Source organism: Talpa occidentalis, unplaced genomic scaffold, assembly GCF_014898055.3.
Source record: "Talpa occidentalis isolate TD23 unplaced genomic scaffold, MPIMG_talOcc4v2.1 talOcc4.4, whole genome shotgun sequence".
NCBI classification, from domain to species: Eukaryota; Metazoa; Chordata; class Mammalia; order Eulipotyphla; family Talpidae; genus Talpa; species Talpa occidentalis.
The window spans coordinates 73213-340370 of NW_023604295.1; the positions used below are offsets into that span (position 1 = coordinate 73213).

Genomic DNA, 267158 nt, shown 5'->3' on the forward strand with positions numbered 1-267158 from the left:
AGGGCGAGAAAGTGAAGTCTTTCCTCCAAGATCACGCACAGGACAAAGACGTCCACTCTCACCACTGCTGTTCGGGACAGTCCTAGCTGGGTCCAATGGGCAAGAGAAAGATATAAAAGGGAGCCAAGATGGAAAAGAAGGAAAACTAGCACTGTGCAGCGATGTAATAACATGCATAGAAAACCCTAAAAATCCCACTGGAAGCCTGTCAGTAACAATAAGTCAGTTCAGCAAAGTGGAAGGCTATGAAATTAAAGCACAAAGTCGCGGTCCTGGGCAGAATGCTGGGCCGTGGGAGACGGTGTCCTCGCTGGATGACGAGCCCGGCAGGGTGTTAGAGAAGTCAGAAGCTGAGACAGCACGAAGCACCCCTCAGAACTGCCTCCTTCCCGCCCTCCACAGAGATGAGAGAGTTAAAAAGGTACACACCCCAGCTACACCCCATTGGTTCTGCTGCTCTGCAGAGTCCTGCTACTCTTCGAGGGAACTCTACTGGAGAATATTTACACAAATGAAGATCCCCAAAGTATTAAAGGGGGCAACAAAAAACATCAAATTATTAAAAATGTTGGAAATGTTGAGGTTATAACTGCCCTCATTTTGTCTCTTCCGTGTTCAGACTTAACTCGTGAATTCTGCAGGTGAACTTTTGTGCTTGGATTAAAAAAGAGCAAACTGGCGAGGACTATGGCTATGTTTTCCTATTTATTTTAAATCTCAGTTGATACTTTGTCCTAGTACATTTAAAACAAGCAAATTTATTCCTGCTAGGGCTCCACTCAACCCCCACTTTCATCCAACTTTTGATGCGTAACCCACTTTCTCTGTGAAATCGGCAGTAGCAATGCCTGCTTTACACGCGCCGCGCAGTCTGGCCCGGGCCGGCACACGGCCGCAGGGCATCACCTTCGCCGCTGTCGCCACCTCCGCTCACCCAGCTTTGCTCTGGATCCACCCAGAGACCCTTGTGGGGCACAGATGCCCACTCATTAAAAAGCACCCCGTTCCTGACCACACTCACTAGTTTCCCCCACCCCTTTACACTACCAGGGAGGCCTCTTAACACTCCCGAAATCACCATCCCTCGCTCCAGTGCCTGTCACAACACAAGGTCCTGCCTGGCAGCCTGGCGACCTTGGGGGAAGACGCTTCACGCTCTATTTGTTATCTGTAAATGGGGGTTCACATCCATGAGTGAGTGGGGTCAGCCCAGCAAAGGGCTTAAGAGAACTCATTAGAGTTTATGGGCGGGTGGACAGACGGGTGGATGGGTGGGTAGATGGGCAGGCGGGTGGACGGATGATGGGTGGACGGTGGACTGCTGGGTGGGTGGGCAGGTGGGAAAATAAATGCTGGACGGCTGGGTGTGTCTCTTGCCTTGCAGACCCCAGAGCCTTCCACATCCTTGTGACGTAGGCAGGGGAGTGACGTCCCTTGCAAACCAGCCCCTGAGCCAAGTCTCCTGGGGCTGGGTGGTGTTGGTTTCCCCAGTGTACCTGGCCCTGGGATGGAGGCAGCTGGCAGTTGCTCCAGAGGTAAAACTTTTTTTTTTAAAGATTTATTTATTTATGGGGTCTCCCTGGTGATGCAGGCGGTTGAGCACCGCACTATGAAGCTGTCCACAGCCTCTGCAGCGCGGGTTTGATTCCCAGCGGCCGGGAAGCTACCCACAGGGCGCAGCAGACCTCTCCTGTCTCCCCGCTGCTCCCCTCAGCAGTGTATTTTGGTCAGTCTGCCTGTTCTGTTCCCCGCTCTGTCTCTGGTGAGTCCTCTTACCTGCCCCCCACACACACCTCTGGCCTGTACCCCAGTTCTTGTATAAAAATAAATATTAAAAAAAGAGATTTATTTATTTATGCATACAAGAGCTGGGGTACAGGCCAGAGGTGTGGGGGTGGTGAGTGGATACCCGAGACAGAGTGGGGAGCAGAACAGGCAGACTGACTGAAACACACTGCTGAGGGGAGCAGCGGGGAGTCAGGAGAGGTCTGCGGCGCCCTGTGGGTAGCTCCCTGGCCGGGGATCAAACTCCTGCTGCAGTGGCTGGTGACAGCTTCACAGGTTGCCTCTTAAGCCCTCACGCCACCAGGGAAGCCCCAGAGGTGGAACTTGACCCAAGGCTCTGCGTCCACCTCCAGATCCGGCTGGCCAAGGTCCAGGAAGCGTAGCTGAAGAAAAGCCACACCCCACGCCACCGGGGGCGGACCCCCACGCCACACCCATGTCCAGGGTCACTGTGGCCCCCACCCTGGCCTCTGCGGGTGAAGCCAGACCTCCCACCGACACACACGCCCAGTCTGCAGGCCCCCGCCGCAGGCGCGCCCTGGCCACCCCGTGGCCTTCGGGCCTCCCCGTGGCTTCAGGAACCTCGGGAGCAACCTGGTCCTGACGGCTGAGGCGGCCAAGCCCAGAGGCCATCCCGCCGGCATAGCCCTGAGGTGGGCAGAAGCCGGGGGAGGCCCTCGTGGTCCTGTGAGGCGCCCATGGCGATGACAGGGCCGGCGGGGCGCAGTAAGCCGAAAGCCCAGACGGCAGCTCCGGTGGCCTCGTCTGGGCGAGCTCAGGCCAGCAAAGGCGGCTGGGAGGACCCCGCGGGCGGGCGATGTCGCAGGACAGGACACACCGACGCCGGCTCTCACCAAGTGTTTATTGAGCACGTGCCCGCCCACACGAGCCGCCTGGCGATGCCGAGGCACATGCAGCCCCGGGCAGCCCGCCCGCCAGAGGACTCAGGCAGGGGCAAGACACGGCAACACTGTCACGGCACCACTGTCACGGCCACAGGGCACGAGGCAAACTGCGAGTCCGGAGGCAGAAATGGGTGGGGGGCACTGGGCCAGCAGCAGCTCCTCTCCGGGGCCTTTGGACGCCCAGAGCGCAGCCCCACCACTTGCGGAGGCGGCACCCCACTTCCAGCAGCCCACGGATGGTCATCTCCAGATAGGAAAGACCTTCTCTCCAGCCTGCGGAAGACAGAAGAAAACAGCCATCACTTGGTGGGATGGACTCTGGCCTCCCGATTCCCGGGGCGCCTTAGTGCCGGGAAAGGGGTGGCGTCAGGCCGAGACTTTCTAGAGGACAAACCCACGCTCTCCACGTGCGACGGCGCACAGCAGAGCTGAGGTGGGTGCAGCATGAGACCATTCCAGCCAGTGCCGCCGCCCAGCCTTCTTCACCCTGTGCCCATGGGGTACGGCCCAGAGCCCACCCACCCTCTGCCCCACCACCTGCTGCATCGCCAAGACACTGGCCTCTGGGCACCCTCCTGCCCCACAGGAGTGCCCACCCGTCGCGGCCGCTGGGGAGGAAGACCGGCCGGGCCTAGGGGTACGTGGCCACGTGGGCCGGGGCTACAGCCTGCCTGCAGCCGACCGGCATCTTACTCTCTGGGACGCGGGGTCCTGCCCGGAGGTGACAGACCAACTCAGGGCCACGGACATGTGCCTCCTCCACACCGGGTTCCTCCGCAGCACGACGGCCCCCGTGAGCACGTCCCCCGCGAGGACGGGGACCGGCTCGTCCATCATGAACAGCACCTGCTTCCAGTGGGTGGTGCTGCAAGACAGGCGGGGTCAGGGCCCTCCCGGGACGCCAGCCCCGTGCCCTGGCCCTCTGGGACTGGGGACGAGCTGCCAGGACACGCTGGCTCCAGACACCAGCCAGAGTGCGGCCCGGCCCTGTCCAGGTGGCCCAGCCCCACACCCCACACAGGGGTCCCTGTGCCCCACGCAGCTGCGAAGCCGCTCATGCCACCAGCGAGTCGTGGACACCGCACTTCTGCAGAATGGGCCTGAACTCGGGTCACTGGAGAGCTCGCCCCCTCTCCCCCAGCGGCCCTGCCGGTGAGCGCCTGTGGGGCTGCGGTCACGTCCAGCGGCCACGCTGGCTGCCCCCCTCGCCGCCGCGTCCTCCCTGGCCCTGGGCTTCCACAGCCTGCCCCAAGCAGAACCCATGCCCTGCACCCCAACCCTGCCGGTGCATGGACGTGCCCCGCACACACACCCCAGCCTTGCTGGCGACAGCACACACAACGCCCAGGGCTGAGCAGGAGGAGGCAGCCCCGCAGGACACTCTGGGCAGCAGCTCTCTGCTCACAGAAGGACAATGAGGTCTTCCAGACCCCGATGCCAGGGCCAGCATCCCGCCCCAGCATCGCAGCCACCCCTGGGGCTCGCTCAGCGCTGCCTGACCACACGCGAGGCTCCCAAGTCAAGGACGCGTGGTGCTGTCGGGGCCCACAGGGGCCTCCAGCACACAGGCAGGGGAGCTCCGTGAAGCGTCCCACAAACCCTCCTTGACATGTGCTCACCCACTCCCAAGGTCTGAGGGAAACTCTAGAGTCCTGTCAACTGTTTTAGTGTCAACAAATACAAAAACTTGCATCACGAATTCAAATGCTGCAGTCAGAAAGGTTTTGGGCAATACGGGCCTCATTTTCTTAATTTTGCCTCCAAACTTGTGCAGAAAAAACTCTACATAAACAGAAAGTTCCAGGCTGGGTCTTAGGATGCCAAAACCAACTACAGCCTCAGCAGTTCCGTTCACACAGGTTTCTGTGACTCCCAGCCCGAGGGTGTCCACACACCCCAGCGCAGGCCTGGGCTGAGGCCTCAACCCCACTGGACCCTAAACCCGAGCTCTGTGGGAGGGTGCACGCCGGGTGGACAGGCCGCCGCCCGAGGGCCTGCTCCACAACTCACGGGTGGAAGGGTCCCGTGCTCAGCACCAGCTGCGGCTCGTCCTCCTCCAGGTTCTGAAACCGGACACTGAACCAGGCTGTGAATCCGTGCAGCGTGCCGGCCTTCTTCATCTCAAAGCACAGCTCGCCCTTCATCGTCTGTGTTCAAGCAAACCAGTAAGAGTGGTGTCCGCGCACCAGGCAGAGCCGCACCTCCTCCAGGCCGCAGCCCTGCCCTCCACGGGCCAGCGGAGGTGACGGACCCGTCACAGATGCACGACTACCTCTGGGAAAGCAAGCGCTGAGGCTTGTATCATGGACTCAAATGCTGCTGAGTCAGGAAAGGTTTCAGGCAATTTGGGCCTCGTTTTCCTAATTTTTGTGCAAACTTGTGCAGAAAACTCCCTGCATAAACAGAAAGCTCCAGGCTGGGACTGGAGCCAAACTAACGAGATGCCAAAACCAGCACCTCTACAGTTCTGTCCCCAGGTCGCCTGGACCTCCCGCGCCCCCTGGTGGTGACAGAGGGCAAGGCAGGCTCTCGAGGGCTGTCCCCGCGGACCCACCCACAGAGCAGAGCAAACATTTCATTCCCGTTCCATGACGACATGAGGCATCATTTATTTGAACCCCATGCTAAGAATATTAAACATAAATCTAAAAATAAGGGGCCGCATTAAAGAAAACAACAGAAGCATCAACAACAGCCAGGCGAGGACGGGCACGGTGGCCATGAGGAGCATCTGCCCGCGGGGCCGGGCCCTGTGAGGACGCCCCCTCACCTCCAGGTCGGCAATCTGCACGGTCCTCATGTCCAGCTGCAAGATGGTGCTGGGCTCAGAGAGGCAGTCCTCGGGCTTCAGGATGTGGTTGTACTTGGGCTTCGAGAAAAACTCCTTGATGGCGAGGGACCTGGGGGTGCCACAGCAACGGCTCAGGGCCTGACGGACAAGCGCCGCCTTTTTGCACGCGCAGGGCCGCCAGTCACTCCGGCTGGCCGCAGCGTGGGGGACTCACTTGAGGGCGCTGAGGTTGAACTCGTAGGCGTTGTCCCAGAAGAGGACCTTGCTGCGGTAGTCCCGGTCGGCGCTGCAGGGCACCAGGTGCAGCGCGGCCGTGGTCGGCCAGATGACCCCGTCCTCCTTGAGCCACGCGTCCCGGGCGTACAGGATGGACTCGATCATGAACTCAAACTGCTCAGGAGGGAGACACGGTGAGTGGTGCCGGTGCTGCCCATTCCCGCGGCACGCACACGGCTAGGCCTACAGGGCCCACTCGGTGCCCCCTACACCAACACCCCTGGTGCTGCTACGGCCCGAACACGGACCGCCACTCCCGGGCGCGAGCCCCGTCATCACTCAGGCCTGTCCCCTTGTCCAGAGCCCAAGGGTCGCAGGTCCAACTGTCAACAATTCGCTCAGGGCCCTCTGGACCCGCACCCCCTGGCTGAAAACACGACACAGCAAAGCACCCGTCTGGAAGAGCCTCCCGGGGCCACGACCCCCAGCCCCCCAGGCCAGCGGGGGAGGAGCACCCACACCTTGCTGGTTCATGAACACCCTTAGGCAGAACGTGCTCTGGCGTGACACGTGCTCAGTGTGGAGAAGCTGAGAAAACTAGAGGAGCACAAAGGGGGGCAAGCCCAGCACCATGGGAGACGCAGCTATCACCTGGCGGTTTATCTCCAGAGATTTTCCTCACACACAAACACAAACACAAATAATTGTACATGTGTAATTTAAATGTTTTTCTTCCCATTACCATACAGCAATTCGGCTACAACCTGTGGATTTTAACAGGTGCACAGATCTTTATAACGACAACCAGGACCCGAATGCCCCTCCCACCGGGCCCTGGCCTCCCCCGAAGGCTCGCCACATAAACGGGACCGCAGAGCTGTCACCAGAGGTGGCCTTCCCGCGGGGCGCCCACACGGCGTCAGGCCTGTTCCCAGAGCGCGCCTGTCCTGTCCGGCTGTCTCCTGTCATAGGTCAGTGTATGGGCTGCGCTGCCCACTGGCCACCCCACACAGCCTCTGAGCGGGCAGCGAGCAGCCCCCTGCACTGCACGGGGGTGCCAACATCTCTCCACGTGCTCACCTGTCACCCTAAGGTCCCCTCCGACAAAATCTCTACTCAGTCTTTTGCCCACTTCCCCAAGACGCGGGGGTTCTCCCTGCTGCGCCCTGGCAGCCTCTGCAGACTCATGCGCCCCACCAGTGTGCCCCCAGCCCAGCAGGCCGCTCTGGCTCCCAGCACCGGCACCTGCGGAGCGGCGTTCTCCGTTCTGAAGAAGTCAGTTCACCCCGCGCACTTCCACAGGCCGTGGCAGTGCTCTCGGTCACACCTGTCCTCCTGGCCAGCTGGGAGGTGTTCTCCTAGGCTTCTCCTGAAGTTTTATATCTACGCAGTTCCATCTACGGTCTGTGTGTGGTAAATGGCTAAAAGCTGAGCTTCTTCCTTGGCATATGGATGGCCAGCTGCTCCAACACCATTTATCGAAAACTGTTTTTTTTCTATTAAGTTGATTTCACTCCTCTGCTAAAAACCAAAGGAGGGCCTCCCTGGTGGCGCAAGGAGTTAAGTTGCAACACTATCAAGCTATCTGCAGCCTCTGCGGCACGAGTTCTATCCCCTGCCAGAGAGCTACCCACAGGGCGCAGCAGACCTCTATCTCCCCACTGCTCCTCTCAGCAGTGTGTTTCAGTGGATCCATCTGTTCTGCTCCCCACTCTGTCTCTGGGGAGTCCTCGCATCCCCCACACTCTGGCCAGTACCCCAGTTCTTGCATGCATGCATAAATAAATGTTTTTAAAAGGTATCAATAGATCATATTTATAGTTATCTGTTGCTCTTGCCATCTGTGTCTCTCTCTTCACCAACACCACGCTTTCCTAACTACTACAGCTTCATGCTGTTATGAAGTCAGCCAGGGTGATTCTTCAAATGTCCTTCTTTTTTTTTTTAAAGAAACATGTATTTTTATTATTTATTTGTTTGTTGGTTTGTTTATACAAGCACTGGGTAGAGTCAGAAGCGTGGGAGGGTGAGAGAATTCACCAGAGCCAGAGCGGGGAGCAGAGCAGGCAGAAGGACCGAAGGACACTGCTGAGGGGAGCAGCGGGCGGCAGGAGAGGTCTGCGCGCCATGTGGGACCCTCCTCCGGTGGCCGGGGAGCAGCCGGGGATCAAACTGGCGCCGCAGAGGCCGCGGGCAGCTTCGCAACCCAGCGCTCAACCGCTGTGCCACCAGGGAGGCCCCAAATGTCCTTCTTTTAAAAATGGAATCCGCTATTCTGGCTTCTTTACATTAAATTAGATAAAATTTAAATTCTACATAAATTTTACAGTAAGCTTGTCTATAAAGAAATTTCACATGGATTTTGCTGGAATTATATTGGATCTACAGATGAACTGAGAAGGGGTGCCTTTACTAGGAACATTTATTTAGTTCTTCTGTGATTCTCTCATCAACACTGCAGTGTTTCCAGCAAACACACCACACGTGTTCTGTCGGGGTTCCAAGCACCTCACGTTCAGGAGCCCTGGTCAACCACACTGTGCACCACTGGTGTGTAAATTGGGACTGAGTTTTGTGCAGACTTTGTACTCCTATCTGCCTGGACTTTCCTTAGTTCCAGGAAATGGAGCTCTCTTGGGATTTCCAGACCCAGTGCCAGGTGAGGAGACAGGACTGTGACCATGAGCTTCCCGTGGCTCAGGATGGGACTCTCCGAGTGCCCACAACTCCAGAAGGCCCATCATGGGCCACACTTGCCTTTTATCCCCAAGAGCTCCACCAGAGGAGCCTCCTTGGTGGCGTAAGGGGTTAAGCACAGTACTGTGAGGCAATCCACAGCCTCTATAGCACGAGTTCAATCCCCAGCCGGCCAGGGAGCTACCCATGGGGTGCAGCAGACCTCTCCTGTCTCCCGCTGCTCCCCTCAGCAATGGATATCAGTCAATCCACCTATTCTGCTCCCCACTCTGTCTCTGGGGAGTCCTCTCACCCCCGCACCTCTGGCCTGCACCCCAGCTCTTATATGCATAAATACATAAATCTTAAAAAGAATTAAAAAAGGGCCTCCCCGGGGGCGCAGCGGTTGAGCGCTGGGTTGCGAAGCTGCCTGCGGCCTCTGCGGCGCCGTTTCGATCCCCGGCTGCTCCCCGGCCACCGGAGGAGGGTCCCGCATGGCGCGCAGACCTCTCCTGCCGCCCGCTGCTCCCCTCAGCAGTGGACTTCGGTCCTTCTGCCTGCTCTGCTCCCCGCTCTGGCTCTGGTGAATTCTCTCACCCTCCCGCGCTTCTGACTGTACCCAGTGCTTGTATAAATAAATAAATAAATCTTAAAAAAAAAAAAAGAGCGCCACCAAAATCCCAAAGTGAAAACTGGATGAAAATCCCTTGTGCTATTGATACTGGGAGCCGCCTCAGTGGTGGGGAAGTGGGGGAGGGGCAGCAGCAGTGCTGGTCTCTCACCTGCTGCTCCACCCGGCTGTGGCTCCTCAGAGCCCAGCAACCTCCTTTTAGGCTTGCTCCTGGAATTGTAGAACAGACCAATTAGGTGCAAACTATGAGCTGATTGGTGCTAAGTGGTCCAACCAGCCACAGGACTGAAACAAACGGTCTAATCAGCCTTGTGGGTGGAGCACCCTGAGAGAGGATACAAGCCAGGGTCAGAGGCAGCGGAGAGAACATCGTTCCAGCCTCCAAATGAAGAAGGCCCAGAGCTGACCTTGAAAGAAGCAAAGCAGCAGCAGCTACCACCACCAGCCTCCAGAGAGAGGGAAAAGAAGCTGAAGACCTTGTCAGAGATGGGACCTTGGTCCTGTCTCTCCACCCCCTGAAGGGGATTGTCTCTCCTTGGTCCTGTCTCTCCATCCAGGCCCTGGGCCTGGCGTCTCAAAGAGCCGTTTGCTCCTGGTGGCGCCCACTTTCCCGCAAGGAGCCGTGAACACTGGGTGTCTGTGACACTGCCTGTGGGGGACCACTGGTGACCATCCCCACTGGCCAGTGCTATCCAGCACTACTGGTGATGACCATTAGTGCCGCTATCTGGGTGCGGTGGCCACATGAGCTCTTTGTCTCCCATTTGTCAGATAAACCCATGGTAGCTATTCCGGAGCCACGGCCTCGTGCAGCCACACGGGTGACCCACAGACACCGCCCTGTGCTCTCTCAGGACCTGCCTCGGAGGGCGCGAGCCCACAGGCCCTGCTGGACGGCTACAGCCCTTGGCTTTGGTTTTTGGCTGAGCCCATCTGGGGAGGGAAGTTCTGAAATCCAGAGCACGCGCTCACCCGGGCGCACCTCCAGGGCCAGGGCAAAGCGGAGATGCCTGTGAGGGCTTGGTCTCTCTGAGACCTGCTCACAGGACCATGGAGCCCCCCCCCAAGCCATCTTCCCCCACCCCACCCATAGTCTGGCTACACGTCTGTCACCAAGACATCACAGACACACCTAAAGACAAAACACAGAACGTGAAGAGACAGAAGTAGCAGCACCGACCCCGGGGGGGGTCTCAATCACCACATGGGGCACCACAGCAGGAGCAGAGTGTGCCAAGGGCCCTGACGGACACGCGGCCAGCAGGTGGGCGCGGAGGGCAGGGCAGTGGCGCTGGAAGCCCAGAGGGCAAACTGTGACAGGCAAGGAAGCGTGTGAGAGGTTTGGACGTGAAGGACACCACCGAGGAAGATGTGGGCTGGAGGACACGCTGGAAGAGAAGAAGCCTCTGGAACTGAGAGTCACAGAGAACAAGAGTCTGGAAACACAGAAAAGGACCCTGGGGCCCGTGGGGCAGACACAATGGGCGAGACCGACACACAGCAGGCTTTCCAGGGGGAGAAGAAAGAAACAGCAACACTGAAGCAAGACGCCCAGGAGTTCCCCAAATTATAGGCAGACACCACCCCTCAGACCCGGAAGAGGGGGAGTGCCAGGTAGGACAAAAGCTAAAAGAAAGCTGCCCTCAGCCGAGCGCTCTCAAACTATGGCAACTAAGAGAAAAGTCTTAAAGTCACAGGAAGAGAACCCCTCGCTGCCAGGGGGACAAGACAAGCATCACTCCCGACAGTGATGCAGCGCCCACCGAGGGCGAGACCGGCGCCACGCCCCGCCTACCAGCAGGCAGGTCCCCATCCACTCGGACACCAGCACGTCCACCTTCTCTGGCAGCACCACGTCCTCCACCTTCTGCTGGAACACGGTGATGACATCGGCGAAGCCATTCTGCAGGACCAGCTGTCCAGTGTGCTGGGCCATCTCACTGGCCTCCACCGCGTATACCTGCACAGGCATCGCCCCGCCGGGTCAGAACCGGTGCCAGGAGGCCGGCGTGCATGCCCCTGAGCTGCTTCCACCCTCGGCCCCACAGGCAGACCTGTGCACAGCGGCCTCGACGCCCATAGGGCCCGCCTCACTGCTCAGCAGCCACCTGCTGGCTGGGACATGCCTGCCAGGGCAGGAGGGATCCCCATATTGACACTCGGCTGGGGGTGCCCACGGGGTCGCACAAACGTGCACAGAAACACTGCTCCCCTCAGCTGGCTCCGTCTCGCCTGTGCTGCCCCACACCGCTCTGGGGGTGTCTGCACCCACAAAGCTGACGACAGCTCCGCGGCAAGAACACGAGGACGCCCCCAGAACAGATCACAGGGCAGGCGCTGCTCACCGCTCTGGGCCGCGCGTAGTGTGCACAGAAGAGGCTGATGATCCCTGTGCCACAGCCCACATCCAGAATCACTTTATCCTTCAGGGACTCCCTGTTCTGCAGGATGACGTTGTGATATTTGGTTGTCCGTGGTTGGTCTGCCAACATCTCCAGGTGAAGTTTCTAGAAGAAATACAAAGGGATCACACCTGTGACAAGCCAGAGTGTGAGCAGACACCCCCAGGCCCACCCCCCACACGTGAAAATGGAGAAGTTAAAAAAGCAAAAGATCAAACACACCAGCAGAAAAGTAAGATTAGCCAGTGAAACAATGCGATAGAAGTTTCTAGATCCTCCAGCCCCGTGTGGAGCTGCATGCAGCTTCTCCCTCACCCCTCCCTGCCCAAGAGCTGGATGATGGAGATGCAGATGCATAAACATCGTCCCTGGCCTGGATTCCGCCCACGCCCCAGCAGATATGCGGGCCCAGCATCTGCCCCGGGCGGTGGGCCAGCGCAGGCGGTTCTGCAGGGCCGGCGGCCGCCAGTCCTCAGGCCAAGGCGCCCTCTGTGCTTGGCAACAGAAGCCACAGCTCCACTGACCTGACCCTGGTAAGCTCGTGGCCCAGCCATGTCCTGCGGGGAGACACCTGAAACCTGAGCGCACGTGCCATGGGGCCACCGCGGGAGCAAAGGAGGGCCCCTCCAGACAAAGGTCAGAGGCCACGTGCCCTCCCAGAGCCCGCCCCTTAGGTCAGCCAGCAGGAAACACAGCCTGCCACCAGCGCAGCTGAGGGGCACACTGACCCAGGCCACCCGGACCACAGCAGCAGGCTAGAGGGGCGGGCCCTAGGAGGCGCCTCACCGAGCGGGCACTGAAGAGCAAGGCTGAGGCAGAGGTCCCCAGTGGACAGGCAAGCCCTGCGATCCTGCCTACCCCACCTAGCCAGGGAGGCTCGTGGCTGGGAGGCAAAGGCCTGCGGACCAGAGAGTGGGGCTCACGTGGCCCCCCAGTGGTCACACAAAGAACAAGCCCAGGGACCCAGAGGGCCAGGCCAGTTCTCAGGTACTCAGGGGTTACATAATTCTAAATATTTTGTTCCTCACAGAAGAGCTTCAAAACACACAAATCAGAAACGAATAGAATGTAAACAAATGCCAGCCACAGGGAAGCTCCGGACACCCTCTGTCAGCAGCTGACAGCTGTGGGCAAATCCCAGCAGGGGCCCAGGACAGGGCTGTCGCCCGCACCCAGCACCCACGAGAAGGCCAGAGTGAGTGAGCGCATCAGCAGCCCGACAGAAAGCCCTGCAGTCAGAGAGCGGAGGCAGGTTGGGAAGGGGCAAGGCCAGTGCTCCAGACACCACGTCTCCCCAGCTCAAGTCCTTCCGGGCGGCAGCAACGGACCTGGTGTGGCAAGGGGAGCGCGACAAACGACCACGTTAGCTCTAAAAGCAAGGCTGGCCATGAAAACGCTAAGAACCAGGACTGCTGGGGCCAGCTCTGTAGACAAAAGGCTACTGAGGGGAAAGGCTAATCTGCAGGATGAAGAGGACAAGCAGCCAGTCCCGATTCCGACACAGCGCCGAGGAGCCGACGCGGGGGCGGCCCTGTCCCTCAGGGAACAGCAGGTCGTCCCTGGGTGACGCCGCTGGGGCCGCAGTGACCAAGCCAGACGTCTGCCTGATTCTCCCAGCAAGTGAATTCAGACTGATTTAAACACTTCATTATTAAAAATGGAGCCACAGGCATCCCCAAAGCAGGCGTGGAAATCTGCAATTTTGGCATGAAGGAGGCCTTCAGAGTAGGACGCAAGACACAGACACCCCAGAAAAAGACAACTTCATCAGACAAGGTTCTGCCTGGGAAGGGAATCACAAGGCTGCATGTACTGCTCGTTGAACAAAAGATGGAAAGGAATCAAAAGAAAAATGGGCAAATCATATGAAAGTTTACCAAAACAAGAAGAAATACAAAAGCCAGGAAGTATGAAAGGTGACCAAGCTCGCATCAGAGTGGGCACCCGCGTCAAGACAGCACATCCCGTCGCCCAGACCGGCCTCCTGCAGCCTCGCCTGACCTGCCTCCTGGCCACCTGGCCCCGGAAACTGCTGGCACCGCAGGTGCCCCAGTCTGACTCCAGGGACCAGCTCCCCGACTTCCTTGAGCTCCACCGTCTATACATGCGTTATGAACACCCTCGACACTGCCTTGTGCTTTCATAATTGAGCCAAGTGTTATTCTTTGATGTCTTGCTTCTTTCACTCAACGGTATGTTTGTAACATTCATCTACAGGAATCTGTTTTTACCTAGTTTTAAAATATGAACAGAAAAGTGGATCTTTATTCAAAATGAACTGAAAGAAACTAGTAAGTGGTTGAATGGCACTAATATTGACTTACTTAACTTCTTGTATTTTACTTTTAAAGTAAAATTTATGTATTATTATTTCAACCCCCTAACCTCACTACTCAATCTTTTTAAACAAGGGTCAACACCATGGCCCTGCCTATAATTTTTAGTGGCTTTTAAAAATCAGAGCAAGAAAATACCATGAAGTTCAAATGTCAGGGTTGCCAGGAGCCGCGCTCATGTCCCCATGAGCCCCAGGGCCATGCTCGCCTGCACCCGCAGGGCCTCACGCAGAGGCTGCCAGTACAAGGAGCAACTGATCTTTGACAAGTGGGAACTTAGAGCCAGAGAGCAGAAGCCGCGCAGCCGCCGAGGGGCACGGGCAGGCGGTACCAGGGTCCCGTAGCTGCCGAAGTACTCCTCGTCCTGCCATGAGTCCTCGGGCTCGCAGTCCTCCAGCTGCTTCCCCAGATGGTTGGCCGGGATGTACCCGCAGGCCCCCGCACGCTCGCCCCACCACCAGTCAGCGGTCGTCTGTCTCAGGATGAGAATTTTTTCTCCTCTCAAAAAACTGAGCTGGTGAAAAACAGAGAAGTGAGGATTCAAGGAAGACCGGCAGCTGGCATTTCCACAGCGGCTCAAGGACAACTCCCCCAGCGCCGGGGCCCAAATCCCAGCCACTTTAAAAAGCAACTGTGAAAATTAAAGGAAGTTCGGGTGAGGAGAACCTGCAGAGGGCGCGCTCCCTTCAGTGCTTTAAATGTCCCCACTCCGCTGACCTCCAGGTGTTTAGTTTCAGGTGTTCCTCGCTGACAGTCGACTTGTTAACCTCCAAACGTCCAGTTCCTTGCACCAGACAACTGGCCCCTTTACCCGGCTTAGCCCCCTCCTCCCCGCCCCCGCTGGTAACCACCAGTGGATCTTATCCTACAAGTTTGTGTTTTATTTATTTATTCAAGATTGATTTATTTATGCATACAAGAACTGGGGTACAGGCCCGAGGTGTGGGGGGGGCGGTGAGAGGATTCACAGAGTGGGGAATGAAACCCCTTGATTTCACTAGCTAGGAAGGCTCTGAACCAAGGCCCCATGCAAGGCTCCCGAGCCCTCCTCACCTGGGGCCCTGGTTGGGTGGGCGGCGTCACGCAGGCTGGAGGAGAAGCCCACCCAGGCCTCTCCCACCCTAGCTCGGGAGTGACTCTGCTAGACTCGCTGCAGCCACCGGTCACCTGCGGCTGGAGCCACAGACCAAGTGTCACCGGGCCCGCGCCTAGCAGCCTACCTGCGTCTCGTCCGGGGCAGCGTAGTCGGCGATGGCCACAAACTCCTCAGGGTAAAGGGCCCCCTGGGTCCGCTCGTCCTCACCACACTCAGCCAGCTCAGCGCCCTCCTGCTCCGTCGGGGGAGAAGAAGACAGTGAGCTCTGCTCTGCTCTTCCTTTCTTTGCCACAGCTCATCAGAATGGTCCCAACCAGGTTTCATGACCAAGTTTTTATCACTCAAGCAATTTTGGGGATCCTCCCTAGCGGAACAGTGGCTCTCATCTTGCCTCTGCCTCTACTTTCTGTCTCTAGGATCAAATGATTCTCTGGGAAGCAAAAACCAAGGTCTCCGCCTCACCGCCGCACCGAGGAGGGCTGCACTGTTCGTCCGTTCAACCAGTGCCAGGCTCGGCCCTCACGCCAGGCCTGAGGCAGCCAGGGCGTGGCGCGTGGGGTCACCGCCCTCACACAAAGTCAGAGTCCTAAGAAGAACGGGGACGGTCCCGGGTGTTTGGCATGAAAAATATAACGTAAAAGGCAAGAACAGCACAATAACATGACTTGCATCCAACAGCGAGCATCAGGGAAACGAAAAGGAAGCAGCCCTTCACACCCATCCTCGTGACTCGTCTCCACAAGGCCCTGGAACAGGTGTCCGGCCAGGTCTCCAGGGACCGGTATGCCCAAGGACAGCTGAGGGCCGGGGGATGTGGCCCCACCGCCGTGGACATGTGTGGCTCAGGCCCCAGAAGGCTGCCGGCCCGGCCACTGCCAGCAGTGCTCCTCCCCCGGGCAGGCAGCTCCTCCCCAGGCCAGGCCCCTGAGCAACGCCACCCGCTGAGCTCATGGCCTCCAGACCCGCCTGCATGGACACAACAGCCCGCTGGCCGAGAAGGTGTGCAAGTCCTGGCGCATGAGGCAGTGTTGGGGACTGCACAGCAGGGACTTGGGGACGGGGAGGGAGGCGGCTGAGATCAGAGCAGAGACACTCAGGAGGGCTGAGGAGGGCGGTTGCTCTCAGGAGACCTGGGCCAGGGGAGATAGAGAGAGCAGCTCGGAGATGGTGCATCTGCCGGAGGAGGACGGCCCCTGGGAGAAAGCCAGTCTCACAACGGGGTGATGAGATTCCAGAACAGCGAGGAAAGGTTTAAATACCCCGAGACCCAGGCCCACGATGGCGTCCGAGCACAGCGTCCCTGGGTGTCCTGACTTTCTTCCTTAGAATAAACGGTTCTCTGCTTTCTGGAAAAAATTTCTGTCTCTGCTGACTTCTCTGCAATGTCTGCGGATTCCTTGACAGTTCGTGGGACGAGAACCTGTGGTGGCTCGGGGGCTAGAGGAACAGCGCAGCCCAGCGTCGCAGGGGCGCGGACACGGAGGGCAGAAGACAGCCATGCAGGCCGCCAAGCTTTTTACACGAGCTGGCAGGCTTGACCTCACATCTCAGGGACTCAGCAACATGGCACCCGGGAGCCCTGGCTGGCCCAGCTCCCCTGGGCGACAGCCACATGCACCCTGCAGTCACCCTGTGTGGCAGCCCTGACCGCAGGCCATCGAGGGGCGCATTTTTCCCTCACACGCACCTCGCGGGTTCTGTAACTAAGAGTCACAGGGCAAGCGGTCAGCTTCCAGGGCCAGGAGGCTCCAGAAATGGGGCAGCAAATCCAAAGAGGACTGACCAGACACCCACAAAAGCGAGGCCAGTCAGGGCCTAACAGTGAGGCGAAACGCAGAGGGCAACAGTCAGGAGGCCGGATGGAAGGACAGACTGGCCGCCCCCCTGCCCGGCTAAGACCAGAGCCACCAAAAGCCCCAAAACCAGGGCCATGGGCTCACGCCCCCTCCTGCCCACACCGAGGCCGGCCCGACGGCACAGGGCGGGGTATGTGGGCCTCCCCGCGGCTGCACACGGCCTCGGCCCGGGAACAGCCACCGTGGGTTTGTCTCACCCATGGGAGAGAGAGCGCACCGTGGCCCCAAGGGGCGGCCACCTCGCCCCAGAGAGTCCCCAGAAGCACAAGCAGAGCACCGGCCACCTGTCAGCATGGTGGGCAGCACTGGCCAGGGGGACGGTCACCACTGATCCCCCGGAGAGACTGGTAAGGGGAACTGACTTGGAGGATTCTCATATTGTGAAAGATCTGGGAAAGAAAGACTGGGATGGGCTATGGCGCAGGTCAGTTTTCTGGGTAGCAGTGAGAGGGACAGCTGAATGGCCAACGGCAGACACGCGGGGTGTTTGGCATGAAAAATATAACGTACCTCACTGACCCAAAAGGGCAGGCGTGGAGAAAGATACAAAGAACGTGACAAACAGAGCCGGGCAGCAGGATGGCAGACTTAACCACATAAGTCCTGACGGAAGAAGCGGATGGACCAGACATGCCGTTGGAAGGGCACGCTGCCACCAGGAGGAGGACACACCTGACGCACAAGTCAGCAAGGAATCTGAAACAGCAAGATGCTGCTTCCAGTCCCTCAGCCTGGCCAGAACTGGACAGCCTGGCACCTCCAGAGTCAGCACCCCCAGCAACACCGGCAGGTGATGGGCAGAGCCCTCCCAGTGTGGCAAGAAGTGCCCACCTGCACTGGCACCACTGGGCACCAGCGGGTGTTCAAGGGGCGGCGTTTGACAGACACGGGTACAAGAGTCGGCGGGCGGGGGGGGGGGGGGGGGGCAGGGAAGGAAACGTGGCTCACCTCCCGGACAACAGAGGGCGCAGCACACGCCACACACCCCATGAAGAGACCCACTGCAGGGCACCCCACAGACCCGAACTAGCCCTTTACTCACACAGCAAGGACAAGCCCCCCCAAAGTAACATCGGGGAGAGCAGCAAACTGCCCGACAGAGAGAGAGACAGAGAGACAGACAAAGAGAAAGGAGTTAAATTCTGGAGGTAATTCCGGAGGTAAATTCCGAAAGCATACCCGGGCGTCAGTCCCGGTGCGGTGGAAGATGAAAAGCACTGGAAGATGGAAACGGCGCCACCACACAGAGACCAAGTCACAGACCAGCCCAGCGGCTGCCCCTGGGGACAGCACAGGACCGGGCTGGGGAACAAACCCCATCTGTGGTTAGTTATCTTCATAGATAAGCATCACACAGACAATGCTCTAAAGTACATACAACAAAAAGGTAACAGATCTTCAATTCGGTGTGATATATGCTTGATGTTTGCAATTTTACTCTGTAAATTTACTAGTATCTTTTAAATTTCTCAAACGGAAATTGAGAGATCCACGGATTAAAACATTTTAGAATTTCAAGAAACAGATGAATGGAATCACCCGCCTACATTTTTGACTCTTTAACAACAGGGGTTTAGCTGAACTCTAATAGGTGAAATCTGTGTATAGCTTTGACTCCCCCAAAACTTAACTGTGGTGCTCCCTCAAAGGGCTGGACCCTCAGCACCCATCCCCATCCCAAAATTCGATGATGCTCAAGGCCCTACAGCGGGCCCACGGCCAGGTCTTCCTGTGGATTCAACAACCCACGACTGCAGTTGGTTGAACCCGTGAACGAGGCCCTCAACAGAAGAAAACGTTCCTGTAAGTGCACCCACACAGTTCAAAGCCGCGCTGTCCAAGGATCATTACACTGAAATAACTGACATCACACACTGGAGCGTTTGATTTTTTAAAAAACACTGTGGTCGTATTCATTTGGGTTTCAGCGTTACATAATCAACATTTTTTAATATTTAAGGACGACTTTTTTACCACTGACTTGAATGAAACTTTGTGTCCAAGGCACCGTGAATGAAGACTTAAGTCTTCCCCAATGTGTCAAGCCTGCCCTGGACCAGTTACGACTGGGAATGAGAGTAGTGCTGGCTGCTCCAGTGCAGGCACCAGGGAGGAGCCCCAGATTCCTGGGCCAATTCAGTAGCCACCGCCCTGCCTGCACCCCGGTTACCTTAGGCCCCCTTGCTGAGTGGCCACCTGAAGGTCCAGGGGCAGCTACCCAAGGCCCCACCCTTGGGTTACCTGGGAGTCGCTGCCGTTACCTGGGAGTCGCTGCCGGCCCCGGCCCCTGAAGTCGCCATCCTGACCCGAGGCTGTGCCGCATAACTGCCGCTGTCAGTGTGGCCTGTCCCCCTCCATTTCCACTTTGAAAAAGAGAATGAGAAAGTGGCTGTTACGCTGCCTTTAATTAAGGTCGCTGAAGTTCACAGGCAAAGGGGACGGGGTGCCGGGTGGGCGTGCCCTGGTAACGCCTGAAGAGGAGCCTGTCCTTCCACAGTGCAACGTCACTGCAATGAAAACTTACAGAAGAAATGAAATTTATAAACGTGATTCTTCCCAAAGCAATGCATTGATGAATTTCTCATTTCACACAGTGCTTTCTTCACCGTCTGCAAGGCGAGGCCCTTGCTCGGTGGAAGCTGGTTTCCGGAGACCGCTCGCCAGCTGGGGAGCCCCCGGGGCGCCCCCTCCAGTTGCAGCCTCCCGGGAAGCGACTCCAGCGGCTGCCAGAGGCGTTTCCCGCCGAAGGTCGGGGCTCACGCTGCCCTGAACGCGCGTTTTCTCTAGGCGCGTCTCAGTTTCTAGCAGGCCCGACGCCCCCGGCACCTGCACTGGCAGCCGCTGACCACACGCGCCGCGTTCTCCTGGGCGGACGCTTCCTGGGGGCGGAGGGGGCGGGGCGGCGGGGCGCCGGGCGGGGCGGCTGGGTGCGGCTCGCGCGAGGGGGAGCGACCGGACGCAGGCCCAGGGGCAGGGGACGGGATTGGCTGCGAGGGAGGGCGCTGCCGGCGGGGCGGGGGCGCGCCGCGGGGGCGGCCACGGGAGGGGCTGGGCGAGGCGCTGCGGGCGTGGCCCGGCGAGGGCGCGGCCGGGAGGGCGTGGCCACAGCGGCGGGGCGTGGCTGGAGGGCGTGGCCACAGCGCCGGGGCGGGAGGGTGTGGCCACAGCGCCGGGCGGGGCTGGAAGGGCGTGGCCACAGCGCCGGGGCGGGGCCGGGAGGGCGTGGCCACAGCGCCGGGGCGGGGCCGGGAGGGCGCGGCGTCCGGGGTTCGCCGCCTGAACGCGGCGGGGCAGGGGCGGGGCAGGGGCCGGGAAACCTCGAGAGGGGCGGCGGCCCCGGTCTTCCGCTGACGCGCAGAGCGAGGGCCCCTGGTCCGGACTGTGCTGCCTCTCGCGCGGCCCAGCGCCGGCACTGGCCGCCTGGAAACCTACCTCAGACGCGTCTCCGCCGAGGAGCGTGTCCGCGCCGCCAGCGCAGAGGGGCGGACGGTGCCTGCGAGCAGCTCGAGCCGCCGCCCTCGGCCCGCGCAGGCGCACTGCGTGGCTGTGCGCGGCGAAGGCTCCGCCCCGGCCCGGGCCCCGCGCAGGCGCAGATCGTGCGTACGCCGCGGCCCTACGGAGAGCCCCCGCCACCCTCTGACCTGCGCAGGCGCAGTGAGCTCAGCCTGGTGGGCCTGAAGGCCCTGGCCTGAGCGGAGCGTCTCGCGCCTGCGCACTTCCAGACCCCGCCGCGCCTCGCCTTCGCGCGAGCGGACGCTGCGCCCCAGAGCGCGGGCTGGGCCGGGACCCGGCGGCCGGGCTGGAGAGGGCGGGGCCCGCGGTGGGCGGGGACCTGGGGCGGGGCCACGAGGAGGGGGAGGGCGGGAGGGGCCACAGCGGCCCTGGGACTGGGGAGCAGGACCGCGCCTTCTCCCGAAGTCCTGGCAGCGGCTCGGCCGCCCTCCATCCAGGCCACCGGGACACAGCCCAGCCGCCGGAGCCGCGGCCGCGATGTCCGCCGTGGGAGGCCGGCCCCCCCGCGGTGCGGCGGAGACGCCGTCCTCTCCAGCAGCCCGGGCCTCGCCGGGCCCGGCCCGGAGGGAAGACGGGCGGGGCGCGCGAGGCGAGGGGCACCAGGCAGGAGGCGGGCGGAGGGGCGGAGCGGCCGCCCCTGCCGGGCTGACCCCGGGGCCGCCGAAAAGCCCCGCGGGCCAAAAGCCCTGGCCGGGGCTGCGGCGGGACAGACCCACGCGGCAGGGCCCTGGGCGCGAGCCCGGCGGGGCAGGGCCGTCCGGGGCTCCCCGCGCCCAGGCCCCGCAGACGGGAGGCGGGGCTCCAGGGCCGCCCGCGGCGCCGCCCCCCAGGGCCCCCAGGAGGTCGGGCGGCACCGGCCGGCGAGGCGGTCCCCGCTGGCCCCGGGGCCAGAGGCGGAGCCTCCCCTCCTGCTGCTTCCCCCGAGGCTGCAGCCGCGTCCGCCTCTTCAGGGCCCGGCGGCGGCCGGCGCCCCCGGCTTATATCCTCGCTCAGGGAGCCCCGCCCACACGTCTGATTGGCCCATTTTCCAATCCTGTGGCTGATTGGACCATTTGCCATCAGCCCATAGCGCCTGATTGGTCCAGCCCGCGACGCAGGAAGTGCGCTGAAAGGGCGGCCCGCCGACCCGCGGACCCGGGACGAAGCCGCTGCCCGGGCGCGGGTCCTGGTCGCGGGACAAGGCCGGCCCGGCGCCCGGGCCTCTGCGCCCTGTGTGCTACCTGCGGGCGGCGGAGGCCGTCGCGCTGTCTTGCACACCGCGCCCGCAGAGCCCGGCAGCTCGCGTCGTCGGGGCCGGGCCGGACGCGGGCGGGGCGCGGGGCGGCTCCGGGGGCCGCGGCTCCGCTCCCTGGACACGCGCGGGCGGCGCCGGCCGGGGCTCCGCGGCGCGGTGGACACGGACCCTCCCGGCCAGGCCTGCCGGGCGCCCGGCGTCCTGGCCCCCGGGGCGGACCCGGCCCGTCCGCGGCGCCGCGCCCGCCGCTGTGGAAGCTCCAGGCGCGCCCTCGGGGCAGCCCGTGGACGCGCGGGGCCGGCCCGGCGCGGGGGCGGTGTCGCCTCCCGAAGGCAGCGCCGCGGGGCCCCGCGAGCCCGCGCGGCCCGCCCCCCGCGCTGCTCGCGCCGCCCCCGCTCGCGGTTTTCCTCGCAGACTTTCCTGCTCGTGCCCACGAGGCGGGCGCAGCCCCGGGGCGCGCGGAGCGGACTCCCCGGAGGCGCGGGGGGCGCACAGGCGAGGACGGACACCGCCGGGGCCGCGCGCCGTGCCGGGAGCTCCCGGCGCCGGGTCCAAGTCCTGCTCCCGGCGCGGCGCCGCGCCCCCCGCGCCCCCGGGGAGGCCCCTCCTCCGCGGGTTTGGAGGGTGGGAAGTCCTGAGCCCGGGCTCGCACGGGCGCTGCACGAGCTGCGGGGAGCAGCCCCGAGGGCTCCGGGCGCGGCCGGGGCGGGGGCGGCGTCTCCCCGGCGGGCGCGCGGCCGTGGTGGGGTCGCTCTGCGGGTGAGGGGGGCCGCTCGGAGAGCGGCTCATTGGAGGGGGGTCCCGGCGGCGCCCCACTACTGCCTGGGCTGCCGCTCCTGGGGCAGGGCTCGGGTCCGGAGGGGTCTAGGCGGCCGGGGCACCTCGCGCGGTTTGGGGGTGACCCGCGGGGAGGCTGCGCTGTCCCCAGCCAGGGGGCGCCCGGCCGGGGGCTGGCGCCGCGGACACACCCGGCCCCGCCCCCCGCCCGGCCCGCCCCTGGGGCCCGCGGCGGCCCTCGGCGAGGCTTCTGCGGGCGTGAGGACCGCGGACCCCGCGTCCTGCCGCCGTGGGGGTGCGGCCGGCTCGTCCCGCGTGTCCGCGGAGCCGCTGCGGGTCGCGCGGGCCTCGTGTTCCGAGGCGGCCCGCGGGCTTCTCCTCCGCGGTGTCCTCGCCCGCTGCACGCGCCGGAAATCCTGGCCGACCAGTGGCGTCCGCGTCGACCTTGGGGGCTGTGGGACTGAGATGTCTGCTGGGGTTCGGGGGCGCCGGGCGGGCAGGTCCGCGCCTCCTGCCCCGGAGGCCGCTGCGTGCGCGTCGGGCTCTGCGCCTGCGGGAGCGACCCTGCGCCCGGCCGTCTGTCCTTCCGCGGCCTTATACAGTGTCCAGCAGTTTTCATTTCCGTAACTGGTGGTAACACCATCCTTTCATTCTGAGTCTTGCAATTTGAGTCTTTTTTCCTTTGTCAACCCGGCTAACGGCTTTGTCAGCTTTGTTGAGCAGAGAATTGGTTTAGGGCTGCTTTGATTTTCCCTGTCGCTTTTCTAGTCGCATTAATTCCTACTCTGATTATTTCCTTTCTTCTACTGGCTTTAGGTTTGTTTGCTTTTCTTATCCCAGTGTCTTTAGGTAGCAAATTAAGTTATATTTCAATTTTCTTTTTTTTAAAGATTTATTTATTTATGCATACAAGAACCGGGGCCCAGGCCAGACATGTGGGAGGGTGAGAGGATTCACCAGAGCCAGAGCGGGGAGCAGAACAGGCAGAAGGACGGAAGGACACTGCTGAGGGGAGCAGCGGGCGGGACTGGAGAGGTCTGCCACACCATGTGGGTATCTCCACGGCCGGCCGGGATCAAACCCACACTACAGAGGCTGAGGACAGCTTCACGGCGCTGCACTCAACCACCTGAGCCACCAGGGAGACCCCATATTTCACATTTCTTTTTCTTTTTTTTATTTTATTTTTATTTTTTTTTTTATAGAGGCATGCTTTATTTGTTTGCTTGTTTGTTTGGTTATACATGCACTGGGTACAGTCAGAAGCGCGGGAGGGTGAGAGAATTCACCAGAGCCAGAGCGGGGAGCAGAGCAGGCAGAAGGACCGAAGGACACTGCTGAGGGGAGCAGCGGGCGGCAGGAGAGGTCTGCGCGCCACGGTGGCCGGGGAGCAGCCGGGGATCGAACCGGCGCTGCCGAGGCTGCGGGCAGCTTCACAACCCAGCGCTCAACCACTGAGCAGCCGGGGAGGCCCCATTTCACATTTCTTAATATAGGGATTCAAAGTTGTAAATTTGCCTCTAAGCACTGATTTACCTCAGTGAGTTCACTGTGAGTTGTGATATGTTATCTTCATTTTCATTCATGTCAAAATATTTTCTGATTGCCTGATTTGCTATTTACAGGTGTGTTGCACAGTTTTCAGGTATCTGTCAGTCTCTCAAGATTTTTTGGTTGATTCCTAATTTTATTCCATGGTGCTTAAAGAACACAAGTGTGTGGGTGGAGGGCCATGGGGCGTCTGTTGGGTCTGGCGGGTGTATGGTGGTGTTCTGGTTCCCTGCTGATCTGCCTACTCTTTATAGAAATCGGAGTATTAACGTTTCAGACTGTTATTCCTCTGGTTTGTCAGTCCTGCTCCATGTTTGTGTACGCCGTTGTTAGGTGCAGGTGTGTTTACAATTGTTAGGTATTCTGGAAGCATTATTATTATAAAATATCCCACTTTATCACTTCTGGTGTCCTTTGGTTTTATGTGCAGTTTACCCAGTACTGATGTAGCCACTCCATCCTTCTTTAAGGTTGCCATTTGCCTGAAGCAGTTTTCCATTTCTTTGCTTTGCCTGTTTGTGTCTTTGAACCTAAAGTAACGACAATGTCTCTTATCAATGACATATTGCTGTGCCCTATCAGATCACCTCTGCCTTTGGAAAACAATTGGCTAGACATTTTGCACTTTTTAAATTATCCGTTACTGACATGAACCATGTACCAAGTGCAAATGTCACGCACATGGAGTGACACTGTTACTACACTCAGGTTAAAAACAAAGTGTTTCGGGCCTCCCCTGTGGCGCAGTGGTTGAGCGCTGGGTTGCGAAGCTGCCCGCAGCCTCTGCAGGGCCGGTTCAATCCCCGGCTGCTCCCGGCTACCGGAGGTGTTGTAGCTTGGCGCGCACATTGCACGCAGACCTCTCCTGCCGCCCGCTGCTCCCCTCAGCAGTATACTTCGGTCCTTCTGCCTGTTCTGTTCCCTGCTCTGGCTCTGGTGAATTCTCTCACCCTCCCGCGCTTCTGACTGTACCCAGTGCTTGTATAAATAAGTAAATAATCTTTAAAAAAAAAAAAACCAAAAAAACAAAGTGTTTCTTGACCCATTTGAGACCCAAAACACAATGACCTTAGGCACAAAAATGACCCCACAAAGAAGGTGCTGCTCTCTCTGTACAGCAGTGACCGCACATGCTGTATAGGGCCTCAGCTGCTGGCCACTGTTGGGGCCTCCCTGTGCGGCCAGCCTGGAGGCAGCTGAGCAACACAAAACCACACACCTTTTTGCTACCCGGTTATGCTGACCACCCTAGCAGTCTCTTAGAAACAAACCATCTGTAATCTGAAATGAAGCATAAGTAACCATATTTTGGATAAAATAGCAATTAGAACATTTAGAAAATGACCTGAATTAAAACAAATCAATCAAGACTCAAATGGCCCACTAGAAAAAGAGTGAAGCGTGTACACGGTCCTGGGCCTCCCCGCCGGCCTAGGGGCTGGGTCTCTGGCTGTCGCCTCTGCAGCCTCAGTGTGATCCCTGGCCAGAGAGCTGACCCACATGGCGCAGCAGATCTCTCCTGACTCCTCACTATCCCCTCAGCAGTGGATTTCAGTGGATGGGTCTGATCTGCTCCCCACTCTGTCTTTGGGGAGTACTCTCATCATCCCCGCACCTCTGGCCTACACCCCAGTTCTACACTAAAATAAAATTCAAACAAACAAAACAGTCCTGCCAATCAAGCTACAACACCTCAGGACAATAAGAACTGCTGAGACAACAGTGCATCGCCTGAGAAATGAAAACAGCCATGAGCCCAGGAGACAGATCCAATGCGAATCCATACGACGGGGATAGACGTGCCACTGGCCGGACTCACTTCATCCCTGAGCAAGGCCCTGCAGTGCTGCCAGGCCCCCCTCAGGGCTCAGCGCCCGCACCCTGCTACCCTGCCCAGAAGCCTGGGCCAGTGCTGGGGGAGCACAACAAGCACCGCAGGGCCCGGCAGGGCAACCCCAGGCTGCACGACACCACGGAACACGCAGGAGAGTGTGCGGACAGAGTAGAAGGTCTGAGGTTTATTAAGTACAAAAGCTAATTATAAAAGTATACGATCCTAATTTTGTAAAAAATTTAAAAAAGAAAGCATGGGTCCCTGAGAGGATTCACAGCAAACACTCACGCCTCTGCCACAGAGGTGGGGTGGCGCCACTCACAGCCCGCAGAGGTTCCGCTGTGCGCAGAAATAGTGTTATACTCAGAAAAACAGAAATGCATGATAAAACACATCCTACTTGGGTAATTTTAAAAACCTTTTCACACATTTCAAAATGCAGAATTACAAACAATCATATAGCTTTTATTAACATGATATAAAAAACTCAACTGTGACATACAGAATTCCCAGAGTAATTTAGAGCATTTCAATGCAGTTCTTATAACCGTGCCTTACAAGCCACCTCGATGACTGCCCAACCCTTCAACACGGAAGCCTCACAGATGTCTGCTGTGAAGCCGCGTCTGGAGGGCTGGCGGGTCTCTCCTACCATTCCACCACAGGGACTGGCCGCAGTCCCAACAGGAACCTCCGGACATCGCACAATAAGCCACCCAGGTCCCGCGGGGCCTGCAGTCACAGGGAGTCGCTGGGTTCGTCTGTGGCACACGCCTTGCCAGGCAGCACTGGACTGGCGGCTGCTCCCTGCCAGTGGGGCCGGGAGAGGTGGCTGGCGGCCTCGGGGTGCAGGTTTAAAATGCAGGGACCCTCCGGGGGCTGCCAGGCCTGGCTGTCTCTCTGAAGCATGTGTGAATTCTCCCACCCTCAACCCCCCAAGCCCAAGACCTTCCTCACAGTCTTTGTTAGCAATATAAAAATAACCTTAGATTCAAGCTTGACTTCAAATTCTTAGAAACATCTAAAGGATTTTACATTCTCGTTTCATTTAGGTTCACTACAATACTGTATCACTTGCGTTAGTCAAATTTGAATAAAATTAACTGCATGTAGTTTGGTGAGACCTTCTAGGCACCCAACTCGCCGCAAGGTCGGACCATGGCTCCCATGCCACCCTCAGGCGCCCTGGCCAGGGGCCCAAACCGCCATGGGCTCTTGCTGCCGACGCTTCCCAACCAGACTTGGAATTAAAATAATCTGGGGCTCCCTGCGTACTGAGAATTTATAACGTGGTGTGATGAGAACAAGCAACCTCACTGGCAGCGCGGGTACAAGCCAGGGCGGTGGTTCAAGACTAAATGCTGGTTTCTCTTTCCGAAGCATCAGGGTGCAGCCCTCACCCACTCGGCAGAGGACGGTGCCCCAGCCGTGAGCGGGTGGCTGCTGCAGAGCCCAGGCGGGCAGGGCTCCTCTGCCAGGCTGGCTGCCCTGTTGCGCCCACGTGTGGGCACCTTGTTCTCCCAGCGTAAATTCTCTGTGAGTTTGTTGTTGGATGTGGGAATAAATAACTATTCTTTAAACCAAAAACTAAATTTAGCCTAAAAATGTGCAAACTTGCAATACAGCAGAGAGCAGCCGCCCGCACCCCTGCGCCGCAGGGTCTCCCTGCGCCGGGCCGCAGGAGCCCGGGCCGCTCACATGTTGTAGGCCACATAGATGGGGTCCAGCTGGTCGGCCAGGAAGCCGTCGCGCAGGTGCATGCGCTGCTTCTCGCCCCGGGAGTTGATGGGGATGACGCCGGGGTCCACGATGACCACCACGCCCACCACCAGGTGGTGCTCCTCCAGCACGGCGCTCGTCACCAGCGCCACCAGGTCCAAGGCGTCCTGCTCCAGCCCGTCCAGCTCCACCACCACCACCAGCAGGTTGGTCCACGTGAACACGGCGCTGCGGGCACAAGCGACAGGCGGCCGGCGCGGATGGGCGGGAGCGGCATGGACACCCTGCCCACCCCACCCGCCCGCGGGCGCCCCGTCCGCCCTCCGCTGCACGGTGGAGCTCCTGGGGGAGGCGGGGCGGGACCCCTGGGGGAGAGGCGGGGCTCCTGGGGAGGGGGCGGGGCTCCCGGGAGGGGCGGGGTTCCTGGGGAGGCAGGGGCGGGGCTCTTGGGGAGGCGGGACCGGGGCTCCTGGGGAGAGGGGGCGGGGCTCCTGGGGAGAGGGACGGGGCTCCTGGGGAGAGGGGCGGGGCTCCTGGGAGGGGCGGGGCTCCTGGGAGGGGGTGGGGCTCTGGGAGAGGGGTGGGGCTCCTGGGGAGAGGGGCGGGGCTCCTGGGAGGGGCGGGGCTCTGGGGAGAAGGGCGGGGCTCCTGGGGAGAGGGGCGGGGCTCCCAGGAGGGGCAGGGCTCCTGGGGAGAGGGGCGGGGCTCCTGGGAGGGGCGGGGCTCCTGGGGAGAGAGGCGGGGCTCCTGGGGAGGGGGCGGGGCTCCTGGGAGGGGCGGGGCTCCCGGGGAGGCAGGGGCGGAGCTCTTGGGGAGGCGGGACCGGGGCTCCTGGGGAGAGGGGGCGGGGCTCCTGGGAGGGGTGGGGCTCTGGGGAGAAGGGGCGGGGCTCCTGGGGAGGGGCGGGGCTCCTGGGGAGAGGGGCGGGGCTCCCGGGAGGGGTGGGGCTCCTGGGAGGGGCGGGGCTCCTGGGGAGAGGGGGCGGGGCTCCTGGGGAGAGGGGCGGGGCTCCCGGGAGGGGTGGGGCTCCCGGGAGGGGCGGGGCTCCTGGGAGGGGCGGGGCTCCTGGGGAGAGGGGCGGGGCTCCCGGGAGGGGTGGGGCTCCCGGGAGGGGTGGGGCTCCTGGGGAGAGGAGTGGGGCTCCTGGGGAGAGGAGCAGGGCTCCTGGGGAGAGGGGCGGGGCTCCGGGAGGGGTGGGGCTCCCGGGAGGGGTGGGGCTCCTGGGGAGAGGAGTGGGCTCCTGGGGAGAGGAGCAGGGCTCCTGGGGAGAGGGCGGGGCTCCCGGGAGGGGCGGGGCTCCCGGGAGGGGTGGGGCTCCTGGGAGGGGCGGGGCTCCTGGGGAGAGGGGGCGGGGCTCCTGGGGAGAGGGGCGGGGCTCCCGGGAGGGGTGGGGCTCCTGGGAGGGGCGGGGCTCCTGGGGAGAGGGGCGGGGCTCCTGGGAGGGGTGGGGCTCCTGGGGAGAGGAGTGGGGCTCCTGGGGAGAGGGCAGGGCTCCTGGGGAGAGGGGCGGGGCTCCCGGGAGGGGCGGGGCTCCTGGGAGGGGCGGGGCTCCGGGGAGAGAGGTGGGGCTCCTGGGAGGGGGCGGGGCTCCTGGGAGGGCGGGGCTCCTGGGGAGAGGGGGCGGGGCTCCGGAGAGGGGGCGGGGCTCCTGGGGAGAGGGGCGGGGCTCCTGGGCGGGGGTGGGGCTCCTGGGAGGGCGGGGCTCTGGGGAGAGAGGCGGGGCTCCTGGGGAGAGGGGCGGGGCTCCGGGCGGGGTGGGCTCCTGGGAGGGGTGGGGCTCCTGGTAAGAGGAGTGGGGCTCCTGGGGAGAGGGAGCAGGGCTCCTGGGGAGAGGGGCGGGGCTCCCGGGAGGGGCGGGGCTCTGGGGAGAGAGGTGGGGCTCCTGGGGAGGGGGCGGGGCTCCCGGGAAGGGCGGGGCTCCCGGAGAGGGGGCCGGGCTCCTGGGGCGGCGGGCGCCGGGCAGGACCCGCCCTCACCACTCGGCGATGCTCCTGTGCGCGCGCGTCACGGACGTCTCGATGTCGATGGGGTGGTACCGCATGCCCCGCAGCTCCAGCGTCTCGTCCAGGGCCCCCACGACGTACAGGGCGTCGTGCCGCTCTGCGGGCGCACCCACTCAGCGCACGCCGCGCCCCGCCCCAGGCGCGCCGCCCGCAGCTCCGCGGTCCCTCGGCTCCCCTGGGGCAGCGGCGCCCACGTGCGGCCGCGCCTAAACTCGGGCTGGGCAACAGCGGCCCTTCGACCCCCCGCTCCGGCTCCGGCTGCCCAGCGTGGCCGGCTTGGCTGCCACCTGCGGGGCGGCGAGGGGCGCGGCCGCCCCGTCCAGCAGCGGCCCAGCTGCGACAGAGGCGGCGCTCTCGGGAGGAACGCTGGGCATTGCCTGTCCCCGCCCCCAAGGCACGGGTTGCAGGGCCGGAGGGCAGGGCCCCACACGGGCAGGGGCCCGCGGCCCGGTGCGGGGTCACCGCAGCCCTCACCTCCACTGGCGTCCGTGAGCTCTGTTCTTCGCAGGAAGCCCAGGTAGCCAGTCCTCGCCCAAACGGTCTGGGTGTCCCCAAAACTCAGCCGGGCGCTGAAGTGGTCGGCATGGAGCGCTTCCTCCCCGTAGACAGTATAGTAGCCGGTGGCGTTGTGGGGGCTGCTCACCCAGATCTGGGGGCGTGAGGACCAGCCGTGAGCCCAGCGGGGAACCCACAGCCAGAAGACGCCCCAGGGCGGGGAGGGGAACAGGCGCTCCCTGGGCTGAGGCCGTGACCTGGTCCACACCAGCCAAGAACCAGGGTCCTGTCTCCCACAGGATGCCCTTCTCCTCCTCCGAAAGGAACCTGGGGGTTCCACGTGAGTCAGAGAGCGCCGTGTCCTGACCTCACACACTGGCTGAGTCAGGCTCAAGGCCCTGCCAAGGCAGGGCGGCGCTGCCCATCCCCTCTGCCACACATGACGCCAAACAGACTGCCCGCCCCCCCCAGGCCCTGGCCCCACCAGACCAGCTGCAGCACTGAGAGGGAATGGGGTGGCCTGACGAGAGTCTTCGCAGCCATGTCAGGGGCCCACTGGTCCAGCAGACTGGTCCAGTGCCCGTGGCACCTGCTCTCTGCTAAGTGAGGGCCCACAGGGAGGCGCAGGTGGCTCTGCACATCCTGAGCCCAGCCTGCGGGGCCAGAAGCCAGAGCACAGACCTCATGGTCCTCCTGCACCTGGCAGTGGGCGGTGCCCAGAGCACGAAGCTGCCCTCACCAGAGGGCCAAGCAGAGCGTGCAGACCTCCATGTCAGAGACCCGAGAAGTTCCAGATGCACCTGCCTGCACAGTGGGGCCAACCCCACCCAGCAGGAGCAGCGGCGCAGGGCAGTGGGGTGTGCAGGCAGGCACTCTGCTGCTGCTATCCCTCCCAGGGCCTAACTCTGAGGCTCCCTGGCTTGTGGGGCAGCCAGGGATGGCTCATCCTAGGAACCCTGAAATCCTGCCCAGCAACACAGGGTCCAGGAGCACAACTGGGCCAGGAGAACGAGCCAAAGAGCTCTGATTGCTCCCAAACACAAGCGTGTCCGTGTCTATGCAGAAAGTCGGGGGGCGGGGGGATCAGGGCTCACCTCTCCCAGGTGGGAGTCACCAAGGGGCCCCTTGGTCTCAGTGTGGGCAATGATGACCTTCACCCCAGGAAGGATCTGCAAGAGAGAAGGGAAGAGGCCTGAGCAGCTTGTGGAGACACCCCCGGGGGACCAGGCAGGGGCCTGCTGCCCCTCAGACACCCATAGAAGCAAAAAGTAACAGGACAAGCTGAGTCTTAGGTGGGATTAGCCGTTCCAGAGAACGGATTCCTGGTGTCCAGAGGGCCCATGTGAGCCCTGCAAGGAGGGTGAGGCCCACGGGCCACCCGCGGCTGCTCCGGCCACCTGGGGACTGTCTAGTGCAGTCCCCCCAGCGCCCCAGTTCTGGCAGGAACCTGACCTGCAGAAGTCCCTCCCACCCACCAGTGCCTCCATCCAGCCACCCCCTCACCCTCGGTGCCACTCAGGTGGACGGGGCACCAGTGCCCAGCGGGAGCCATGAGAGCATTTCAGGGAGGGCCCGGAGACCCACACTGGACCGGGTCAGACCAGCTGGCTGCTGGGGCTGGGCCCCCTTTCTGCCCCATCCCCACGTGTAAACTTGGAGATCCGGGACCTGCAGGCTGGCGAGAGGAGGCTCCAGCCCCGTCAGCACCAGGCCCCGCCCGCTGCCCAATGGGACCACCTTTCTTCCAGGTCTGCTCTGGCCTCCCTGTGTGGCCCTGAGCACAGGCCAGCCAGGCTGGTCACCGGCAGAGGAGATGGCAGCCAGCACACAGAGGCGGAGACCCCGCGGCGGACACGGGCTCTGCCCAGGGAGGGCGGGGTAGAGGGGGGCAGCAGCCTCCTGCCCCTCCCAGCTCCCTCCGGACCCCAGCTCTGACCTCTGCCCCCTGCACCTTCCACCAGAGCCCAGGCTGCCGCTGGGGAGGCCCCAGCCACCCCACAGCCCCGCTGATGCCCGAGGCCCACTGTGCCATGTGTGTGTGGGGGCACAGCTGTGTGACCCCGGGCACCAGGCGAAACCCCAGGCCCTCCCGGTCAGGGGGGGGTGGGGGTGGGGGCTGGGCAGGCCCATTCCTGCCTCTGGTCAGCACAGGCTTCCTCCCTCGGCCCCACCTCGCAGCAGGAGCGATGTGAGGCCAAGACTAGCCCTGAGGCAGCCGGACTGGCCCTCGGGAACCCTGTCAAGCCCCACCCCCCTTCTGAGGGCACACCCTCCGGGCGGTACCACCCCCACCCCCCCCTCACAGGTGCGGCTTTTGCCCGGAGGCCCCGGGGTCTCGCCCAGGACTGCGTGGGCAATGTCTCCACCCCTCGCAGAGGCCACGTGAAGACTGTGCCCAGGCGGGCCGCTGCGGCCGGGGCAGGCGCAGGACGGGGTGTGCACCCCACTTCTACCTTTCCAGACTCCGTCAACGGCAGGCTGTGCGGAGAGCCCCGTTCCACCAGGCGCACCCTGAAAATTAACGAGGGGAAACTTCTGCATAAGACCCAACACAGCCACCCCCAGCGTGGCTCCGCGAGGACACGAGACACAGGCGCCGCCCGAGCGCGCAGGCGGAGCCAGAGGGAGGCCCGCTCCGGCCGCTTGGCAGCCCGGCCTCGGCGCTCCTGCGCTGGGCCGCCGCGAGTGGACGTCCCCAGGCGCCCCGCGTCCTCCGCCCCGCGAGGAGCGCTGGGATGGGCTCTCACCACCGCAGGCCCGCGGGAGCAGCGAGGACGAGGCACCCCGCCCTGCTGACGTCCCCCCCGCCCGCGGGCGCTCCGAGGGGCGCGGCGGCCGGGCCGTACCTGTCATGCCGCAGGGCCCGCGTGTCCACGTAGACGGTCGTGGGGTCCGGGCCGGCCGTGCCCTGGGGAGAGCAGTGGACGCCTGGTGTCCAGGCAGCACTGGCTGGGCAGCAGCTGCCCGCGGCGGCCCCCTCCCCGCAGCCGGCAGGCACCAGACGGAACCCCAGCCCCTCTCGGCGTCCCGCCCGCCCTCTCCGCCTCGGGCTGTGGCGCGGCCCGGGCCTGGCCTCTCCGCCCAGCACTGGTGACACCGACCCCCACTCGCAGCCGAAGCAGCCCGTCTCCTGGGTGACCGGAAGGCTCGGCCTCGCCCCAAGGCCCCGAGCCTGCACCCGGCGCCGCGGCCCGGGCCAAGCCAGCCTCACCGCCCGGCAGGTCCACCCGCGTGCCGGAGCCCTGGCCAGACGCCTCGGCCGGGGCGGCCACGCAGCACGAGGCGGCCGCCGTTGGGGCGCCTGCGCCCCGCCCGAGGCCAGGGTCGTACCTGCTCAGCCAGCTTTCCCAGCCTGTTGGGCTGACGGGCAAGGAGGCCAGCAGAGCGGGGGACAGCGGGGGACAGCGGGAGACACAAACAGAGAGCGACGGCGTGAGGGGCGCAGCCTCGCCTGCCACAGCACCCCGCGAGGCCGCGTCGCGGGAGGGAGCCGGACTGGGCCGGGCTGCGGGCACCCGGCGGGCAGCGCCTTCTTCACGCAGCCGTGGGCCCATGCCAGGAAGGGGCGTCCAGGGGCCAGAGTGGCGGCGGAGCCCTGTCCTGCTTCCGCCAGGCCTTTCCCTCTGCGTGGCTCCTGCGGGGGCGAGGCCGGACGAGGCTGGGGCGCGGAGCCGCCAGGGAAAGCAGGCCACGGCCACCGCTGGGCCGAGCGCCCCGCCCAGAAAAGCACCTCGACGTCTGGCCACAAACGGCCAGTCCAGACAGACGCGCCCACGTCCGACACAGCACGGGCCGGGCAGCGAGGACACGCGCGCTTGCCCTTGCTCTGAAGCACGAGGGTCGCCGTCGCACAATGGACCCTCCCAGCCGTCGGGCGGCCTCACCTGCAGGCAGATGGCCACATTGACCCTGCACCCGAAGGTGGTGCTGACCGCGCGGGCAGGCAGGCCCAGGTCCTTGAAGAGCTTGGAGAAGGACTGCGTCAGCGCGATGCGGGGCCGCTCCTCCGCCACCACCATGCAGGTGCGCACGCAGGACAGGTTCACCCCCTTCGTCTACAGGCGGGGGACATCCTGAGCCCAGGCCCGGGGCGTCCCCACACCTCCCTGGCCCGGCCACCCAGGGAGCCCCACGCCTGCCCCCAGGCAACCCCCCCAGGCCGTCCTCTCCCACTGCAAGTAACATGGCACCCAGTGCCCCGGCCCAGGAGAGACCACCAGTGGTGCCTGCAGGGCATTGGCCCGGAGCCCATGCTTACCCTGAGGACGCCAGTCTGCGTGCCCAGGCCCCTGGTGCAGGCCTCCATCACCGAGTAGGAGCAGAAGGTGACGCGGGCCTTGTACTGACTGACAGCCGACAGCCACAGGGCCACATTGCTCTCCAGCTCCAGCGGGGGCACCAGCACCGACTGGTGCCCTGAGTAGACGCTGTGGGGACAACAGCTCAGCCCAGCGGGTCTGCGGTCACCCCAGCCGGGCAAGGCACCATCTGCCTGCATGATCTGGGCCCCACCTGACAGGCAGAGGCCCGGGTCTCCTGGGACCCAGCGCTGGGGACCCGGGGTCTACTCTGAAAGCTCTGCTGTATTCTGGGCCACAGCTGTGCAGGCCCCAAGTGTTCGTGCTCCCCGAGTGCAGTGCCGCTCTGCCACCCTCACCCCCAGAGACCTACCCTGGGCCCTCAGCCACAGCCTCAGAAACATGCCCTAACAGTGAAAATCTAAAACCTAGAGAACCAGCACCCCAGCAAGTGGGCCAACAGGGTGCCGGCGCACACTACCTGTACTCACCTGCGTATTCACCTGCATACTCATCTATATACCCTACCTGCACTCACCTGTACACTCACCTCTGTACAGTACCTGCACTTATCTATACACCTTTCTTGCACACTCACCTGCATATCCTACCTGTCCTCACTTGTACACTCATCTGTGCACGCACCTGTACACCCTACCTGCGCTCACCTGCATCCTCTGCCTCTCTCACCTGCACAGACACCACAGGGCGAAGCCGAGGCCACAGTAGGGGTCGAGGCAGATGGCGATCTGTCTGGAGGGATACAGCTCACACTGCAGCTTGATGGAGCGGCATAAGGCACTCGTGGCAGCATGCGACATCTGCGGGGAGTGCAGGACATCTGGGGGGGTGCGGGACATCTTGGGGGGCGCGGGATGTCTGGGGGTGTGTGGAAGGCCGCTCGGTGGTGAGAAGGGAGGAGAAGACACCAGCCGTCCAAGGCCACACAGATTTACCCCTTCAGCACAGCTGAGTGACACCCAACACTGCACACGGGGCACCCCGCCAAGGCTCAGGGACAGGGGCTGCAGACCCCGGAGAGCAGCTGGCTGCTCGTAAGTGCTGCCACCAGGCCAGAGATAGCCTGTTGCCTCAAGGGTGATGTCCCGGCCCACTCAACTGGGCTGCTGTGCTCAGCCTGAGCCCTGGACTCCAGTGGGTGTGGGCAAGTCTCACCTTCACCCCCGCGAGTATCCCCGTGGTGGACACGCTGAAGTCCAGGTATGCAAGCACATCTGGCGTCGGGGGCCTGAAGACACCGGCCACCTTCTTCTTGGGGAGGTCATCTGTGCATGGGGAGAGACGCGTGTCCCTGGGGAGGGTGCAGCAACGGCGCCTTGGCCGCCACCTCCTTCAGCCTCCAAGGACGCTGAGCGCCGGGGAGAGGCCACCACCTGGGCCACCCTGCCCAGCGAGGTCGAGGGGCTGGCGAGGCTGCAGAGCCAGGACCGAGCATCACTGACCCGCAGGCGCCTGCTCTGTGGCCTCCTCCTGCCCTCGAAGACCCACACGGGGCAGCTATGACCAAATGGGTACTTGGTGAGGTGGGAAGGGCTGGCCCACTGGGCAGTGACCAGGAAGACAGTGGGACTGTGGGCCCCACCCGGTGTCCCCAACCAGCTCCCTGCAGTGGGAATGGCAGGTGGCCCTGAGCTCCCTCAGAAGGTGCCAGGGGTGAAAAAAAAAAAAAGAGGGCCCAGGAGTGAGGGCGGAAGCTCACAGGCGTGCGCCCCGAACCACCAGCAGAGCCCACGGGGGGGCCAGGCCAGGGACACTGGTGGGGAGGGCAGCAGAGGCTGGCACGAGCCCAGGCCCAGCCCTCGCCACCCAGAGTTGGCCAGTGACAGGACGAGGGAAGTGAGTGTGCGTCTGTAGCCACAGGGGCCAGGAGGCAACCTGGGCACACCCTGCACAGGGCTCTGCTTCCCACCAGCACGGCACCCTTTCCATTGGGGCCAGCACGCTCTGCTGCACGGCACCCACCTGTGTCCAAGATGGTCGGCCAGGTCCGGACGTCCACAGCAGCGGCAGCATCCTTGGACCTGAGCAGCCGCATGATGGCCTGCGTGGTGAGGACGCAGGCGGCCTGGCTGACCTGCAGGGCACAGGGTTGAGGCGCTGGAGGCGGGGGCTCCCCAGGACCTCCCACGCAGCCCAATGCCCACACACCTCCACGATCATCTTGACAGTAGGCAGCGTGGTAGCAAGATTCTGGGGGTGAGGGGGGCGCACAGTGACGGGCACGCAACCGCAGTACAGGCAGCCGTAGAAGGCGGCGATGAGGTCCACGCCTGCACACACGAGGCCCAGGTCAGCTGGCGCGCGCCCGCGAGGAAGACACACAGGGACCGGGCGCAGGCAAAAGGGGAGTTACCATGGCAGTCTTGGACCTGCCGCCTCACCCCCGTGCAGCCCCCATGCCGGCAACCCCCTCCTGCAGCCTCGGGGGCAGGGATCCACCAGCGGAGGAAGCCTTGGCCTCTCCCTCTACCCCCCAGGAGTGCGCAGCCGGGCCTGGGGCACTGCAGAGGCCGAAGTCTGTGCCCACAGGGTGGCTGCTCTGCTGTCACTGACTTCTGCCGGGTGTACCCATGGAGGGAGTCCCCACTCCCTCGAGGCGCAGGGAGGCAGGCATGCAGAGCCCAGGGGTATGTGCACCCCACTGGGTGCTGACGGGCAGAAACATGGGTGCAAAGGGTCAGGGTGTGAAGGTCAGGGTGTAAAACGTCAGAGGTGCAAGGATCAGGCTGTGAGAGGTCAGGGTGTGGAGGTCCGGGTCTACCCTGTGTGGCTGGCTGTGGCCACACGCGGGCACTGGCCCCGTGAGGAGCAGCGATCTCTTGTGCTGCACGTACTCACCTGGGGGGTACACCAAGGCCACGTGGTCCCCGATGCTCAGCCTCGCCTTCTCTGTTAGAGCAGCGGCCACCCTCTCTGCCCTCTTGTGCAGCTGAACACAGGTGGCGGTGCTAGTGACAGTGCCCTGGCGGCCATCAGAGGGTCAGCATGGAGTGGCCACCAGGCACACACAACCCGTCCCTGCCCCTCAAAACACAGAGCTCAGGCCCCGGGCAGCTGAGACACTGGCAGCCACTGCCCTAGGCCAGTCAGAGACCAGGGGGGACAGGAGCACTTTGGCCTTTTGGCAAAATACTTCAAAGTGACGTAAGGAGCAACACGCTAACAAGTCTTCCTGAGACCGAGGCCACCACGCTGCTCGCCCGCCCCACCCCACCTCGTCCAGACACGCAAGTCCATGCCAGGAAGCCCCAGCTGCCTAGCGGCCCCAGCCTCAGGCTGCAGCCCACCCCCTGCAAAGGCTCCTGCCCTGGGGGCTGCTGCAGTGTCCCTGCGGGCCACGTGGCCTGAGCCAGCTCCCTGCCTGCGCCCCCCAGGCGGCCCTGCAGCCCCTGCGTCCCTCCTGCGCTCCCAAGGGTGAGTGAGCCGTCTGGGGGCTGCACAACTGGACCAGACTCCTCGCTGGCCGCCCCACACCCACCCGACAGCCAGACCTGCTGTCCCGGGACACCTCCCGCCCGGCGCCGCCGCCCCCCAGGTGGAAGGTGCGCCCAGGACCTAAAGAGGGTCCTAAAAGCAGACGACCCGCAAGGCAGCGAGGCTGGGGAAGGGCTCTGAGCAAAAGCCTGCAAGGATTTGGAATAGGGGAGCCTCTCCAGCACCCCAACCTTTGGGGACCGCCCACCAGCAGCTGCTGGGGGACTGTGGGGGCGGGCAGGGCGGGCGGGGGCGGGGCCGAGAGCCCGGAGGGGGCGGGGCCGGGCAGGCTGGGGGCGGAGCCGGAGGGGCCGGGCCGGAGGGGCAGGCGGAGGGGGTGGGGCCGGGGGAGCGGGACGGGGGCGGGGCCGGAGAGGCAGGGGGCGGGGCCGGAGGGGGCGGGGCCTGGCGGGGCCTGGCGGGCGGGGGCGGGGCCGGGGCCGAGGGGCCGGCAGGGTGGGGGGGCGGCGCCGGAGGGCGGGGCCGGGGGCGGCGCCCTCCCCACCCCCGCGGGCCTCCCCCACCCCCGCGGGCCTCCCCCGCCCCCGCGGGCCTCCCCCGCCCCCGCGGGCCTCACCTTGGCGTTGAGCAGCAGGAACAGCGGGTGGTCGGGCGTGGCGTGCGCGCGCCACTGCAGCACGTCGGGCAGGAACAGGAACTGCGCGGAGGGGGGCGTCAGCGCGCGGCGGGGCCCGGCCCCCCTCCCGGCCCCCCCCCCGGCGCCCCTGCCGGCGCCCCCCCGCCCCCCGCCCGGCGCCCCTCCCGGCGCCCCTCCCGGCTCCGCTCCCGGCCCCCCTCCCGGCGCCCCTCCCGACCCCCCTCCCGGCCCCCCTCCCGGCGCCGCTCCCGGCCCCCCTCCGGCCCCCCTCCCGGCGCCCCTGCCGGCGCCCCCCCGCCCCCCCCCGCCCGGCGCCCCTCCCCGCGCCCCTCCCGGCGCCCCTCCCGGCCCCCTCCCGGCGCCCCTCCCGGCCCCCGCCCGGCCCCCCTCCCGGCCCCCCTCCCGGCGCCCCTCCCGGCCCCCCTCCCGGCGCCCCTCCGGCCCCCCCCCCCCTGGCGCCCCCCCGGCCCCCCGCCCGGCGCCCCTCCCGGCGCCCCTCCCGGCCCCCCGCCCGGCGCCCCTCCCGGCCCCCCCCCCCTGGCGCCCCCCCGGCCCCCCGCCCGGCGCCCCTCCCGGCGCCCCTCCTGGCGCCTCACCTTGCGCGCCTGGTCGCTGTCCTCCAGGTGCGCCAGCTCCCGGCCCGCGGCCTGCGCGATCCTCCGGCCCGCGACCAGGTTCCCCACGACCATGGAGGCGGGCCCGACCTCTGGAAAGGGGCGCCCGTGAGGCTGCAGCCCCGGGGAGACCCGGCGGCCGGGGCCGGGCCGGGGCGTCTCTGGCGGGAAGGGCGCCCCGCCCGGCTCAGCTCTCCACGCCGCCCTCCACGCCGAGGCGCCTGGACCCCGGGGGGCCGTGGGGTAGGACCCCTGCCGCGGGGGGCGGCCACGGCCTGAGCCGGCCGCGGGTCACCAACCTGGGGGTCACCGGCCCAGGGGTTCACCGAGTCCGGAGCCACGGGGCCAGCCGACCCCAGGTCAGCTGCGGGCAGGTGGAGCCGCTGGGCCAGCAAAGTAGGGCCACCCTCCCCGCTCAGGGACCCACCTCGGGGCCCCGGGGCCGCCGGCCTGAGGCGGGACAGACGTGCGCAAGCTGACCTGGCTGCTTCTGGCGCGGCTTGGGCAGGTTGGTGACGCAGGCGTGAGGGCACATGAGCACGCTGCAGGGGTGCAGCAGGCCCTCCAGGAAGCGCTGCTTGGTCTCAGAGACATGGATGCCGCCAAGAGGCGCCTTGGGCAAGGTGTTGGCCGGAACCAGGGCCAGGCAGTACACGCCTACCTGGTGGATGCTGTCCACGGCCTGGGCGGGGGAGCGAGGGCAGGCGCTGAGCCTCAGGGCCCAGGGGGCCGGCGTGGCATCACAGGGTGGGATGGGGCGCGGGCAGCTGGCAGGGCAGGCAGGACACAGGTGTGTGGCGCCGTGGGGTGGGGTGGGGTGGGGCGCTGCGGGCACGGAGGGGCTGCTGAGTGAGCTGTAGGCGCCTGTGCCACCCTCCATGTGGGGTGTGTCTGAAACGCTCCCGAGACAACCTGGGAGTCACGCATGGGGGCGCGAGTTGGAACCCAGGCCCATGCTGCACCGTGAGGCGCCCACACTCGACCCGAGGGGCCGGCACGGGGGCTCTGGCACCTGCGGCCTCCCAGGTGTGAGCAGACACAAGGGCTGTGGCAGCCACATGAGGAGCCTGGAGAAGGAGGGGGTGCCCAGCTGCCAGGGCAGTGGGGATGGAGCGGGCAGGCACTACACGCAGGCCCAGGGCCCACCTGCAGCACGCGGCTCATCCACTGGAAGCTGTCCTCCTCCGAGGCGTCCGGCCGCTGCTCGGCCACCACCACGATCCGGTCGTCGTGAAGCACAGTCACGGAGAACACGGCGATCCTGGGGGGCAGGGCGCATGACCACCTGGCAGCTGGGGCCACCCTGCTCCCACCCCAGCTTAGACTCACTGAGGCACAGGGGTCCACACCGGCAAAGCCCCGGCACGCGTTTTAAGAGGACACTTTTAAGGCCGAGCGGAGCGCATGCTTCGCAAAAGTCACATCTGGAGTCCCGAGGGCTAGCCTGGGCGCCCTGAAGTCCACACAGCCCCACCTGCCTGACAGGCAACGGCCCCCACGGGCAGGTATCCATCCACACCCTCCTGTCCACACTGGGGCTGGTGAGGCTTTTCCCTGTGGGGGAGGAGCTTCCTGGCGTGGACCTTTCTCCATGGCCCTACAGCCTAGTGTGGACATGCCCTCCCTGGCCCTCCCTCTGGCGGGCACAGACTGCCCTCAACCTCCCATTTGGAGGCTCCGCCCACACCTGCCCTTGGGACGCCCCACCCCCACCCGTTATTTAAACTGTTTCTTTGCTCCTGGGGAAGTGCTGGCCGGTGGCCACCCACCAGTTTGCTCCCCGGGTCGACGCTGCTCTCTGCTCAGACCACGGTCTGGCCCTGACCTCCTGTCCCGCTGCCCGCCACTCCCCTGGGGGGCACCCAGGCCTCCGCTAGCCTAGCTGTGGCAGAGCAGGCTCTGGGCCCTGCAGTGCCGGCATGGGGAGAGGGCATCACCTGCCTCTGTAGACAAACTTCATGGGCTCCACGGCCAGCGCAGTGGCCACAACATCGTCTGCATTGTGTCTGCGGACGCCAACCACCATCAGCCCGTCCAGCTTGCCCACGACAAAGACCAGGTGGTCCTGAAGGCAAGGACGGCAGTTAGGGAGCCCAAGCGGGCCCTGTGGTCAGGCTCCCATGCTGCCGGCACACCCCGAACACGCGCTGGCCCTCTGAGCTCGGGCAGGTCAGCTGTGGACGAGGGGTCCTGCAACCAGCAGCGGGTGTGGCGTGAGGGGGCACCCAGAGCATGGTCAGCAGAGCTGGGGCACAGCCGGGAGCAGGGCCTGTGCAGCCATGTGCACGGCCCCCAGACTGAGGGGCGCTCTGGGCAGGCTCTCGTCACAGCCGTCCTGCTGGACGGGGCTCCGGGTGCCCAAGGCGCTGGTGACCCGCCCTCCTTTGAGAGTGACTGCCCAACACCCAGGCACTGCCCAACACCCCCGGAAGCCGGGAAGGGCCCCTGAGAACTCAGTCCCAAGGGGCGGGACAGAAGGAGCCCCACACCTGCCACTACATGGAACTCAGAACAAGCTGGGACTGCGCCCCACGCCCGCAGCCCACACACCCACGGGGCTACTCACAGGCCCCACGAAGCCCAGCAGCCCGGTCCTGGTGAAAGGCCTCTCGGAGACAGGTGTGCCCTCTGCCGTGACCGGGACAGTCTGCAGCAGGGCAACAGTCAGGCCACAGCCCACGAAGCAGCACCCCCAGCCAGCAGGGCCCAGCGGGTACTACCCGCCCAGCACAGCTGCAGGGGGCAGGCGCTGAGACGCTGTGAGCCCTAGGAGAGGCCACTGGTGCTGCCCACTGACTGGCCTCCGGCTCGGACCCTCAGGCCCTGCCTGTGCCGTGTGCACTGAGGGGCGCCCTCGGGGGACCAGCCTGACCATCGCAGCACCAGCCCCTGGTCCGCGCCCGCCTCGCGGGGGAGTCCAAGCTGCAGGGGCCAGTCGCACCCACCTCAAAGATGGTCCTCGTGATGCCGAGCAGTCCGTAGTAGGCCGAACCGGTGCCGCTGGAGTCCACGCAGATCTCCCCAACTTCGTCTGTTTTGCAGAGGAGCGGGGCCCCATCCACCTTCACGACGCACACGCGGGCTGGAACGGGAGGCCGCAGTCGTGAGCGGAGGGTGCAGTTCTTGGGCCCCTCCACCATCCGCCCCGCCCCCTGTGCCCCTGCAGGAGGCCCATACACACCCTCTGGCTACTGCACACTGGGGTCTGGTGGGCTCTGGGCAGCCCCACCCCAGCTGACGGAACCCCACTTCCTGCCCTCCTGAGTGTGGCTGGGCGGGCCCTGGCCAGGTGCTCCTGCCACCACCCCACCTGCCCAGCCAGGTCCCCAGAGCCCCTCCACAGGGGCCAGTGCTGGGACCGCAGCCCTCAGGGTGGCTGAGTGGCCTGCCCAGCCCAAGGAGGCCCCTGCCGCTGACCATGGCCACCTTCTCGTCTCCAACGTGGGACATGCTCAGCAGAGAGAAGGCCGGGCCCCGAGCTGCAGAGGGACCTGCGGATGTGCCCGACCGGCGATCGCTCCCCGCACCCTCCAGGGCACGGGTTCATTGAGGAGCCCTCAAGACTGTGCGGCACCTCAGCTCTGCCCTGTCCCATGCACAAGTGCAGGCCCCCTAGCCCCGTGCACTATCCCTCCCCCAAAGGCCCCGCCTCCCAGCCCCCCAAGGATCACCAAACACACCCCCTAGGGCAGCCTGGTGTGTGACCCCGGGGCCCACTGTCCAGGGCACCCTCACCTCCAGGCATCACCTGCCCCACGTCCTGGACAGTGAGGACAGACAGCTTCTCCTCTGTGTCGACTCTGATGACACCATAGCTGAGCCCGTTCATCGACAGGACGGCTTTCCTCGGGGGAGGGCCTCCCAGCTCAGGCGGCCTGGAGAAGAACCCAGGTGTGGGCCGCAGCACTGGCCACAGGCAGCAGCAGCTCCAGTCAGCCATGGCCTTGGCCCCAGCACCACACTCGGGGGCTCCCTCATCTGGGCCTCTGACCACAGAGCAGGGGGCCAAGGGGCTGCCAGCTAGAGTAGAGGCCCCGTTGGGGCCGTGGGCAGCCAGGAGCACAGAAGGCACTTGAGGACGTTGCACCCTGAGCTGCGGGCCGCACTGGAGGGAAGGTACCAGATGGCCGACCAGTCATGTCTGCTTGATGGGGCCCAGCCCAGCTCCTGACCACCCAGCATGCGCTGCAGCCCAGGACGCGACCTCCGGCTTGAAGCTGGCACAGTGGACGCCGTGGGTGGCTGCAGTGCAACCCAGGTGCCAGTGTTTCTCCAACAGCACCTTGGGCCAAACCCGGCATGGCAGGGCGAGAGGCACGCGGGGGGCAGGGCCAGGCGGCTGTCACACAAAGGGTGGGGTATCTCCCATGCGCGCAGGCCAGGCAGGGGCACTCCCGCGGTGCGGTGGGCAGGCGTACCTGCGGATGGCGACCGTCAGCGCCTCTGGGGAGCTGGCGCAGGGACAGATGACCTCCGGCCTCAGCCCCCTGGCCTGAAAGACGTTGAGGAATGCATCGCAGGAGGAGATGGACCCTGGCGAACGGGCATGAGTGGTGACGGAGCTGCAGGGCTCGGCACTAGGCGGCCACGTCCCTCTGCGACGCCAGGCCCTCAGCATGGGCCAGCGCTCGCGGGTGGAGCTGTGGCCAGGAAACACACACGTGCCAGCAAACAAGACGCTGGAAACTTTGCCCAAAGCTCAGCCCATCGGGAACTCCACCCCAGAGCCACACGAGCCTCCAGCCCAAGACCGAGGGGCCTGAGTCCACCTCCCGCCAGGCCCAGGGCAGCTGCAGGCAGGCAGGACCGGCGTCCAGTGGTGGTCCCTGCGGCCTCAAGCACAGGCCAGGGCAGACTCACAAGGGTTGGCGCCGTCGGCCACGATCAGCAGGCGCAGCGAGCTGAGGCTGACGTCCCGCTGGCCCCGCTGCGCCAGGAGAGACCAGTGCATGTCACGGGACTTCACCAGGGCCACCTGGGCTGCAGGGAACACAGGCACCTGTGTCTCAGGCACGGCCACATGGGCGTAGTCTGTGCAGCTACTGACCCCAGGGGCCCAGGCTCAGGCGCTGAGCCTGAGTCCCCGGCAGCTCCTCTGCCCCGCTCGGCCCTTCGCCTCAGGCTGCGATTCCCTGAGCTGCGAGCCCATGCCGACCAGAGCCGGGGCTGGCCAGTGGGCAGCACCTGCCATGTCCTTGGCCAGGCCAGTTTCCCGCCATGAAGCAGGACCTTGAGGGAGCTCCCTGAGGGCTGAGCGGGACACAGCCATCCCTGCACACAGGAAGCACAAAGGGGCCCCGCACCACAGGCCGGGCCCCGGGGCCTGACCAGCAAACCTGGCCATCCAGGGCTCCCGGCCCACACCCGCAGTGGGCGTGCAGCTATCACGCTTCTCTCAACAACTGACAGCTGACCCAGGGGAGGGGTGAGTGTGGGGGGGTTACCTTTATGAGAGGACACTTTCTGGATCCAGGAGAGGGGGTTCACCTTCATCAGTGCATATGGGATGCTGATCACGTGCATCCTGTTCATAACGCTCTGGAAAGGGACAGGCTGAGTGGGGGCGCCCAGGGGGACAAGCCAGCCCCGGGGGCAGAGGAGGGCGGGGGAGGAGCCATAGGGGACAGATCAGCCACAAGGTAGAGGCAAGGGTGGGGGGTGGGTGCCGTGTGGGGGCAAAGCATAGTGCCTCCTGGCGTGGACACTCACTGTCAGCACCCCATGCCACAGGCCAGCCTCCCTTTTGAAATCCAGCACGTTGGTTAACGTTTCAGCTGAAAGTGGACAAAGATGGTTAAACAGCATGACCCCTTCGTGACCCACTCTCACAGGTGCCCACGCGGCTGCGCTGGCACCGCAGCCCCGGAGCATGAGCACCGTCCCCCGCCCCCCCACGTCCCCGCAATCCATGTCTGGTCTGGGAAACCAATCGAGGCGTGCAACAGCGCAGTCCACATGCCGCTCTGGCACAGAGCCGGGCGAGGGGCTGCGAGCAGGGGAGGGGCCCAGTGAGCACTGACTGAGTGCCCCTCACCCCATTATCAGAATCACCTAATTCTGACAGACAACCAAGGAAGGAGCCTGACAGGCCTAAGTTTTGAAACTATTAAAATCTAAATCCCTTTTTCTTCTTTTGCTTTTAGGTGCCCAGATTTAGGTATCTCAAACCAGCGTTCAGTTCAGTTCCTGTTTTGCTCAATTCTAGCAGCACAATGCAAAAAAATCACTGGGGCTGCTCAGCAGTGCCCTCAACTCGTCTCGCTGTGTGCGGGCACCGCCTCCTGGCTCCCGGCCAGACCCACAGCACTGGCCAGGGGGACGGTGGAGCCAAGGGACACATGCCTGTGATGAGCGCAGGCCCGGCCACCGCCGGACTCAGGCAGAGCCTGGAGGGCCCCCAGGGCACCCCATACCTCACCTTCTGAGTAGCCGCAGGCCTGGGTGAGCGCCCGGCACTGTGCGAGCAGGGAGCGGTGGGACACGGTCACACCCACCGTGCTGCCATCCTTGCTGGTCTTGTACTGCATGATTTTGGTAGGAGGCTTCATTACACGGCGCTCCTGGAGGCCACACGGACAGACGGGCCACCGCCCAACCCCTTGGGCCACCCCCGGCCTCAGCCCCCATCCCAGGGGGCCTGACTCCAGAGAAGACACCTGCAGAAGCAGGTGCTTGCGCGGCCTCACAGCCGCCCAGCCCAGGGACCATGAGGGGAGGCTGAGGGCCCCAGCGGAGCCGGGACACAACCCATCCCCCAAGCACACCAGGCCAGCCTGCACCCACCTCGATGTAGGCCACCCCGGGCCCTGCCTCCGGGGTCAGCAGGTGCCAGTCCTTGGGGGGCTTGGCCAGATGCTTCCCATCGGTCACCAGCCAGGCAAGTGGGGGCCATCCTGCAGGGGCATAGGAGGGGGATCACAGCCGGGGCCTCACCCCACACCCCACACAGGGCCCAGCTCCGGGTGCCCAGAATCGCAAGTCTTGGTCTCACTTTACTTCTGTTGACTGGTCTCTAACTTGGCAGGTGCCTCTGCTGGTGACAGTGAGAAGGGAGAGCCCCAAGGCCTCAAACCAGCATCCAGCACCACCCCTTCCCAGCCTCGCCCCGCCCCTGCCCCACCACCACCTGACACCTGGCCCCACCCACCCTGGACCCAGCCCTGGCACATGACCCTGCCACACCTGGCCACATCCCACCCAGCCCTGCCCACAACCCCCACACATGGCCCCACCTGGCCCCACACCCAGCTCCCACCAGGCTCGTCACCCCCTCCTTTGCCCCTCTCCCTGCTCCGCCCACCTTTGAAAGTGGCCACTTCTCCAGTCTGTGCCTTGGGCAGGCCCTTCTGACATGCATCTGTGGTCAGGGCCAAGGTGACCCCGCAGCTGCCGAGTAGAAAGCCCACCTGCTGGCTGCCTGCGTCCTGAGGAGACAGGCAGGCAGGGATGAGGCCGGGAGGGGTAAGGCCCAAAGGGAAGCTTCCCTGCTCCCTGCTGAGAGCCCCCCCAGGCCACCCTCCTGCGGCACCTGCTCCACAAGAAGAGAACCAAGTAGCTGCTTCTGCATTGTAAAGGACAGACCTCAGTGACCGGAGAGTCTGGACTAACAGAGGTTTTCTCACCAACAACGTTTAGTGGCATTTTAACCCAAATTCAGCAGCAGGGAAGCCCCAGCTCAAGCTGTGGCTGAGACGCATGGCCAGTGTGCAGGGCCAGCCAGCCAGCGCCAGCCCCTCATGAACACTCCTAATGTCCAGTCTCCCAGGGCTGGTGTGTCCGTCTCACTCCGCCCTGGTGATTCCAGTGTCCAAGCGTCTGCTCGCCTGTTGCCCTTTTGCAAAACATGGGTGTGGTCAGCACACCCCACTCAAGCCTAGGACCCTAGGCAGGGCCTGCACCCTCCTGGCACAAGGCGAGCCAACCCGAGGCTTCACGGTGACCAGACCACCGACATGACCTGGCATGCGGCGGCAGCCCAGACACACGAGTCCCCACCCAGCCAGGCCTCAGTGGCAAAGCCACTGAGATGTGGACAGGATGAGCGTCTCGTACATCAGCCATTGCTGAGGAGTCAGCAGACGCGGTGCCCCGAGCAGAAGCGGTGCCAACAGCACATGATTTTGAGGAAATGTTTAACATCTTGTCAGATCCCAACTGTTCACTGGGGGAGCAGAGCTGACTGTCCTGCTGGGGAACCCTGGAGCACACCCCCCACCCCCAGGTGGGACAGGAGTGGAGGTTGAGCAGCTGCAGCCCTGCCCAGCTGCTCCGGCCACAGCCAGCCCATGGCCCTGCAGTGAGACAGCAGCTGGGGGCAGGCAGTTGGGCTCACCTTCCTGGTCAGGGGCACTTCTATGGGCACGGGAACCAGCTCCGCCAGGAGACAGCCGTAGAAGGCGACCATGAAGGCGGCGGGGTCGCTGTTGGGGAACACCAGCGCCACCTGCAATAGCACAGAGGTGGGCAAGGGGCTCCCGGAGGCTCCTGCAGATGGGCCTGCAGTTCTTCCTGCTGACTCTGGGAATGGAACTTGGGGTCGACCCTCAGGCCTCCGTTGCCTCGCTCTGCACTCCACTTAAATGTCCCTCAGGGAGGGCGGGCATGGGCAGCTGGCCAGCCCATATGGTCCCGGCCCCGAGGTGGCCCACTCCCCACTGCAGCGGCCACTCACTGCCACCGGTCAAGTTACATTGTCCCATTTTCATATTTAGCAAAAAAAATTCTTAGACAATTTGAAATGACAACAGTACTGAGGAGAATACGCATCTGCCCACTCTCCAAGGCAACCACTTTTAAAATACCTTAGAGCTCACGCTGGCGATTCACTCTCACACTTATAAACATGTGTGCTGTCATCTGAGAGTGCTCGGGTGGTGATGTTATTCCCCACTACTGTGGATGCGAGCCCCCCGCCCAGCACCCCTGCCTTCATTCCTGCTACGACCAAGCGACCAGACGCTTGGGAACATTGGGGGGCGGGTTTGGGAGCCCCAGGCACTGACCAGTGCCAGGACCCACAGCACCGCGGCCCTGCAGTGTTGGAGAGGACAGCTGGGCAGGTCTTGGAAGCACAAAGCACAAAGTCACTCGGGTCCTTCGTGCCAAGGGGAAACTTAAAACGGTTTATTCTGTGCTGGACACTGGGTTTCTAACAAGCTGTCTGCTCAGAAGGGTGAAATTCTCTTTGGAACCTCACTGGGGTTAAGAGTGTGCCCAGAACTGTGGCCTGGAGCCTGGAGACTAGAAACCTGGCAGGGAAGACAGGCCCCTGCAGGATTTGCTAGTAAGAGCCTCGGGAGAAGCCACGGAGGACGGCCAGGAGGACGGGGCTGCCTCCCCTCTGGGAATTGGCCCCACGGACCAGCACTGGGCTCTTGGTGGGTCAAGAAAGTGTCTGGAGTCTCTGTCCTGCTAAGATATTTTTCCAAGAAAAATGAATCAGTGATTGTTAGCTCCATTTTAAAGCACTCAGGGGTCCTTGGAGCGTCTTCCTTGAGCAAGTCAGAGACCCCACGCCTGCGCAGGGACGCCAGACTTTCCATCCTCGCCACCTGTTCTGCTCTGGGTGCCTGTGCTGGCCGGTCTGTCCTCAAAGCCCAGCCAGGTTTCCCAAATGCCACCAGTCAGGCGAGTGGCCCTCCTGCACGCCCCGGGAGGGTCTGGGGAGCTGGCCCTCTGCAGCGCCCCACTCACTCAGGGAACTTCCCCAAAACCAGAGCAGCAAGTCCGTGTTCCGAGCCCGCATGTCTGGGCACGGCCACCCCATCTCCCGCTCAAGGCCCTGCTCCGGACGGCCCCGCGGCCCCCAGCTGCCGAGAGCCAGCGTCCCAGCAGCCGCCCACTCCCAGGCCCTGGCCCCGGCCGGCATCTTTTTCAGCTCCAGCCTCAGTGACCATCGCCGGCTGTTGAAACACCCGCCCTTCCCCTTCCTCCTTTCTTCTATCCTGGGGGGGGTCCCTCTGTCTTGGGGGGTCTGTTCCCAGGACCCGCCGCCTGAGCAGCGGGAGCGGCAGGGGCCGTGGCTCTCGCACCCCGGCCCCGCCACAGTCAGGGTGGCAGCTGCTGCTCTCAGCGCTTTTATGTCACCGTGTACTTCCGGGATCGTGGGGTGGACCAATCAGGTGCGAGCTATGAGCTGATTGGTGCCCAATGGTCCAATCAGAGCTTTGTTACCAGGACCCGCCTCCCACCGCGAGGCGGTGTGGCAGTTGCGCCTCTGCGCCCTTTCGTGTGCAGCGCACTTCCTGGATCATGCAATGGACCAATCAGGCGCTATGGGCTGATGGGCAAATGGTCCAATCAGCCACAGGATTGGAAAATGGGCCAATCAGACGTGTGGGCGGGGCTCCCTGAGCGAGGATATAAGCCGGGCTTGGTTGCTTTGAGAGAGAGACGACGCCAGGCCCCAGAAGCGAAGAGGACGGAGAGGAAGAGGGGGACACGGCTGCAGCCTCCGGGTGAAAAAGCAGGAGGGGAGACTCCGCCGCGGGCTCCGCAGCGAGAGCAGCGCCGGGGGCCGCGGTCCCAGCCGGCCTCGGTCCCGTCCCTGGCGGGGCCTGAGGAGCCCGGAGGCCTCGGGCTGGCGCCTCGGGAGCTGCTGCTGCCCGTCTCCGACCTCTCGCAGCCGAGGCGCTGGGTGTGTCCGGCGCCGCCCCCAGGGCCTCCTGGGGACCCTGGGGGGCGGCCCTGGAGCCCCGCCTCCCGTCTGTGGGGCGCGGGCGCGGGGGAGCCCCAGACGGCCCTGCCGCGTGGGTTTGTCCCGCCGCAGCCCGGGTCAGGGCTTTTCGGCAGCTCCGTCCCTCCGCCGGCCTCCCGCCCTGTTTCACCCCTGCCCTGGGAGAGATGTCTGTCCTGCCCTGGGGGGTCTCCTCCAGTGCTGGCTGTGTTCCCTGTTCGCGCGTGCGGCCTCCGGGGCCGTGGCGCTGTCAGCGGAGGGAGGAGCTGACAAAGGCACCGCTGTTGCGGGGGAGGGGGTCTCCGTGGCAAGCTGTTGCTTCCCAGCCTGCCCTCGTGTGCTGGGCCCCCGCCGCCCCCACACCTGCCCAGAGCCCAGCTGCCCGCAGAGCTCCCGGGCTCACCAGCGCAGCCTGACCTCCCGCAGCAGGCCGGGACACGGGGCCTGTGCTGAGGAAGGCTTATTTGATTTTGGCCACATAAGCAGCTGCTATGGCCACTGTCAGCCACGGGGGCAGGGCCCACCAGGCTGCGCGGCGTCTCCTCAGAGCCTCAGCTTCAGAAATTCTGTGCCACCAGGGTCTGATGTGACATGCCCACAAAGGCAGCATGTATGAAGTCAAAGGGACCGGCAGGGGCAGACTCAGTGGGGGCCGCGCATAGGGGGCGGTCCGCACCTGTGAGGCCAGCAGGGTGGCGGGGCCGGGGCGGGGAGCAGGGTCTGGGCTGGCCAGGAGTCGCATGCGTCACTCACTCTGTCTCCAGGCCTCAGCAGCGGCTCGTTCCTGCCCGTCAGCTTGTTGAGTAGAGTGTACGCCAGCTTTAGGCTCCGGCTCCAAAGTTTTCCTAAAATAAAATACTTGCAGTGAGACTTAAGGACTGGTAATGGACATCTTAATGCAGCGATCAGAACAGCCCACGACACCCCGTGATTCTACTGCGGGAAATACAAGGGGTTTCCAAGGGATAACCTTTACGCACAGTGCTGGAATAGACTACTTTCTCTTGAAAACAACTTATTTTTTTTTTAACAAAAATAAAATGGGATTTCATCACAGAAAATTCAGCATAGAAACAAGCCACGTGGAAGGAGCTGGAAGGGATGCTCAGTGAAGCAGGAAGGAAAGCGAAAAATACCACGTGGGAACCTAACAAGACATCAGGAAAAAGACGACGAGGGGGGGAGTCAGAACAGGGGCAGGAGGAGCACAGGAGACTTGGGGCACGGTTCATGGGCGACGGGCTGCAGTCCCACGCATGGACAGGTGTGGGCAAGGAAGGCCGGGCCAGAGAGCGGGGAGAGGAAGGAAAGTCTCGGGCTACAGAGATAGGAGCTAAGACTCGCCCCGAGCTTCAGGAGGCCGCGCGTTCGGGGAGGCGGGACTTGAGGACACAGGACAGGTGGTGGATCGAGACATCCCAGCTGTGACGTTCTGCTCTGCAACAGAAGAGGTCAGTGGGCCAGAGGAGGACACGGAGCTCAAGATGCCAGGAAGAGAGCCCTGGAGCGGCAGAGGAAAGACACGGGCTGAGGAAGGGCTCTGGGGGCTCGGGCTGGGGCCATTGCAGCTCAGGGGCAGGACAGGCTTGCCTGTCCTCAGACACAGGGACCCTCACCAGCTGGACTTCGGCAGGAGGGGTACGCTGCGAGAGGACACAGTCCCGATGCAGGCGGGGATCTCCAAGACTGACACCGGTGTGGAGGTGTGGGGGTGGTCTTGGAAGGGGGCACTGCAGACCCCAGGCCGCCCCACAGCCAGCACCACTGGGCGTGGGGGCCACGCATAGGAGCGTACAGCTGAGAGGAGCCCGAAGTTGCCCAGGACTGTTCCCACTGGGGAAGGCGGCTCCATCTCAGAGAACCCCGGGGCCAGTCCCTGTGGCAGGTCCAGACATGCAGGGCGGAGGCTGGGCGGCGAGAAACCCAGCCCCGCCTGACAGCGGGCCTGCACCCACACCTCACGCTCAGCCATGGGGCACCCACCCAAGACACCGCAGGCATAGCACAGCCCGGGCCCCACTGTGCCGGGTGGACAGACAGGCCCAGAGTTTGCCCACACCTGCCCCCGACACAGGGTCACCGCTTGGGACCCGGGTGCATCCACACACAAGCAACCGGCGAGGAGGAGCGCCTCCAGCCTCCTGGCAGAGTGGGGACGAGTCTCCCGCAGTCAGAGGCCTGACGTGCTCAAGGGGGCCCGGGGCTCTGGGTGGAAGATCACAGCTGGGCTGACTGGCCCCAGTGCTGTGCCCACCGACCCCAGGGGGCTTTTGTGGACATTGACAAGCTGCCTCTAAAGTGACTTGGAAACACAAAGAACCAAGCCCAGGGCAGGGATCACTCGCGCCCAGACCCCGGGGCGTGCCAAGCCGCAGAGCTCAGGGGTAGACAGCAGAGACGGGCCCTGTCGTATCCACCTGACCCACCCCAAGAGTGTGGGCCAGGCTGGGGCCGCCCATGCACCTGGGCAGCAGGTCACCATCCACAGTGGCGCTGCGGATGGGGCAGCGTGGGAAGTCAGGCGGCGAGGCCTTCAGAGAAAAGCCTAAAGGACACCTTGGCAACCTGAGCGCCGGCTTCCAAGTCACTGAAGAAGGCAAAATAATGGGGTAAACAGGTTCACTTCAGGCTCCTCGCGCAGAAAGGCTCAGGACAAGGCCGAAGTCCACAGAGAGAAAGGAGATGATCACAAGGCACAGACCTGCCAGAGGATGCGGCTGGGAAGCACAGAAGGAATCACTGGGCTGGGCAAAGGGCCATCAAGGGCCTGGAACACTCTCGAGGAGGACATTCAAACGCTCCCAGGCCCAAGAAAAGCACCATGAGCCTCAAGAAGATGCAAACCAGCAAGGCCAGCCTGGGAGAGCAGGCAGCAGGCCCAGGACGCAGAGGGAGGCCGGTGAGGAGGCCACATTGTCTCTAGCAGGCCAACGCCCTGAGTCCGCGCCACAGCGGATGGCCCCCGGCCCTCCCTGGTGCAGGCCAGGGTGGCCTCGGTCCCACGCAGTGCGGGGCTCTGCCCGCCGCTCACAACCCAGATGAGCGGGCGGCCACACCCACCCAGGAAAGCGTCCCAGGAAAGCAGAACCTGAGCCGCAGACGCTGGGCGCATTCACACGGCGCCAAAGCCAGAGAAACGAGACCCAGCAGGCGGGCGGGCGGGCGGCCTGGGGCCCTGAAGCCGACCCGAGCCCAGAGCCCTGTGCACTTGCCGTAGGTGAGGGTGTAGACGGCCTTGCCCGCGGTGTCCAAGGCAGTCAGGCAGGGGGCTTTGGGCTGCGTCGCGCCCCACTGCTGCAAGGCGGCCAGCAACGATGGTGGTCTGGGGGTCCCTTGGACCAGGGGCTCCCCTTCCAGCACCGCCATCTGGCTTCCCTCTGGCTTTGGCTGATTGGGGTCTGGTTGGTGAACTATAAACAAAATCAAAATTTAAAAATCAGCATCTCACGGCGCAGTGCACCTGGTCTGCTTTTAGCATTTATGTTTTACCATTTTGTTTAAAAAACACCGATACAAAGGGTTACAGTAACTCGCTTAGACTTTCTCAGAGAAATGTGGCCGCCCAGTGAGCCGGGCCCAGGGCGGAGGCCGTGGGCAGCAGGTGCTGGAGAAGCAGGCAGCGGCTACCTCGGCGAAGGGGACAGTGAGACCTACCCGAGTCCAGGTGCATCTGGGCCCGCAACTCACCTGTCCAGCGGAGAAGCGCTCGCACCATTGAGCTCTGGTCTGAAAGGCGCCCGGTACATGGCGCTGTGGCGGGCGGGGGAGGGGTTGGGGGGTACTGCCCCCTCCCCACCAGTGGTGCACGCTGGGGGACGGCTAAGGGCAGGGGCCGCACTGCTGTCCCCGCAGCATCGTGCCTTTTTGTATTTCTTGGCAGTTTTCTCTTAAAAGGTAAATCTATATATTCTAAATAAGTATTTCATCCATAAACGAGAAGCTAATATTCTGAAAAACTCAGATTTAAAGTTTAGGTAAACATTTAAGCAACATAAGAAATGCAGCCTTGTAAGTGTCTCATGAAAACACTGGGCTGTCGGGGCGTCCAGGCCACGCTTCCCCCGCCCGCAGCCTCCGAGGTCCCTGACCTTCTAGCAGCTCCTCGGAGTCATCCACGAAGAACTCCTTCAGGGGCGGGCGCTTGGGCCTCTTAAGGGTGTTGAGAAGCTGCTGGATCTTGGAGGACACCCTGCTGCTCACGGGCACGCCTGTGGCGGGAAAAGCGGCTGACGGCAGCGCCCGGGGAGGCCCCACACCTGCTCCTGAGTGTGCCTGCACCCACAAGTACACCCAGCGCAGGCCCAGAAACCCCCGCTCTGGACAGGGCGGCCCAGGGACGCAGGCGGGGGTGGGGGGGTCCCACCCCCTGCAGGGGGGCTGAGGTCTTGCTGCTCCCACGCTGGCATCAAGGCCCATGGCCTCTACTGTCCCGTGACCTGCCCTGGAGCCTTCCAGCACACGCACGGCGAGGTCACCCAGACAAGACCCTGAGGCCCGGGCCAGCGCAAAACAAGTCCATTCTTCTCACTGGATGTTTCAGGAAGTTTTTTATAAATACATGCTACTTATGTTAAGAGGTAATGAGTTTATCATTATTTAATGAATTAAAAGTATTTTTAAAGCTTTTAACTTCGAATTCGGTGAGAACGAAGAGCTGGAACACACAGCAGCTGTCAGCTCTTTCTGGGGTTCAAAAATCACTAAGAGGGCCTCCCCGGTGGCGCAGCGGTTGAGCGCTGGGTTGCGAGGCTGCCCGCGGCCTCTGAGGCGCCGGTTCGATCCCCGGCTGCTCCCCGGCCACCAGAGGAGGGTCCCACATGGCGCGCAGACCTCTCCTGCCGCCCGCTGCTCCCCTCAGCAGTGTCCTTCGGTCCTTCTGCCTGCTCTGCTCCCCGCTCTGGCTCTGGTGAATTCTCTCACCCTCCCGCGCTTCTGACTGTACCCAGTGCATGTACGAACAAACAAATAAATAAATAAATAAAACATGCCTCTATAAAAAAAAAAAAAACCTTTATTTAAAAAAAAAAAAAAAATCACTAAGAAACCCTGTTCTGCCGGATATAAAATCGGCAAAAAGACAGAAAGCACCTCTCCCCAAACTCCCACGGGGGGGCCTCTGTCCTGAGGGGGGCCCTGCCCTAGGTCCCCGCAAAGCGGCGCTCCCCTTCGGCCTGGTGGTGCTGGGGCCCGGCCACAGGCAGGAGCTCTATCTGCTTCTGACGTCTCTTCAGGCTGCTCTTCCTGATTCTCATTTTTCTAGTAGCCACTGTCGCTGCTGCTGCTGCTTGTTCCTCAGCTCCCACTTCTGCAGTTTTCTTCTCCCCCCACCACTCATCCTACCACGCTGGCTCCTTCTCCCGCCCGGCCCCCAACCTCACTTCCTTTGTGAGTGGCTGGTCAGCCCATCCGCTGTGGGACTGTCCCGTATGTCTCTGGCGAGCTGACTTGCTTTACAATGTGAAACTCCCTACACCTCGTTCTGTCTTGCTCTAAGTGACGCCAATTCACTGACACCCTTGGGTGGGTGCCCCGGTGTGGGGAGCCATGCCCTGGCCCAGGCCTCGGCGGCACCCAGGCTGACCAGTCCTCGCTGGACTGAGCAGTGCTGCAGGTGCCGTGGGCACAGCTGTTGTGTCCACGGCCCACAGTCCACAGCAGAGCCCAGGGGCCGACAGCCATAGGCACCTGCATGTGTAGGTTTCTGAGGTAAATCCAGGTCATTTCCAGAATGGCAACACCGTTCACAATCCACGGGCGCCGGCCCCTCTGCCCTGGCCACAGGACTGTCCTCACGCCTTCCGCCTGCGCTCTCTGCGGGGAGACGGGCTCCGGGAACAGCGGGGCGTGGGCTGTTTTGAAATCCACTCAGCCAGTCTACGCCTTCACTGGCGAGTCAGGCCACAGACTCATTGTCTTTTGAGGGTTATTTTATATTTTTCTTCAAACAAGTGATCATTGATTAAAAATCTTTTACATCATTGTTCATTTTTTATTTCCAGTGCTTGCTTGCTTTTCTCAGGTGTAGTCCCCATAGGATTTCCACCAGCAGTTCATCCGTGCACCATCGCCACAGTCCCTTGTGCTCCTGCCGACCCCCCATGCCTCTCCCTCCCCCTCCCCTATAGAATGGTCCCAATTTACAGTTGTCTGTTTCATTTTGTTTTGTTGTTTTAATTATTATTTTTCCCCTGATCCTTTATTTGGTTCCCCTATATTCCTCCTATAGGTTAAACCATCTGATATTTTTCTTTTTCCTTCTGGCTCATGTCACTGAGCATCATCCTTTCTAGCTCCGTGTGTTTATCTTTTTGATGGCCGAGTAATATTCCATGGCGTATATAAACCACATCTTCATCCAGTCATCTATTTTTGGGCATTTGGTTGTTTTCAAGTCTTACCTATTATAAATAGTATTGCTATAAACATAAGGGTGGGGTTTTATTTTTTTAGTTTGTCTTTTTCTTTTTACTTCATGACATCCCCCTTTATGTTTTGTCTAGGTTCCACTGTCTTATGCTCTGCTTCTATTAGTTTTTATTTGGGGGAACGGCTGAGATCGGTGTGAGGGGTGGGGGCCAGCCCGGGCTGGCCATCGGCACCCCCCGCCCCCGACATACACACACACACGTAAGTGACTTGGTGTCTGGTGCCTATGAATTTGTTGTTGTTACTTCATCATAACCCACGTGCTGCTGGGAGCTTTTAGGTTTTGCTTTTCGGTGACCTCCTTTCCCTCCTGTCTTGAGTGCTCATCTTCGGGATACCCAGGCCAGCAGCTTCTTCTAGAAGAACTTTAACTCTCTCTGCCAGTCCTCTGTGCTGTGGTGTTTCTGCTGGGAAGTCGCCGACAGCCCGAGGCTGCTCTCTCCGGCCGCCCATCGCTGGCCTCTCCCGGGGCTGGCACATGTCTGGTGCTATTCGGCTTGGAATTGTCTGGACATCTTGGCTATGAATACCTTGTTCATTTCCCAGCTACAGAGGGTCCTCAGCAAGTATTTCTTTGAGTAAATTTTCTAAATCTCTCTTTCTTCTCCTTCTGGGATGCCGGGAGCCAGAAGTCATTTCCCTTGAGGGTTCCCCAAAGAGCTCTTACACCGTTCTCAAGCTTTGACAGTCTTTCCGCTCTGTCATCTCTTCTGTGCACCTGACACAGTGGTGGCCGCGCTGGCCACCTGTCGCTGGGGGGGCCCTGCTGCGTTTCCGCTTTGGCTCAGCGCTTTCGTCCTAAAGAGTAGTCCCTGCTGTGTCCCTGTCTTGCACAGTCTGCTGCGCGCGAGCTGAGCAGTGTGGTTGCGCCTGGAGCCCTGCAGGGCTGGGCTTCTCCGGGTTCTGCGGTGTTTGCGATGTGTCCCCCCCACAACCCCACCTGGACCCATCACGTCCTCCTCTTGCAGATTCCAGCAGGGGTGAATCTGAGTGGGCCAGCTTCAGACCCTCCTACAAACACATGGGCGAGATGCACATTTTCTTTACCCTGGCTCTTCAGGTATCTGCTGCCCACAGGGACAGTTCGAGGGGAATGGCACGGACAGGAGCCCCGAGCCCACTCCCACTGCATCCAGAGCAGAGAACCAGCTGCTCCGACTGCCCCACTGCCCAGAGCTAGGCTGGCTGTGCCCGCCTTCAGCCTGGAGGGCTTCGTCCCACTCCTCCCCATCTGACCAGCCCCACATGCACCCGGCCATCTCTACATACACGTCTCCATTAGGAACAGGGTCACAGGGGTAGCTGCCAGGCAGCAGTGGGTGCCACGGCTGAGGCGAGGAGGAGGGAGGCGCACTTACCTCCTGCGGTCTCCAGGATGCTCCTGCCGCAGCCCCGAGGGGCACCTCGCACTGCAGCCGCGGGGGGCCGCTCACAGGGCACGTGCTCTACGAGGCCCGTGGTGACATCAGGGGGTGCCACGCACAGACCTGCTTAAGAAACAGACCGGAAGGAGAGCGGCCGTCAGTGCAAACATGGAGAACATCAAGTACTTGCTTGAACCCCACTGCAGCAGGCGGTGCCCTCTCAGCCGAGCAGTTGGTCCGTGCGCCTGGCCAGCCTAACTCACCAGGGCGCACAGGACGAGGTGGCGCAGCCATGGCGGCTTCCAGCCAGCCAGGCCGTGGCAGAAATCCTCTGTCGTGAAGTAGAAACAAATTTCACATCAATTATTCCTGGACCGTTCTTGGTTACATGATAAGACAGATTCTACGCTTCTATAAATCACACCCTGAAAAGGTCTGAATGTCAGGGGGGCACAGACCTCAGCAGGCTCCAGAGAACGAGTCACAAGATAGACCAGCCGGGTGGAGCTCTCCACTAGCTCCCAGGGGAGCACGGGCAGGGCCCAGGGTAGGATGCCGGCGCCCCTCCGCGTCCAGAGGGCACATCCAAGCCGGCCGTGAGGGCAGGTCATGCGGCCTGCTCTAGCGCTGGCTGAGCTGCCACTGTCACACCTGACCAGGCTGGCAGCGCCCCGCACGGGCAGACCCCGCCACTTCGCAAGCAGCACTTACCCCAGGCTGAGTGCAAACCCGGGGCTCACGCACGTGCGTACCAAGATGAAGTTATAACACAGAACACAAATTCACTACCTGGCAGAAAACACTGTGTGGAGAGACCTAATTTTAATGACAATTTTCACATCCCTTGGAAACGCCTGAAGCTGATGAGAGCGGCCTGTGAAACCTGCGGGGCCTTCCCACTCGGAGCGAGCCCACCTCGCCCCGTGAATCCAGCAGAACTGAAAGCAGTTGGTAACGGTAGTCTTGGCAAAAAGGCAAGAATCTTGACCACAGTCTTGAAGATAACCAACATAAAATAAACTACATTCAAATTGAAAACCAAGTACCGTCACTAAAAGTACCGCTTCTAGATATTTATATTTGCGTCAAAATGCTTAATGTATTTGAGTTCCTTGACTCAGAACTGAAAATGATATTTTCGTAAATTACCTTTACCCAATATAGCGCACCTCAGATTTTTTACCTAATGTTCTCTCTTTTTCTATATTTCTATCCTTAGCCCAGACTGGAGATTCTCCGAGTCTTCTAGAAACCGAAACAAAGGACAATTTTCACAGGATGTAGAGAAAACTGGGTCTTTCTAGATTCAGAGGTTGGGTCACCTCCACCCAGCAAACATCCAGCAGTGGGAGCCACACCCGCCGCAGCGGCCCTGGGAAGAAGAGCCGGGCGGCCCTGCTGACCCACCTCGCCCCGCCCTGCAGGAAGGGGACACCTGCTCACCCACACCGTGCCGCCCACGCCGGCCCAAAGAGGAGACACACGCAGGGCCAAGGCCCTCGCTCCGTGCGGCCACATCTGTGGGTCCAGCAAGTTGCACCCTGCAACGGACAAGGGCACAGACCGGTTTCCCTGGAAGCCCCCGAGGAAGGACAGGGCAGCCACTCCCCTAGGGGCCGGGAGCTGAAAGGCACAGAGGCTGCGGAGGACAGACGAGGCCCCACAGGAGCAGCCCCACTCCGGCTCAGCGGAAAGCAGCCTGCGCCAGGGCCAGACCTAACCCCCTGCAGGGGTGGACCGGGCCGGCCACCTGCATCCTCCCTCCTCAAGAGGGAAGGGGCAAGATCTCTCCTGCCAGCTGCTTGTGCAACAGGGGGCTGGCCACGGCAGCCCCGTGCTGAGTGTACAAGCAGCAGCATCGGGAATGCCCCCTGGAGGCCTCGGCGAGGGCCAGCCCCAGAGGTGCCTACGTGTGTTCGCCACAAGGGTTCTCCTTTTGAGAAAACGGCGGAGCACCCCACAGCTTCAGGCACTTGGGGCTGGGAACCCACTCAAGGTCCAGGTGCAGCTGGCACCCGCCCTTGCGGTCCAGCCCTCAGCAACCCCCAGCCTGCGCCTCACTGGCCACCGCCCAGCCTCGGTCGGGCTGTCCCGCCGGGTGTGGTGGCCCTGGCTGTACGCGGAACACAAGGGCAGCGAGGTCATGGCGGCCCCCCATAACCCCAGGTGGGGACCCGCAGCCACAGAGCCGGCCGCAAACCAGAGCGTCAGAAATGACCTTTGTCACCAAAAAGGCTTTTTCCGGGTGGAAAAGAGAAGGTGGCCGCCGGGGGACAGGCTCCCTGGCCGCGGCGCTGCTACTGACCTACGTGGGCCCCGGGGCCAGCGGGCGTCCCTCCCGGGTGGGATGAGGTGGAGGATGCAGAGGATGAGGTGGACGAGCCCGGCAGGGCCCGGCCGAGCCAGGGCTCGGCGTTGGAATGGCGCTGGCGCGGAGCAGAGGAGGGTCGCCCAGGCGGCCGCAAAGAGCCCTCATCTTCCGAGGCGGACGACGTGTCTGCGGTCAAAATAAGGACGACAGGCATGATGTGGGGAGCGGGGAGGCCCAGGGCATCGGGCCAGTCAGGCCTCTGACCCTGTGCTGGGCCCGTGAGGTGGGGCATCCCCAAGGTTCTGGGCCTAGAAAGGCCAGAGAGCACGATCAGTGGGGTCTCGGGGCAGCCATAAAAACCCCGCAACTTCTGCGCCCCGTGAAGGGCCCCAGGCTGGCCAAGCCGAGCGCTCTGCGGGCGCCCTGCACTCCAGAGGCTGAGCTGCTGGAGTGGGCGGCCTCGGGGCACTGCTGCTCAAGGGGGCATGCTGAGGTGCTGGCCGGCGTCAGGGAGGCCCCAGGACAGCCCGCGGAGGCCAAAGACGACTCGGCCTGTCCCTGGAGGGATATGCCGCTGACACCACTCAGCGCTCGAGTGACCTGGCTCCAGGCTGGTACTGCGATCACTAGCCGTCACGGGTGGTGACTCGGTGCCACGTCGCAGACACATGGCGTCTCCCACTGAGGGCGCCGGGCCGGGTGAGGAGCTAGACCACTGGGCCGAGAGCCACACCGGGCCGGAGACGCTCGAGCAACAGCCTGCGACACCGCCCTGTGTGGGAGGAGCACCCTGGCAGGCGGGGCCGGAAACAGAATCACCCCAAAGCTCTAACACGGCTGAGACTTCACCAGTGAGCACCTCAGCCCCCCAACAGAGGCACACACAGCAGTTCAGGAGACACCACGTCCACGCACCACAAACACACCACACCCCTACACACAAATGCACACACCACACGCAACATATCCACACACCACACTCACCACACACACACACCACATACCACACACACCACACACACACCACACACCATATCCACACATACCACACACACCTTATAGCACACACACCTCACAAATAGACATCACATACACCACAGACACACCTCATACCACGTAGCCCCTCCCCCCACACACACACACACTCTCTTCATCTCCAGTTTCCCCAGATCTTCCCTACAGGTTAGAAGGGGATCCCCACCCGGGGGGGAGGGACGCCCCAACAGCACCTGGGGGCGTGTAGGCTTCCACGGACGAGTGCACCAGCGCAGACCGCCGCTTCGAAGGCATGGGCATCTTCCTCTCCTTGTATTTGGCCAAAGCTGCTTGCACGGCCTCCGTGTGGACATCTACAGAGAACAGACAGCAGCAGAAATGCTTTTTACAAGGTTGGTTACGAAGGAACTGAACTCGTCTAAACTGAGGTAACGTACGAGTCAGGCTGCCTGAGCCAGTCCTGACCATGGGGGCATCCTGACCACGTGCGACCCTCACAACTGCAGGGCCCAGCACCTGGACTGACCCTGAGCCAGGGCGAGCACACAGGGCCTCAGGGCCCAGGCGGGAGGGGCCTGCTCTAAGGTGAGGGAGGCGGCAGCCATCCGTGAGAGGAAGGCCTCACAGGGTCCTGGGTCCAAAGAAAATGCTCTTCGGAAGCCGCGTGAGCACAGGGATGGTCGGAACAAAGGAGTCATTACCCCCTGACCATACCATTATCTCCTGATACACACTCCTTTCAGAGGGAGGCCAAGAACAGGCGACACCTCAGTGCCAGAACATGTGGGCCGCAGACGGGTAACTGCATTGTTGAGCCCGCTTCCGTATGTTCAAACGCTCCTCCAAAGAAATGTCTTCTAAGACCTTTAAAACTCTACTGTGAAATGACTCACAGGTGCTCATGAGAAAAGATGGAAAATTCACGCCTAGGCACACTGAAACAAAACCTGCAAGCCTCCGAGGCAGCAAGGCCGCTCTCCAGTGCCCAGAGGAAGGGCCAGCCCACACCCGGAGGGGATGCTGGGCCCAGAGCCGCGCAGTAAGAGTGACCCCAGGGGAGGGGTGGAGCCTGGCGGCCACATCCAATCAAACAATCAGTAAGGCCGCTGGCCTGGCAGACACCCCAGGAGGATGAGCCGTGGCAGCCCTTGGCCCGCTGGACCCTCGGTAAGAGGGAATCCCAGGACATGGTGGCGGGCTGGGGACAGCACCCGCAGCCAGATGTGGTGCCAGCTGTAGACACCCAGCACCACACCCACGAGGGTGGATCTGGCACCTGGCGGAGACACGGAGGGGCAGGGACACCCCTGCCCGCTTCCCTGGCACAGAAATCAGGCTGGGAACCTTGGACTCGCGCCACGTGCTCACAGAGGAGGATGCAGGACTATGAACGGCAGGCAGGAAGCGCAGGCCAGTAGCTTTGCGACCTTGGGTTAGGCCAAGATTTTTTTGCATGTAAAAAACAAAAAACTGGCGCGCAGACCTCTCCTGCTGCCCGCTGCTCCCCTCAGCAGGGTATTTCATCAGTCTGGCTGTTCTGCTCCCCGCTCTGGCTCTGGTGAATCCTCTCACCCTCCCGCGCTTCTGACTGTACCCAGTGCTTGTATGAACAAATAAATAAATCTTTAAAAATAAATAAAAAACAAAAAACTGGGCCTCCCTGGTGGGCAGGTGGTTGAGCGCAGCACTGTCCGCAGCCTCTACAGCGCGTGTTCAACCCAGGCCTGCCGGAGAGAATCCCACATGGCCTGGCAGACCTCTCCTGTCTTGCCTGCTGCTCCCCTCAGCAGTGTATTTCGTCAGTCTGCCTGTTCTGTTCCCTGCTCTGTCTCTGGTGAGTCCTCTCACCCTCCCACTCATTTGGCCTGTACCTCTGTTCTTGTATAAATAAATAAAAATCTTTAAAAAAAAAAAGAAAGAGGGGCCTCCCCGGTGGCGCAGCGGTTGAGCGCTGGGTTGCGAAGCTGCCCACAGCCTCTGCGGCGCCGGTTCGATCCCCGGCTGCTCCCTGGCCACCGGAGGAGGGTCCCGCATGGCGCGCAGACCTCTCCTGCTGCCCGCTGCTCCCCTCAGCAGTGTCCTTCGGTCCTTCTGCCTGCTCTGCTCCCCGCTCTGGCCCTGGTGAATTCTCTCACCCTCCCGCGCTTCTGACTGTACCCAGTGCTTGTATAAACAAACAAACAAATAAATAAATAAATAAAGCATGCCTCTATAAAAAAAAAAAATTAAGAGTTAATGTTTAAAAAAAAAAAAGAAAGAAAGAAATGAAAAGATTTATTTATTTATGCATACAAGAGCTGGGGTACAGGCCAGAGAGGAGGGGGGTGAGAGGACTCACCAGCGACAGAATGGGGAGCAGAACAGGCAGACTGACTGAAATACACTGCTGAGGGGAGCAGCGGGCGAGTCAGGAGAGGTCTGCTCGCCATGTGGGTTGCTCCCTGGCCGGCCAGGGATCGAACTCATGCTGCAGAGGCTGTAGATTGCTTCATAGTGCGGTGCTTAACCCCTTGCACCACCAGGGAGGCCCCCTTTCTGGGTATTCTTAAAACAAAATGTCAATGCCATTTTTTTGTAACAAAAGTCTCCTCAGACAAGTGCAAATGGAAAGAGCGCGGCCTGCGTGGGGAGGGCCCAGCGGGCACAGCTGGGCTCCCGGGCACCACAGGCCTCCCGCTAGCCCAGCAGCATCAGCGGCTCTCAGAGCAGCAGAGAATACAATTAGGCGATCTCCAAGGCTAGAAAGACACTGAAACACATACACCATACGAAACCACAGCACCAGCCCCGGGGTTCCAGGTGGTAAGAAAAGGGGGGCACTGAGGAGAAGCCAGTGTGGCCGAGGCCACCCAAGCACCCCGACTGCGGAGCAGTCCCCGCTTCTCTGGAAAATGTCACCGTTCGGGTGAGATGTCCTGTTCCAGGGCAACCCCCACATGAAATGGGGTGGCCTGAATGTGGGTGTCACTCGCGGGTAAAGGGACTTGCAAGGAGGCTGAGGGCAGGTGCGCACGAAAGGGTGTGGAGGGAACTGACAGCAACAGCCAGGGAGACTGGGGAGTGCGTCCTGCCAGGCCCAGCACCCAGGCCCCCCAGGCTGTGTCTGGTTGCAGAAGCCTGGCTGTTAACTCCGCCCTCCGCTCCCAGCACCCAACCCTTGGGGTGAGACACTGTGGGATTCGTAGTCCTTGCTGTCCGGGGTCTCCCTGGCCTGGGGTGGGGGTGGGGCCTGTGACAGACCTGCACGGGGGGGTTCGCTCAGGACGCCCCTCCCCCGACCGGCTCCCCAGACTCCAGGTGGTGCGGGCACTGGGCCTACCTGAGCGGAAGCGCTCGTCCCGGGAGCTGGCGGGCCTGGGCTTCTGCGGTTGGGGCACGGCAGCCGTGGCGCGGGGAGGCCCAGGGAGCCTGCCGTCTGCGCCTGCAACAGCGGGACAGCACCAACCGGTGAGCGTCCGCCCTCGGCCACCCCAGCTGCTCGGCCCCGGCACCCTGGAGGCACAGGGACCCCACATGGGGATGCCCCTCCCGGCTCAACTCGCCCAGGGGTGGGCGGCTAAAAGCCCCTCCAGGTCCCCATCAAAGCCCCAGAGTCCGAAACGGCCATCCCTCCTCCAGGCCCCGCGTGGGTTCAGCAGGTCAGCGAGGCGCCCCAGCGGCCAGGGCCCTGTCCCCCGGCTGGGCAGCACCCTCAGGCCATGGCAGGAGGCTCGCGCTAGCCAGAGGCACATGCAGCCCGCACCGCCCCGGGGCCAACACCGAGGCCCAACGCGCGAGGCTTTGGCTGCCTGTAGGTTCTTTGATGCAACCAAGACACGAGACCCAGCGTGAAGCCACTGGCCGGCCAGACGCAACGGCGGGAGGCCAGACAGTGGCCACGGGGGCTCTTTCCCACACCCTTGCGCCCAGTTCTCCAGCTGGGCCAGAGCTGGAGAGGACACGGCTCACCCCAGTGTGCATCCCCGCACCTGGCAGGTGGGACTTGGGGCCCGCCACCTGCACCCCTCTCCCGTGAAGGCCTGGCGGGGGTGCCCAGGGCGGGCCGAGCAGCGAGGCCCCAGGCGCCTCGGCCGGGCGGCCTCCCCCCACTCCCTCACTCGCAGGCTGGCCTCCGGGCCCCGCTCCGGCTGCCGCCCCAGCCCCCAGGCCTCGCGGGGTTTACAAAGGCACTTGGAGCTTCGCTCCTTCTGAAGTCGGGGTGACCAGCGCATCCATCTCGGCGGCGGCCGCTGCTCTCCAGCGCCAGCGGTGGGAGAGCCCCTGAGCTGAGGGTGACGCTGCCCGCCCACCTCGGAAGCCGCCCCACAGCCCTCCGGTGAGCCGGCGCCGCCTCCGGCCCCGCGGCCTGGACGTGCCCGAGCCCACTGCCCAGGCCACCGCCGGGCACTGGCCTCCCCAGCCTGGCACGCGCTTCCATCTCCCCTGCGAGCGTGTCTGGATGCCTTGGGCTTCACGCTGAGACACACATTTCAGAATCCGTGTGTCACATTCCACAAGAACCGCGGCAACGACGCATGAGCCGGCGCTACAGTGAACGGAGGTGGGAGAACCGGCACCGTCACTAACACGCAGGCACGTGTCCCCACACGGCGACCAGGGACACGGGACGGCTCCTGCGGGGACGGGGCTGCGAGAGGCAGCCGTGCCTCCAGGTCCTTGGGGTGAATGTCGGGCGCCGCACCCACCAACTCGCCTCGGGAACTGGACGAGCAGGGACAGACCCCGCGAAGGGAGCCTGCGAAGGCACCGCCCTCACCTTGTGCGCCGGGCGCGTAACCTGCCAGCAGCTTCGCCCGTTTCTTCTCATACCCTTTTTGCGTGATGTCACCTGCAACAACGGGAAAAAGCGTTACTTCCCTTGAAAGCCCCAAGCCCTGAACCACACGGGAACTCACAGCGGAGCAGCTGGGGAGGGGCTGCTGGCCCCGCTCTGCAGGGCGAGATCTACTGCACGCAGAGATCCTGGAAGCGAACCCCTGGGTCAGTGTCCCCCAGGGCCGCCCAGAAACGCTGATCAGGCAGGACCAGGCGAGACCCGAGTCCACAGGTCCTGGACAGGCTCAGGCGCCAGCACATGGGGGCCACGCAGGAGGGCCCAGGAGGCTGGGAGGAAGAGCCGTGGTCCCCACGCAGCCCAAAGGGGGCCCCGACGAAGCCAGGAACGGGGCGGGGGCAGTGCCCCAGCCCAACCCCAGCTCTCGACAGGGCCGCAGCCGCTGGAGGCCTGCCCTGGCCGCACCTGGAGTCCACCCACAGCCGGTCTGAGGTGGCTGCCCTGTGCCGAGAGCTTTCTCGGGGAAAGGCCCAGAGGTCTGGGGGGCCTTCCCCTGAGAAAGCTCTCGGCACAGGGCAGCCACCCCAGCCGGACAGCCGCTGGGCCAGACCCTCATGCTCTCTGGCTACGGGCTGTGGCGCTAAGGCCAGCCTCTGGGTGGCTGGTGGCCACTCGGGCCTCCCGGGAGCCTCTGGGCGGCAGCGGCCAGTCCTGACCGAGCAGGCCAGGCTCCGAGCTCAGGCCAGGCTCTCAGAGCCCCACAGCTGGGCCGGCCCTGACCCCTGGGTGCGACAGCCCTGGGTGCACACCGTGTCCTGCCTGGCGGTGACTGCAGGACTCCGGAGCGATGCCAGCGGTGCGCAACTTCAAAGCACACATTCTGAAGGCAACAACCACTCATTTTTTTTCCTCCGGAATACATGAAATTAAGGCAAATTTAAATGAAAACTGAATATTGGCACACTAAGCTGAAACAGATACAGTACCATCTAGAAGCAGAACATTTGTTTTTCCCAGACATTTAAGTACCCATTTCCTGGAAATGAACGTTCCCGGCTCACGGGAGTGCAGCGGCGAGGACCCGGCGGGCTCGCCCCCGGCCGCACACACCCGCCCCAAGGCCCCGTCCCGCGCCAGCCACACACCCCTCGCAACCCCGCAGCGGCCATCACCACGTGCATCGCCCGGGGGCCCCAACAGCCGAGGAAACTACATCCAGGAACCCAGGGAAGAGCAACAGAGCCCACCCTGATCCGACGGCGGGACCCCAGGGTGCTCCCTGCTGAGCTCAGCTGGTCGGGTGAACCAGGCACCACCCTCTGGACATGCCTTCCCGGCCGTCTGCAGCGGGTCGTTCCCCGGAATCCTCCATGTGCGGCCAAGTTACGGGGCTCAGAGCGGCCCCCACCACCCACACCAAAGTCGGGAATCACACATGCAAAGCCCCGACCATCACCACGCCTGACTCGACAATGGCCTCTAAGAACGTGTCCACGACGCGCCTCAAGGTCACAGGAGCAAGAGGCAGTGGTCACCGGAAGAGCAAAGAACCAGGACACCGGGACGCCCAGCATGGGGAGCCAGCACTGTCCCACTGCGTCCCACAGGACCCCCCCGGGGCCAGGCCCACCCAGGCCACTCAGCACCCGCGTCCACTGACTCCAGCAGAGGCCCCAGACAAGACAACAGAGGTGACGCGCAAGACGGAGGAGATGGAGCCCCTGCTGGCCCGGGGCGAGCGCTCACAGAACGAGGAGAGGCGAGCCAGCGGACGGCAGAAACACGGCAGGGCGGCGCACGCTGCACCTCGATGACCACTTTGCCGAGAACGGCCCGACCCCGCCGGTCGGAAGAGGCCGCAGGGACCGAAAGCAGAGCCCAGGTCCTCCGGGGACACGACAGTCTTGCCAGCAGAGCCCAGCGCAGACCTAGAGTCGGAGGGCCACGGTGACTACGCAACCGAGAGCAGAGAGAGGCAGGAGCAGTCGTGTTTGATAAACTAGACTTTCACTGAGGAAAGTGAAAAGGGAGCACAAGGCTGCGATAAGCGCCGGCTGCCACGGGGGAAGCGCACTCGTAACACCCGCGCAGCAGGCGGTGCAGCCGAGGCTCCCGTGGCCATCGCTGAACCTGAGGGAGATGCGGGTCGTAACACAGCACCCCCCCGGGCCGCGATGCCCGCTCGCCACAACGGGCACGTCGTTAGACAGGCCACAAATGCAGAAACAAAGCTTCGCGTGAGGAGTTCGACTCCGTAGGCCTCCCGGGCACCTGCAGGGCACTGCACCCCAAAACTGCTGCATGCACGTTTTTTTCAAGTGCACATGGAGCACACTCAGGAACACGTCGTATCTTGTGACCCAAGTCAATTATCCACACAGAAGCTGAAACGGTACCTCGTACCTTCACGAACACCGTAAAACTAGAAATAACTGAGAAAAACAGCAGGAAAAACTATGACTACGTGGGGATTAAACAACAGCTGCTTTAATAGCAATTGGATAAAAGAAAACAAAAGTAGAATTAAAAAATACCTTGAGATGAATGAAAACGATGTTTCAGAATCTATGGGATGCAGCAAAAGCATCCTTCACGGGAAGACAATCGCAATGCAGGGCCAAATTAGAAAACAAGAAAAATCCCAAATAAACAACCTAATAGGACACCTCAAGTGACTTTATAAAGAGGCACAAATAAGACCTAAAGTTAGTAGAAAGAAGAAGATAATAAAAATAAGAGTGGAAAAAAATAGAGAACAGAGAGATGACAAAAATATTGAGGAAACCAAGAGCTGGTTCCCAGAGAGATAAACCCCCAGCGGGGCCAAGGAGAGCTCGACAAACAGAGCCAGTGAGAGGAGAAACCCTACAGACAGTGGGAAGGACAAAGACTGCAAGAGGCGCCTGGGGGTGAACAGGGGCGGGGGCCGACACACTGCACCGGCAGACCCCAGGAAGGGCAGAGGAGCTCAGCCGGCCCACAGCGCGGAAGCCAAAACAGCAAAAGAAATTTTCCAAGAAGCAAAGCCCAGGACCAGGTGGCTCACAAATGCCTCCTATCAAACTTGCGGAGAACCAATGCCCACCCTGCTCAAACTGTTTTTAAAAATATAGGAAGGGGGGGGCCTCCCCTGGTGGCACAGGCGGTTGAGCGCCACGCTGTGGAGCTGTCTGCAGCAGCGCCGGTTCCATCCCGGCCGGCCGGTTCGAGGGTTCCAAAGGGCGCAGCAGACCTCTCCCGTGTCCCCGCTGCTCCCCTCAGCAGTGTACTTCGTCAGTCTGCCTGTTCTGCTCCCCACTCTGTCTCTGGTGGATCCTCTCACCCTCCTACGCCTCTGGCCAGTACCCCAGCTCTTGTATAAATAAATAAATAAATCTTTTAAAAAAATACAGAAAGGGGTCCTCCCTGGTGTCCTGGGGAGTCAGTCTCAGGTTGTCACCGCTGCGGCCTGAGTGTGATCCCGGCCAGGGAGTGACCCACAGGGTGCCCCAGACCTCTCCTGTCTCCCCGCTGCTCCCCCTCAGCAGTGGATTTCAGTCAGTGTGCATGTTCTGCTCCCCACTCTGTCTCTGGGGAATCCTCTCACCCCCCCACCTCTGGCCTGTGCCCCAGTTCGTGCATGCATAAATAAATAAAAATAAATCTGAAACAAAAATTTTTTAATTCCTTCTTTGACGCATGTGTTCAGAAGTGTTAAAAAAAAAAAAATTAATCTGCAAGTTATCCAGGGACTTTCCAGCTACCGTTCTGTTAGTGATTTCTGGGGTGATCCCACTGTGGCCCGAGAACAGATGCTCTAAGGTTCTAATCTTTTTTTTTTTTTTAAGATTTATTTATTTATTTATTTACACAAGCACTGGGTATGGTCAGAAGCGCGGGAGGGTGAGAGGATTCACCAGAGCCACCGCGGGGAGCAGAGCAGGCAGACAGACGAAGAAATACACTGCTGAGGGGAGCAGCGGGCGGCAGGAGAGGTCTGCGCGCCATGTGGGACCCTCGCCGGTGGCCTGGGATGGAACTGGTGCTGCAGAGGCTGCGGGCAGCTTCGCAACCCAGCGCTCAACCGCTGCGCCACCGGGGGAGGCCCAGGTTCTAATCTTTTAAATTCGTAGGGCGTGTTTTACGGCCCAGAGTGTGGTCTGTCTTGGAGGAGGCACCATGTGGCTTCATCTGATGTTTCCCGAAGCTAAATCAAGGTGCCAGGAGGCCAGGAAGCCCTCCCTGCCGGCACCTTCTCCCCAGGGCCCGCACCCCAACCAGGCGCAGTGGCAGCTCTGCCCCTCGCCTGAGGGCCCCAAGGCCAGACAGCTCATCTCTGGCGTCTTAACTCAATGGCATCCGCAGAGACCCTTTTCCGACAAGGTAGTGCTGTCGGCTTTGGAATCACGCCCTGAGTTCTCGGCTGAGTAAGTCCCCTTCTGTGGGCTCTGCGGTCCCTCCCCTCAGGGCGAGCGCCCCTGAGAAAAGTGGCGCTGAGCCCCCAGGGCCGGCATACCCATGTATTTGGGGGGTAGCTGGCATCACCCCAGTCCCATCCTCTCCCTCCAGGCGCATCTGGGGGACAGCAACCCAGGGTGAGGGCTGCGAGACCACACCTCCACAGTGCCCGTGCCCAACGAGCAGGTCAGGGGGGCTGGATGGGCCCTGCACCCCGTCTTGCCCCTGTTGGTCCACACGAGACCCCACCTGGCCTGGGCACCAGCCTCCTCAGCAGAGCGGCCCCACCTGGCGCTGCCCGCAGCCCCTTCCGAGCACAGCCAGGCCTCTCCCCCTGGGGCGTCTCCTCCGCTGATCATAGTGACAGCCCGTTTCAGCCGCAGCCCCCTGAGGCGTGTGGGAGGTCGGATGTCCCTCTTGGGTGGCTAGCAGGGTGGGCTCAGGGGAGCCCCGCGTCTCCCAGGCGAGCTCCTTCCCGCGCCCGCGCATCCTGGCCCAAGCGCTGCCCTCGCACCACCACCGCCCGCCGGCCCCGGAGGCACCATGGGTCAGGGCCGCCTCAGGTTGGACACCCCAAGAGATGCGGTCTCCGCGCTCGCCAGCCCGGCCCTCCCGGGCCCCCACAGCCCCACCACCCTCAAGGAACCCGAAGCTGCCGTGGTCAGCCGTGGTCAGCTGTGGTCAACCGTGGCCAGCCCAGGCATTGGCTGGAGACGCTGGGGCAGGCTCCACACACCTTCCTGGAAATACGCGAATGACAGGGGCCCACCGAAGCCTGCGGGGGCGAGGGGGGGCAGGCGCTGAGGACATCGAGATCATGCTCCTGGGGTTCTTCCGGAAACCCACAAAGCGAAACTCTGTGATGAGGAAAACACCCCAGGACGATGCGCCCCGAAGCGCAACCGCCCAAAGGGACACGCCCAATCTGCGACGCGGGTGCGCCCTGGGGCATCGTGCGCAGCCGTGTGGGCCCCTCGCTTGCGGTTGGGGGGCCAGTCCGGAGGCCACGGGGCGGGGGGCGCCCTGGGGAGCCGGCCGGACGCCCTGTCCAGCGGCCGCTTCGAGTGTGACAACGCAGTCTGTGCGGCGACGTCTGCCGTGTGGGAAACCAAACCTCAGGTGTTTTAAACGCTGGGTTCATTTTCAGAACCTTGGATTTTAGCATCTTGTAAAAGCCCGGACACGAGCGCGTCATCCCCACAGAAAGAAACAACGTTCACAGCCCAGAACGCTCGCGCCGGCGCCCTCTGCTTCTGCAGCCGAGCGGCTGGGCCCGGCCGGGCAGCGCGGGCAGCACAGACATGCTCCACCGCCCTCGGCCAAAGCAGGCAGTGGCCTCTGCCACAGCGCCCCACTGCAGGGCCCCGGGGGCCGGGGCTTCTCCGGCCGGCCCAGCTCTGCGCGCCCACCCTGGGCGTCGGGACCCCCAGGCCCAACATCCCGACAACACCGGCCCGAGGAGCGCCCCCCACCCCCCGCCCAGACCAAAACTCACGGCCACTAAGGCCACCCCGACCGCGGCACCGAGCTGGGGGTCAGAGACCTTTCAGGCCCTGCTTTCTGCCTGCGAGCGGGACACGGCCCTCGCCCAGCCCGGGAGTGACCGCTCAGCCAGCTCCCGCTCCCGCTCCAGCACCTCCCACGTCTGGCCGCCCCCTTCTCCCGGGAAGGGTTCCCCGAGATGCCAGCGTGCAGCTCAGGCCGCTGCCCTGCACCCCAAGCTGCGCCTCCAGCCCAGGTGCGGATGCCGTCTTAGTGCTACTATGGACCCCGGAAGGGTCCCCAAACGGTCTGCGGCCCCAGGCTCCCTTCAGTAAAAGAGGGGGCCGGCAGCCGCCTCCCGGGAGGCTTCCCCACACAGTGCCCTGCTGGGGGCCTTGTGACCAGCCGGGATGACAGGGCCACACCGAGGAGATCAGGAGCGCAGGACGGGGCTCCGGAACAGGGAAGGGGGGACAGCAGAAGGTGGGGACCGCAGGGAGGAGGGGAGAGCACACAGGATGGGAGCGGCCATGCGGGAGGGGTGGGGCAGCGCTGGAGGGGAGGGGGCCGCGCCCAGGGAGGCTGGGGCGAGAGGTGTTTGGGGGCTTGGGGGCAGCACAGTTTGGGAAGGACAACCTGGACACTGGGGGGGGAGGGGGGGAGGGCCAGGGCGGGCTTTTGAAAACTGAGAATGTGTCGCAAATTCTAGACATTCAGGACGTTTCAGGAGGAAGACAGCTCTGTGGCAGAAGCGCCTCCCTCGCCCAAGCTGTGACCCCGGGCGGCGCGGTAGCACAGGGGAGCGGCAGGAGTGGCCGCGGGCCTCGAGGGGGAACAGGCTTGCGAGCAGGGCAGAGCTGGGGTGCCCAGCAGCGGCGGGATGACCGCTTTCCAGCCAGGGTAGAGCTGTAAGCGCCTCGCTTTCACCTGCAGACACTCTCGGGCTTGAGACGTGGATCTGGCCCTCCGCAGTGGGGGGAGGCGGGGCCGCCGCTCCCGGGCACCCTCATCGGAACGGGAAACCCTGATTCAAGACGTGCAAAACTGCCAGGAGGTGCCCGCTGTCTCACTAACCTCCCGTCCAGAACAGGGCACAGCCGCCCGAGACGGGCGCTGGGCGGAGATGCTGGGCCAGGACCAGCTCAGGCAAGCCCCCCCACACACACACCCCCCAGCAGTCTCACCGGGAGGCACTGCCTGATTCCCAGGCAGAAGCGACCCCTCCCACAATGGGGCGGAGGCGGGACCCCTGTGGGGCCCAGGCTCCTCTCAAGGTGGACTGCGGGGGGTCCTTCCAGCAGGCACCAGGGTCATCTGCCGGGACATCACTGGACACGCCAGGCCCAGGCCAACCACTACCCACTGAGTGGCATTGGCATTGGGGGCCAGGCTGCCCAGCCATTGCCCAACCTGTTGGAGCCAGAGTGGGGTGTCTGGTCAGGCAAGGAGCTGGGCCTGGCCAGAGCCTGGGCACCCGCCTCCTGGGCTGCCCCAATGCCAGTGCCCCACGCAACTCCGCACCACCCCCCCCCGCCCTCTCCGGGGGAGTCACACCTCCAGCTCCCACCCCATAGGGTGGGGCTCACTGACCCGCACCCCTCCTGTCTAACCAGAAAAACAGACCAGCAGCAAGACGGCCTCTCGAGGGCCACCTGTGCAAGGGGGAGGACAGCCTCCCGGCCTCCAGTGCCTGGCGGCCGCAGACAGACGGGAAGGATAAAGGACACGAGCAGAAACCACGGACATCAGCGAGGACACTGGACGTGCAGAGTCCACGCTGTGTCACGCGGTCCTGGTGAGGACCCCACGGGCCAGGGTGGGGTCCCCTCGCGCGTGACTTGGGGTTTTCAGGCTTCGCCACAGCGTCACCAAGAATCCGCAAATCCACCCATTTCCTCGTGCACTTTTTAAAAAGTGCCAGTACCCCCAAAACTTTTAAGACTTTCAATGTTGAATTAAAAATAGTGGAAGTAGGTCACGTCTTAGCGCCTAATACAAAGAGCTGGGGCACCAGCCTGGGCGGTGGCCAGGCTGCGAGGGGGCACAGGCCGGTCCCCCACGTTCTCCAGCCCGCCCAGAACCGCTGCCCCCCCAGGGAGCGAGAGGAAGGAGACTGCGAAATGGACCCAACGCTGAAGACACTCGCAGGTCCCCGCACAGAGGGAAAGACGGGACGCCTTCCTCAGGGGGAGGCGACCACTGCCTGCCCGGGCACGCGCCCCTCAGCCAGATGGGCACCAGCGCCCCCGGCCGCAGCGCCGCTCCCCACTATCTCCCAGGCACGGGGCGTGTTGCTTTGTTTCCGCGGGGGCTGAGCAGGGGGTTCTCGAGCTGCCCCCAGTGTGAGGCGCTTGGTTTCCGCCCTCGAACCCTCCCGGGGTGCCCGGGTCGCCCTGCGGCAGGAGGACACCGCGGGGCCCGGGCGCCAGGCCGGCTCACTGGGCGCCCCGAGGTGGCGGACAGGGGCCCGCCAGGGCCCCCCCCCCGGCCCCCCCACCCCGGCCAAGCTCGGAAGGGCACAGCCACCAACAGGGGCCCGGGCCCATCCGTCTGGCGCGGACGTGGGGGACCCCAAGGCCCCGGGCGCGGCGGGGCGGGCGGCCCGGGGGTGCGGCCGGGCTCTCCGCGGCGGGCGGCGGGGGTCGGGGTCGGGGGCGCGGGCGCCAGCCGCGGGGCGCGGGCGGGGCGCGTCCGCCGGGGCGTCGGGGGCCCGCGGGCCCGGGGCGCGCTCTCGGGGTCCCGGGCGGGCCCCGCGCTCACCTTCCGACAGCTCCAGCTCCAGCTCGGCCAGGCTCTCCCGCAGCTCCGCGGGCAGCGGCGCCGCCCCCGGCGGGCCCCCGCGCTCGGCCATGGCTGTGCGGCCGCGCCCTGGCGGGCCGGGCTACGTGGCTGGGGCAGCGCCGCGGGGCAGCCGCCGGGCCCGCGGGGCGCGCGAGGGGCGCGGGAGGGGCGCGGCTCCGCGGCGGGCGGCGGGCGGGCGCGGGCACGGCGCGGGCGGGCGCGGGCACGGCGCGGGCGGGCGCGGGCACGGCGCGGGCACGGCGCGGGCGTCCCCTCGAGCCTCGCCGCCGCCCCGCCCGCTCGGCGGCCCTGGAGCGCGCGTGCGCGGCGGAAGGGCGGGAGGCGCGCGCGCAGGCGCAGACGTGGCCGAGCCCAAGGCGCGCTCCCGGGCCGCCCCGCCCCCCCGCCCGCGCGGGCTCCGCGCCTGCCGCGGGACCGGGCCGCGTCGCTCGGGCGGCCGCTGGACTGGCGGGAGCGCGTCGCGCCCGAGAGGCGCTGCGGCGGGGACGCTCGGCTCCAAGCCCTGAGCGCCCCGGAGAGTTAGGGTTCCTGAGGCGGCGTCTGCGGCCTCACACTCCTGTGCAAAGAGGGTCTGCCCAGCGGCGGGCGGGTCCTGAGGGGGGCTCCCGGCGGCGGGCGGGTCCTGACGGTCGGCCCCGCATTGGCCAGCTCCTCCTGCGCGGGTCCCCATCACCTGCGAGGGTCCCCATCACCAGCGTGGCCCCACTGTTCTGAGGCGCCTCCTGCCCAAGCTGGAGGGGGCCGCACCTGGGAGGGCAGAGCCCCCCCACGCACACACAGGCACCTGCTAGGAAACAACCGAGCCCGGGGCAGCGCCCTCTCCCAGGCTCAGAGGTTCCCGCGGGCCCACAGGACTTGGAGGACAGCGGGGATCCTGGCGGTCCCCCGGCATTCTGGTGGGGTGCGGCCGCCTGGCCTGGGGCCACCGCCAACCGGTTCATGCGGGAACAGCTGGGCCCTGGCCACCTGGCCCTGCCTCCCTTCACAGCAGCAACAGCGCAGCCTTCTCCGCCCTCTGCCGGGCCTCCCCCCAGGACCTCCCTGGCCCTGGAGTCTGAGGGCAGGAGGCAAGATGGCAGCGGAGCGGGTGACCGCGGGGGGCGCTGGCCGGAAGGTAACCTGGGAGTCGGTGTTCGCTCGCGCTCAACCGAGAGGGCGTCAGGCGCCTTTGCCCCCAAGGGTGCCGGAGGGGCCCTGATCTCAGCTTGGCCTCAGTCTCCGCTGGAGAAACGTCCTTCCTGCCCGCCCCCCTCCCTGGGCCTGACGGGCCACGCTCCTGTCCGGGGAAGTCCGGGCCACTCGCTGCGTGCCCTGCAGGCTTCTCTCGGCCACCCGCCACCCGCCAGTCAGGTGCAGGAGGGACCCACTGGCACCAGAAGAGCGATTTACCCGCCGCGTCATGAAATTATACCCTCTGTGTCGACCGTCACGTCCTGGTTCCTGAAACCTGGAGATTCCTGTCTTATCACAACACCCTCCCTTTGCCATGCCTGGGTTTTTGCTCAGGTGACTTGTAAGGCTCCCACATGGCTTCAGGATGGGGACCGGCAGCAAGAAGGGAGCGACCGGACATTGAGCTCCGGAATCACATGGCGGTGATCACGAGCACGTGACTAAGCCTTGATAACTGGTTTGGAGACTCCCCGGCTGGTGTGTACCCCACCTGGGGAAGCCGCTCTCATGCCACCTCCATACCTGTCCTGGGCATCTCTTCCACTCGGCTGCTCCTGAGTTAGAGCCTTTACAATATGCTGGCAATTGAAGGAGGGCTCTCTGCAGAGTTCTGAGCCATTCGAGCACATTACCAGCCCCGAGAGGAAAAGCAGTGGTCGGGACACAACTTTGGGTGAAATCCAAAATGGCCCCACATGTGGAGGGTTGACGAGACGGAAGAAAGAGCAGGTTTAGCAGTCCAGGGGACGGACACACAAGGCTTGTCCAGGGCGCCTCTGCCCACACCTACCACAACCCTAAGTTGTTTTTGTTTTTTTTTTTTTTGAAGATTTATTTATTTATACAAGCACTGGGTACAGTCAGAAGCGCGGGAGGGTGAGAGGATTCACCAGAGCCAGAGCGGGGAGCAGAGCAGGCAGAAGGACCAAAGGACACTGCTGAGGGGAGCAGCGGGCGGCAGGAGAGGTCTGCGCGCCATGCGGGACCCTCCTCCGGTGGCCGGGGAGCAGCCGGGGATCGAACCGGCGCTGCAGAGGCTGCGGGCAGCTTCGCAACCCAGCGCTCAACCGCTGCGCCACCGGGTAGGCCCCAACCCTGTTTCTATAGAGGCTGTTCCAGGGTCGGTTACGTGTCCCATTCAGATGGTCTCAACAAAACGTTGCTCTCATGGTTGCGTCCTTGAAATGTCTCCTAGTGTGAGAACGGCCAGCAGAACATCAAGTCCAAGGGCAAAGGAGGGTAAGGAGTTGGGAATGCCTGGATCCGGCTCAGGGGCCAGCCAGTGGTCAAATCCTTTGATGACCTTCAAACCACAGCTCAAGGATTAAATTGTTCTCAGACCCTAGAGCCCAAGCAAGATAAAAAAGTATCCAAACTTTTGAGGTTTGCTCTCACGAAGGGCAGAGCCTAAAAGCTCTGAGCATGTACAGATCAGATTAACCTTGAGTCGAGTCCCAAGATGGCCAAAGTCGGGGTGGTGGGGGGGCCCACCAATAGAAATTTAAGACTCCCGTTATCTGGGAAAAACAAAAACCTTCATAATTCTTGTATGGGCTGCCCTGTAACTAGCCAGTGACCTTCAACCAAGTCCACATTTTCTTTGCTTTTCACCCACTCCTTAGTTAATAAGAATGCTTTCTTTTCAATCTTGGTCCTCTGAACCCCTTCTCCCACCTAGAGGGAAGCAAATTTAAGTTTTTTCTCCTGCTTCCCTGCTCATCAACTTGCAATACACTTTCTTCTCTCAAAATTCTGATGTCTGGCCTCCCTGGTGGCGCAGGCGGTTGAGCGCAGCACTGTGAAGCCATCTGCGGCCTCTGCAGCGCCAGTTCAGATCCCCGCTGGCCGTGGAGCAGCCCACATGGCGCAGCAGACCTCTCCTGGCTCTCCCGCTGCTCCCCTCAGCAGTGTATTTCGGTCATATTCTGTTTCCCATATTCATATTCTGTTTCCGCTCTGTCTCTGGTGAATCCTCTCACCCTCCCACACATCTGGCCTGTACCCTGGTTCTTGTATAAATATAAAAAAAATCTTTAAAAAAAAAATTCTGGTGTCATATTTGACTCATGCATGTTGGCAGTAAGTCTCCTGCTCAGTCACCTCCTCACCCAGGTGCGAACCCCCAAGTTACTGTTGGCCAAGCAAAGTGTAGGTAGCCCGAAGACCCCACTTGATGTTTAAATTGGGGCCTGTGCTGACTTTGGGTCATGTCGGGAATGCATTCCAGGATGCCAGCTGGTGCTGGAGAATTGGTATTGAAAATGACCTGAGACCAACTCAGGAGGTCAGGTGGGCAAAGCAAGCTGCATGAACACATACCTCGGCTTCCCATGACATCGCCCTTGAGTTGTTCCCCTCGAGCTACTCCTGCTCTACATATGGATTTGCATTTCCTGCCCCAAACTTGTTTGTGGGCTGCCCACATATTGACCACCGCTGCTCTGACCAGAAGCTCTTCTCACAGCAGGCGTGACCATAGGCTTATGACCACAGAGTTTCCCGGAAGTGGCTAGATTCACCCCAAGGACAGTGGAAAGTCATGCCATTTAGGGTGCCACTGCTCCCACAACCACAACACATAGCCCAGGCCCCCCAGCTGGCGAAGATAGGAAGGGCCTCAAACAACCCCTAATCCCTGAAGGGCTCTTTGCTTTTCACATCCTGTGACACCGGGCTCTGCTGTGTGACGGGCAGCTGTTTCAACCCAGTAGCAGAGTGAAGACTGAAGCAGCAGCAGGGAAAGGGGCTACTTATTGGCTGCTGGGATTGATACCAGTCACGGAGGGGAAACTGGATAGGCACCCGGGAGGGCAGGGAGATCTATAATCTGGTGTCTTCACTGGGCACCTCTTGGGACACAGTACTTCCAGGTTTAATTGCAGAGGAAGAAGGAAAAGGAAGTCCTGTGAAAACAAAACTACTAACGTCTCAAATCTTTCAGAAAGTTTAGGTCACCCAGTCAGCCAAGACGCTGGCTGAAGGCCGGAGAACAAGGGCTGGGAGACAGAAGCCCGAGGGAGTTGGCAGACATCAGAGGCCTGTGACTGCGTAAACAAGGGGCGCACGGAGCCTTGCTTTAGCGCACGCCTTGGATGTCTTTGCTTTCACCTCCCTGTTGTGGGGGTATCCGGTCCTGACATCTGTGTTCCCTGGAGGGCCAGCTGGTGATGGGACACTCCCGGCCTGGGGTGGGGAAAGGCTAGCGCACGCACTTTCCTTCTTACAGAGTTGCCGCACAGCGCCAGGTGCGTAAGTCCCATTTTGATAAACATGGGTGAGAACAAATGCTGAGTAGCCAAGGGGGTGGTCATGCCACCCCTGGCGGTGCCTCTCAGCCCAACCCTCGTCTGCGTGCGCCACTTCTGCAGGGACCTGTCCTGGCTCAGGTCCCTTGTCCACTTTCACTGACAGAAAGGCCAACGCGGGTGCTTCCTCACTCGGCTGCAGGCAGTGTCTTGCCGCAGACCAGCTCAGCGGTGGCGGGAGATCGAGACAGTCTCAGGGTTGAGTGAGAACGAGCAGAAGGTGGTCGAAGGAATTAGGGCGAGGGACAAGAAAGAATGACACACAGACACACTCAAGGGAGAGTGAAAATCTGAGTGTAGTTTGCTCAAATCATTACGCATATTTATACATTTTCAAAAGGCATTAGGTCACACAAAATCTATTTTCCCAGCATAACAATGTTTCTTGTTACCTAGGCATAGAATACAATTTTCTAGCTAATAGTTTACAAGTTGCTAAGCATATGTGGTTACATTTCCTGAAACTGATTTTTACATATATAGAAAAAGTCAGGTAAGAAAATTAATTATGGACAAGTTGCTAAGTTACTACTTATTCAGAAACAATGATTAACTGGTTAATGGTTAAACTGCTTTGTAGGTAATTCCATCAGGCTTGTTTGTAGGCAACGCTCTCAGCAGCCTTGTTTTCAAGCAAAGAAGGGGTTTTTTACTGCAGGCTTATTGCCTAGATTGGGCTTATAGGCTTGTAGGCCTTGTTTGATCTGAAGCCCCTCGGGGACTGCGCCTGTCTTAGGTCGTCAGGAGTCACAGACATGAGGCCGGCCAGTGCCTTCTTTAGTCTGCCCCCGATCTTACCCGTCATTGACTGTCCAGTCCAGCGCACAGGGGAAGAGGGTCTTACGTACTCTATTTGTGAGCATCCACAGTACAGCCACTCTTTATTTCATCCAATTACTGGCGAGCAATGGTGGCAACAGTGGCATTGCCAACCATGGAGGCAGGAGCTGCCACAGTGTCTCCTCGCACAAGCGTCTCTAGGGGTAGGCTGCCCCGTGTCAAAGCGACAGCCCCACTGACTCCTGCCCCCAGGGAGCAATAGCTTCTGGCTCCATCCCTGGGTACCTTCCGCACATCCCTCGTGCCTCAGCTCTGCCAACATCAGCATAATCACATCCTTGTGTTAAATTCCCCGTTTGAAAACCCAGCAGAATTTGCTCGCCTGCCGGGGCTCTGGCTGATCGTGTCCTACATTAACGTGTTCTGGGCCAGACTTCAATTTGGTCATGACATTTTTTTCATCTTTCATTGTGAAAATACTCAAACAAGAACCAACCATACGCTCACTGGGTTCAATGTTTTAAAAAGACTTGCCATTCTGCCTTAATCCACACACGTGGTGTCTGTGGGTGTGTGTGTATATGTGTCCCCACAACAGTCAGTTCCAAGCAAACATTACAGGTCCCTATCATTAAACAATTCAGCCTACAAGGCCTAAGAAAAGCAGTTCTTACATAACCATTATCACACTTAAGAAAATGAGTAATTCTCCTAAAATCTATTATCCAATTATTCAAAAAAGTCTTTAGAGCTGAGCCCCCATTTAGGAACTTACTGAATTTTACACATTATATTCCATTTTGTTCCTTATTTTTTTGTAACCTAAAAAAGGCTCATTTTTCTCTTCCCTGACGAACACTGTCTATCTGATAAAACTAGGCCACTCATTTGCAGAATTTCCCAGATCTGTCTTTTTCCTCATGGTTTCCTGTAATTTGTTCCCCATTTAAAACTGGGCATATGGGGCCTCCCCGGTGGCGCAGCGGTTGAGCACTGGGCTGTGAAGCTGCCCGCAGCCTCTGCAGCGCCGGTTCGATCCCCGGCCGCCGGTGAGGGTCCCACATGGCGCGCAGACCTCTCCTGCCGCCCGCTGCTCCCCTCAGCAGTGTACCTCGGTCCTTCTGCCTGCTCTGCTCCCCGCTCTGGCTCTGGTGAATCCTCTCACCCTCCCGCGCTTCTGACTGTACCCAGTGCTTGTATAAATAAATCTTAAAAAATTAATAATAAAACTGGGCATACGTATAGGAGACTCTACATTCACGTAGCATCGTGCTGGGGACCCCAAATATGGGGCGCGAGACAGCAGACCTGAGGTTTCTGTGGTGGGAAGTCCACCTGGGTTGATGAACTTCAGCCCCAGCTGATTGCTTCTTGGGGGGCTGCAGAAGATGGTTCTCTGATGACATGGTTTCCTCCCGATGAGTAAGCTGCTGCCTTTCTGTACGGATTTCCCAACATCGACAAGGGTGCCTGCCTCTCCTCCACGAAAGGCAGGGTGAGCGCCTTGCTCTCTGATAGCAATGACCAAGGCAGCCTGGGAGACAGTCCTCCCCCTGGGCTCTACGTGGGCCCTGCTGCTTCAGCTCAGCTCTGGCACGCACGACTCTACTTGGTATCAGTCACCAATTCAATCGTGATGTTGTGGGCGCCGAAACTAGACACCTCAAGGTAGTGCTGCAGGACATGGTGATGTTGTACAGTATTATTGGCACAGAAGGTGAGACACATGCCAGCATTGTAGGCGGAAAGAAAAATCTATCACCAAAAAGCAGCAGTTATTCAGAAAAAGTTGTTTTATATTAAAACCTAAGCCCAGCAAAAAAATAACATGGTCAAGAGTCCTACAAACACGCTGAGACACAGATCAATATACCTAATGGCAGGTTTCTGGGTGAAGGGTAACTGCCAGACACTAGCCCCAGCAAAGAACGTCTGAACTATAGAAGACTGAGATCACGAGCGGCAGGTGGCGCGCGCACAACTAACACAGGGCGGAAGGAAGAGCGAGCGTAGGCTGCGGGGTGTCTGCCGTGGGCAGGGAAAAAAAGCTCTGAGTTCTGTGGAAAATTTTAACTTACAGGAATTTCATGTAAATTCTAAACCTGTATTTTTTTTTTTTTTTGCCACTTATGGAAACAAAGTAGACAAAAGTACTGAACAACACAAGGGCTAGTCAAAAATAAAACAGTGCTTTAATTTTATTCCCTTTTCAATTTGTTTTCATTCTGAAATCCAGTTTCCATCTGCACATTGTAAGAAAATAAACAACAGGAAACCACTGTCTGCTCACCCTTCTTGGAGGCCGGCAGGGGCTCTGCTGGCAGGCACAGAACGGGCAGGCGGCGGGCCTACAGCACACGGCACCGCACAAAGGCAAGGAGCTGGGCCGCAAGGAGCGTCATGGGAAGCGCCCGTGTGGCCCTGCAGCAGCGCAGGCGAGGACCACAGCGCGCGGGCTCGGGCGGCCGCAGAGATGGGGTGTCGCTAGCACGACAGTCCCCACCACCAGTTTTCTTAGGAAAAGGACAACACAAATCTTTTCCTCAAGTAGAACTGCCACAGGTAAGAGCCACAGGATTTTATTGTTTAATCTTCTGACGGCAGGATTTCTTTGAAATGGAATCTAAATGTAAATAAAAGGGGTAGAGCGATTTGTCAGAAGGCACGGCACAGCTCTTAGGAAGACTCTCACAATATCAAAATAGTACCACTGAGTTCATCTATTTTTTGGTGAAAATAAGAATTGTGATAAAATACACAGTGATTTAAATTCTGATGGTTAAGAAACTCTGGACAAATCACACCCGCCTGAAACACGTTCCCTGTGGGCCCTGAGAGCGTCTGAGAAAGGGCCGGAGGGCCAGCTGACGAGCAGGAGGCAGGAGAGAAGCACCCTCCCTGCCTCCCGGGCAGAGCGTGTCCTGTTATTTATTTAAATGAACAGTCAGAGAGGGGCTTTAATTACCTGGCGGTAACCCCCCTAGCCTTTGCTGGATCACTTCTAAATGGTGGATATATTCCGTCAAGGAATGTTCCGGGTCTTCAGAAGTAGCCAGGGACCTCTCTGATCTTGATTCTGGGGACGGACTGGACCTACAAGCAAACACTCAATGATGGGGCGCGGCCGCCGGGGGCGTGGGGCTGTCTTCTTCCTGTCTTTGTGCTTTGAAACCAACGTCTGCATCTCAGAGCCAGAGAGCCAGGACCACTGTGCCCACTCCACGCGCCCTGGACTGTCATCAGCAACTCCGGGCCCACCTCTGTGCTGGGCGGGGTGGGGGGGGGAATGTCTTTCCCTGATGCCCGAACTGTGCCCTTTACTTGAGGTCAACCCCAGCCAGCTGCACCCCCACCCCCTCTGGCGCAGGGACGCCCTTGGCCAGCCTGGGCTTCCTCTCCAGGGCAGGAACACATGGGCCTCCCCCTGCGATGTGGGTCCCTGCCTGCCCCCGCCCCCACCCCGTGACAGGACATCCTGGGCCAGGGCCATAGCAAGTGCTGCCCTCCCGAAAGACTGGGCGTCAGGCCTCAGCGACTCGCCCTGTGCTGGGCCCACCAGGCCCCAGGCCAAGCCCGTGTTTGAGGAGTGAGACAATGAGGTCAGGCAATGTGAGGAGCAGGTGCGCAAGCTGCGCCCCAGGGCACCTGCTCCCCAGCTGCATTGGAGGGCGCAGACTGCAAGCCATGCGGGGCACCACGAGGCTGGGGCGAGGACAAGCCGGTCACAACCAGCCATGACACCAAAGCACAGAGACCAGTGTGGCCAGGGGCTCGCACGGTCTGCTCAGCGCTGGCAGGAGGAAGCGTACGCAGGGAGAAGACACCACAGCTACTCGATTGTCGGCACGCGACAGGCAGACGCCGCAGGCCACACGTGACTGTCTACGTGCAGGGCGTATTCCATGCACAGAAAAGTCGAGGTTGAGTGTCCGAACGGATGACTCATGACCGGGACTGCCCCCGTCCCCCCTGTGAACACGGCTGTTTGCACGGCTGAGGCCGGAGAAGAGGAAACAGAGCTCACGGCTTGCAGCGAGCCCCTAGCTGAGCTAAGGACAGGGAGTCGAGTGAGGACCCAGGCAGGCCGGACCCCGCCGCATCTCACTCCCTCACAGGACAGGCTGAGCCCAAGCCACCTGGACGCCAGCCACCGCAGAAGCCTCCTCTACCTCAATTCTCAACACTCGCAACAGTTTGTTCATTGAAGTTTTTCTCCTTAAACAACTTACGGAGGGTTAACATTGCCACTGTCACAACCTGACTGCCAGCTGCTGTGAAGCCAGATACATTACGTCTAAGATAAAACCTAGTCCCACAAAGAAGAAATGCAAAAAAGGCACCCAGACACGTGTGCGCATGTACATGCGCGTGAAGGGCCACACCTGGGAGGGGGCCCTGTCTCTGCAGACTGGCCCCTCAAGCACCCGGGGAGCCGGGCCGGAGGCACAACGCACCTTTCCCTCTGGCGGGGGCGGGTTTTCTGCACAGGGTCCCGGGTGTGGCTGGAAGACACGTCCCGGGTTGGGGGGGACTCGCTGGCTTCAGGTAGAGACCGCTGCTGCCGCGGGCCAGGGCCGCCTGGCCCCCGGATTACTTAACAGAGAAATTAGGAAAAGACAGAATTGCCTTTCAGTAGGAAGGCCCATCGGCCAAAGCTTTAAATTCATGAGCTTTTGAATCTTCATAGCAGTTTGTAAACATTGTTAAAGTACTCATTTTATAAAGGTCGTCTTAGAAACCTCTAGGAGAAACTGGAGTTTCAGTCCTCTGCATTTTTCTCCTGCAAAAACTCTGGACCCCAGGTCCCTTGGGGCAGCTTGTGGGGGGGGGGGTCTGCCCCACCAGAGCAGAGGGGAGCGAGCACCATGGCCCTTGGCCAGGCCCTCTGGCTGCAGCAGCAGAGAACAGAAAGACCCGCGAGCCAGAAAGCCCTGAAAGGCCTGTGCGGCAGTGAAGAGCCTTCGCTCGATGTGGGGCGACCAAGAGGCCCTTTGGTCAAGGACAGGCCGCGAGGGCAGGCATGGATTCGTGTGTCCATCTCCTGCTGCTCCTGAGCCGTGTCCTTTGCGTGCCCCCAACAGCACAACCACCGGTCTCTGCCGACTGCGCTCCCACGGGCACACAGGGTGACCCGGGTGTTCTGGGACCCGCCCCAGCAGAGCCACAGTGGGCAGGGGAGCAGCTGAAGGCACACCTGGACGGGCGGCCTGGCCGTGAGCCAGCGCTCCCTGCCGATCCACTTCTCGCCATTTCTTAACCAAAAAACGTAACCTACAAAATAAGGGACAAAGCATGGAAAACTTGAGCAAACCAGGAGCATGAGCACGGATGTGCGGGGCTGACAGCGGGTCGGGGAGTGACAGAGCCATCTTCACACCCACCCAGCGGCCACGACAGTGTCCCACGCACCTGGAGGGCAGGTGCTGGCCAGTCCAGTCACTGCCTGACTGTCCCTAACCCTAACCCTCCCTTCTGCCACCTGACAGGCTCAGGACAGCAGGGCCGTGGGCATGCAGAGGATCAGGTCAGGGTGGGGAGGTCAGACACTCCCCTGGGACAGCCCAAGCCAGGGGCGTCATTCCTCAGGTCATATCGAAGGTCCCTCCTCGGTGGGCACCAGAGACCCTGCCGCAGGGGGCCCTCAGTGCCACTCCCCCCCCAGCCACGGGCCTCAGGGTACCTCCTGGATGGGCGCTGGGCAGCTAGGGGCTGCTCACCTGCCCCTCCAGGCAGGATGTGTCCCCAGCCCCAGGGTGGAGGGCGGGCGGGGATGGGCGGGGCGGGGCGCACCTGGAGATGGCCACCACCACCCGCACGGCCGTGCGGAAGCGCGTGACGGGGCGCGCGGCGCCTTCGGCCTTGGAGGGAAACACGCCCAGGTGGGCGATCATGGAAAGCGTTTCCTGCTCCGAGTCCTGGAAGCCGCCGATGAGCAGCAGCAGGTAGCGCTTCTGGTAGATGAGGGCCTTGCGGAAGCTCTCGGCCCGCAGGTAGTGCAGGTACAGCTTCTCCATCTGCAGGAAGGGAGGCGCTCGGAGGGGCCGCCTGCCCGCCCGCCCGGGCCACCTCCGTCCGCCGGCCAAGGGCCACCCAGAGGGGCCCCACGGGCGGCCAGGCACCGGTCCCGCAGCACCCCCGGAGGGAGCACCCCACCCCACACGCCGGCCGGACCCGAGCCCCAGCAGGCGGGGGCAGGGGGCGGCACCGCGCGGGCCAGGGCAGCGGGGCTCCGGGTCTCCAGGCCGCTCCCGGGACGTGCAGCGCCGCCCGCCCCCCACTTGGCCCCCCACTTGGCCCCCACCCCCCTCCCCTCTCACCCTGACACCGCCGCAGGGGGCGGCCCCGCTGGCAGCTGGCGCGGGGCGTCCGGGCTCGGCGAGACGGGGCGAGCGCTGCAGGGCCGTGCGGTCCGGCCTCCCCGCGGGCCTGTCCGGCCTCTGCAACACACGGGCCGGGCCGGACGCTCGAGACGCGTGCCCCCGCCCACCTCCCGCCCCCCAATCCCCCGCCCCCCCACAGCTACCGACTCCCGACCAGCCCCGCCAAGCTGCGCGTTTTCATCAGAAACAAGAAGCCGAGTCTGAGTAAAATAAACCCGAATTCAAAACCTGACGCCCGCACGCGCAGGCCGAGGCACCGGCTCCCGGGAACGGCCGGCCACGGGGACCCGCGCCCCGCGCAGCAGCCACGAGCGCTGGGAAGCGCCAGCCGGAGGGCACCGTCCCCCACCCGCCAACCCAGAGGGTTCCGGCGCCCTGAATGCTGCCCAGGAGCAGGCCCCTGTTCCTTTCTCACCGGGGGCCCTGACCGCCACTGCCCCCTGGCCCCGTCCCGGCTGGTGTGGGTGCCTCGCAGAGGTGGTGACGGGGTTGGCTCCCATCACTCTGCGCGAGCTTTCCAAGGCCTGTCCACACAGCTGCCGTTCCTTTTCATTGCCAAGTATTATTCCACCAGCAGACACACTGCATTTACTCGGCCACTATTGGGGGGACACTGAGTTGTTCCCACTCTGGGTCTATGGCAAGCGGTGGCAATGGGAAACTGCCTGCGAGTACTTGGACACAGACCTTTGTCTCTCTCAGGGACACCCGGCCACAGGCTTGCCGGCCACGCCGCTGCTCTGGTCCAGCTGCCATGGGACCTGCAGCATCACACCCCCAGCACGGCCCCCAACTCAGCGCCACCCAGTCAAAGTAGGATCCCAGACATTTACACCGATGGACGGCAGGAGGACCAGAGCAGCCAGAGGGGAACAGCCATAGGCAGGTGCCCGCAGAGGGGAGCTGCGCGGCAAGGTGCCCGCCGAGGGTCCGGGCGGAGCCCCAGCGGCAGCGCGGTGGAGACACAGAAGCATGGTGGCGCTACAGGCCTCCCAGGAGCAGACATGGCTGGGCGGAGGGACGGCCACCACACACACAAAATGACCCGATTTCCTCAGACCAAAACCAAAAATCAGCCGAAAACAGCCACAGTGCTGAACGTCAGGGCGCAGCAGCGTCTGGGCCCGGCCGCAGAAGGGGAGGGCGTCAGCACCTCACGGAGGTCCTTCTTCTGCCCAGGGCCCCGTGGAAGGGCCGGTGCACCCAGGAGGGCTGTTTGCAAAGCGCAACCTGCATCAGAGCTGTGTCCAGAGCACGAGTCCCTCCGTGCTGACCATGGAGACCAGGGAACGTGGCTGAGCAGCGTGGCCCCCTCAGTGACTCAGAACCGCCGCCCTCGTCAGAAGTGACAGGTGCCAGACAACGGCCCCACCCCACGCCCGGGCAGAGGCGGGACTGTCCCTGCCGTGACCCAGGAGCCAGCTGGGCCCGCGCCCCTCAGCCCCCAGCCCCTCAGCCTCATGACCCCCCGTGCCCACCAGGCCAGGAGGCTCACCCACGAGGCCCGAGCGGCAGCAGGGCGCTCACAGGCACGGTGGCCACAAGGGCCAGGCCCAGGGGGCTCCGAGCAATACCACACAGGCGGGCAGAAGACCATGAGGGTCAGGAAACTACTCCCTCCCACTCCCGGCCACAGTCCCCTAGAGCTCCCGCTGCACCGGCTGCAGACAGCGGTGGTGGCAGGCTGTGGTGACAGCAGGGATGTCCACGTCGGTCACCAAAGCAAAGCCTGGGCAGCACGGCCCGCACGACACCCCGACTCACGCTCAGCACACAGCCCCCGCGCAGGTGCCGCTTCAGCGTCCGCTCCAGCCGCGACACGGCCCGGCCCAGCTCCGCTTTCTCACGCGCTGCCGCGCCCAGTGCGCTCCTCAGGGCATCATTGTCGGCCAGCAAGACGCCTGCCAGCTCAGCCCGCAGCCCCGCCGGCACGTTCTTGGGGGGAAGACAGGCAGAGGATTGTGGGAGGTGCCGGCTGCCATCGGTCGCCACTTCAGCCTGGCTGGGGCTTGGCACAGAGTGTGGGGTTGGCAGAGCTGCCCCAAAGGATGGGGCAGCGGCTCGGGCTGGCTGTGGACAAGCCCCAAGGGGGCCCCGCTGTCCCCCAGGGGCCCAGGTCCTGTCCACAGACCTGTCGTCTCCTGAGGAAGCAGCGACCCGCCCAGGTGGGCCATGGGGAACAGCCGGCACACACAGACGGGGCAGGGCAGGCAGGACCTTGGCAGGACCTTGACGGGGCAGGAGCCACCTCTGCATTCTCAAGAGTGTGCAGCATTCACAAGGGACTTTTGTCTAAAGACTCAAGGCCCGCAGGGAGCTCTGTGACACCGAGGCAGCCATGAGTTGCCCTGGGCCCCGGGAGGCCGGGTAGACATCACCCATGGCACCCAGCACGCGCCCTCCCTCCCGGACCCACGCCAGTGCCCACCTCACCTGGGAGGGGCTGGATGCGCTCAGCTCGGCCCTGAGCTCCTGCAGCGTCCGCAGCAGAGACGCCACTGCTTTCTCATTGGAGGACGTCCAGTCGTGCAGCGTCCTGCAAGCGGGACGGCAGTCAGGTCCACGGGGCCAGGCCGGGCGTGCCGAGGGCCCCATCTCAGCCACCCGCCCCAGGGCGCCCACCTGTCCACGGTGCGGCTGACGAAGCTGGTCAGGAGGCCGGCCACACAGAGCAGCTGCTGCCGTGTCTCCTCCAGGCCCCGCTGTTGCTGGTGGAGCCCGCTGGGCTGAGGGCAGGGTCGCGCCGCCTCCAACTCCCGCGCCGGCTGCTGCAGCTGCTTTGCCTTATGCTCCTCACGCTGGCGCCGCAGTTCAAGCTCACGCTGCCGCCATGGAAACATAACGGGGGAGAGGCACTCACACCCGTCCGGAGCCCATGGGCTCGCCATGGCCACCCCGGGCAGCTGGATGCCCAGGGCCATGGGCAGCGGGCTGGGGAGCTGGGGCACGGCTGTGCAGCCACACTGCGAACCCCCATGCCTGTCCTCCTCTGGCCCCCAGCCCTCCCAGGAGGAAACGCATCAGGGACGCCAGCCGAACAGGGCCAGGTGAGAGGAGCCGCCGCTGCGGCCACCATGGGCAGGGGCCACAGGTGGGGAGGGCCTGGGGCTCCTCTGGACGTGCCCTGAGATGGTGCTATGAGCCTGCACGTGCCAAACTCAGGCCACTGCAGAGGCTACAAAACCCCGCAGACACAGGTGCCACGAGCTCCAGCAGAGACGGCCGACAACCCGCCAAGAGCAGTCGCGCCCGAACCAGCGCACCACCACGAAACCACCGTGACACGGAGCCTCGACTGGGAGGACAGAGCCAGCGGCTCGGGGCAGGGAGACGGGGCTGGCTGGCGAGCGAGGCAGACGCTCTCCCAGGTTGGCAGACTTGCAACCGTCAGGCTGGCGTCCGCCCCACCCAGGCTGCCCGAAGGGTGCAGAGGGCGACCCCCACTCCACACAGTGTGACTCTGTGTGAGGAGAGGCCCAGAAAACGCACCCAGAACAGCGAAACTGAGCAGCCAGGCCTCAGCGCCGTGGGGGAGACGGCCGTGCCCTGGACCCACCACCGAGGCCACGGGCAGAGGCTGGCGGCGCTTGGTGGGGGATGCCCAGGCTCGCTCAGACGTGGGCGCCAAGCCCAGTCTGCTCTGCAGGGACCGCAGGCCAGTGCCTGCCCGGCGGCTCCTCGCTGTTGCTGACGTTGCGGCTCTCACCTGCGTCTTCTTGTCTCCCTGCCACCGCGACCCCATCCATGTCTGGTCCGCTCCCACCGGCCCGCCTGCTCTCTCAGCCGCCAGCGTGCCCGCACTACATCTGCCTGTGACCACGCGGGCTCTGCCCGGCCACACTCCAGTTCTGCCCGGGTGTGGGCGTTGCCTGCAGTGTGCTCCAGGCTCTCACCTCCTCCTCCCGCTGGAGCTCCTCAGGGCGGGTCTGCACCTGCTCAGTCCCCAGCATCCACGGCGGGGGCGGGGGACCGGGCGGCTGCGCCTCAGAGGCGGGTGGGGCCTCCTGGGCCCTGCGGCTTAGCTGCTCGGTCAGCAGGCGCTCGTGCTGCAAGGCGGCGGTCAGCTCCCGCACACGGCCCCGCTCGGCCTCCAGGCTCTGCTGCAGCTCGGCCAGCCGGCTCCGCTCCTGGGCCAGCAGCGCCTCACATCGTGAGGCCTCAATGCGCAGCTCCCGCTGCAGGTTGTCCCTCGCTGCCTGCTCATGCTTCAGCGCCACCCGCAGGCGACTGCTCTGCGCGCGCTGCTTGTCCAGAGATGCCCTCAGTGCCTGCGGTGCGAAACAAAGTGGGCAGCCCATCAAGGCAGGCCACACACCCCGATGTGCTCCCGGGCACCCAGGCGGTGGCCTGGGGCGGCGTGGGGCTGAGAGCGGCTCTGCCCCTGGACACTGTCCCCAGGCTGCCTGGCTGCGCCTCTGGGAAGGGAGGGTGGCAAGCTCAGGAGCCAGGACGCATGGTGGTCAGGGCGCAGGGGCTGGTGCTGCCTGCCGGGGCACAGGCTGGAAGCTGCATCCAGCCGTGCAGCGTCTCCAGCAGCTGTGCCAGACAACGCATGGGGCCGGCCGGCCTGCCTGCCCGCCCGCTGGCGCTACCTCCAAGGCAGAGGCACTCTGGGCCTCCCTCTGCACGAGCTGCTGCTGCTGCTCCTCCAGCCGGCTCTGCAGGGTGCTGCCCCGGCCGCGCTCGCTCTCCAACTCCTGCAGCGCAGCCTTCAGGTCCTTCTCCTGACCATCCAGCAGGGACCTGCATGGGGCGATGCTGGTGTGAGGGATGTGGGCAGCCGAGTGGCTCCCGCACATGCGCCCCGGCCGGAGGGTCTGCAGAGCCGGCTGGCCGCACCTCAGCCGCAGCACCTCCTTCCGCACGTCGTCCAGGGAGCGCAGCAGCCGCTCGTTCTCCTGCCGGCACTGGCGGAGCTCGGTGCCCAGGGCCCGGGCCGCAGCCTGCTCGGCCACCAGCAGCTTGCGCGCGTGGCTCGCTGCCTCCTGCTCCTCGCTCAGGGTTCTCTGCAGGTCGCTCGCGATGCTCTTCTCCTGCTCAACCTTATATGCCAGCAACTCCACTAGGGGGTGGGGGACGGGACCAGCGTCACCGTGGCCTGAGCGGGCAGTGGGCATGTCAAGCATGAGCAAGCCCAAGGGTGGGGCCCGTGTGTGGGGCGTGAGGCTGCTTGGGCCTGAAGCTGCGCTTCCAGGGAGCCTGGCACTCAGGGCCACGGCACTCCCGCCACCCCCACACGAGACTACTGGACTGGGCTGTGTCCAGCCCTGCCCTCTCACACTGCAGGCATCCCCCACCCCCGCCTGTCCAGGACGGGCCACATGCCCTCTGACCCAGGGCTGCTCGGCCTGGGGTCCAGAGGGAAAGCTGGAGTTGATCGAGATGGACCGGCTCTAACGGGGCCACCCTGGACGCCCAGAGGAGTGACCAGCCGGGGGCCGCCCTGGACACTGCCCCGTCTGCCAGTCCTGCCTGCGTGCCTCCCGGCCCCCTTCAAAGACCCCAGGAGCCCACCCGGTCACCCCAACACCACAGAGAAGACAGCCAGCACCACTCCAGAAACGCCCCCAGAGCCGCGCACAGGCCATAGGGGTGGATGGTGTGGGCCAGGCCCCCACCCTGCCTCTGCTCCTCCCCCGTGTGCTGGGGACAGGTGGCTGCCCCCGGCCAAGTCCAGCACCTGGCCCACAATACTCAGGGTCAGGGTCGGATGCCAGCCACAGGCTGGACACCAGCTGGCAACTCCAGACCCTGTGGAGCAGGCATAGGCGCCCGACCCCTCCTGCTGTCATGCCCAGAGACTGGCCACTACGCGGACCCGCCCCCCACGGCAGCCGCAAGCAGGGATGGGGTGAGGAGAGCTGACTCCTGCCTCTGCCCAGCACCGAGATCCTGGCCGGGATGCCCACCCGCTGGCCACCTGCCAGCCACCTAACCATGGGGTGCACCCGGGCGCCCACCCTGCCTGCGCAGCTGGTGCTCCTGCCGGCTCCCGCGGGCCTCCGCACTGGTCAGTGCCGCGCACAGCTGCTGCAGCTTCTCCTGGTTCTGCAGGTGCGTCATCCTCAGCTGGGCGCGCAGGGCCTGGACCTCGGACAGCAGGCTGCTCCTGTCGGCCTGGTGGGGGCGCTCCAAGGACTTCTCCTGCAGGGCTCCCTGGGCATGGGCAGCGGCCATCACGCAGGGCCTGGGTGCCCCTCTGCCATGGCCCTCACCCCATGCCCCTGCTTTCTGGGCAGGCCCCGCTCAAGGGTGTGCTGTCCGCTCAGCTGCCGGCCAAGGGGGATGCTCCCCACTCCAGGGAAGCTGCACCCATGGGCAGCCGGGCTACAGGGCCCCGCTCACCTGCTCGCAGACCACCCGCTCCAGCTGCTCCAGCAGGCAGCCGGGACCCCTGGGGTCGGGGCCACCCAGCGGGTGCTGCAGCTGCACCTGGATCAGCTCGCGCTCCTCCTCGAAGGCCTCCCGCACGGCCTGCAGGAACTCCGCCCTCCAGTTCAGGCCCAGGGCGGCAGGCTCCTAAGGCAGTGACAGGCGCCCTCAGACGCTGCGTGGAGCAGGACCACGGGCACAAGCTCCCCCACCCAGTCAGAGCCCGCTGCCCTCCAGCAGAGTGGAATTGGCAAAGGGGATGCAAAGACAGACCCCTCCCCCAGCCTCGTCCCTGCTCGAAGCCTCGGCAGCACCAGGCCGTGGGGGTGGGTGGTGTGGGCCAGGCCCCCACCCTGCCTCTGCTCCTCCCCGTGTGCTGGGGACAGGTGGCTGCCCCCGGCCAAGTCCAGCACCTGGCCCGCAACAAGGCCTCTCCTGGCCAAGTCCAGCACAAGGCCTCTCCTGGCTGCCAGCCTCTGGGTGCAGAGTGGACACAGAGGCCTGTGACTCAGGTGCAGGCCACGCCCTCCACCTGGCACCCGACCCCTCCTGCGGCTCCTCCCCCCAGGCATGGCGTACAAGATGCTGGACATGGCTGAGGCCCGGCCAGTGTGAGGGCTGCTGGCCAGAGGTGGCTGCTCGCCCCGACCCCCATACCTGCTCTCCCTTCAGGGGTGCTGGGCTCAGGTGTCCCCTCAGGGCCGGCACCGCCTCCAGAAGGCTCTGGCCCCGCCTCAGCAAGTGCTCCAGTGGGGCGCTGGGCTCCCCCTTGCTCAGGGCACTGGGGGGGCCCCAGTACTGGGACAAGGCCAGGATGTGGTGGCTCTCATCACACACCATCTGCAGCAGTGTCTGCCGGGGACGGGCATATGGGGAGTGGGACGCGCATCCTCCGTGGCCCTGCCTCTCGCGCTGTCCCGCCCAGGGACGCCAGCCCATCGAGACGACTGGGAGGCTGGCGTGAAGGAGTGCGTCTCTTCCCTGAACACCCGGGGTGGCCCTGCAGTGCCGGGTCTGCCGTCGTGGCAGAGCTGGCTCCACAGCAGCACCCTTGCCCTGCCAGGACCCCAGGAGGCACCGCTGGGCCATCCAGGCTGCAGCGGCCGGGCCTGCCCCTGCCGTTACCTTCACTTGCTTCGGATGCAGGTCCTGCTCCCTCACCATGCCCAGGGGCCGCCGGGACCTCGCAGAGCTGAGAGGTGCAGCCGCGAGACAAGCAGGTGGGGCATCGGGGCTTCCAGAGCCTGGGCTGACCACCTCTCCAGACGCTGCGCCGTCACCTAAAGCACAGCTCAGCATCAGGCCGCAGAGCCTGGCCCAGCCACCTGTGGGCGCAGCAGAGCGAGGCAGGTACGCCCTGACAGCTGAAGAGCCACGTGGCCCTCGTTGAAGGAGCCGCCAGCAAGCCGCCCAACGCAGCGAGCAGCCCCAGCAAGAGTGAGATGGCGGTGCCACAGACTGAGCACAAGACGCACATGTCGGCACCCACAGCGCAGGCTCGGGTACTCTGCCCCTCCTGCGTGCTTAGGCGTTTCCAGGTCCCAAAGTGAGACCCACCCCCGGGCTGCGGGACAATTGGGGCAGCCTCCGGCAGGGGCTGACACTCCCCAGACCTGAGGACCAGGGCACCTCCAGGGCAGGCGGTGCTGGGAGGGTGCTGACCCAGGACGGACAGCGAGAAACTGGGGCGCATCAGCCGGGTGGGGACCCTCCACGCAGTGCAGGCTTCCACCCGGAGCCCACGATGGGAGCAGCCCTCAGGCCCACTTCAGGCGGGTGGGCCCTGCCCACTCCCGCCTGTGCCCCGAGGGAAAGCGCCTGCTGCCCCCACCAGCACTCAGCCTGTGGGAAGGAGGCCGCAGGCAGCCTCGGGCCACGCCCCCAGCAAGGCTGCCAGTCGCAGGTCCTCGAACACGCAAGGAATGTGCAGGCAGGAGCGGAGAGAGACGGACACAGAGAAACAGCCAGCTCAGCTGACAGAAGACGACCACGACCAGCATCCCCAGGGGAGCAGCAGGGGGGCAGCCCCGAGCGCAGGCAGCTCAGAGCCAGGGGCAAGCAGAGAGAACATGGTACAGGGCCTGAGACACTCAATCCCAACAATCCTCATAAATCCCCATAAACACGGTAACAAAAAGCGGGAAGTAAGAGTTCTAGCCCAGGAGTCCCACACACGCTGGCCACAGAAGGCTCCAAGGTCTTGAGGAAACACCCCCAGCCCGCGCTGGGTCGCACCATCGGTGGCAGCAGGGAGACCCCTGAGGCCTCCCCAGAAAGGCCTCCACGTGCCTTCTCTCGCGCAGTCTCTGGAAACGGGGCACAGGGTGCACAGGGCCTCATGGATAAGCCGCTGGAGGCCTGAAGAAGGCCCGGGTGGCCAGTGTGGACATGCTGGACGTCAGGACACAAAAACAAGTTTCCAGAAGCAAAATGACATCAGGTCTGCAAATGGCCTGAACACACACCCGGAGACAGAGACAGGCAGAGCCGCCAGCGCCAGCCTGCGCCCGCAAGAGGGGCAGCTGCGTGCTGGCCTGCGCCGAGCAGGGACGACGTCCCGCAGAGGTGGTCAACTCACTTTTTTCACTTCCACTGCTCTTTCCTTCTACCCCAGGAGCAGGTGATGCTGACTTTTCTTGAGAATCGAGAGATGTTATAAAATCTTCGACATCTTTCTCCTGTTCAAATAGGCGGATTTTAAATGTCCGAGTGCTAACAACGCAGCACGTCGTGGGCTGAGCTGGCCAGATGGAAGGTGTCTGGGCCTGAGCTGACCATGTTCCCACAGAGAACACAAAGTATCCAAAAGCGCCTCAAACCCCTTTGGTGCACCTGCTGGTTTTCAGAACGCATTGAGAGCAACAAGTATTGCAGATTTAGTTTTTGGTGCCACTTCAAACGGGGCGTGAAGACTTCAAATAACACACATCCCCTCGTTTATTCATCTCACCCGAGATACATGACCTCGAGCTACGTCAGAAAAACCATCTAATTCAAAAATCAGGGACTGACGTATCCTTGACACTAGTTAGCGTGACACGTGGCACCTGCTCGTGTGAGATGCGACAAAAGTAGCCCAAAGAGCTCTGTGGGGCAGCGGGAGACGGGTCCACCAGGGCCGGCAAGAGGGCACAGGCCTGGGAGCGCCTCACCCCGTGGTAGGCCGGAGTGCCCAGTGCGGCACCACCGCAGACACGGCTGGGGCTGAGAGGCCGACCGCCCCACCCGGCCACCATGTCAGGGCTGTGCCATGTGGCCGCAGCTGTGACCTGGGCCCCCAGTCACGTCCCCAGAGGAAGGTGGGCACCCACAGCTGAGCCCCCCCGGCACCGGGACCACCTACCACACACGTGCGCTGCAGCCTGTCCGCGGCTGACCAGGACTCGGCCCACCATGGGGCCTTCTCCACCGCCAGCACCCCTGGGTCCCAGAGCAGCCCTGACTGGTCAGCCTGGAGCAACGAGGTGCCCGCCCCAGCCCGCAGCGGGGTGTCCAGGCTACGTGGGCTCGGGGCGCCCGAGCAGGGCGTAAGGGGCAGGCTGGGCGGGGGCTCCAGGGTCGAGTCCTTCCTGACGAGCTCGGGGGAGCCCCAGGAGGACCGGTCCATCGCCCGTGCCCCGTTCTGCAAGGGTTCAGCCCCCCAGGCATGGGCCTGGGGGGGAGAGCCCTGGGGGCTGCCGTGCCAGGGGGCAAGTGGGGGCAGCGGCTCGCCCCACCAGGCCGACCCCTCCGCCCCGGGGACACTTGGCCACGCGCCCTGTGCCCCTGGGCCCTGATCTCCAGGGACACCACCGAGCCTCCATGCAGTCTTCTCAACAGTCAGTGCGTCCGCGGGAGGCGAGTCCTCTGCCTCCTCAGGGCTCCCAGAGCCACCGCTTGAGCTGCTATTTTCTGACACGTGTGACAACGCCAAGGGCTGCTGGAACGCTGGGTCCTCGGCTTGGAAGTCCTGGCGGTTCATGGAGCAGACCAGACGGCTCAGTCTCTCCTGAAGCTGGTCCACCTGGGTGATTAGACCCACTGCCTGCGGCCGGTGGTCTCCGGGCAGCTCCTCCTGGGCCTGCAGGAAAACAAGACGTTGGTCAGGCGGGGTTGGCCGGTCACGTCGCTCTGCCTGGGCCTTACAGCCAGTCCCGAGCACCACGACACACTAGTCCCTCAGTATGAAGATTTCAAGTTTGGGTTTTCTTCGTTGCACAAGAGACATAACCGAGGCCTGACGCCTATGGTGAGAGGAGCAGCAAAAGGCAGGAGTCCGGGGCCCGGGCGGGTCTGATGGTCTTGGGCCCCATGCCAATGAAGGCTACAGCCCCCAGGGCGTGACCTCAAGGGCAAGCGGTAATGCGGGCCCATCCAGCACTCAGCCCAGCAGCTGCGCCCCCTCCCAGCTGCCCTGCGGCAGGTGCAGCCGGTAGGAGGAAGCCTCGAAGGCAAGCACCACGTCCTCCAACCGGCCAGGTCGCCCACAGGCAGAGTGGACTGACTGCTCTGTGCTGACCAACAGCAACATCAAAGGAAAAAGGAAAGTGGCTCATTTGAGGAAAAAAAATAAATCAAAAGCAGCTCCCGGCGGGACGTGATGGCAGACACACCAGGCGGACTGCGAAACAGGCACTGGCTCAGAGAACATAAAGGAAGACGCGGAGCAAGCTGGGGGGGGGGGGGGGTGGCGGACGCTGCAGGGGGTGCGGTGGCACACACCAGGGACCCCGCCAGGCCAGTCAGGAGGAGCCCGGGGCCGAGAGGCCGCCGGCTGAAGCAGGAACTTGCTGGGGGACAAAGGCAGGTTTGAGGCGGCAAACGAAAGGCCTGGTGGCCCTGGGGACAGAACAAGGGGACGACGGCGTCTCGGTGAAGCGAGCAAGTCTGGTGGGCGCCGGGGTGGGGGAGGGAAGCCAGAGGCCGTGGAGAGTCCTCCCGCACGTAGCCAGGGGCACAGCCCCGCACACAGCGGCCCGCTGGAGGACGCGCCCCTCGAGCGCAGCGGGACAGTGGCGACTGGCCTCACGCAAGGAGCCTCTGACCGGTAGACTCTCCCCAGAACGCCGGGGGCTGGTGCGCTCACGGCGCACAAAGGAGAATCCGACCCGGATTCCCAGCACCCAGCGGCATGGCCCGTGGGCCCGGGGGAGGAGCGGCGGTGCCAGGCGAGGCCAGCCTGGAGGGGTCCCTGGAGTGGCCTGTGCGGGGGCCGCCAGGCGAGGAGCAGGACACCAGCGTGGCCCAGGGGGGGCAGTGAGGCCGTGGCAGAGGCAGCGCCGGCAGCGATGACGCCAGAGTTATTGTGACAAGAGCCTGTGCCCCGCGCTGTGGCCTCATCGCGACTCAGGAGAGCGGCGCGTGGGCTCTGCTGGGCCCGTGGCTCCAGCGGTGGCTCCCGCACGGCTGAGGGATCTACTGGAGACCGCCAGTGCGGCCTGGGGCACATGGCGCACAGAAGCGACTGTGACGTCAGAACCGAGGGTGGGAACAGAGTGCTGATGTCACGGAAGCTGACCCGGCACAGCCCCACCAGACTGTGCTGGCATGGGGGCAGCAGAACCAGCCACACGAGACCGGAGGAAAACAGCCACGGAGCAGCTCAGGGAAGCACCAACTGCTCTCACGTCACCCCAGGGCACAGACCCAGCCAGCAGGAGGGAGCAGGGTGGGGAGGCGCCCAAGAGCACCAGGTCACCGGACCCCTGCCAGGCAAAGTGAACCCCAGAAAGATCACCGGGCACGGGAGGAAGTCAGCAACCTGAAGTTTCCCAAAAACACTCTGCTTCCACAGCGTGCTGTTAAGCACTGAGGAAAAAAGCCCAAGGGGGTGCGGCCTCCCCGACGAGGCCAGGCACCAGGGCCTCAGCAGCACTGGCGTGGCAGGGCCTGCACCCAGGCACAGGGACAGCCCGCACAGAAGGCCGCAGGGCACGGCACCAGCCTCGCCATGACGCTGGCCACACGGGGACCCGTGCCAACCCTCAGCATGCGAGAAGCGCTCAAGCCGCGGAGCAGAGGGCAGCATAGCGTGTGCGGGGGTGGAGCCGGCGGCCTGGCACAGGCCATCCCCAGGAAGCCGGGGCCACGGCCACATCAGCCGGGTCCCAGGAACGAGAGAACCCACGCCCGGGGCTCCAGACCCAGGTAGTGTGGGGCCATACCCAGGGGCTTGGGGCTGCACTGGGATGGCCCCTTCGCTGCGAGTGAACACACGGGGGAGAGCCGAGGTCCCACGTGGACCCTTCAAGGAGAACCGGTAGCGGCCTCGCGGCCCCTCGGCCCCACACGCTAGACCCAGGGACGGCAGCCACCACAGCAGGGCCCTGTGCCTCCAGACGCGCCGGTGAGAGGCCCGCGGGACAAGCTGGAGCTGTGCGGACGCGGGGACCCGGGTACCTGGGTGCGGCCCTCGGCTCCCGCCAGCATCTGGCTCTTCAGCAGCAGCAGCTCAGCCTCCAGCTGCCGCTCGCAGACGCCGAGCACTGACATGACGCTGTCCTGCGCGCCGAGACTGGCATCGCTGGGCAGCCCCGGGGCGCTGGCCAGCCACGGACCACCCCTCGCCGGGCCCTGCAACAAGCAGAGAGCGACCATGTTCATGGGGACACGCCCGGGCCGAGCCCCCATCCCGCACTCTCTGCAGAGGGTGACAGGTGCCCGGACCTCAGGGATAGGCCCACACAACACAGCCCGGCCCCCCACCCGGAGCCCCCAGGCCCCGGAGCCCCCCCACCCGTCTCAGACACCTGGCCCTGAGACCCCCCGCCCAAGCCCCCCCGCCTGGAGCCCCCCGGCCCCAGGGCAGCAGCAGATGCCCAAGTCTCTGCTCCAGAGCAAACCAGCCAATGTCCACAATGAGCGGAGCCAGAGCACTTTCCACAGGAGAGCCACCAGGGACGTCTGGGTCCCGGGGCACCAAGAAAGCCGCCGCCAGGACCCCAGGCTGTGGGGTCCCCCGTCATTTTCAAGAAGTGCTTGGGAAGACCCAACTTCCACGGCAGCTGCGGACGGCACAGGGCGGCGCGGCCCCAACCCGAAGTGCAGCCGCCTCCACCACACGCAGCAGCGCCCGCCCGCCCCGCCCGGGCAGCCTGTGGTGCAGGGGCAGGCCTACCTGGAGGTCGCCCCCTGGAGGCGTCTTGGGGGGGGCCCAGCCCATCTCTGGCTCCAGCTCCTCCTCAGCCCTAGGGCCCCAGCCCTGCGTGCTGCCCTCCATGCCAGGGTGGGCCCCAGCCTGGGGTGCCGGCGGCTTGCCCGGCTCTTGCTGGCATGTCAGGATGCGCTGGCTCAGCCTCTGCAGCTGGCGGCCGAGGCAAGCACACTGGGCCCGCAGCCGCTGTAGCTCGGGGGCCTCCTCCCCGGCGGCGGGGGGCTGCTCCAGCGCCAGGCGGAGGCGGCCGACGGCCGAGGAGATGGCCTCCAGCTGCCCCAAGTGGGCCGACTTCCGTCTGCTCAGAGCGGCGATTTCTGAGTCTCTCTCTGCGATCGTCACCTCCTTTGCTCTGAGGGTAGCTTCGAACTCTCGGACCTGGGTGGCCAGGCCCTGGACCTCAGCCTCCCTGAGCGCGGTGCTCTGCTCCAGCTCGGCCAGCCGCTGCGCTGCCACCTCCTCCGCCTCCCGCAGGCGCTGCTGCAGGGCCTCCAGGGCCTGGCTGTGTCCACGCTCCCGCTCGGCCAACAGCTGGCCCAGGGCCTCCTTGGCGGCCAGCGCTGCCTGGAGCTCGCTGTCCAGCTCCCGCTGCAAGCTCTCGGGGCAGCCGCCGCTGGCCTCACGTGCCACAGGTGCCCCCAGGGACAGCTCCCACTGCAGCCTCTCAATGACCTCGTGGAGCTGCTCGACCTCCTTGGCCTTGTCCCTCTGCAGGCGCGCCTGGTTCTCCTGCAAGCTCTCGATAACGGACTTCAGCTCCTCCATCTCAGAGCTCCTGCAGCGCTTTGCCTGAAAGACGCAAGTTTAAAGACTAGCTAGTGTATCAGCGTGAGGATTTCTTTCAACTCACAGTCAGCTTGAACTCTTTCTTCTAAAACCATGTTGCAAGAGAGAACATTAGATGACTAACTTACCTAATCTCGAGATTTACTAAGAAAACAAACACTAGCAAGGAGAGAGTCGAAGTCGCCATCTGCTTCGGGGGCCAGGCGAGCAGTGAGGCAGTGGTGGGAGAAAGGGGGGCGAGGACGGCGCGCTCCACAGGTGCCGCATGCCGGGGCCTGAGCACAGAGCTACTGGCCTGACAAGCAGGGTCTGGTTTTGTTCACTTGCTGTGTGACACGAAGAGAACCTCTACCAAACCAGGGGCCTACCCGGTGGCGCCGCGGCTGAGCGCTGGGTTGCGGAGCTGCCCGCAGCCTCTGCAGCGCCAGTTCGATCCCCGGCCGCCGGCGAGGGTCCCACGTGGCGCGCAGACCTCTCCTGCCGCCCGCTGCTCCCCTCAGCAGTGTCCTTCGGTCCTTCTGCCTGCTCTGCTCCCCGCTCTGGCTCTGGTGAATTCCCTCACCCTCCCGCGCTTCTGACTGTACCCAGTGATTGTACAAACAAATAAATAAATGTTAAAAAAAAAACCTCTATCAAACCTCTACACACCTTTACCAGAAATTGAAAGTGGGGTCACAGAAAACAAAGAGCGCACAGATCTGCCTAGTCTGGAACAAATATCTCAAAAGCAAGCATCTGAGGGGCCTCCCTGGGGGCGCGGGGGCTAGTCTCAGCACCGTGCAGCTGTCACCAGCCACTGTACCCTGAGTCCATACCCAGCCAGGGAGCTACCCACAGGGCGCAGCAGACCTCTCCTGACTCACCTCAGCAGTGGATCTCAGTAAATCCACCTGCTCTGCTCCCCACTCTGTCTCTGGTGAGTCCTCTCACGCCCCATATCTCTGGCCTGTGCCCCAGCTCTTATATGAGTAAATAAATAAACCTTTAAAATACATATATTTCGTCTTTAACAGAATGCGTATCTTTGACGGCCCAATTACATTTACTGCTTTGAGGCTGGCAATGTGCAGCACACGTCACCACTGCGGCCGGCGCCAGAGCACTGCAGACGAGCGGCAACTCTGAAGCCGGTCCCTGGTCCTAACGGCTCCCCTCAAGGTGACACAAAAGGATGTTTACTTTGCCAGACACATAAGCCACCAGCATGTCACTCGTGCGCCAGTAACCGCCACTGCAAACCTGGGTGGGAGAAGCCGCAGTAAAGCTGGAGAACAACCCCCACATGCTGCTCCAAGCTTAGTGACGACCGTCATCGGCGTGTCAGGGACGCAGACCCTGTCACCCGGGGCTGGCGCATGCTCCCAACCGCCGAGCACATGGGACAAAGCGACACAGGCCTGGGCGGCCGGGCCAGGCGCTCACCTCGGCCGCAGACCCACCCCGGGGCCGGGCCAGCCGCTGGCCCACACTCCGCAGCACCTCCTCTCGCTTGCGCAGAGATGCCTGCAGGGTGGTGACAGGGATCGCCTCAGCGGGGGCAGCCCAGCTGGGCAGCTCCACTCAGGCACCTGCTTCAGACCCCCAGCACGTGACCCGTGCTGGCGGCGGCCTCTCGCCACCCCACTGAGGAGGAGCCCCCAGGACCCCGGTGGCCTGCACCGCACAGATGCAGTGGGTGAGGGTCAGCCGGCCCCTCGGGGGCCCCTGGGGCTCAGCCGGCCCCTCGGGGACTGCAGCAGTGGGTGCAGCACACACGGGCAGCCGCTTCACAGCACCCCCGGCCATGTCCATTGCCCACAGCTCTTCTCCCCTCCAGCTTCAGAAACACAATCACGCAGACACAGAGAACCGAGAAGCAGGCCTTGCCCTGTCTGGCTGGGGGCGTGATGGGGGTCAGGTGAGCCCCTCACCTAGAACAGGGGCCCTGGGGTTCCCCAGAGGCTCACCTGCCCTGCCGAGGGTCACTTCCCCCCTTCAGCCTCTCGCTGGAGACCCCTCGCCTGGGACTCTGCTCCCAGGGGCCCTCGGGAGGCTGGCGGGTCTGGGCAGACGCCAGGCCAGTGTGCTCGCTCACCTGCAGGGGTCCTGGCTCTGCGCATGGCTCCCCGGGGTAGGCGGCGGGGCTGTGCCCATCCAGCTGTGCGCCCTGACGGACGACTTCCTCGCTCCTCCTCACCAGGTCGCCTTGGGCGTTTTCTAGTTGTTCTTTCAAGTCCAAGATCTTTCATTAAAAGAAAACAAAGTACAAAAAATGACCAAACTTCTGACCCACTTAATTGCTGCTGAAATTGCTTCTAAAGACAGTAGAGCGTGTGGCAGCCGTTCCCACCCCAGCCCCACAGAGCCCGAGCGGCCTACGGCGCCGCCACACATACCTCGCTCTCACGCTGCAGAAGTGCCCGCCGCATGGCCTCCAGCTGGCCCTCCGGGTCCTTGGGACAGTAGCCTGGACGCCTGCTCTCATTTGGCGGGGGCTGCGAGGCGGACAGCAGAAGCAGGCGGCTCCCGGGCTGGTCCTGCAGCGCCTCCTTCTCCTGTCACGGGTGAAAGGGGAGGTTCTGGGCGGCACGTCGGGACCCGGGTCGGAGCTAAGGCTCGTTAAAGGGCAGCGACACTGGGGCTCCCGTGCGCGCACACACCCTCGGCGCCAGCCCCCGCTGGTCAGGGCTGCCGGGACAATGCCCGAGCCAGTCCGTGTGCCCAGGACCTGTCCAGGAAGCAGCCAGCGCAACCCTGCAGCCAGGTGCACAAACCGTCTCCAGGTCGCCAGCAATTTTTAAAAATTGGAAAGAATTTGCCAAAGACCAGGGCAGTAGCTGACAAAATATCTGCATAATAAACACAAAGGCCCACTGGGACATGGATGGCCAGATGCCCGCAGCCTCTTGCTTGGGCACCACAGAGATACAGCACAGGCCGACCGCGTGGAGAAAGGGCATGTCCTGCACCCAGAGCCCAGTGGGGGTCAGAAACTATGCTGAGGTGGGTGGCGGGAGAGGTGGCCCCAATCTGAGCGGCGCTTGGAGCAGGCCGAGGGCTGGCTGGGATGCCCAGGCAGCTGACCTCAGGAGAGAGGACCAGCCCGAGGTGACCGCCAGAGGGGTGACCTGCACCTCCTCACCACGCGACGAGCCGTGACCCGAAGGGCCGGGTGCCAGGGGTGCAGTGGGGGCTGGAGAGGCCCCCCAGCTCAATGAGCCCATCTGCCCAGCCCAAGGTGGGGCCCCCCTGAAGTGGAACCCGGGGTACCTCCACCTGGGAAGGGCCCTACATCAGGCAGCGGAGGCTGAGCCGGGCCCCCGCCTGAGAGCAGAGGCAGCACTGACCTGCTGCAGTGCCCGCAGGGCCCTCCGCTGTGCCTCCAGCTCCTCCTGGAGCCCGGCCAGGGCCCGCCTGCTGCAGGCGTCGGCCTCCTCCAGGCGTCTGATCTCCTCCTCCTGGGCTGACACCCGCCTCTCCACCAACTCTTTCTGTATTGCCAATTCATTAAGCCCATCTGACTTTTCTCTCAATTTTTCTTGTAATGATTCAACCTAAAACAACAAAACGTGAGAAGTGAAAAGCCTCCCGTACAGGTGGGAGCCCTTCGCCCCAGGGTCAGGCCCACTCTCCCGCCTGGGAGCAGCACTGAGGCCAGCAGGGTGCTCCCAGGAGAAAGACACAATAACACAGACGGAGCTTTTGGGGAGATAAACCGGCTAAGGAACACAACGTCGCTGGGCCACAAAGAGGACCGACTCCAGGGGCTTCCAGCGGGTGAGCCCCACCCCTGGCCCTTGCACCACACTCCCCCTCCATGCCACGCCCTGTGCCACGACCCCATCCCCCAGGCCATGCCCCACGCCACACCCCCACACCACGCCCCTGCCTCCCCACCCCGCCCATGCTGGCCTGTGCCTCTGCGGGCAGCACCCCCAGGACCCAGCAGGGAGGCCAGGCCATTAGAACCACCGCTATTCAACACAAGTCGCATTTATAAAAGAACATGCAAATGCGCTCCAGCAACACCTGAGACAGGTGAGCACCCCATGCAGGCACGCACCCCACGAGTGTGCAGGGCAGGCCGGGACCTACCTCCTTGTCCCTCTGAGGCCACTGTCCCGCAAACATGAAAGCAAAACGTGTGAGGAGATGAACAGGGCTGTGGGACGGGCTGGGCCAGGCCCACCCCCACCCCCCTCCCCTTATGCCAGGGGCCCACTCACCTCACTGTCCTGGGCCCCACTGGGCGGTGGCCGGGCCGCCAGGCGGAGCTGCTCCTCCAGCCTCCGGATCTCCTGCTGGAACTCTTCCCGCTCGTGCTCCCGCTCTGCGGCCTGCTCCTGCGGGGACCCAGTAGCCGGCCTCAGTGGCCCCGTAAGCCCCCCAAGGCGGGGCTGCAGCAGGGGAAAGCACAGAGCAGAGCTGGGGCAGGGGCAGCGATGGCCACTCACAAGGGCACCGGCCTACAGGGAGCCCCGTACTGCACAGGCAGGATGTCCTGGCTGGGGCCAACACTGGACGTTCCCGAGTGCAGGCCACCCTCAAGGTCATGCTGCAGGACGGTGTGACAGCCAGGAAGGTGGCCACACTGACCACAGAGCGTGTTGGGACGCAGGGCTTACATCCATGAACTGCCGCTGGTTGCGCAGGTGCTTGTCCAGGGATTGCAGCTGCTGCCGCAGGCCAGGCAGCTCCTCAGCCTCCCGGGCGCAGGCCTGCTGCCGGGCCAGCTGTTCCTCCAGCTCAGACTCCAGGACCTGCATCTGGGACCGCAGAGCCAAGCGGTCCTTCTCGGCCTGCTGCCTGGTCTCGGCCTGCTCCCGGGTCAGACGCTGCACCTCCCTCTGCAGAGCTGGGGCAGAGGAGAGACAGGAGGGTACCCCTGGGGTACAGGGCAGGCAGGAGGGCACCCCCGGGCTTGGGTGTGGACACACAGCAGGTCCCGTAGGGCCACAGACTGGGACCAACCCCTTGGGAAATGCTTGCTGCCGCCACCCCCCATCCCCCAGGCACCCAGCTCCGCCCAATCCTCACTGGCTTCTGTCTCCTGCTTCTGGCTGCACAGGACGGCCTTCTGATCCTGCAGCTCGGCCTGCTGCTGCGCCGCCCGCTGCAGCTGCTGTCTCAGGCGCTCCAGCTCCAGGACCAGTCCCTGCTCTGAGGCCTCCTTGCGGCCCAGCGCTGCCTGCAGGCTGCACTGCTCCTCCCTAAAGCCCTCGATGACGCCTGCGAGGTAGGAGACAGGCTGCCAGGACCCACGGGCAGTCCCGACAATAGGCGGACACTGCGGCCAGGGAGGGGTCCGAGCCCCCCCAAGCCTGGCTCCTGGCACCCGAGGCCACTGGGAGGGCCAAGCCAGGGTGTGGGGCGGCCCCGGTGCCTGCAGGCCCTCACCCTCCGCCTTGTGCAGCTCCAGGGCCAGCCGTGTCCTATTGGTCGCCTCGGCATCCAGACGCTCGAGCAGCTCCCGGTGCTGCCTCACCACCTGGGCCGTCTCCTCGTTCTTGCAGCTGAATGCCTTCTCGAGCTGAGAGTGGATCTGACGCGCCTCCTCTAGCTGTTAAGACACATTCGAAAGCTGAACTATGCACCCCAAATCCTCAAAACTCATGTTAATCCTGTGAGACCCACGTGCAGAAGGATGCCAGGCCTCGGACGTGCCAGGGAGTGAGCCCTGTTCAAAATCTGCTAGGCCCAAGTGGCTGAACCAGCCCACCCATCAAAATAGGACCTCCCCGGGGGCGCAGCGGTTGAGCGCTGGGTTGTGAAGCTGCCCGCGGCCTCTGCAGCGCCAGTTCGATCCCCGGCTGCTCCCCGGCCACCGGAGGAGGGTCCCACATGGCGCGCAGACCTCTCCTGCCGCCTGCTGCTCCCCTCAGCAGTGTCCTTCGGTCCTTCTGCCTGCTCTGCTCCCCGCTCTGGCTCTGGTGAATTCTCTCACCCTCCCGCGCTTCTGACTGTGCCCAGTGCTTGTATAAATAAATAAATAAATAAAATCTAAAAAAAAAGAAAAAGAAAAAAAAAAAAACCCACGCACCCACATGGGAGCCCTGGCTGGGTGCCTGTGGGGAGGATGAAGGGCCCCGCCAGCAGGAGCCTGCTCCCAGGGCCGACCTGTGTCCCTCTCAGGCCCCAGTCCGTCTCCAGGATCTACCTTGGAGTCAGACACCTACACCCTCTTCCCCGTGTCCCCTCGGCCCCCTCTGTAGGTCACAGTGTCACTGGGGCTGAAGCCAAAGACTGTTACAGGTGGCGCCCCCCTGAAGGGGTGCTGGTGAGGACAGAGCCCAGGGGAAGTGCGACACAGTGTGGTGGGGAGAGACTGTGATGAGAGCTACAATGGCCCGCAGGAGCACCCGCAGCACTCGGAGTTCGGGATTTAGCATTCGGGATTTCAGCGATTCCAGGGTCGACCAGTCCTGCCCCCACCCACACCTATCTCCTGGAGGTTGGTGCAGGCTCTGAAGGACGTGGAGAGGCCTCGGGCAGCCAACCTCAGAGAGGAAAAGTTTGGAGCTTTGCAGGTGGCCGAGTGACCAAAACTGTCCCGAGTTCTGGGGCTGTCACGGCTGCAGGGGATGGCGGCGGCCAGGGGCGGGGCCGCTGCAGCTGCTGAGTATCGCTGGCCTGCAGCTGTGCAGGGGCGCCCCGGCAGTCTGGGAGTGTCTCCTGGGGCGTCTCTGCTGTCTCGTGAGGTGGACCCGGCCGGTGGTCTGGCCGCCACGGGCTCCAGGTCTCGGTGCCGGGAAGACGCCTCTTGGGAGCGTTTGTGTTTAGGACTTTAAACACGGGACACGGCTTTGGGGGAGGAAACGGCCATTGTTGCCCTCGGTGACTCTGTTTCCCCTGGTTCGTTAAACAGATGCCCTTGCTGTTCCCCGAGGCGGAGTGCTCTTGCCATTGTGCGCGTGGGTGAGGAATCAGACGGCGAGCGGTCAGCTATTTGGGCATGTCTTTGCTGCCCTTATCAACAGCCTAGAAAGAAGCCCTTGGTGGCCCAGAAAGCAGCCTGAGGCCGCCTCTCCCTCAGCCACCCACCTAGCACCAGCCCACCAGCTGCCCCCACCCCCTGGCCTCCCCCAACTTCAGAGCTCAACCCAGTCAGGACCCTCTGCTGTGCCCATGGCCCTGCCTCCGGGGGACGGTCAACACCAGAGGCTGGTGGACCCCCGCAGGCCTGGATGTCGCCTAGTCTGCGCCCCCAGAGGCCCTCAAAGCCCCCACTAGTCACACTTGGGGGAAGGGATAAAGCATAAACTGCAGGTCCCGTGCATCTGCCCGGCTGAGCAGGGAGAAAGGCGGGCACGGGGCCAAGGTGGCTGGGCCAGAGGCCAAGCCAGCCCACGCTGGTGCTGCCCTGCAGAGGGGATGCCACGGTCCACATCCTCGCAGAGAGAGGACCCCTGCCCTCAGACACTGCCCTCTCATCTTTCTGAGTGTCCAGAACATTCTCTAGATATTAGCAGAGTGATTCACTTTTCCACTGATGGCCCCTGAACACAGGCTCGCCCGGGCGGCCCCGTCTGCTCCCAGCCGCGCCTGGGTTCCTTCTCACCTACAGCAAGCAGTGGCCGCAAGATTACGCTCGGAAGACGCCTCCTCAGGAGGACCGTGGCGCTGAGCAGTGACCGGGGGGGAGGCGGCCGGTGCACCCCAGAGCCCACAGCGGCCCCAGAATCCGACTAACAGGGTCGGGACTACCCAGGTGTCTCACCTGCCTGGTGGAGCCCAGGGCCATCTCCAGGAGGCCGTCCACCGCCAGGCCCAAGCTCCGGTAGAGCCCCCTGATGGGCTGTTCATATCCCTGGGTGCTCTCTGGGCTCAGGAGGAAGCTGTCGCGGATGTGGCTGCTCATCTCAGCCTCCGAAGACACCTCCGTGCACTCGGGCAGTGTCTTGTCCAGCTCCAGCAAGGTGGCCTCCAAGCCCGGCCATGTCTCATCCGGCCCTGGGCCTGTGAAGGGAGCCAGCATAGAAGACTGTGCCAGGGAAGCAGCCACCCCCCAGGCCACGAAGCACCCGCCTGGTCAGGGCCTCCCACAGCACCCGCGACCGAGCTGGCCCGGCCTCAGCGCAGCAGAGCCCTCACCTGCACATGGGCCCTCGTCCCCTGGCCGCACTCCAGGTGGGCTCTCGGCATCCAGGCAGAGACCCACGCGCTCGCCAATGCGCGTCTTCAGGGCTGCCGCGGCCTTCACCGTCTCCCCAAACAAGCCAAGCAGCCTCCTCAGGGCCTCGCGGAGGGCTCTCCTGGAAGGGCGGGGGCGGCAGGTGTGGCGGACGCCACTGGGCCAGAGCTCAGGCCGCAGGCAAAGAGAGCTTTGCACCGCGTCCCATGATGGCAGCACCCGCCCGAGAAAGGGGCCCCCAAGCTGCACGTGCAGACGCCCGGGCAGCCGAGCGCGAGGCCATCCTGATGTGGACACAGGCCGCTGAGCGGCACCTGCCCCTCACACAACGGGGTCAGTGTGGCCCCAGGAAAGTGCTTCCAGAAGGGGCTTCCCCAGGGCTCGGTCTGCAGAAGGCGGGGAGGGCCGGGGCAGGACGGGTGGGGCAGGCAGAGACTGGAAGGGGCAGGCAGCGTCTCCGCAGTGGGAGAGTGAGGGGCCCTCAGTCAGACCCAGAGGCCCTGCAGCCAGCACCCCAGGGAGGCTGGCCCAGCCCGGGCAAGACACCAACCTCTCGCCGTGAGCCAGGCCCAGGTCAGCCTGCAGCAGGGCCAGGAGCCGCGCGCCCTCCTGGTTCTCCCGGTCGCGCCGGCGCTGCAGCGTCTCCAGCTCCGAGCGGCCAGCCTCCGCCTCCCGGCGCAGGGCGCACACCTGGTCTTCCAGCTGTCGAGGAGAAACTGCAGTTATGACGACTCGGACAGAGACGAGCCTCTGAGGCTGCTGGTCTCCGCCCATGCCTGGTCAAAGCTGAGATGGGGCTCAGGGAGGTCGCCAGCGGGCAAGGCCCAGCTGGGACCCAAGGGCCCGGCGCCCAGCCACAGCCTCCTCCCATGGGGCCGCACAAGACCGCGGAGAACAGCACAGGTGGGGCCGTGGGGGAAACAGAGGCGACGGCTCCGCGGCTCTGCAGAGCTGATGCGTCAGCAGGGGCTTCCGTTCATCAAAAGGTTAAAAAACAAAATGCAAGTTAGAAGAAACGCAGAAGACGAGTTTCCGTAAGAAAACGCTGCTTTAAAGCAGGAAATGACAAAAGCACCGACAGATGCAAGTGGCCCCTTGGTGGGGCCAGCCCGGCAGGGGCCCCACGCCCTCGCCCGCCTCGCGCCGCGTCCCCCTCTGCCTTCCTCCCAGCCAAGCCACCCCGGACGAGCCCTGGTGTGATGGGCGGCCTGTGCGCCGAGTGACCCTCAGGGCTCCATGAAGTTGGGGGCGCCCGGTGCTGGGAGGAGCCGGTCAGGAGACACCTGGAAAGGCCCCTTCAGGCCCTCCCGGCCCAGCACAGGGGGCCCCGCGGTGGGAGCACTCCCGGCGGCAGCTGAGACTGCCAGATAGCTGCCTGGACACCGGCTGAGAACGGGTCTGCGCCCCGAGACGGGGGCCCTGTGCAGACGGTGTGATGAGGCGGCACGCACAGAAGTGACAGGAGGAACATGCCGCCCAGACGCCAGCCGCCCAGGCATCGGCAGACATTCTCCAGAGACAGACAAATGGCCAAGGAGCCCCTAAAAGGGCGTCCACAGTGTTAGCCTGGCCCAACCACAGCGACCCCCGTCAGCAACAGAAAAGGACAAGCGTGGGGAGAGTAGCGAGGGACGGGGTGGGATGGCGGGGAGAAGCAGCAGGGCTGCGAGGGCGGGCACCACACACACCTGCTGGACGCGGCCGTCCTCCCGGGGCTGCAGGGACAGAGCCTTTTTTCCCTCGGGGCTGCCAGGCCCCTCTCGCTCAGGTCGCGCTGGCCCTCTTCCACTTTCAAATGCTCCCTGTGCAGAAGAACGTTTTACCAAGAAAGTCCTAAAGCAACTTGGACCTGCTGCCGTGCGCTTAGCGGCTGCCTCGGGAAGGCAGGGCTGCTCCCCACGGCCACCCCAAGAGCAGAGCGGCCCCTCAGGGGCCAAAGCCCTGGCTGGCTGAGCGCCTCCGGCCCTGTGAGGCGCATGTCTGCTCGGTCCCGCTCCAGCTCTAGCCACAACTCCACTGCCCAGAGAAACTGCCACGGCAGCCGCCTCCAGACAAGGGGCGGGGGCCTGAGCGGGGAGCACACGCCTGGGGGCCTGACCCATGCACCAGCCAGCGGCCACCGTCGCCACGCCGCCCTCGCCCCTCCACCCCTCGCCACGCCGCCCTTCGCCACACTACCACCTGCTCACGAGAGGGTGGACAGCGCCCGCTGCCTGGCCCCAGCGGGGAAAGACCAACGGCCAAGCAGCACCCGCAGAGCCCGCAGCCATGGGGAGGCAGGAGGTGGCACCTCACTGCTTCTCCAGCCACTTCAGAAAGCACTTCGAGGCCTTTTGCTCAGACAGAGCCACAGGTGGCCTTCGGCTCAGCAGGGGAGGTCTGTGGTCTCCCCTCAAGGGGCCCGGGCAGGCCTGCCAGCCTGGGACTGAGCACAGGCCCTCCCAACGGGCAGCCCCGGGCACGGCAAGCGGGCTGCTGGGAATCGCCAGGAGCAGGTGAGGGCTGGGGCTGCGACCTCGAGCAGGGCCCCCTGCCCTGACTGGAAAGGCTCAGAGGCTCTTACTGCCTGAGACCTCTGTGCAGACGCTGCTTGCACCTCAGCGAGACGGAAATGTCTGTGTGCTACGTGGCACTGCTGGTGCACACAGAGAGATCAGAGACTCATCTCAGATATTCCTAAAAATCCACACAGATTTAAAGGAAATGTCACAGGTATGTACTTCCTGACCCTTTGCAGAAAAGAAAGTGCCACTGGCAAGAGATAGAGCACGGACGGGGACAGCGGCCAGTGCCGGAACGCTTCCGAGCTGACCCCACGCCCTGCGCCTTCCAGCGGAAGGGGAAGTCGGCCCAGCTGCCCAGGAGGCCCATACCGGGAGAGGAGAGAGGCCGGCACAGCCCTGCCCTGGCACTCGCTCCAGGAGCCCCAGATGTCCCGCGGCCAGGCTCGGTGCCGCGATGAGGGCACCGACTCTGCAGACAGGTGCAAAGATATTTGTGGCCCAGACGAGCCCACTCACGGGGTGGGGACAGCTTGTTCCTGCTATTTTGGGGACAGTGACCTGGCGTGCTGAGAAGCGCCCCACGAGGCATCCCGTGGCCGGGGTGCAGGGAGAAGGCAGGGGCAGAGCGGGGCCGAGGGGTATCCTCGCCGCTGGGGTATCCTCGCCAGCAGGGCCTGACAGCCGCGCCCCTGGGTCGGCGCCGAGGGGGCTGAGGTGCTGAGGGAACTGCAGCGTCACCCTGAGACACTTCAGGCCGGACTGCATGGTGACTTAGTCACCAGGAGCCACTGAGAGGGCCACTGACTGGGGGAGAGCCCCTTCGTGCTGTCGCTCTCGCCGGTAAAAGGCTAACGTGAAGCGGTGGAGAGAACGTGACAGGCTTGCGCGGAAACACCGGGGGCGGGACAGAGAAGAGGCAGGAGGCTGAGGGCTGCCGTGAGGATCTGCAGCTAGTCGGGCCAGACCCCACGCGGTCCCTGCAGTGCCCCCACTGGCACCCTGACCCCGCCCCCAGGACCCGCAGCTCTGCCCCAGGAAGCCACGGGCCAGGCTGGGCCACAACCCTCCACCGCCACTTTCACAGGGACAGGGGCCTCCGTACTCTTTCCAGAGACCCTCCCGGCCGCGCCTCCAGCCACACAGCAGAGGCTGCGCCTGCGCAAGGGGCTCCCATCTGTGCAGCCTGAGGAGCAGCGGCTTTGAGCATGAGCATGCAGGGGTGGGGGGCGGGGGCACAGACGAGCTACCAGAAGCTGCTGCAGAAACCCTGCCCCTCTGTCCATATAGGCCCGGGCTCCTAGTTCCCACCCCAAAGGCTGCCAACCACTGACAGCACGTCAGCTGCCAGGACAGCGATGTCCCTGCAACGTAGCATGCCCCCCACCACCCCCGCCCCCGGCACCCGGCTGGCCCGTGGCGGCCTTGGTGCTCGTGACGAGCCTCTGGTGACACAAGCATGGGCCGTTTGCCAGCAGGACCCGGCGCAGGGCTAGGGAGTGATGCAGAGACAACGAAGCAGGTGGCCACATGTGGCAGGGCTCACCTGAGGGTCTGTAGGCAGCGAGCTCTCCGGGTCCTGGGGCAGCACGGACAGCAGGGCAGGGCCCCTCCCGTGCGTCTGCCCCTCCAGGTCCATGCACAGCAGCGCCAGGTCCTGAACCTCACCCAGGTGCCGGGACCCCAGGGTGTCAAGGCCAGCCGCGTGCTGCGTCCGCAGGGCGCTGACCTCCGCCACGTGCTGGGCCTGCAGGCCAGCCGCACGGGCATCCACCAGGGCCCGCTGCTCGCTCTCCAGTGCGGCCCTCAGCTCCGCTGCCTGAGCCTGGTGCCGTGCCTCCAGCTCAGCGGTCAGGGCCAGCATGTGCTGCCGATGCTCCTCCCGCAGGCGCTGGAGTTCGGCCTCGTGCCTCTCCTGGGCCTCCTGCAGGCGGGCGTCCTGTTCTGCGGAGAACTTCCCTGTGGTTTCCTTACGTTCTTCCAGAAACCTGAGACGACAGGCGCCGTGAGCGCAGCGGACCCCACATCCCACCCCTGCGCGCGCCCCAGGCCAAAGCAGCCCACGACCCCACAGCCACGGTAGGCCATGGGTACGCTGGGCAAGGGCCCGGGCAGGGCAGGGCCTTGGGAGCACTCTGGGACCTCAGAGCAGCTGGCCAAGCGCGAAGGCACAAGGATTGCAGGAGCGGCCGGTACCTGGGGCGGGAAGCCTCGATTCTAACACAGCTCCCAGAGCTCACAAGGAACTGGGGAGCTCCAGGCACTGTGGACTCCCACACAGGGCCAACCTGGGTGGGTTCACATACCCGGGAGGGCCAGGTCTGGGCACCAGGCTGCACCTGGTGGTGGTGGCCCCAAGACTGTCCCGCTGGGGGCAGCACCAGGGTCATCCGGGCCCCACGTTCAGCTGGAGCTGAGGGTACTGGACCCGCAGCCCTTCCACCCCAGGGCAGATGCACTCGCGCCCCATACAGGGCTGGTGGCCACGGGAGAAGCAGCAGAGCCAGGGGGTTGCGGGGACCCCAGGCCCCCAGCCGGCCCACACGCTCGGCCACGGGCATGGCAGCCAGACCCAGACTCAGCCTGTCCGCATCGTGAATGCGGGCGCCAGCTGTGTGGGGCCAGCACACGGCGCTGCCCGCTGAGCCTGGGTGAGACGCGTGCAGTGCCCACCCCTGCCGGTCTCCCTGGCACCCCCTGCCCCGTGCAGAACCCAGGGGCGGCGGAATCAGCACTCGGTGCCCCACGGCCCCTGCCCCCTCGGCGGGCACCCACCTGTCTGGGGCTGGGGTCAGCTGCAGCGTGCAGTCCTCCTTTGGGCAGCGCATGGCCAGCTCCTGGCCGCACTGGCTGCAGGGCGCGGCCTCCTCCGCGGCCAGCCCCTGCTCCAGCTGCCTCAGGCGGCCCTGCTGCTCCGCCAGGGAGGCCTCCAGCTCCAGGATCTGCGCCGCCTGCTGAGCCTGCAGCTGCCGCATCTCCCGCTCGCGACACTCAAACTCGCTCGCCAATGACTGTTTCTCGGACTCCGTCCGCTCGCTCAGTTCCAGGAGCGCGCGCGCCAGCGTCTCCTCTGCGCTCCTCTGCAGGGCCTCGCGTACGCCTCTCCATTCTGCTTCTTTTTCCTTTAAATCTTGTTTCATCACCTGAATCTGCTCTTCAGCTTTCTTTAGTTCTTCCTGGTGCTTTTTAACCAAGTCGTGCCGCACCTACGGAAACACGGCTTTGTGTGCGGAGGGAGAAGCTGATGGGAAGGACAGCTACGGCGGCGACCAGACCCATCTCTGAGCACCGGGCCCGCACCCTGGGCTCTGCTGGCCCCGGCGAGGAGCCTGATGCCAGTGGGAGCAAGAGGCATGTGGCCGGAGCACAGCCACACTCCTTGCTTCAGAGAAAAGCTCCCCCACCCTGGTCCCCAGATGGCCAGGAGAAAAGGCAACTGAAGACACTCGCACTCGCACCCCTGACCCAGGGACATGCAGCAGGGGCCCAGCGAGCAGCCACTCACGCGCTCTGCGTCCTCCCCCAGGCGGCTGTCCCACTGCCGCTCCTCCCGCAGGTTCCTGTTCTCTTTTTTCAAGAGGCTGATCTCCTCCTCGAGCAAGAGCGCCGCCTTGCGCTCCGCTTCCAAATCCAAGGCTCTGGAGGCCACCTCTGCCTGCACTTTCGAGGCCTGGTCCTGCGCGTGGCGGGGACATGCCCGGGTGAGCTCTGCAAGGGGCCAGGCACAGGGACAGTCGGGCGCTGCAGAACCCACAGCTCGGGCCTCACACGCTTGGGTGCAGGGTCCCAGGCGCCATACGACCGCACTGTGCCCTCGGTCCTGCAGTCCACTGAGCCTCGGCTCGTCCCAGTGGGGGTGACTGAGCCCAGCACAGCCAGGGGCTCCCTCACGAAGGAGGAGCTGCCACCCGCACAGGGCCCAGCACCCCGCATGGGGCCGGCCAGGCGAGCCCACAGTGCCTGGGATGCCTGCCCCGCTCCTGCCTGCCCGGAGGGCCTCACCCCATTCTCCCAGCCAGAACCTCCTTGGCCCTGCTGACCATGTGGCTGGGCCATCTGAGTCAGCGACCCATTTCCTGACCCTCCCATCTGCATCGCAGCCAGCTCAGTCCCCCGAGAAAACTGCCTGTGGACAGAGCTGCCCGCCCGGCTCGAGACCCTCGACTTCAAGCCCCCACGTGAGGATGCCCCGGAGGCACCAGCACAGCAGAGGGACAGCAGCCCAACTGTTCCCACGGGCCCACTCAGCCAAGGTGCCCCCCCACCTGCCCCACACCCCCCGCCGTGGCAGGCGTCAGCCGGCACCCACCTGGGCCGGACTCTGGGCTGGCCGGCTCCTGCTGGGCCTCAAGGAAGGATGCTGACGCTGCTGGCTGGCACGGGGAGCATTCAGGCAGCACGATCACCGGGGTCAAGCTCTCCTGTGGGCAACAGGCAGGAGTCCCCCTCCACTCACCCGCCCCGCCCACGGCTCACCCAGGTGCACACCCAGCAGGGGCTGCCCCATTCCAGCATCTGGTGCCAAAGCAGGGCTGACCAGCCCCGTAAGGAGCTGCCCAGGGCCTGGTTCTGCAGAGGGCCCAGTCCTGGTGTCGCACTGCACAAGGCCTGCCCGCTAGCCCCCACCCGTTGTATCTCCCGGGGAGTTTTCATACAGAAGTAGCCTCTCAGGGAGCTTCTGGTTTGCTGAGTCCTGGCCAGTGACCTGACACCTGGGGGTGGCGCAGCTTCCGCATGCCCCGCATCCCTGCGTGCGCAGGGACCCTGGGGAGCCAGAGTCCACCAAGCCCGCCCCTCCCCCACAGAGCCAGCTTCGGCAAAGCACAGGTGTGAGCTGCCCCCACCCGCCCCAGGTCAGCAGCACACAGCCACTGGCCCCCTCCTCCCACCCCCCCCCAGGTCCCCCAGGCCCACCTCCCTCCACTGCTCCTGCTCCGTGAACTCCAGCTCCTGAACATGCTGGTGGTGCTCGGTCTGCAGGTCTGCCCGTAACTCCTGCGGCATGGCTTCCTGCTGCGCCTGCAGCGTCTGGAGGGCACCTGGGAGGCAGACAGCAGCCACTGGCCACCCTCCGGGCTGCTCACCAGCCTGGGGCACAGGCCAGCATCCCCCATCGGGCTGAAAATGGGACTCAGGTCAAACCCGCATTTGTGGTAGCAATTTAGCAACAGAAAATGTAAAAACTGTCTCAACACAAAGATTTCTGGAAAAAAACGCCCAGGGACTGAGAGGCCTGCGGCTGGGTGGGAGGCCGGTCCCCGGAGACATGGCCCAGATTCCAGCACTGGACACTCACGTTCAGCCTGAGTCTTCGCCTGAAGAGCCTTCTCCAGCTCAGCCTTCTGCTCTACTGACTCCTTCCTCAGCTGGTCTCGCAGGCGCCCCAGCTCCTCCTGGTGCCGTGCGGACAGCTCCCGGCGCAGGCTCTCCAAGCTCAAGTCCCTCTCTGACACCCAGTCCTGCCGCAGGGTCTGACAAGCCCACGAGGAGGCGGCTGCGCTGAGGACCGATGTCGCGCCAGCCACCCGCCTACCCACCTACCACAGCCCCGCAGGAGACGCGCCCTCCCTACTGCTAAGGGAGGGGCTGGGGGAAGAGGTCTAGGAAGCCCGGGCAGAGGCGGGCTCCCGGCCAAGGCCCAGCACAGACCCCGGCCCGGCTATGCAGCAGGAGGAATCATCTGGGGCTGCAGGGCCCGCGGCGCCAGCACTGTGCCCACCAGGATAGCTGTCCCTGAGGACAGTGCAGCCCCTGTCCCCTGCCCCAGAGGCTCCCTGGCTACTGGGACCGGGCATCAGGGCAGGTGGGGAGGAGCGGGGGAAGAGGCGCTGGTGGCACCACACCTCCATCATCCGGACGTTCTTCTCCACCTCCAACTGCAGCTTCTCCTTCAGCTCGGCTGAGGAAAGACACAGCACTCTGATCTTTCCAGGGCTGTCAGCTGGACATGAGAAGGCTCCCCACACCTGCCCCCCACATGTCCCCGGCCCGTCCCCAGGAAAGCGGGGCCCGACACTCAGGCCTGCCCACATCCAGGTGGGCACCCTCGGCCTTGAAGCTCATGCTATGCCCTGCACCCCCCACCCAGGGCCCCCAAGGGAAGGGGGCAAAAGGGTATCCCGAGCCTCCACAGGTGGCCCACCAGCCCTGGGGCACCACCTGCAGATCTGAGCCCCTGGGAGGTGGAGGCGGGGCCGGGAGGGCGGCCTGCCAGAGCCAGGCACAGAAAGGGCCCACACCTGCCCGGCATACAGGGCCCAGCCAGGTGGCTGCGAAGCCGGGGTTGCGGGCTCAGAGGCCTGTCTGTGGGGCTGGGGGGGTTGGTCTGCGCCAGCCACAGGGCCCACCTGTCTCCTGGCCCCACCGCTGCACCAGCTCTTCGCGCTCCCGCGCGTGCTGCTCCCGGACCAGCTCCAGCTCCCGCCGCTGCCGGCCCTGTGCCAGCGCCAGCTCCTGGGCGTGCCGGCCATTGAGCGAGGCCCGCAACTCCACCAGCGCTGCCTCCTTCTCCCGCTGCAGGGCGGCCTGCGCCAGCTCCAGGTGGGCCGCGTGCGCGTCGTGCAGGCTCAGCCGCAGGGCCTCCAGCTCCAGGCCCGGTGGAGGCTGCGGGGGTGGGGCCACGCTGTCTCCACCAGCACCCCTGTGCCGGCCGGAGGCACCCCCCAACCCTGCACTGCCCGTCCCATCCCACTGGCCTCCCAGCCTCCAGAACAGCCCCCGAGAGCTCGTCCCAGGCCCCCGTTCACATGGCCTCTTGGGCTCGCTCTCCAACTAGACCCAGGCTCCCGTGGGCCACCCCCCTGGATGCAGGCCCCGCCGCACAGAGGCAGGGTGGGCCGCATGGGATGGCCCCTGTGGCAGAGCCACGCCAGCCCATCTCACTGGGGGCATGGGTGTCCTGAACCCCACTGAGGGGCACAGCGAGGCCTGGCCACTGAGGGCCAGTCAGGCTGCCCTACTCAGATTCTAGGGGGAGGGACTAAAGAGCCAAGGGGCAGGAGACCCTAACAGAGGAGCCACGCTTAGTCCCAATCAACATGCTTGATAGAAAGCATGGTTAGAGCCAGAGCACCAAATGGCGCAAAAAAAGCAAGCAAAGACAGTGATGGGGCGGGGAGGGGGGGCAGGGCGAGACAGTGGAGGAAGGGGGGGCCGGGGCAGGGCTGGGGCACACACCCCAAGGGCCAGGGCATAGCAGGCACAGCCCACAGAGCACAGATACCCCAGGCTCCCGTTATGGCCTGTGCCCCGCAGGGCAGGAAGCCTTGACCACGTGCTCGAGTGTGGCAGCTCCAAGGCCCACTCTTTGTGGGGCTCAAAGAGCAAAGCCAGTGGCTACAGGTCCGCGCAGGCCCAGTAGCACCAGCAGCCTGGCTGCCGCCATGGCCACACACGTCCCTCCACCTGCCCTCCAGTGTGCACGCCCAGACATGGTCCTTGCGTCCAGGCGAGCGGTCACCTGGGTCTGCAGCTGCTCCAGCTCGGCCACTGGACCCTGCCCGCCGGGCTGGCCTTCGTGCGGGCCCCCGGGCTTAGCAAGCTCACGCTCCAGTGCGCGCTCCTGGGAAGGGGAGCACAGGGGCCAAAGACTCACTGAGGAATCAGCCCCTGAAACCAGCGCCACCACGGGCAGTGCCCTCAGGAGCCGGACAGACACTCAGGATGCAGCTTTACAACGACCTGGGCCGCCCCACACCTGGCAGAGGATCCACAGCCCAGGCCCCAGCCCCATCCTCTAGGGGTGGACGGTGCCCTCCTCTCTCCAGCACCAGGAGCAAAGAGCAAAGGTCAGCAGGCGGTCAGCGGGGCCATGCTGCCTCCCCTACGGTCCCTCGTGGGAAGAATACCTTTGGAGGGTCCCCAGGCTGCTCCCGGCACTCGACACCTAGCTTGGGCTCCAGCGACGAGGCATCTTCCGGCCTCTGTCCATCGGGGCACTCCGGCTAAGGATGGGCACAGAGAGCACTGACAGCCAGGTGCCCAGCCACGCTGCACCCTCAGAGCCCCATCCCAGGGTGGGGGCCAGCAGGGCCGCTCCCCTGAAGCCTTCGCTCAGGCCGGCGCTGAAGCGCCGCCCCCAGCATCTCAGCCAGCTCCACTCTCCCAGGTCCACGCACATTTTCTAAGCTCGGAATTTTACGACAAGTCAAACGGTCCATTTCTGAGGCGTCCTGCTCTAGACAAGCGTCTTCCTTGACGCTTGGTGCAAAGAGCGCTTTCCTTTCTTTCCGTAAATCATCTCGAACTTGCGTTTCAAGTTTTCCAAATGAGTCTTCCCCGGTCTTTCTGAGCCACACATTCGCGGTAACTCCGGCTTTCATCCTGCCGTGCAGGGCACAGCGGAGAGGCCGCAGCCCAAGCCCATCGCTGCAGGCAAAGGGCCCCGGGCCTCACTCCAGGCCTGCGGGCCTCGCCCCTCCGTGGGGGCCACAAACCCAAGAGGGGTGTCGGTGTCACCGGGGGCAATGCTAAGCAATGGGAGGGCTGACGTTTCATGGGCATGCTCCTCGGGCGGCTGGTCCTGTGGACGGCGAGCGCCGTGCTAAGGAGGCTGGACGTTCTCTCTGTGACCACTGCCTGGGCCCCTGGAGCTCCCGAGACACAAGCGGGCTTGGGCTTGTCGTCCGTCGTGACGCCACAGCTCTGGCCAAAAGTGACCTTCTCACACTCCCCGGATGCAAAGAATGTCATGTAACCTTCTACGAGCTAACTTTCGTTACAGAGTTTCAGCAGTTACTACGCTCTATCTTCAGGTTATCTCTTAGTGTTTGGGCTTTGAAAACAGTAACCACAAAGGCCTCCCTGGTGGCGGAAGGAGTTAAGCACAGCACTGTGAAGCAATCCACAGCCTCTGCAGCGTGAGTTCAATCCCCGATCCGCGGCCGGCCAGGGAGCAACCCACATGGCGAAGCAGACCTCTCCTGTCTGCCTGCTGCTCCCCTCCCCTGTATATTTCAGTCAGTCTGCCTGTTCTGTTCCCCACCCTGTCTCTGGTAGATCCTCTCACCCCCCACATCTCTGGCCTGTACCCCAGCTCTTGCATTCATAAGAAAATAAATTTTCTAAAAAATAGTAACCACAGGACCTCCCTGATGGCCTAGGGGTCAGTCTCAGGCTGTCACTGCAGCAGCCTGAGTTCAATCACTGGCCAGGGCGCTGACCCACAGGGCACAGACCTCTCCTGTCAGTGGATCCGCCTTTTCTGCTCCCCACTCTGTCTGTGAAGAATTCTCTCACCCCCCCCGCACCTCTGGCCTGCATCCCAGTTCTTCCACCAAAAAAATTAAATATAACCATTAAACAATGTTAACTACACCCTGCCAGCTAGGCTGCGAATGTCAGCTGCCCCCTGGCTTGCGGCTCACTGCATGGAGGCCCAGGCCAGCAGGACACATGGCCCAGGTGCCGCATGAACAACAGGACTGACGTGGGCAGGGAGCCCTGTCCAGAGAGTGGGCCTCACCTTGGTCGTGAGGCCCAGGACAGAGCATCAGGCACAAGCTGGAGGTTCCCCCTCCGCCCCCAGGGCAGAGAAGGCTGAGGGCCCATACACACATGGGCAGTCCAGGACCCCAAGGAGGCATCCGCAGCACTGCGTCCCCCCATGGCCAGGAGCGCCCACCAGTTTCCAGCAGCCAGTATGCACTGCCCACTCCTTCCCAGCAGGCAAAGGGACCACCTTCGGGGCCGGCTGAACCAGATGCCCAGTGGTCACTAGAAGCCCAATGAGAGGATGTGTGGAGGATCTTGAAAGCAACCACCAGGCTAGGCGGACAGAGCCTCCAGGATGCAGGGAAGCGCCAGCTCCAGAACGGTAAACCAAGACCCAGCAGGACAACAGGGCGTGAAGGGGCACTGGGCTGGGCACAGGTGGGACCCCAGCCCAGCCACGGCCCCCGGCAGCACGGCCATCCCAGGCCAGGTCTGTCCGCTCTTCCACAGAAGTGAAGTCCCAGCCCCACCCCTAGGACAGACACTCACGACCGTGCTCCTCCTGCACCGGCCCCCACTCTGCTAGTTCCTTCTAGCACACACCCCCTCACCGGTGCTGCCCACGGCGCCTCGGGCCTCACACACAGGGGGCTGCCCGAGGAGAGCCTGCTGTAGGGAGGCTGGCCGCTCCCGCAGCACCACTCCCACATCCACCACGCCTCCCCCCCTCCCCCCAGCAAGGCCCCAGGGAGGACTGAGAAGAGCCCCAAGCAGCACTCAGGCCACGCCTTCCCAGGTCACTGCAGGGGACAGAGGCACCGCCTTTCACCAGCCCAACCAAGGTGCTGAGAGGGCACCGCGGGGGATGACCGGCCCTACCTGAACAGCTCCTGGGGCTCCGGGGGCGTCGCCAGCGGACCCTGCTAGCGGGCTCTCCTCCGGGACAGGCGCAGCGACAGCCGTGCCCTTCCTCGTCGCCGCCGCTTTCTTCGGACGCGCACCGTCGCCTTTGGTCCTCCTCTGCCGGAAGTGAGCAAGCTGCGCAGGAAGGCGGAGAGGTAGTAGAGGCCCAGGTAGGCCAGGAAGACGTAGCAGAGCCACAAGGCCAGCAGCCCGGCGGAGGGCATGGGGCCGCCTTCCTCGGAGCCCACCCCAGGACGCCCTCCTGCTTCTTAGCAGTTTACGAAAAATATACTTTTTAGACTCCACGCGTCTACCAAATGGCTGCCAATGTAGTCAAGGCCCGTGGAGTGGGGGGGCGCAATGCGGGGCTTCGGCTCCCCTTCCTGCCCGGCCACGACTGGGACTCAACCCGGAGGAGATTCTGAGACGAGGCCCAGAAATAGCAAAAAAAATTAATGAAGCCGGGTCAGCCCAGCACCCTCCGTCACGGAATCAGCTGCTCCAGTTTTGTGACACAGCTCCCCACAGCCCCAGGGACCCCAGGACAGGGCCCGCCTGCGCACTGGGCCTGTAGGCCCCGCTCTCACACCAGCACTCTGCCATGAGGGGGGGGCTCCCTGCGGCTTCTGAGGGGGGACGCCTAGGCACAGAAACAACAGCCTGGGAGACGCGCACATGAGAACGCAAGGACCTTCTTGCGGGCCCAAAAACTGACTCGAGGCCACAGGCAGCCCCTGGTCACCCGCTTTGCACCCCCTGCACCCACCTGGGGCCAACGACCCCTTTGCGTGGCAGCCTCCTCTCTGGCCTATGCTCCCCAGTGGGGCCATTTTGTTACTGCCTGGCACAGGACTGCTCGTGCCCCTCCTGGCAATGCCGCCACCCCTTCCCACGCCAAGGCAGGCTGGGGAGCACAGGGGAGCCTGGCCTTCTGCTCAGGCCGTCTCCAGCCCAGGAGGTGTGGGGCACTCCACAGGACCTAGCCGCAGCCTCCCTCTGCAACCCCAGCAGCAGTGCCACCCTTCCGAAGGCCTCAACAGGCCGCTGCCCCTGCCTGTCACCTGCCGTCCCTGCCGCTGCTCGCAGGGTCCGAAGGTTCTAAAAGTGGGGCACAGGCTGCTCCCGCCAGGAAAGAGCACCTGGGGCACCTCAGCTGACCCATCCCTGACCCTGCGGGCTCCACTCCTGCTGCACAGGTGGTGAGTGCCCCTCTTGCCCTCCGGGAGTGGCCATGTCCAAGCGAGCACATGCGCTCTCCCCATCCTAGAGCGCAGGCCTCCTGACAGACAGCCCAATCCCCGCGACACGCCCAAAACTGGGCGTCCAGAGTGGTGTTTGTGCGGGACTGGGGGGGCCCTCGGGTGCACGCGGGCTCTGGGCACTCCGGGGCTGGCATGGACACGCGCGGGGCACGCGCAGCGCCGCCCCCCGCCGCCCGCCCTCCCCTGCGCCCGCTGACGCGGGGAGCAGGTGCCTCGGGCCCTCGGGTGGGGGGGGGCGCGGGAGGCGCCCGGGCAAGCCCCGGGACCGGCTTATATTTTGAAGACCGCGGAATTCCAAACAAAGCGAGAGCCCGCTGGTGGATTTAAGTGGATGAATGGGACACGGACGCCGGGAGGGCCGCGCCTGGACGCCGGGACGGGGCGCGCGGGCGGGGGCGCGCAGGCGGGGGCGCGCGCCCGCCGGGAGTCCGCCCGCCGCGCCCGCCTTCCGGCCCCGACGCGCAGGCGCGGCCCCGCCCCGCCCCGCCCCCCGCGCGTCCCTGCCGCGGATTGGCGGCGGCGGCGACGGCGGGGGCGGGCCCGGGCGGAGGGCGGCGGATTCAAGATGGCGGCGGCCGGGAGCGGGCTCCGCCGGGTCGGCGGCAAGGGCGAGCCGGCGCCGGGCCGCGCACGCTCCGAGCCCGGGCGGCGGCGGGCTGCGGGCGGCGGCGCTGCCGTTACCTTGGCTCTCCCGGCCTCCACCTTCCTGCGCCGCTGCTCCTGCTCGTCCTCCTCCATCGCCCTCCGGGTTCCGCGCGGGCGCCCGGCAGGTGACGGGGCCGACGCGACGCCGCCGGCGCTCTATTTACACTCCCGCCCCCAGCCGGCGCGCCCTCCCGACAACTGTCACGCCGACGTGCGCCGCCCCGCCCGCCCCGCCGCCGCGGCCAGTCAGGGCCGAGCCCCGCCCCGCGCACGCGCGCCAGGGACGCGGCCCGCGCGGCCTCCGATTGGCGCGGCCGGGGGCGGGGCCCGGGGCGCGGCCGGGCGGCCCGTTTCAAAGGGGCGGCTCCCCCGGCGCCCGCCCGCCCGCGCGCCCGCCCGCGCGCCGGGGCCTGGGGCCGTCGGGCCTCTCCGCGGCGCCCGCAGCCAGCGGGGTCGGCGGCCCGGCGGGCGCGGCGGGGGCGCGGGGTCGGGCCCCGGGCGCAGGGAGGGGCCTGGGGCGCAGGAAGAGGACCGGGCGGGGCGCCGGCGGGGGCTGGCGCGGGCGGCCCGGCGCCTCGTTCTCCGCGGCGGAGCCGCCCGCCGCCTCGGAGCGGACGCGGAGCCGCCGCCGGGCTCCCGGGCTGCGCCGCTGCGCTGGGGCCCCGCCCGCTGGACCCGACGCTGGGGCCGGGCTTGCCCCAAACCCTGCGCCCGCCGCCCCCTCGGTCCTGCGCGGGCGGGGCCGACTGCTCCGTGCGGCGCCAGGGCGGCCCCCGCGGCAGTGACCGCCCACTTCTGTGTCAGGCCCGCCCTGCCCGGGTGTGCCGCACCCGGGCCCCGCAGACGCCTTCGGGACGAGGGTCCTGGGTCACCCGTGCCTCCTTGGTGCCAGCACAAGCTCCTGAACTCTGGTCTGTCCTCCGGGCATCACCTAGTCTTCCTGGGGTCCCATCTTTGATCCCTGGCTGGGAGGGGCCTCCAGCCAGACCAGGGGCTTGCTGGCCTCCTGGAGGCAGGAATGGATGGGCAGTGAATTGATGGCCAGGCCGTCCCCTCCCAGGGCCACTCTGGCCTTCCAGATGAGCCCTACCTGGTCACATGGGGCACCGGCAGTGTTTAGCAGTAACCTTGCTTGGCCACTGGGCGGGCCTGGGAAGGACTCTCAGCGAAACCTGGCAACCTGGGACCTCCCTGTGTGTCTGCACCCTGGCAACAAGGCGATGCCTGGCCCTTGCTCTGGAGGCGCTCCCATCAGATGAGGCTGGGCCCCTACGCGCTCTCCCAGAAACACAGGCGAGTCTCCTGGAGGTGGCCTGAGCTCAGCTGGGGGGGCCCATGACACCAGGTGGGGGCTGCTGGCGGAGCAGGACGTGCCCACAGCTAGCTGAGCGCCCGCCCCTGCCCTGTCCTGCCAGGGATGTTGGACTCGGCCATAGCCGATCAGATGGCTCGACTGACCCTGAGGCTTCTGGAGAAGGTGAGGCGGCTGTTGGGGCACCAGTGACTGCACACTGCTGCCCAGCCACATCACCCACGAAGGAGGTAGCTCCTGGGTTTCCTCCTTTGTGTTTGTACCGAACCAGGAGGCTCTGGTGGTTCCCACGCCCAGGGGCCAGAGGGTGTCGGGGGAGACCCACACAGGCCCCCTCCCCGGGAGGGTCTGCCTCCATGTTTATGGGAAAACAGGTAGGGGGGTATGGACCAGTCCTCACGCCTGTTCTTTCTCTCAGGTGGCCACACTAGCTGCTCTCAACCCCACCCCCCACGCCCCGCCCTCATCTGGATGGTCCATGGCCGCCTAGGAGAAGCTGGCAGGGGCCTCCCAAGGGCAGGCCCAGACCTTGGCCACTCAGGGGGGCAGTCCTGGGCACCAGCCTGCCGGGTCCCACTGTAAGAAAGCTGCCTAAGGCATGTGAGAGGGCCACCCTGAGCGCCAGGCCATGCAGAAAGTGTGACCCCTGAGGGACGGACAGGCTGGCTGCCTGCCCAGCCTCCCCGGCTGGGTGCTGCTCCCCTGGGTCCCTGAGTCACCCTGGCCAGGCGGCTCCCAGAGCCTGGCCCACGTTTCCGATGCCTCTTCTTGCAGAAGCTGGAGCAGGAGCGTGAGGATGCAGAAGGGGATTCCGAGGACCCCCCCCTCGTGCCAGGTGAGAGCCGGCTGCTTGGAGGTGGCTCAGACACGAGCTCCACCTTGCCCAGGTCCTCGGCCCAGCTCCCTCAGCCTGCAACCCAACCCAACCTGCGAGGGCACCTTCCTCATCCCCCAGCAAGTGAGAAAACAGAGGCAGAGGGAGGCTAGACAGCGGTCCTGGCTGCCCGGTGCAGAAGTCGCCTCACCTGGTCACACCCTTCACCCTGAGTTTGCTCTGGGTGGGGCGTGTCCCCCTCCTTGTCCCCTCCTCACTGGGCCTGAGCATCCTCCGGGCCCAGGTCAGTCTGGCTGCCACCCCTGGTCAGTGGTCAGACTCTCGGGCTGCTTTCCCGGTGATGGGGTAGGGCCAGGACATCTGGACAAGAACGAGGAGAATCCCCAACTCCCAGGAGCCTTGCTGCGTCCTGGCAGGGGCAGCCCCTGTGCCCGGGCCTCCAGGCAGTTCCCGAGGTGGCAGGCAGACCTGGGTCCATATCCAGGCAGAAGAGCCCAAGCCGGCCGGCGAGAGGCAGTGGGGAGCAGAGCCCAGGACCATGGGAGCGGGGACTGTGCTGCCCCAGAGGACAGATCACTCTGGGCTTTCTCTGGGGAGAGTGGCTGTCTTGGCTGGAGGACAGGAGGACAGAGCCCCCGCTGGGGACCACTGAACCCTTCCAGAGGCTGCCCTGGAGGGGGACCTGCCCTCAGACGGGCGCGGACTCAAGGCTGCTGCAGATGGCACCCCCGGGTTTGGTGGGGTCCCAGCAGGCGGAGGCCAGGCCACCGTGCCCTGTGAGTGGCCTTCAGTGGGCAGGGAGCTCTGTCCCACAGCACAGAGTCCACACTCCTCCCAGGACGGACCCCAATTCTTGGCCCGCAGTGCCCAACAGCCCAGGCACCAGTCTCCCAGCCCTGCGCAGGCTTTCATAGGGAGCCTGGCCTGGTCGCCCCAGGTCTGGGGTGGGTGAGGCGGGGCTTCTGGCAGGGCCATGGGCCTGTCTCCAAGGCCCTCAGCTTGCAGGACCTCGCCCCAGGTGCGGAGGCCGGGCAGGAAGCCGCACTGTGGAGCGCCCTATGGAGGAGAAAGGACCTGCTGCGGAGGCTCCAGGTAGGCCCCCCAAGCCCGGACCCTTGCCGGGAGGCGCCAAACTCCTGTGGGCAGACCCACACCGCGATTGGCCCAAGTGGCGCAGGGGTGCGGGGCTGGCGCGGCCGGCGCCACAGGTGTGCAGGTCACCAAGGCCCAGCTGCTCCACACCAAGTCTGCGGCTGGAGGAGCACTGGCTGTGGTCAGCGGGGCGGGGAGATCTGCCAGAAATGCCCTCCTGTCGCTCCGTGGCGCCCAGCCCCAGGGTCGTTCCCGCGGGTGCCATGCAGGAACTCAGGCCTGTTCCTGTGCACTGGTGGGGGCCCCGCCCTGTGGCCCAGCTGCGGCGACACAGCCCTCTGGTCGGCCTTGCAGGAGCAGCACCTGCTGGACGCGCTTCCCGCGGGCCATGCCCGCAGTGGCCTGGACAGAGGAGCCCGTGGGTCGGCCCCGCCCCCAGAGCTGCCCCAGGTGGCCAGCTACGCGGCCACCTCGCCACCCCTGCCGGCCCCAGAGCCTCCGAGGATCCTGCAGCACTCGGTAAGCCCCCTGGGAGGAGCCCAGGGCAGAAACAGGTGGGCAGGGCGTGCTCACAGGCCCCTCATCCCGTGATCAGGGGCCCCATCCCCCATATTCTGGGGACCCAGATTTGATGGCCGTGCCAGAGGGGCCCAGTTGGTGGCTGCCTTTCCCTAGTGCTGGGCACTGCTGGGACTCACGTGGTCATTATGGGCGCCTGAGGACCAGGCCGGGCAGGGCCATGGCGTCCCCTTGTGGAGAGGCTTCAGCCCTGCGCCTGCCTGGGGCCAGCCTGGCCCTAGCCCGTGCGAGGAGGAGGAGGCTGGGGCTCCCGAGCCGGGAGGCCCTGAACCTGGGCAAGCAGCACCACTGGATAAGAGGTTTTCCGGACCAGGAGAGCTTGAGGTCCTAACTTCAGGACAGACGGTGAAAGGTGAAAAGCCTTCCAGCCCTCAGAGGCTTAGTCAGCATTCTGGGCCACAAGCTTGGGGAGGCTGCACTGCCCTCTTGAGCCAAGGTTGTGCTGGAGGGCGGGGGGTGGGGCCAGCGGGAGTGACTGGGGACGGGGGCTGAGCAGGGGCAGGCCAGGTAAGAGGGCTGCAGGCCGCTGACCAGGGAGGACGGCCCTCGGCGGCTATGCCTGGAAGGCGTTGGTCCTTTGGGGAGGAAGCACATGGAGGACGGTGGAGTGGGAGGAGGCCATCTTCGCTCCCCACGCAGAGGGGCTGGGTCGAGGGGCCCCCAGAAGCCCTCGGCTGCTGTGTCCGGGGCCCAGATAGCCCCGTCTATGCTATTGCCTTTTGACGCCTGGAACCTCCCTCTGGGCACTCGGGCATGGGGAGTGTGGCTCGTGGAGGCCCTGAACACATGCATGCTCACTGTGGTCCCCAGCCCGACACGCCTGCCTGACGCCAAGAGGGCACACAGGGCAGGCGGGGCAAGCTTGACCTCGGAGGCTAGCCCTTGGTGCCACCAGCTGGGATGGCCACCAGGGCTGAGGCCACAGCGCTGGGTGCCCGTCTCAGCAGGCCCGCGGCTGAGAATAGCCTTATTTTTTTAAATTTGGGGGAACGCCAAAGAACTCTGGCTGGGAATGAGTGATGTGAAATGCAGATTTGGGCTCGCGAGTCAATTTCCCGGGGCCCACCTGGTTTGCCTGCGTATCTGCTGGGGCAAAGGTAGCGCTGAGGCCGGTGGCTGGGGCCCAAACGTCCACCCACAAAGGAAGGACATGTGCCAGCTGTGTGCCACGTGGGACAAGGCCTGCGAGGTTGGCCGCGGAGCGCGTAGCCCCCGCGCAGGACACCGCCAGGCCGGCCGGGCCGCCACACACTGGCGCCTAGCCCTCGCCTTTATTCCTCATGGTCCCGAAGTCCGAGGGCCAGCGGCCAGCCTCAGGCTCCTGCTGGCGGTGGCCACTGTCTGCTGTGGCCTGGCAAGGGGCGCGCCCTCCTATGTCGCCTCTTCTTCCAAGGACACCAGCTCTGCTGGGTGGAGCCCCATCGCTCTGACCTCATTTAACCCGCACCAGCTCCTCACAGGCCGTCTCCAAAGTCACATTAAAGCGCAACACATGGGGGGCAGGGGTGACACGTTCAGCTCGAAACTTACCTCAACCAGGCCCGCACCCAAGTGTCTGCCCACTCAGCCCTGCTTAAACCGCAGAGGCTGCCCTTTAACGCCCCCTTGGGGGGAGGGAGGCCAAGGGGGCCAGGATGAGTAGTCGACAGGTGGATGAGGGAGCTCGTGGGTGGGGGGACGGATGGCAGGAGGGGTGAGCACGGCTGGGTCATTGAGGGCACATCCAGAGAAGGGTTTACCTGCCCTCCCAGGTCCCCCCACCTCCTGCCACCATCATTCAGCAGCTCCCACAGCAGCCGCTGATCACGCAGCTGCCCCCGCCCCAGGCTGCGCCGGCTCCGCGGCCGGGAAGCATTAAGGAAGGTGAGTCTCCAGGGACACCGTTGCGGGGTCATGGAGTTCCACGCTGGGGGCAGATGTTGTCTGAGGCGGGTTGGAGTTGCGTGCTGACACAGCTGTGTGTATACCCCTGTGCGTTTGTTTTTTAAACATTTATTTCTATTTACGTGTAGAACTGGGGTGCAGGCCAGAGGTGTGGGGGTGAGAGGGCTCCCCAGAGACAGAGTGGGGCACGGCGGGGAGACAGAAGAGTTCTGCCGCGCCCTGTGCGTCAGCTCCCTGGCCGGGGTTGCACTCAGGCTGCAGTGGCTGGTAGTAGCTTCACAGTGCAGACCCTTAATCGCTGCACCCCGGGGAGGCCCCAACACAACTATGATGTAAAGAAATTCGGTGGCTGATCTCTGCGGGAAACAGGTGAGCTGAGGGGGATCTGCAGGACCAGGAGCGTCCACCCTGGCCGCCCGGGTACAAGCTGTACAAAAGCCACGGCAAAGTCGTCTCTCCCTAAAATTCCAAAATGCGGGATTGTCAACAGCTGCTGCGGGGATGAGGATGTGGGGTACACTTAGAGCGAGAACCTCATGTTCTGACACGTGGGTGCTCCCGAGCCTGCTGCCGAGTCCAGACCCTGAACAGGAGCACTGGTTACTTCACGGCCCTTTTTCATCTTTTTCTGACCTCTCCAGTGGTCACAGACCAGCTTTCATTTTATCCAGAAGTCACCACGTCCATTTCTTTCACTCTGCGGGACAGTCACGGTGGTCACTCTTGCTGGAGCATCTTCCCTGGGGGCGCTCCGCAGGCGATGCTGGTGTGTCCCAGTTCGGCTGCCCCCAGCACACCCGGGCGCCGCTCCACTGCCCTCCGGGCAGGGACCCCGCCACTGCTGAGGGCACAGCCACACGGTACAAGGGCCCCGTCTGGCCCCAGAGGTGGCAGAGGGGGCCGCGCTGGCCCCTGCCTGCGCCTGAAGCCTGCAGTTGTGGGCGTGCCCGCGTTCCACCTACTTAAGAGAAAGCGGCCTTCAAACACGCGCAGCCAGCTGCCTGAGCCAAGTCAAACGCCTCGCCTGCCCCTTCACCCCACCCCGACTCACCCCTGCCCTCCGCGGGGGGGCTGGGACGCTGCAGCCACATCAGGGACTGGAGCTCGGGGCCTGCCCTGGGTGCAAGGGGCAGGGGAGCAGCCCTGGGGCTTTGCGGCGGGGGTACGGGAGGGGTTCCTGCACCCCCCACTCCCAAGGGCAGTTCCTGGACTGCAGGAGCGGGGCCGGTGACACCAGCGCTGTGGCTGACGGGGCAGGTCCAGGCTCCTGAAGTAACAGAACAGGCAGGCTTGTGTGGGCCCGGCCGTTTGGACTGAGGGCTCAGCAGCTGGGCCTGTGCCTTGTGTGGGCAGGCGGGGGGCCAGCTGCGTTCAGCAGACTCTACTGGGAGTGACCTGGCGGGTGGAGTGTGCCAGGCGGGAGCCCCACCCCCTCCGACAGAACCCTCCCAGGAACCATTCAACTTATGCCGGTGCAAGGGAGGGAACTGTTTGTGCCTTAGCAAGAGGCAGAGAGAACGACACATAGAGCTGGCCTGTGGTCAGCCTCCACCTCCCGGTCCCTCAGCTCCCCCTCTACAGCAAAGCCGCTGTCCTCGGGTTTAGGACCCACTGGGAAATCCAGGCCGAGCTCGTCTCAGACCCTTGATCCCATCCGCCCAGGCCCTTTGCCCAAACAGGACTCCACTCGGAGCCTGTGGACTGGTGGCGTCTAGCAGAGGGCGGCACTGGGGGGCAGCAGGGCCAGCTGGCCCCAGGGCAGTGTAAGTGCAGGCATCCCCTGACCCAAAGCTCCAGGTCCTCGGGGGAGGCCGTCACCTGTGTCCACGTGGCCCTACCTCTGCTTTCAGAGATGGTGGAGATGATGATGATGCAGAATGCTCAAATGCACCAGATCCTCATGCACAACCTGATGCTCAGGGCCCTGCCCCCATCTGTGCTTGCTCCCTGGGGGCGCTCCCAGGACCCCCCTTCACGCCCCACCATGCAGGTGAGCTCAACTGGGCGCAGGCCCCGGTGGAGGAACCTGGACCCAGGTGGAAGGCCGGGGGGCTGCTCTTCTGGAAACGTGTCTGCATAACTGACAGGCACACTCTAGCTTGGGGCCACAGCCTGGCCGGTCACGGGATGCCCCCCACAATCCCGAGGAAGGTTCCATGGCCAGTCACGGGCAGGCCCCCCACCCCAAGTGGGCTGTGCAGCTCAGGGCCCAGACAGCTGCCTCCCTTGGGCTCTGGCCTGCCTTTGGTCGGGAGTGCAGGGAGAGCTCCCCACTGAGCGTCTGGCACGGGCTGTGCCCAGGACCCTCAGCAGGCACGGCCCGTCGTCCTGCATGCAGAGAGACCCAGGCAGCCGGCGGTGCACCACCACCACCACTACGCGCCCCCAGCTCCACTGCAGGCCAGTCCCGTGCCAGGCTACCCCGTGTGGCCCCCCATGCTCTCCACCACAGCCCTCCCGCCAGCTGCCCACTTCCTGCCCGCCATGCGTCATGTGGCCGGCCCCCCCACGGCTGCTCTTGGCACGTGAGTCCCAGCCCAGCTCAAGACTGGCTCTTGGGGCCGCGGGTGAGAGCCCAGGGCGCCCTTCTTTGCCTCAGCTGTGAACCTGGAAAGGGCCCACCTCCTGGGTCGCGTCCCTTCCCTGCGGGGTGGCCCTGGGAAGTCCAGCACACCAATGAGGACAGGACACACCCAGGCCGCCCCAGACACCTCCCCTCCCTCAGGGCAGCAGACAGCATCCTACCCGATCAGGCTCCAGGCCCATGAGCCCCAGGAGGAACAGGTGAGGAGCCCGACGGCCTGCGAGGGGCTCCTGCTGCTTTGGGGTTTCTCGCTAGACCGCCCCGCCCGCCCCCCCCCCCCCCCGCACTAACTGCCTTGTTGTCTCCGTGTTGCTGGTGCGCCCAAAAGCCACCTTTACTGCTCCCTCAGGCACGCTGAGGAGCAGAGACCCCGTCCCCACCTCAGCCTCCTGGGGGCCACCCTTATGCAGGCGGCGGCTTGGGGGGTGGGGGGGGGGACCGTGACGCCCGTTTGCTGCACGAATTAAAGCCTCGATTCCCTTTTCTAGTTAACATCTGTAACGTGATCTTTTTCTTTCTGGGCGGAATTAATTGGATTGAAGGCAGAAACCTGTTGGTTGTCCTCTGGCAGCCGGCCACAGGGCATCTTCGGAGCCCCCGGAGGGCTGCACCCGAGCTGCACCTGGGCATCAAGTAATGGAGACCCAGATCAGCTCAGCACCCTCCAGGGTGCCCGGGAAGCCTGCGTGCGGGGACAGCAGGCGAGGAGGCTCTGACCTCCTGGGTGGCGGCCTCAGCAGACCGAGGACACGCCGGCACAATGGAAGCTGGGCAGCGAGGGGGACATGGTCCCAGGGCTGCACCCACAGCCAGGCCTTGGCTTCAGCATACGAACAAACGCTCTGATGGGGAAACGTCTCAGGTGGGAAATCCTGAAACATGGGTTGCCTGGGTCTGGCCAACCCCAGTGTCAGCCTCATCCTGTTTCTCCTAAAGGACCGAGGCCAATGCTACAGGCCCGGCCGAGGTTGGGGGGTGGCATGCCCGCCCGCTCGCTAGGCTGGAGACCGGCTGAGGGTGTCTCTTTGCCAGCCAGAGGCAGAGGGGGCCCAGCCCCACACCCCACTTCAGTCTTCAGAGCTGTGCCCTGGGAATACCACAGTGCCACAAAGGAACATGTGGAGATGGCTCCCCCCAGGCCCCTCACTGAGTCAGTCCCGCCTGTGGCTGATGCACCCGCAGCTCTGCTGTGGGCCGCAGCGCCCCATCAGAAGAGATCCCTGCTCAGGGGCTGCAGCCTGACCCCCGTGCGCCGTCCCAGCTCCTCCAGCACCTGCATCTCCTTCTGCAGCATCTGCAAGACAGAGGAGAGCCCCGCGGTGGCACCCCCTCGAGGAGGCGGCTCTGCCTGCCTCAGCAGCCGGGCTGGGCCTCACTGCAAGGCTGTGTCCGGGACCACGGCAAGGCAGCTGTGCCGTGCGGCCTCCCACACTGGCTGCCCAGCACCCGTGTCAGGGAGAGGCGCCGGAGGGCTGAGGTCCGGGGCCGAGGGTGGTGGCGCGGCAGGAAAGGGGCAGCCCGCGTGGGCAGCGGGAGGAAATGTGAAGGGGGTGCGTGAAGACGGCCCTCTTGGGGGAAGGCGTCCGCTTGAGGGCTGCTGGCCTGTGGGTGTGGGGGCTGGGAGGCAGAAGGGGAGCAGCTGGGAGGCAGAAGGGGAGCAGATGACCAGCAGGGGGCGAGCTAGGGGAAGCCTAACACCAGGTACCGCTTCTCAATAAGGGGTTCTTATAGCTTCAGAGCTTTTTGATTTCAAGTACAAGCTGAGGCTGCTCAGCGCACATCACCGGGGGTCCCAGTGAGCAACACACGCGCCAAGACAGCCTCTGGAGCCGTGGCTGCCCCCAGCCCAACACACGGGCCCGCGAGACGGCCTCCACGGCTCACGTGGTGTAGGATTCTCACACACGCCTAGGGCGCTGTGGCACCTGCACAGCGCTTCAGAGAATCAGCACCAGGTGACTTCCCTCGCGAAGGTTTTTAGTCAAGAACCCTCGCGGCCCCGAGCGCGGCCTCTGCTCCCCTCCTGACGGCGCACGCCTGGACAGCAACAGCGCGTGCAGCCCTGTGCCTGAATGGGCCCCGGAAATCTCCACGGAGCAGGTGCTTGTCGGGTAACCTAATTTACCGTTTCCCCAATATTGGTTTCTACATTTGAGTGTGAGGAGCAGGGGTGGCCCTGGTGCACCCACACACTCGCGGGGGAGGGGGTGCCTACCTCTCGCCACTCAGCCTCCGTGCGGTGTGTGAAGCCCAGCAGATGGCACAGCCCGTGGGTGGCCGTCACCTGCAGAGCAATCGCGGAGCTACCTCGGGGACCACCAGGAAGCGGCCCCTCAGAGAGTGGGGTGTAGACAGCCGAGAAAGCTGGACTGGGCCGGAGACCCTGTACCGTGTGGGGCTCGCAGGGTAAGGTAGACCCAGCTTGAGGAATGGGGAGCCCTCCTGAGGGCTCAGAAGGCGGGGATGGCTTGAGAGTGGGGGTGCGACGGTCTCACGGGCGCCCACTCACGGTAGGGCTACCAAAGGCTGAGTCGTGGGGAGGGCAAAGAGGTCCAGCCAGAGAGCAGTCTCTGCCCAAGCCAAGGTGGGCAGAGAAGCGCTAAAGCCACCCCAGCGTTGAGCAGGAGGAAGCAAGAACACCCAGCCCAGGCTTGGAGAACGGGCCCTGCCCCTGGGTCCCACGACTGTGGGTTGGGAAGAGCGGGGTGATTCCAGAGCCACCTGGCATGGAGGGGGCATGGGTCTGGGAGACCAGATGGCGGGGGCACAAAGGGCACCAGGGTGCAAGTACAGGCACAGTGGCCTGGCCCCACGCGGGGCAGGAGATTCCAAGCAGCACGGACTGGCCCCCGGCGGAGGGGACGAGGACCGGCGGGAGGGTGGGCGAAGGGAACGTGGGACGGGACAGGGGCTGGAAGCAGACGTCCACCCGCTGGAAGGACAGCTGCCCCGGAGCAGTCCCTGCAGGGACTAGTGCGCCAGTGCCGGGGCTGCTTTCCCAGGCCGGCGCCAGAGGGGTGGCCAGGCCTGCTGCCTGCTCGCGGGGCTGGCGGGAGCGCTCTGCTTCCCTCACAGAAGCACCACGACCCCCAAAAGAATATCGGGGCCCAGCGGCTCAAACTAGGAAAGAGACCGCCGAAGCTGCATGGAAGCGAAGACGACCGGCTTCTCGGGGAGCTTCACCCTCCGCTTGAGAAGGGGCCCTGGTCTGAGGGGCCCGGCCTGGGGGCCACAGGCCTTCTGGGCGGCCGGCTGGAGGCCAGGGCAGGCCTCTGGGGGCGACGGCGCCGCAGGCCTCCCGCAGGCGACAGGCGGCCCGCGGGCCCCCGGCCGGGCCGGGCCGGGCCGGGCGGGGGGCGGGGGGGGCGGGGGCGGGCAGGGGCGCTCACGGTCAGCGCGCCGTAGAAGTCCTCGCCGGGGCCGCAGTGCCGGCGCACGAGCTCCACGTCCAGGACGATGTCGCCCAGGCTGCGGTCCTCGGCGCGCTCGGGCCGCGGGAGCTGGCCGGCGGGCAGGCCCTGCGCGGGACGGCCGTGGTCGGGAGGCCCGCCCTGCGGCCCGGGCGGACGGGGGCGCGCGCGGGGGCTGCGGGCCGGGAGGCGCGGGCCGGGGCGGGGGGCGGCGGGGGGCGGCGGGGGGCGGCCGCGGGGGGCGCGTACCTCGTGGAACGGGAAGGCCAGCACGTCGGTGGGGCGGTCGCGCCCCCGGTAGCGCCGGTTGAGGCGCCGCATGCGCGCGTCGTCCACGCACACGAGCGCCAGGTCGAAGGCGCGCACGCCGAGCGCGGCCCGGGCGGCCTCCACGCCGCGGCGCAGCGGGGCCCGGCGGAGCGCGACGACGCGCTGCAGGTTCCTCAGCACCAGGCTCATGGCGGCGCGGCGGCGCGGGCGGCGCGCGCGCTCCCGAGCGCGGCGGCGTGCGTGCGCGGGCGCGTGGCCCGCCGGGGAGACGCGCCGCCGCCGCGCCCGGCCCGGAAGTGCCGCGGCCGCCCGGGGAGGGCGGAACCCGAGCGCGGCGGCGCGCGGCGCGGCGGACCGGAAGCGGCGGACCGGAAGCGGCGCGGCGCAGCTCCCGCGCGCGGCGAGCCGGCCGGTGGGTGCGGGCGGGCGCGGCGGGGCGGGCGGGCGGGGGGCGGGGCGGGCGGGCCGCCGGGCGTTACATTGTTGCGCGCGCCGCCGCGGGGGCCCGGCCGGGGCGCCCCCTCGCCCGCCGCGGCCTCCCGGGCTCCCGCCGCGCAGAGCCCCGGCCCGCCCCGAGGCCCGGGAGCCCGGCCGCCCGCGCGGCGGCGCGCAACAAAGTAACGGCCTCGGCCCCCGCCGCGCGGGGCGCCCGGGCGCGGCTCTGCGCCCCGGCGGCCTCCCGCCACCTCCGCCCTTGTCTTTCAGCCTCCCGGAGCGGCGCGAGCGCCTCCGTCCGCGGACGCGCCGAGGACCGGCCTCGCCGGGCGGGGTCGCCTCGCGGGGGCGGAGGATGAACCCCGCGGGCCCCTTCGGGGGGCAGCCGCCCGCCGCGTTCCCGCCCGCCAGCAGCGCCGTGGGCACCTTCCAGGCGAGGGCGCCCTTCCGCTTCGGCCAGCCGCCGCTGTTCGCGCAGAGCGGCCCGCTGGCCGGGAAGACCTCGGGCTTCGCGCAGGGGCCCGGCTTCGCGGCCCCCGCCGGCGCGAGTCTCCCCTCCTCGTCGCACACGCTGGGGTTCCCCCAGGCCGCGAGCGTGGGGCCCTTTCCTGGGCTTGAGCACACCCCCGCCTTTGCGGCCACCTCTGGGCCTCCCGGCTCCTGTGCGCCCGCGAACCCGGGCTTCAGCTTCAAAGCGCCCAGCGCGGGCGCCTTCCCGAGCGCTTCTGCCTTTGGACCAGAAACAGGAGAAGTAGCAAACCTTAGTTTCGGGAAAACAGGTTTCAGCTTTAAACCTCTGGAAAATTCGACGTTCAGACCAATATTCGGGACTGAACCTGAGCCGGAGAAAGCTCAGACCCAAACCGCTTCTGGGTTTTTCACATTCCACCATCCAAGCAGTAGTGGTCCGGGCGGTCCGGCCCCATTCTCCTCTCAGGTGACCAGCGCCCCTGCGGCCAATTCCAGCTTTGCGTTTTCAAAGCCCGATACTAGTAATAATTCGTCACCTGCCTTTGCTCCTTCTTTGTCAAGCCAAAATGCGGAAGAAGAGAAGAGAGGCCCCAAATCACTTTTCGGAGGTTCTGGTAGTTTTGCCCATTTTCCCGTATCTTCGGGATCTCTGGGGGAACCCTTTCCAGGTAGCAAACCTGGTGTTAGGCAAGGATGTGAAGAAGCTGTTTCCCAAATGGAGCCACTGCCCAACCTCATGAAAGGCCTGAAGAGGAAGGAAGACCAGGATCGCTCACCAAGGAGACATGGCCACGATGTGGCGGAAGACCCAGACCCCCTGTCTCGTGGCGACCACCCCCCGGATAAGCGCCCTGTCCGCCTGAACCGGCCGCGGGGAGGCTCCCTGTTTGGCCGGACAATACAGGATGTCTTTAAAAGCAACAAGGAAGCCGGTCGTTTGGGCAGCAAGGAGCCTAAGAGGGAAATTGGCTGTTCCGAGCCTGCAGAGAGTGACCCCACAGCCGTCCTGGGAGGGAGTTCTTCTGTCCTGGCATCATCCCGGCTTCCAGGTGTGAGTAAAGAGGAAGAAACTGAAAGTAGAGACAAAAAAGAAGGTGAGTGCTAGAGACAGGGCAGAGAGTAAATCCGGGTCTGGGAATTTCCCCGGTGCAAGCTTGACTTTCCCGGGAAGTCACTCTGACCCCGGGGAGGCTGACGTGCCAGCTCTACGGGGGTCCCTGTTCTCGCCCTGTTGCTGGACCACAGCACAGTTAGTGCCCCCCTCCCAGGCACCAGGCCCCCACCCCACCCGCAGCGACCTCGAGCAGGGCTGTGGTGCAGGTCCACGTCACCCTCCCCTGCGGCCCGTGACTAGTCTTCCTGCTTTGGTGCCAGTCACTGGTTCTTTAAACGTTCCTGTGGGGCTCATTGGTGAAGGGCGAAGCACTTCGGAGCCAGTTAACAGCGTGATGCTGCAGCTACTCGTTATTCCTGAGGCCTGCTTTGCTCTTAGCTCCTGCTAGTCATCTTTCCTGTTGTTCAAATCGCTCCATTTACTGCCTCTCTGATCCCACCCTGATCCCCCAGACTCTCTGAGGGGGCCTCCTGGGCGGCCGAGCAAGAGGAGCGAGAGCACAGACAGCTTCGGGGGCTTGTCTCTAGCTGAAGCCACAGCTATCCAGTGCAAGAACATCCCCGACTACCTCAACGACAGGGCCATTTTGGAGAACCACTTCGGCAAAATCGCCAAAGTGCAGCGTATCTACACGCGGCGCAGCAAGAAGCTGGCGGTCGTGTACTTTTTTGATCACGTAAGTGCTGCTGGCAGCGTCGTGTGAGCAGGTGGAGTAACTCAGGGAACTTTGTCATTTTTTTTAAAACAGTTTATGTATATAAGAGCTGGGGTACAGGCCAGAGGGGTGTGGGGGGGTTTGAAAGGGTTCACTAGAGACAGAGTGGGGAAAAGAACAGGCAGATCTACTGAAATACACTGCTGAGGGGAGCAGCGGGTGCAGCAGGAAAGGTCTGCTGCGCCATGTGGGTAGCTCTCTGGCCAGCCGGGGATTGAACTCGTGCTGCAGTGGCTGCAGCTTCATACGTTGCATCATAACCCCTTGCGTCGTCAGGGAGGCCCAACTTAGTCATTTTAAAGTCGAACTTTTTCGCTGGTCGTTAGCATCTTGCTGGGATCTAGACTAGTGTTCCAATTTTTCGTCCTTGGCTTGGAAGGCGGGAGTAGCTCTGCCTGCCTCCTGGCTGGGAATCATTGTGAAAAGCTCGCAGGCCCTCCTGAAGGTGGCGTTCTCGAAACATCAGGAATGGGTTCCACCAGCTCAGGTTTCTCTGAGACCGAGAGGAGTGCTCTGACCGCAGCATGCTTTTTCAAAGTTGGCTTTTTTCGGCTGGCGTTATTTGGTTGTGGTCAGTGATCGCGAACACATTGAAACGAAGTGGACCCGGTAAGTCAGGTGGTCCTGGCCCAGGAGGTGTCTGCCATGGCTGGCCCGACGTGACTGACTGCGAGTGTGGGTCAGCCCGTGTGTGGCTGCGCCTGGCGGCAGGGTGCTGCGTGCTGCGCTCGTATGGGTGGCTGTTTTTCCTGGTCCTGTTGGAGTTTGTGAGGCGCCGAGCTTGTTTCACATGCTGGCCACCCATCACAGACCTCAGGCCTCCGCTCTGGCCGTGCAGACACGCGGTCACACCTTCGCACACGTCAGGCTGCACCACGTGAGCTGTGAGGGCGTGCGGCGGTGTGCGGCACCGGGGTGTCGGGGCTGCTCTAGATCAGCGTGGATCTGCCAGGGCTGCTCGCCTCCTGCCCCTCTGTCCCCCTCAACCACTCTTCACCTCGAGCCTCCCTGTGGGTCAGCGTCCTCCGTCCGGTATCCGAGGTGGAAAGCTCGTGCTGAGGTGCGTGCGCTTTTCGCACCGGGTGCCGTGCTTCTCCCTACGGAGAGGACTTTACGACCCTGCGACATGAGTTGTATTCTGGCTGCGTAACCGAGGCCGTTACCATCTCTCTGACTTTCCGATGGCCCGAGTAGAAAGTAATTTCTGAGCGGCGGCTCCGCCCCCCTCCACAGTGAGGCTGCGTCAGCACCTCACGCCTTCCGCGCTGCAGTGCCTGGGTCACCTGCTGCTGAGCGCGGGTGAGAGCGCGAGGGCCCGCTCCCGCCCTTCTGTGCCTGGGCCCAGAGTGCAATTGTTCGTGTCCGTCCATTTTAGAAAAGCTACGCTTTGGCTGTTCAAGTGTGACTGTTAATGCCCGCTGAGCCCTACGCGACACGGGATAAACGTTATGCGACACGGAAGTAGCGTGGCTGAAAGCAGCCGGTTGCCATGCACGCACAAAGGCCTGGCCCCCACGTCACTGGCCACTGTGGCTGCCCCTGCACACCCTCCCGTGGCGTCTGGCCGCTTCCTTCTGCGGTTGAGTGTGCACTGCAGCCCCGTGTCTGGGTGTGTGGTCACATGCCGGGGCCCTCGCCTTAGGCGAGTTTGGGCGTCCTCACAGCAAAGCCAGTCACGTCACGACAGAGACCAACACATTGGTACTTGTGAGGCAGGGGGTGGGGCGGATTGTGGCTGCTGTGATTGAGGCAGCTGGTGTGGATGGAGGGCGCGCTGGCCTGGGTGGAGCAAACGGAGGGCACACGGGCCTGGGTGTCGCCCTGTTGTGTGGGGTGCACCTCCACGTATTTGGGGTTTGGTCATGTTTTCTCTGGCTCTTGCGCCCCTTCACTGGCTGTGGACTGTTGCAGGCATCCGCAGCCCTTGCCAGGAAGAAGGGGAAAGGCCTGCACGAAGACGTGGCCATCTTGTGGCACAAGAAGAAGATAAGTGAGTTTCTGGTGGCTCTCGGCAGTCCTTGCTGTGCACTTGGTTGGAGCCTTGGCCCAGGGGAGGGCGGGCTTCCCCCGCCCCTTTGTAACTTGCCGTGACGTTCCTTCACGGCCACCAGACGTCGCTAAGCAGAGGGGGCAGCCCGTTGGCCTGGCGACCACAGACGCCTCACTTTTGCGTTCTCAGGTCCCAACAAGAAACCGTTTTCCCTCAAGGAGAAGCAGCCGGGCGACGGCGACACGAGTCAGGGCGCCGAGGACACGGCCTTCCCACACTCCTCTCTCGGCAAGGCTGCGGCGCGGGCTACAGCCGGCGGCCTCCTGAGTAAAAGGTGCGGCCCGTGCTCTGCTGCCGGTGCCTTCCGTGCTTGCGGCTCCTTTGACACGTCACGTTGTTGCTGGACGGGTACAGGCCCCGGCCTCGGCCCGCCCCACGCTCTGGCCTCCCAGGCGGGCGAGCTGGGAGCAAACCAGCCCGAGCCCCGGGAATTGGAGGGAGGCGCTGATGGCCCGCTTCCGGACTCCGGGGCCCCGAGACCCTCTGGTCAGGACCGGAAAGAGGCTCCACAGCCCGGCGGGGGCAGAGCCAGGGAAGAGCGCAGGGCTCTGGGCGGGGGAGCCGCCCTGGGGCCACGCAAGACCCAGGGCTGGGTTTGCGGCAGAGGAGTCAGCCCCACCGCTGAGGAGTCTGAGAGTGTGGGCTCAGCCAGCAGCCACGCTTGTGCGGGCGCAGCCCTCCTTGGGCGGTATGAGCACCGCTGCAGCCAGGGCGTCTTGGAGGCTGTGCCCGCAGCTGTCTGAGCCAGCCTGCTGTCGGGATCCCTCTGCGACAGCCCCTTTGGCGCGCTGTCGAGAGCTCAGATGCGGCTGGCAGAGGCCTCCAGACCTGGGTCATCAGGCTGTTTAACCTGCTGTGCCCGAACCCCGGCCCGGCCGCCCTGGCTCAGGGTGAACAGTGGGGTGCTCTGTGACACCTGGGCGGGCGCTGAGCAGGGCTGTGACAACGCGAGGGCCCCTTCCTGCTCAGTCCACGCCTCACACGCTGTCAGGCCATCTTCCGGGGTCAGTTCTGTCAGCGTTCACGTTCTCTTGACTGCTTGACTGGCTGGAATGACTACAGGCTGCGTAGCCTGGTCTCGTGGGCTCCAGCAGGGCGTTGGTGCTGCTCATGCACAGCGGTCCTGTCTTGGCCACCTTGTCACCGGGCAGCCGAGCACAGCCTGAGGCTGGTGGGTGAGGGCTGCGGTGGATGAGGTCCCCCCACTCCCGGCCTCATTGCTCGCCAGGCGCCCCCACCCCGCCCCGGGCACACTTGGCTGACTGTGTCCTCTCACACCCCATCTACACTGAGCCGCAGCTGCCACCTTCCTCCCTCGCTGCAGCCAGTCTCTTGCCACATTCAGGTTCACACTCACTGAGCCACCTGGATGGGGTTGGAGGGGCGCGCGGCTGGCTCTCTTCGGGATGTCCTGCTGCGAGGAGCCCCGTGGGCGGGAGGGCGCGTGGCGTCTTGTGTTGCGCTCTGCTCAGCTCTTTACTTGGGCTGGGTGCTGTTTCTTGGGGACAGAAGGCCGCGGGTGCACATTCCGTTTGCTTAAACAGGCTCCTGTCTTTAAGGATGAAGAAGTGTTTCTAAAGCGGAAGCACGGGAGTGATCTGAGTGATCTCTCTGGGCACTTTACTGCAGGGTCCAGCTCGAGTGCTTCATGCTTAAAGGGTGGGAGACTCGGAGGGCTGCTGGGACATGGCTGTGACCCAGCGCCTGGCGGGCCTGCGGCCTTGACTCCTCATTTTCTTTGCAGCTCCCCCGTGAAGAAACCAAGCCTCAAGTTTGAGGGCGACCCTTTCGACTCGGGCTCTGAGTGCCCCGAGAGCCTCGGGCCTTGTGTGTCGTCCCTCAGCACCCTGATAGGCACTGTGGCTGAGACGTCCGAGGAGAAGTACCGCCTGCTGGACCAGAGGGACCGGGTCATGCGCCAAGGTGCGGTGCGCCAGTGGGCCAGCCAAGGGCGTGGGTGGTCTTCCCTTTGGCCACGGGGGGCCTCGAGGGCCATGTCGCCTCGCCGGCTGCGGGTTCCGGGGAAACTGCAGGGGGGCCTTATGGCTTTGCTATGGAAGAAAGTCCAGAGATGGCTCCATGGCGACTCAAACAACAGGGTAGCTTTTCAGCCTCAGAGATATGTTTTTAAAAGAAAAAAATGAAGATTTTCTTTGGTGGAAACCACCGCGATGAAACTGACAAAGCGCCTGAGCAGGGGCTACGCCTGGGCTCGTCTCCCAAGGGCCTGCTCCCCTGATCCAGAACGTGCATGGGGGCTGCTGGGGCTGGGGCCTTTCACGAGTGTGGCCGCCACAAGCAGGGCTCGCCCCGGTTTAGCTATTAGATAGATGGGTCTGGCCGGTGTGGGCAGCAGCCTCCAGTGCAAGGACAATGCCCACCGTGCCACCCCCAGAGCCTCGGTGGCGTTGCGTGTGTGTGTGTGCATGTGTGCACGGGGGTGTGCTCAGGAGACTCACACAACGGCCTTTTGCAGCAACAAAGCTGAAGCCACTTGGGGGGTTCTGAGCTGCTGCAAGGTGGCCGGCCCACTGCAGCCCATGGCTGCCCGTGTGTGTGGACGGCGGGGCTGCGGTGTGAGCTGCATGTGCACAGAGCACAGGGCCACGCCCCAATAAACTCGCCCGCGGCGTCCGCTGGACCTTCCGCCAGCCACCAGCACAGCAGGCGCATGCGTGCACAGGCCGCGACCCCGAGGACTGCCCTTGTCCTTCTCGGGGGCCTTTGAGATCAAGCTTGAGGTCAGGTTTTCTCTCAAGTTTAAGTAGCAGGGCCTCCTGGAGAAGGTGCCAGGCGCTGCCGGCACGTTACAGCAAAGCAGTGACAAGGTTGCGGTGCTTCGAAGTGAAAACATGGCATGTCTTTCAAGCGGTGAAATGACCCCATCTCTCATTTCAAAGACGCTTTGGCAGCGTGGGCAGTAGCGCTGGGCGGCCTCCGCTGTGCTTCCCGCTGCCTTGACATGGCGAGACGCGGAGCCCCGGACACAGCCCGCCGTGCAACGGGCAGCCCTCTCAGGCCTCTGGGGTGAGGCTGATGACCGTGAGACGGTGCTGCGGCTGCCACCCCCGGCCCCCTGGACCTGCCAGCACTGGGGGGTGATGCCCCCCTCCTCGCCCTGGGCCCGCGTAACTCTGGCTCGGCCCTCCCTGGCTATCACTCACTTTCCCAACTCCCCAGTGCGCGTGAGGAGGACAGGCCTGGACAAGGCCAGGACCGTCGTGGGGACGTGCCCAGACATGTGTCCCGAGAAGGAGCGCTACATGCGGGAGACCCGGAGCCAGCTGAGCATCTTCGAAGTGATCCCGGGGACTGACCAGGTTGGTATCCCGCGTGTGCATGAGGGGCGGGGCGGGCGGGGAGGAGCTGGTCTCTGATGGGCCTGAGCGTGTTGGTGTTTGATTCGGACTTGTGTCAGTGGCGCCTTCTGGTGTGTGGGTCACGGTCCTGCGTGTGCGTGGGGTGGCTCTGGCCCTGGGCATGGGAGCACCCGGCTGGTCTGCAAAGCTTGTGTTGCTGCTCACGGTCCCTTGTCTGTGGGCTCCGCACAGCCAAACTCCACTCGCGGACACTGGGTGGGCCACGCGTTTCCCTCACTGTGGCTGCTTGTGGCCCCCCCGGGCGCGTGCCGGGGTCGTGGAGTGGGGCCCGGGTCACTGGCTGGCTGGGCGTGGCGGCTGCTGCATGCAGGTGCGGCCTCTCGGGGCTCCTGACCACGTGTCGCGTGTGCTCCCCCTACCACCTCAGGGTGCTGCAGCTCTCGGTCCCCCCCTCCACTTGCTCCCTGCGTACGCCTATCTCCTGGCAGGTGTCCGGAGGGCCCGGCGGGTGGAAGCTGCCAGGGCACCTAGGCCAGTCCCCCAGCCCCTCATCTTCAGCCCCAGCAGACGCCCTGCCCGTGCCCATCCTGCATCTCCTGCCCTGGGCCATGCCTGTCCAGGCCGGCTGCCCCTTACCCGGCCCCATGGACACACCTCCACCCTCGGCGTGAGCGCTTCTCAGCTGCGCCCATCACGTCTGTCAAACAGGCCTTTGGAGCGTCTGTCTCCACGTCTTCTCCTTCTAAGAGCAGCCTCATGTGTGCGAGGCACATCGCAGGGTGTGGTCTGGGTGCCATGGGGGTGACTGCAGCCCTGGGAGCCGGCTCAGCTCTGCCCCTGTGCCAGGTGGACCACGCGGCAGCTGTGAAGGAGTACAGCCGCTCCTCCGCCGACCAGGAGGAGCCCCTGCCGCATGAGCTGCGGCCCTCGGCCGTGCTGAGCCGGACCATGGACCACCTGGTGACCCAGATCATGGACTCGAAGGAGGGCAGCCTGCGGGACTGGTACGACTTCGTGTGGAACCGCACGCGGGGCATCCGGAAGGTACCGCCACCGCGCAGGAGCCGGTTTTGTACGCGGTCCCAGCGGGGGTCTGCCCATTCCTGGCACCTGCACGCACCCTGAGTCCGCTGCCCTGCTACGCCACCCCTGCCAGCTCCCCTCCCTGTTGCAAGTTGGAGTTGGGGACCTGGGGGGACATTCCCACAGTGGGAATGTCCCAGCTGTGGGTTCTCTGTGTGGGGGTGTGTACGGGGGCATGCGGGCATGTGCTTGGGGGGGTATGCGTGGGGGTGGGCGCTGCCGTGGGCCCTCACCGCCCTGCCTTGCCAGGACATCACGCAGCAGCACCTGTGTGACCCGTTGACGGTGTCCCTGATCGAGAAGTGTACGCGCTTCCACATTCACTGCGCCCACTTCATGTGTGAGGAGCCCATGTCCTCCTTCGACGCCAAGATTAACAATGAGAACATGACCAAGTGCTTGCAGAGCCTGAAGGAGATGTACCAGGATCTGCGGGGCCGGGGCGTGCTCTGCGCTGGCGAGGCCGAGTTCCAGGGCTACAACGTCCTGCTCAACCTCAACAGGGGGGACATGCTCAGGTGGGCGCGTCCTTGGGCTGCCCGCGCCGTGCTCTGCTGCGGAGCCCTGGGTGGGGCTCGGCCACTGTGCACCCCGTGCCTCTGCCCTGGGCGGCGCCCTCCGGCACCATGGGCCTCTGCCCAGCAGGGCCAGCCGTGAGCCAGGCAGGACCAGGGCGTGAGCTGTGGGCTTGCTGTGCACAGCCGTGTTTCCTGAAGCACGTGCTGGCTCGGCCCCTGTGTGGGGGAGGAGACAGCATGTGCGATAAGTTTCCTGGGTGGGGTGTGGGGGTGGCAGTGTGCCCTGGCCCTCCCGGGGTCACATGGCGGTCCCGGCCTGCCCCGGCTCGCATGCAGCTTCTCGCTTCGAAATTCCCCTGTTCACGAGGAAGCTCCTAGATGGGGTTTGCCCTGAGGCCTTGTCACGGGACATCAGGACGTGTGGCCGACTTTCCTCTTTAAGGGAGGCTGCGATAATGGGCTCGGGGAGCTAACTGGTCAGTGCTTGGACAGTCTAGTGGAGTCGGTTTGTTCCTAAACAAGCTCAAATCTCTTTCCTCGGCGTCATTGTTAAGCGCGACCAGTAGTCAGTTGGCACCAAAGTGACTTAGGAAACGCCCCGGAGTCGCAGCTCGAGCCTGGCTACTTCACTCATCATCTCAGGCAGGGCCTGCCCTGTGCTGCCCAGGGCCCTTTGCAGCCAGCAGCCCAGCCACGGGGCCTCTCAGTCTGGGGATCCAGCCCTTTCCCACTCCTGCTCTCGCAGATGCAGGTCTGGTCCAAGTCGGCGTCTGACTTCTCGCGTGTCTCCCGGCGCAGGGAGGTGCAGCAGTTCCACCCTGCGGTCAGAAACTCGGCCGAGGTGCGCTTCGCCGTGCAGGCCTTCGCTGCGCTCAACAGCAACAACTTTGTGAGGTTTTTCAAACTGGTCCAGTCTGCATCTTACCTCAGCGCCTGCCTGCTACACTGTTATTTCAACCAGGTGAGTGTGCGGTGCCTCCCATGCGTCCCTCCAAGGAGGCTCCCGTGCCGCGTCCACCACCACCTGCGGGGCCGGGCACCCAGGCCCTAGGGGAGAGGCCTCAGAAATGCTTTTCTGGGGGTTCCGTGAGTGAGCGCAGCATGGCCGGCCCGGCATGCCCCAGAGCGCCCTCGCCCCCACCTCTCGCGCAGGCGGGGGTCTGCGGAAGCTTGCTGGGGTCGAATCTCACAGACGTTGTCTTTCGGGTGGTGGTTTTGCGTTACTGTAACGTTCACCACTTGCGCCTACTGTAGCAACGTTGAACAGAAAGAGAGGCAGCCCCGTGTCTCGTGTGGACAAGCGAAGGGCCTCGCGGGTCGTGTTCGCCCAACGCCGCGTGCCGGTCTTAGGGCCCAGGGCTCGGCCGCCACCACCCACCCCCTCTTGCTCTCTGGCCTGTCCCGGGGCCGTGGCTGTGCTCGCTCTGGCAGCGCAGGACGCTGCCGGGCACCGCCTGGACCGCACAGTGCCTGAACAGGTGCAGCCGGTGGCTCCTGGGCCGCTACCCACACACTTGCCGGCCACTCCTCTGTCCCATGGAGCACATGTCGTGAGCCTACCTCATCCTGCTCTGGCCTGATGCCCCCCCAACGGCCTCTCCGACCCTTTGGCGACAGGGTCACTCCCTGCAGCTGATGCGCTGCTGCTTTTCAGGAGTCGAGGCCTCCAGCTCCAGCGCTGCCAGGCGCGTCCGCAGAGTGCGGGCCTGCGCAGAGCCAGGGTGACCCCTCTCTCTCAGATCCGCAGGGGCGCGCTGCGGGCCCTGAGCGTGGCCTACACCGTGAGCACCCAGCGTGCCGCCGCCTTCCCCCTGGAGGGCCTGGTGCGCACGCTGCTCTTCCGGGACAGCGAGGAGGCAGCCGACTTCCTCAGCTGCCACGGCCTCTCTGTGTCCGAGGGGTGAGTGTGGGTGGCTCCCTCCCCCCGCCCAGCTCTGATATGGGTGGGGATCTGACTGGCACAGGCCCCAGCGTCCCTGGTGCGACCGGGCTCAGGCCCTGTTCCCTGTGGCTCCGGAGTTGGCTTTCGTGAGTTACTGAAGAGGCAGCTGGGCCTTGCGCCCCTCCCTGCAGCATGGTTCTTGCTGACCTTTGGGAGCCCGTCCCTAACCACCCACAGCTGAGGCCTCGCCAGGGACCCCCAGGATGGCCCCAGACGCCCTTGCTGCGTTGGGCCCACAGCTCCTAACCTGGCCCCTGCCCGCCTCCACGGGTGACTGTCACTTGGCCAGGCAGCCCCCGCCCCACATGGCCCCCATGTGCTCACCTGGCCCCGCGGCCCTCTGCTCGGCAGCTTTGTGGAGCTGAGTCGGACGGCGTTCCTGGAGCCAGAGGGACCGTGCAGGGCCAGGAAGTCGGAGCTCATCTCCAGGAAGCTGGCGGTGTCGGTGGGGGAGGTGGTGCACGGAGGGCCTCTGCCCCCCGCCCCCCGGCACACGCCTGTGTGTAGCTTCAGCTCCCAGAACAAGTATGTCGGGGAGAGCCTGGCGGCCGAGCTGCCCGGGGGTGCACAGGGAGCCAGCCTGGATGCGGCAGGTGGGTGAGGCGCTTCCCAGGGCCGCAGCAGAGGCCCGCGTCCTGCCTGGCTGGGGAGGCCCCCTGGGTGCTCTGCTCACTGTGGCTCTCGGCCGCCACGTCCTTGCAGGTGGGGTCAGAGGGGAAACGTGTGACGAGGCGGGTGCACCCCTGCTACAGCCCCTGCCCACGTCTGTACCTGCGCCGCTGCCCCTCCTGCCGGCACCCAGCCTCCTGCCACCCCCCGAGCTACTTCCAGCGCCGCCCACGCCCGCGTACACCGATGCGGTAAGGAGCCTTCCGCCCCGCCCTGGCCGACCATGCATTGGCCTGGCCCCAGGTGATTGTCCCGGGCCTCCTGTGCCTGAGCCCTGGCCAGCAACATGGCAAGGCCCCCCCACTCTGGGGCCTGCATCCTGCCTCCCCGGAGGGAGGGAATCCAAGGGGCCCATACCCCCACTCGTCCCCGGCCCCCAGAGCCGGGGGTACATGGGCCCCCCGGGCGAGTCCCCAGGGACAGCGTCCATCCTCCATGTGGGGTCCTGCCAGCAGCCGCTCAGGGAACTGGGCATAGCCCCCCTGCTGGGTTGGGTGCCTGTGGGGGCAGGTGAGGGGCGGCCGCAGGCCTGCAGGTGCCCCAGTGGGGCTGGGGGCAGCCATCCACCTTCCAGCAGGCCCCGTCACCAGGGTCCTTTGCTGAGCAGCTCTGTTGGCCTGGGTGGCCAGCGGCCCTCGGGTGTGGAGTGAGGGTGCCAAGGGGTTGGAGCCCGCTCTGGGGCAGCTGGTATCCTTGAAACCCTCCCGTCCACTTGGGTTACAGGAGTATTCGGGGATGGGCTTGGCCTGCGCCAGGCACAGGCTACTGACACTCCCCCCCTTCTCCCCCAGGCCCTGGTGCAGGTGGTGGATGAGCTGGTCCAGGAGGTTGTGCAGAAGGACCTAGAGGAAGTCAGCGCCGCGGGGGCAGCCTTCGCGGCCACGGCCCTGGGGTGAGTGCTCCCCCAGCGCCTGCTGTGGGTTTGATGGACACGTGACTCCAGGTGTCTGTGCTTTTTGAGCAACACTAAGTTTATTTAAGTTTTGACTTAAAATCTCTTGTTTTTCCAACATGAACGGAACTTATAACTCTAGTACATGAAAATTGGTTAATTTTCCATTTAAAATGAAAAGTGACTACTGTTGCTTGATCTTGGGTTAAATCTCAGTAAGTGAGTTTGGCGGGTGAAGTTTGTTTGGAACTCCACGATGAAATATCCTTAGATGTTTAGAGCAATAGTTACAAGTTTGTTTTTTTTTTTTTTTTTTTTAAGATTCATTTATGTATTTATACGCGCACTGGGCACAGTCAGAAGCGCGGGAGGGTGAGAGGATCCGCCGGAGCCAGAGCAGGGAACAGAACAGGCGGACTGACGAAATACAGTGCTGAGGGGAGCAGCGGGCGGCAGGAGAGGTCTGCGCGCCATGTGGGACCCTCGCTGGTGGCCGGGGATTGAACCGGTGCTGCAGAGGCTGCGGGCAGCTTTGCAGCCCAGCGTTCAACCGCTGCGCCACCTGGGAGGCCCTATAGTTACAAGTTTTTTATACATATGATTATTTCTTTTTAAAGATTTATTTACGCGTGCAAAAACGGGGGTACAGGCCAGAAGTGCAGGGAGGTGGGTGAGAGAATTCACCAGAGAAAGTGGGGCGCAGAATAGGCAGATCTACTGAAATACTGCTGAGGGGAGCAGTGGGTGAGACAGAAGAGATCTGCTGCGCCATGTGGGTCACTCCCTGGCTGGCTGGGATTGAACCCACTCTGCAGAGGCTGCGGACAGCTTCACAGTGTGGTGCTTAACCGCCTGCGCCACCAGGGAGGCCCTACCTCGTTACTCTCTTGATGGTGTCTGTGGATGTACAGAAGCTTTAAATTTGGACATAGTTGAGTTTATCCATCGTCTGCTGCTGGCGCCTGTGCGGTCGGCGTCATGTGTGAGAAACCTTTGATGCCACCGTTAGCCAGATTCCCCGTAGGTTTTCTTCCAAGGCTCTCGTTAGCTCTTAGGGTTAGGACTTAGAACCACTTCGAATCATTTTTGTGCATGGTTTAAGATAAAGATCCAGTGTTGTCTGTTCTCTGAATGGTTTTGGCAACCGTGCACAAAATGAATCAACCGTTTGCTTCTGGTTCTGTCTCACCCCTTCGCGTCTGCCCGACGCCGTGAGCGCTGTGGCTCTGTGTGAAGTGTGAACCTCCCAGCTTTGTTTTTCCTTTCCAAGATCATCCCTCGAAATTCCATGTGAATTTTAACACGTGTTTTTCTGCGTCTGCAGGAAGTGCTGCTTATGGGACGGCCCCCGGGTGCGGCACGGCATAGCCTCACCGCTCCTCAGGCGCGGGCTATCTGCCTCGGGTGTCTTCCTGCGTATCTCTCGGCAGTGTTTCTTCGCTTTTGTTGTACAGGCCTTTATCTCCTTGCTTAAATGTATTTTTCGTTTTATTTTCAGACTGGACATTGTTAGTAAGAAATACCCTGGATTTCGGGGTGTTAGCTCTTATGTCTCAATCCTGGTTAACTTACTGCTTCACATAGGTCTTTTTTTTTTTTTAAACATGTCTTCATTTCTTTTTTGTTGTTGTTGTTAAGATTTTATTTATTTATTTATACAAGCACTGGGTACAGTCAGAAGCGCGGGAGGGTGAGAGAATTCACCAGAGCCAGAGCGGGGAGCAGAGCAGGCAGAAGAGCAGGCAGAAGGACCGAAGGACACTGCTGAGGGGAGCAGCGGGCGGCAGGAGAGGTCTGCGCGCCATGCGGGACCCTCCTCCGGTGGCCGGGGAGCAGCCGGGGATCGAGCCGGCACTGCAGAGGCCGCGGGCAGCTTCGCAACCCAGCGTTCAACCGCTGCGCCCCCGGGGAGGCCCTGCTTCACATAGGTCTTGAGTGGGTTCTTTAGGATTTTCTATGTCAAGATCATGTCATTTGTCAGTCAGCGCTGCTGTTTCTTTTCAGTGTGAATGTCATTTTTTTTTGCCTAAGTGCTCTGAACGTGACTTCCAACGCGGTGTCGAATAAAACGTGGCCAAAGTGGGCATCCTTGTCTTTTTCAGGTTCTTAGAGAAAAAAATTTATTTTTTGCCACCAAATTTGGCGTTACTCGTGCTGTTTCCCACGTGGTCTCTGTGGGGTCGAGCAAGTTTTTTTCTCCTCCTGCTTTATTTATGAAAAAGCAGCGTTGAAACCTGTCCTCTGCTCTCGTGCCTGAGACGGTGGCCTGGCTTCCCACTGCCATCCTGCTGATTTGCTGCCGCGTCAGCCCATTTCCATCCGTTGGTCCAGCTCGCATTCCAGGAGTAAACCCGGCCTGTGGCGCGTCACCTCTCGTGTGTGGCCCGGGCTGTCGGGTTCCTGGTGTGTCTGGCATTCCTCAAGGCGTCCGGCTTTGGTGGGCAGGGCTGGCCAGCCCTGTGGTGGGCAGCATCTCTCTCCGCAGCCTTCCAGATGTGAGTGGGCAGGTGGCCTTCGTCTGGCCCCGCACCGGCCTTCGTTGTGAGGTTGGAGCCGGTCAGTCCTGAGCACCTGGCTGCGCCAGCGTCGTCACGCTTGAGCCGAGTGTGTGCTTTCCGTTGCGGGTGCTAGATTTTAGTTTCGAGGTTTGCTTGGCTTTCCAGAGTGACCCCGCTCTCCTTTGCACAGCGTTTCCAGCGCAGCTGCAGACGAGCTGCTGGCCGCTGCCACTGCGGGCTTGCTGAGGTGCCTCGTGGCTGAGGAGGTGGCCCTACAGAGGGAGCGCGAGGAGGAGGCACGGCGGCGGGCCGAGGAGCAGAGGTGGGGGGGAAGCAGGGGCATGGGGCCCGGGGGTGGGGGGTGCCAACCCTGGGGTGGGGGGGTGCCAACCCTGGCCGGTGCTCCTACTAGCCTCCGCCCTGGGCTCCCTGCATCCCCACACCAGCACCCAGGTGGGTCCCACGGCTGGGAGCAGCTGCCCCGCCTGGCAGTGAATGCAGCGACACTTTCATTTGCTGTCCTTGAACCTGCCCAGGCTGGAAGAAGAGCGAGAACAGGCGCTGACCCAGCTGAGCCAGGGCCTGGCTGCAGAGCTGACCGAGCTCGTGGTGGCCGAGTGCGTGCGGGAGGCCTGCACCTGGGAGCTGCAGTAAGCTGTGTACCGGGAGGGCGAGTGGGGTAGGCGGGTCCCACCTCACAAAGGCTCTGTTCTTCTGGGCAGTGCTTCCTGGCCCGAGCGTGCCTGGCAGAGACGCGTGTCCTGTGGGGGCTGTGTCTGTCGGGAGGGGAGCTGTGCCCCCATGGAGGCTCCTCCCTGTGCCACCCCCATGGTGGGCCTCATCCAGCGGCCTTGTGGGGGTGCCTCAGCTCTCAAGTGGAAGGCCCTTTCCTGCCTGTACGCGGAGCCTCTGTCTGTGCATCAGGCCAGCCCTGGCCACAGTGCAGGCGGGTTCCCCGGAGACCTGCCCTTGGCCTGTGCAGGTCTGCAGGCAGCTGCCCTGGTGGCTGCATGTGGGGTGTCTGCAGGCGTTTCTTTCATGTTCTGGTCTGAGGGCCCCGCCCTGCTGCCTTCCAGGGACAGTGGAGGTCGCAAACATGCAGAGAGCTGAGGTCAGTTGTTGCTGCTGTGCTGACCGTCATTTAAACTTTAACTTTAAAATTTCTGTTAAGAAAAAGATTGTTATTTGGCGGCTGCCCAGGCCTTGGGCGGGAGCCCGAGTCCATGCCATGGCATCTGTCCTTGGCGGCATGAGGACTAGAGGCGTTTCTTGCAGTGCTCTTGGCCTCCGTGTCAGGAGGGCCTGCACGGCCAGTGCAGCTCGCCCATGCCATCCTCTCCCCAGGAGTGCGGTGGAGACGGACCGGAGGGTCCGCCTGGCCCGGTGCTGTGAGGACGTCTGTGCCCGCCTGCTTGGCCTGTTTCTCAAGGAGGAGGTTTTCCAGACGGCAAAGGAGACCCTGCAGGAGCTCCAGTGCTTCTGCAAGTACCTGCAGCGGTGAGTGCTGCCCGGCCCAGGACACGTAGGCCAGCCCTGGCAATGGTCTCTGGTGGCTGCCACTGTCCGCCCTGTGCCAGGCCGAGGAGGTGGGGGCTTTCCAGACCACGGCCTCACGGTGGGCTGCGGGCGTCGCTGGCAGCGAGGAGGCGCGTCCTGGGGACATGGTGCCTGTCCAGCCTGAGGGGTGGGCTTGGCGTGGGGGCGTTTTGGCCCCAGAAGACGAGGACACATGGCTGCAAATGTGGCCTCACATTACCCGCGGTGGAGAAGGGGCTGGCCCAGCAGGGTCTTGGGTGTTCCCCTACTGCCCTGGCCAATTCCCAGCTGGGAGTCAGGGGTGGTGTAGGGGGCATTGGGCTCGGGGCAATTCGCATACAGCTGAGAGCAGGTCGGGCGCAGTGGCCGTGGCAGGGCCCAGAGTGGTGAGCACGTGCCGGGGCTGCGTCCACCAAGCCTTCCTGCAGGCACATGGGAATCACCCAGCCTTTGCTGGTGGCTGCCCGCAGATGGCCGCAGGACCTCGTTGGGCCCCCTGGCTCCCTCGCGGGGGTTGTGCTGGAGGCCCCAAGGGTTTGCTCAGTTCAGGCCACACGTTCACGCACGTGTCCACGTGCTGGCTGGGCCCTGGGCCGTCCCACAGGGTCCGCCCCACCTCAGGCGCTGGGCTCCATCCCCGTCTGAGGTTGTTGCTGATGCGAGCCCCGCACTGGGGCTCAAGCCTGGCTCTGTGCCTGCACCCCGCTGGCCTTCCAGGCACCCAGTGACCATGCTCTGGCCTGTCCTCCAGGTGGAGAGAAGCCGTCGCTGCCCGGAAGAAGCTGAGGCGCCAGATGCGGGCCTTCCCTGCTGCGCCCTGCTGCGTGGATGCTAACGCCCGGCTACAGGCCCTGGCGCCCAGCGCCGAGTGCCCCATCGCCCGGGAGCACCTGGCCAGGGGCCTGCTGGACCTGGGCCACGCGGGGAGAGTGGGCGTCTCCTGCACCAGGTCAGCACTCAGCCCGGGGTGTGAGTGGCGTCCCTGCTTCTGTCTTCGCACCCCCACGTGTCCCCATGCATGTGGGGCAGCTGGGGCCAGCGAGGTGAATGCTCTTGACTGCCTTCCTGACAGGCCCCTGGCCGGGACATGGCCCTGCCCGCTTGCCCCACCGCAGGCCTTGCCCCTCATCACACTCGGGTTCTGGCCACTGGCGTCTCCTGGTTGTCTTGATGTGGGGACACACCTCATGTGTCCTCATCAGGGGAGCCAGAAGTCCGCCTCTGCCCCTCCCAGCTCCCCTTCTTTATGCTTCCAGGCCCTCCTGCTTCCTCACTTTTCTTGCACAGGCTGTCCCACCCCGCCCCCTCTCACAACGTCCTGGGAGGCGTGTTCCGAGGCCAGGGCTGCCCTGGCCTCCCAGGCCTGTGCTGGCCCACAGACGGCTGCTCGGTTCCTGTGGACAAGCACGGCCTCCAGCTAGCTGGTTTATTCACTGAAATCATTTCCTTGGTCCCCTGAGCATCTCCTTGGAGGAGACACTCGCTGACCAGCATCATAGCCAAACACCAGCAGGTGCCTGTGTGTCTCCCGTGGGTGCCCAGCAACCTCACGGGATGCGCGTCTCCCCGTGGCAGGTTGCGGTGGCTCCGGAACAAGACTGCCCACGAGATGAAGGTGCAGCACTTCCACCGGCGGCTGCTGAGGTCAGTGCTCGCCCAGCCTCGTCTGTGCTCCTCTCTCCCCTTCCCCGGCCCCACCCACCGCCTGCCTGCTCTGGGAAGCCCGTGGCGGGACCCACAGCACCGGTCAGCTGTGGCCGGCCCCTCCTCAGACCCCCAGCCCCATCTGGCTCACCCTCACCACACACTGCCCCCGGGCCCCAGCCCCCGGCCCCGCCCTGGCCCACCAGTGAAGGGCAGCATGTCCGGTGGCCACTGCTGAGGTCTGTGTCCCGGCCCCAGCCCCACCCCAAGTCTCACCCTACTCCAGGCCCCGCGGGTCTGCTCACCTCTCACCCTGCCCTGGCCTTGCAGCGATGCCGCGTGGGCGCCTCTGGACCTGCCATCCCTCGTGGCCGAGCACCTCCCCGGGTTGCGGGAGTGTGTGTTCTGGAAACTAGTGCTGGTGCTGCCTGACGGCGAGGAGCTGCCCCTGGGGAGCCCGGGCAGGTGGGCCCTCTGCACCCATGTGGGTGCGGCAGGGAGGGTCTGTCATCCTCCCCCTCCCCACCCCCTCCCCCCGTTGCCTGCCTGCTCTGGGCAGCCCGCGGGGGGACCCACAGCACCAGTCAGCTGCGGCCGGCCCCTCCTCAGCACCGTGCTCTGGGATCTTGGGCCCCTGGGCAGCAGGTGCAGCTTTCATTCCTCTCTGTGACAGGGATGCCCCGAGCCCGGGATGGGCCAGCCCCCACACCCAGTCACTCGGCTGGCTCCCACCTCTCGGTGCCTGGAGGTTGCTGCTGTGGAGTCTGCATGGGTGGTGTCGCGGCAGCAGTTCTGCTGGCCGCAGAGCTGGGGCTCCCCTGGGCAGGGTGCACAGCCTCTGCAGGCCTGCCCCACGCCCACAGGGCAGCGCGTGGTCCCGCCCACCCGGCACGGAGCCGGGTCCTGTAGGTGCCCGTGGGCCTGCTCGGGTGCCGACCCGCCGTGGGCTCGCGGGGACCCGTCTTGGGCCCGGGAAGCGTATGAGTCCAGGCGCGTCTGGTCAGCGGTCAGGGCCTTTCCCAGAGTGAGCCCTGGCTGCTGGCCCGCAGGCAGGCAGGTAACGCCCACACCCCAGCGCCAGGGCTGTGCTGGGTGCTGCCTCCTCCTGCTGAGGTTGTGCAGCCGAGTGCAGGCCAGAGCCTCCCCGAGCATCGCCTCTGCCTCCCCAGGACGCTGGCCAACTGGCTGAAGGTCAAGTTCGTGGGGGACGGCGGCGCGGTGGCAGAGGCAGGCGGGGACGTGCCAGGGGTCCGCACCCTGGCACTGTCCCACAGCCTGGGCAGCAGCGGGGGCCGGGCCGTCTCCATCAATGTGTGTGTGAAGGTGGGTGACGGCTCCGCTGGTCTTGGCTCCCCCGGTCCTGGCGGTCGCTGTCCGGACAGGGTTTCCCTGGGCGTCCAGCTTGGCCTGCTGCGCGCCGCCCCACCCCGTGTGGTCTGCGCCACCCCCTGTGCCGGGGCAGGGGCTCTCCCAGCGGCCCTTCCCTGCCTCGCTGCAGCTGGGGCCGCGGCCTCTCCCGGGACACAGCTCTGTGGCGGGGGTAAGGGGAGGGCAGGGCGGGCATGCACAGAGGCGCAAGCTGGGCCTGTGGGTCTGTGTTCCCAGTGTCCTCCTGGCTGCATGGCTCGGCGTCTTGGTGTGTTCTCCCCGCCACTGCTCGTTCCCCACTTGGTGTTGCCTTGAGCCTGTGTGACCGTGCTTGGGCGCCCCCTCCCTCCCTGAGGACCCAGGGTCTTTGCCGGGCGCCATGGCCCAACTCGCTGACCCCTTGGTTCCCTTTGACACGAGGTCCTCCTGGCATCTGGCTTGGGGGGAGGCTGCCCAGGGTGCGTGGACTCCAGTGCCCCTGGTGCCTGGGGCCGCTGCGCTCCTCCACCGCCTAGGCTTCTGGGGGTCTTTGTGCTGCGGGCGGGGGTGGTGGGCGGGTGCTGTGCCTGGGCCTGTGGCCTGGGCCTCCTCCCGACGGGATATTTGCGCATGGCAGGGGAGCCCGTGGTGCTTGGGCGCTGGCCGTGTCCCTGTCTCAGCCCTCGGTGGCGTCCTCTGTGCTGGCCTGTGCTGGCCCCGCGTGTGCCTGCTCTCTGGAGTGGGCTGCGAGTCTTGGTCTGCTGCTGCGCTGCCCCTGTTCTGTCGCTGGGGTCTGGCCCTCTCACGCCCGTTTAAGGGGACGTGGGGCTGAAGCAAGGTGAAGGGCCGGGTCTACTGACTCCTGTTGCCCCCGCGGAGGTGCCCTGTGCCAGGATGTGTGCCCACTCTGTGGCCTGGCGCCGGCTTGGGCCCATCAGAGGGGCTGGCTGTCTTCCAGGTGGCCCACGGCTTGCTCAGTGACGGCGCCCTGGATGCCTTGGAGACACAGAGGGAGCTCCTGGGTGCCAGCGGGCTCCTGCTGCTGCTGCCCCCCAGGGAGCGGAGCGGGGATGTGGCAAAGGAGAGCGCGCACTGGCTGTCGGCATTGCTGCGGCTCAGGCACCTCTTGCAGGCCAAGCCCTTCCAGCCTGCACTGCCGCTGGCCGTCCTCGCACCCGGCCTGGGGGCGGCTGCCGTCGAGAGGGACATGGAGGAGGGTTGGTGGCCTCCCTGGGGTGCGCACGGCTGGGGGGGGCTCTGGGGGGGGCTGACGGGTGGTGAGCCTCTGTCTCTCCCCAGGCCTAATGCTGCGGGACCTGGTGTCGGCGGAGCTGGTCTCGGACTACACCATCATCGCGATGCCGGACGCCGTCAGCGACTCCCAGGGCACCACAAAGGTGAGGCCCCTGCCGCCCCGCGTCAGCCCCATGCCCACAATCTCGGTTGGGACCATCTGGAAATACAGAGTGAAAACGAGAGACAGTTTCTCTGTCTCTGTAGACAGTTTCTCCAACTCAGTCGCTCACGTGAACGTTTTTAGTGTTTTTCTGTCACGGGCTTGAGGTGAGGCCATTCCCGGCTGTGTCTGGGGTCTGGCATCGGACAGTCCTGCGTCTCTACAGCAGCCCGGCAGCACGGGGTAGGGGTCCGTGGACAGGCGGCCACCGCGCTGCCTTGCAGGAAGGAAGGGCCGGGAGCTGAAGGGTGTGGGGCGGCTGCGGTCCCGCAAGGACGCCGGTGTGGCAAGGGCTGTCTCCCTCAGGCCCAGCCAGTATAGCACCCCGCTCGGAGCCGGGCTCCTGGTGCGCGCCCACGTGACATCTCCCCACCTGGCCTACAGGTCTCGCAGGCCGTGCAGTGGCTGCTCTCCCGCTGCCCCCGCACCCTGGACCTCTGCTGCCAGACCCTTGTCCAGTACGTGGAAGATGGCGTCGGCCGGGAGTTCAGCAGCCGCTTTTTCCACGACCGGAGGGAGCGGCGGCGGGGCGGCCTGGCCTCGCAGGAGCCGGGTGCCATCGTGGAGCTGTTCAACAGCGTACTGGGCTTCCTGGCCGCCGCCGTGTCCTCCGAGCAGCTCAGCGACTTGTCTTGGCCCGTCGCCGAGTTCGCCAAGGCCGGGGGCAGCCAGCTGCTCCCCCACCTGCGCTGGAACAGCCCGGAGCACCTGGCCTGGCTGAAGCAGGCCGTGCTGGGCTTCCAGCTCCCGCAGGTGGACCTGCCGCCCCCAGGAGGTGTGTGCCGGCTGGGGAGTCGCGGAGGTCCCCCTTCCCCGCTGCCATGGCTGTGCCCCCGCCCGCACCAGCACTGTCCCCGTCCCCTGCTGTGGGGTCGGGAACGGAGCTCCGTGGAGTGGGGTATTTGCCCGCCTCGGCGGCGGGGGTGTCTGCTCGGCCTGGAGAAAACTGCAGGCGGTGTCAGGGTTTCTGAGCTGTGAGGCAGGCCCTGCCTGGCCTTGGGCCAGGGGTGGGGGGCTGTGACGGTCAGCACCACCTTGGCCAGAGAAGCCTCTGGCAGTGCCCCATGAGGCCTTGGGCTGTTGTGATGTAGGTGGGCCCCCAGCTGGGTGTGGAGGCCCCTCCCTGGCCTGCTGACCCGTGGCGGGGTGAGGCTGTTTGCTCTGGCGGGGTGGGGGGAGGCGGGCCCCTCCTCTGGGCTGTGTGGGGCAGGGGCGCGGGGTGTCTCGGTTTCCGGGCCTGGACCTCTGTGGGCTGGCAGGTGCCTGAGACTGACCCAGCGCTCCTTGAGCTCGGTCAGCGTGGCCCGGAGCCAGACCACCTGTGCCAGACCCAGTGCCCACCCCCTGCTCCTGGCCTGTGCTGTGGGGCATCGGGGCCCTACAGCTGGCCTCTGCCCAGTTCAGTCTGGGGTGGGCCTGCGTGACCTGGCTGGAAAGCGCATGACGAGCTCTGTGACCCACGCCCCGCAGCCCCCTGGCTCCCGGTATGCACCATGGTGGTCCAGTACGCTGCACAGGTCCCCAGCTCACGCCAGACGCGGCCCGTGCTGCAGTCCCAGGTGGAGAGTCTGCTCCGCAGGACCTACCTCAGGTGGCGCAGCCGGAGCCCCTCCGCGAGCCGGTGCACAGGGCCCTCAGTCTCCCAGGTCCCGTGGGACGACGTCATTGCCCTATGCATCAACCACAAGCTGAGGGACTGGACACCCCCCCGGCTCCCTGTCGCACCAGGTACTCCAGTCGCCCGCCCCAACCGTCCGCCAGCCTCGGCCAGCACGGCTCCCCGGCAGCCTCCACCCCACCCCTGCTGGGACCCCACACCGGGCGCACCTCCGGGCAGCCCCCGGCCCAGGCCCACAACTGGTCAGGGCTGTCCGCAGAGACGCGCTCGGCTGACGCTTCTGCATGTGTTACTGTGTTGTCTGCAGAGGCGCTGAGTGAAGATGGGCAGATCTGCGTCTATTTTTTTAAGACCCACTTGAAGAAGTACGATGCGCCACCATCCTGGGAACGAGCCCGAACGCAGACGCAGAAGGAGCTGCAGCTCAGCCAGGGCCGGTGAGATGGCCGCGCCTCCCCTGCAGGCCTCCTCAGGGACACCGAGGCCCTGGCCCAGCCTAGGGTGGGTCTGCGCCAGCCACATGGGGGTGCGTTGGACCCTCTTCTCCAGACGCCGTTCCTGCCCCCTCCCCGAAGCCATCGTCTACCCCTGACCGTAAAGCTCCCCCTCAAGCAGTCGGAGGATGGCCCAGTCAGGTGCTCTGCCTGGGCGCTGCCGGCCCTGCTTTGCGCAAGACTGGGACGCTGGGGTCCGGGCCTGCTCCCGCTGGCCCCAGGCGCCCCCAATTTGGGGGCTCAGGTGCGGTGGCACCAGGAGCAGCAGGCTGGAGTTGCTGCCCTTACTAGCGCAGACGTCACACCTCAGGGCTCCTTGGCTCACCATGTGACCAGGCAGGTCAGTGACGGCTCATTTGCAGCCGCAGACCTGAAACTGACGCCGCATGGCACCAAGTCCTGTGGACGGAGCTGGCAGAGCCCTGGGATGAGTGAGGGGCAGGCTGGCCCTGCTGGCTGGGGGCGTGGCGGTGCCCAGATGTCGGCCCCGCCTTCTGGAGTCAGGCCACCTAAATCTCCAAAGGACCCCCCCAGTCTTGATAAGTCAATTCTAGAGTTTATTGGGGTGGAAAATGTAGCAATTGCTGAGAGATTTTTGCGGGACAAGGAAGTTCTTTCTGAGGCCCAAGCTCACAGCGGAGCCGGAACAGGCAGGCACACCAGGGGCTACAGAAGCCCAGCGGGCAGCGAGTCAGTGGGGGTGGAGGCGCGGGTGCTGGCGTCCTCTCAGGAAGGGTCAGGGCTGCTGGTGTCATCAGGGCCTGGCCGATTCTGGGAGCCTGAGGGCTAGGGGGAGAGCAGCAGAGCCGCTCGATCCTCCTCCCTGACCGTGAGCCTGTCCCACGTGTCGTTACAGCTCGGGGGTCAAGTCTTTCCTTCCTTTTGCAAACGAGCTTCCCACCCCGAGCCTGCCCGAGTGCTGTAAAGGGACACGGACCCGGGATCCCGGCGCGGAGGGGCTTCCCGGCGGGGAGGGCCTCCTGCACAGTGCCTCTGCCCAGGAGCTGCTGGCCCAGTGCCTGTCCAGTGGCCTGCTGCTGGAGAAGGAGGAGAGCCGCAGGTGAGGGCCGGGCTGGCCAGGCACCGGGGCGGGTTCTCAGCCTGTCAGCGTTGAGCCAGCTCACACTAACGGGGTCACCCCCATCGTGCTCCTCGGAGCCCAGTGGGGGAGACCCCGTGGGTTTTCTGGTGGGAAGCAACAGAGGTTGAGTGTGTCCATGGCTCATGGGCCGCCAGCCGGGCTCCCCAGCAGGCCCTGGCCCCAGGCTCGCCCGTGCCTGCTGTGGCCTCTGCGAGGCACCACCCTCAGCCTGGCCCTCCCACCTTCACTGCTGCGTCTGCACCTCGGGCCGGCCTCCCACCCTCTGTTCTCAGCCCCTGACGGCTGCTCCCACCCGGCCCTGGGTGCCTGGGATGCACGCGGGGCCGGTGCCCGGGTGGACGCCCCGCCCGTCTCAAAGTGGGTCTGGAGCCTTCCTGGGGAGACGGCACAGGTTGGCCCCTTGGGGACGGGGGCAGCTTCCCGAGAGGGCGCGTGTGGACATGGCACGCCAAGTCCAGTCCGCGGGGGTGGAGGGCAGAGAGGTGACAGAGGTCGGCTCCCAGCGGCATAACTGGGTTCGTACGTGTAACAAGCCTGAGGTCTGGTTTGCTTCTCGACGGATGGCGTGACTTGGTTCTGTCCTTAGTAAAAGCTCTTACAAATTTCAAGTACTTGGGCAGGGGGGCGGGGGCGAGCGATGCTGACCTTTGCTTCTGCTCTCGTGGGGCAGGTTTGAAGACCAGCTTCGGCAGTGGCTGTCGGAGGACACGGAGGCGCACGCGGAGCCCCCCTCCCTGCCCCTCTACCTGCCCCAGACGCTGGTGTCGCTGCCCCAGGTGCTGGGGCCTGGGGTGCGGCTGGCAGCTCTGAGCCCTCCTCAGGTGCGGGCCTTGGCACCACAATCGGGCTGGGGCAGTCAGAGTCCCGGGCGACCGTCAGCCTTGCAGCCTGTGGCGGTTTCCACGCATGGCGTGAGGGTGGGCAGGGCAGGCGGGGGGCGCCCTCAGTGGGAGCCCAACTGCCCGGGGCTGGCCTCCGTGGGACGCCAGGCGAGGAGCTCGCAGGGGCCAGGGCCGGCTCCTGCTGTGGGCGAGGACGCCCACGGGCTGCTGTGCTGCGGGAAGAACAGGCTGGGGCGACGCTCTAGTCGCTGCTCGGCTGGTGCTGGCAAAGTACCCCATGCTTTGGCCTGCAGCTCTGGTCTCAAGAAATGGCCACTGACCATGAATGCCCGCGTGCTTTCACCCGCCGCACCAGTAACCACAGTCAAAGCGAGGCGAACCCAGTCTCGGGGCTGCTCTGTCTGTGGCCGGGCAGCTGCCGCTGCTGACATGGCCGGCCCAGTGGGGCGGGAGAAGGGGCCGTGTGAGAGCTGGGCGCGCCAGCCTGCTGCCCGGGGCTCCCTCTGGGGTGGGCGTCCCAGCGTGGTCTCGTCTTCTAAGCAGCCTGCAGGCGCGGGGGAGCGAGGGCCACCGGCTGCGGGCGCCTCTCTGACCGAGCGGCTGGAGCACCTGGAGCGGCTGATCCGGAGCTCGCGAGAGGAGAGCACGGCCTCCGAGCTGCACCTGTCTGCGCTGCTGGACATGGTGGACATCTGAGCCGCCGGGCGGCACTTAACGCTTCTCTCAGAATGACGTCACCTCCGACGCGCACTGTCGGGGACGCAATTATCAATCATGCAAATAAACCACTGGCTGTCTGGAGAGGGTCCTGGTTTCCTGCACGGAAGGCTGTCCTCCTGCCCCATCTCTGATGTCCCACCTGCTTCCTGGCCAAGGGCGGTCACCCAGCTTGTGCTCTGGGGACTGGGCGGCACGCACTGGCGAGGGGACCCTGCCGCTGGTCATGGCTAGGCAGGGAGGGCAGAGCAGCTGGGCGCTCCCCAAGAGGGTATCACGGGGCCGGGGGCATGGCGTGGCACCTGCAGGGAGTGGGGGGCTGCGGCCCAGGGCACGGTGTGAGCAGAGAAGAGGCCTGTCAGTTTCTAAAAGAATCTGCAGGAAGGCCGGCCGGGCCAGTGGGCGTCTTGGGAGGTCTGGGGTGGGCAGTGTCTGTGCTGGCTGCAGTGATGTGGGAGTGGCCATGAGGCGCTGACCCAGTGGGTTCCTCCACGCCCCTCCATGACTCTCCCAACCAGGGTTCTTAGTGACCGCTGACCTGGAAGAGCAGGCCTTGGACCTCGCCCAGCGTCACCCGGCAGCCCCAGGCCCACCCTGTATCCAGAGCAAAGGTGTGGCTGCCCCAGGGCTCCCCTTGAGATCAAGTTCACGCCCATCAAAGAACTAACGTCCCCCACTCCCAAATGCCTAGCAGACCTGCTGAGCGCACAGTGGGGCCGCGCCCATCAGGCCTCGGTGGTGACACCCCCCCAGACCAGCCCAGGGCAGGCAGCAGCATTGGGGGTCGGCTGGGCTGGCCTTCCCACCGGGCCCTCCCTGACCCGTCCTGGGGTGGGCCTCCTTGCCACCGGCTGCAGCGTGGCAGGGCCAGTGCGCAGCGGCCGCGGGGCGTGGGGGCCACGTCCACGGTGCCAGCGGGCCCCAGTGTCCGCGGCGCCGCCCGTCCCAGGCCCGCGACGCTCCGTGGCGAGCAGGCGCGAGGGAGGTGCCCGGCCACAGCGCGTCCTCCCGTCGGCCCCGCGCGCCCCGGGCCGCATCTGCCCGCTGTGCTTCGGCGTTCTCGGCCAGCGACCTTTCCAGCCTGTTGCTTCTTAAATTTTAAAAAATACGACTTTTTAAAATTTTTGCGTAGAACTGGGGTGCAGGCGGAAGTGTGGGGTGGGAGGATCCGCAGAGGCGGAGGGAGCAGACAGGCGGGTCCACTGAAGCCCGCGGCTGGGGGGCGGGGGCGCGGGGGGCCGGGCGCCCTGCGGGGCGCGCTCGGGCGGGGTGGTGACAGCCTGAGACGCCCCCGGGCCACCAGGGAGGCCCCTTTCTTCCCCCTAAGAATCGACTTTTCCTTGTCTTGTTCTGAGGGTCCTGTGCGTCACGGACCCGGGGTGTCTCCCGGCACTCCAGGCGCTGAGCCGGGCGGGTCTGGGGGAGCGGGGCGGGGGGGCCGCGGGCTGGCGGGGGACACGGGCTGACGGCCCGCCCCCGCGGCCCGCAGGAGGCGGCGGAGGGCTTCCTCGGGCGTCGGCTCCGCCGGGGCGCCCTCCTGCCGCCGCCGGCCGCGCGGGGCTGCCCGGGGGGGCGGCGGCCCGGAGGGGCGGGCGGGGGGGCCGGGCCCGCGCGGTCGGCGCGTCTGTCCGCGAAGTCCCGACGCCGGGCGGCCGCGGGGGCCCCACTGCGCGCGCGCCCGAAGCCGAGCCGCCCGTCGCGGGAGGGGCCCGGGGTGCCGGGCGGGCAGGACTCGGGGCGCCCACGGAGGGCCCCCCGCCCCGCGCCGCCCCGCCCCGCGCCGGGGCCCCGCCCACCGCGCCGAGGCTCGGGCCCCGCCCCCGCGCTGCTCTGATTGGCCGGCGGGCGTCGGCCCACCTCGGCGCGCGACCGCGCCGGCCCGGGGCGCCTATATAGCGCGGCGGCGGCGGGCGCGCCGGGAGCGCGGCGGAGCCATGACGGGGGGCACGTGAGTGCGCGGGCGGCGCGGGCGGGGCGGGCGGGGGCTCGCGCCGGGGGGGGGGGCGGCGCGGGGCGGGCGGGGGCTCGCGCGGGGGGGGCGGGGGGCGGCGCGGGGCGGGGCCGGCGGCCGCCTCACCCCGCGCGCCCCCAGGTGTCTGCGGCGCCGCGGGGGGCCCTTCCGGACGGCGCCCGCCACCGACCTGCGCCGCTGGCGCCTGCGCACCGAGGGCGGCCGGCAGACCTGGACCTACTTCCCCGAGGGCGCGGACCCGGGCCGCGCGCAGACGGCGGTGGAGGCGCACAGCCTGGGGCTGGACACCGTGCGTGGCCCCCCGCCCCCCGGGTCGGCTGCTGCGGGCGGGCGGGCGGGTGGACGCGCGAGGCGGGGCGCTGGGGCCGCGGGACACGCCCGTTGACCCCGCCCCGCCCCGGCCCGCCCCTCGGGGTCCCCCGGCCTGCGGGGGCGCCCGCCCAGGCCTGTCTGCCCCGAAGGGCTCTGCCCGCGCCAAGGCGCCGCCACCCGCGGTCTCCAGAAGCCGGAGCTGTGCACCGGGCCGGGGAGGCGGCAGGACGAGCCTCCGAGCCCGGCGCCCCGCCGAGCCCCCAGGGCGCCCCCCCCCCGGGGCGACGGCAGCCGCTGAGCTGAGCAGCGGGCAGGTCTGGGCGGAAAGGAGCCAGATCCTCGCCGGCGGGGACAGGCCGCCCTCGCCCCTGCGGGCCTCGCTTCCGAGTGTCTCCCGCGTCCCGAGGCCCCGCGCACGTCCCGGGCGAGAAGCCCTCGCGGCCCCGCAGGCCCCTCATCCGAAGGCCCCTTTACCAGGTTCCTTTTCGCTTCTCCAGGATGCCCGGCGCCGCCCTTCACAGGGGGCGGGGACGGGGCCTCCCCCTTCTGTGGGGTCACACTGGCCCTTCCCGCACCATCTCCTGCTGCAACCACACGTGTCACCCCGGGCGGGAAGAGAAGGGCTTGAGCCAGTGAATTTCATGAAAGAGCTCCTGCGGGCCCAAGAGGAGTCTGTGTAACTGGGGTCTCTCCGTGGTCGCAGCCACAGCCAGTCAGTCCCCCCCACCCGAACCGGTCTTGAGGGAGGCAGCCGTGCCCCAGCCCAGACGCATGGGCTCATTTATTGCGACGTCTTGGAGAAGCAGAGAAACACGCAAGACGTGACTGAAAATCAAACCACAAAGCAGCCTTGGTTTTGCCAGCCTGGGGGTTCTCTGAAGACACCGAGCCTTTCCGGGGCGGCCTACTTGATCTGGGCTGTGAGCGAGGGCCTCTGCTGTCCGACCCCTGCCCCTCAGCCCCCGTCTTTCTTTGCAGAGCAGCTACTTTAAGGACCTGCCCCAACCCCTCACAGCCTGGGAGGCCGCACTCAACGGGATGACGTTTTACAGGGAGCTGCAGGTCGAGGAGGGGAACTGGACTGGGGACTACGCAGGCCCCCACTTCCTCACTACGGGTACGAAGAGACGTCCCGGGACACCTGGGCCTTGCCTGCTTGGGCTCTTGGCACATCTCAGGTGTGAGTGAGGGGGCAGGTGAAAACCCAGAGAAAGGGCTCGGAGGGCCCCGTGCACCCAGGTTTCCCAGTGGGGGTGCTGGGCCGTGGGGTGCCCCGCTGAGGGTCGAGTTGGCCAGAGTGGCCTGGCTTATGCGAAGAGCCTGCGGGCAGGGTGCGTGTGGGCTCTTGGGCTCCTCTGGGCTATCCGGGGCGCTGGGTGTGCGCGTGCAGGTACAGGTGGGTGAGGTGGGGGGGCCGCAGCTGCCCCCGGGTATGCACAGCTTGGCTCGGCAGGACTGCTTTGTGTCCTGGGAGTGTTTCTCTACAGCGTGGTGGTTGGGGGGGTGGAGGGGCTCATCAGAGTTTGTGCAGGATTCTTTCTCCGCGACCTGTGGTCACTCAGTCTGGACCTGGGCACTCATAAACGCCTGTTTCTGGGGAAACGCGAAGCGGTGTTTTCTTTTTTGTGCTGTGTTGATGATCACTTTATGGAGTTAAAGGCTGTGCGTCCCTTTGTTGATTTTCTTTTAAAAGCATTTCTGAGCTGTGCCTGTCCGTGTAGTCCCCAGAGTGTGGTCCTTGTGGTGAGCAAGCCTGTTGGGCTTGGAGTGGGCCTGCGTGCCCGGGTAGCTGCGAACTGGCCTTGACCGTTGCAGACCTGTTTGTCCCGGGCCACGGTGTGCTTTAACCCGTTCGTTCCCATGTCCTTAGAACAGGCCCCCCCGGACAGCTGAGGAGGCTGGCCACGCTGTCTTTGGCTCACTTGGGGTCACAAGAGCCGCTTCTCTGCTTGGCAGGGAGCTCTGCTGTCCCTAGCTGGGGACTTGTGTCTCCCTGGGCAGTGCTCTGTGGGCCTGAGTCACGGGCAGGTCAAGGGGCCAGTTCCTCCCTTGGCTCCCCAGTCCAGACAGTATCCCGGGATCAGGCATCTGCTCTGGTCTGGGGGGATGACTGCCCTGAGCCTGGGCTGCCCTCTTGTGCTGACCGCTGGCCACGGAGGTCCAGTTTCTCTGCCCGCCTGCCAGGTGTGGGCATGGCAGCTTTCTGTGCTCACTCCCACGCTGGGCCCTGCGGGCCCTCCTGTGCAGGCTGCGGCCGTCTCCGGACAGAAGGCCTTTCTTGGGGCGACGCCGCCGCGGTGCTGTGGGGGTGCCTCCAGCTGTGCACTTACTGTGGAGAGGCCTGGGCTCAGCCTGTGCAGCTGTACCCCAGGGTGTATCCAGGGCTTCTGATGCCAGGCCTGGCAGGGTCCCTAGACTGCCCTTGCGGCAGGCTGCGGGCACGGGCCGATGGGGGTAGGGGTGGGGTGGGGGAATGGCCTGTGGCCCTGTCGGAGAGCCAACCACAAGGGGCTGTGTGGGTGGGGGCGCCCCCACAGAGCGCTGGCACAGGGAGCATGGGGCTGGCACACGCAGGGGCTGGACGGGGTCCACATCTCAACAGGTGGTGAAACGAGACCCTGTCTGCCCGTGGGGTGGGGAGCAGGCGCCGACCCTGAGTGCCCATCCCTGCCCACCCTCGGACGCTTGGGGGTGGCCTCCCCAGGTGCCGACAGTGCCCGGAGGCAGGGCCTGTACCCAGAGGACGTCTCTTCTGCCATGCAGGCTTGCTGATCGCGTGCCATGTGGCGGGCATCCAGCTGCCCGCCGGCTACAGGGAGGAGATGATGCGGTACCTGCGCTCGGTGCAGCTCCCGGACGGCGGCTGGGGCCTGTGAGCTTGTGCCGGCCCCTGGGGTGTGTGGACGGGGTGCCGGGTGGGAGAGAGGAGCGTGACTGGGCCAGCTTCCCCGCAGGGCAGTGGACGCAGCTTCACGGCTGGTGCTGGACGAGTGGGGCTGGGGGAGGTGCCGGGTGCTTGGCCGCAGCGGCAGCCCGGCTGGCAGCCTGGCACCCTCCCAGGGTTCAGCCTCTCTGGGGGTGCCCTGTGGGGGCGGGCCAGTCATGGGAGGGGGGCAGGCTCCCCGGGGCTGGGCTCCTCTGGGCCTGGCGGGATGAGTCTCACCAGGGCTGCCCCGGGGTGCGTGCCAGGCCCTGGTCTACCCCGAAACACGTTGCTGGGGCCTCCCGTGTGGGACAAGGAGAATGGCCGGGTCCTGCAGGGCAGTGTCGGGTTGCTCGCCTGCTGGGCTGAGCGCTCCCTGGCTGGCGAGGGCAGGTGTTTCCTGCGGTGACACACCCACACGAGACGCTGGCGCTCCGGGTCCTCCGGGCCTCGCGGAAAGTGTTGCTCAGTCACTCAGGAGACAGCAGGTGACGCGTCCTCGCCCCCCTTCACTGCCGTAGGCACATCGAGGACGAGTCCAAGGTATTTGGGACCATGATGAACTACGTGGGTCTGCGGCTTCTGGGCGTGGGGCCTGACGACCCTGACCTGATCCGCGCCCGGAACTTCCTCCACAAGAGAGGTGCGGGCAGGGTGCCTGTGTGGGGCCAGACGGGCCACGCTGTGGGGTGTGGAGCACGCCGGGGGATGCTGGCAGCCCTGGCAGGGGGGCACCTCCTGGGACTGGTTGTCAGGCGGCTCCCAGCGGGCGCATGCGGAGGCCAGCTTCGGGGCCATCGTTTCCTTAGAGAAGGTGGCGGTGGCTGCGCACACTTGCGTGAGGAGCTGGCCTGGGGGCACTGGCACTGGCGGGGGCCAGCAGATGGAGCAGCAGGAGCCAATGGGCGCCCGGGTCCTCCAGGCACACCTGCCTGCTTGGGGTCTTCTGCGGGTGCCCATACTCCCCGAGGTTGCAGGTGACCACCTGGGCCGTCGGCTGGTCCAGGAGCTGCCCAGCCGCTCTGCAGAGCCTGGCAACCCCCCATGCCTCTCCAGGGACCTGCTCCTTCCGCCTCCCTGCAGCTCTCAGTGCCCCAGTGGGGGCCTTCCTGCTGAGCCCTGCTCACCGGCTCGCACCTGCACACCTTGGTCCAGAACCCTCCTGGCCGCCAGGCCGGGCTCACCTTGGGTTCGTCCTACTGGGCTGCGTCCTTGCGTCTCTGGCGCCAGTTCACCGGGCACCCTTGATCCGAGGGTGCTGGTGCCGGGCTGCCCTCCCCGGCATGGTGGAGGAGGGCGTTTGGTCCTCACCTCGTGTCTCCTTGGAGGCCTCCGTGGGGAGCTTGTCCAGGCTGGTGTGTGCTGCACCAGGGATGGGGCTGGCTGCCCCGGGGTGGCCCTCGAGGGAGGAGACGGTGTCCACTCACTGCCCCCCGGCCCTGAGGCCCCTAGGGCACTTGCCTGCACATGCTCTGGCTTCGGGGCTCAGGCTGGACGCTCGTCGTGCGGGTCCCCGGACGCGGAAGCCCTAGGTCCTCCGTGCCAGATGACGTGGTCTGTCCTTCCCCAGGCGGCGCTTTGTTCACGCCCTCCTGGGGCAAGTTCTGGCTGGCCATCCTGAACGTCTACAGCTGGGAGGGTCTCAACTCCCTGGTCCCGGAAATGTGGTATGTCTGCCCTGCCACTGGGGTGGTACCTGGGGGTGCTGGACCTGTGGTCCAGGGGAGGCCGGCCCAGCCTGGCTGGGGCCTGCTCACTGAGCCTCCAGAGAGATGGAAGGAGGTTCCCGGTTGAGCGGAAAGTGGGGGCAGGGGTGCTGTGAATGGGGTGGCACCCCAATTTGGCTGTGGCTTCGGCCCCATGGCAGTGGAGCGCCCGGGGTGAAGACAGAGCCCTGCTGTGGGTGGGGGCGGCATTGTGGGCAGAGGGGAGACGCCCAGGGAAGGCGCGGGCCTTCCCGAGCCCCCGCGCGCCTAGAGGAGGAGGTTGTCTTAGTAGAACCATGACTTGCGAAGTGTCCAGTAAAACCAACGCTGACTCTGTGCCACTCGGCCCCCGCCTACAGGGGCGTGTGACACATGCTCAGTCACCTCCCCACATCGGGGGCCAGAGGTCCGGCTGGGGCAGGGCTGGGGCAGAGCCCCTGCCCCCGTGAGCACAGCAGGGTGTGGTCAGGTCACCTTGTGGGGAGGCGAGAGGCCAGTCTGGAGACAGCAGGGTCCTGAGGGCAGGGCTCGCCAGGGGTGCTGGTGGGGAGTGGGTGGCACTGCGTGGCCCGCAGCAGGAGGGGTGGGCACCCCGCTGGATTTCAGGACTAGACGTGGGGCTGCTTGCTATAAGGAAGCTGGCACCTGTAGGGGTGAGGTGTCTGTGTGCTTTTGGGGCAGCCCCCATGAGTTCAGGGTAGCTGGGACACTGCTGGTGGTTGCAGGAGAGCTTTGGGGGCCTCAGAGGGTAAAGGGGGGTGTGCAGAAAGGAGGCCCTGAACCACTCCTGCTGCAGATGGAACCTCAGGTGCAGAGCACCATCAGGCCTGAGTGGGAAGCCCCCCAGAACGTGCAAAGCACCCTGAGGCATGGGTGGTGGGCGCAGGCAGTCGACACTCAGGAGGCGGTGGGGCTCAGCTCTGCCGGAGGGTGGGGTCCTGGGGGCTTAGCTCTGTGCTCCTGGGGTAACGGGAGTGGCCCAGAGCCACAGCAGGGCCCAGGCTGGGGCAGCACCAGCGCCTGCAGGGAGGGGTGCCCGGGTCCCCAGCCGCCTTTGTCACAGCCGAGAAGCGCAGACCCCCGCCCCGAGGGCCTGCGTCCCTGGCCTTGGCCTGCGCTTGGCTGAGCCAGCAGGGGTGTTGCCAGCTTCCAGCCCTGGGCAGGGCTGGCCACCACCACAGGCATGAGTGGACCGTTTGGAGGCCCCCCTGCACTGTCGCCCGCAGGGCCGGGGCTCCCACTGCCATGTCGCCCCCAGGCTGGCCCCTGAGTGGGTCCCCGGGCACCCCTCCACGCTTTGGTGCCACTGCCGGCAGGTCTACCTGCCCATGAGCTACTGCTTCGCCACCCGGCTGACGGCGAAGGAGGACGAGCTGATCCGGAGTCTCCGCCAGGTGAGGCCTGGCCACGGAGCTGAGCCACCCGAGCGGCCGTGCAGAGGTGTGGGGAGGCTGCGGGCTGAGGAGGGTGGGCCGGGTGCGGAGTGACCGGTCCAGCCATGCTGTGCCCACAGGAGCTGTACGTGCAGGACTACGCCAGCATCGACTGGCCGGCCCACAGGAGCAGCGTGGCCCCCGGGGACTTGTACACGCCGCACAGCTGGCTGCTCAGAGTCGTGTTGGGTGCGTGCGCGGGACGGGCGGGATGGGGGGCCAGGCCAGGCGGGCCAAACTCTGCAGGGCTGCCGCGGCCCCACACCCACTCCCCGTGTCCTGCAGCCTTCTTCAACCTGTACGAGCGCTACCACAGCGTCAGCCTGCGGCACCGGGCTATCCAGAGGATGTACGAGCACATCCAGGCCGACGACCGCTTCACCCAGTGCCTCAGCATCGGCCCGGTCCGTGCCCAGCACAGGGCTGCCGCCTGGGTGGGAGGGCGGAGACCGTCTGGGCCTGGGAGAGCTGGGCCGGCTTCTCCCGGGGGCCTGGCTTTGGTCCCATGGCTCCTCCTCGCGTTCCGCCTCCCCTCCTGCTCCCCATGGTGCTGCCCAGGGGAGCCGCTCCTCCCTCAGCTCCTCTGTGCCCTCCCGAGCACGCCCCGCCCGTCTGCCCCAGCCCTGCCCAGTTTGTGACTGGGGGCTCTGGCTCTGGCCCGGCTGGGCCTGGCCATGGGCTGCGGGGTCTGGTGGAAACCGGGTGTGGGCGGGCGCATGCAAGGTGGTGCCCGACCTCGGTGATCATACCTGCGCCTCTGAGCTGTGCTTGGCCCCGGGTGGGCCTGGCTGGCCGTCACCACGCCCCGCTGCCTTCTGTCCTGTGCCCGGGCAACACAGCGCCAGCCCCCAGGCCACCCTGGGCGCCTCGCTATGTGTCCCCTCCCTGGGTGACGCCCTCCGGCCCTGGGCTCAGGTCTGCCCAGCGGGCTGACGGATGTGCCGCCTGCAGATCTCCAAGGTGATCAACATGCTGGTACGCTGGCACGTGGACGGGCCGGCCTCCCCCGCCTTCCAGATGCACGTCTTCAGGATACAGGAATACCTCTGGTGCGTGGGGCGGGACCCACCCTGGCCTGCCCAGCGCACACCCGCAGGGAGTCAGTGCCCCTGGCAGACTGGCTGCTCCTGCCTGCGGCCCAGGAGGCCTGTGGGTGGACAGGGCAAGTCGCCAAATGCCAGGGAGGCCTCGCTGGCCACTTGGGGGCCAACTCCAGGGAGCCCTCTTCTCTGGCAGCCGCGGGGCTGCCTGGGTACCCGCTTGTGGACATGCGCCCCGGTCGGGAGCTCACAGTCCGTGGGCCCGTTGCCACTTGTGGATGGGGGCTCCAGCACCCTGCGCCCTGCCTGCGCTCCCTCATGGCTTCTCTCGTCCCACAGGCTGGGCCTGGATGGCATGAAGATGCAGGTAAGGGCCTTGGGGGTGTGGGACCCACCGCTGTGTGGATGGCTGCGGAACCCCATGTCGGCCCTGGGGGGGTGGGTGCTGGCGAGCACCATCAGCATGGTGCTGCAGGGGTCGCCCGCAGGAGGGCTGGGCCTGGTCCCACCTCGGCGCCCATGCGGCTGTAATGACCATTCTCTGCCCGCAGGGCACCAACGGCTCCCAGCTCTGGGACACAGCATTCGCCATCCAGGCCATGCTGGAGGTAGGTGCTCTGTCGCCCGCCAGCCTGGGGCCTCCTGCCGACCACTCCTGTACTGGTGCGGCGCGGTCTCTGATGCCTGCACTTTGCTCCCTGGGGCTCGTGCCTTTGGCCAGGGCCCTGCTGGGGTGGCCGGGAGGTGGGGGGAGCTAAAGGGTGGGCTCGGCAGGTGGCCAAGACCTGTTCCCAGGGCAGTGGGGGCTTCTGGGAGGGCGCACTAGGCTCGCTGAGCACACGTGCACTCGAGGTCTCTGGGGCCTCGCCCAGGGAGGACGCACAGCGGGTCTGTGCCATAGGCGCTGGAGGCCGCGGCCCTGGGGCATGTGTGCTGGCCAGGGCAGGGAAGGTCGATATGATCACTTCTGTCCACTCTCCATGTGTCCTTCTGAGTGGCCAGCAGAGTCCCACACTCCTGTCCAGTGGAGCCAGGACTTCCCAGGAGCTGTGCAAGGCCCCGTGGCCCCGCAGCCCCGCGCAGCCAGCTCAACCTCCTCTGCTTCCTCCCAGGCAGGGGCACAGTCCCGGCCCGAGCTCTCGTCCTGCCTGCAGAAGGCCCACCACTACCTGCGCATCAGCCAGGTGAGGCCCTGAGGCCCTCGCCTGGGGGCAGCGGGTGGGGGCTCCGTGAGAGGGCCACAGCCCGGGGCCCCCTGCTGTCCTGCCCCGCCCTGGGGTCTGCCTGTGCATGACGCGTTCCTCTGCTTTCCACACCTGCCCTCGGCACAATCAGATCCCAGACAACCCCCCTGACTACCAGAAGTACTACCGCCAGATGAACAAGGTACTCACGGCCCCCGTGTGGCTTGTGTTTGGCTGCCCCACGCAGCGCGGGCTACGGCCTGAGGGCGGTGGGCAGAGGTCTGAGCGATTCCGGCCAACCATACCAGCCCTAGGGCTGAGGCCGGCCATGCCGTGCGTGCGTGTGTGGGTGGCTGGGCTGTGGCCAGGCCTGCGGGTCACACCTGCACTCTCCAGGGCGGCTTCCCCTTCAGCACACGGGACTGTAACTGGATCGTCGCCGACTGCACCGGGGAGGCCCTGACGTCCGTCCTCCTCCTGCAGCGAGAGTGTCCCTTCATCACTGAGCACATCCCCCCAGAGCGGCTCTATGACGCTGTCGCTGTGGTGAGGCCACGGGGTCAGGGCCTTGGTCATGCAGTCCCTGGGGCCCCTGTGTCAGCCGGTTGGGGTGTCCTTGCCCCCCAAAAGCAAGCCCTGCACAGGGCTTGCCCCCAGGGCCCCCCCGGCCCCCCCTGGACCTGGGCATCCACCCTGCCTGGGGCTGGGACCAGGCAGCTGCAGAGGTCCTGAGCTGGCGCTGGGCTCCAGGGCCGGGCCTCTGCTCGGGCAGCCGTTCTCTGTGCTGTGTGGGGGTGGGGTGGTGCTCCCGCATGGCGCCCCTAGCCTGGGCACTCGAGGGGCTCTGTTTAAGGTGGGGCCCAGCCAGCTCCCGTCTCGTTGCGGCCCCGCCAGTTCCGCCAGCCTGTGGCCGACTCTCGCCACGGCCTCTCACTGTCTTAGCTGCTGAACATGAGGAACCGTGACGGAGGCTTTGCCACGTACGAGACCACACGCGGGTCCCACCTGCTGGAGCTGCTCAACTCCTCGGAGGTCTTCGGTGAGTGGTCAGCCCCGGCAGGCTCCAGATCCAGCCAGTGCCTGAGTGCAGTCCCCACGGGGCTGGTGGCTCCCTTAAGGGGCCTGCCCGGACCTCCCGTGTTCTGGGCCTCCGGGGTGCGGCGTGGGCGGGGCGGCAGTCTGCAGCGGGGGTCGAGGGAGGACTGCTCTCTGGCCAAGCCCGCCCGCCCCCTCCCGAGTGCCTGGCCCTCGGCCTGCAGGGAGCTGTCCTGGGCCCCCACCCACCCCGGCTCTGTGGTTCCTGCCTGCTCTGCCCCCGTGCTGTGGCTCTCTCTGGGCCTTTCAAAGGCCGCCCTCCCAGGGCACAGACAGGCCTCCAGGTCCCCGTGGCAGCTCCTGGTGGCCGTGGCCGAGCTGGTTAGCAGCCTCTCCCCCGAGGGAGACCCTGGGACTGGAGCTCAGCGCCTCTCGCTCCTCAGGGGACATCATGATCGACTACACCTACGTGGAGTGCACCTCCTCGGTGATGCGCGCACTGCACGAGTTCCACCAGGACTTCCCCGACCACAGGGCCGGCGAGATCAGGTCAGCGCCCACTGCACCGCAGGACCACGACGCTTTCTCCTGGAGCCTTGTGGTCTGGCGGGCTGAGCCCACTGCTCCGAGCCGCGTCCAGGACCCGTCGGCCGGCCCCGCTAGCTGGGGGACGCGACACCACACACCGCAGCCAGCCCTGCCGCCCCATGGGCCTCTGGCCTCCGGGGGAGAATACGCCCCGCTTCCGTGCACTTTGGGGCGGCAGCAGCTCCTGGGGTGGGGGGCGGGTGCTGTGTGGCCGGGCCTCACGGGCCTCCTCGGGGCCCTTGTGCCACCTGTCTTCCCTGAGCGGTGGTTTCCGCCAAACTGCCCGACCTGCGGCTTTCTTCCTGGGGGTGCTTGACGCTTTCTGTTCCTGTGCTTGGCAGTAACAGAACCATCCGGGCTCTGAATCTTGCCTTGAGGTGGTTTCAATAACTTGGTCTTCCTGGTTCACGCCTCTGCCACGTGTTTTGACGTCGCGCCCAAAGCCCCGAGCTCCCTGGCGGCAAGGCAGCACAGGCCTGACCCCGCTTGGGCACCCTCCTCCGGTGCTGCAGCTGCTGCTCCGCCACATGCGCTGCTGGGTCAGGCACGTGCACCCGTGTCTGAGTGGCCGGGCAGGCAGGCCGGGCTCTGCTCCAGGCTCTGTTCCTTGAGGGGCACCAGCGGAGGCCCCATTCCCTCGCCAACTGCCGCTGTTCGACATCCCAGTCTTGTCCGCGTGGGCTGCTCCCACCGCAGCTCCGGGAAAGCCAGCAAGGACCAGCAGGGAGGCACCCAGAGGCTAGACTCAGGGAACGGCGTGGGCCGCCCACCCCTGGGGGCCTGGACCCGTCCCAGGTGCTGTCAACCCAGGGCGGGGGCCATGTTAGCGCCTTCAGGCGGCCCTTCGGATGGCTGGTCAGGCCTCTGGACAGCTGGTCGCCCCTCCGAGGTGCTGCTCTCTCTACCCCCAGACCTGTGACGCTCTCCCTGACCTTTAGCTTTCACCTTGGGGGTCGCTGCAGCCTGAGTGACCGGCCACCTGGGGTTGCCACGTGTCCGTCTCCAGGGTCGTCACCTGGCTGGGCCTGCGGTGGCCGCTGCAGCGCTGGCAGCCTCTGTCCCGGTGGGAGGGCCTGGGGCGGGCGAGGCCACTTCCCGGGATGCTTACCGCCCGCCTCTGCTGCAGGGACACCCTCCAGAAGGGCCTCGAGTTCTGTCGGCGGAAGCAAAGGGCTGATGGCTCCTGGGAGGGGTGAGTGCGGTGTGGACAGCTGGGCAGGCGAAGCCGGCCGGGCCCTCTCCCACCACGTGCCTGGGCCGGCAGTCACTCCCCGAGGCTGAGGGCAGCTGGGCAGAGTGGGCTGCAGCCTGGGGCTGTGTATGGGTCTGACCAGCCCCTCCTAGGGCTCCGACTCATTGGTGCCGGCCGGGGACTGGGTGGGGGCTGCTGTGGTGGCCCCTGCTGGGGCGAGGGAGTGTGTCTGTGTGGCCTGTGTCTGCAGGGCGGTGGGCACAGCAGCTGAGGGCCGGAGGGCTGCGGGGCTGCCCGGGGCCCATCCCCGCGTGGGGAGGCCAACACTCTGCGCCTCCTTCAGCTCCTGGGGCGTTTGCTTCACCTACGGCACCTGGTTCGGGCTGGAAGCTTTCGCCTGCATGGGCCAGACCTACCAGGATGGGTGAGTGCGGCGGCCGAGGTCTTTCTCCGCGTGATGTCCTCCCTGGGGGATCTTGTTTGGGGTGTCCACGCTCTCACAGTAGAGCGGTAAGGACCGGCGCCCTAGCCCGCGGCAGGGTCTCCCTGGGCAGGAGCCAACAGGCCCCGAAGGGGCTGCTGCCTGGGCAGTCCCTCCTGACATACCTGCTGCACCCTGGGGAGCCCTGGGTGAGGCCTGCTTTGGGGGGAGTGGGGACGGGGTGTCCACGTGGCCCTGCGTGCCTGGCTGCGGCCCCCATGCGGTGTCTCCGTGTGCAGGGCCGCCTGTGCCGAGGTCACCCAGGCCTGTGACTTCCTGCTGTCCCGGCAGATGGACGACGGGGGCTGGGGGGAGGACTTCGAGTCCTGTGAGCAGCGGCGCTACGTGCAGAGCGCCCGGTCCCAGATCCACTGCACCTGCTGGGCCCTGATGGGGCTGATGGCTGTCAGGTGGGCGCCAGGGCTTCGGACGGGCCGGGGCCGGGCGGCGTCCATGCTGCCGTGGGAGCCGTGCAGCCCGAGCAGCAGCAGCAGCAGTCTGGGGTCCTCGGGGCGGGAGCTTGGGGGTACCCCCATCTGCCCGCAGCTGAGCTCTGCCCCGGCCCTCATCCCTGGCCCGTCCGCGAGGACGGCCGTGTCTGAGAGCAGGCGGCTCGGTGAGGCTGCAGCGTCTGCTGCCCGCCAGCGGGGCCTGGCCCTGTGCCGCGCCGCGCCAGGAGGTGGGTCAGCCGCGGCGATGGCTGGCGCCGTCTGCCCAGAGCGCCCTGTGCCCAGCCCTGCTGTCCCCCCAGGCACCCTGGCGTGGCGGCCCTGGAGAGAGGCGTCCGCTGCCTGCTCCGGAAGCAGCTCCCCAACGGCGACTGGCCCAGGTGCGGGCCGCGGAGGGCGGAGGGCGGGTGGGCCCGAGCTCTGGGGAATGAGGCTCCTGGCCCCGGAGGGCCTCGGCCACGGGTCTGTGTGCTGCCCTGCAGGAGAACAGCTCCGGGGTCTTCAACAAGTCCAGCGCCATCACCTACACGAACTACAGGAACATCTTCCCCATCTGGACCCTCGGCCGCTTCTCCCGCCTCTACCCCGAGAGCCCCCTGGCTGGCCGCCCTTGAGGCCCAGTGGGTGCCGTGGGGAGGGGCTGGTGGGCAGCGGCTGTCATGGGTAGGCAGTTCCGGGCGGGGGGTGTCTCTGCGGCCGAGGGTGCCGGGTGCTGCCTGCTTAGTTCTGAGAGCAGGGGCCCTCCTGACCCGTCACTGGCCGCTCAGGGGGCGGCCTGGTCGGCTTTGGGCCTGGTGCTGTGGAGGAACCTTCTCTGGGCTGGGTTCCCTGTGCCTGTCTGCGTCTCTGGCCCACTGGACGCAGAGCCCCCGAGGCGAGGGTGCGGCCTGTGCGCTGGGCGGGCGCGGGGGCGGGCGTCCCGGCCTCGGAGGACAGGCTGCTTCTGTCTCCCCCACTGCTCCCCTCAGCAGTGTCTTCGGTCCGCGTGCTTGTTCTGTTCTCCGTTCTGTCTCTGGCGAATCCTCTCACCGCCTGTACCCCAGTTCTTGTATAAGCAAATCTTTAAAAAAAAAAGGAAGCTAAAGGGCTGAGTCGTCCTCCGAGGTTTTGGGGAGAGCAAGGACACCAGCCACAGTCGGGGCGGGCGCGCCTGGCCTCGTGGCCCCCGCAGGGCCTGCAGCCCCATCCACGGCAGCCGGGCCACACCCGGGGCTGACATGTGGGCCCTTCCCCTCACTCCGGGCTCACGGCCACTCGCCGGGCGGGAGATGGGCCTCCGGGGTGTGGCGGTGCCGACCAGGCCGACGTCAGCGACAGCCTGGAGAAGCCCAGATGTGTGGGGACAGCCAGGCCCTCCGAGTGGCCTTAGGGGGAGTGTTCACATGCGGAAAGACAAGGGGCGTTGCAAATAAAGTCTTAAGTCACCACCCGGAGTGTCTGCCTAAGAATCTTAACCCCGAGGGAAATGGAGGGGGCGGGGGCCAGCACCCGAGGCCTGCCCAGCAAGGGTCCCGGCTGGCAAGGAGCGGGGTTGGGCCCGGCGTGGCCACCTTTGGGCGCTGCTCTGGACCCAGAAACATGGCCCTTGACGCCGGACTGAAGGCTTCGCTCTTTGAGTCTAACCCTGCTGAGGCTTTCTGGGGAGAGGGCCTCGGACCCCGGGGTGGGGCCAGGCTAGGAGGGGGAGCCCTGTCACCACATGGCCCGTGCTGGGTGTGGGTGCCCACAGCGGAGCCTCTGGGGTCCATGTCTGGGACCCCAGCACTCCAGGTAGATGCCGGGGCTTTGTCCGGAGGGCAGCGTCACCTGGGGGGCCCCCTTCATCTCCCTCAGGTGGTGACCCAGGCCCTGAACCACATTGGCCCTCCCCTGAGCCCCATGGGAAGTTGCCGGTGGGTGCGGGGTGGGGGCCTTGGGGTGTCCTCAAGCCGCAGAGTCCCCGCACCGGCTCAGCCCCAGGCTCTGCTGTGCTGGAAGGTGCCGGCAGGTTCCTATCGCTGCCCACCCCCGTCCCGTGGCCCCCAGCAGCCCTGGGGTATGGCCCGTGGAGCTTCGCCAAGGAGGGGTCGCCTGGGTGCCGCCTCTTTAAGGCGACATCACAAGGGCGCGGAGCCCGGAACCCCGTGGAGCCCCGTGAACCCCGTGGCCGGTCTGCGTCTCCGCCGCCATGGGGCCCTGAGCAGGCGGCATGGCCGAGGGCGGCGAGCTGATGAGCAGGCTCCTGAGCGAGAACGCGGACCTGAAGAAGCAGGTGCGGCTCCTCAAGGAAAACCAGATGCTGAGGCGGCTGCTCAGCGAGAGCTGCCAGGACAGCTGCGGCCACGGGCCCCGCGAGCTCTTCCCAGGGCGCCCGCCTACCCCGAGGCCTGCTCTCCCGCGGCCGGAGGTGAGCCAGCCCGGGGCCGCGGGGCCGGCCAGGGAGGGCCGAGGGCCGGCCGGCAGCCCGTCCTGCTGCGCGTCGTCGGGAGGCGCCTCTCAGCTGCTCTGTCCACACCCGGGAAGTGGGCGGGAGCCCATGCGGGTGGGCAGCGCTTCGGGGAGTGGCCCGGCGTCCAGAACTGTCCTCCTCGTGGACTGACGCCTGGGGGTCCTGCCCCTCAGGGGCACAGAAGACGGCTCCTGGCAGGCCTCTCCTGAGGACGCTCCACGGACGCACTGCCCGCCCGCCGGCCTCCCCTCCCTCCTCCCCTCCTCCCCCTCCCCTCCTCCCTCCCCCTCCCTCCCTCCCCTCCCCTCCCTCCCTCCCTCCCTCCCCCTCCCCTCCCTCCCCTACCCTCCCCTCCCCCCCCCCTCCCCTCCCCTCCCTCCCCTCCCTCCCCTCCCTCCCTCCCTCCCCTCCCCTCCCTCCCCTCCCCTCCCTCCCTCCTCCCCTCCCTCCCCTCCCCCTCCCCTCCCCTCCCCTCCCCTCCCCTCCTCCCCTCCTCCCTCCCCTCCCCTCCCTCCCTCCCTCCCCTCCCCTCCTCCCCTCCCCCTCCTCCCCTCCCCCCTCCCCTCCCCTCCCTCTCCCTCCTCCCCTCCCCTCCCCCCTCCCCTCCCCTTCCCTCCCCTCCCTCCCTCCCCCTCCGCGTCCCGGCTCCGCTGGTTGGCTGGGCCGCGGCCCTGCTGACCCTGACTCGCCACCCCCGGGCGCGGCCCCTCTCCGCGGGGCGCCCATTTTCCTGTGACTCGGGAAGTGGCCGCGGGGGCGGCCCTGCCCCCTCCTGCCCCCTCCTGCCCCCCGGCCGGGCCGCGCCTCTCGGCCCTGGACTCCTGTTACTTATTCACAGGTCGCGGAACGAGGTGCGGCCTGGGGGACAGCGGGCGGGCAGGGGGAACCCCAAGGGCGCTGAGGCTCCGGGGCCCCTGCGGGCGAGCGCGGGGGAGGGGGGGGTGCGGGCGGGGCCTGTCTGCGGGCCCCGCGGGGTGTCGCTGGGCGGGGCGAGCAGGCGCGGGGGGGGGGGGGGGGCGGGGGCGCGGGGCGCACGACGGCCCAGAGGAGCCCCCCCCCGCCGGCCACAGCGGGCTGCTGCCCGTGGCGTCCGGGGGCCCCGGGCCGGGCGGGGGGCGCAGCGCATGGCCGGCCCCGCTGGCCCCGCTGGCCCCGGCCGCGCAGGCGCCCAAGAGCTCGTGGGGTCCAAAGGGCCGCGGGGCGCCGCTGCCCGTCGGGGGCCGCGGCGGGGCCGGGCGCGGGGCTCCCGGGACGGCCCTGACCGACCGCCCCCCGCAGCCCGGACTTCGGCCGCTTCGCGGGCCTGGACGCGCCGGCGCCGCCGCGGGCCGCGTCCCTGGAGGACCTGCTGTGCTCGCACGCGCCGCTGGCCGGCGAGGACGACGCGTCCCCGGGCGGCGCCGCCCCGGCGCCCCTCAAGGCCCTCTTCAGCCCCCCGGAGCTGCGCGCGCCCCGCGCCGACCGCCGGCCGCCGCCGCTGCTGGGCGCCCTGCCGGACCCGCTGGCCGAGAGGCCGCCGCCCGAGCCCGCGCGCCCCAGGAAGGTGTGCTTCGCCGAGGGGGGCGCGCCCGCGGGGGACCGGCCCCGGCGCAGCTACTACCTCAACGGTGAGCCCGCCAACCGCCCGCCCGGCGCCCCGGCCCCCCGGCCCCCCAGCCCCCCACCCCTCGGCGCCCCGACCCCCTGGGCTCCCCGAGGGCCCCGCCCCGCCCCGCCCCGCCCGACGGCCGCCCCGGCTCCGGGAGGTGCTGGACTCCGGGGCCGGCCCGTGCCCGTGGCCCGCGCGGTCATCGCCGGGACCCGCTCGGCCGCCCGCGAAGCTCGTGCTCCTGCGCGGCCGCGCCCCGCGCCCCCCGCGCCCCCGCGCCCCGGCCCGGAGGCCCCTCGGCGCGCGGCCGCCCCTGACCGCCCGGGAGGCGCCGCGGCCGGGCTCCTGCGGCGAGCGGGCCGCTCCGGGGTGGGCGCGGGGCGCGGGGCGCTCCTCGGAGGCGCTGGACGTGAGTCGGGGGCGCCCGCGCCCGGCCCGGGGTCCGCGCCCTCCGCGGGGTCCCCTGGGGGCCGCGCCCTCGCCTTCCCGGGCGAGCGTGGGTGTCTGCCCGCCGCTCCCCAGCCAGCAGCCTCTGCGTGTCCAGGGCGGGCCTCGGGTCCGGGCTCCGCGCCGGTGCTCCGCGCGGTTCTCACGGCTCCTTCCCGGGGCTGGGCTGGGGGGCCGGGCGCCTCCCCGCCGGCGCAGTCCGAGGCTGCTTGTGGTCCCCAATAAATGTCGGTGTCTTCATGTGGTTTCTTTGAAAAACATTGCCGGTTGGGCCTCCCCGGGGGCGCAGCGGCTGAGCGCTGGGTGGCGAGGCTGCCCGCGGCCTCTGCGGCGCGGGTTCGATCCCCGGCTGCTCCCCGGCCCCGGAGGAGGGTCCCCCATGGCGCACGGACCTCTCCTGCCGCCCGCTGCTCCCCTCAGCAGTGTCCTTCGGTCCTTCTGCCTGCTCTGCTCCCCGCTCTGGCTCTGGGGGATCCTCTCAGCCTCCCGCGCCTCTGACTGTGCCCAGGGCTTGTGTGAATAAATAAATAAATCTTTAAAAAAAAAAATTCACTTGTGAAGCTGTGGGTCCCAGGCTCTTGTTTTCACAGATACTTTGGCTGTTTCAGTTTCCACGCTGTGGTCCTTTGTCCAGTTTTCCTGTTTCTTCTCAGTTCAGTCTTTTTTATTATTATTTAAGATTTTTTTTTTATACGAGAGCTGGGGTGCAGGCCAGAGGTGCGGGAGGGTGACAGGACTCCCCAGAGACAGAGCGGGGAGCCGAACAGGCAAAGAGACTGGAACACGGCTGCGGGGAGCAGCGGGGAGACAGGAGGGGTCTGCCGCCCGAGCCGTGTGGGCAGCTCCCTGGCCGGCGGGGATGGAACCCGCGCTGCAGAGGCTGCCGACGGCTTCACGGCGCGGCGCTCAACCCGCAGCGCCCCCGGGAGGCCCTCGGTTCAGTCTTGCTCACAACACCGACCGGCCTCGGTCCACGTCCCGGGCCCTGTCTCAGCCCTGCGGGCGCCCAGCGGTGCAGAGTGCTGCCCCTCTGGCTTCCGGACCCCGGCGAGGTGATGTCTCGATCGTGGGAACGTGTGCAGAGTCGCTGTTGGGTCTGTGCTGGCAGAACCAACCCGCGGTCCCCCTGGTCTTCTGTCCAGTCTTGTAACCCGCAGTGGGTTATTTCAGGTCTTATTTTTATGATTTCCTTCCTTCTGTTAACTCTGGGTTTTATTCCTCTTCTCCAGTTGCTCCAGGCGTAGGATGAGGTTGTTTATTGGGCTTTGCCTCTGTGGCTCAGCGTGGGCCTGTGTCACCGTCCTCTCCCCTTCAGACTCCCTTGGCTGCATCTCATGGGTCTGGTCGCGCGTCGCCCCATTTTCTGTCTTAATTTCCTTTTTAATCTGATAGCTGTTAAGCAGCACATCATCTCGTCTCCATGTAGCTATAGTTTTTCCTGTTGTTTATTTTTCAAACAGTTGATTTCTAGCTCTGTGGAGTTATGGTCAGAGAGAGCATTTGTGTCATTATCTTCTTCGTAATTTTACTGACAAGGGACTTGTGGCCCAACAGAAGGTCTGTTCTTGAAACTGTTGGGAAACGTGTAGGTAGCAGTTTTGGGGTGGGGTGTCCCGTAGGTATCTGTCAGACCTGTTTGGCCTGGATCCGCACCTAAGGCTGCTGTTTCCTTATTAGTCTCTGTCTTGTCGATCTGCCCACAGCCGAGGGACAGGGACGCTGCCCTGCTGTCGTCATCCGGGCCTCTCTCGGGGTCTGTGAGTGACGGTCTTGGTGCTCTGCCATTTGGTGCGTACATGTTTGTGTGTTATCTCCTCTCACGCATGCTAATGTGAAGGTGTCCCTGTCTCTTATTGTCCCTTTTACTTGAAAGTGTATTTTATCTGGCATCAGTATAGCTGTTTGGTCATTTTTAAAAATTGTTATTTGCTTGCAGGATTGTCTTCTGACCTGTGAGTCTATGCTTCTCTTTGTAAGGGGATAGGTTTCTTGTAAATAGCAGAATCCGGACTCTGATTTGAAATCCATTCAGCCACTTGCTGCCTTTTGATTGTTGAATTTGGGCCACTTCTATTTAAGGTAATTATGGAGACATAATTGCTCATTGACATTTTATTTGGGCTTTCGTTTGTCTTTTTAATTTTTTTTTGAGGTCTTTCATGTTTTGTTTAGGTTCCATTTTTATCGTCTTACGGGTGGCTTGTATTGATTTTTGTTTGACGATCCTGCTGAAGTTACTAGATGATGGACTATTTGTGGGACCATCCACCGTCTGGAGAAATGTGCGGATGTGGACGGGGCCTGCGCTGTGCTCCTCCGGGCCCCTCGTCCCCCAGCGAGCTCTGGCAAGTGGGTCTTGTCTTTGGTTTTAACTCCCGGGCACATTCTGTGGCCTTGCGAGGTGATTAGGGTGGGGCGCGCTGAAGACCACAGGAAGCATCTGAAAGAAAAGAAGACCTAAGCAAATGGAAACGCACCCCTCCAGGATGGACTCAGAGGCGGCCTGTTGGGGGGGCGCGGCACGCTCCAGATGGATACAGGAATTTCAGCACAATTCCTCAGTTGACGTCTTTGCAGAAATTGACAAGCTGATCCTAAAATTCACCCGGCGAGGTGAGGGGCCTGCAAAGGCAGCACAGCCGAGAAGGAGGAAAACGAAAGTGAAGGACTCACATTTCCCAGTTTCAGATTTCACTCTCAAGCCGTAAGAGTCAAGACTGAGAAAGAACTGCAAGTCCAGAGACGGACCCGGGCGCTGACGGGCCTGCTGCTTGGCGTGGGCACGAGAAGCTCCGTCCAGAAAGGCAGTCTCCCTGACGGACAGGCGGTGCCCCCGTGCCCAAGGATGACCCCGTGGAAAAGTAGCTCGAGAACAAAAAGAGCTAAAACCATAAAATTCCTAGAGGAAAATAGATAATTACTCTGGATTTGGCAATAAAGTCGTAGATGTGACATCAAAACCATAAGCCACAAAACGAAAAATAGATAAATTGGACCTTATCAAAAGTAAAAACCTTTGTGTGTTACAATAATACATTTATGGAAAGCAAACGCCACCCCGCAGGATGGGAGGAAGACGCCGAGAACCCGGGACGTGTGGAGGAGCGCCCACGGCGCGCAGTGGGGGGCTCCAACAGCCACAAGCAGGCGAGCGCGCGAGGGCCGCGCAGTGTCGTCCTCCTGAGACCCCGCGAAGTGCACCCCCTCCTGCCCCGCAGGCGCTGCCGTGAAGGCGCAGGACAGCGAGGCACCGAGGAGCCGGGGCGGGGCGGGGCCGCGCACCTGAGAACAATGTGCCGGTCGGGCGTCCCAGAAACTCCATGCCAGGCATGTACCCCCCCAAAATAGAATATTCGTATCCACACACATGCTATACGCGTGTCCATAATGGCACTGTTCGTGATTATTCATAACAGCCGAGCCGTGGAGACAGCCCGCGTGTCAGCAGAGGCATGGCTCGACGAGCCGAGGCACGTCCGGGCAGCGGGGTACCGCTCAGCCGGCACCAGGAGTGCAGTGCTGACGCGCGCCACAGCGGGCACAGGCCTGGGGGACCGCGCCCCGCGTGACGCCCAGACACAGGGCCACCCGCCGGGACACCGCTGTGCGGAGAGAGCCCTCAGGGGCAGGCGGCGGGGCAGCGGGCGCCTGGGGTGGGGGTTGTGGCTGCCCTCGGTGCGGGGTTTGGAGGGGTTGGTGAGAAAACGCTCTAGAATGAGATCTAAAAGCTACCGGACGGCAGCCCTACAACGGTGACTTTTATAGGGTTGATGACATCTCAACAGAAAAGTGACTGGGAAAGCGTCCAGGAGGGGCCCCTGGCCCGCAGTGGGGAGCCGGGTCACGGGAGGGCCCCAGGTGTCCTGAGAGGGGTGGGGTGCAGCCAGGAGCGCGAGGGGCTGGGGTTGGAGGCTGCCTTGCCCGAGGGACCCCTCACCGGTGCTCCCGGGAGGTCGGATCCTGGGCACCCAGCCTGGCTCTGGTTGGGACCCTCTGCCTGCGCAGCCGCAAGGTCACCCAGCATTTCTCGGGGCCCTCTGGGGCCGGCCCTCTGCCCCAGGTCATCTCTGTGCTCCCACCCTGTGGCCTCAGGGTCCCCATGTTGGGGCGCATGTTGCTGGGGGGGGCCTCTGCCTGGGGCGCCCAGGGCCCCAGCCCCTCCTCGCCACCTCTCCTGGCGGTGTTGCCGCTCGGGCTATGCGAGGGGGCGGCGAGAGGAGGCGGCTCCTGCGGCCTGGCAGCCCACTTGAGGGGTGCAGCCCACTTGAGGGGTGCACCGCAGAGCTGCGGAGAAGGGCGTGGGCGGCAGGCTCCAGGGGATGGCGGCGGATCTGCTGAGGGCACTGCGGGGCCACGCAAGGAGAATCTCCACCGTCCCCTTCCCGGAGTAGGAGAGTCTGCGGCAGACAAACCTGGCGCTGGCGCCCCCCTCCTGTCCACACCTTGCGTGCGTCTGGGTCAGCCGAGCCCGCCCCCCGGCGTCCATCCCGAATTCCCCGTCAGAGCGGGCGGCTGGCTCTGGACCCAGGTGCCAGGCAGCCCCAGGAGGACGAACGAGGGACAGGGTGTGGTCCCATGCCTCCCAGCGCAGGGGCGCCCGGGCTTCCAGGGAGGGGCAGGGGCGCCTTCCCCCCTTGCATTTACCCTGCGGGGGTGCGTGGACCAGGGCGTTTGGGAAGACCCCGGGGTGGGCCGACTGGGCGCGGGCGCTTCCCCCAGACACTCAGTGGGCGCTGCCCTCGGCCTCGGGTGGGTTCCTAAGTGGGTGTCCGGGAGGGCAGCGGGGCAGGCCGGCCCCTCAGTGCCAGCCCCTGCGTCGTGCTCCGCAGAGATCCAGAGCTTTGCGGGCGCGGAGAAGGACGGGCGCGTGGTCGGGGAGATCGCCTTCCAGCTGGACCGGCGCATCCTGGCCTACGTCTTCCCCGGGGTGACCCGCCTCTACGGCTTCACCGTGTCCAACATCCCCGAGAAGATCAAGCAGGTGTGCGCTCCTGCCCCGCTGCCCTCCCCTCCGGGCCTCCCCTTGGGCCTCCCCCTGCGTGCTCCTCCCACCCAGCCCCTCCCCTCACCGTGGGCGCCTCAGCCCGGGTCCCCCCAGGCGCTCTCCCTATTCCTAGCCCCGCACCCCGGGGCGCACAGGCCTGGCGAAGCTGGGAGGGTCGGGGTGGGTGTGCCCACTGCCCTCACGCCGGGTCTTGTGACTCAGGCCGGGCAGCTGGGCGCGCCCCGAGAGCACCGGGGTCCTGTGGAGGCGGGGGGGGGGTCGGCGGACGCGGCCCCCAGTGTGCTGTGCCCGCAGACATCCATCAAGTCCCTGGACGGCTCGGTGGACGAGAAGAAGCTGCGCGAGCTGACGCACCGCTACCTGACGCTGACGGCGCGCCTGGAGAAGCTGGGCTACAGCCGCGACGCGCACCCCGTCTTCAGCGAGTTCCTCATCAACACCTACGGCATCCTCAAGCAGCGGCCCGACCTGCGCGCCAACCCGCTGCATAGCAGCCCGGCCGCGCTGCGCAAGCTGGTCATCGATGTGGTGCCCCCCAAATTCCTGGGTGACTCGCTGCTGCTGCTCAACTGCCTGTGCGAGCTCTCCAAGGAGGACGGCAAGCCGCTCTTCGCCTGGTGAGCGCCGCCGCTGCAAGAACCGTGTTTGTTCCAAACGGGGGCGCCACGCTCCTGCGTCCCTCGGCCGGCCTTCCCCCGGCAGCTCCCGGGAGCGCCCAGGGGTGCCCCGCAGCGCCCGGGCCACACGCGCCGGACCGGCCGGCGCCCCTGCCCGCCCGCGTCCACCCCGCGCCCCTGCCCGCGTCCACCTGCGGGCTCGTGTCGTTCTGCATTAAAGTCATCTGTTTACCTGTCGCCTCCCCTGTCCTCTGGGAGGGCGCAAGCCGGGTCCTGCGGGGCCCAGGAGCCCCCGCCGTGGAGGCCGCGCCCCCCCAGGGAGGGTCCAGTCTCTGAGTGGGGTCCTGGCTCAGGGCCCCAGGGCCGCTCCAGGCTGGGTTTCCCCAAAAAGAGGGTCCAGGAAAGCGCGGGCGGCAGCCGCAGAACCTGCAGGGCACGAGGGAAGGAAAACGCGGACCCGGCCAGAAGTCCCCGGCCCAGCAGAGCGGCAGGAGCACGGCCGGCCTGGGGGCTGCCCCCCACCTGCTGTTTGCGTGGGAGCGGAGGGAGGGGCCCCCAAGGGGCCAGCCTGCAGGGCACTCACCCCGGGCGGAGGCCCCTGCTGCCGCGGCTTACTGGGGATGGCCATGGGGGGCTGGCTCCCTGCGCCGCTCCCCACCGGGCGGGCCTCCGGCCCTGCTCCAGAGCCCCAGCGCACGACGGCTCCAGACCCCCGAGTCCCCGCGCAGCCTCCCCGGGGTCCTCCCTCTTCCCCAGTTCCCCGAGGTCCAGAGGGCCCATGGTCAGGGCCACAGGGCCCCGTCCCGGCTGACCCCAGTGGAGGGTGTCTGGCCACTTCTCTGCTGTGGGCACTGGGGGAGACTGTTGGGGTCTCTGGGCCAACCCCACAGTGGGCGGCCATCATCCCAGAACCCCACAGCCTGCCGCGGGCCTTGCTCACCTTGCTGCTGTGCGGGGGCACCTCAGATGTGAGCACCCCAAAGGCTGCGTGAGCCCCCGGGGGACGGCAGGGCGGCCTCCCCATCAGCGGGCCCCACACAGCACGGAGGCGCAGGAGTCACTGCAACGTCCAGCCTGCGCTGGCCCAGCCTGCCCTGGTGACCTCCGGAGCGCGGCGGGGGCTGCGCTGGGGAACCGCGCCCCGGGGGCCCCCAACCACTGCCGTCCTCCAGAGGCCCGGAAGCTCCGCTTTGACATGAAGTGACGCAGGCCAGAGGCCACCAGAGGCCACGCGGACGAGTCACCGGCCTGGTGCGGACTCCCCTCCCAGGGGCCGCCCCGCCACCTCCCCCCGGAGCCCTCGCCAGCCTGCGGGCCGAGCTCCTCCCCGCCAGGTGTTTGCACAGCCGGGCCTCCTGCCCGAGCCCGGTTAATGAGAAGCCGCCCGCATATAAAGGCCCTGGCGCCGGGGCGGCGCTGCGGGCACCTGGAGCACCATGTCGCAGCTGGTGGAGTGCGTCCCCAACTTCTCGGAGGGGAACAACCAGGAGGTGAGCCCTGGGGCCGGCCAGGGTGGCATCAGGGCTCCGGGCGAGCAGTAAGGGCGTGCGCGCTGAGGCTGGACGGGACGGCCGCCCACTGGTCCACAGGGACCTGGGCGGCGGGCGGGCAGGGTCCGGGGATACGTGAGGTGTGGGCAGATTCCTGGGCCTCTGGCGTGGGGTTGGGGCCACCAGCCCAGCCCTGCACCGTCCCCACGTCCCCACGAGGAGTGGCAGGCACGGCCGGGGCCCTGCCCGTTCGAGCTCTCCAAGGAGGACGGCCAGCCGCCCCTCGCCTGCTGGGAGCGCCGCAGGATATGCTTGTTCAAACTGGGGCTCTGTGCTCCTGCCCTTCCCCTGGCCGTCGCCCATGGCTGGCTTCCCAGAGCGCCCCCAGCTCCCCAGTCCTCGGGACCCCAGCCCCCCAGCCCCTGGCTCCAGGCTGTCCTGCTGCCTCAGAAGGCTCCAGGCCCTCAGGCCCCCATGCATTTGCCCCCGCTGGAGGCCATTGTGGGGGGGGGCTGGCTCAACCCTCCGCCAGGGTCCCCTTCCTGGAGCCACCGACCCCGCCCGGCTCTGCCGCTGCCTCGTCCCTCGGGGCGCTGCTCTCCCAAGGGCCCGCCCTGGGGGAGGGGCACGGCTGGCGTGACCTGACCGGCAGCCCCCGCAGGTGATAGATGCCATCGCCCAGGCCGTGGCGCAGACCCCGGGCTGCACGCTGCTGGACGTGGACGCTGGCCCCTCCACCAACCGCACGGTCTACACCTTCGTGGGGCAGCCAGAGCATGTGGTGGAGGGGGCCCTCCGGGCCGCGCTGGTGGCCTCCCGGCTCATCGACATGAGCAGGCACAAAGGTGCGGTCGCCGAGGGCCCAGTGCCCCGGCCCTGTCCCCGGGCCTGCCGTCCACGGCAGAGTGCCCCGAGAGCCCCGGAAACAGAACTGCCAACAGCCCCAGAGCCAAACACGCTGCCGTGGCGGCCAGGGTCAAAGGTGGCGGCCATTGGAGCTGGGCAAAGGGCAGGGTCACCGGGCAGGCGGCCCAGGTGGTCTGGCTTTGGAGATAAGATAAAGGCTTGGCCCAGAGGGAGGGCGGCCGGGGGCGTGGGGGCACAGGGGAGGCTGGTGGGAGTGGGGGGGCGGCTGTCTTGGGGGCCTGCCGACCACAGACCGCAGCGGAGGGTGAGGCTATTTATTGGTGGACGCCCTGCGGCCCTGGCCTGGCGTGCAGCCCCGGAGGCTGGGGTGTGGGGCGGACAAACCCCGAGCATGGGCTGTGCTCTGGGGCCTGAGCGCTCAGGCCGCGCCCCTCCGGGCTGCGGTCAGGGGAGGCGTGGGTGGGCGGGGAGGCGGGTGGGGCCTGAGCGCAGCCAGGCCTTGGGGACCTCCTTGACCCTCTCCGTTTCCCTGCAGGGGAGCACCCCCGGATGGGCGCCCTGGACGTGTGCCCCTTCATCCCGGTGAGGGGCGTCACCATGGCGCAGTGCGTGCTCTGTGCCGAGGCCTTCGGGCAGCGGCTGGCAGCGGAGCTGGGGGTGCCGGGTGAGCGCCCCGAGGCCCCATCTCACTCAGCTCCCATCAGCAGGGGGTGTCCTTGACTCCTTGTAAAGCTCAGTGTTAGCACCCTAAAAACCGGCCAAGTGCGAACTCCGGGCCGCCTGCTCCAGACGGGAGCCCGGAGACCTGCTCGGCCCAGGCCACGCGTGCTGCTAACGCCCTGCAGCTTTTCCACCCAGACGGGAAAACCAGGCGGCCCAGACCCCACCCCCCGCCCCCGCGTGCCCCCCTCCTACCCCCGCCCCCCACGCCCTGGGACAGGCTGGTGGTAGGGCCCCTTCGGCCCCTGGTGGACAGAGGAGAGGCGGGCACAGGGTCCTCTCAGACGTTTCCTTCCGGGAGACAAGTCAGAGCAGGAGTCCAGCATGTGGGGGCTCTGGGTGCGCTTGTGGGCGTTGGGGTGCGCGTGGGGCTTGTGGGGCGCGGGGGAGCTCATGGAGCAGCCGCAGCACGCACCCCTGCCCCCAGAGCTCAGGAGTTTGTACCCCTTCCTCTGTGGTCCCAGTGAGGGTTGCATCTTAGGGAGACGTGGGCGCGCCGGTCCATCATCACCCCGTAGCGCCCGGTGCCTGTGACCCTGTGACAGCTTGTCGGGGCATCAGTGCGGGGGGCTGGCAGGCCAGGCGCTGCGCCTGGGGGGGCTGGGGGGGCCCGGCCGTGCCGCGTGCCCATCGGGGACCCCCACATGCTCCCATGGCCCGCACGTAGCTGTGTCCCAGTGGGGTGCGGCCGCCGAGGTCTGTCCCTGGGCTGCGGCTGGTCGGAGGGCCCGTCTCCCCACCCCGGGACAGCTGACCGGCCGGGCCCCCCACAGTGTACCTCTATGGCGAGGCCGCGAGGACCGCCAGCCGCCGGACGCTGCCAGCCATCCGGGCCGGGGAGTACGAGGCTCTCCCCGAGAAGGTGCGTGTCCTTCCCACCCCCGGCTGGGGGCCCTTCCCAGGAGACAGCTCACCTGGGTGCGTCCCCCCCGCAGCTCCAGAAGGCTGAGTGGGCGCCGGACTTTGGGCCCAGCTCCTTCGTGCCCAGCTGGGGGCCACCGTGACAGGGGCGCGGAAGTTCCTCATCGCCTTCAACATCAACCTGCTGAGCACCAAGGAGCAGGCCCACCGCATCGCGCTCAACCTGCGGGAGCAGGGCCGCGGGAAGGACCAGGTGCGCGGGCCGGGCCGGGCGGCACGGGGTCGGCGTGGGGATCGGGGAGCAGCCGCTCTCACGGATGTTCCCCGCGGAGCACACAGGCCACGCGAGCTGCTAACGCCCTGCAGCTTCTCCACCCAGGCAGGAAAACCAGGCGCCCGTGCCCCTCACCCCCCCCCGCCCCCGGATGCCCCCTCCCTACCCCCCGCTGCCCTGGCGCCAGGGGCGGGGCCGGCACTGGACAGCCTCTCCCTTTGCAGCCGGGACGTCTAAAGAAGGTTCAGGGCATCGGCTGGTACCTGGATGAGAAAAACCTGGCTCAGGTGTCCACCAACCTCCTGGACTTTGAGGTCACGCCGCTGCACACGGTCTACGAGGAGACCTGCAGAGAGGCCCAGGTGAGCAGGGCAGCCGCCCCCGCCCCTCCCGGCCTCCTCGGGCCAGCGCCCAGCACTGTCGCCTCTGCAGGAGCTGAGCCTCCCGGTGGTGGGCTCGCAGCTGGTGGGCCTGGTGCCCCTGAAGGCCCTGCTGGACGCGGCCGCCTTCTACTGCGAGAGGGACAACCTGTTCATCCTGGAGGAAGAGCACCGGCTCCGCCTGGTGGGCGCTGCTCCCGAGGGGCCTGGGTGCGGGGCGCCCACTCGGGCCTGGCTCCCGTCCACGACCAGGTCGCCGGCCCTCGCGACCTGACCAACCTCAGGGGCACAGGCGGCTCTGCGCTGCGCTTCTGGGCCAGACGTGGCAGCCCCCGCCGCCCCCCCCCCCCCGCCCGCTCCTGGCTGACCCTTGGTCTGGCTGTGAAGACCCGTCCTTGTCCTTCCGTCTTTTTTTCCTGAAAGCTCCGAGGGGCTGGGGGCCGCAGCCTCTCAGGTGGCCGGTGTGTGTGGAGGTGCCTGGTCTCTGGAACTCAATCTGGGGTGCCCCACAAGTGCCTGCGGCTGGCTGGAGGGGGCTGGGGTCCGCACCCAAGACCCCGTGTCGCCGCGCCCCATCCACCCAGGGCAGCACGCTTAGCACCCGCAAGACAGAGCCTTTCTAGTCCACCCAGAGGGAGGCCAGCCCTGGGGAGTGCCCCACCGCCCCCCAGTTCGCCCTTGGAGGGCTCCCCTCCACCCAGGGTCGGTGGCCCCACCGGGCCCAGCCCTGCGCCACTACGAGCTGCACCTGTCCAGCTCTCCGGCCTGCTGGCTGGGCTGATGCCGTCCACTGGCCACCTGGCCGCGGGCGCCCACAGGCACCAGGTCTGCTGCTCCAGTGGCTGCGGCGCCTCCAAATGGCCTCTGGGCGTCTCCGGGCAGAGGGCCCATCTGGGCGGGCTGCTCGGCTTTCCCCGAGGCGCTGCTGGCTGCATGGGCCCAACCCTTGTGGGTCCTCCGGCTTGAGTGGACGCCTCGGTGGCTCCCCCAGGGCGGTGGGGAGGGCCCCACCCAGGCTGGGCAGGCTGGTCACCGAGGCCTTTCCAGGTGGTGAGCCGGCTGGGCCTGGACTCCCTGTCCCCCTTCAACCCCAAGGAGAGGATCATCGAGTGAGCATCGCCCTCCGCCCCAGCAGCCCTGCCCACTCCCCCCAGCTCCTCGGGCCCTTGTCCCCACCAGCCAGGGTGCCTGGCCAGGCCTGGGGTGCCCACCAGCGTCCTGCTCTGTCCTCCCTCGGGCTCCTGGGTGGGGATGGCAGCGTCCACTGCGGCCAGGCCTGCTGTTGAGGGGTCCTCACCTCCACTGTCAAGAGGTGGGGATGCTGGGAGGGCAGCCTGGAGTCAGGGACAAGGGTCCAAGCTGACCCCACCTTCACGGCCTGGCAGTGCTACCCCAAGGCCCAGACCCCCAAGACCCTGCCCCACCCCCCCACTGCCCAGGATCCGCCCCTGTTCTCACCCGTGACCCCAACGAGCTGCCACCCCCCAGATACCTGGTCTCCGACCAAAGACCTGGGCAGAGCCTGGTGGACAAGCCCCTGGGCGCCTTCATTCGGGAGGTGGGAGCTCGCTCAGCAGCCCCGGGTGGGGGCTCCGTGGCAGCGGCCAGTGCGGCCATGGTGAGCGCAGGCCGGGGACGGAGGGGCCCGGGGCGGGGGGCGGGCGCAGGGCCAGGGACGGAGGGCCCGGGGGGTGGGGGTGGGCGCAGGGCTGGGGCAGGTGGGACGGTGTCGCGGCCTGCGGTCAGCCCGCCCCATGCAGCCCCCTCTCTCCAGGGTGCCGCACTGGCCTCCATGGCCGGACTGATGACCTATGGCCGGCGCCAGTTTGAGCACCTGGACGCGACCATGCGGCGCCTGATCCCTCCTTTCCACGCAGCCTTGGCTGAGCTGACCCAGGCAGTGGATGCCGACGCCCGGGCCTTCGAGGCTTACCTGGTGAGCGTGCTGGGGCCTCTGGCCACACGGCGCTGGGCAGGAGCGAGGGTGGTCAGCAGGCGGGGGGCCCACATGGGGGAGCTGAGCCGGGGCTACAGGGAGCAGGCTGCCGGCTTGGGGCTGCAGACACCTGGAGGTGGACACTGGGCGGCCAGGGGCAGGGCTGTGGCCTGGCTGCTGACCGTGGACACCAGGTGGCTCGGGGGGATGTGGGTTGGCCGCTGCTGGCCCCTCCCCTGCCGAGTGAGGGTCTGCGCTAAGTCATGTGTGGGCCAGGGTGGGAGAGGCCTCCCGGGGTGGGCCAGGCCCAGGCGCCTCCCCAGTACCCTCTGAGCCCCACAGATGGGCGGGCACGAGACCCGCCGGCGCACAGGTGGGCAGAGCAGCAGACGTAGTTGCAGCAAAGCAGGAGCTGGGCCTGCAGCTTGGGATCTCGTGGGATCCGTGGCAGGCAGGACCAGGCAGCAGCCGGGCCAGAGAGCTGCAGCAAGGCGGGAGGTACCGGGAATGGCTCCAGGAGGTATGAGGGCGGGCGTAGGGCAGGTGCCAGTCCGTGCCGGGGTTGCCAGCGTCCCTCTGGCCTTCTTTCCTGGGCCCGCTGGGGGTCCACTCATCGGGGATCTGCTGCCCCCTCCTTCCCTGGCCCTCCGTGGACGCGGCAGCCTCTCAAATGGATGCAGAGCCCGGCTGCCCGTGTGCAGGTCGCGGGGAGCCTCGGGGGCTCAGAGTGCACGGGACATGTGGGGTGAGGTTCTCTGAAGGGCCCACTCTGGCCCTGGGCGGGAGTCTGAGCAGCTGTTCCCGGCGGGACCGGCTGGGCCGTCCTGTCTCCCACCCGAGGGAGGCGGAGCTGTTTCAGTGGCTTGCGCCTTCTCTCCAGGCCCTTTCTGGTCACTGGCCCTACCGTCGGAGGGGCTCCCCGCTCTCCCCCCTGCTGCATCTGCTGCCCGGCCAGCTGGGTCAGGAGGGCACAGGCAGTCGTGAGAGCCTGGGGTCTGGGAGGAGCCCAGAGCAGAGGGGCAGATGGGGGTGGGGAGCAGGCGCTGAGGCGAGGCAGGGAGAGGGATGCGCCTGGGGAAGGGACAGCAGGCGAGCAGCTGAGCCCGCCAGCAGACCCCCTCCGCCGGCCAGCACGCTGCTCCGGCCTGTGGGCGACTGGAGAGCTGTCGTCCTGCCCCAAGGGCAGCTGTCGTCCTGCACCAAGGACATGGCAATTCCCTGGGGGAGGAATGGCCATGGCGAACTTCACCCCGAACCAGCAGGGAGCCCGGTGGGCAGGCGTCCTGGCGGTGGACGGCGGAGGGGGGCACCCGTGACTTCTGCCCAGGGGCCCAGCTGCAGGTGCCCCCAGAGCTGTGGCAGACCCCAGAGGGCCCGCGGCCCCAGGAGGGAGTGGATGGCGTCAGTGCTGGAGACTGGGTTGGGGGCCCAGCCGCACCCACGGGCGGCCGCTGGGAGGACTGAGTGGAGACTTGGGCAAACCTACCAAAGCTCTTGGGTGCCCGCACCTGCTCTGCCCTGGGTGCGCCTGGGACAGGACCCTGGACGGCGCGGACAGCAGGACCCCAGGGGTGGCGCCTTGGGTGGGGCTCAGGGTGCACCTTCCTGCGCCTCAGCGCCCCGCGGCCCCGAAGCAGCCCGTGCCCCCGCGAGGTCGCTGACCGAGGGCGCGGGTGTTCTTTCTGGCAGGAAGCCATGAAGCTGCCCAAGAGCACGCCTGAGGAGAGGGACAGGTGAGCACAGGCGGGTGGTGCCGCCGGGTGGGGGTCGGAGACCTGAGGGCTCCCGCCGGCAACCCCTGCAGGCGGGCGGCGGCCCTGCAGGAGGGCCTGCGGCGGGCGGTGGCGGTGCCCCTGGCGCTGGCGGAGACCGTGGCCTCGCTGTGGCCGGCGCTGCAGGAGCTGGCCCTGGACGCCAACCTGGCCTGCCGGTCCGACCTGCAGGTAGGCGCGGGCGGGGGCGGGCTTGGCCTCGGGCCCTGATCAGCTCCCGGGGCGTGTCTCAGCTGCGGCGGCCGGCGGCCCTTGGGGCTCGGGGCCCTGCCGCGCCCCCGGGCGGGCCCCAGCCCCGCGCCCCGCGCCCCGCCCCCGGCGCCCGCCGGCCCCCAGGCCGCCCTGCCGGGCCGCGGGGCTTTGGCCGAGGGCCGGTGCCTGTGTCCCGTCCCGAGGCGCCAGAGGCGGCGGCCCCTTCCCGGGCGGCGGCCCCGCCGACCCCCGCGGCACCCGCCGAGGCCGCGCGCCGGCTGTGCGGGCGCCCCTGGCCGGGGCCTGGCCCGGCGCCTCTGCGAGCAGGACCGCGCTGTGCGTGGGCGGGGAGCGCGGCCGGCGCCGGGCCTGCCCGCGTGCTCCAGGGCGCCCGGCCTCCCTCCCGCGCCCGGCCGAGGCCGCCGGACCCGCGGGGCGGGCAGGGGGCGCGGGCGGGGCCGCGCCGAGGCCGCGCTGGGGCTGCTGCTGCCCGGGCTGCGCGGGGGCGTGGCTGGCGGGGGCGGGCGTGGGCGGGGCGTGGCGGGGCGGGCAGGGCGTGGTGGGGGCGGGGCGTGACTGGCAGATGTGGGCGTGACTGGCGGACGTGGGCGTGGCCGGGCAGGCATGGGCGTGGCGTGACTGGTGGGCGTGACTGGCGGGCGTGGGCGGGGCGTGGCGGGGGTGGGCGTGGCGGGCGTGGCGGGCGGGGGCGGAGCCAGGCCCTGCCCGTGCCGCGCAGGTGGCGGCCAAGGCCCTGGAGACGGGCGTGTTCGGCGCGCACTTCAACGTGCTCATCAACCTGAAGGACGTCACGGACGAGGCGTTCAAGGCCCAGGTGAGCCGCCGTGCCCGGACGGCCGGGCGCGGTCAGCACGGCGCACCCCGAGCCCTGCCTGCGCCAGCCGGCGAGCCCCCCACCCCGCGCTGCCCCCCGCCGGCGGCCCTGCCTGGCGCTGGGGCGGGCATCCCGGGAGGGCGGGCGCAGCCGGGTCCCCCGCAGGCCGGGACAGCGAGAGGGGCCTCCGGCGCGGTGGCAGGGTGGCCGGGGTCAGCAGGTGACCGGCTGTGTCCGCCAGGTCCGCCAGCGCATCTCCAGCCTCCTGCAGGAAGCCAAGACCCAGGCGGCGCTGGTGCTGGACCGCCTGGAGGCCCGGCAGGACTGAGGCGGGAGGCCCCTGGCACCTGTCCCCACAGCCCGCTCACCCGGCGGGACTCCGTGCCCGAGGCTGGTGGCCGGGCCTGTGTCAGCGTCCACCTCCAGTAAAGTGCCAGCAACGGCGCCTGTGTCATGTGCTTGGATGGGGGAAAGCGGCCACGCTGGGTGACCGGGACCCCAGCTCCGGGGTGGCCAGCGTCTCAGGCGGGGATCCTGGGCAGCGCGGCCCTGGGGCCGGGCACGGGGCAGAACCCGCAGGAGCGTCAGCAGCCCGCCTGGCCGGTGGGCCTGGGGGGCAGCGAGGTGTGTGTGGGGGAGAGACTGGGAGGGACAAGGGAGGAGGGAGTCGGGGGGAGGCTGGCCCAGACCCTGCGGCGGCAGCAGTGGGCACAGAGCAGGTTTCTGTGATTCCAGCAGGCGGGGTGAGAAGCGTCCTGAGCTCTCGGTGGCTTTTCAGGCCTTTGTTGGGATTTGCCAGGCACATGGCAGGCAGGGGTGCCGGGGGGCCAGAGGCTGGCAGGCTCCCAGCCCCCGGCAAGTCTTCACTCCTTCTGGGCTCCCCGGCCTTCTCTGGCGGTCTCTGCTGCTCCCGCGGTTCTGCTCTCAGCTCCCGCGGGCGGCCCCGGGACGCCGCCCTTCAAAGCCCAGTCTCAGCCCAGGTGAATCCCATCTCCACACGCCCACACCCGCTCCAGGTGCCGCCATCGGGCGTGCATTCGGGACCGCAGGGATCCCTCATCCATCCTGATGGCGGGAGGGCAGGAAAGCCTGATGCCTTTTCACTTACCCCACAGACCCCAAGTCCTGGCCTGCAGGGCAGAGCATCGCCCCGGGGTGGGGGTAGGCTGCGGCACCCTGAATTCCCCCAGGGTGGAGGCCAGCCAAAGGGGCCCCGCAGAGGGGCTGAGGGCCCGGGGAGGGGTGGGCCTCCCCAGTGTCCTGTCCACCGACATGAGGCAAAACTGCCACGTGAGCTGAGCCTGGGGCACAGCCAGCGAGAGGGTTCATGGGGCGCCCCCGGGGGGAGGTGCGGCTGCCAGCGCCTGGCTCGGGGCTCGGGCTCAGCAAGCGCTGGCGGGGAAGTCCCTCATCACCACCCAGGTCTCCAGACTCTGCTGATTTTCCAGGTGAACCTACTTTTTTTTTTTTTTTTAAGATTTATTTATTTATTTATGCAAGTACTGGGTACAGTCAGAAGCACGGGAGGGTGAGAGATTCACCAGAGCCAGAGCGGGGAGCAGAGCAGGCAGAAGGACCGAAGGACACTGCTGAGGGGAGCAGCGGGCGGCAGGAGAGGTCTGCGCGCCATGTGGGACCCTCCTCCGGTGGCCGGGGAGCAGCCGGGGATGGAACCGGCGCTGCAGAGGCTGCGGGCAGCTTCGCAACCCAGCGCTCAACCACTGCGCCGCCGGGGAGGCCCAGGTGAACCTACTTTTTAGCGTCCCCTTTCCTCAGGGACTTCTGGGAGCTGCGCCTCCCTGCTGGTGCCCGCCCCCCCTTGAAAAGACCGCTGTGGCCGCAGTTGCACTTTGGAATCTTTCCTTCCACGTCCCCCGGCCAGGGCCGGGGCAGCCAGGCCCGCTGGGGTCCCCGTCCAGGCACCATGTGGGCGCCCCGGGGGATGCGGCGGCGGGACAGGCGCGGGAAGGCGCGGTGCCGGCAGGTGGGGTCGCCGTGCCGCAGGACTCTGCGCGTCACCACCATCCCGCTGACCCTGCCCGGCCGGCGGCCCCGGCCAGGGATGGAAGCCCTGTGGCTTGCGGGATGGCTCCGTTTCCCCCATTTGCCCGCGATGCCCGCGATGCGCCGGGCTCCGGGGGCCGCCTCCCTGCCTCCCCGCAGGGGTTGCCCCGTGGTGTGTGAACTTGCGGTCAGCGGCTCCTTGGCGGCGGGTTAGAAACGCTTCCCGCACACCGGAGCGAGGACGCGCCCCCGCCCCGTCCCCGCCACCTGCACGGGGACGCCCCTCCAGGGTCCGGAGACCCCGCTAGCCAAGGCCGGGAAGGGGCCACAGAGCCGGGGCGGGAGCGGCGCCCTCAGCCATCAGGCGGAGCAGGGCGGGAAGGGCGGGAAGCCCTCTGGGCGCAGGGCTCCCGGGGTGCAGGTTTGGGGGCTGGGGTTTGACAGCAGCGGGGCTAGACCTGGCTGACTGAGAAGCGAGGAGGGCGGCCCTCTCTCTAGTTGCGGCTCATGCGGGCGCCCAGCAGCTGCGCGAGGGGGCGCCCGCCCAGGAGGGCGCTGGGGGCCGAGTCCCGCCCTCCCCTTCCGTCAGCTGCGCCAGACGAGCCCCGCAGACCCCTGTCCGCTGTCCCGCGCGGCCCCTTGAGGGGCGCAGCCCGTGGCAGGCCCGTGCCGGTCGGTCCTCGGCACCGGGCTGGCGCCACAGCCGTTGGCCCCGCTGGCCTCCTGGGCTCTGGCTTCCTAGAGCCGGGGCCCTCACGGGGCGCTCACGGCTCTCATTTTGCCACGCCCTGCTTCAGAGGGAGACGCTTGGAAGAAGCCCCCAGCAGCGGGAGTCCTGTCCCCAGGGGAAGGGTCGCTTGTTCCCGCTGAGCTGTGTCCCTGACGCTGAAGGCCCCCGAGGGGACCCCCTCAGAGGCTGTCCTGGCAGATGTGGGGGAGGGTGGGGGAGGGAGCAGGACAGAGGCCTGAACCCCTGGGCGGGTGCCCTCGAGGGGCATCTGGGTGGCTCTGGAGCCCCTCCCCAGGCTAACACTTGCCTGGGTGCACGGGGCACCTCTGTGGACACTGGCCCGTGGCTTGCTATGGCACCTCCCAGAGGGTGAACCCCCAGCCACTGCGGGGACCAGAGAAAGCAGCTGCCCCTCTCCCAGCTGGGAACACCCCCACTAGACATCGCGAAGGCGCCAGACTCAGGAGGGGCGTTTGTTAGTCCTGCGGCTTTGTTTCCAGCCCGGGCCGCTGGCAGGACTGTCAGCGCTGCCCGCACCGCCGGGCGCCCGGGACCGGGGCAGGGTCCTAGCCCCGCGGGTGCCCCTTCCCCGGGGAGGGGTCCCCAAGGCATGGAGGCTGGGAGAAGCAGGCGGTCAAAGCCTTTATTGGGTCTAGGGACGGGCGCGCGGGGCCTGCGCGCACAGCTGAGTCTGCCCGGTGCGAGCCCCGCTGGCGAGGCCGAGGCGCCCCAGCATGCCTGGGAGGCGGGGGTGCCGGCTCCTGCGGGCACCGCGGGGAGGTGCGCCGGGGTGCGGGGCCTGCAGTGCTGCGGGTGGGAGAGGAGGTGGGGGGCTGGGCGGCCAGGGAGCCGGGTTGGGGTCCCGCCGCCTGGAGGAGACAGGGCCCCGCGGCAGCACGCCGCGGCGCTAGCAGATCCAGCGGATGAACCTGTCGAAGAAGCCGGGCTGCGCCAGGCTGTCGTAGTCCTTCTCGCGGAAGACGGCGGTCGCGTCGCCCAGGCTGATCTTGGCCAGCACGTCGGCGTCCACGTCGCCGCCCACGGCCACCACGGTGGGCACCACGTTCTCCTTGCGCATGGAGTGCACCGCCTCCTCCAGGCTGTCGTTGCCCGTGACGCCGTCCGTGAGGAACACGAAGGACAGCTCCGCGTGCCTGCGCGCCCCGGCCGGATGGCCGCGCACCACGTGGTTGATGGCGTGCACGATGCCCGCGCCCACGTGCGAGAAGGAGTTGAGGTAGCGCGTGTTCTCCAGTGCCGCCTGGATGGCCGTCAGGTTGAAGGTCAGCGGGAAGGCCAGCTGCTGCTCCAGCGGGCCCCCAAACTGCAGCAGGGCCACGCGCGCGTTGAGCGGGTCGTCGTCCCTGCGCGCCAGCGTCAGCTCCCGGGACACCTCTTCCACGAAGCGCCGTGCCTTGAGGAAGTTCTGCTCGCCCAGCCGCTCGGAGCCGTCCAGCAGGAACACGATGTCCACTGGCCGCTGCGTGCACTGGGCGACCGACAGCTCTGCAGGAAGGGGCGGGGCCAGGTGAGCCCCACCCCGCCTCGCCCGTGGGATTCCCGCCGCTCCCAGGCCCGGCCCCACCTGGCCCCCGGGCCACGCCCCAGGTCACAGCCAAGGTGTGGCTGGGGCCACAGCCCCTCCCACCCTAGGGTGCCCCCATACCATGCCCGCAGGCACCACCCCTCTGTGAAGGCCCTCCCTGGCCATCACCCCAGGCCGCCTCCGGGCTGTGCTTCGAGCCCTCTCCCCACTAGCAGCTTCCTGCCTGCCTCGCACTGAGACACCTTCGGGGCTCCCCCAGGGCTGGAGCCAGAGGCAATGCTCCCAACCCCGGCACATCTCTGCCCGCAGCGTCTCCAAGCCCCCCTGGGTCCCTCCCCATGCCCTCACCTGGCCCAGAGGCCCTCCCTATGCCGGGGCACAGGGCTGTCCCCCCACCTGTGATGTCAAGATGACAGGAAGACCACCTCCTGCCAGGCCCCAGGAGGGCCATGCTGGCAGGGCCCCGAGGGCAGTGGGGGCAGCAGGCACACCCCTGCAGCAGCCGCTGTTACCACGAGACCCCACCCCTGGGTGGTCACCTGCCTGGACAGAAGCCACGAGGCTGCAGCCAGGGGTGAGGCCAGGCCTGGGCAGGGCAGGTGCCAGGCACTGCCTGAAAACCCACACCCGCCACACGCGGGGCCGCGGTGTGCTGAGGGCCACGAGGCGGGACAGCAGCTGGCCCTCGCCCGCAGCCTTGCGTGAACCCCAGCTCTGGCGGCTGCGCAGGGGTGGGTGCCTGGGATCGCCCCCGCAGGCCGAGGCCCCTCCTGGAGTGGGCAGGCGCGTGCTCTGCTCACCCCAGCCGGCTGGGGCGCGGGGTCCCCTGGGGAACCAGGCTCTGGACCTGCACCGGCGCCGCCCTTCCCCCCGTGCAGCCTGATGGCTGCCCGAGCCCCGCCTTTCATAGGGCACCCCGAGGCGCACGGCCGCGCACGGCCCCACACGCCCCGGGAGCGTGGCGGGCAGGCAGGCTCTGCAGAACTCTCTTTAATGAGCTTATCCGCGACTGTAGCTTATATGGGCGCTGGCTCGCGGCCCCACCGGCCCCACCGCCCCATCCACAGCCCGCAGCTTCCGAGTCCTGCGCCGGGGTACGGGTGCAGGGAGTTCCTCCACGCGTCAGCTTGGGGAGGACAAAAGTGCTTCAGCGCTCACCCTGGCAACCGTCAAAGGTGAAGCCAGGAGTTCGGGGGTCATTTAGAGGCGGTGAGTGCTCCTGAGGGCCCTTCCCCCACCGCTGCTGTGGCTTTTGTGGCTAATGGGCGCCCCGACGTCCCCCACAGCTAGGTGAAGTGTGGCCGCCTGCCCCCAGATGCCAGCATCCCGGACCCGGGACTGAAGTGACCCTATGAAGCCAAAAGGACTTGGCGGCTGAGATCAAACGCCCAACCTGGGGGCAGTACGCTGCTGAGCGTCCACCCGACCCTGAAGGCCAGTGTCCTCGGGAGGGGAGGGGCCGGGGCTAGGAGCAGAGACCGGCAGGGAGGCAGGAATGCCCGCTGGCCTCCCCGCCTGTGGGCGACACCTGGGGCTTGAGCCTTGACCGTGGCCCCCAGGCGGAGCAGAGGCCTGGGTGGCGCGGGGAGAGGGGCAGCCCCGGCGGTGGCTTCAGCAGAGGGCCAGCGCTGCCCCGGGCACCCCCACGATGTCCCTGTGCACCAGCTTAAAGGTGTCAACAAACAGGTCCGTCCAGTCCTGCCGCTCGCCGCCCGTGGCAAACTTGGCCCGCTCGGCGGTGTAGACCAGCAAGGCCACCAGCCTGGAGTAGGTGGCCGGGTCCTGCGTGAGCTCGGTGGCGTTTAGCAACTGCTGGACCAGGGGCACGGTCGTGGGGAAGGAGGCGTCCGGGCCCTCTTCCGTGCGGAGGAAGGCGACCGGGGGCTCGCCAGGCCGCGCGCCATCTGCGGGGCATCCAGAGAAGGCCTTAGGGACCCCGCTGGCCCAGCGACCTCCAGAGGCGCGGGGCCCAGCCGCGCAGGGGCGGAGGCTCGGCCGGGGCTGGAAGCGCAGGTGTGGCAGCGCCACGCCGTCCGTGCGGTGCCCGAGCTAAGGGCCTTGGGAGCCAGCAGCGGAGGTTTTCGGGGGCCTCTCCCTCTGGCTGTGGTCTTGAGGCTCAGGGGCGGCCAGGCCACCACCAGGCCAGCTCCCGCTGGACCCTGGGAGGCCAGCGTGCCCCTCACTCCAGCACCAGTGCGTCACAAGGACGGAAGGACAGCCCAGACCTGCTGTGGCCGCAGAGCCGCGTGTGGCACTAGCAGCTGGGCCCCTGCTCTGGGGACGACCCCACGGAGGCACGGGGGCTGGAGGCCGGCTCTCCATGGAAATAGTGGGCGGGGCAGCCTGCCACAGATGAGAGGCGAGGGCCCTCCAGGAGGGAGGCCGGCCCCCAGCCCACTCCCATGAAGACCCAGGCAGCTGGGGGTGGGCCCGGCTGAGCTCCCCCGAGAAGCGCTGCGCCTGGTCAGGGTGGGAGGCCACTGGCACCGACTGGGGCACTCTGCTCTCCAGGGGCCGAGGTGAGTGTGGCGTTTCAAGGACCGTGACTGGGCAGCCAAGGTCCACTGGGCGCTGCCATGTCCCTGGGAGGGCTGGGTCACCATCTGGACACTGGGCTTGGGCTGGGGGCCAGCGCTGTGGGTTTCCAGTGGCACTGGGCACCAGAGCCCGCTGTCCCCGGCTGGTCCTGGGTAGGCAGCTGACCTCACACCTCCTGGGAATACCCACTGCTCGCCTAGGGCCCTAATGCGGCCTTGGGCCGCGAGTGCGTCCCTGGAAGTCTGCGTACGCCTGGGGGTTGCTGCCAAGTCCATGCAGCGTTTGCCCCCGGGCCCTGGCACTGCCATGTCCTCCCAGTGGGCCCTGGGGTGCTGCACACAGACCCCGGAATGCTGACTGTGTAGCTGGGCGGGGGCTCCTATCTGTGCCCGCTGGAGCCACCTGCGCGTCTGGGCTGAGGCTGCTCGCTCTGACGGGGCCGGTGCCCAGCTGCGGGGCCCCGGGGTCCTGCTCCTCCTGGCCTGCTCAGGCCCTGGGGGCCGGCCTCCTCGGGCCCCTCCTCGGGCCCCTGGGCTCCCAGGGCAAGCTGGCATCTGCCCGAGGAGACTGGGAACCCCAGCCAGCTCGGGGTTGGGGGTGGAAGCCAGCGTCAAGTGGCCCCTGTCCACGCTGACCCCCCTGGCCACTTGTTTGCTGGATCCCGGGTTCCAGAGGTCCCGGCCCGGGTCCAGGTGGGGATGGTAGAAGGGCCGCGCCCCAGCCGCTCTTGGACGTGCTAGCGCCGGGGGCTTCTCGCTGGAGGGAGGCCGCCGCGGCCATAAGCCCTGGGTCCCCGCGGGCCCCCCTCGCCCCGGCGGGGTGCGCCTCTGGCGCCAGGCTTACCTGTTTGGCACGGGAGGTCCGGGCACACGATCTGCGGGTCTGGAAGGGAGGGCGCCGGGCAGCCGTCAATCTCTACCCTGCCCCGCCCCGCCCCTCCGCCCGGCCCCGCCCCCTCCGCCCCGCCCGCCGCCCGGCCCCGCCCCTCCGCCCGGCCCCGCCCCCTCCGCCCCGCCCGCCGCCCGGCCCCGCCCCTCCGCCAGGCCCCGCCCCTCCGCCAGGCCCCGCCCCGCCCCGCCCGCACCCGGGCACAGCACGTCCTCCATGTCGTCGATGAACTTCTCGGCCACCAGGTCGGAGAAGAGCGTCATGCTGCGCACGTGCTGCGGCTTGTGGCAGGCGATGGACGTCAGGCTCTCGCTCTCGTGCCCCTCGTGGAACATGTCGCCGATGCCGATGGCCGTGACCGTCACGTCGGGCGCGCACAGCGCCTGCAGGTGCAGGTCGTCGTCGCGCGGGTCGTGGCGGCCGTCCGTGATGACCACGGCGAACACGCGCGTCTTCTGGCGCCGGCTGTCCTTGATGAGCTGGTTGTAGGCGAACTTGAGGGCCGAGGGCGTCCAGGTGCCCCCCGCGATCCACTCGAGGTTCTTGACGGCCTCCTTGAAGCTGGCCAGCGAGTCCACGCGCTCGTCGTCCAGCTGGATGGCCTCGAAGGTGCCCTCGTGGCTGTACTGCACGACGCCCACGCGGGTCCCTGCGGGCGGGCGGGCGGGCGGGCGCGGGCTGGTCAGCGCGGCCGGCGGGCGGCGCCCCCCGCCCCGCCCCGCCCCGCCCCGCCCCGCCCCCGCGGCGGACCCGTCTCCGACTTGGGGTCCTTGGCGATGGCGCCCAGCCTGTTGACCACGTTGATGACGAAGTTCTTCTCCAGCGTGAAGTTGGTGTAGCCGATGCTCTCCGAGCTGTCGATGACGAACACCACGTCCAGCGCGCCGCAGCGCTTCTCGCAGTCTGCGCGGGAGGAGGCGGCTCGCGGGGGCCCGAGCCCGCGCACCCCGGGGCCCCGCCCGCGCCCCCCAGGGGACCCGCCCGCGCCCCCCCGGGGCCCACCCGCGCACCCCGGGGCCCGCCCGCGCACCCCGGGGCCCGCCCGCGCACCCCAGGGGACCCACCCGCGCACCCCGGGGCCCGCCCGCGCACCCCAGGGGACCCACCCGCGCACCCCGGGGCCCGCCCGCGCACCCCAGGGGACCCACCCGCGCACCCCGGGGCCCGCCCGCGCACCCCAGGGGACCCGCCCGCGCACCCCGGGGCCCGCCCGCGCACCCCAGGGGACCCGCCCGCGCACCCCGGGGCCCGCCCGCGCCCCCCAGGGGACCCACCCGCGCACCCCGGGGCCCGCCCGCGCACCCCAGGGGACCCACCCGCGCACCCCAGGGGACCCGCCCACGCACCCCGGGGCCCGCCCGCGCACCCCGGGGGACCCACCCGCGCACCCCGGGGCCCCGCCCGCGCCCGGGGCCCCGCCCGCGCACCCCAGGGGACCCGCCCGCGCACCCCGGGGCCCGCCCGCGCACCCCGGGGACCCACCCGCGCACCCCGGGGCCCGCCCGCGCACCCCAGGGGATCCACCCGCGCACCCCGGGGGACCCGCCCGCGCACCCCGGGCCCCGCCCGCGCACCCCGGGGCCCGCCCGCGCCCCCCAGGGGACCCACCCGCGCACCCCGGGGCCCGCCCGCGCACCCCGGGGCCCGCCCGCGCTCACCGCAGCAGCCGCACGTCTCCCGCACGTAGGTCATGACGTCGCACTCCTGGGCGGCGTCAGCGGCGGCGTCAGCGCCTCGGCCTCCGGCCCGCCCGGCCGGTCCCCGAGGCCGACCCCGCGCCCAGGCCAGCCCGAGCCCGCCCGCCCGCCCGCCGGACCCTCCGCCCCGGCCCCGCCCGCCCCGCCCGCCCCGGCCCGGGCCCCGGGGCGCCTACCGTGAGGCCGGGGTCTCCGGGGGGCCCGGGCTGTCCCTGCGGGCGGGGGGGGGGGCGGTGAGCGCGCGGCCGGGGGTCTCGGGCCCTGCGGGCCTCCCGCCGGGGCGGGGCGCGGGGTGGGGCGCGGGGGGGGAGGGGGGGCTGGGGGCGGGCAACGCGCGGGGAGGGGGCGCCGGCCCCGGCGCACCTCAGGTCCCGGAGCTCCTCTTGGTCCGCGCGGGCCGGGCTCCCCGGGGGAGCCGGGGTCTCCCTGAGAAGGAAGGAGCGGGGGTCCAGCAGCGGGCGGGGCCCTGCGGCCGGCAAGGGGCGGGGCGGGGCGGGGCGGAGGGCGGGGCGGAGGGCGGGGCTGGGGGGTGCGGGGCGCGGGGTGGCCATGGGGTGCGGGGCGTGGGGTGCGGGGGGGGGGGGCGCGGGGCGCGGGGTGGCCATGGGGCGCGGGGTGGCCATGGGGTGCGGGACGTGGGGTGCGGGGCGGGGGGGGCACGGGGTGGCCATGGGGTGCGGGGCGTGGGGTGCGGGGTGGGGGGGGTGCGGGGTGGCCATGGGGCGCGGGGCGCGGGGTGGCCATGGGGTGCGGGGCGTGGGGTGCGGGGCGGGGGGGGTGCGGGGTGGCCATGGGGCGCGGGGCGCGGGGTGGCCATGGGGTGCGGGGTGCGGGGCGCGGCGCGGGGCGCGGGGCGGACTCACAGGCTCGCCCTTGGTGCCTTTCCTCCCGGGCTGTCCCTTCACCCCGAAGTCGCCTCTGCCGCCCTGGACAGCACAGACGCGGGTCAGCGGCGGGGCCGCCCGTGGGCCGGGGCGGGCTGGCAGGGTCGCGGGTCCCCCCCCCCCGCGGTGCCCTGCTCACGGGGCGCGCCCCTCGGGGCAGGGTCCACCGGCTACGCACCTCGGGGCCTCGCGGGCCGGGCTCTCCCTTCTCCCCCTGCGGAGCAGGCGCGCTGACTGTCCCGGGCGGGCGGGGTGACGGCCTCCCGGGACGCAGGTGGGGGCCCCGCCCCCTCCCCGCCCCCCATTCCCCGCCCCCCTCTCCCCGGCCCCCTCTCCCGCCCCCCCTCCCCCCCCCCCCCCTCCCCTGCCCCATCCCCCGCCCCCTCCCGCACTGGGGCCCGCCCCAGCCCCCCGCGCTCACGGGCTCTCCGCGCGGTCCTGGGTAGCTGAATCCCGGCCTGCCGGGGTCTCCCTGGGGGGCGGTTCAGGGGAGGGGGCAGAGGGGTCAGGGCGTGGGGGGCCGGCTGCGCCCTCCGCCCCAGAGCCCCAAGCCTTGAGCAAGCTGCCCAGGCCCGCGGGGAGTACCTTGGGGCCTGGCGGTCCGGAGTCACCGCGGGGACCGGCGTCACCGGGGTCTCCCCGAGATCCCTAAGGGCAGGGGTGGGGAGAGGGTGGGCACAGGCGGTTCCGGGCCCCTCCGCTGCTGCCCACTGGGACCAGGCCGGGGGTCGCGGCGGCCCCCTCTCTCAGGTGTCCCTCCTGGCTCCCGGCCCTGCCTGCCCCCCACTTCCGTCCTGCCCAGGGCAGCCTGAGGGTGGGCGCCAGGGTCACGTGCGCCCAGGACGCCGCTGCCCAAGGCCGGGGCCTGCGGCCCTGCAGGGTGGAGGGTGCCGAGTGGACGGTGGGGTGGGAGGGCGGGCCCGGCTGAGCCGCGGCTGACCTGCTTGCCGGGTTCTCCCGGGGCGCCTGGGGGGCCTCTGGGTCCAGGCAGGCCGCGGTCTCCCTGGGGAGAGAGGGGACAGGGCCCCGCTGCTGACCGCCGAGCCCGGGGGTGGGGCTGGGGCTGCCGTGTGCGGAGGCCCTGGGGTGTGGGTGCCTCTGCGCCCCCCACCCTCTGCCCTCCATGCGGCTGACCTTGGCGCCTTTGTTGCCGATCTCTCCGGCCAGACCCCGGGGCCCCTCGGGGCCAGGGTCCCCCTGTGAGAAGAGAGGGTCTCAGTGGGGACGAGGGCTGGGGGAGGGAACGGAGGGTCACCTACTCCTTGGGGGAGGCCCTTGTGTGGCAGCGCTGCCCCCCGCAGCATGGCCAGAGTCCCGCCGGCCCGGAGCGTGGGCCGGGGTCCCGCCCCTGCTCCTGCAGGCCCAGCAGGGACCCCCCCCTCCCCCCGCCGAGAGGGCACCCGGGCTCGTCCGCCTGCGGACACTCACCTTCTCTCCCTTGGGGCCATCGCTGCCGGGACCACCCTTGGTTCCAGGGTCTCCTCGGCGCCCCTGCAGAGAAGGGAGTGAGGGTGGGCACCCCACGTTGCATCCCCAGAGGACTCTGTTTGGAGCCCGGGGCCTCCAGGGGTCGTCAGCCTGGACCCTGCTCTGGGCGGGCTCCGGCAGGGATGAGGTGGGGGCCGGCTGGGCCCCAGGGTGGGCCCCAGGGGTCAGCAGGGCTGGGGTGGGCTTGTCCCCGGGTCAGGCCGGGAGCTGCCGGGCTGGGCCCTCGGGGGCGGGACCCAGCGGTGCAGGGTGGGCGCTTGCGGGCCAAGGGATGCCCCTGGCCGGGCTGGCGGACGCGGCCCCTCCTCCTGTCCCGGGGCGGCTGGGGCAGGGGGTGCGCACCAGGGGGGGCCTGGTGCTGGGGGGCGGAGCAGGGCCGGGCTGGGGCAGGACTCACAGGCTCGCCTCTGGGTCCTCGGGGCCCGGGCCCGCCCTTGGCCCCCTTCACGCCGGGACTGCCGGGGGAGCCGTTGTTGCCTTGGTAGCCCTGCGGAGGACGGGTTCAGCGGGGAGGCCGGGCCCCAAGCAGCGGCACTGGCCCCGGGCGGCCTCCGTCCCTCCTGACCCGACGGGTGGGACCCAGAGACTGAGCTGGGAGAGTGGGGATCCCGGGGGGGGCGAGGGGGCCTCTGGCTGCGGGTGCAGCAGGCCGGTCGGAGGGGCACTTGCCTTGCTGCCTTTGGCCCCGCTGTCTCCGGGGGGCCTCTGCGTCCTGGGCGGCCAGGGTCCCCCTGGAAGTTTAGAGGATGTCAGGGGGCAGGACCCTGAGGGCTGGGCCCCTGAGCACAGGGTGTGGGTGCTGGCGGCTGGGCACCAACTGCCCATCTCGCCAGCGTGCGGGCGGCCAGGGGCTGGGGCAGGAGGGCACCAGGGCTGGCCATGAGTCGGGCGTGAGCTGGTGGGTCCCGGGTGTGCACCTGCAGTCCCCGGGCAGGGCACCCCCCAGCAGGCACCCCGTGACCCCCTCCGACTGCCCGTTTACAGGGACAGGCCCTCGGCGGGCCGCCTACCTTGGTGCCTTGTTCTCCCCGCTCGCCAGGACTGCCGGCTTCCCCTGCGTAGCCATCGGGGCCCTGCGAGAGAGGGGGTGAGGGCCCGCCCGGGGCTCCTGCCCAGGCCGCACTTGGTTTCCCCGCGAGCCCAGGGTGCTGGCGGGGGTGCTGACCAGCGCCGATATCTGGCCCCAGAGGCGCCTCCAGCCTTGCGCCCCCAGACTCAGCACCAGCCCCCCACCCCCCCCAGTCCCTCCCCTCCCCCCAGGGCCTGGTGGCTGCGCCCATGGGGCAGGGCGGGACCCAGCTGCCTGGCCTCCCACCTGGCTCAGAGGCTACTTGGTCACGTGACCCCGGGCCGGGCAGGCGGTGGGCAGCTGGCTCACAGCAGGGCCCCCGCCCCGCCCCGCCCCGGCCGGGCCCTGCTTACCCTGCTCCCGGGGTCGCCCTTGCAGCCGGGAGGTCCGATGCGGCCCAGCTTGCCCTGGAGGAGAGGGGGGCGGCAGGTGCACGGGGGTGGGCGGCCAGTCCCCGCTGCCTCTGCGCTGCCCGGCACGCGACGGCCACCGGGGCTGCCAGGGCCGGGCTGTCCCGGCAGCGTCTCCGAGGGTGCCCGCGCGGGAGCGCCCAGAGCCCCCGCTCGCGTGGTGTGCCAGCTGTGTGCGCCCCACAGACCGCGGCTGCGGGCGGGGCTGGGCGCTCCCCGGCCGGGGCGGGGGCAGAGGCGCGCGGCCCTCTAGTCCTGCGACCACGGGCTGTGGGCAGTGCCAGTGCCGAGCCCCGAGGGGCTGGCGCCGCGGATACCAGAGACGCTGGCAGCCCCCACCTTCTGTCCATCGGTCCCGTTCTTGCCGGCCAGCCGGACGCGCCCTGAGAAGATGGCAGAGGCCGTCAGCCCCGGGGGCCGTGCCCGAGGGGCCGGGGGCTGGGTGCCCGCCCGAGTGCCCTCCCGCCCGCTTACCTTCCTCCCGTCGGCTCCAAACTCCCCCTGCGTGGATGCAAAGCGAGGCGGGTGAGCGGCAGGGCCACGGCCGCCTCCACCCAGCAGGAGGCCGAAAAGCCCGAGCTGCAGACCACGCGGCCCCAAGCCCACTCCTGCGCCCCCAGGAGGAGCCGGGCCGCTCTGCGGGGCTGGCCGCTCGGCGGGGCGCTCACCTTCTCTCCTTTGAAGCCAGGAACACCCTGCGGGCGAAGGGGCAGAGCAGGTCAGGGGCAGAGCGAGGCCACTGAGGCGGGCAGGCAGGGAGGGGGGCAGAAAGAGGGTCTGGGGGGGCCTGGGGGGCGGGGAGGTGCTCTGGCAGGGCACGGGGTGGGCAGCCCTGGCCTGTCCCATGGCCAGCCGGGGCGGCGGGGGTGGGCGTGGTGACTTGCCTTGGGTCCCGGGAATCCGATGGGGCCTTCGATGCCGGGGTCTCCCTGTGGAGAAGAGCAGAGGCCGTGGATGTCGCCCCAGCTCTGGGGAGCTGGGCTGGTGGGCAGCGAGGAGGACACTCACCTGTCGTCCCTTCTGTCCTGGCTCTCCGGGCTCACCCATGTTGCCCTTGGCACCCTAAAAGCAGGTGACAGCAAAAGGGGTAAACTGAGGTGGGGGGACAGCAGTTCCTGGTCAGCAGGGGGCTGTCCCAGTCCAGTCAGCTGCCCCAGACTTGGGCCCCTCTGGTCCTGGCCAGGCCAGCCCTCTGCAGCTGCTCCCGCCTGGCACGGGCCTGGGCATGATGTCCCTCATTACCACCCGAGGGCAGGCGACCCTGGCCCAGGGGGACACTGCAGGCCGCCTCCGGGAATGGGTCCAGGCGTGCGGGAGTGGGCCCTGCCTGCTGACACTAACTGCAGCGCAAAGAGGGCCAGGCCCCTGGACGCCTGCCACCGAGCAGGGTCAGCGTCCGGTCCGCAGCAGCCCCATTCGCCACGGCAGTACTGACCGCCCCGGTGAGGCCCGGTGTCCCCGCCCTGCCTGTGTAGCCAAAGCTGTCCCTGTGGACGTTCGTCCCGGGCGGAGAGGGCGGCGCTTGCTGTGCCCGGCCTGGGGTGGGGGCAGGAGGGCCCGGCGCCAGCTGTCTGGTCCCTGCTGGCCAGGCCGGCCCTCTGATCCCGCTGGGAGGACGGAGCTGTTCGCCGTGACTCTGCAGCGTCACTTCGGTGTCGCATCTGGAAGCTCCTCCCTCCGCTGCCCTCTGCGGGACGCCCACCCGGGTCCCTGTTCTGTCCCACCCCCCCGGGCTCAGACGAGGCGGAGCGAGCATGGGCAGCTGGGCTGCTTGGGGACAGCTCGCAGAGGTGACCGGAGCACCTCGTGGCTAGTCCTGGCCGTGAAGCGTGTTCCTCACGGTTTTCTCCAGTTAAAAGGGAGTCGGTGGAAACAGCTTCAGTTCCTTGGGGTCAGAAGTGGGGAGCCCCCCCTGGGCCAAGGGTGGTGGCCCCGGGGCTTCTTACCTTCTGTCCGCGGTAGCCCTTGGGGCCGGCCGGCCCGGGGAGCTCCAGGCAGCTCACCTTGTAGCACTGCAACAAGAGGGTGGGGGTGGGCCCGTGTCAGGCTGGGGAAGCCCTGCCCTCGGGCACCCAGGGAGGGAGGGGCAGAGACGGTCAGGCCCAGGCAGCGCGGCTGGAGGGAGGCGCAGACTTGTGGGACCCCCGGCTGCAGGGGACGGTGCTCAGGCGGGCCGGAGGCCCAGCTGCATGGGCAGTGTCCCCGGGTGGACCGCGTGTGCTGTGGGCAGCTGCTGGGAGGAGGCGAGGGGGAAGCCAGGCTGGGTGGGAGCTGGGGCTGGGTCACGGGGGAGGCCGCTCGGAGCGGAGGCCCGGGGTCAGACTCCGGGCGGGCCACCCGCCTGTCCTCCTGGCCTGGCTGGGCAGGGCTCCGCCCCGGTGCGCGGTGGACGGAGCTCGCCAGCCTGGAGGATGGCCCTCAGCCCGACGCCTGGCAGGCGCCCTGGGTGCCCCAAGGCCGGCCCCGCGGGGCCTGGAGAGCCTGGGTCCCAGGTCAGGCGCCGGCGGCGCTGAGCCGAGGGTCCGGCCGACCCGCTGCGGGGCCCAGCGCCACCTCCGGCCCGGCACGACGCGCGGCGCGCTCACCTCTGCGTAGGCCTCGTGTTTCTGCGGGCGGGAGGAGGGAGGCCGGTCAGCCCGGCGGGCGGCGCCCCTCGGCGGGGAAGGGCCGGCGCGCGCCGCCCGAGGGCCTCTCCGGGGGCGGCTCACCATGACCTTGATGATGCGGTTGATGGTGTCCTGGTCGATGGCGGGGGAGTCGGGCCGCATCACGGCGTAGGCGGCGCGGTAGAGCTCGTGCGGGGCGCTGGCGATGTCGCGCAGGCCCTGCTCGCGCAGGTGCTGGTTGGGCGCCACGGCGAACAGGCGCAGCCCCTCCTCGCGCGCGCGCTCGGCCTGCAGCTTGACGCCGCCGCACGGGCTGCCGGTGACGTGGCCGTCGGTGATGACCACGGCGAAGCGCGCGGCGGCGGGGCTGGGGTGGCGCCGCACCTCGCCGTCATGTTGGCCAGCGCGCAGTCCGTGAAGGTGCCGCGGCGGAACGAGTCGATGGTGTCCAGGCGGTTGAGGAAGGTCGCGCGGTCGCTGTCGGGCTCGCTGAAGACGCGCACGCGGTCGGAGAAGTGCAGGCCGCCCTGGCGCCAGCTCAGCGCCACCTGCCCGCGGTACAGCTCGTCCTGCAGCTGGCTCACGAGCTGCCGCGCGAACTCGCGCATGTGGTAGAGCGCGCTGTCGATGGCGACTGCATGGCCACGCTCTCCGACGTGTCCAGCACGAAGTACACGTTCACGCGGCAGTCCGCCTTCTCTGCGGGGGCGGCGGGCGGGGCTGGGCGCGCGAAGCGGCCTGCGAGCTGCCCCCGGGGCGCCCCGCCCCCCCCCCGCGCCCCACCCCGCGCCGCCACAGCCCCGCGCGCCCCGCGCCCCGCGCCCCGCCCCCCGCGCCCCGCGCGGTACCTGGGCAGCTGCTGCCTCTGTCGGCGGGGCCGGGCGAGACGAGCTCCTGCTGCTGGGCCTGGAGGACGCCCAGCAGCGCGCAGAGCAGCAGCGCGCGGGGGCCGCGGGGCAGCATGTCGGCGGCGCCCGGCGTCCTGCGGGGCAGCGCGTGAGAGGAGCTCGCGGACCCGCGGGGACGCGGTGCGGGGGCCGCGCTCCGGCCCGGGCGGCGCCTGCAGCCGGGCGGGCTGGGGGGCGCTCACGGCACCCCGCTTGGGGCCGGGCGCGCCGCTGCGTCCCCCAACCGCTGGCCGCGCGGGGCCCGGAGCGCCGGGGGCGAGGGGGGCCGGAGCGCAGCCGGCCGGGAGGGGCCGCCGGGCTCGGCTCTCGCTTCCCGGGGCTCCGAGACGGCTGCGGGGGCTCCCGGGGTGTGGGGCGCGTCTCCGCGCGGACCAGGCTGCCCGCGCGGCGCCTCCGTTCCCGGGTCCGCGGGGGGTGGGGGCGGGGGCGGCCGGTGCGGTGCAGGGAAGGGGGGCGCTGTCGTCGGGTGTTCCGGGCGGCGCGCAGCCCCACCGCAGAGCCGCGGGGCACCCCGAGAGAGGCGCGCGCTGCCCAGTCTGCGCCCCCCTCCGCCGCGCGCAGGGGGGACCCGCGTCTGCGCCGGGCGGGCCGCGGGGGCGTCCGGGGCGCTGCTCTCGGGGCGCTGCTCTCCGGGGCGCTGCTCTCCGGGGCGCGCCCCGAGCGCGGAGGCGCGAGGCCGCGTGAGCGGGACGCAGGCGAGAGCCGGGAGCACCGGGTGGTGGGGGGGCTCCGCTGCGACGAGGCCGCGAACCGCTGAAACCTCCGGATGCACGTTCCGGAACTGGTCAGCAGACGGAGCCCGTTTGGGTGACGCTTGGGTGACGTTTGGGTGACTTTTGGGTGACGCCAGATGGCGTTTCGCCCACGCGCCGAGGCCGAGGAGGCGGACGACGCGCCCCACCCTGTTTGCACCCCGCGCGCCCGAGATGCGGCCTCGGAAAGTGTCACAAAACTCTCTCCAAGAGGAAGCGCCCCAAAACTTGATGATTAAAAACTGGCGAGTGCACAGACCGCGCGTCCTGAGCCGGAGCCCAATCAGCGGCTAAGAAGACCCGGGGGGCGAGAACCCCAGCACCTGGAGGTTAAAAGCCCCGTCCTGGGAACCCGCCCCGGAGGCGGTGGGCGACGGCCACCCGCGGGAGACAGTGCGACTGGCCAAGGCTGGACTCGGGGGACAGGGCGTCGCCCGGGTTAGTAAATGCTTTAAGTCATTAAATAAAAATCAGCGGACGGTGGGCGTGCCGTCGAGGAAACGAGGGCCAAGAAATTAATCTCAGGAAAGCAAGAGAGAGAGAGAAATGACAGATTAAACCAACCCAGTATGAAAATACTCATGTGTGTCTAAGAGTCGGTTGTTCGAAAAGCCCAACAAGATAAAGAAGTGTCAGCAAGTGTCACCAAGAACGGAACAAGATAAAACGCAAATACAGAAATATACATGTTCAGGAATGAGGAAATGCAGCGATACTGAAATTTTGCTGTTGGTTGTTTTGAGAGCACCTCAAGGCAGCTCCCTGCCCTCATTGTGGGCGCCCGGGAGGGGTGCTTAGAGGAGAAGAGCCGGCGGGGCTGCCCTGGGGAAACAGAACCGCCTTCCCCAGGCCTGGCCGCAGCCTGGCGGGGAGTTCCCACAGCACCGCTTGCTGCCATGGAACGCGTGTCCCCACGTACAGAGGTAAGCTGCCTTTCCACTCGTTCTTAAACATGTGTATCCTGAGTCTAGAGCTGATAAAAGATAACCCTAAAAGAAACTCACAGAAAGATCTACTTTTGAGTATAGGTGCAACAATCCTAACATATTCAAAAATAAAATCCAGTAGCGTATTAAGGGACTCATACCGGAACTGAGATGAAGTTAGTTAAAAACACATTGACACAAGACTAGGGCCCAGGGCCTCCCCTGGTGGTGCAGGCAGTGGAGCGCCTCGCTGTGAAGCTGTCCGCAGCCTCTGCAGCGCTGGTTCGATCCCGGCCAGCCGGCGAGGGTCCCACATGGCGCGCAGACCTCTCCTGCCGCCCACTGCTCCCCTCAGCAGTGTCCTTCGGTCCTTCTGCCTGCTCTGCCCCCCGCTCTGGCTCTGGTGAATCCTCTCACCCTCCACACATCTGGCCCATACCCCAGCTCTTGTATAAATAAATAAATCTTTAAAAAAAAAAAGCACAATTGGTTAAAACGCAATCTATGAAGCTGTCCGCAGCCACCACAGCATGAGTTGGATCCCTGGCCAGCCAGGGAGCTACCCACATGGCACAGCAGACCCCTCCTGCCGCCCGCTGCTCCCCTCAGCAGTGTATTTCGTCAGTCTGCCTGTTCTGCTCCCCGCTCTGTCTCTGGTGAATCCTCTCACCCTCCTGCGCATCTGGCTTGTACCCCAGTTCTTGTATAAAAATAAATAAATAAATCTTTAAAAAAAAAAAGAAAACCACAAGACTAGGCCCCCTATTAATATAAACAGAGAAAACCATGTAACTGCTCTAACAGAGCCCCAACACCCATTTCTGAGTGAAAAAGGCAGTAAGAAAAAACTTCCTAAGACATTTACAAGTAGGATCAACATTATAAAGGATATAAATTTCAAATCAACAACTAATATTCTATTTTACATAAAAACTAAAGTAGGGGTCATATACCTTTTAAGAACCTGGACAATTTCACTTTGTACAAATGTGCAGATACCCGCGTACAAACGTCAGGCCCCTGGTAAATTGGGGGCCATAGTAGCCCTTGCACTCGTGTGGTTAGTACTCGCATGGGATAACTTCACTTTCAACCCATTTGTATGTCTGGATCTAAAGTGGATCTCACATAGATGGTGTACAGTTGGGTCATGGCTTTTGTTTTGTTTGTTTGTGGGACCCTCGCCGGGCGGCTGGGCGGCTGGGCGGCTGGGGATCGAACCAGCGCTGCAGAGGCTGTGGGCAGCCTCGCAGCCCAGCGCTCAACCGCTGCGCCACGAGGGGAGGCCCCTGTTTTGTTTGGTTTTAATGTGTTCTGTCAACTTGCCTTTTGACTGGAGCGTTTAATCCATTTACATTTAAAGTGATTCCTGATAAGGAAGCACTAACGTGTCATTTTGCTCTGTTTTCTACATACTTTGTGGTTTTTTGTTCCTTAATTCCTGCATTACTGTCTTCTGTGTTTGGCTGATTTTTGTAGCAAAACATTTGTATCTCTTGTTTCTTTTTGTGTATTCTTTATTTCCTTTGTGGTTGCCCTGGGGATTACATCTGACATCCTAAAGTTATAACACTAATTTGAAATGACACTTTCTTCAATAATATACAAAAACTCTGTTCTTTCAGGGCTTCCCCGGTGGCGCAGTGGTTGAGCGCTGGGTTGCAAAGCTGCCCGCGGCCTCTGTAGCACCGGTTCGATCCCCGGCTGCTCCCCGGCCACCGGAGGAGGGTCCCCCATGGCGCGCAGACCTCTCCTGCCGCCTGCTGCTCCCCTCAGCAGTGTCCTTCGGTCCTTCTGCCTGCTCTGCTCCCCGCTCTGGCTCTGGTGAATTCTCTCACCCTCCCGCGCTTCTGACTGTACCCAGTGCTTGTATAAATAAATAAATAAATCTTTAAAAAAAAAAGTGAAATTCTGCCTTTTGATTGTCTGGTTAGAATGTGTTTTGGTGTGAGTCTCTGCGTTCATCCCCCTTGGCGTTCACTGAACTTCTTGGATGTTTATATTCATGTCATTCATCAAATTTGGGATGTTTTGAACATTATTTCTTCAAATATTTCCTTTTCCCCTTTCTCTCTCTGCTCCTTCTGGAAGTCCTGTAACAGGAACGTGCTCTGCTTGACGTATCTCAAAGGCCCTTCATTGTCCTGGTGTTGACTTTGCTAATTATCTCTTCTTTCTGCTCAAGTCTGCCTTTGAACCCCTTTAATGAGTTTTATTATTGTACTTTTCAGTTTCATTAAGTTCATCTTTTTGGAAGCCATTTAGGCTTTCTAGCTCTGTTGATATTTTGTTCATACATAGTTTGATCGACTTTCGCCAGGCCTTCCTTGAGTTAAGTAACTTAAGATGATTGTTTTAAAGCATTTGTCTAGTAAATTAATCGTCAGGTCTTTCTCAGTGACAGTTTGTATTGGTTTATATTTTTTCCATTGAATAGCATATACTTTCTCGTTCCTTTATATAAGTCTTGCTATATTTTTGTTGTTTTTGAAAAACGGGCACTGAATCTAATGCTAGGGTGCTATGGAAATCTGATTATTTCCTCCACATGGTTTTCTGTGATTTGTTTTTGTGTTTTTGGTTGCTGGAGGCTGTCTCTGTGCCAAGGGTGAGCTTGAGATAAACTTGGGTTGTCCCAGGTCTTTTCCAAGCCTGTCCCTTCTCCTGGGAATGTTCTGTGGCTCTAATTTCCCCATATATGAAGTTGCTTTGGAATGCCTCCTATTCAATGTCTGACTCACAGAAGGAGAAGAGCAAATTGGGGTAAAGGTGACAGTCCTTTAGATTCCCTGGAAGTTTCTTCAGCCAGCGAAGGAGAAACTTGCGGTTCTGGAGGGAAATGTCAATCTCGGTAGATTTTACAAGAAAATACCATTCAATGAGTCATGATTTTAGAAGGTATCAGTATCGCAGACAGTCCTACTGTTATTCCAGTCACACCGTGATCCTCAACAGTAACAGGACAACTGGAAAAGTCACAAAACTGTGGGAATTAAACAACTCACTTTTAAACAACCAATTGATGAAAGAAGGGAAATTAGAAAATACTCAGAGATTAATGAAAATGAAAGTACAAACTACCAAAACTTACGGGCATAGTGAAAGCGGTGGAAATATATAGCGGAAGCAAACAAGAAAGATTTAAAACCAACAAACTAACTAACTTTACAAGTTAAGGAACTAGAATAAGAAGAACAAACTAAACCTAAAACCAGCAGAGGAAGGAAATAATAAAAAACAGAGCCGAGTTAAACAGAGAATAGAAAAACAATGAAACCAAAAGCTAGGTCTTTGAAAAGATCAGCAAATCCCAAGAAGCATTTAGCTAGGGGGACTAAGAGAAAAAGAAACAAGATCTAAACTGCTGCAATCAGAAATGAAAGTGGGGCTATCACTACTTTTCTACAGAAATGAAAAGGATTATAATAGGGTTCTATGAACAATTATATGCAAACAAGTCAGAGAACTTAGATGAAATGGATAAGTTTCTAAAATTACAAACTTACCAAGGCCAAACTATGAAGAAATAGAAATTGCGAATAAATCTATAACTAGTAATAAGACTGAATCGGTAATTAAAATGTCCTGGGATTCCTAGGTTGTGTGGTATTCCCTCCCTCCCCCATCACTTGAAAAAGTAAACCCCCGCACATTATCACTTCACTGGTGAATTCTACCAAACATTTATATAACTAACACCCTACTTCTCAAACTTAAAAAAAAAAAAAAAAAATAGTAGAGAAAACCTCCTACCTCACTCTGTGAGGTCAGCTGATACCTGACACCAAAGCCAGACAAAGAGACTACGGAAAAAGAAAACCACAGGCCACTATTCCTTGCAAATATTGATGCAAAAATCCTTAACATAACATCAGCAAACATAATATTAAAAGGATTAAACAAGCAGGATTAATTTTCTGGAATACAAAGGTGGTTCAACACATGAAAATCCATCAACCTTACTATCACATAAATAGAATAAGGGAAAACCCACATGATCATCTCAACTGATGCCGAAAAGCCTTTTGATAAAATTCAACCCTCTTTCATGATAAACACACTAAAAAACTAGTAATAGAGAGAAACTACCCCAATGTGATATAAGCCAAATATGAACACCCTACAGTAACCATCATAATAGTGAGAGACGAGAACATTTTCTTTTAAGGTATAAGCCAAGGCAAAGATGTTCAATTTTGCCACTTCTGTTCACCATAGTCCTAAAAAGGAATAATCAGGCAGGAAAAAGTCAATATATAGATATTGGAAAGAAGTAAAATTCTCTCTGTTCATAGATAATATGATCTTACATGTGGAAAATTAAAGATTCAACAAAAAGAAACTTTAAAAATAAACAAATTCAACAAAATAGCAGGGCTCAAAGTCAACACCCAAAAGTCAGTGATGCACAAATCATCAACAATCTACACACATATCAGGGACAATCCAAAAGGGAAAATAAAAAATACTTCCCTTTGCATTAACATCACAAAGAATAAAATAATTAGGAATTACCTTTACCAAGGAGGTAACTTATTTACTGAGAGCTATTAAAATTCTGAGAGAAATTTTAAAAGACATAAATAAATGGAAAGACATATCATGACCATGTATGGGAACATTTAATATTAATATGTCAACACTACCCAAAATGATTTATAGATTTATTAAATAAGTAATTACTACCTTTCACCATGCACAAAAATCAACTCAAAATGGGTAAAAGAACTGGACATAAGACCTGAAACCATAAGATATATAGAAGAAAATAAAGGTAAAACACTACAAGACAATACGTTAAAATCGCAAGAACATCTTTAAAGACTCATCACCGAAAGCAAAGAAAGTCAAGGAAAAGATAAGCCCCTGGGATTACATCAAACTGAAAAGCTTCTGCACAGCAAAAGAGACATTAACCAAAACAGAGAGATGCCCCACTGCGTGGGTAAAAATCTTTGCACTCCAGTCAACTGATAGGGGACTGATCACAAAGACATACAAAGAACTCACACGGCGCAACAAAAACAAAATAAACAAAATAAAAAATAAACAATCCAACAAAAACAAAATAAACAATCCAAAATAAGCAAGAAATGGGCAGAAGAACTTAAAAGACATTTCTCCAAAGAGGAAAAGCAAATGGCCAACAGACATATGAAAAAATGTTCAACATCCCTGATCATCAGGGAAATGCAAATTAAAACCTCATTGAGATACCACCTCACACCAGTGAGAATGGCACACATCAAACAAACTAGCAACAACGAATGTTGGCGAGGGTGTGGAGAAAAAGGAACTCTCCTGCACTGCCGGTGGGAGTGCAAACTGGTCCAGCCCCTGTGGAGAGCTGTGTGGAGATTTCTGGACCTACTAAACCTAGAGCTTCCATAGGATCCAGCAATTCCACGCCTAGGTATTTACCCAAAGGACACAGAAACATCCACTCCAAAGAGCACCTGCACCCCTATGTTTATAGCAGCACTGTTGACAATAGCTAAGCTCTGGAAACAACCCAAATGCCCAAAAATAGATGACTGGATCAAGAAGATGTGGTCCATATACACCATGGAATATTACTCAGCATTCAAAAAAGATAAACACATGCCATTTGCAGCAACATGGATGGCGCTGGAAGGGATCATGCTCAGCGAAATAAGCCAGAAAGAAAAAGAAAAATCCCGGATGCTCTCACTCATAGCAGGAATCTAGAAAACCTAAATAAGGGACCAGGGAAAAGACTAATTATAATAAAGTAAAGATCAAAACCAGCAAGCAACTACAGACACACTGCGGGGGGGATTAGGGTTAAAACGAGGGGGGTGGGAATTGCACGGGGACTCTGCCAAGATGAACACGCACACACTGTGCAAAAATGAAAAATGTAAAAAAATATATAAATTAAATTAAAAAACAAACAACCACAGACAAAGGCTTGGCTGGACGTCACTGCAGAGGTGGGTGAGCGGCGCACCTGGCCCTGAGGAGGCCTGGACACGACGGGGAGCGGCCCAGGCCACGGGAGGGGCCACCTCCGCCCCGCAGGCAGCAGCTCTGAGCCCCGGGACACGGGGGTGTCTGGACACGGCAGAGGCGGGCGCGGCGGGGCGGCGGGGCTGCTGCGGGCCGCGGGCTCCTCCGGAGACGGAGCCGGGGCGCGCGTGACGCGCCTCCACCCCGGCCGGCCGGGAACCCGGGGGGCGCGGGGCCGCGGGCGCCCTGGGGCTGGGGTCACGGCGGCCCCGCCAGCAGCGACGGGCGCAGGCGGCGCGGCGGGGAGGCGCACGGGGTCGCGCGCCCCCGGAATATTACTTGGCCGTGAAAGGGCAAGCGCGGCTGGCACCGCGGCCACCGGGCGGCTCGAGGCGGGCGCGGCCGCGGAGCGCGGGGCAGCGGGATCTCAGTTTCCAAGATGAAAGGCCCGAGCCCGAGGGCGCGGCCCACCGAGGGCGCCCGGGGAGGAGCCCCGGCTGCGCGGAGGGGTGCGCACGCACGGCGGGGGCGCCTGCGAGGGCCGGGGAGCCCCGGGAGGCCGGTCGGGGCGGCGCGCGGGGTCCAGGCTGGGGGCGGAGCCAGGCCGGCCGCAGGCGCCGCCTCCCCCGGGACGCGGACGCGGGTCGGGCCCCCTCGACGGGCCTGGGGTCCCGGGCGGAGGCGCCAGGAACTGCTCACCCGCCCGCCCCGCCCGCTGCGGCAGGGGCTCCCCAGCAGACGCCCCTCTTTGCACCAAGGAGCGCGGCCAGGCTCGAGGGGAGGAGCAAAGGGCTTGGGGTTCGGACTCTGCGGGGGGCGGGGGGGGGGCGGTGGTCTGGAGGCGGGGCCGGGGCACAGCCGCGAGGAGGGTCCAGCACCCCGGCCCGCGCCTCCTTCTGCCGGGCGCCCCCGCCGCGGGGAGGGGCACTGGCTGGGCCCCGGCCTGACCGGCCTCCGAGTCTGGACTGCGGGGCCCCTCCCGCCCCAGGGTCACGTCGCCGGCAGCGCCCACTCCTCTGCCGAAGGGTGCCAGGCTTGGGGGGGCAGGCTGGGGGGCTGGGGGGCAGGCTGGGGGGCAGGCTGGGGGGGGCAGGCTGGGGGGGGCAGGCTCAGGGGGCAGGCTCAGGGGCAGGCTCAGGGGCCAGGCGGTGGGGGGCAGGCTGAGGGGGGCAGCTTCAGCCTCCCCGGCCGGCGCCCGCCTCGGGCCCAGGCCCAGGCCCTGCAAAGCCTTTTTGGGGTTCGCTGACCAGACCCGCCAGCCGCGCCTCCCAGATCCTTCGCCTCGAGGCGCTGGCCGGGCAGCCCCAGGGTGTGGGAGCCGCTGGCGTCCCAGGAGCCCCCGCCGCGGCCCCCCCAGACCTCGCGCCTCTTTCCAAGCGGGTGACTCAGCCCCGAGTCCTGTCGGCCGGGGGCTGGGGGAAGGGCGGGGGGCGCCGCCTGCGCGGCGGGAGCGCCCAGGCCGCTCCTTCTTCGGGGAGCAGCACCCCCCATGCGCCCCTGGAGCCCGAGCCGCCCAGCCCGCCCAGCCGGTCGGGCTCCCCGGGCCCCTCGCCCACCGCGGACCCGCCCCGGTCTGGCTGCTCCCCCAGCCCTCGGTCGTCTGGGCCCGGGGTGACAGCGAGGGCCGGGGTGGGGCTCTGTCCCGGAGAGCGCGCGCGGCGGGGTCCAGCACCCGCCAGAAGAGGGGCCCCCAGAGCTCTGCCCGCGGCCGTGAAGGGGGCGCCCCGGCGCCCCACCGCCCCTCCCGGGCCCTGGGGATGGAGCCGGGCGGCACCCCCGCGGCACGGTCCCCGAGGCCCCGCGCTCCGCCGCCCGCACCCCGACAGCGGCGGCGCTTACCTGACCGCGGACCGGACCGTCTGGGGCTGCGGGCGGCGCGCAGGGCGGGGCGGCCCGGCCCGGCCCTTATACCCGCCCCCCGCGCCCCAATGCGCGGCCGCCGGGGGGCGCTGCGGCCCCGCCGATGGCCGGGCGCGCGAAGGGGCCGAGGGGACCCCAGCTGCGAGCGCCCGCGCCGCCCTCCCCGCCCGGGTGTGGGGGAGCCGAGCCCCTCCCGGGTCCCGGGGTGCGACCCCTGCCCGGGCGCCGCAGGGATGGGGGTGATGGGGGGTGACTGCGCCACGGCACCTCCCCTTTCGTACCCCACGTGCTCAAACTCCCCTACACATGGTGCGCTGGGGGGCCCTGGGGCACCCGGGGTCCCTCACTCTCTGGGGTGCGGGAGGGGCCTTGGGGACTTGGCACAGACTGTGTGAGGGGTCCCCACCCTCCTCCGGGCGCCCCGGGCAGGCGGCCTGGGCTCGGCTCCCAGCAGCAGAGACAGGCCCCGCGGAGCGCACCCCTCTCCCGACGGGTCCCCACCCCTCCTGCCCGTCCCGAAGCCACCCTCGGGCAGCTCTCCAGCCCCTCGCACCCCCAGGCGGGGCCTGCGAGACACACCGGCTCACCTCCAGAGCTCTGGAAAATCAAATTTGATAACTCTGCCAGGAATTTCACTGCTTTTAAGGGGGGGTGTGTTTCCAGAGGTCCTGGCCCGCCACCCCGCAACCCCTGCCGCTGTGTTCCCTGGGCTCCTGCAGCCCCCAGCCCCCCACTCTGCGGAGGCTCTCAGTGCAGTCCCAGGGCGGTGACTGCAGTTCTACTCTCTGGCCTAGATGCCCTTAGCTCTCGTCTCACCTCTGTGTGCTTCTTAAGCCTTCAGTATGTGTCAAAGCTCAGGGGAGCTGGAGGCTGGGGGGCTGTGTGCCTGCCCTCAGAAAGCAAGCCTCCGCCTCGCGTTTGGATATGGCCAGCGGGAGGGCCTGGGTGGCGGGCATGAGGACGCCCTCCCTTAGGTTGAGAGTTTCCGTCTGGATTCTCAGGGAGCTTTAATAAGCAGGCGTCTTTTGCCAGGTACATTGCCTGCATTTATTGAGAGCAAAGGGTTCCTCACCTCTTATCCTGCTAACGTGGTATATTGTTTAATTTAAAAAACTCTTGGAGGGCCTTCCTGGTGGCGCAAGGGGTTAAACACAGCGCTGTGAAGCGGTCGCAGCCACTACAACACGAGTTCAAGCCCCGGCCGGCCAGGGAGCTACCCACATGGCGCAGCAGACCTCTCCTGTCTCCCCGCTGCTCCCCTCAGCAGTGTGTCTCAGTGGATCTGCCTGTTTTCCTCCTCTGTCTGGTGAATCCTCTCACCCCCGCACCTCTGGCCTGTACCCCAGCTCTTGTATGCATAAATAAATACATCTTAAAAATAAAACAACTCTTGGACCAACGTGGCATGTTGAGGATAGACCTGGTGTGCCATCTTTTTATAAGTTGGTGGGGTCAAGTGATTGTCCTTAAGGGTCTTTGTGTCTGTCCCCAAGGGTGTGGTCTGGGTCTTTCTTCTCCTTTATCGTTTTTGTCTGGTTTTGGTGCCAGGTCCTCGGGGGATGAGGATAATCCCACTCAAAATCACGTGGGACCTGTGTGGGGTTGGTGTTTGGTAGAATTCTCCAGTGCAGCCCTCAATGTCCACAGTAAGTGCAGGACCATTCCTGCCTGACAGCTCGGGCAGTTTCTCCACTGCAGGGACTTTGTTTATTTCATGGGGGTGCCTGCGTTTGCGGGCACAAAGCTGATGGCCCTGTGCCCTGACTGGCCTTGGTGTCTGTTGGGCCTGTAGTAATGTCCCCTCTTTCGTGTCTGATGATAATCTGTGACTTCCCTTTCTTAAATAGCTGCGTATCTCCAGTTTATCCAGCGTAGTGGCTTTTCTGAGTCCGCTTTCGCCTTGTTGGTTTATCTCTCCTCTCGTTGTTGCTTCCTGCTTCAGTGTTGGCACAGCTCAGCCCAACTCCCTGGGTCTGTCTGTCTGCCTGGGCTGAAGGCCAGTCTGCTGGGGAGACTGGCTGTCCAGGATCATGCTGGTCGGGGTCGTGGGCCACAGCAAACGGGACAGGTTGCACATCACCCCAGGACTCCCCTGGGCCCAGCGACGCTGCCCTAGCCGAGGGGCAAGCTCTGGCCCTCCCTTTGCAGCACCTGTGCTGGCCCGGCTGCCCCGTGGGTGCTGCTGGCTTGTCCCAAGGGTCTGGTGCCGTGGAGTCATGGCGCCAGCTGACACCACGTGAGACTGAGTATGGCTGAGCCAGGAAGCACACCCAGGGGTCCCACTGGAAAGGAAAGGAAGACTTGCCATTGGCTGACACGAGACTGAAAGTGCATTTAATGACCTGAAACCCCATTTCTGATGAACCTCACCCTTCTTTATTAGCTGTGCGCCTCCCACTTGCCAGTGAAGTTGAGGAGTAACTCCCAGCTGGTGACTGGTCCCCACGCGACCAACCTCTGCTCTCTCATCAAGCCTGTGAGCGCCTGCCCCAGGCTCCGTGATCAGCAGCAGAGGTCGGCATCCCCGAGGCCCCGGCCCCCTCTCCTCAGGATGCTGTGAGCGGCCACAGGAGGCGCAGCCTCTGGGTGCATGGATGGCGACGGCATCCATCCCTTCCACAAGGAGTCCAGGTAGGGGCAGAGGTGGCCACAGCACCCACGGGGGCCGGGCAGAGCACCGGGGGAGGGGGTGCCATCACATTAGGGCCCGGCTCCTGCTCCAGAACCAGGGAGCAAGGCCTGGGCCCACCCTGGCCTGGAGTCAACCTAGCCCCAGGACCGGCTCTGAGGTCCAGGTCAGGCTGGACGCAGCTCCTGGGCGGGGATGGGCCTGGGAGCAGCTCCTGCAGCCGAGCATCATGCGTGGGCTGTTCCCTGGGAGCGGGGGGCACCCCAGGGCACTCTGGGGACACCCACCCCTTCCCGCAGGGCCAGGACTGCCAGTCCTGCTGCCACTCCCTGCGACAGGAAGGGCGGCCCCAGGGTGTGCCCCCCGATGCTGGCCCTAGAGGGCTGGGACGCCAGCCATAGCGAGGCCTTCCCTTTGATGGAGCCACTCTCTGGCAGGAAGGAGCCCTTCAGCCGCCTGACCGACCCAGCCCTGGACAGAGCCGGCTTGTTGGAGGGTTGGCAGCCTGGAGCCGGGGCGGAGGGGCAGGGGCGGGTCCTGCCACCGTGTTCAGGGGGCCGTGGGCAGCAGCTTCCAGAGAGCCGGGCCCCAGGCGCGGTCTCGGCTAACGCCGCCTCATTTATTCCTGTGAGCAGGACACCGGGCCGAGGGGCCGCTGAGTACCCCCTGCAGCCTGGGGCTGGCGCGGGAGGGCGGGCCCTCTCCAATGGCCGAAGGCTGCCTCCCGGTGTCCCCTCCGGCGCTGCACATGGTGATGGTGTCGCTAGGGCCAGTGTCATGCGGCCACGGGGGACACCTGGCTCTGAGGGCACCTTCTCCCTGATCTCTGAGGCGCCCATGGACACGGCCTGAGGCCCGTCCCTCCTGAGGCCCTGCCTGGGCAAAGGCCCCGCTCTCCCTGCCCCCATGCCTAGCCCCAGTCTCTCTGCCTGCAGGGGTCGGGGGGCCTCTCCTGGCCAAGCCCCCGGGAGTCCAGTTGAGCCGGCCAGGGCCAAGGGCACGGTGGGACACGCCCCCCTGCCTCCTGGGCTGTCAACCGCCTCGGCCCCCTTTCAGCCCCCCTGGATTCCGGGACTCCCGCTCTGCTGTGCATCCTGCGGCCAGTGGCTTCTGCTTCCTTGCCTCAGTCTACCTGCCGGGGAGATGCGTGGATGTGTGACGGGGTGAGGTGGGCGGGAGGCGCGGTCCCTGGGCTTCTCCCGCCCCGACAGCTCCCAGGAGGACAAGCGGGGCAGGGGCGGGCGGCCGGTGCGAGATCCTGACCGGGCCCCGGCCCTGCCCTGCTCCAGCCCCGGCCACGTCCACTTGGCCCGAGGGCCCCTGCGCTGCTCCGTCCGTGTGGCCGCCTGCCTGGCGCTGGGTCAGCCCCTGTGCCTGCGAGCAGCTCCCTGAGGCTGAGGCGGGAGGCTCTGGGAGCGGCTGTCGGGGCCGGGGCCTGGTGGGCAGGGGTCTGAGACGCTCTCCTTCCCACCCCAGCCTGGGCATCTCTGGCCGCTCGTTGCACCCTGGGGTGGGCACGGCCATGCCTTCCTGGCCAGCGAGGCATCCGGGGGGGGGGGGCGTCCCAAGGCGGTGAGCCAGGCCACCGGAGGAACCCCAGTTCCCAGGGCCCCCAGTCCCCACGCAGGCCGCCGGTCACCCACAGAGGCCTCGGCCCGGCCTCTGCGTGGTCTCTCACCACGGGGGTCTGGAGATGCCGATTTGTGCCCCCAGCAGTGTGGGGCCGTGTGGAGTCTGGCTGGTTACAACATCTGGCCTCTGGCCCCACAAACTGCCCACCATGCCCCATGCACACCCCTCTGTGCCCCCCTGCACCCCCTAGAGCAGGGTCTGATTTGTCCTGAGTCCAGCCTGGGTGTCGGGGGTGGGAGCTGGCCCTCGCAGGGGCCCGTTCTCTGCCTGGGCCCCGACGCGAGCCCCTGCGGCGGGCCTGGGGGTGGGAGCCAGAGCGGTCACTTGGGTGCGCTGGGTCCTGTGTCGCGCAGCTGTGAGCGCCGGGAGAGCATGGGGAGCTGCACGCACGCGTGCCTGCACCCCGTGTGCTCTACGCAGGGCACATGCCTGTGCACACGTGTGCTCCGGACGGGCGTGCGTGCGCCGAGGGTGTGTGGTGCGTGGCGAGGCGCGCCCGCAGTGCGTGCATGTAGCTGCGCTCTGGCGGGCGGGCGGGCGCCGTGGCCGCGCTCCCGGGCCGTGGAGGACGTGCGGGCACAGAGCCTTCTAGAACAGCCCCGTGGGGGGAGAGCACATGTGGCGACACATGGCGGGCAGCCAGGCCGGGGCCTCAGGAAGCTTGTCCCAGCTCGAGCGCCCTGGGCGGGGGCGGCGCTTCCGCTGAGTCACAGCAGGGGCTGTTTCCAATTACTGGGGCCTCATGGCAGAGGCGGCGAGTGGGGGTCGGGCCGTTGCTCCGAGCTGCGCCTGTCTAGGGGCGGCACAATGTGTTCCGCGTTTCCTGGGACTCGCCTGGGGCTGCAGCCTCCCCGAACGCCTCAGCTGAGTCCCTGCCACTGGGCGTTTCTGACCCCCCTTTGGAGCAGCCAGGGCGCAGGGGCCCAGCGCTCACCTTGCGTCCTCTGACCAGGCCCCAAGACCCAGGGGCGCTCCCTCCCGGCTCTGGCTGGCCCCGGGGCCTGGGCGGGCCTGCCCTGGGCACTCGCCCGCCAGCCAGCTGCTTCCCTGCTGGGCGGCCTTTCCTGGGCCTCCATCCCACCCGAGGTCCTTCCAGGAATTAGGATTTGGAAACACGGAGGCGGGAACAGCCCATTCTCTGCTCTCGGTGTCACCCGTGGTCGGGAGGGCGGGAAGCCGCCCAGCAGGTGGGGGTGCAGCGGTGGGCAAGCTGGGGGGTCAGAATCTGCGAGGAGGGAGGGGCTGCCAGGGCCTCGCGGTGCAGGGGTGCCTGGAGGAGGCCCAGGGGCGGCCCTCGCCGCACATCCACGTGGCCTGGCGGGGCTGGTCAGGGCTGCGCAGAGAAGCAGCGCGGGACACCTGGCGACCAACGCCCGCCCTCCCGCCCGCCCTCTGCCCGGCACCGCTCTCGCCCCGCGGGGCGTGTGTTCCGGGCACTGGCTCGCTTGGTTATGGGGCTGAGAAGCCCCACGGTCTGTGACTTTAAGCTGGGAAGCAGGAAATTTGGCAAAATTCAGTCTAAGCCCCAAATCCGAGAACGGGACACTGAGTGGGGGGCGGGAGACGCCCCGGGCGCCAAGAGCAGGGTCTGCTTCCTCCCCCTGCCGGCCCCGCTCACGCCCTGAGAGGCCCGTTTGCGGGAGGCGTCTTCGCCGCCGCGCCCGGAGCACGTCCAACCCTCAGCCACGTGTCCATAAAGCCGCCACCGCTGGTCACCTGCCCCCCGCCCCTCCCCTGCTCCCCAATAACACAGCAGCATCTCACGTCCTGCCACAGCCCCGCCCGGGCCGCTCCTCCTGAGGCCGGGAGCTGCCCCCAGGAGGTGAGGTGAAGGCAGGGGCAGCACGGGGCGGCGCGGAGCCCAGCAGGGAGCAAGGGTGGGGAGCAGGCCGCGGACGCTCGGGGGTCAGCAGGGCGGCCCTGTGGCCCGCAGTGACCCGAAGGCTCTGCGTTCCCGGAGGAGCTGGCCTGGCGTCTCGGCCAAACCTCGTGAGCTCCTGGATGGGCGCTTGGCTGCTCGGGCCCTGTGGCCAGCCAGGGCCACTGTCCGGCATGGCCACTTTGCAGCAGCTTGGTCGGCCAGGCCCTTTCACTGTCCCTCCAAGGGTGGTTTTGCTCTTCAGGGTCCTGCGTTTCCATGTGGACCTGGGAGCTGGCTTGCTGCTGTCCTCAGAAAGCATGGGGGTGATGGGGATTGCTTTGGGCCTGTAGGGTTATTTGGGGGGCACTTGAGGGCTTGGCGTCTCCATCCATGCCCTCAGCCCTCCGAGGTGCGGCCCCTGCCTGGCCGCAGCCTGCGCTGGGCTCTGGTTCCGACCCGTCTCCGGGGGTTGATCCGGGCCGCCCACCGCAATGTCCCCCTCGGGGGTGCTCTAGGCACTCCGGGCTGCTTCTGTGTGTGACCCCTCCCTGCAGCCCCCCACTCCTTCCGGGCTCGCCTGGCTTCAGGCTGCCTTGAGGGGTGGGGTGGCTGTGGTTGCAGCTGCTGGGGTGCAGGGGCTTGTGGGGGTCCTCCTGCCAGGGGCTTGCAGGGAGGCAGCAGGGGAGGGGAGGCCCTGTAGCCCCTTTGGGGGTGGGTGGGTGCGGGGAAGGGGCCGGGCCCAGCCCCTGTGAGCCTGGGGGAGGGCCGCCCCTCGGCCGCTTTATGCTTCCCAGATGTTCCCCAGACAGCTCACCCGGCGTCTGCTCGGGCAGGCCCAGGGCCCTCCTCTCTGGTCTTCAACGGTGGCATCTTATGAAGTGCTTTTTTTTTTTGAAGATTTATTTATTTATGCATACAAGAACTGGGGTGCAGGCCAGAGGTGGGGAAGTGCTTTTCTCTGCTCCGTCGGCCAAGATGCCCGCCGGGTGATGAGCTCCCGCCCCGCTTCCTTCCTGGGTGGCGGCGGGTCAGGGCCAGGGATTGCTCCTGGGGGTGGCCCTGCAGCAGCAGGGGGGTCTGGAAGGGGCAGAGGTTGCCAGGAGTGCGGGTCACAAACAGCCCCAGGCCAGGAGCCGCCGGAGGGAGAGCCTGGCCGGCGGCCCCTCCCCCAGGCGGCCTCCCTCTGGCCCTGGGCCTGGGCCTGGTCAGGCGACGGCCAGCTGGTCCCTCACACGAAGGCTGTGAGCTCCCCTCTCCCGCCTCGCCCTTGGCTTCCCGCCCAGCACATTTTTCAGGGGGGTGGGGAATGTCTGGCCCAGATGCTTTTTTATGGGCTCCCGGTGGGGAGTTAGACGTGGCTTTTGAAAAGAGAAATGGAAATTGAAATTCTCTCCCCAAACTGCTGTGAGCTGCGAGCGGGCCTCAGACGGGCCCCAAGTCGCGAGTGCGGCGGCCGGGGCCGGGCGGGCCCGCTCGCGGGCAGCGTGCGCGTCTGAAGCGGTTTGCTGTCCTGTTGCGTGAGCGGGAAGAAGGCACCTCGAGTTCTGCGTGGCCTCGGAGGCCGCAGCGACGCTGGCCTCCCCTGCAAGACGGCGGGACCACGCCCTGCGGCCGAGCTGGCCCGAGCCCGCCTGGACGCTGCCTCCGCCTCTGGCCTTGCTCATGGGGCGCGGGGTGGGGGGTGGGGGGTGCGCTGGCCAGCGCGGGTGGATCGCGAGTCAAAGGGGAAACTTGGCTGAGTGTCAGCGCCAGGGAGGTTTCCGCGCGTGGTCAGCGCCCAAGCTCCGGGCCCGAGCTGGGCAGGACTCCCGGCTGAGAGCAAAACAGAGCGAGTCAGCAAAACCAGAACTGGCGAAGCCCTGCTCCGGGCCCCCCTATCCGGGGCTACCCCCACCTTCCTGGGGGGGCCAGCCTGAGGTGGGGGGCGGGCTCTCCCACCCGGGTCCCTCGCCTCCTTGGCTGCCTCGCTCTCCGAGGAGCCCCAGAGCCCACCCCGTGCCTTCCAGAGACGGGCGCCAGCGATGCGCGCCCCACCCTGGCTCCCCGGAGGCGGCCGCAGCCAGGGCGGGGTGGGGGAGCTGAGTGCGCTGGCGGGGGCTCGGTCCAGCCGCGGGGCCCCGCCCCACGTGTGGGCTGGAAAACGGAGGCCGGAGCCAGGTGACACAGCTGTGTGTGTTTGTTTCTCACGTTACCAGAGGAACCAGAGGGAAAAATGAAAAAACGGAATTTCCACAAAAATCCACACTGTTGTACCAAGCGGCCCAAGCGCCAGCACCCGCCGCGCCCGGCCAGCTGGCACAGCGCCCCTCGCCACACGCCACGTGCACTCACACCACACACGCAGCGCACACTCGCAGCGCACACAGCACTCCCAGTGCACACGTGTACACGGGGGCGAGCAGGGCCTTTCCCCGACGGGCAAGGCTGGTGCCCGGTGCCAGGAGCGGTGCCACCGCGGGGGGACCCCGCCTCAGCTCGCGGGGCTGGCGTCCATGGCCAGCGGGTGCAGCTGGGGGGAGGGGTCGCCCTCAACGCATTGGACACCAGGGATCAGGCCCGGCAGGGGCCTCCCCGAAAGCCCCGGCGGGCTGCTGTCCGCAGCAGAGAGGCCAGAAAGGTCGCGGGCGCGTGTCCTTCCAGGCGCCCACCAGCCCGCGCTCGGGGGTCTGGGTTCCGCTCAGCCCTGCGGCGCCCGACTCGCGGGCCCTGGCCAGGAGGGGGGTGTGGCTGGGCCGGGCGGCTGCACCCGTCTGTCCTCCAGCCTCCCTCCACGCAGGCGACTAGGACTCATCGTTCAGTCACCTGCAGCGACAACTCGTCACAACCCCGAGTGGCCACTGCTTCGGGCGCCCTGGCCGTTCAGGCCTCTGCTCCTGCCCCGCCCCCAGGCCGCTCCTTTCTCAGCCTCGGCCGCTGCAGACAACTGGTGGGCGGGAGCCACAGGCCACATGGCCTTGGGCGGGGCTCTGCCGCCTCCCCTACCTCCGGCCTGACTGCAGGACGCAGGAGGCTCAGCTGTTGAGCCCCACCCCTCACTGCTCCCCGCCCGGCAGGCCCCTCCCTTCTTGGCCTGGGGGAGCCCTTGGGGGCCAGCGGCCAGGGCATGAGGCCCCATGATCCAGAAGCTGAGAGGCGGGTAGGGCGCTGGCCCAGGCTGGCCTGAGGGTGGGCAGAGCCGGGCGCGGGAGGACGGCTGGGCGCGGCGCTGGCAGGGAGCACCACACCCAGGAGACACCCCCCCCGCAGCCCCCCGCGGGGCAGTCCCCGCTGTGGGCCGGGCCTGTGAGTCCTGGCTGGTGTCCCTGGCTGTCTTCACCAGAACCTGCCTTGGTTTGGCAACTTTGTCCAACTTTTTCTGGTGTCCAGGCCGGCGACGGTGCCTGTCCACGAGCAGGGCCGCCCCTGGGGCCGCGGGGCTCAGCCCTTCAGGCCCAGTCCCCAGGCCTGTCTGGAGCCCAGCCTGAGTCCACCCCTGCGCTGACCGGTGGCCATGCTACTGTGGGGCAGCCACTAGGGGCCTGGGGGCGTGGTGGCGGGTCCCCCTGAGGCAGGAGCCAGGCTGGGCCCCCTCTGGGCGGCCACCCTCACAGCTGGTCGGCTGGTGTCACGGAGCCCCAGGGCCCGGAGCGCCACAGGGCTGAGCAGTGGGTGGGACCCGAGCGGGGCTCCTGCACCCCAGGGAGCCCTGGCTGCCTGGCCTCTGTGAGCCTGGGGCTTCCTGCTGGGGTTTCATCAGCACCACCAGGCGGTGCCCCTAGTTAGAAACATGAAACTCCGTAACTTTCCCGAATTTGGAGCTGCCGTGGATAACGCTGCGGGCGAATGCAGAGGACAGCAGAGGGCCCTTTCCTCGACGTGGCCACGTGGGAGAGGAGGGGCAAAAGGAGACACAAATGACACTTAAACCTGCGCTGAGGTGGGAGTGGGCAGCAGTCCACGTGCCCTGTGTCCCCTCTGGTGTCCCCACACCCCCTGCCGTCCCCACATCTCCCCCCACCGTGTCCCCCACTTAGCGTCCTTGGGAAGTCCTGCTGGGTGGGTTTAACAGGTCACCGGGCCGAGTGGCCCCTGGAGTGCTGAGGGGCCTTCAGGCTTGGGGTCCTTGGAATCAGAGATGGGGTGAGATTTCGGGGCAGGGAGGAGCGGGCCGAGGCTGCTGGGGGTGCACAGGCCTGGGCTGGTTTCTGCCCCCCGGGCTCCAGCCCGCCTGCTCACACCGGCCTGGGCCTCCGCAGGGTGGGCGGGGTTCCCTGCCGAGGCTGTGGTTTGGGGCATCAGGCGTCAAGTAACTCAGAACAAGCCAGGCTGGCAGCCAAGGGCACGGAGACCCGGGCTGGTTCCCCGCCGGCGTCAGAGATGCCGCGGCTGGACGCGGGCCAGGGAGGGGCCAGACTCCGGGGTGCAGCCTCCGCCCCTGAGGGGCTGGCACTGGCCTGCAGAGCCACAGCAGAGGGACCCGGGAGCTCTGGAGAGGAGCTCTGGAGAGGAGCTCTGACTCACGTCAATGTTCCGTCGGGAGCGCACACGGGGAGCCCACGGGGAGAGCCCACGGGGAGAGCACGCGGGGAGACCACATGGGGGGAGCACCCTGGGGGGAGCAGATGGGGACACCACACCGGGGACACCACATGGGGAGACCGCCCGGGAGGGCGCATGGGGCTGGGGAGGGCACCCCAGGGAGAGCGCGTGGGCGCGGGGCGGCCAACAGACAGGAGGCCTGAAGGGGGCGGCACCAGATGACTCAGCAGGGGTGGGGGGCCCCCCCAGGGCGGCCCAGCCTGGGGAGAGGCTTCCTGTGCCGTCCCAGGTTGACCCCAAGTCAGTGAAAGACGCTCTTTCCCACAGGGCAGCGCCCGCCGCCGGGAGAGTGTTGCGGCCACTCGCTGCCTGCGGCTCAGGCGGGACGGGGCGCGTCTAACCGGCTTGGGGTCCGCCTGCTCCAGAGCTGCGTGCCCCCTTCCCGTTCCCACCCCCCAGCTCTGTCCCGGGAGCCCCGCGGGGCAGGGGCCAGTCCCGGGCGCACATGTTGGGGGGGGCCCTCTAACCTCGCCCACTCGGGGTCCTGCCCACCCGGGGACGCGGGCTTGGCGCACACGGGGGAGCTCCCAGGGGTGGGTCCGCTCCCTGCGCAGAGCCCGCGTGGCCCAGGCTGAGCCCCCCTTGAGCGCGCGCTCCCCCCCGCCCCCCGCGGCTCCTTTGCCCGCGGCGCTGACCACCGACCGGGTGTGGCCGCGACACCAGGACACCGAGGGACAAGAAGGGCAGCGGGGCGCAGGTGGACGCTCGGTCTCTGCACCAAGTCTCATGGGGGCCGAGCTCGGCCTGGCGCCCCTCGGCTGCCCGGGAAGGGGGGGCGGAGGCCCCCAGGGCTCCCTCTGCAGGGCGGGCACCTGCTGGGTCCCTGGGGAAGCGGGCGTGCGGGGGCTGGGGGGGAGGAGCAGGTCCCTTTGAAGTCCTGTGTGGGCACAGGGGCGAGCGCCAGAAAGCACCTCCACGCCCGGGGTCAGACTGACCGCCCAGGGGTCTGGGGAGAGGGGGGCGGTGGGCGAGGGGCAGGGCCCCACCATAGCCCCTCCCCGCGGTCCAGAGGCTCTGCCGAGTGTCAGGGTCCCGCTGACCCAGAAGACCACGCTGGACACTCCCTCAGGCCGCCCCATGATGCCCCTGGTCCTCGCTGGACCCCTCCCCTCCCCTCCGGGCCCTCCTCTGGGCCCCCCCCACCCGCCCGCCCCCGCCGCCTGGCCCTGCTTGCAGGGAAGAGAGTGAGGGGGGAGGGGGAGGCTGGGAAGCCTTCCCAGGCCCCGGCATCTGGGCGGCCAGTCCCTGCCTGGCCGGCAGCCGGAGGGCGTCCAGATGGGCCTGGCCCCCCGCCTGCAGGGACAGTGTGCAGCGGGAGGCTCTGCAGCCCTTCCCCGCGTGCGGCCTGGCCAGGGCGGCCCTGGGCCCTTCACCCTGCGGCCCCCGGGCGTGGCAGGAGGCGTGGGGAGGTGGTTGTTGGGAAGAGGGTGCCGGTGGGACACGTTGGGCCTGCCGGGCACAGCTCAGCGCCCCCCACACCCCGCCGGCCAGACCCCTCCCACACGGCCCCAGACCACCCGGGCCCGGCCCTCGCTCCTCCCAGCCCACAGGGTGCCCAGCTGGGGTGCTGCCGGGCGGCCCCACTCGGCTGGAGGGTGCCACCCACAACTTGTCGCCTGAGTGTGGCCCGACTGCTCCTGCTTCCCTCCGCCCCGCCTGTGCGGGCCCCCGAGGGCCTTCCAGGGCAGCACCCGGCCCGGCCTGGGGAAGCCAGGCCTGAGCTTCCTGCCTCAGCTGGAGCCGCTGGGCCCCCCGTGTCGGCGCTGAGCTGGGCCCGGGCCCCTGGGGAAGCTGAGGGTCGGCCCAGGCGAGGCAGCCACTGCCACGTGTGGTGGCTGGGCCCCGCGGGCCCGGGCACAGCAGCTGGTTCCTACTTGGAGCGGGTGCTGGCGTGACCGCGAGGGCTGGGCCCCGGCCCCCAGCCCCACCCCCAGCGTCCGGTGTGCGTCAGCCTGGGCGGGGGGCGCCCCTGGCCGGTCTCCAGGCCTCAGACCGGCCTCCTGGGGGGGCAGCAGACATTCGCGCCGAGGACGGGCACGAGCTGTCCTTGGAGAGACGGCTGGAATGTGTGACGGTCCGAGACGCCACGTTTCAGCTTCTCCCCCACATCCTGACGCGGAGCTGAGAGGCCCAGTGGGTCAGAGGGGAGGGGGCCGCAGGCCGCCCCAGGCCTCCAGCCCCTGCAGCTGCTGCGTTTCCTGTGGGCTCCCTCCTGCGCTTTCCCATTTTTGGCAAAGGACGTTTCTCGAGGAGGCTTGGGCGGGTGCCTCCTGCAGCTGCCGAGGTGGGCGGGAGGCCAGGCCGGCGCTGGCCTGGGGTGGACCCTGCTCTCTGGGGAGCCCCCGGGATGTCTCCCGGAGCCCACCCTCCCTTTCCAGCGGGTGCTGGTCTTGTGCTGCCCCAGCTGGGCCCTGGCCTGGCCTGATGGCCGCTCCCCCCCGCTGCCCGGGACAGCGCCTGGGGCCAGGGGTGAGGGGGGAGCGGTGGGTGCTGCAGGCAAGTCCCCGACTCCACACCGCCCTGGGGGAGCGGGGTTCTGGGGGGCCTAGCACGGGGATGTGGACCGTGGTGGACCCGCAGTGCAAGGGTGTCCTGGCAGTTTCCTGCGACTTTAGCACCAGCACAGCAGGGCTGCGTGCGGCCCCCAGGCCCGCGGCGCGTGTGTCCTGCAGGCAGCGAGTGTGCGCTGGGCCTCCCGGGTGCCCCTGCGCAGGCCTCGGCTGCAACGCGGGCCGACGTGGCCTCTCCTCTGCGGGCAGCTTGCCGTGGGGTCGCTGAACAAGGAGGTGGGTTCGCGGTGGGCCGCTGGGCCAGGACGCTGCCGCCTGCTGAGCTTTCTTGCCGACAAAACCAGAAAAGCAGGCGACACCAGCTGAGCCCAAGATGGAGCACCAGTGAGGCGGGGAAGCCGCAGCCTCGGACTGCCAGGAACTACGCCCCCGGCTGGGTCAGGACCAAAGATGGAAGGAAAGAGGAGTGAACGCAGTTCCTGGAAGGCCCCGCCTGTTCCCAGACGTCCTGCAGCTGCGCCTCACTGCACCCCTCCCCTCCCCCACGGGCCCCGCTCCCCGCCCCCGCGTCGGCCCCCAAAGCCCCATTTCTTCCCACCGACTCCCTGACTCTTTCGAGGTTTGACTGATGAGCGGGGCGCAGTCAGAGCCCCCAAATCTGTTACAATAGCGCGCCCCTCAGAGGCGGGCCTCGCCCTGGCGGCCTTTCCTGAGGCCTGTCTCCGAGCAACCTCAGTTGTTTGTCTTATCTGGCGAGAAGCTTGAAATATCATGAACCCCCCTTAAAAACCTTAACTTTGGAATAGTTTTCGATGCACGAGGCAGTGGCAGCTACAGGCGAGGAGTCCCTTCACCCACCACCCGCTTCCCACACACCCGCCACCCCGCTGGGCGGGCGCCGTCGCCCGAAACCAAAACTGACACTGGCCCCGACCTGGTGGGCAAACTCCACGGTTTGCCTGGGCTGCGCCGGTTTTCTCTCTGCCCTCCCTCCCTCCCCTTCTCTCTCCTGGCCCAGAGCCGTCGCGCCTCTAGATTCTGTGGCCATTATCGCGGTCAGGACATGGGGTTTTGTCAGCACCCCAAAGAAACTCCCTCATGCCATCCCTGCGTGTCACACGTGCCGTCAAACTTGAGCTCCCGGCAACCAGGAATCTGTTCTCTGTGTGACTCCACCGTTACAATAACTTAGTCTGTTTCACCAGCAGGCAGGTCCCGACTCCAGCGGCGTGCCCTCCGTGTCTCACGCGGCACAACACGCTGGAGATCCCTCCCAGCTGTTGCGTCTACCAACGGTTCGCTCATTTTCATTGCTGAGTAGTATTCCATTCCATGGGGGTGCCACTGTTGAGGACATTTGCTTGTTTTGCTTATTGTTCTTTTTGTATATTGTGTTTTATTTGTTGACTTTTCATTGATGATTTTTGCATCTTTGTTTATGGAGAATGTTGGCGTGTAGCTGTGTGTGTGTGTGTGTGTGTGTGTGTGTGTCTGTGGCCGTTACCTACTTTTGACAGCAGAGTAATACTGATCTCACAAAACAAGTCGGGAAGTGCCCTGTCCCATCTTCTGGGAGAGATCAGGTGGCACTGGTGGATTTCTCCTTCAGCTGTTTGGTAGAAGACACCAGTGAAGCCGTACGATTAGCTTTCTTTTCTGTGAGGGTTTTAAGTATGAATTCAGTTCTGTAAAGGCCATAGAACTCTCCAGATTGTCTAGTTTGTGGCTTTTGAAGAACTCATTTCACTGAGGTTGTTGATTGTCCGTGTGTGAAACAGCAGGCCTGGGAGAAGGGATGACCGGGTTGATGAGTCCTCACCCTCAGGCTTACCTGTCCACCCCCACCCACCCGGGGCCCCTGAGACCGGAGGCCGGCATCAGCCGGGGCTCTCATCTGCTGCTTCACGGCAGTCCAGCTCTGGCTGTGGCTCCGAGGAGCCCAGCACTCTCCCTTTTATACCTGGTGCCGGGGTCGCAGAGCAGACCGACCAGGTGTGAGCAATGAGCTGCGTGGTGCCACATGGTCGACCAGCCATGTCCCTGAGGGAGGCTCTAAAGCAGGGCTGAGGGAGCTGGAGACGGCTCCTGGCGTCTAAAGAAAGAAAAGAGAAAGACCAGAAAAGCCAAGACCTTGTCAGAGATGGGCCCGGTCCTGTCTGTCCCCCGGGGGAGCCCGCGGCCCTGGCCCGGCATCCCAAGAGCCATTTGCAACCGGCGTCGCCCAGCCTCTCACCGGGAGCGTGGACCCTGGGGTCCCCCGGCCCGCGCTGCCCAGCATGCTGACAGTGGCCGGCGCCCTGTGCGCGGTGGGGGCCTCCCTGGGGCAAGGCGGCCCCCCTTGGGCCACGGTGAGCGCTGTCCCCCCGGGTGAGACGTTCCCGCGGCGGCTGTTCCCGGGCTGAGGCCTCGTGCGGCCGCGGGGAGGCGCCCTATGCCGGACCCAGCTGTGCCGTAGGCAGCCTCGGGGGTGCGAGCCCCTATTGTGTGGGTTCAGCTGTAGCCCTGGGCTTTGGCTTTTTGGGTCTCAGCAGCCAGCCCTGTTTCCCCCCAACCCACCACCCCTTCTACCTGCCACGCAGGGTCCAGAGCCGGGGCTTCTGCTGGGGACTCCCAGGAGTCTGCCCATGGCTCTGTGAGGGCCCATGGTGTGGGGGCTTCCCAGACACCCCTGTAGGGCTGTGTTCTGTGTTCCCAAGATGCCCCCTCCCCGGGGCCAGGCCGCCCTGTGCCTACTCCAGGCAGGTGGTCCCTCCCCACAGCCACCTGCCGGCTCCCGGCCGGGCCTCCTTCCTCACAGAGGTGGAAGATTCCTGCAGCAGCACATCCTCGAGGTGCGTGACCCTCACCCTCACCCCAGGTTCCTGGTGCTACCCTGGGGGTCCAGCGCCAGTCGGGCCGCCACCCACCGGGCCCCTCTGTGGGGGCGGGGCCTCCTCTGCACGCGGGGCGGGGCGAAGGGCTTCTCCAGCATGGGCACTGCGGTCACTCCGCACAGGGTTTTGTTGCAGGTGCGGGTTTTCATCCACAGGGTGAGCCCCCGGAGCGGGCTTGCGGGCGCATGGCACCCGGTGTGGCTGTCGCTGGGCATGGGGGCTGCCTCCCTGCAGCCCAGGCGTGATTTTAGGCCTTGTTTCCGTCATTCCCGGCAGGTCTGAGGTCAGGGCAGATGCCCCCACATGTCCGGGAGCAGCCTGAGCCCATTCAGGTGCTTACCCCAGAAGTGCACTCTTGGGGCGCCCCCTGCCAGGTGAGGTCACTGGCCCCCAAGGCTATGGAGGGCAAGCCCACCCATTGGAGCAGTCAAGGGGCACCTCACGTCTACCTCCTCGCCCTCTGCCAGCTTGGGCACAGGCTCGGGCCCGGCCTGGACGCCCTTGGGCACAGCTGCCTCCCTGGCCCTTCCTCAGAATTCTGGGCGGGCGGGGCTCGCCGCCTCTCCACCGCCTGGCTGGGGTCCTCAACCTGCCTGCCGCCTGCCCCAGGAGAGACCCACAGGCCCTCTGCGCCGCTGCCTGCACCCCCTTGGCACTGGCCCGGCCTGACTGGTGCTCCCAGTGTCTGTTCTGCTCTTCTGCTTGCAAGTTTTTCATCTGGAAGTTTAGGGTTCATTTTGTTAAGTCAGACTTTGGGGAGTTCAGCCACGATCTCTTGCAATAACTCTTCAGAATCTCCCCTTCTGGAGCCCCAGGTGCACGTGAGGCCCGGGAGCTGTGAGCTCCACACGCTGAGGCTCATTTTCCCTTTTAAAAAGCCCTGCTCCCCGGGGCGGCCATGGCCAGGCCTCTGCTCTGCCGCTGCCCTGCCCGAGGGGCCTGCCCCGCACCCCAGCGGGTTTCCCTGGAAGGCCGGGCTGCCGTAGAGCAGGACGGTCTGCAGAGCCTCCCGCTCTGCTGTGTTTAGCAGGTTTGTCTCTTGCAGCCCGAGGAAACGGAAGGACGACCCGACCCTGCAGGGTAACAAGGACCCTCTAGGGGTTCACAGCCGGCGTGACCAGCGAGCTGGCCGCCCGCATGCCCGCCACGGGCCCGCGCCAGCCCCTGTTGTTTCGCTCCATTGTCTGCGAGCCCTGGCCCTCGACCAGCAGCGGGACGGGGGCTGCCGGACACGCCTGCTGCCCTCCTCAGTGTCCACAGAGAACCACTCTCCCTCTCCTCAACTCTGTCTCCTTTCCGCGGCCGAGGGAAACTGAGGCCGCCTTCGGGGTCTCTGCTAGGGCTGGGGCCGCTGCCAGGCCGCAGGCGCTCAGCTCAGGGGCCACATCTCCTCGGACACGGGGAGCCCAGGAGTCAGGCACCGGCGGCCGGCCCCATGCCGCCCGGGCCAGGCGGGGACGCTGCGCCTAGGCCAAGGAACAGAAGGAAAGAGAAAAGGGGGTGGCAGGCTTCCTCCAGGAAGGAGGGGGCACGGCCCAGGAAGGGGTGAGGACCAGCGACGTGTCCCCCGTGTGGGCGCCTCGGCTAGTGCTGGGCCTTGGGGTCCCTCTGTGCGGCCTTGGGGGCCTGGGGCGCTGGCTCCCACCCCTCCCCAGTGCCAGTGCACTGTAATGCAGCGTGAACCCTCAGCTCGTGTGACCTGCTGTTACACAAATGAAGGCAGAGGCGTGAAACGAGGCTGGTCCAGCCTAGGCCTGAAGAGGCGTCTCCCCGAGGGTGGGCAACCCCCATGGGCTTAGGCCAGGCCATCCCGTGGGGCGTTGGGAGGAAGGGGTCCCCCCCGAGCAGGCAGGCCTGGGCCTCTGGATTCTGCAGGCACCTGGGGCCGAGAACCGGGGGTGCAGATGCCGGCGCCCAGCGAGGGCAGAGACCCCACAGCTGCTCATCTTGCAGGCTGGGAGGACTGAAACTCTCTCAAAGCATTCGAAAACAGGGTCACGGGATGAGGTCTGACCGCGCTGGGGAGGGCGCTGGCAGGGGACCCGGAGCCCACATATTTACAGCACTGGAGCAGCACAGCTGGCCGCGGCCCCACCTGGAGCTGCAGAGCCGCTCCCCGGCCCGGGGGCACGCAGACCCCTGGCGGCCGTGGCCCTGGAGCCCTGAGGGCCATGGAGGGGCGGGCGTGTGGCTCACCGGTCGCCTTGCACGCGGGGCTGTGGATGTGTGTGCGGGCGTGGCGCCTGCCCGGCCTGTGACGGAGAGAGACCCGAGACAGTCCGGGAGAGTGAGGCCACGTGGGGTCCTGGGGTCTGTCGGAGCCGGGCTTGTGGGCAAGCACACGGTCAGGCCGAGACCAAGGGCGCGCCGGCCGGCCTCTGCGGGGCTGCCCGGCCGACTGGCCTGGGTGGACGAAGCAAGGGTGGCTGGCGGGCGCCATCTTGGCCACCGTTGGTGTGGACACGTGCTCGAGGGCAGCGCTGCCTCTTCGTCAGGTGTCTCGTGTGAACAGTGAGTGGATTTTAGGGGATTTTGCTTCTGTACGATCTGCCGCTCTTTACCCTTCACTCCGTGAGCTCGACGTACGTGCAGTCACGGTCACTAAACCACCTCCTCTCCTGGCTTGTCTGGCTCCTGCTGTCGGGCTCCTCCTGGGTTCTGGTGCACGTGGTGTTTTAAAAAAGCCATTTCTCCCTTTCTCTCCCAGCTCAGAAGCTGAGTTATCATTCGGCTCTTCAGACGCTGCCTGAAAGGTGTGTCACATCGGAAACTTTCAGAAAGTCTGCACTCACTCCTGGTGTCCCCGCCCTCCAGTGCACATGGCGCCGGCGCCCAGCAGGCCACCTCCTCAGCATCTGTTTTAGTTTCACCCCCAAAATCAAGCTCTGCAGCAGCAGCTGTCGTGGCGACTCCGCTGGACATGTCTCGGCCGGGCCCTGCAGCCGGCCGTGGGCCCCTCCGTGGCGAGGCCTCTGGGTGGGACGAGCAGGGTCTTTTTGCCCCCCTCATCCCACACTGGGGGGGCAGGAGGTTGCAGGGTCTCCAGACGCCCCTGCCAGCCGCTCTGGACAGACCCCCTCACCGCTGCCTCTCAGTTGCCCGAGCCCGCCTCGGCCTCCTCGTGTCTGAGGGGCCGCTGACCATCTCCAGGTGTTCCTGTATCCAGGTCCAGCAGCCCAGAGTCCTCCAGTTTCTTCTGCTCTGTCCTCTTTGGACCAAGCCGCGCCTCTGGGGGACCCTGAGGGTCAGCTCGGCCGGGCCACATCTGACAAAGCCCGCACCGGCAGCCCCTCCCTCCTCGGCCCTGGGAGCTGACGGGGCCGGCAGCCCGGGGATGCCCTGGCTGGCAGGACGGTCTGGAGGCCCTGGAGGACGTGGCCAGCGCCGATGCGGGCAGGCCGTGGGGCCCCGATGGGGTCTCAGCCAAGGCCGAGGGCATCTCGGCAAGGCTGGGCTCCCGCCCGCCCCGGCTGCCGGCGCCGCTGAGGGTCTTTTCCGGGACGGCCATTCCCACGATGCCTCCAGGTTTTACTTAAAAACGGAAAAGCCCCTTTCCAGGCCCCTGTCTCCTGCTGCTGCGTCACGGCCGCCCGCAGCGCCACCGGCCCAAGCCCGCTCGCGACGAGGGCGTGTCTGCAGCAACCGGCTCTTGCTTCCGCTCCGTCCTCGTCCCCAGGAGCCTGGGCCGGGCGGGGAGCCCCAGGCCGGCCTGAGCTCTCCCCATGGCTCTCCTGGTTCTCTTCGTCTTGTGGCGAACTGTGCGCTTGCTCCTTTGTGGGGTTCACGCCCTGTTCCAGGGTCCGGGGTGTGTCTGGCGGGGGCTGTGGACACGGTGTTCCCTGCTTGGGGCTTGGGCCCGCTCTGTGCCCTGGGAGGGAGGCAGCTCCGACACTGAAGCCGGTGCTGCCGGGACCAGGGCTGACCTCGGGGTCCCGCAGGCTGCCCGTCCTGCCCCCAATCTCGGCTGCCTCCGGCCTCCGGGGAGGGCAGGCGGCGGGGCCTTCACCCAGGTGCCCTCCCTCTGGGGGGGACGCTCGCAGAGAATAGGAGTCCAGTTTCTTCCGTGGCCTCCTGCTGTGCGGCGGGGCCCGGGGGCCACCTCTTTCGGAAGAGAACAGACTTCGGCCGGACAGGCTTGGGCTGGAGTCCGAAGGCCACGGCGCCGTGTGGCCACTGTCCATGGGCCTGGACTGTGGAGCCATCTCTTCCAGGTGGAGGCAGGTGCTCTGGGCATGGCAGGAAGGCGGGTGCGGGGTGCTGCAGGCCACTAGGCGAGCCGACACCCCGTTTCTGGGAGGCAGGGAAGGGCCGAGAGACTGCTGTCCCTTCCCCAGGACACCGCAGGCTGAGGGCCCCGCACCAGGCCCGGCCCGCCGCTGTCGGCAGCGCCAAGTGGATGGTGTCACTGGGTTTGGCCGCCACCTTCTTCTCCAGGCGTGGGGGTGAGTATGGGAAGCTGAGAGCCGTGACCCAGCCCTGCCCTCGTCTGAGTCCATCCCGAGCCCTCAGCACAGTTCCCGGGAAGTCTCTGAGCTGTTCTGGGGGCAGAGAGCGAGGCTTTCGCCCCGGTGTGCTCTGCTGAGGTCGTCCAGGGCCCCACACACCGGCCTGGTGGCAGTAATAGCCGCTTTGCGATTGCAAAAGAGCGACCAGGAGGGCATGCAGATTGTGACTCTTTGAATTTATTTCCCTTGGGACGAAGCCTGTGCTGACATGAAGGGCTCCGAAGAGACAGGTGAACTCAGGCGCGAGGACCCGCCTGGCATCTGCGCCCGGAGCCAGCGTCAGCCTCTCAGGGGGGCCGGGGGCGGCGGCCTCCCGCCAGCACAGGCCCTGGCGCGGCCCGTCTGCAGAGATGCCAGATCCTCGGTCATGCCTTGGACATGTTCAGGGCGTCACGGTGACCTCGCCGGGGTCACGTAGGGCCTGGAGGCCACGCCCAGACGCTGCCTATTTCCGGCCGAATTCACAAGTTCTAAGTGGGGACACAATAGGGCGTCAAAAATACCTCGTTCAGGGCGCCCAGTGCTGAAACGGAGGCTGGAAGCCCATGGGCTGTGCTGTGTCCCCAGCGGGGGCCTCCGGGCCCGTGGCTCCCAGCTGGCAACCACGGCCGACCGGGCCTGGGACGACGTCCCCCCACCGTGGGGTCGGCCCCATCTGTGACGATCAGACCTCACTGTGCCGGGGACCTTCAGGGCTTTTGGCCACTTAATCGGGCCCTTATTGAGGGGCATTCAGTGTCCGTGAAGTCTGTTTTCTAGAATTCACGGCTCCTTTCTGTTCCCTGCGCCCTGATGTTTTTCTGGGGTTTTTTTTTTTTGTGTGTGTGTTCTGAATTTTGTCGCATGCTTTTTAAAGCATTTATTTAGATGATCTCATGAATTTCATCCTTTAATCTGTCAATTTGGGGAATCACACGTAAGGGCTTTGAGTTGTCTTCCTGCAATAACCCCACCGGGCCATGCAGGGGACCCTTTCCAGGTCCGTCTGACACGCCGTCACCCCGCTAATCCGTCCATGCGGGACATCGGCCCGTGGTTCTCTGTAGAGCTGCAAGGGCTTGATAGGATGATTTGGCTTCCTGAGACGGCTGGGGAGACCCTTTCTGAAAGGGTTTGCAATGGCAGGTGCTATGTATCCCTTCCATGCTCCTCTGACTAACACTGGGGGACCCCTGAACCCCACTTGCCCTTGTTGGGCTGTTTGAGTGTGAATTCCTTTCTCTTTACTCTTAGGTGAGTTTTGTTTTTCAAAGTTTTTATCCATTTCATTGAATTTGTCAATGTTCATAATAGTCCACTTCAAAAATATTTATTTTATTTATTTGTGCACACAAGAGCTGGGGCACAGGCCAGAGGTGTGGGGGTGAGAGGACTCCCCAGAGACAGAGTGGGGAGCAGAACAGGCGGATCCACAGAGATCCACTGCTGAGGGGGCAGCGGGAGGCAGGAGAGTCTGCTGTGCCGTGTCGGTAGCTCCCTGGCCGAGATGGACTCAGGCGGCAGTGGCTGGCGAGAGCCTCATAGTGCTGACTCACCCCTGCGCCCCCAGGGTGGCCCCACTTCCACACTCTGAAATAAAGTTTGGGATATAATTCATGTGGGAGAAAACATGCCTTTTAACGCGTGTGGTTCAGCAGCTCCACGTCACAGCGTGGTGGTCACCCTCCGGCCACACCCTCTGCCCTCCCAGGGCCCTCCACCGGCCACGTCCAGGCTCCAGCGCTCTGGTGGCCGAGGGGAGGGCTGGAGGGCACCCAGCGCGCAGGGGTGGCGGTCAGTCCGGGAAGGGAGCAGGAGGGCCGAAGGCCAGTCGCCACCGCCAGAGCCGAGTCACCCCCCCCCCAACAACAGGGCCAACAGGGCTGGACACGCTTGGGTGGGCGCTGGCCGCTGCAGGCAACATCCTGGCGGAGGAGGCAGGAGCAAGGGCAGGCGAGCGGCCCTTCCTGAGCCGGCTCCCTTTTGGTGGGAGGGAGGCCTGGGGCATCCACTCGGGGGGTGTCCACTTGGGAGGTGTCCACTCAGGAGGCAGCCTCGGGCGCCCTGGGGAGTCTCCACGTGAGTCCACACTCGGGACTGGGCAGGAGCACAGGAGCCGCCCCCAGGGTCTCCGCAGGCTGTCCAGGTAGAAGCCCTGGCCACTGCCCTGCAGTGTCCAGTGTGTCCTGCCCTTCCCAGGACCTGGCCAGGCCGAAGGCACAGGAGGAGAGGACACCTCGGGCCTTAGGCCCCACAGCCTGCGGCCTTGTCCAGGCCAGGCTGGAGTGGCAAGGAGCCCCTGCCTGGGCCTCCACACACGAGAGTCAGGCTGGGCCTTGGTGGGTTGGACCGGCGGGAGGCCGAGAAGAAGGCCTGCGTGTCCTCTCAGCACAGTGTCCGGGAGCCAACTGTACCCGGCCAAGCGAATGTAAGAGTCCGGTAACTCGACTGGTCCGTCAGCGCCAACTCGGTCTTCCCCGCAGCCCCAGGGCAGCGCCGGCGGCAGTGGCCGTGTCCAGCAGGGACCCGCGGGAGTCCGCGCAGGGGCGAGCAGTGGGCGGGGGTGGGGTCACCCAGCTGGGGGATGCGAGGGTGCGGGGTGGGGGTGTCGGCACAGAGGTGCGGGCTGGAGGGGACGCGGTGGGGCCCACGGGCAGCAGTGGCTCCGGTGGCTTCTTGAAAGACGTCGCTGGGAGGGAGCGTTGCAGGCGGGAGAGAGGCACAGGCGTCTGGGTGGGACTTGGCCTCGGAGCAGCTGGGGTCAGCGAACAGGCACCTGACAGAGGAGCCACTTGGCCAGGGGGCCCTGGGGAGACCAGCCCCGGGCTCCAGGCCGCAGCTTGGATGCCGTTTGCAGGCGTCCTAGGGAGGTGGCCTGTGCCCCTGGGACTGGGCAGAGATCCCAAGGGCCCCCACCTCCTCTGCAGACACCCTCGGCCCATCTCGCCCACCAGGCGGCTCAGCGCTTGCTGGAGGCTCCCCCTCACGTGGAAGGCTCAGCCGGCCGTCATCCAGGAAACACTGGGGCCCCCTTCAGAGCTGCCGAGCCTCAGGGGGGGTCTCCCTGCCCCTGCGCTCCTCGCTTAATTAGGTGGCATTAGATTGATTCCAAATGGGGCTGTTGGTTGGAAACATCCTCGTGGTGCGGCCATCAGCACGCGGGCGGCGTTTGCTTATTGAACCTTGGGAACAAGCTGATGTTGCCACGGGAACAGCCACAGCAGTCACCCGGGGTGGGGCGGTTGCCCCGGCCAGAGCGGCTCTGCTGTCTGTGAGAATATTCACATGCCCACGGTTTTAATTCATAAATTAGGCCCAGTGAGAGGTGAAGAGCGGTGACTAATAAGTAGAACAGTGACGGCAGTGTGCTGTGGTGACAGGCCTGCGAACATGGTGTCTCCGCCTCTCAAAACCTCTCACTGCGTGTGGCAGTTTCCGCATGGGTGAGTCAGTGGCCGGAACCCACCCACACTGTGGATAAGGAGGGATGGTGCCCTCCCGGGTTCTCGGGATACAGCCATATTTTCCCCATGAGACTTAGCAATCATCTTTCATATTTTTTTAAATTGGTGACTAAAAACTGCCTGGCCAGAGTCTGTGGGTGCGAGTCCATCCCCTACTGGGTAAGTGCCCACCCCAGGCCTGCCAGCCCCGCCTCCCACCACTCCCTCCCTGGGAACCCTGTGCTGCTCCGAGTGCATTAATGTTGTGTTTTGTTGAAGGAACTGTCCTTGTTCCATTGCATATTCTTTGCTCCTTTGTCAGAGATTAGTTGTCCTTATGTGTGTGGCTTTATTTCTGGGCTTTCTGTTAGATTCCATTCGCCTGTGTGTCTGTTTTTGTCCCAGTACCGTACTGTTTTAATTATTATGGCTTTGTAGTATAGTTTGACATCTGGGAGTGTGATAGCTCCATTCTCCTTTTTAGTCAGAACTATAAATCAGAGACATTCTGCAACGGAGGGGGAGGGGGAGGGAGAGGGATCAAAACAGGGGTGGCAAGAGCATAAGGGACTATGGTGATGGTGCACGTGAGCATTGGTGTTGGGAATTGTATGGGGACTTTACTTGAGAGGAGAAAGCAAAAATTGTACAAAAATGATCAATGATGTGAAATATAAATAAATAAATAATATATATGTATATAAAAACGTTGTGCTGGGCCTCCCTGGTGGCGCAAGGGGTTAAGCATTGCACTATGAAGCAATCCGCAGCCTCTGCAGCACGAATTCAATCCCACATGGAGCAACCCACATGGCAGCAGACCTCTCCTGTCTCGCCCTCTGCTCCCCTCAGCAGCATATTTCGGTCAGTCTGCCTGTTCTGCTCCCCGCTCTGTCTCTGGTGAATCCTCTCTTGTATGCATAAATAAATAAATCTTTAAAAAAAAAAAAAGTTGTGCTTTGTTAGCGCACTGCTATGTTGCTTCATAGTCCACTCCCTCCTCCCCCAAAGCGCATGAGTGGGGGCCTGCCAGAGGCAGAGGCACCAGGGCGGGTGTCCACCTTCCCCGCCTGGCAAGCACCCCCTGTGCATTAACAAGTCTGTCCTCTTGCACCCGAAGGAAAAGGAAGGACGTCCCCAAGGTCACAGGAAGCTAAGCTGCAGGTGTTAACCAAGCCAGCCGGCGCCCACCTGGGTCTCCACACGCCTGCGTCCCCGGCCCTGCTAGCCCTTCTGTACCCCCTTATAGACCCTCGCCCAGCTCCCCTTTTTTGCTCCTTTGTATAAACACCCCTGTCCTCTGCCCAAGGGAAGACCAGGTCTTTGAGACACGTCCGCTGCCCTCCTCAGTTTGTCCACAATTAAAATTCTTTTCTTCTCCTCAAACTGTTTCCTTTTATTGGCCGGGGGAAACTGAGGTCGCCTTGGGGCTCCTGCTCAGGCTACGGCTGTTGCCTGGATCACCCTCTGGGGGTGCCCTTGCTTCTGCGGGTGCTCCCTACGGGCCAGGAGGCCCTGGGTAGGGGCCGGGGCCGACCCGGCCGGGGTCCCTGCGCTTGGCGCTGGGGCGTCTTCCTCCCAGTGCAGGAGTGTTTTCTCCCCAGCGGCTGCTGTCTTGGCCGGACTCCTGAGCTGGGGCACGGTCGGCCTCAGCCCTGGCCCTGGCCCCCCATGTGCAGGCTCCCCGCGGCTCTGCTCCGGCTGGGGGTGGAGGGGCCACGGGGGAAGAGCAGAAGCGAGAGGCCGCAGGGCGGGGCAGCAGGTGGCGCAGGGGTCTGCCCGGCTGAGACCGCGGCTGTCAGGACTCGGGAGTGCCGCCTGGAGCCCCAGAGGCCTGGCCCTGCGCCCGTCTGTGGTGCCTGGGGTAGGGCGGGGGCGAGCCCCGGACCCTCAGGGCCAGCCTTACTGGGAAATGCCGACGTCCTCTGTTCCGGAGCCCAGAGAATGGGCGTCAGTGAGAGTGGGGCGGGTGGGGGCGGCAGCCATGCGGTCCACACCTCACGTCCCCATGGGGACCCCTCTCCAGGCGCTGCTCCCCACGGCCCTGAAGGGACTGGAGAACTCAGGGGGCCTCGAGGCATGTGGGTGAAGGAGCCCAGGCCAGGGGATCCCCTCGGCGTGACCCGTGCAGGAGCCTCTGGAGCTGATGTCTGACCTGTGGGGCCCACAGGGCCTGGGGGTGCTGGGGGCGGAGATGCTGGGGGCGTGGAGGGGGCATGCGTTGGGGCAGGGTGCTGGGGGCAGGGGCTCGTGGGGGCAGGGTGCTGGGGGCTGGGAGCGAGGGGGCATCGGCGGGGCATGGTGTGTTGCGAAAGGTCTCCCTCGGCCCTGCTGGCCCCCCGACAGGCCCTCTCTTCCTCCCCCCACACGGGAGGGCTGCGAAGACCAAGCCCCGACCGGGCCGCACAGACACGGCCTGCGGAGAGAAGGGACGGGGACCGCGAGGGCCAGCTGGAGGCGAACAAGCGTTTTAAGACTTTGGCTAAAAACTCTCGCGTCAAAGGGTAAAAGCAAACCAATTCCACAACGGCGAGGGGTGGCCGTCAGGAGAACAGTTCAGAGTGGAGGGCCTGTAGCTCAGGCGGCGCCGGCGACAAAGCCTTAGGACATTTACGTCAAGAAAAACGGCAGAAAGAAAACAGATGGGGTGAGTGTCCAAGTCACAGATTTAAGGGCAACTCGGGAGGGGCAGCGGCGATGGGCAGCGCAGACCCGAGGCCGCGCCCGGCCCGGAGCAGCGGAGCAAGCGGACTAGCTCCCTGCAGCCCGTGCCCTGGGCGATGCCGTCGCGGCGGCGCAGAACCACGGGCCCGACGCCACGGGAAGGCCGGCGGGCGGCGCTGACCTCGGGCAGGGGCCACGGGGCGGCTGGCCACACCGACTCCCGGACGGAGAGGGCTTGCCGCGCTCGTACCAAAGCCCCGGAGCAGGGAGGCCCAGACGCCGGGCAGCGCCGCGCCGGGTCCCGCTCCTCGCCCGCCCGGGCCCAGGGAGGAAACCGCAGGACGGTGTCCAGGTGCGCCGAGCCGCAGACCCTCACCGCTCACGGGGGAGAGGAGGCGGCCACAGACCTCCCGGCGGCCGTGGGGCCGGACGGTGCAGCCCCTCCCACAGCAGCGGCGCCCGCGTGGGCCTGACGGGGAGAGAAACGAGCCGCTGAGTCCTGGTGGACGGCGGCGGGAGAGGAGCTGCTGCCGCGAGGGGCGTGGGCGGCGGCGCGGGCTGCCACAGGAGCAGGAGCTCAGCCGTTCTCCTCGGAGGCCGCCAGCGGGCGCTGGGCACGGAGGCGTCGAGGGGCCAGAGCCCGCGGGGGTGGCATGAGGGCTCCGTCCTAAAGCAGGAAGGAAGGGGAAGAGCTTCCCCCGGGCAGACGGTGGGGGCCATCGTGACCGTCAGCATCGCCCAGCGCCCGTCCTGTCAGACCCGCCGCGTCGCAGCAAACACAGAAAAGCGCGCAGGCGCCAGCGCCAGGAGTGGGCAGCAGCCCACACTTCCCAGGAAGGCCCCTCCCGGACAGGAGCTGCCGGGACAACCTCTGCCTGCCAGGCTGCTGCTGCCCGGGCCACTCCCCTCCAGAGGCCGCCTGGGCAGGGTCAGCAAGCCCGGCCCTGGGCAGCGCCCTGCCCTGCCCCCACCACCCCTCCCCCCTCCCCTCTCCCTTCCCCCTCCCCTTCATAATAAACCTGCCCTTTTGGAAACAACGAAATGCCTCTGTGGGGACCTCACCAGCTGCTGAGAGGGGAGCTCTGTGAAACTTTCCTCAGGGGGAACCCCAGGACCCGCTCTCTGAACCCCACCCCTCCCCAACATCGCTCAGAGAAACAATGAGCAAGCAGTAGTAGAAAACACGGCGTGGGAGGCGTCCTCGGAGGGAGACCTCAACGCCAGGTCCCTGCGGGGGAGCCCAGACAGGCCCCTGGGGAGGCCGCGGGGAGACTGGGGAGGGGTCACGCGCCCAGGTGGACTGTGGCTCATGGTGTCAGGGCCCCTCCCGCAGGGCCTAGGAACACCGCGCCTGCGCCCACGCGGAAGGGAGGAAAGAGCGTGGGGCGGGCTGGCAAAGACCGGCCAGGGTGGGCTCGCAGCTGCCGGCCGCGGGAGGCCCAGGGTGCGTGGGCAGGGCGGACCCCAAGTGGGGGACGGGCTCTCTGCTGAGGGTGTCTGGTTGTGGGGCGAGCCAGAGGCGGGGAGCTGGGGACGTCACTACGGCCGGGGGAGCAGAGGCTGCGCCGTCCTCTGGGGCTGGGCCGGCAATGGGTGCCAGGTCTTGAAATGGATTTTGTGGGTGCGGTGGCTCTGTGGGGAGCCCCCGCCCATTAAGGCATGGACACGGAGGGGCCTGGGGTCAGGTGGCCATGCTCAGAGATCACATGACCCTCCCCGCGTGCGCAACAGTCAGGGTGATGACCAGGCCCAGAAAGACCAGAAGGCCTCACGGGACCCGCGCTTTGGGGGGCTGGCAGCGCCCAGGCAGATGAAAGCCACCCCATGGTCAGCATTTTTCCCGTCTCAGAAGAACCCCCAGGGCCCGGGACCCCCAGGTTGCTCCTGGAGGCGCCCCCTCTGCCCCCGCTGGGCCTGGCCTCTGCAGATGTCCGGCTCGGCCTCTTCCTGGGAAGCCACGTGAGCGTGCACGCAGCGCAGCTGCTGCTCTCTCTGCAGGCCAAGAGGGGATCCCAGAGCACCCCCAGGGGAGGGGCGGGGCCGGCGGGATGCCTGACCCGGGCCAGTTCTCCCCCGGAGACCCTGGATGAAGCTGAGCGCCCCAAGCCCTCGGTGCTGCGGGTCACGCGCCCTCAGCCTGAGCCGTGGGGAGGCGGTCTGGCGGGTCCCTGAGGCGGGTGGGGCTCCTCACTCAGCCGTGGGCCCGGCTGGCCAGGGCTGTTCCCACGTTTTTCTGAAGAACTCAGAGTCTTGGAGCCAGATGGCGTGTGCGGTTTGGGATCCGAGGAGCAGACTCCACTGACAGCCTCGTTGCTGATTCATGGCCCCCAGGCGCCCCGCCCCCAGGCCCCCCAGGCCCCAGTCCCCAGCACAAGGTCCCCCTCCCCCCGCCCCGGCAGATTCTGCAGGCTCCACCGCAGCTCCCCCGCCTACGCGGCGTGGCGGCTCCCTGCAGCTGCCGGGCTCGACCCTGCCCGGAGCCCACTGGGCCGGGCTCATCTGGGGGCAGCGGGGAGACTCTTTCCTTCTAGGAGCCGCGGCCCCTCGGCCTGGCCCTTTCCCGCCTCCAAGGCGGGCGGCGGCCTCTCAGCCTCAGCTCCCCTCTGTCCTCCGCAAGGCCTCGCCTCCCTCCTCCCCCTGGGTGACACCGGGCCGCCCCGAGAGCCAGGACCCGGGTGCAGAGGAGGGTGGGAGCCGGCCGGGCCGGAGCCGGCCTCGAGCGCCTGCCCTGGGCGGCGGGGGCTGGGCTGCAGCAGGGCGTGGGCGGAGGCCCGGTGCGGGCGAGCTGGGCGCTGAGGGCCGCGCTCCGGAGGGGTCGGTCCACGCCAGGACGCGCGCCGCTGCTGGAGATGGCGGCATTGGCGAGGGTGGCGGGTGAAGGCCGCTGGGGGTGCTTCCGAGGGACAGGGACGCAGCAGCGTCCCCAGCAGCTCAGCAGCCGGCCTGGCGCCCACCGCCCCGCTCCCCACCTGGGGTCAGGGGTCAGGCCCGGCTCAGGCCTCTCCAGACTCCTGGTTCTTTGGGGTCAGTCCAGCCGCAAGGCTGGTGTCGTTGCTGGCTCCAGGCTCAGGCCGAGAACCTCCATTCAGCCCCAGCCAGGGAGTCGGCCCGCCCACGGGCACGCTCCGGTGCCCCAGGAAATCCGCCTCCAGCCCAGAGATGGGGTGCGCTGTGGGCAGACAGGGACGGGGCTTGGGTGCCCCGAGGGGCGTGTCTGGAGGGGGAGGGGCACACAGGCAGCGGGTGCCTGCGGCCTGTGGTGTAGACGTGTAGACCGGCGCAGGGGAGCAGCCTGCCCGCCACCCCCAGCAGCGCCCCCAGCCGTGCCCCCAGCAGCGCCCCTGTTCCACTCGCGCGAGCAGACCCGTGTCCTTGCCCGGAGACGGCTGCCCAGCTCCTGGGAGCGCCGAGTCTCCCGCAATCAAGACGTCGTCGTGTCGGGACCCACGGGGCGGGTCAGCACGTCTGGGCAGACCCCGCGCACACAGCGCACACCCCGCGCCACAGCAGGGGGCGCTCCCCTGGGCGGTGGACGGGAGGGGCCCCGGGAGGGCGCTCCCCGCCCCGCCCGCAGCTGCCGCGGTGCGGCCTCCCGGACCGGGCCCGGCTCCGGCCTGGGGTCTCCTTCACGACCTGCTTTCCCGTGGGTCCTGGGCCGTGGCTCGCCCCACCGGGGCGCCCCTTCCCAGAGGACCGCCTTTCCTAGGGACGAGGCCCCCTGCAGCCCGCAGGACAGGGATCCCGGAGGCCAGGGGCTCCCACCTGCCCTGCCTCGGGGCAGGGCCGCAGACCGTCCTCTGGGGCCGGGTCTCTCCCAAGGTGCCCGAGGTGTCGGGTGCCGGCAATGTGGGGAGGGGCTGACCCCACAGCCCCACTGCCCTGGGGACCGCAGGGGGAGGGTCATGCCCCACACAGGTGGGGGTGGAGGGCCACTCCTCTGCAGGGGCCCTCCTGGGCTGCGGGGACCCTCCCAGGCTTCTGGGGCCCTCCCAGACTTGGGGGACCCCAGGCCGCGGGGCCGTGTCTGGGGTGGGTGGGTGGCACACAGCGGTCATCCAGTGTGTGGCCAGGATGGGGCCCGGTGGGTGGGCGCAGGGTCTGGCTCTCTTGGTATCAGAGGCTGAGATTCGGGGTCTCTGGGAACCCCTGGAACGCGCTCCTTCTGCCTGGGGCTGTTGTCCACGGGATCTGGACGGGCCTGCCCGCCCTGGGTGGGGGGTGCACTCCTGGGGCCGGGGAGTGCCCTTGAGGGGGCCCCGGCCTGATCTGCTTCTGTATCGTGCTCTCATGTCAGGGCCCTCCGGGTGTGGGTGGTCTCCGGGCCCGTCCCCCAGACAGATGGGGGGCCTCCAAGCCCCTCCCGGGCAGCGGGCGGCCGCAGGTTGACGCCTTGGGACGACACGGGGACGAGAGGACCTTTATTCGGAGAAGTCGCCCACAGGGCCGGGTCAGGGAGACGCGGGCAGGAGTGAAACGGCCTCGGGAGGGGCCTCATGAGGGAGGCCAGGGCGGGTGGCCGCGCCTCAGGGACGCTGCGGTGCTTGGGCAAGTGGCCGCAGGCTCCGCTGGTAGCACCTTTCTGAGGGGCAAGGCTGGCAGGAGCCCCTCGGGGCTCTGGTCTTGGGGGTCCTGAGCTCTGGGGCCATGGCAGGAACCGGGGTGGGGGTTCCCCACACTCCCTCGGGCCTTGGCTCGCCTAAGCGGAACCGGCCGGCTCCTGGCGGGCTGTGTGGGGCCTCAAGCCCATGAATCCCTGAACAGAGACTCCCCAGGGCTCCTGAGGAAAATCCACCGGGGGCCTTGGGGGGAGGCAGGCAGCCCCAGCCCCCCCAGGGCCTGGGGGGGCGGGAGGGGCGCACAGCCGCGTCCTGCTCCCCATTCCTGGCCTTTCCCGAGAGGACGGCAGCCAGGGGGGCGGCTCAGGCGGCCGGGTGGGCGGGTCGCGTGCCCATGGCCACCTTCCGGGACACGGTCTGGTAGAGGACGCCCCGCAGCAGCGCCGCGTAGCTGGGCACGCGGAACAGGTGTTGCTCCGCGTACGTCACGTTGTACTCGGCCTCCTTGCCCGTGACCAGGATGCGCAGGTGGGGCTCGTTAGCCTGGCCGCCCACCACCACCACGAAGATCTCCAGGCCGGCCCGCTGGGCCTCCCGCACGGCCTTCTCCAGGGCCGCCGCCGTGGCCCCCTGCGAGTGGCCGTCGGAGAAGAGCAGCAGCCGCTTGACGGGAGCCCCCGGGGAGGCCTCGCGGTAGAAGCGGGTCACGAAGCCCAGGGCGTCGCTCACATCCGTGGCGTCGTTGAAGAAGTCCAGGCCGTCCACGGTGCTGGCCAGCAGCGTGTAGTTCTGCAGGAGCTGCAGGGCGCCGCGGCCGGGCCGCTGCTGGCCGGGGCCGCTGTACTGGGCCACGGCGACGCGCACCTCGTGGGCCGGGTCGGTGCGCGCGGCCGTCAGGAAGCGCTGGGCCAGGCGCTTGGCGAAGTGCTTGGTGGTGTCGAAGTTGTGGCTGCCCACGCTGGCCGAGCCGTCCAGCAGGATGGTGATGTCGGTGGCGGCGGAGAAGGTGACTGCAAGGGGCCCGGGGGTCAGCGCCGGCCGCCCCGGGCCCGCCCCGCCACCGCCCGAGCCCCCACGCCGAGCCCCGCACTCACTCGGGCAGGTGTAATCCGGGCACTTCTTGTCTGTGAGGGAGAGACGCCAGGGTCGTGAGCCGGGCCCGCACCCCGGCCCGCAGGACCTCCACGGGGTGAGCGGGGGGGGGGGGGGGGGGGGCCGCCACGGAAGGCTGGGGCCTGTGCCCTGGGGACGCGCCTGACCCGCCCACTGCCACTGCCTGCTGGAAGGCGCCGCGCCCTGCAGGCCGGAGCGCTGGGCTGTGGGCCTCACCCAGCCCATGGGGGGCCGTGGCCCTGCCGGTGGCTAGCAGCCACCGCCCCTGGGGGACGCGAATCGGGCCCGGTGGCCCGATGCCTGCCCCGTGGACTTGGCCCAGCGGGACGCGGTGCCCTGAGCGCAGGTGAGCCCCGCTGCACCGCTCCCCGCGTGCGCTCACCGCATCCGACGGGGCCACGGCCCGCACCTGAGGCCGCGAGGGAGGGCCCCGGCCTGCTATCGGGGGTCTGAGCCCTGGTGGGGGCCGGGGCTGGGGGCGGCCGGCAGGGGGGGGCTGGGGGTGGGCAGCGGGGTGTCCCGGTGCGGGGGAAGGTGGGGCGGGGCCCGCCCACCTATGCAGATCTGGGCGGTCACGTTCTTCAGGAAGTTGTCGTCCAGCAGGTCCGCGAAGTTGTCCTTCACCAGCGAGATGCCCTGTCGGCCCGGGGTGGCCAGGCCTTGGCAGGAGATGATGTTGAGCTGGTCGGAGCTGGCGCTGGAGCCGAACAGGTCCTTGATGCCCACGGACACCACCTGTGGGGGGCGGTGCTGGCGGTGGGCGCGGGCCGGGGCCTGGGGGGCGGGGCAGGGCGGCGCGGGCGGGGACCTGGCGCGGGCCCACCTGGATGTCGTGGCCACAGAGCACGTTAAGGGGCGTGGGGTCCCTCTGGGTGTCCGAGCGGCCGTCGGTGATGACCAGGGCGACGCGGGGGTTCTGGTTTCTGGATATGACCAGCCGATCCAGGGTGTACTGCAAGGCCTCACCCGTGAAGGTGCCCCCCGCCATCCACTGCAGCTTCTTGATGGCTCTGCGGGGCGACCGCTCTCTCAGTGGGGGCAGGTCAGGGTCGTCCAGGTAAAGTGGGGCTGGCACCAGGGCTGGGCCAGAGCCAGAGCTGGGGCTGGGGCAGGCTTAGGGGCGGGCGGGCCCACGCAGGGCTCAGCTGGGCTGCCGGCCCAGGCGGGGAGCTCACTCTTTGAGGTCCTGGGCGTTCCTGATGCCGGGGCTCCGGAGCTCCACGTGCTCCTGCGTCTGGTTGTGGCTGTACTGCACCACGGCTGCGCTCGACTGCCCCTGCTCAAACTGGGGCGCCCCGCCGCGGTCAGGAGCGCCCCCTCTCCCGCCCGCCCCCCTGCCGGCCCCTGCCGCCCCGCTCCCCCCTGGGGCCGGGTGGGGCTGGCAGGTCTCACCTTGACCAGCTCGTCCCGGCTCAGGCGGTCCATGACCTTGATGACGAAGTCCTTGGCGATCTCGAAGTTCTGCCGCCCGATGCTCTCCGAGCTGTCCAGCACGAAGAGGATGTCGATGGGGCCGCACTTGCACTCTGTGGGCGGGGGCGGCTGAGGGTCAGCCAAGGGGCTGCGGGACCCCTCGAGAGCCCCGCGGCCCCAGCCAGCCTGCCTGCGGCTGGCGGTCAGCCGTGGGAGGGGACGGGGCAGGCCGGGCCGCCGCGGCGTGAGGCTCAGGAGGGCACCGCCCCACCGCCCTGTGTACTCAGCGCAGGTGCAGGCCGCTGGGGGGGCGCTCACCGCAGCACGCTGGGGAGAGGAGAGACAGGCGTCAGGCAGGAGGCCTGCCCGGCCTGGGCCAGCGGCCAGGACGCGGGGGCCGGAGCATGGGTAGGGGGGCGGCCCAGAGCTCGCTTGGGGCACCCGCCCCCACCCCCCCGCAGGGCAGCCGTGGGGGACACTTACAGCACATTTTCATGATGATGTCCAGGATCTCGCATTCCTGGGGGGACAGAGCAGGGGAGGGGCGGTGGGCGGCTGGGCAGGACGGGGCAGGCCGTCTCCCAGGCTGCCTGGTGCCCCCCCAGGCCAGCGCAGGGAGGCGCCTCGAGGACACAGGCACCCGTGACCCCTTGCAGTGCCCCCCGCCCCCCCCCAGACATCCACTTACGTCCGGCCCAGGTGGTCCCATGGGTCCTGGGGGGCCCTGTCAGACAGGAGGGGAGGGCTGTAGGCTGCCCTGTACCCCACTTGCTTCCTGAACTGCAGGTCGGCCGGGCAGGCCCCCAGCCCCCACCCCTGTCCTGTGCGGACCCCTCCTCCCACCCGCACCCCAGCACCAGGCTGCACGAGTGTCTGCTCTCCCACAAGCCCCTCCGGATCGGGGCGCCAGGGGCCATCTGCTGGGCCACGCACACTTGCCCCAGGAAGAGGGGCGCCTGGGGGAATGGGGCGCCGTGGATGGGCACCCAGCTAGGCTGATCTGGACTCTCGCCGCCCCTCCCTGGGCACCAGCCCTGTGGCTCCTCCCACCTCGCCTGCCACCCGCCAGAGCCCCCTCCACAGGGCCCCGCCCAGGCCCGGCTGGCCAAGTGGACTCACCTGGGGGCCTTCAGGGCCCCGGTACCCCTTGGCCCCTTTGGGACCTTGCTTTGCGGGGGTGTCGTCCTGGGGAGAGAGCACAGCGTCACCCACACGAGGTGGGACTGCCCGCCGCCCGCCCGCCGTCTCGCCACCCCTGCTGAGCAGAGCGGCCTCGGCCTCCGCACTTACGTCGTCTCCAGGATCCCCGACTTCTCCCTCGTCCCCCTTGAGGCCGGGGTAGCCCTTCGTGCCCTGCAGGTGACAGGTGAGGTCACTGGGGGGCGCCGGCACCCACGGGAGGCTCAGCAGCCGCTCCCCTCTTTGGAAACGGGTCTGAAGTCAGCTTGACCGGGTCGCGGGCCACAGGCAGCCCCGCCCTTCCAAGGAGAGTCAGAGGTAACGGGGAGCAGCCGAGGGCGAGCCTGAGGGCCTCAAGGTCTAGGGGAGATGGTGCGTCCCCGGGGCCGCCTGGGCCCGCTGTCACCGAGCCCTGGGGAGGGGGGAGGCGCGGGGAGGCCCCCGCATCCAGCCTGTGTGTCTGTGCATGCACGCGTGTATCCTGTCTCCTGTGTGTGCGTGCGATGCTGTGTGCACATGTGTGATGCTGCGGGTGCGCGTGCGACACCGCGTGTGCGGGCACTACTGCGGCCATGCCGGTGGGTACTCACGTTTATCCCGGGGGGGCCCCTGCTGCCGGGGTAGCCCTGCGGGAGAAGGACAGTCAGCCAGGTTCTGGGGGAGGCGGGCGCCTGGCGGAGGGAGGCGGGTGGGGTGGGGTTTGGGGCACTTACCGGAAAGCCGGGGAACCCTTCGGTGCCGTTCCCGGGGGGGCCGTCTTCACCCTGGGGAAGGGGACCGACTCTGGTTGCTGGGACCCACCAGTCTGAAGCCCCGGATGGGCAGACCACCCCGTGGGCCTGCTGCTGCCTCCCTGGACCTCGGGGTGGGGCGTGCCAGGCACCCCTGGGCCCCATGACCGCGGCTCGGGGAGGCTGTCCAGCTGCCGACCGCGGTCCTCGGGTCCTTCTGCAGGCGCTGCCCATAGGCCGTGGCTGCCAGGGCCTCGGCCCAGGGTGTCAGCCCCATGGGACCCTCACTCACCCTTTCACCCATCAGCCCGGGGTCTCCTGGGGGTCCGACAGGTCCTGGGGCTCCTTTGGGACCCTGAGGGGTTTGGGAAAATGAAGTGTCAGCGGGGGAGGCGCTGAGCCCAGCGCAAGGAGCCGAGCAGGCTTCAGCCAGCGGCCTCGGCTCGGGCCCTGCTGCTGGCGGGAGTGGGGGGGACAGGGGTGGCCGGACTCGTGGCCCGGCACACCCCGGGGCTGCCCGGGGACTGAGGACAGCAGGGAGCGCCCCCGCCATCAGGGGCGAGGCAGCTGCTGGCAGGTCCAGGGTGATTTGAGAAGTGTTGAGGCTTAAGCGTTCACGGTGATCACAAAAACCATGTGAACCCCAACTCGTAAGACGTGACCCGCAAGGAAAGTGGTGGAAGCCAAGCCAGGGGATCCCCATGCCGGCCAGCGGCTTGTCTCCAACTCCCGCTCCCCGGGCTGCTGAGAGCCCCACGCGCCGTGGACCGAGGTGAAGGTGCACCCGTGTGCGTGCAGGGCCCCCGGCTCACCTCGGACCCCGGCGGCCCCTCGTCACCTCGGTACCCCTTAGGCCCCAGGGGCCCGGCCTCGCCCTGCAGAGAGAGGAGCACAGCTGCTGGACCCATGGCCGGCCCCCGCGCCTCCGCCCCCTGGAGGCGGCTCCCTGGCCTTTATGGCGCAGGCATGTGGGGCCCTGCAGGTGTCCAGCCAGGCCCAGGAAGGGGGCGCAGGGCCCGCCTGGCCCCCTCGCCACCAGCCGCGCCAACTCGGAGGTGGGTGCCTCCTGACCAGGGCCTGTCTCGAGGGCTGGCTCTGTCCCTGCTTCCCCACAGACCCACAAGCCAGGCAGGCGGCGGGCGAGGCTGCCCCACAGTCAACAGGTGGACCTCTGGGACCCGCAGCCCCGCCCCGCCTAGGGGGCACGGGGGAGGGGCGGTCAGAGGCCTGGTCTGAGCAGACCCCCGCCACGCTGGCCTGCTCACATGTCCTCAGCGCTGCCCGGGGTCGCTGCCCGGGGTCCCCTCAGGCCCATCCCCCAGACCTCATTCACAGCAAACCCGCTGCCCCAAGGTCTGTGGGGGGGCCCGTACGTCTGCGCAGAGTTGGACCCCCAACATCGCCAGGTGCAGCTGGGAGGTCGCCGCCCTGGACCGCTGTCTGAGCCGGCAGAACCTCCAGCAGGGCGCCCACCTGGGGCTCAGGCAGCCTCACCGTGCCCGGGCGCCCCCCTCGGGTGGCCGTGAGGCGCCGGGAGCACCCCGCTCCAGACCGACCCTCGTCTACCGCGGGCTTCCCACCTACCGGGTCCCCGGGGACGCCAACAGGGCCTTCTCGTCCCTGGTCACCTTGGGGTCCAGCGTCGCCCTGTGGGGGGACAAGCTGGTGAGACACGGCCTGGCGTCGCGGAGCAGGCCGGGAGGAGGCCGGCGGGCCACAGGCCAGGCAGCTCCCGGCCAGCTCTTCTCCAGGGGACCTCCGTGGGGCCTGGGCGTGGACCCCCTCTGGGCGCTGGCAGGTGGCCTTGGGGGTGAAGCCTGCTACCCCTGCTTCAAGGGCCCTCGCTGACCCCGGCAAGGCTGTGGGGCCCTGGGGAGCCCCAGAGAACAGGGTGGCGCCCGGAAACCTGTTCCCTGCCTGTGACGTGGCCTCTAGCTGAGCTCACTCCCCCACTGGGCCCGCCGGGCTCCGGCCCGGAGAAGCACTTGCGGCCTGATCTGGGCAATCGTGGGGGGCCATGTGGCCGGCACCCAGGTTGTGGCGGGAGGCCTGAGCGATGGGCTGGGGTCCGTGCCGCCTTCCGGGCAGTGCCAGGCTGGCACACTCTCCCTGACGACCTCGGGCCGAACAGCCTCGCGGCTCGGGATGAGGAAGGGGCTGTGGGGTGGGGAAGGGGGGGTACGGGGGGGGCCTGGGGACAGCAGCGGCCCCGCCTCGGCCTCCCGGCCCCACCCCGCCGGCCTGTCCCTCCCGGCCGGGGCTCGAGCCCGCGCTCCTGCTCTCCGAGTTCCGACGAAGACGGCTACTCTAGAGAGGGCGGCGTGGGCAGGGCCCGGAGGGTCCCGGCGGGCGTCTCCGGCGAGCGTGAGGGCCGAAGCCGGGCGCGCCCCTGCAGCCGGCGAGAAGGGAATGACCCTCCCCCAGCGCGAGGTCCCAGGCGCCCCTCGCGGTCCAGGCGCCCGGCGGGAAGGGGACTGGGGCCTCTGCCCGCTGCGGCTCTGGGCTGGCGGCCTGGCTGCCGGGAGGGGTGGGGGGGCGGGGGGGCCGGCACTAGGGGCAAAGGGCCCCGTGGCCCGTGGTTCTCAGCCTGACCCCGCCTGGCCTCCGTCCTGCCCACCGCCAGACTCACCGGGTCTCCTCTGGGGCCCCGCAGGCCGGGGGTCCCCCGGGGTCCTCTTTCCCCGGGGCCGCCCTATGTGGAGAGAAGCGGGGCGAGCTGCAGCGCGGGAGGGCTCAAGGCCGGGGCCCGCCCCCCTGACACTGCCCTTCCAGGCCCCGGGCAGGTGGCCCAGGTTGCGCCGCGGGGGCTTCGCCCGGAGCGCCCAGAAACTCACCCTCTCTCCAGGGGCCCCGTCCGGTCCTGGGTTTCCCTGGGTTGGGGGGGACACAGCGTTACTGGGGTGGGTCTGGGGAACCGGCCCGTGGGGGCGAAGCCAGGTCTCTCACCTCATCTCCGGCTTCTCCCTTCTCTCCGGGGGGGCCCGGCTCTCCTGGCTCGCCCTGGGGGAGAACAGTGTGGCTGGCCCGTCCCTGAGCGGCGGGTCCCACGGCCCTCCCTGAGCCGCCCGGCCCGTGCCCACTCACCTCGTCTCCCGGAGGCCCCGTGCTCCCCGGCCGCCCGGGCTCCCCGTCGGCTCCAGGCTCGCCCTGGGAGGTCAGAGGGGTCGGCAGCCGGACTCAGCCTGCGGGAGGCCACCCCAGGCCCATCCTGGGGCAGTGAGCCTGGCCGGCCACCCGCGGACACCGGGCTGCACCCTGACGCGGACCCGCCCGGATCCCTTCCCCTTGCTGCTCGGGGTTCGGACCCGTCCCGGCCGAGGCCCGCAGGCCCAGCCAGGCCTCTCTCCCGGGGCTGGGGGCTGGGAGAAGCTGCTCGGGAATGCCCCCCCAGGGCCCCCAGCTCCCCTCCCCCCGGGTTCCTGCCACTGACCTTTTCTCCTTTCAGCCCAAATGCACCCGCATCGCCCTTGGGCCCGGGGGGTCCTTGGAGGCCCTGGGGAGGACACGCGGGGGTCAGGGCGCACCCCACAGTGGGAGCCGGAGGGCTGGCGCGGCCGCTGGGGGCCGCCCGCCTGAGGACTCGGAGGAAGCCACTTACCTCGAAGCCCGGTGCGCCCTTGCAGCCCGGCAGGCCCGGGTAGCCAGTCTCGCCCTGGAAGGAGCGAGGGGTTGGGGCCCAGCCTCTGCCCTGGCCCCCGCCTGCAGCCTGCCCGGCCAGCTGCCCCGCGGCGGGGCCCACCGGACGTCCCCTGCCCCGCCCAGCGAGGCCGCCCTGCCGCCCGTGAGCTGGCGTGGGCACTGCTGCCGGTGCTTCCCAGGGCTGGCCCCATGCGCCCCTGCTCACCTTCACGCCGTCCAGGCCGTCCACGCCGCGCCTGCCCTTCTCGCCCTGCAGGTGCAGCGGAAGGAAGGTCACGGGAGGCCGCCGCCCCGCCCGCCCGCCCGCCCGCCCGCGCCAGGCGCGGCCCCACCTGCCGCACTCACCTTGTAGCCCTTGGACCCCCTGGAGCCCTGGGGACACAGAAGAGCGGGTGAGGGCACGGCCCTCCTCTTGCAGGGTCCCCAGTACCCGCCGCCCCCTCCCTGCTCCCTGCGTGGGTGCCGGCCAGCCCCCCAGCCCTCCTGGGGCCGCCACGCCGCGGTGGTCGTCGGGATCGGGGGTCAGCGCCGCCACGGCCCCCGCTCGTGTCCTGAAGGTGGGTCTCGCTCACCTTCTCCCCCCGGCTCCCCTTCTCTCCCTGCAGCAAACAGAAGGGGAGGCGTCATTGCCGGCCCTCGCCCTGGGCCACCCACCGCGGGGCCCTCCCCCTCTGCCCTGCCGCCTGCGGGGAGGGCACTCACCTTCATGCCCTGGTAGCCGACGGGGCCGAGGTCCCCGGGCCGTCCCTGGAACACAGGAGGGCGAGTCAGACACCTCTGGGGAGCCCCCCGCCCCGCCCCCGCCCGCTCAGGCCCAGAGGACCGAGACCCGGTCGCCGAGCGGCGGCCGGGCTGCTGGCCATGCCTGGCGGGAGCCCCGGCAGCAGCCCGTCTGCAGCCAGCGCCCGGGGAGGCAAGGTCTCCCCCCGGGGAGGCGGGGCCCCTAGGAGCAGGCCTGGCCGGGAGGCCTGGAGGGTGGTGGGTGTGGCTGTGCCCGGCACCCTCCGCTCCAGCACCCGTGGGGCCGCCCACCGGGCTCCGGAAGCGGCCGCCTTCCAGGGGTTTCTGTGGCCACAGGCTTCTCAGCGCCGCCCGCCGGGGTGGGCACTCACCGGCTCTCCCGCTTCTCCTTTCTCTCCCGGGAGCCCCGGCTTTCCTCGCTCTCCCTGCAGTGCGGAGGTCAAGGTCAGCGTGCTCTCCAGCTGGCACCCCCGCCTCAGCTGTCAGGAGCCCCTGTGACCGCGCCGTCTGGGGGGCTGTCTGCTCCTCCACCCCCCGGGGTGCATTGTGGGGCTGCCCCATGGCTGGCTGGGGCCCTGGGCCCTCCCGCCTCCCGCCCTAGACCACGTTCTTGCTGTGGCACAGGGCTCCCTGCTGGAGGTGAGGCGGCACCCCAGGAGGCACCCTGAGGCTCCGGGGCCTTTCAGGAGAAGCCAGCAGTCAGGGCGCTCATGCCCCATCACCCACGTTGCAAACATAGCAACTCCAAGTCTCCCCGTTGGCCACACCCGGCCTTGGGCCCCAAGTGTGCATCCCGTCTCCCTCTGCTGGCGCCCAGCCACGAGGGAAGCCCCCCTCAGGAAGGATGGGTGCCCTCCCCGGGAAGAGGCCTGACCAGGCCCCCCTCAGCCCTTGGCCACCACCAGGGCCCAGGGTCACTTTGCTGGGACTCTCCCCATGGCTGGACCACCTGTCCGACAAGGTGCCTCTGCAAAGCCCCAGCCCAGTGTGATGGCCACTGCCTGAGAGCAACTCACCTCATACCCGGGGTCACCCTGCAGTCCTGGCGGTCCTCTGGCAGGCTGCAGGACAGGAGGAACGGTCAGCCCAGGTGGGGCAGTGCAGTCAGCCCGGGCAGCGTGGATGTTCAGCCCAGACAGGGCAGAGCAATGTGGACAGTCAGCCCAGGCAGAGCAGATGGTCAGTCCAGGCGGGGTGGAGCAGTGTGGATGGTCAGCCCCGGCAGGGTGGATGGTCAGCCCGGGCAGGGTGGATGGTCAGTCCAGATGGGGCAGGGCAGTGTGGATGGACAGCCCGGGCAGGGTGGATGGTCAGTCCAGATGGGGCAGGGCAGTGTGGGTGGACAGCCCGGGCAGGGTGGATGGTCAGGCCAGATGGGGCAGGGCAGTGTGGATGGTCAGCCCGGGCAGTGTGGATAATCAGTCCAGATGGGGCAGGGCAGAGTGGATGGTCAGCCCAGGGGCGCAGGGCAGTGTGGACGGTCAGCCCAGCGGGGGGCAGTGTGGTGGGACACTCACCTGGCACTCGAAGGAGCAGCACTGCAGAGGGAACAGCCGCAGTCAGAGCGGGTCAGGGCGGGGCAGCCCGCCGCCTGGCCCGAGCCCCGGGTAGGTGGGGGTGGGGCGGGCAGGGGGCCGTGGGGAGGGGCCTTACCACTTGCTCCACGTTATTTTTCTGAAAAGCGAAAGGGGAGCCCAATGAACGTCTGCTCCCGGCCACCGGGTCCGGGCGGGGCGGGCGGGGCGGGGCCACTCACGATCATGTCGGTGATGGTCTCGATGGTCTGGGCGATGGCCAGATCCACGTCGGAGTTCTGGCCCAAGTCGGCCGCGGTGAAGTTGCGCCGGTACGTGTGGTCCGTGGCGATGATGCTCAGACGTGGCTCCTGGGGAGGCGATGAGAACAGGGGTGACGGGGGTGAGGGTGGAGGGGGTTGAGGGGCGAGGGGTGAGGGGATGAGGGGTGAGGGGTGAGGGGGTAAAAGAGTGAGGGGATGAAAGGTGAGGGAGTGAAGGATTGAGGAGATGAGGAGTTTGAAGGAGTAAGGGAGTAAGGGGGTGAGAGGGGAGGGGTGAGAGGTGAGAGGGTGAGTGGATGAGGGGTGAGAAGTGAGGGGCTGAGAGGGGTGAGGGAGTGAGAGGGTGAGAGGAGAGGGGGTGAGAGGTGAGGGGATGAGGAATGAGGAGGTGAGAGGGTGAGAGGATGAAAGGTGAGTGGAAGAGGGATGAGGGGGTGAGGAGTTTGAAGGGGTGAGGGGATGAGGGGGTGAGAGGGTGAGGGAATGAGAAGTGAGGGGGTGAGGGGGTGAGGGGGTGAGAAGGTGAGGGGATGAAAGGTGAGTGGAAGGGGCTGAGGAGTTTAAAAGGGTGAGGGGATGAGGGAGTGAGGGGGTGAGAGGGTGAGGGGATGAGAGGTGAGGGGATGAGGAGGTGAGGGGATGAGGGGTGAGAGGGTGAGGGAATGAGAGGTGAGGGGATGAGGGGTGAGAGAGTGAGAAAGTGAGGGGATGAAAGGTGAGTGGAAGAGGGCTGAGGGGGTGAGTTTAAAAGGGTGAGGGGATGAGGGAGTGAGGGGGTGAGAGGTGAGGGGATGTGGAGGTGAGGGGGTGAGGGGATGAAAAGTGAGTGGATGAGGGGTGAGGGGGTGAGGAATTTGAAGGGGTGAGGGGATGAGGGGGTGAGAAGGTGAGGGGATGAGGGGTGAGAGGTGAGGGGTTGAGGGGGGTGAGGGGTGAGAGGTGAGAGTGTGAGAGGTGAGGGGGTGGGGGGGTGAGAGGAGAGGGGTGAGTGGATGAGAGGTGAGGGGGTGAGGGGGTGAAAGGTGAGAGGGTGAGTAGATGAGGGGTGAGAGGTGAGGGGGTGAGGGGATGAGGAGTGAGGGGTGAGGGGGTCAGGGGTGAGGGGTCAGGGGTGACGGGTCGGGGTGAGGCCGAGGGCGCGGCGGGGCGCGGCCCTACCAGGTGGTCGGGCTTGACGGCCACGGAGAAGACCTTGACGCCCAGGTGCTTGGCCTCGTTCACGGCGTCCTCCAGGCCCCCGCACGGCTCCTTGTAGCCCTCCAGGGGGTGTCCGTCCGTCACCACGATCAGGTACTTGTTCTCCCTCAGGTGGGAGCCCCTGGGGGTGGCGGCGGTGAGCTGCATGGGCCGGGGCGGGGCGGGGCGGTGGGCGGGGCCAGGCGGGTCTGGGCGGGGCCAGGCCGGGGGGGGCCAGCGGGTCTGGGGGCGGGGCCGGGGGGTCTGGGGCGGGGCCAGCGGGTCTGGGGCGGGGCCGGGGGCCGGGTGGGGTGCGCAGGCGCCTGCTGCTCCCCGGGACGCGCGTCTGCTCCCCCCCCAGTGTGTGGGGCCGGGAGCGGCGGCTTATGGACGGTCTCAGGCAGAAAAGGAGCGTTTGCGGGGTCCTGGGAAGTGCGCGCGCCCCTTGAGAGGCGGGGCGTCCTGCACAGGCCCGGCGCGGCGGGGGCGGCTGGGGCTCCGTCCACCCTGGGCCGGGCACCGGGCCGCGCGGCCGCGGGGGCGCGGGGAGGGGCAGCCGGCCCGGCCCCTCCCGGTCATCGGTGGCCGGCGCGGCCGCCCCCTCGGCCCGCGTTCACCTGCGCCCGGGGTCGGGCGCAACCTCCGAGGGGCCGCGAGGGTCCCGGGCCGCGGGCAGGCGGGGCGGGTCCCAGCGCGGCCGGGCGAGGTCTCTGTCTGGGGCCTTCGCACGCGGGTGGGGGTGGGGGAGGGGGAGGGGAGGGAGAGGGGTGGGAGGGGGGGGAGGGGAGGAGGGGGGGGAGGAGGAGGAGGAGGGGGAGGCAGAGCCTGGCCCCGGCAGGGCGTGGGGCGGGTGGCGGCCCGCGGGGCGTGGCCGGAGGGCGCAGGGGCCGGAGCCCGAGGGCGGGGCGGGGGAGGGGCGTGGCCGGAGCCGGAGGGCGTGGCCGGAGGGGCGGGGCCGGAGCCGGAGGGGCGGGGCCGGAGGGCGGCGGGCGCTCACCCCACCAGCAGCTGCTCCAGCCCGGTCTTGATGGCGCAGTCGGTGTAGGTGCCCTTCCCGAAGTACTCGATTTTGCCCACGCGCTCCTTGAGCGCGTCGCGCTCGCGGGGCATGGGCCGCAGGTCCTGGATGATCTCCACCTCGTCGCTGTAGTGCAGCGCGCCCGCGTTCCACACCAGGTTGCGGTCGCAGCGGTAGTACCTGGGGGCGGGAGCAGGTCACCTCCGGCCCCGCGGCCCCCCCTCCTCGGCACCCCTCTTTCACCGCTGGACAGAATGGATGGCCCTGGGGTGCTGGGTCCCCGGCCCCGGCCCGCACAGGGTGAGGGCGGGGCGTGCTCAGGCGGCCTCGCCGGCGAGTGACCACCTTGTCCCCTCATCCTGAGGGCCCGCAGGAGCCAGCGATGCGCCAGGACTTGCTTCCGTGCGTGGGCAGCAGCCGCGGGGTGGGGGGACCCATGGGCAGCAATGGGGTGGGGGGCACAGGGCCTCCCGGGGTGCCCCGAGGGTTTGGGGTCTCCCCTCTGCCCCCATGCACCTGGCCTGAGGCGTCCCTGCCTGGGCGTGGGGCAGCCGCAACCCACAGCCCTGATGCTGGCGGGGGCTGGGGCCCATCTGGCGAAGCCGGCTGCCCAGTCTCAGGACAAGCCCCCCTTTTGCAGGAGGGTAAACTGAGGGAGGCCAAGTCAGCGCCAACCCTGGCCCACATGGCTGCTCAACACCCCGCCGCAGCGCCACCACACCAGAGCCCGTGACCTGGCATTAGGGTGGCAGGAGCCTAGGGCCTGGTCAGTGGGTCAGCAGGGACGGGGCAGGGCCTGCGCGGGCGGGGTGAGCCTGGCGGGTGCAAGCCATGTCCTGCCCCGCCCATGGTGCAGTGAATGAGCCAGCATGTGAGGTGTGCGCCCCCAAACCTGGAACAAGCCTGGCAGTCCCCCAGCCCCTCTTCGGGACGCAGGGGGGCGCAGGATATGGGTTCTGACTGTCCACGTTGGTGGCTGACAAAGGACACTCTTCCAGGCAGAGGCCCCAGCCTGGGGCAGCTCCCTAACCCGCTCAGGTTTCAGGGGACCCTGCCTCCACCCCACATTTCCCTAGGCCCTCCCAGCTGACCCGTGCCGCCCGCCAGCCTGCCTTGTCCAGCCCGTCTGCCCACCAAGGACGCGGGCAGGGCCGGGCCGGGGCCGGGCTCCCAGGGCTTGGGGGAGAGGGGTGCGCCCGGGCCCACCTGTCTCTCAGGTTGTCAATGAAGCTCTTGGTGAAGTCCTTGATCTTGTCCACCAGGGCCCCGTAGGGCTTCAGCCTCAGGGCCACGCTCTCGGAGGTGTCCAGCACGAAGAACAGGTCCACTGGGCAGTCTGGGTGGCGGGAGGGAGGCCAGACTCACGCCTGCTCCGCCGCCCGGGCCACCTCACCCAGCCGCGCCCAGAGACCCCCTGAGCCGGGCCCAGGAGGGTGGGTGTGGGTACTCCCCCTCCCCCATGCTGAGCCCTAAGGATCCTTCGGCTGCAGTTTGAGCCCCAACCCTCTGGAAACGGGCATCCCCCGGTCGGCGGCCACCGTCTCCCATTGGCTTCCAAGGTGAATTTAAGCTACAGGGTCAGGGGGCAGGAGCCTCAGAAAAGGGGTGTGAGCCCAGGTGGCGTGTTTCTGGACGGACCCCCAAGGCCTAGGCTGTGGCAGAGGGGGCTCCCCTCTCAGGGCCCAGAGGTGGACCCCTCGGCAGTCGGCAGGCTCGAGTGGCCGGCCAGGGCCTTGCCGGCGGCCGCCGGGACGGGGAGGGGAGCCGTCCCCCCGGCTCTCGCGTCCAGCCTGTCCCTGCCCCGCCGCTGCTGGG

The 267158-nt window shown here is 65.9% G+C and overlaps 12 protein-coding genes across 29 annotated transcripts in view; 5 read left to right on the top strand and 7 right to left on the bottom strand.

Annotated features, from left to right (window-relative positions):
• Window positions 1-2883: 2883 nt before the first annotated feature.
• On the bottom strand, window positions 2884-20214 carry PRMT2 (protein arginine methyltransferase 2). The gene is made up of 11 exons (XM_037524827.2): window positions 20127-20214; window positions 18956-19057; window positions 14963-15070; window positions 14074-14256; window positions 11350-11511; window positions 10800-10964; window positions 5696-5871; window positions 5461-5590; window positions 4701-4837; window positions 3384-3555; window positions 2884-2963 (listed from the first exon to the last, which is right to left on the bottom strand). The coding sequence occupies exons 2-11, from the start codon at window positions 18992-18994 to the stop codon at window positions 2931-2933; spliced, it is 1305 nt and encodes a 434-aa protein (XP_037380724.1). The 5' UTR covers window positions 18995-19057; window positions 20127-20214; the 3' UTR covers window positions 2884-2930.
• Window positions 20215-25738: 5524 nt separating this feature from the next.
• DIP2A (disco interacting protein 2 homolog A) lies at window positions 25739-74141 on the bottom strand. 9 transcript variants are annotated; one of them, XM_037524829.2, is made up of 39 exons: window positions 74051-74141; window positions 65354-65425; window positions 63917-64018; window positions 60831-60950; window positions 59596-59787; window positions 57285-57413; window positions 53589-53708; window positions 52713-52910; window positions 50254-50345; window positions 47158-47268; window positions 46126-46249; window positions 45609-45718; window positions 45244-45346; window positions 44535-44599; window positions 44270-44363; window positions 43686-43805; window positions 43244-43358; window positions 42561-42700; window positions 41771-41907; window positions 41392-41472; window positions 40763-40890; window positions 39972-40086; window positions 39306-39507; window positions 38808-38917; window positions 38191-38271; window positions 36978-37101; window positions 36288-36433; window positions 36102-36213; window positions 35295-35404; window positions 34809-34939; window positions 34079-34247; window positions 33705-33875; window positions 33151-33180; window positions 32667-32728; window positions 32274-32331; window positions 30915-30989; window positions 29800-29974; window positions 29299-29422; window positions 25739-27550 (listed from the first exon to the last, which is right to left on the bottom strand). In XM_037524829.2, the coding sequence occupies exons 1-39, from the start codon at window positions 74139-74141 to the stop codon at window positions 27298-27300; spliced, it is 4692 nt and encodes a 1563-aa protein (XP_037380726.1). In that variant the 3' UTR covers window positions 25739-27297. The 9 variants fall into 9 exon arrangements, with proteins under 9 accessions (XP_037380726.1, XP_037380727.1, XP_037380725.1 ...); XM_037524830.2 differs by having other exon boundaries at window positions 36288-36409; window positions 57285-57416; XM_037524828.2 differs by having other exon boundaries at window positions 57285-57416.
• A 7365-nt stretch (window positions 74142-81506) lies between these two features.
• On the bottom strand, window positions 81507-85103 carry LOC119257137 (pericentrin-like). The gene is made up of 4 exons (XM_037524837.2): window positions 84545-85103; window positions 83805-83943; window positions 82316-82443; window positions 81507-81973 (listed from the first exon to the last, which is right to left on the bottom strand). Exons 1-4 carry the CDS (start codon window positions 84717-84719, stop codon window positions 81930-81932), a joined length of 486 nt encoding a protein of 161 aa, XP_037380734.2. The 5' UTR covers window positions 84720-85103; the 3' UTR covers window positions 81507-81929.
• On the bottom strand, window positions 84871-123012 carry LOC119257061 (pericentrin-like). Its single transcript, XM_054700590.1, has 41 exons — window positions 122910-123012; window positions 120943-121101; window positions 118479-118574; window positions 118091-118192; window positions 116979-117234; window positions 116475-116530; window positions 115928-116102; window positions 115546-115670; window positions 114941-115052; window positions 114137-114339; window positions 113407-113837; window positions 112178-112619; window positions 109819-109932; window positions 108681-108832; window positions 108091-108251; window positions 107717-107955; window positions 105397-105559; window positions 105037-105228; window positions 104625-104854; window positions 104226-104342; window positions 104095-104115; window positions 103347-103553; window positions 102396-102554; window positions 102095-102241; window positions 99199-100023; window positions 98481-98654; window positions 95446-96162; window positions 94681-94780; window positions 93228-93382; window positions 92760-92954; window positions 92076-92249; window positions 91691-91886; window positions 90570-90792; window positions 90323-90473; window positions 89624-89998; window positions 88353-88552; window positions 88164-88266; window positions 87480-87665; window positions 85668-85787; window positions 85141-85364; window positions 84871-84901 (listed from the first exon to the last, which is right to left on the bottom strand). Exons 1-41 carry the CDS (start codon window positions 122964-122966, stop codon window positions 84871-84873), a joined length of 8265 nt encoding a protein of 2754 aa, XP_054556565.1. The 5' UTR covers window positions 122967-123012.
• Window positions 123013-123644: 632 nt separating this feature from the next.
• On the top strand, window positions 123645-131432 carry CUNH21orf58 (chromosome unknown C21orf58 homolog). Its single transcript, XM_054700231.1, has 9 exons — window positions 123645-123784; window positions 124289-124350; window positions 124960-125020; window positions 126039-126112; window positions 126467-126631; window positions 128443-128554; window positions 130426-130565; window positions 130877-131100; window positions 131301-131432. Exons 2-9 carry the CDS (start codon window positions 124291-124293, stop codon window positions 131341-131343), a joined length of 879 nt encoding a protein of 292 aa, XP_054556206.1. The 5' UTR covers window positions 123645-123784; window positions 124289-124290; the 3' UTR covers window positions 131344-131432.
• Window positions 131433-131440: 8 nt separating this feature from the next.
• YBEY (ybeY metalloendoribonuclease) lies at window positions 131441-135028 on the bottom strand. 5 transcript variants are annotated; one of them, XR_008553737.1, is made up of 5 exons: window positions 134819-135028; window positions 134549-134677; window positions 133375-133443; window positions 132307-132453; window positions 131441-131781 (listed from the first exon to the last, which is right to left on the bottom strand). XR_008553737.1 is itself a non-coding variant. In XM_054700233.1 (5 exons), the coding sequence occupies exons 1-4, from the start codon at window positions 135026-135028 to the stop codon at window positions 132367-132369; spliced, it is 495 nt and encodes a 164-aa protein (XP_054556208.1). In that variant the 3' UTR covers window positions 131441-131781; window positions 132336-132366. The 5 variants fall into 5 exon arrangements, 4 of the variants coding, with proteins under 4 accessions (XP_054556208.1, XP_037380735.1, XP_037380737.1 ...); XM_054700233.1 differs by having other exon boundaries at window positions 132336-132453; XM_037524838.2 differs by having other exon boundaries at window positions 131441-132453.
• Window positions 135029-135629: 601 nt separating this feature from the next.
• MCM3AP (minichromosome maintenance complex component 3 associated protein) lies at window positions 135630-162096 on the top strand. 2 transcript variants are annotated; one of them, XM_037524843.2, is made up of 28 exons: window positions 135630-136839; window positions 137312-137535; window positions 139486-139564; window positions 139754-139898; window positions 141369-141547; window positions 142805-142944; window positions 143791-143988; window positions 144277-144545; window positions 145344-145506; window positions 146285-146445; window positions 146839-147080; window positions 147190-147347; window positions 147948-148048; window positions 150737-150868; window positions 151083-151196; window positions 151891-152043; window positions 152834-153031; window positions 153658-153726; window positions 154057-154191; window positions 154896-155049; window positions 156032-156290; window positions 156373-156470; window positions 156914-157304; window positions 158000-158257; window positions 158455-158584; window positions 159498-159701; window positions 160414-160564; window positions 161129-161667. In XM_037524843.2, the coding sequence occupies exons 1-28, from the start codon at window positions 135630-135632 to the stop codon at window positions 161279-161281; spliced, it is 5868 nt and encodes a 1955-aa protein (XP_037380740.1). In that variant the 3' UTR covers window positions 161282-161667. The 2 variants fall into 2 exon arrangements, with proteins under 2 accessions (XP_037380740.1, XP_037380739.1); XM_037524842.2 differs by having other exon boundaries at window positions 160414-162096.
• Window positions 162097-163458: 1362 nt separating this feature from the next.
• On the top strand, window positions 163459-177071 carry LSS (lanosterol synthase). 5 transcript variants are annotated; one of them, XM_037524846.2, is made up of 21 exons: window positions 163460-163563; window positions 164565-164703; window positions 166350-166458; window positions 167031-167152; window positions 168080-168176; window positions 169474-169609; window positions 169729-169837; window positions 169934-170052; window positions 170600-170697; window positions 171028-171055; window positions 171240-171296; window positions 171801-171872; window positions 172024-172074; window positions 172269-172418; window positions 172815-172911; window positions 173351-173456; window positions 174622-174687; window positions 175031-175111; window positions 175408-175578; window positions 175920-175995; window positions 176097-176265. In XM_037524846.2, exons 2-21 carry the CDS (start codon window positions 164625-164627, stop codon window positions 176229-176231), a joined length of 1959 nt encoding a protein of 652 aa, XP_037380743.1. In that variant the 5' UTR covers window positions 163460-163563; window positions 164565-164624; the 3' UTR covers window positions 176232-176265. The 5 variants fall into 5 exon arrangements, with proteins under 5 accessions (XP_054556211.1, XP_037380743.1, XP_054556210.1 ...); XM_037524844.2 differs by lacking the exon at window positions 163460-163563 and adding an exon at window positions 163937-164063; XM_054700236.1 differs by lacking the exon at window positions 175920-175995 and having other exon boundaries at window positions 163459-163563; window positions 176100-177068.
• Window positions 177072-177758: 687 nt separating this feature from the next.
• SPATC1L (spermatogenesis and centriole associated 1 like) lies at window positions 177759-185789 on the top strand. The gene is given in 5 exon segments (XM_037524466.2): window positions 177759-177953; window positions 177956-178007; window positions 179324-179652; window positions 184910-185061; window positions 185380-185789. Coding segments are annotated over 5 exon segments (1008 nt in total). The 5' UTR covers window positions 177759-177805; the 3' UTR covers window positions 185707-185789.
• A 1349-nt stretch (window positions 185790-187138) lies between these two features.
• Window positions 187139-195393, top strand: FTCD (formimidoyltransferase cyclodeaminase). The gene is given in 15 exon segments (XM_037524467.2): window positions 187139-187192; window positions 187854-188037; window positions 188595-188723; window positions 189553-189641; window positions 189715-189772; window positions 189775-189893; window positions 190139-190276; window positions 190347-190478; window positions 191342-191403; window positions 191783-191912; window positions 192069-192230; window positions 193920-193963; window positions 194035-194173; window positions 194934-195029; window positions 195271-195393. Coding segments are annotated over 15 exon segments (1623 nt in total). The 3' UTR covers window positions 195358-195393.
• A 2996-nt stretch (window positions 195394-198389) lies between these two features.
• COL6A2 (collagen type VI alpha 2 chain) lies at window positions 198390-221309 on the bottom strand. Its single transcript, XM_037524847.2, is given in 30 exon segments — window positions 198390-199269; window positions 202691-202729; window positions 202932-203384; window positions 203486-203638; window positions 204394-204439; window positions 204609-204644; window positions 204796-204858; window positions 205296-205358; window positions 205495-205530; window positions 205738-205788; window positions 205902-205964; window positions 206257-206319; window positions 206451-206513; window positions 206745-206807; window positions 207202-207291; window positions 207470-207535; window positions 207815-207877; window positions 208227-208280; window positions 208623-208668; window positions 208759-208784; window positions 208952-208978; window positions 209168-209212; window positions 209292-209345; window positions 210230-210295; window positions 210869-210889; window positions 210992-211278; window positions 211281-211517; window positions 211520-211588; window positions 211738-211871; window positions 221285-221309. Coding segments are annotated over 29 exon segments (3057 nt in total). The 5' UTR covers window positions 211853-211871; window positions 221285-221309; the 3' UTR covers window positions 198390-198670.
• A 31051-nt stretch (window positions 221310-252360) lies between these two features.
• The window catches only part of COL6A1 (collagen type VI alpha 1 chain), a 14969-nt gene continuing 171 nt past the window's right edge, over window positions 252361-267158 (bottom strand). Inside the window, exons 2-35 of the mRNA XM_037524848.2 lie at window positions 266550-266679; window positions 265323-265523; window positions 264308-264467; window positions 263108-263236; window positions 263005-263025; window positions 262869-262889; window positions 262368-262412; window positions 261723-261776; window positions 261313-261357; window positions 261183-261209; window positions 260956-260982; window positions 260816-260860; window positions 260570-260623; window positions 260402-260464; window positions 260056-260118; window positions 259918-259971; window positions 259806-259841; window positions 259601-259663; window positions 258556-258618; window positions 257784-257846; window positions 257264-257326; window positions 256954-257004; window positions 256831-256866; window positions 256352-256414; window positions 256181-256246; window positions 255750-255785; window positions 255545-255581; window positions 255380-255388; window positions 255041-255174; window positions 254824-254933; window positions 254472-254658; window positions 254203-254383; window positions 253630-253659; window positions 252361-253545 (exon numbers count right to left, since the gene is read on the bottom strand). Of these exons, the coding sequence (XP_037380745.1) occupies window positions 252899-253545; window positions 253630-253659; window positions 254203-254383; window positions 254472-254658; window positions 254824-254933; window positions 255041-255174; window positions 255380-255388; window positions 255545-255581; window positions 255750-255785; window positions 256181-256246; window positions 256352-256414; window positions 256831-256866; window positions 256954-257004; window positions 257264-257326; window positions 257784-257846; window positions 258556-258618; window positions 259601-259663; window positions 259806-259841; window positions 259918-259971; window positions 260056-260118; window positions 260402-260464; window positions 260570-260623; window positions 260816-260860; window positions 260956-260982; window positions 261183-261209; window positions 261313-261357; window positions 261723-261776; window positions 262368-262412; window positions 262869-262889; window positions 263005-263025; window positions 263108-263236; window positions 264308-264467; window positions 265323-265523; window positions 266550-266679 (3014 nt within the window). The 3' untranslated portion in view covers window positions 252361-252898. The remainder of the gene's footprint in view (window positions 253546-253629; window positions 253660-254202; window positions 254384-254471; window positions 254659-254823; window positions 254934-255040; window positions 255175-255379; window positions 255389-255544; window positions 255582-255749; window positions 255786-256180; window positions 256247-256351; window positions 256415-256830; window positions 256867-256953; window positions 257005-257263; window positions 257327-257783; window positions 257847-258555; window positions 258619-259600; window positions 259664-259805; window positions 259842-259917; window positions 259972-260055; window positions 260119-260401; window positions 260465-260569; window positions 260624-260815; window positions 260861-260955; window positions 260983-261182; window positions 261210-261312; window positions 261358-261722; window positions 261777-262367; window positions 262413-262868; window positions 262890-263004; window positions 263026-263107; window positions 263237-264307; window positions 264468-265322; window positions 265524-266549; window positions 266680-267158) is intronic.

Excerpts from the sequence above, each read along its gene's own strand:
- PRMT2 (XM_037524827.2), bottom strand. The coding sequence starts at position 18,994 with ATGGCGACTTCAGGGGCCGGGGCCGGCAGCGACTCCCAG. Across the intron at positions 10,965-11,349 it reads ACTACGCGCGGCCCAGAGCG|GTATACGCGGTGGAGGCCAG; the intron begins GTGAGCAGCGCC and ends ATGCCTGTGCAG. Across the intron at positions 4,838-5,460 it reads TGCAGATTGCCGACCTGGAG|ACGATGAAGGGCGAGCTGTG; the intron begins GTGAGGGGGCGT and ends GCTTGAACACAG.
- DIP2A (XM_037524828.2), bottom strand. The coding sequence starts at position 74,141 with ATGGCCGAGCGCGGGGGCCCGCCGGGGGCGGCGCCGCTGCCCGCGGAG. Across the intron at positions 37,102-38,190 it reads TCCTGCTGCTCAACGCCAAG|GGCACTGTCACTAGCACCGC; the intron begins GTGAGGCCCGCG and ends GATGGCCGCCAG. Across the intron at positions 32,729-33,150 it reads TGGGAAAGCTGGCTGAGCAG|GGCACGGCCGGCCCGGACCC; the intron begins GTACGACCCTGG and ends TGCTCTCCCCAG.
- LOC119257137 (XM_037524837.2), bottom strand. The coding sequence starts at position 84,719 with ATGGCTCTGTCACTCCCCGACCCGCTGTCAGCCCCGCACATCCGTGCT. Across the intron at positions 83,944-84,544 it reads CGGCCAGGCCGCCCGTCCAG|TAATCCGGGGGCCAGGCGGC; the intron begins GTGTGCCTTCAG and ends TTCTCTGTTAAG. Across the intron at positions 82,444-83,804 it reads CGCCCCCGCCAGAGGGAAAG|GTCCAGTCCGTCCCCAGAAT; the intron begins GTGCGTTGTGCC and ends GTTTGCTTGTAG.
- LOC119257061 (XM_054700590.1), bottom strand. The coding sequence starts at position 122,966 with ATGGAGGAGGACGAGCAGGAGCAGCGGCGCAGGAAGGTGGAGGCCGGG. Across the intron at positions 105,560-107,716 it reads CCCTGGGCTCCACCAGGCAG|CTAGAGGAGGCGCGTCAGAT; the intron begins GTGAGACACCTG and ends GTGTCTTAACAG. Across the intron at positions 100,024-102,094 it reads CAGAGCCAGGACCCCTGCAG|GCAAAGCGCTGCAGGAGCTC; the intron begins GTGAGCGAGCAC and ends TGCGTCTTTCAG.
- CUNH21orf58 (XM_054700231.1), top strand. The coding sequence starts at position 124,291 with ATGTTGGACTCGGCCATAGCCGATCAGATGGCTCGACTGACCCTGAGG. Across the intron at positions 125,021-126,038 it reads GGACCCCCCCCTCGTGCCAG|GTGCGGAGGCCGGGCAGGAA; the intron begins GTGAGAGCCGGC and ends ACCTCGCCCCAG. Across the intron at positions 128,555-130,425 it reads GCCGGGAAGCATTAAGGAAG|AGATGGTGGAGATGATGATG; the intron begins GTGAGTCTCCAG and ends CTCTGCTTTCAG.
- YBEY (XM_054700233.1), bottom strand. The coding sequence starts at position 135,028 with ATGAGCCTGGTGCTGAGGAACCTGCAGCGCGTCGTCGCGCTCCGCCGG. Across the intron at positions 133,444-134,548 it reads ACTTCTACGGCGCGCTGACC|GTGACGGCCACCCACGGGCT; the intron begins GTGAGCGCCCCT and ends ATTGCTCTGCAG. Across the intron at positions 132,454-133,374 it reads CGGAGGCTGAGTGGCGAGAG|ATGCTGCAGAAGGAGATGCA; the intron begins GTAGGCACCCCC and ends TCTGTCTTGCAG.
- MCM3AP (XM_037524842.2), top strand. The coding sequence starts at position 135,630 with ATGAACCCCGCGGGCCCCTTCGGGGGGCAGCCGCCCGCCGCGTTCCCG. Across the intron at positions 147,348-147,947 it reads CGCCCGCGTACACCGATGCG|GCCCTGGTGCAGGTGGTGGA; the intron begins GTAAGGAGCCTT and ends CTTCTCCCCCAG. Across the intron at positions 158,585-159,497 it reads CTGCAGCTCAGCCAGGGCCG|CTCGGGGGTCAAGTCTTTCC; the intron begins GTGAGATGGCCG and ends GTGTCGTTACAG.
- LSS (XM_054700236.1), top strand. The coding sequence starts at position 164,625 with ATGACGTTTTACAGGGAGCTGCAGGTCGAGGAGGGGAACTGGACTGGG. Across the intron at positions 167,153-168,079 it reads GAACTTCCTCCACAAGAGAG|GCGGCGCTTTGTTCACGCCC; the intron begins GTGCGGGCAGGG and ends GTCCTTCCCCAG. Across the intron at positions 170,698-171,027 it reads AGGATACAGGAATACCTCTG|GCTGGGCCTGGATGGCATGA; the intron begins GTGCGTGGGGCG and ends CTCGTCCCACAG.